This window comes from Panthera pardus, unplaced genomic scaffold (genome assembly GCF_024362965.1).
Source record: "Panthera pardus isolate Hobbes unplaced genomic scaffold, ASM2436296v1 HiC_scaffold_13, whole genome shotgun sequence".
NCBI lineage: Eukaryota > Metazoa > Chordata > Mammalia > Carnivora > Felidae > Panthera > Panthera pardus.
Window position 1 is genome coordinate 69,225,519 of NW_026526688.1, and position 288,358 is coordinate 69,513,876.

General features: G+C 37.3%; 4 protein-coding genes and 1 pseudogene across 15 annotated transcripts; 2 read left to right on the forward strand and 3 right to left on the reverse strand.

The window, feature by feature from the left end:
• The first annotated feature begins 8,477 nt into the window (after nucleotides 1–8,477).
• PPID (peptidylprolyl isomerase D) lies at nucleotides 8,478–21,705 on the forward strand. The gene is made up of 10 exons (XM_019441141.2): nucleotides 8,478–8,675; nucleotides 9,912–10,052; nucleotides 12,252–12,358; nucleotides 14,317–14,505; nucleotides 15,407–15,529; nucleotides 15,676–15,782; nucleotides 17,526–17,667; nucleotides 20,461–20,547; nucleotides 20,646–20,688; nucleotides 21,435–21,705. The coding sequence occupies exons 1-10, from the start codon at nucleotides 8,591–8,593 to the stop codon at nucleotides 21,521–21,523; spliced, it is 1,113 nt and encodes a 370-aa protein (XP_019296686.1). The 5' UTR covers nucleotides 8,478–8,590; the 3' UTR covers nucleotides 21,524–21,705.
• A 574-nt stretch (nucleotides 21,706–22,279) lies between these two features.
• Nucleotides 22,280–54,787, reverse strand: ETFDH (electron transfer flavoprotein dehydrogenase). The gene is made up of 13 exons (XM_019441140.2): nucleotides 54,602–54,787; nucleotides 45,789–45,929; nucleotides 45,142–45,371; nucleotides 43,707–43,788; nucleotides 42,949–43,067; nucleotides 40,073–40,150; nucleotides 36,297–36,443; nucleotides 34,575–34,715; nucleotides 31,022–31,165; nucleotides 27,196–27,364; nucleotides 24,691–24,873; nucleotides 24,075–24,296; nucleotides 22,280–22,613 (listed from the first exon to the last, which is right to left on the reverse strand). Exons 1-13 carry the CDS (start codon nucleotides 54,633–54,635, stop codon nucleotides 22,450–22,452), a joined length of 1,854 nt encoding a protein of 617 aa, XP_019296685.1. The 5' UTR covers nucleotides 54,636–54,787; the 3' UTR covers nucleotides 22,280–22,449.
• Nucleotides 54,788–54,944: 157 nt separating this feature from the next.
• On the forward strand, nucleotides 54,945–131,103 carry CUNH4orf46 (chromosome unknown C4orf46 homolog). Of its 3 annotated transcripts, none has more exons than XR_008421646.1 (4): nucleotides 54,945–55,528; nucleotides 57,188–57,352; nucleotides 125,356–125,477; nucleotides 130,909–131,103. XR_008421646.1 is itself a non-coding variant. In XM_019441145.2 (2 exons), the coding sequence occupies exons 1-2, from the start codon at nucleotides 55,343–55,345 to the stop codon at nucleotides 57,341–57,343; spliced, it is 342 nt and encodes a 113-aa protein (XP_019296690.1). In that variant the 5' UTR covers nucleotides 54,945–55,342; the 3' UTR covers nucleotides 57,344–59,571. The 3 variants fall into 3 exon arrangements, 1 of the variants encoding a protein (XP_019296690.1); XR_008421647.1 differs by having other exon boundaries at nucleotides 57,188–57,314; nucleotides 130,909–131,102; XM_019441145.2 differs by lacking the exons at nucleotides 125,356–125,477; nucleotides 130,909–131,103 and having other exon boundaries at nucleotides 57,188–59,571.
• Nucleotides 64,849–175,835, reverse strand: RXFP1 (relaxin family peptide receptor 1). Of its 10 annotated transcripts, XM_019441128.2 has the most exons (18): nucleotides 175,525–175,826; nucleotides 141,156–141,293; nucleotides 119,965–120,063; nucleotides 116,455–116,560; nucleotides 111,096–111,167; nucleotides 100,927–100,998; nucleotides 96,605–96,676; nucleotides 96,447–96,518; nucleotides 95,751–95,825; nucleotides 85,486–85,557; nucleotides 82,952–83,023; nucleotides 79,297–79,368; nucleotides 76,047–76,118; nucleotides 75,132–75,203; nucleotides 73,139–73,368; nucleotides 70,673–71,083; nucleotides 69,497–69,715; nucleotides 64,849–67,624 (listed from the first exon to the last, which is right to left on the reverse strand). In XM_019441128.2, exons 1-18 carry the CDS (start codon nucleotides 175,571–175,573, stop codon nucleotides 67,323–67,325), a joined length of 2,277 nt encoding a protein of 758 aa, XP_019296673.1. In that variant the 5' UTR covers nucleotides 175,574–175,826; the 3' UTR covers nucleotides 64,849–67,322. The 10 variants fall into 10 exon arrangements, with proteins under 10 accessions (XP_019296673.1, XP_019296679.1, XP_019296678.1 ...); XM_019441134.2 differs by lacking the exon at nucleotides 100,927–100,998; XM_019441133.2 differs by lacking the exon at nucleotides 96,447–96,518.
• Nucleotides 175,836–260,596: 84,761 nt separating this feature from the next.
• LOC109262213 (2-iminobutanoate/2-iminopropanoate deaminase-like) lies at nucleotides 260,597–261,094 on the reverse strand (annotated as a pseudogene).
• Between the last annotated feature and the right edge of the window lie 27,264 nt (nucleotides 261,095–288,358).

A 288,358-nucleotide genomic window follows, 5' to 3' on the forward strand; every position in this document is an offset into this window, starting at 1 on the left:
ATGACCTCAGCCAAAGTTGGCCGCTTAACCAACTAAGCCACCCAGGCACCCCAGACATTACTAGAATTTGACGAAGAAATAAAATACCGAGCATACTTTAGAATCATTTCTTTATTTACAATTGAGTTTGCTTATAGTTCTGAGTTTTGAGTAAATTTGGATGAATTGAGAACAAATGGAGAATTCTTTTTCTATTTTACTTGTCTGTATTTAGACGATCAGGCTGCCCTAGCTTCTTTCTCAATAGAATACACAGCTAGGTTTGTCATTCTTATCAGATATTCTACTATTAATATCTTGTTCTCCCACATACTTTGGTGATAATACATTCTCTGGTTTTTAGACATAGTTTCTTAAGCTATCTAACTATTTCTTAGACATAGTTTTTAAGCTATGCTATAGATATATCATATTAACACGTATCCCTCTAGACTCTAATCTCACAGTCTGGTATTTTCCAGAATGTAAGAAAGCTTAGATCATATGGCATCTTGCCTGTGAAATTGTTAGAGATCTCCAAAGTTGGATCTCCCAATTTTTTTCACAGTGTCTTAAATCCACCTCTACGTTATACATATACTATAACAATCTGTCTCTTGTAGCAAACAGTGAACTCCTGTAAAACAGTAACTCTATTTTTCATCCTCATACTAATGTCTGCTGAATAAAGACCATTTTTTCCAGTAGATGTTACACTACTAATGAAAGTATGTCAGCAAATGTTATCACTTTATTATATTTGAGTGCTTTATTAAATATAAAAGTAAATCAAATGATTAGAGTTCTTATCCAGCATGTCTCAAAAATCTGAATACAGAAGAATTATTTTCCTAGATAAAATTCCAATTTAATAGTGTAATAAATAATTGTGTTCTAAATGCCTCATTTTAAGCTTAAAAGATTCATTATTTTTTAAGTAACTGAGTACACAGCCTCCTTCCAACAGCTTGGTCCAATGATCATTTCTAGGGGAATATTTAAGAAGCAACTGAATCTGTTGGCTACAGATTCAGCAACAATTCACATCACTAATAATAAAACCAAAGTTGTTAGCTTTGGCAGATGTTCCCAAACATCTAGATAGAGTAATAGAGAAATGTTTTTTTCTGACCTAAGGGGCATGTTTTATGGCCTGCAATAGAAGCATGCACAACTCTGATAGTTTGGCCTGGAGGCACATTCTTTAGCCTCTCAGCCAGTTTCTTCCTCTGCGAAATGGGATTGAAACACCAGCCTCACTCACAGTTTTTTATAGCCAAGGTTGTCTGTTTTTTGATGATGCTTTGTAGTACAGATTTCTGGGGCTCTCAACAGAGTTCCAGAATCTAAATAGATCCACTGTTGCAAATTGAGAAAAGTCATAACCCCTTCTAAAACGTTCCTCTTTAACAAGGTGAGACATTCTTTCTGTGGGCAAAAATACAAACTCATTTCTTTGCTGCCCACTGGTCTGGTACCCAGGGCACTTAAATTACTCTTCAATCAACAGCACAGAAACTTTTCACTTCACATTGTCAGCAGTGATCTCAATGATGTAGCTACAATGCAGAGACTATTAAAAGCTTAGCTGATAACAAGTGAAAGGCAACAGGAACTGCATAAGGAGCATTATAACCATGAAGTCCTATGACCTCACTAAATATATCCACGCTTCAAATTTGAGTTCTAGGAATCTGTACACCTGGATAGACAGCACTATTCTGGCCACCTGTAAAAATGACTTAACAACATGTTCATTTGTATTTTTGTTTGAGGGTCAATAAAAGAAAAGACCTGGGGGAGTAGTACATTCTGTGCTTTTGGTATTATCGGGAACACTATCCATCTTGTTATTTATGCTCTTCTTATAAATTAGGGGAGAACCTAGAAATGGCAGACCCATTAATAACTATTTCATTTAAGTTTGAAAGGTCCTGAATAGGAGGGGAGGCGGGTTTGAGAGACATCATTTGAAAGATAGGAGGGAGAATAGACAAATTATGACAATGAACATTACTGAGTACCTACTGTGTGCCAGATGCCTTTAAGTATTTCTAGCCTATGGTATCTTTATTTTTTATTTTTTTTATTTTTTAAATTTTTTTAACATTTATTTATTTTTGAGACAGAGGGACAGAGCATGAACGGGGGAGGGGCAGAGAGAGAGGGAGACACAGAATCGGAAGCAGGCTCCAGGCTCTGAGCCATCAGCCCAGAGCCCGACGCGGGGCTCAAACTCACAGACCATGAGATGGTGACCTGAGCTGAAGTCGGACGCTTAACTGACTGAGCCACCCAGGCGCCCCTAGCCTATGGTATCTTTAAACAGAACAGGAAACGGGTGCCTGGGTAGCTCAGTCAGTTAAGCGTCTGTTTCTTGATTTCAGCTCAGGTCTTAATCTCACGATTGGTGAGTTGGAGCCCTGCATCGGGCTCTGTACTGATAGTGTGGAGCCTGCTTGGGATCCTCTCTCCCTCTCTCTCTGCCCCTCCCACCCACCTCCCATTACAAAGGATGTAATTTGAGTGTGGGAATTTATAGCCGAGAGCTCAGGTTTGAACACAGCAACTTTGGTGGGACAGGATATAGGAAAGAGGACTCAAAAACTTCCATGTGCCAGTGGTGCCTGGGTGGCTCAGTCAGTTAAGCACCTGACCCTTGATTTCAGCTTAGGTCATGGTCTCACGGTTTATGAGTTTGAGCCCACAGCGGGGCTCTGCACTTACAGTGTGGAGCCTACTTGGGATTCTACCTCTCTCTCTCTCTCTCTCTCTCTCTCAAAATAAATAAATAAACTTAAAAAAGAAACAAAAAACTTTCCATGTACCAACTCATCTTTTTAAACTTCAAACTGTCACCACCAGTTAATCAGTACTTATTTTGAGTGGTTGGCATTGACATTAGGATACAGAAGATAACTTATAAGATATGTAAAAGCATCTGGCACACTGTACGTATTCAGTAATGTTACTTTTACTTTTAATTCCCACAAATCATTCTGCCAAAGGAACTGGATCTCACCGTGGAGAAAAATTCTTTTTCCAAAGACATTTATAGGTCTAGAGGAATTCTATATTGTACTTATCATTTTCAGTAAATTTAAGGACATTAAAAATAATACTAACATTATTCAGAATAAATGTCAATATTAAGCATTTAAGACATTAATAAACCCAAATTATTTCATTAGAGATACAATGCCATTGATTATAAATGTCTCAGCAATGCCACCAGTGACCTCCATGTCACTAAATTCAGTGGATGTTTATTAATCCCTTTTTTACTTAACCTCCCAGCTTTACCAGTCAACCTGCTTTCCACTCTCTCCTTGAAACACTCTTTCCTTGGATTCCATGATACAACATTCTCTTGCTGGTTTGTCTTCTTACTTTTCCTTTTTGCCTCCATTACAGACATATCTTTCTCTCTTTGGCCTTTAAATCCTGCAGTTCCTCGAGGCTCTGTCCTAGGATGTCTTCTTTGCTCATTCCCTGCCCTCTTCCCCCAGCAATCACACCTGTCCTCGTGAAATTATCTGTATACTAATGTTACCTAAATTTCTATCTCTTAGACTTCTATTGTATATCCAATTAACTATTCAACATCTCTACTTGAATGTCTCAGAGGCACCTGAGACTCAACGAGTCCAAATCCAAACTTATCATGTTCCACTCAAATTATCATCTTCTTCCAGTGTCCCCATCCCAGTAAATAGCCTTACCACCCATCTACTTGTGTATCCCAGAAAGCCAGATGTCATCCTCCATCCATTCTTCTAGGTCACGTCCCATATCCAATCTATTATTTGGAACTGTTGATTTGATACATACTCCCCATGTGCCTTTCTCGTCCATCAATTTTCATCCATCTTTACTATCATCACTTCAGTATAAACTACTAACTGCCTCACTGCCCTCCTTACATCCATTATGACTCCCTTTGGTTTTATTCTCCATTTTAGAGCCAAAATAATCTTTTAAAATGCAAATATTTTAACGTTAACCTATGAAAAATACTACACTGGCTTGCTTAGCATGTCATAAAAGTCTCTGTCAATCAATAGAAAGTAACACACCCTTTCTCTATAAACTCTTCTACTTAGTATAACCCTTCTGTCAGAGCCATCAGGATTTGTTACTTGCATATCTACTATTAGTTTCTTTTGCCTTCAATCTCTGCCTCAAATTAGGGAAATTCATGGAGATCCAGTAGATTGGCACCAACGCTCCAACCTCCATGCAAAGTGATTAGGAGGAAATTTTATTACTGCTCTCATTTTCTATGGAAAAATGTTTCTTCTCGCTTCACATTCTATAGATATAGAATATCTCTCAGAAGGCAGAGAAGCCTAATCCGTGTTAGGATGCCAGATCAAAGCTAAGTTATGTAAGGATAAAACAAGTCCAATGTTAATGCCATGAGGAGCTCAAGGATCATTTACATATCATGGTATTTCTTACACAATATCTAAGTCTTATATATTTAAAGATAGATCATCAGGTTCTATCTTTCTAGCACATAAGAAAGTGGCTTTGGAATCATATCAAGCAACTTTCTTAACCTCTTCAGCACTTATCTGTCTGATAAATAAAATAGGATAGTAAGACTATACCTCTGACACAGAGTTCTTTTGAGGATTAACTAACATAAAGCATGTAAAGCACTTCGCAGAGAGCCTGGCACATAGCAATGATCAATAGGGCCTAGTTATTATTATTTGTGTTTGTGATAGTCATAATAAAATCCATTTTAAGGATGTACTTTTAGATTAAGCTAATTTTTTTTTCCTTGGAGGAAAGGAATATTAAAGATTTTTTAAAAGTTTACTTATTTGAGAGAGAGAGAGAGAGAGAGAGAGAGAGAGAGAGTGCAACAGCAGGAGAAGGGCAGAGAGATGTAGACAGAATCCCACTGATGGCACAGAGCCCGGTTGGTGCGGGGATCGAACTCATGAACCACAAGATCATGACCTGAGCCTAAAATGGACACTTAACCAACTGAGTCACCCAGGAGCTCCACAAATATTAAGGATTTGAACAATGGTTTTGTTAAATCATTGTATCATTAATTTCGTTCTATTAGATAAATACACATCTCACAACTGAAAACAGTTAAAATTAATCTTATTACTCCTCAGAAAAAGAATACGTGCAAACTCTAAATTAATATTCAATATCCTTTTTTGATCACATCACTTCCAGCTCCTAGATGATTCTTATCATTTTAGGAGTTCTCAGGCGCAAAGTCCACTGCACTATTTCCATCTGTGGGATGATTTCTGCTGGTGGCAGAGACTCTACTGTCCCCTGGTGGCATCTGCTGTCTTCCTTGGGTTCAATGTTCAGCTCAGAAAAATTACAATTATTCTTACTCATAAATTTTAGCAGGCAGAGCTTTGAGAGTTGCTTTTCCATTCTGATCTGTCAGGGTAGAGATTCTTGGTTAGGACTCTCTCCTACACGTTAGTATCTCAACACCAATGCCTCCTTTAGAAGCAGAATCATTTAGTCTCCTTAAGGAGTTGCAGATTAGCCTCTTGGAGTTCAGTTTTGCTGTCAGAGCCTGACTCTCAACAGACAGGATCCTGAAACTTTCTTCCCAGACTTTGGTGTCCTTTCTGACATCTTACCTTTGATAAAGGGGTTGGGTGTTATTTCAAACTTGTCTGGCTCCTAGTTGGGATCTCAATGATCCACAGTCTATGCCCATATAAAGGTATGAACTCAGATGTGTGAAACAAAAGTTTTTTTTCTATTACTCACTTTAAGTTCAATTTTGAATGGTCTATTCCAAAGGGTTGATAATGCCATAATCTTTGCCAATTTCTGGTATCTTACTTTCTCCTCTTGGGATTGGATCTAAACTTGATAATGTCTAGTGTTGCAGCCAGTTTTGGGGCAATCCATATTCTCTCTGGGGCTTGCTGCCTTCCTGAGGCTGTATTCAGGAATCCAGGCACATATTTGCTCTGCTCTCAGATCTCATAAACCCATCTATGGAGGTTTGCTGGATTTCCCAGGGATGTGACTGGGGAAGATGGTTCAGAGAGTTCTCGTCTCTGAGACAATGGAAATCTGCACCACCATTGCCTCCCCTCTTACTCTCCTCTCTACCATCCAAACCCCCCAGTCTCCAGGATAGGGGATGAGTTTGTTTATTTGAGTTTTATTACTACTATTATTTTTTTTGCAAGTGGAAAGCCATGCTCTTACAAAAGATGTTTTGTCCAAATCTCTTGCTATGCCAGGAGTCTTTTTTGTTCCTGTAAAGCCAAAACTTTTAGAACTCCAAAGCCAGGAAAACTGGTTTACCCTCTGTTTTCTTTGCTGTCACATATTTCTCCTAAAGCAACGAGTACAGAGCCTAGCTGTTTGTTTGGGTGGAGTAAGGGGCAAAGAGATTGGAAAGCAGAATACTGCATGGGGGGTATGATCTATAAATATTATCCTACCACACTTATGAGGAACAGACAGAAATAATAATAGAGCTCTTAGACAAATACTCATCCCTCTATTCCGATGAAATTATGTTCTTAGCCCTAAGAAATAGTGCATGCCGCTTGCTCTTTGTTTCTGCACACAGGCAAGACTTCAGAACTCTGAAGCCCTGTTTTAGTTAAGCGGACAATGGGACAGGTTGTCTTCTAGAAGGATTTATCTTTTCACTAGAGATCAGTACTGGAGTGGTTTTGAAAGGTATGATTCTGTTACCCAAGTTTGTTCTAGGAATGTGACAGTTTATATAAAGCTGTTACTTTACTGTGAAAAATCTAGACACAGTGAGAGTAACATTTAGTCTTTTACACTCAGAAACTTGTAGAACAGGAAGAATCACGTTATATTTTCTGAGAATGCAGAGGTATCCTCAAAGCACCTTTGCAGTTTGAACTTTCATTTTGAAGTATGTTATTATTTTAATAAGGTATTAGCTATTTATAATTAATAATTGCTTATACCTGTTGAGTACTATGTTTCTGATACTAAAACATCTAAATAATTCTTCACCTAATCCTCATAAAAACCTTAAGAAAGGGCCCCTGGATGGCTGACGTTAGCGTATGCGACACTTGATCTTGGGGCTGCCAAGTTCAAGACCCATGCTGGGTGTAGAGCTTAAAAGCAAAACAAAACAAAACAAAAAACAACTTAAGAGATACCTATCATTATCCTAATTTACCAATGAGGGAACTGAAGCACACAGAGGTTAAGTAACTTGTCCAAAGTCACAAGTTAATTAGTGATTGAATTTGAACCCCGAAGCCTGATGGCACAGAAGTGCTTAACTATCCTAAGTAGTTAATCACAATGATATTCATAATGATAATAATGGTTAGGAGGTCATGGCGTAAAAGTGACAATTCTCAGGATAATAAGCTAAAGGCTACCTTTAAGCTAGAGGAGTAGAAAACTTTTAATGTGAATTTATGTTTTGATATTTGTGAGACAAACTGTAAATTGCCATTTGCAGCCTGGAAATGAGAATGGATTAGAGAACAATTTATTTTGATTCATATTCATCAAAGGACTCATGAGTTGTGTGCTGAGCTTACTTGATCCTCAGGGAACCACAAAGAATCAACACCATGGAATTCAAGGATGTCAACTGGCAAGGAATTAAGATTTTACATTAGTTTTAATGTGCTGGAATTTGAAAGGGTCAGCAGGAAGCACTGATAATCTTCTCAAAGCATACACAAAGACACATGGAAATAAAATTTGTTAGCATTCTGTATAACTCATTCATTCATTCAAAACAATTTATTGAGCACCTACTACCTGCTGGACACTGTTAGAAGTGCTCTGGATAAAGCAATGAACAAAACTAAATTCTTGTCCTAGCAGAGTAATTCTAATGGGAGAGGATAGATGGAAGTGCTAAAGAACATACCAGTTCTCTCCAAAATTAGGCTTGATCAGAGGTGAGTCTATGTTCCTATGACTAGGTAAAATCTTTACACAAATTCCCATAAGGGGAAACTGGACTATAACACAGTTTTATCAGGGAACGAAACTGCTCTTTTCTGGACGTTCAGCTTCACAGTCATCAGTAAAAATGTTAATATTTAAGAGTAACTTCTAACAATAAGGCAGTAATAACATGGCCACTATTGATTAGCTACCACCAGGCTGTGTTAGGCATTGTGCTAAGCAATTTACGTTTCAATCCTCAAAACGACCCCCCAAGGTGAGCATTTTGTCCCATTTTTCAGACAAGCAAAATGAGTTTCGGAGAACAGTCACTCATCCGTTAGCGGCAGACCTGAGGCTGGGATGGAGAGGACGGTCTCCAAAGCTTTTTTACACTACCGTGGTAGGAAAAGCGATGAAACACGTGCGAAAACAATAACAACGATCGGGGCTGCAAAATCAGTACGCGAAAAGCGAGATAGCACAGGACAGAGAACTACAGAGAACGCGCACGAGCTCCAGCGCGCGGAAACGACGCCGGGAGGAGGCGCCGGAAGTCAGGGCGCGGCTTCCCGACCTCACGCCGGAAGTAGCTCGTCAGCGCCGCCGACAGATCGTCGCGGAGAAAGTAGCTTTGGGGTCGAAGGTGCTGGGCGTCCACGAGATTGTCTGAGTTCGCTCCCAAGCGCATCTGCAATTCAGTATGTCTCACCCGTCCCCCCAGACTAAGCCCTCCAACCCCAGTAACCCCCGAGTCTTCTTTGACGTGGACATCGGAGGGGAGCGAGGTGAGCAGAGTCTGATACTTGGGGAGTGGCCCCGAGGAAGCTGGACTTACCAGGATTTGGGCGACTCCGAGGGTGGCGTGCGGTTCGGGCCAGGGGCTGCACTGTGATGCGAAGGGGATGGCTCCCCAGACTGGACTGTTGGAACAAATACTGATTTCCAAGGCTGGGTGGAGCCCGCGCCCTTGTACCAATACCATCGGTCGCGCGGAAGTTTCTGGAAATTTCTGGTTTGGGGATTGTGGCGGCCTTTAGTTTGTCTCTCCTGATTTGGTTCCTCCCCACCTTGCATCAAGCAGGCATGAAATAAGGTTGTTTTATGTATGTAGTGGGACATTCAGAAAACTGTGATAGGCGTTTGTTGAGTTCCGGTCACGCCATGTCTTTTGCCACGCGAGATATATATCAGCAGCTGCCATGTGGTTTATAAATAGAGCAACTTTTGTTTGTTGGTTTTTCTTATTACCTATTTTTACCTTAGAGGTACCGTCAGATTGGTGAATATTTTCTGTTTTGGCATTGGGAAAAAGGAGCTCAGTGTAGCAATGTGGTTGCCTAGGCTACGTCAGCGGCTCGGAAGCTCCTAGGGACTTGTGAATTAGCGTATCGATTTGTAACTGAATTGCTCTTGTTGTAGAACGGGTTAGGTTTGTGGGGCTAGGCTGTGTTAACGCAAATACCAACGAAGACATCAGGATTTAGGGACCCCGTGGATGATTATGGACGCACATGTACATTTTGTTTTGAAATTAGCGCGAGGTTTATTTTACCTGCCTTGGGAGTTGTCTAAAATGGGAACAACTTCACATTTTTGCTTGAGCGGCTGCATTAGGCAGATTCCATAGAACACAGAGGCTACAGCTATACTTAAAATTCAGCCAACCTGACCACTCAAAGGATATTTAATTTTCTCCTATTGGTTACTTGGTGGTTATAATTTCTGAGTACAAGTTGGAAGAAATTACTCAGAATTTAAAACCATTTGCACTTCATAGTGTCCCTTACATGGTGTTAATCTTCTGGCTACTGTATTTATGATCCTTTGTTAAGATGTAGAAAAGTAATTGCTTCAGATTCATGAAGATACGTGACACTTAACATTAGACTAAATTTGAATGTTAGAAAAATGACCAAAAAAGAGAACTTGGTATTTCAGTCACTAGAATTTTACCAGCTCCCCTTTTATCATTTGCATATTTGGTTGTTTGCATACTGACATGATTTCATTTTTTATTTTAGTGGGTCGAATTGTCTTAGAATTGTTTGCAGATATTGTACCGAAAACTGCAGAAAATTTTCGTGCATTGTGTACAGGAGAAAAAGGCATTGGACCCACCACTGGGAAACCTCTCCATTTCAAAGGATGTCCTTTCCATCGAAGTATGTGTAAAAATTTGAATCTGATTCTTTTTTTTTAACGCTTATTTTTGAGAGAGAGAGAGAGTGTGTGTGTGTGTGTGAGAGTGAGTGTGTGTGTGTGTGTGTGCGCGCGCGTGTGCACGCGGGGAAAGAGCAGAGAGAGGGAGAGAGAAAATCTCAAGCAGGCTATATCAGCAGAAAGCCTGATGTGGGACTCGAACTCCCAAACAGTGGGATGGTTCCTGACCTGAGCCGAAACCAAGAGTTGGACGCTTAACCAACTGGACTACCCAGGTGCCCCTTGAATCTGATTCTCGTAAATAATTCTGTAGGCATTAGGGAAGAAAATACCAAGTGATAAAGAGTTAAAGTTAAAAATTACTGCTGGTTTCAGGAGGATGCTTTGACATCTGAGGCAGTAGCTCAATTTCATAAAGGTTGGGCTGTGAAAAGTGGAATTCTGAGAGGGTGCTAAGGTTTACTTAGAAATGGAATGCCTTAGCTTCACCAGACATCTGGCTCTTCACACCAGTGGGATTAGATTGAGAAAAAAGGGTGTGCTATGATAAAGAAACAGACCCTAGTTTTATTTTTTATTTCTTAAAGTTCACTTATTTATTTTGAGAGATAGAGAGTGCATGTGTGCAGCACAAGCGGGGGAGGGGCATAGAGAGAGGGACGGAGAGTCCCAGAATCCCAAACAGGCTCTGCGCCTACAGCTACACTCACAAACTGAGATCACGACCTAAACTAGATCAAGAGTTGGATGTTTGACCGATGGAGCCATCCACACGCCCCAAGAAGCAGACTTTAGCTTGACTGATGACAAAAAAGTTATACCTAGTACTGGACAGGATTGCCTGGGAAGGCTGTAGCTGATTGAAAGATTCAGTGTCTTGGTATTATTTTAATTAAAAGATGACACTTCACAATGCCTGTCACCCTTTGTTTAGTGATTATTTGATGGTTCCCTAGTAGGCTCTAGGTTCCATGAATTCAGGAACTAAATCTTTTCATCGTTTTGTCTTCAGCATACAGTATAGTTATTAAATAGGCACTCAATAAATATTTGCTTAATGAATAAATAAAGCATAATCATGAGTAGTATTTTTAAAAGAAACTTAAGAAAAAATTAATGTTGATTATAAAATATTTAAATGTTTTACATTTATGTTTAATAAAATACTAAAATATACTAATAGAATGTAGTATTCAGAAGAGAGTTGATGTAGGAGGCCTGAGACTGCTTTCCTTAGAAAGGTTTGCTTGCAGGATGGCCATTAGCTGGAGTTTAGGAACTTGGCACTTGAACGATTCCCTGAATCATAATGATGGTTTACTGTGCCTAGATTGTTTGTACACACACTTTGATTTATGCTGAACATCTGATTTCCTTTTGAGAGTCTGAAATTTTGGTACATGGCTAGGTAGAGAGTAACTGCATGATCAGCCCTGATGAAAACCCTGGATGAGTCTGTAATGGGCAACAACATTGTGCACATGTTGCTGCATTTTTTTTTTTTTTGCTGGGGGAAGAATGTGCTATATGACCTCTCATAGAAGCGAGAGAGTGTAAGGAAGCACATGGATTCCTCCAGACTCTGTTTATTATCTTTTTCTTTTATCATCTAGTTATGTATCTTTATTACATTATTGTAATGCAACCAAATGCTGAGGTGCATGAATCCTAGAAAATGTCTGAACATGGAGGTGGTCTTGGGAACCTTTGACACCAAGTGCTAATACTTGCTAAAGTACTTCCATTATTGTATAACAAATCTCAGAATAATTGATCTTATTTAGTAGACTTTAATGAGTAACGTGCCTAGCCATGTGCATGGTGAAAAGCAGTTGCTGTACTTAATTGTTTCCTAGAAGAGACAGATCATTACAATATGTGTTGTAAAGGTAGAATCAAGATGCTGTGGGAGGAAAATTGATGAGATCCAACTTGGGGGTCTCAGTGACAGTTTCACAAGGAGGTGCCATTTGAACTAATTCTTTGAGTATTAGTGAGCAGGCAGTAAAAGTAGTTTGGACTCAGACTATGAAAAGTCTTTTAAGAGTTTGGAGTTGTGGGGATGGGTGGGGAAAGACAGGAGAGTGCTAAGACTAGAGTCATGTTTTAGGAAGTTCATCTTTCTTATTACATGTTCATTAGTTAACATTACTATAGTCATCCATATTTTAGTTTCTAATAGCTGTTTTCCTTTTTTGTAGTTATTAAGAAATTTATGATTCAGGGTGGAGACTTCTCAAATCAAAATGGGACAGGCGGAGAAAGTATTTATGGTGAAAAATTTGAAGATGAAAATTTCTATTATAAGGTAAAGTGGACAAAAGGGAATGTTTATTGCTAATAGTAAAGGTTATTAGATGTCTGGGATACTTGTTGGACTAAGAACCAATAAATGTTTCAACGTGTGCTTAGATTCTCCTTTTCTTGTAAAAGGTATCATATTTGTAAATATATATTTAATATATATTTATTATTTTTAATATAGAAAAATTTGATCCACTAATTTTATTTGGCAAAAATACAATGGTTATGCCTGTGAGATCCAGGTTTACATACTTCAGTAAAGCCAATGAGTTCTTAAGAGTGGCCACCATATGGCAGAATTGTTTCCAGGAAAAATGTTCTCATTATCAGAAGGATGGTAACTTGTGCATCTTTATGCTTGAATTTGAAGAGCAACAAAACCATCGCTAATATCCAGGATGTCAGGGGATTTGCAAAGTAACGGATATGGTTAATGTCCAAGCTCCTAAAGGACATTAGTGGTGCCTGTGCCTTATCTTCATTTTCCCAAGATGTAATTGGGGTATATTGCATCATTCAAGTTGTAAGAAGGGACACGTAAGTACAAAAGTAAAGTAATATCTTTGGAAATGAGGAATATGAGCAAGGTAATTAGGATAATTTGAAAAGAAATTGTCATCAGTCTTTTAAACAGTATTCATTGGCTGCAATTGTATGTATTTAGTACTGTTACTGGCACCAGAGGGTTTATAAAAATGAATGGCTTTGATGATAATTTAAGATCTTCCCAGGAAGACAAGATTAAAACACATGGGACAACTGGAGAATAAATAATATGCAAATTAATGCTAAATTGATTGAGACTTTATATATTCTAGGAGACAGGTATGATTTATATATTCTAAATTATTAGGGGAGACATTGAAGAGGAATGGGTACTTAAACTGGGCCTTGCAGGGTGGCCAAGACTTGGTTAGACAGGAACTAAAACATAGATGCCAGTTTGAAGGATATGAGTGAGGAAAGACAAAGGCTTTCCTCAGCCTTTGCATGACCAGACAAAAATTTAGAAAGCCTAAGGATAAAGTGGAAAGATGAAGACATTGGGTTTCATAGAATCTTTGAATAGGTTGATGCCAAGTAGAAATTTGATTTTGAGATGTATGCAGCAGTTTGTTTAGGTCATTCTCTGGAATGGTTCTCTGAAGATTCACCTGGAGTGAAAGCCATAATGTTTGTATTTTTTTTTTAAGTTTTATTTATGTATTTATTTTGAGAGCTTGCGTGTGTGTGTGTGTGTGTATGTTTGTGTGTGTGTGTGTGTGTGTGTGTGCACGTGTGCACTCGTGCGTGTGCATGGGGTCAGGGCAGAGAGAGGGGAGAGAATCTCAAGCAGACTCCACGCTGCCAGCACAGAGCTGACCTGGGGCTAGATCCCACAAACTGTAAGATCATCATGTGAGCCAAAATCAAGAGTTGGATGCTTAACCACCTGAGCCACCCTGGTGCCCCTGTTTGGATTCTTCTGAGATTAGGAAAGTACCTAACGAATGTCCTGTCTAAATGGAATGTCCCATCACTGTTCCCAGTTTATTGATGTGTAAAGGAGGAATCAAAGTGTAGGCTCATAAAAATGGGAAGACTGTTCCCTGTTCTCAGAAGAGAGAGCATTCCTTATGAAAAGAGGGCAGAGTACAATCATTAGATTTCCATAATGCAGCATCTTCATCTTAAGTTGAGATACAAATATGTTCTCAAAATGGCCTGTTTAGAAACCTGCCCCCCCCCCCCCATTGTTTTCGTTATTTTATTTGGTTTCATAAACTTTTCTTAAGGTCTAAAAAGTGATTAAGTGCCCCATGTTTGTGGATTAAAGGTTGCAATTTATACAAAATAAAATTACATTGTTTGCTCTGAGTAACATTAAAGCCTGCCCTAGTTTTATGTGAATGGTCAGTGAAAGAATAATTCAGACTAGAACCACTAACCTTGGTTTTCTTTTAATGATTTTTATTTCTACAGCATGACCAGGAAGGTTTATTGAGCATGGCAAACGCAGGCTGCAATACAAATGGTTCTCAGTTCTTTATCACAACAGTTCCAACTCCTCATTTGGATGGGAAACATGTGGTATTTGGTCAAGTAATTAAAGGAATGGGTGTGGCAAGGATACTGGAAAATGTAGAAGTGAAAGGTGAAAAACCTGCCAAAGTAAGTAAAAAGTTTTAGTGAGATATACTTGTTATCTTAATTACTGCCTTAAACATAAGTAAAAGGATCAGGTGATTATTAGTGGGGAGAATGTTAGGATGACTTTCGGTATTGAAGCTTGGACTGCCACTTTTTTTTAAAACTTTTCTACAGTGGGAAAGATGAGATTAGGATAGCTTATAAGGAGATTTTTATTATTTCAACTTCAATTTTGGTGATTTTTTGTAGGTTTCTTAACTCTTTCTATACCTGCAAAACTTTGAATCAGTATGTACAGTAGTACATAGTAGGAAGAGGACAGGAAACCAAGAATCCTGTCTAGACTCTGCCATTTAACTGGTGGTTTGGCCTTGATCTTGTTATTTAAGTTTTCTTGGCATGTTTCCTCATCCTGTATAAATTACTTGAGGGTTTAGACTAGATTATATAACTCTGTAAAGAACCTCGTATTTTACATGTCCTTGAATCACGGTGGCCAGAATACTACCTAACCTAGTTGGCAGGGTTGTGTGTGGGAACTGGAAACTGAAATACTTAGAGGAGATAGACTGTTTCTCATTGTATGATGGAAACAGTAGTAAACTTGAAAGGACATGCCTCACCGAAAGAAAATTATATAGAAAATGATAACATTTTCAACTGTTCTCTGTACACTGAGCTGCTAAATAGCAGTAAAACACTTTCATAAAATAGTGACATTGTATTGTATAGTGGAATGTATATAAAGGGCATTATTGTAATCAGAGCAGATAGATGAGACTTCTGTTAATCTGTCATTTTAGAAGTGACATGGACAGTGTTGCACATAACTTATACCTGTATAGCTTTTAAACCTAGATCTCTTGTTTTTAATCTCATTAATATGGTAGTGCACCTCTACAATTTAGGATTATTTTTACAGTTGTGCGTTATTGCAGAATGCGGAGAATTGAAGGAAGGGGATGATTGGGGCATATTCCCAAAAGATGGCTCTGGTGACAGTCATCCAGATTTCCCTGAGGATGCAGATATAGATTTAAAAGATGTGAGTACTTTCAGATTAGTCAAACTTTATTATTAAAAATAGTACTAAAATTTTGAGCTTTGTATCAGTCTGTCTTAATGATAGAACCTAGCATTTAGCTACATTAATTACTAAAATGCAACATATTTGTATTTTTTTTTATACAGGTAGATAAAATTTTACTAATAACAGAAGACTTAAAAAATATTGGAAATACTTTTTTCAAATCCCAGAATTGGGAGATGGCCATTAAAAAATATACAAAAGTTTTAAGGTAATAAAATATTTTTAGTAAGTTAATTTTAATAACTTGTAACTTGAATTATAAACTGAAATTCAGAGTTTATTGTCTTTTGGGCAAAATTACTTTGTAGAATAATAACCAGGTGTGTTGAAATAGTTGCATTTCTTTTGTTTCCTCTAACTTCTTATTTTGAAAATTTCAAAATACAGGAAAATTGAAAGAATAGTATGTGAATACTCATGTACCTTTACCTGTTTTCACTACTTTTTAACTTTTGCTACATTTGTTTTTGTAGAATCATTTTGAAAGGAAGTTACAGATACCATGACATTTACCCCTTCAATGGCTTAGCAGATATTTCCTAAGAATCAAAAACATGCTTCCACATAACCTTCTGGACCACTGAAAAAGACCCCCAGAATAACATTGATCCAATAATATTGTCTAATATGTAATCCATGTGCAGATTTCCCTAATTATTTCACTTGGTTTTGTGTCTCTAGTCTCCTTTAATCTTTGGTAGTTCCTATTTTACATTAGGTTTTCTAAGTCATTTGTATTTTGTGCAGTCTTAAGTCAGTTGTTTTATGGAATACCATCTGTATTTGTTTGCTCCCTCAAGATTATTTTGAGGTTAAATATTTTGGCAAGACCACTTAAATCGGTGGTGTTGAATATTTCCTATGATACCACATCCTGAAAGCACATGTCAATTTGGCCTATTTTGAGTTTTGGCATTTGGTTAAAGTGGCATTAGCCAGATGCTTGTGTCATAAAAGTACCTTTTCCTTTTGTAAATAATAAGTACTTTGTGAAGTGATCCTGTGAGATTGTGTAAATATCCAGCTCCTAATCTTTCTTTCATCCAGTGGGTGTTAGCATCATTGAAGATCTTTGCCCGAATCAGTTATTATATTGATGGTGACAGAACTGATTTTCTAATTTATCATTCATAGCTGGCATTCTAATGTTTGAAAGAGCCTCTTCCCTCTGCCCTGCCTCCCTTTTTTAGTACCACTGTAGATCTGTGTTTTTTTTTGTTTTTTGTTTTTTCCAGTTCAGCTTGTTACTGTACTCTCCTTCTTTTTGATGTTCAAAGGGTTCCAATTTGTCCAGTGGAAGCCCCCTTTCCTGTATCTGTTTGACATGTTCCTATTAGTCTGTGAGCACTTGCTTGCTTTCACAAGGTGTTCTATGTTCATCTTGTTTCTTGATTTGGTATTAGCAGTTTCTCCAAGGAGCCCTGGCTCTTTTTATTGGGGGATTGATTTCAGAAACCAGATTCTGAGAGCCAGGTGTGCTCATCATTTCTGGGCCTTCTTCCGTGGGCAGAGCTAAGAATTATATTAAAATACAGTTCAAAGTCAACAGTTCAAAGTCAACAAAGTCAGCTGTATTTAAAATACAGTTCAAAGTCAACTCATTCTATACCCTCTCCCACAGTGAGAACCTTGGCCCAAACATAATTACATTGGAACGTAAATAATGGAGATCGTGAGTTTTAAAAATTGGGACATGTTAGTAGTGCATGATTATCTTTAGATTTGGGGATTGTTGTTAAATTGGTTTCTTTGAACACTTTTGGGGAAAAAGTTGGAACAAATAAAAATAAATCTTCTAAAGGAAAATAAAATTGTGATCATTAAGAATATTAATATTAGCATTTGATGAGCTTTTTATATCAGAAGTGACATAATACTTTTTGACATAGTTGAAGGAGCAGGTTAAGTCGTATGTGGCGTTACATGCCAACTTTATTAATGTATTCTCCAGATACGTGGAAGGTTCAAAGGCTGTTATTGAGAAAGCAGACAGATTGAAGCTGCAACCTATAGCTTTAAGCTGCGTGCTGAATATTGGTGCTTGTAAACTGAAGATGTCAAATTGGCAGGGAGCAATTGACAGTTGTTTGGAGGTAAGTCTCTTTGACCTCAGACTTTTTGAAGGAGTTGGTTTATGATTTATCAACTTGAACAAAAACAATTTTATATACATTAATATATTTTATTACATAGGACCTAATGAGACTTGATGAAAAAGTTCTTTTATCTCTAAATACTTTGGACCTTCAGTTCTTCCTGTTAATCCATCCATTTAGCTTATAACATTATATAACTTAATACCAATGAAGATATTTTCCTTTTCCCTTCAGAGCACAGTATCAGCTCATTTATTCATTTTAACATATTGAGCACCTATTGTGTGCTAGGTATTGGAAGACAAAGCCAGGAATGATTAAGATTATGGGTTGTGGAGCCAGTCAGACTTGGGTGTTTTTGTTAGACTTCCGTTACTAACTTTGTGTTGGGTAAGTCCTAATTTTAGAGAGTTTTAACATCTTTATTATTTATTTATTTGCTTATTTTAAAGTTTATTTATTTTTAGAGAGAGAGAGAGAGAGAGAGAGAGAGAGACGGCATGAGAAGGGAAGGGGAGGAGAGAGAGGGAGAGGCTCTCAAGCAGGCTCCATATTGTCAGCACAGAGCCTGATGCGGGACTCAAACCCACAAACTGTGAGCTCGTGACCTGAGCTGAAGGCAGGAGTCAGACATTTGACAGACTGAGCCACCCAGATGCCCCAACATCTTTATATTAAATAAAAATAATACTTGCTTTATGGAATTGTTACAAAGATTATATAACATGTAAGAACATTTAGCACAGTATTGGGCATATTTTAAGCACCTAACAGAGATAGGGTGTTTTTTTTTTTTTTTTTTTTAGATACGAGAGAGAGAGAGGTAGAGAGAGGTAGAGAGAGAGAATGTCAAGCAGACTCTGTGCTGTCAGCACAGAGCCTGAACTGGGCTCCAACTCACAAATCATGAGATCATGACCTGAGCCAAAACCAAGTCAGACATTTAACCAGCCGAGCCACCCAGGCACCCCAAGATTTAGGTGTTTCAGTTAAAAGACTCATACTCTCAAGGAACTTTTTATTTGGCTGAAGAGGGAGTCAGTTTCAATTTAGGGTCATCAGGATTTACATAGGGGGAATGGATAGTACTGAGACACTCAAAGGTCACCTGTCTTCATGGGGACATCCAGGGATACTGACTGATAAAGCTAGATAGGTGGCAGCATTACCTCCTTAATCGAACAATTATGACATTCTTCCTATTGCATAGTTGAAAAATTTTCCAAACTGTGTATTTTAGAAAGACCCATCTCCAGTAATTTTTATGTATTTTGCACATTAAGCAATGTAATTAAATCAGCTATGCCCAGAGTAAGTAGAAATCAAATGAGATCTGGGGTGCCTGGTTAGCTCAGTTGGTAGAGCATGTGACTCTTGATCTTGAGGTTGTAAGTTTGAGTCCCATGCTGGGTGTAGAGATTACTTGAAAAAAAAATTTTTTTTTTTAATGAGATACTAATTTGGTAGGATAGGTAGAATAAGGGCTAATATTAGAAGGGAGTATACAACAGGCAAAAATTTATCCAAGGAAAAGTTTGGTCTTCACTCTGGGTTTCTTTTCTTTTTCTTTCTTTCTTTCTTTCTTTCTTTCTTTCTTTCTTTCTTTCTTTCTTTCTTTTTTTTTTTTTTTTAAATGTTTATTTCTGAGACAGAGACAGAGCATGAGTGAGGGAGGGTCAGAGAGAGACGGAGACACAGAACCAGAAGCAGGCTCCAGGCTCTGAGCTGTCAGCACAGAGCCCAATGCGGGGCTTGAACTCACAAACCATGAGATCGTGACCTGAGCCGAAGTTGGTCTCTCAACCAACTGAGCCACCCAGGCGCCTCCTTTTTTTTTTTTTTTTTTTTTAAAGTAGTCTCCACACCCAATGTGGAGCTTGAACTCCTGACCCGGAGATTAAGAGTGGCATGGTCCACTGACTGAGCCAGCCAGGTGCCCCAACTCTGGATTTCTTTTGGACCTTTGTGAGGCAGATAATACGCCTTTTGCAGGAAAATCTTAGTATTGACCTTTAGAAGATGTGAATAAACAAAATAGGTTATTTCTAAAATGTTTGTTTCAGAGCAGAGACCTATTAAGTGTTAACTACTGCTCCTTAAAAAAACTCCTAGATTGCAAGTAAAGAGTGTAACAAATTTTTATTCATAATGTTTTTCTCTGATAATTTAGGGTCCAATCAGGAGATAGAAACTATATAGTAATTTGAAAAGAGAAAGTTTAATATAAAAGTACATGTAAGAGGAGATTGGAATAGTGAGGGATTGGCTAGTAAAGAGAATTCTGAAGAATATGGGAATAGCAGATATATATCTATCTGCCATATATAAATACATGGAGCTGGGATGGAGCCTCAAGAAAAAGTCACCTCTTGAGGGCCCTTAGGCTGAGATCTGTACTTCACTGGAGAGGGGATAGCTGTGACTTACTGGTGGCAGAGAAGTTCAATGGGTACCATACTTGTGATTCCCTGTAGTGCTTAGGGAAGTTGCCTGCAGGGAGCTCCTATTGACCAAGTAGTGCTGTTGACCAAGTTCAGTGCAGGAGCCCAAGAGAAATGCACGGGAACCTGCAAGAGAAACAGCTTTTCTCATCCGTGTCCCTTTAGTGCCCTCTACTGACAAAATGTAATGTGCCAGCTGGCAGAGGGTATTTACAGGGTCCATCCAACTCCATTATCACAGAGCAGTAAAGGGTTGATTTGTAGCTGACTGGCAGTAAATTGAAATCTAGCACATATATTTAATTCTTAATATTTAGATAAAAATATTAATTTTACAATTTTTTTGTAGGCTCTTGAAATAGACCCATCAAATACGAAAGCATTGTACCGTAGAGCTCAAGGATGGCAAGGATTAAAAGAATACGATCAAGCTTTGGTAAAATTTTGTTCTAAATTTTAATTTTTTTAGACAACCACCTTCATAAATCATACATCTAATTTCTTTAAATGTTTTTTTTTTTTTTCCAATTAAAGGCTGATCTTAAGAAAGCTCAGGAGATAGCACCAGAAGATAAAGGTAAGTTTGTACTTTTTATAGTGAAAGTTCATTTTGTCCTGTAAGAATTCACCTTCATAAACCATTGTATTTTTTGCCACTTAGAGACCTATTTGTTCAACATATATTACAGAATGTCTGTTATTGGGCTAGGCATTGGCCATACTGCAGTGAATGTCAAGATCCCTGCTCTCAAGGAGCTTACATTCTGGTCTCTATTCAGAATATTGATTTTCACACATCTGAATACTATTTTTCTATCATATCATTTGAGATCTGGTTCCTATTGCTGTAATTCTAGTTGAAAGCACAGCACTAAAAGATAAAGTATTTATGATGAATTTAATGTTTGGGACCATTCCTTAAGCTGAATGAGGCCATAATATAAGTATTCTAGTTACTGGATATGTTTTAGGAAAGCTATGGAAAGTTAGAGCACAAAAATTTGTTTTTCAAATAAAGCCTGCTACAAATAGTGATGGTAGGCCTAGGTATTAAAATATATCTTCAGTTTCTTATTACTAAAGTAAAATAGGAAAGGCACTTCTTTCAAATTGACAATCTTCTAAAATTATGTTTCATGGTTTTTGTGTTTGTGTAATGTTTCCTCAGTAAAATATTCTGTTAATAGAGCTCAGTTACTTTATGGACAAGAGTTTTATCAACGGCGGGGGCATTAACTGTCATACTAAAACATCAGTTTGTTGGGCATTCTCATTTTTTGGATGTTTTGAGAAATAACTCCTATTTACATATTTATTTTACAGCTATCCAGGCAGAATTGCTGAAAGTCAAACAAAAGATAAAGGCACAGAAAGATAAAGAGAAGGCAGCATATGCAAAAATGTTTGCCTAATAAGGAATTCAGTTTTACTTACATATGCATTGATTGTATAAAGGCAATAAGAAAATTTAAAGGTTTCTGTCTGTTATAGATGATCCCTGATGTGTTTCCTTTGATACTTCGGTTTCTCATTGTTTACAGTTTAGGAATACTGAAAAGGGTTCACTCTTAATAAAACGGTGTTACAAAATACAGTGAAGTTGGTTCTTTTTAATGGCTATTCTGCATTAGTTACAAAGAATAATGGTGTCCAGCCTGTTTCTAATCTAAAGACACATCTGTTGGATAAACAGATTAAAGCTTAAGTTTGTATACTGTTTCCCTTGATTCTTTGATGTATTTCTTTGTGGTTGGTTTTTGCTGGCATTTTTATACTTACATATAATACAGATATACATGTTCAGGGGTTGGCAGACTTTATCCAGAGGGCCAGAGAGTAAATATTTTAGGCTTTGTGGACCATTATCATCTGTCACAACTACTCAGTTCTACAGTTGTAGCCACAGACAGTATGTAAACCACTGGGCATGGCTGTGTTCCAGTAAAACTATTCATAAGAAAAGTGGTGGGCTGGATGCTCACCTCTGGTCTAGAATAATAATACGTTTATACCTGAAGTCTTGAATTTGACAAGTGCAATATACATTAAAGGCCAATAGTGTATTTGCTATTGGTACCGAATCTCTGAAGAATTAAAGAGGTAAGCAGATGCTACCTCATTGATAAGGTTTTATGTAAGAGGCGTATTCATAATTTTTTATGGGACAATTTTAGGTATAGGTATAAAATTTTTATTTCATTGATAATTTTATGAACATTCTGATCAGTAATATGTGGTAAGATAGTTTGACAACCTGTTGACTTCTAAATGTTTAGTTAGCTTGCCATACATTTTAAAGAAACTCTCACAAGTGCCTGCAAATGAAATCAGTTGCAGTTTACATTCCATTGTAAGCAGGTCCTCCACCGCCTTCAGGTACCACCCAGTTAATATTCTGACTTGGATCTTTAATATCACATGTTTTACAATGCACACAATTCTGAGCATTTATCTGTAACCGAAATCCATCACCTTGTTCCAAAGGTACAAATTCATAAACTCCTGTAAGGAAAAATAAATAATACTATGAAGTGCATATTTTGACTTTTAAAATTCAAACGTAGAAATTGAACCCCTGCAAACAGTAGCTACAGAAACCTTAAAGGTTTGTTTTCTGAATGTTTACCCATAGAGAATATTGTGAAGATCTTGGTGTGTGCCATTGCTGTTAGTATAAATTACAGATGAAAGGGGCGCCTGGGTGGCTCAGTCGGTTAAGCGTCCGACTTCGGCTCAGGTCATGATCTCACAGCCTGTGAGTTGGAGCCCCGCGTCGGGCTCTGTGCTGACAGCTCAGAGCCTGGAGCCCATTTTGGATTCTGTGTCTCCCTCTCTCTGCCCCTCCCCTGTTCATGCTGTCTCTCCCTGTCTCAAAAATAAATACAACGTTAAAAAAAATTTTTTTTAAATAAATAAAATAAAATAAAATGTCTTGGGGAGGGGCGCCTGGGTGGCTCAGTCGGTTAAGCGGCCGACTTCGGCTCAGGTCATGATCTCGCGGTCCGGGAGTTCGAGCCCCGTGTCGGGCTCTGTGCTGACAGCTCAGAGCCTGGAGCCTGTTTCGGATTCTGTGTCTCCCTCTCTCTGACCCTCCCCCATTCATGCTCTGTCTCTGTATGTCTCAAAAATAAATGTTAAAAAAAAAAATTAAAAACAACTAGTTGTTAATATTTAAAAAAAAATAAATTATAGATAAAAGTAGAAGGTACAGCAGTATTGGCTGAGTTAGTCTTACTAACAAGGGAACAACATTTAGCAGTTTTTGAGCTCCAATGTGTGCTACAACTGAAAAGACAAATTACATCCAGTCCTTCCCCCTTGAAGAGTTTAAAACCAGTGTGATGACAGAAATTATTTAAAAGTAAAGTCAAAAGACAGTTGGGGTGCCTGCCCTCAGAGAGCTTATATTCAAATTCTAGTCCCTCCAGAATGTACTAATTTTCATATATCTACATACTATTCTACCATATCATTTGAGACCCAATTCCTATTACAATTCTCATTGAAAGTTCACACTAAAGGATACAGTATTCATGATGAATTTAATGTCTGGGACTGTTTCTTTGAGCTGAATGTGGCTATACCCTAGTATTTTAGTATATATACTCTCTGTGTATGTGTGTGTAGGAGCAGCCATGACAGAAATGATTTTAAGTCCTGTGAACATGGAAAGAGGTATTTTTTGGTGTTCCATAATCCTTATCTTGGTCTGAGGATAGAAAGGGAAAAGTTTTTTTGACAACTGTCATCTGAATTAGGCTTACCAAAAAATCCCTATTATTTCAGCACTGATAGAATAAGAACCATAAAAATGAGCTTTCTAAAGGAAGCTGTATGTAGGGGGTCATTTACAATTTCCATGCAATGAAAATGGTAGACTTCCAATGGTAATGGAAGTCTATTACCAACATGGTTAAAACAAATATTTGTGTTTTAGGAATGGATGGAAATCACATTACTGACCTGCAGGGCAAAATCGCTGTTCTGGTCCATCATATATTGACAGATTTCTGTTTACAGGAATACTGTCATCCTTTAAGGTTAAATGTGCTGGCTGGTCATGTTCATGATTAGTACCACTTAGGGCCACAGATGACAAAAGGTCAAAGCTGATCTGTCCATCAGGTTTTGGATACTCAATAGGTGTGCAGTCCTTGGCTGGCTTGAGCTGATCAGAGTCAGAACCTTAAACCATTTTGAGAAAGATGTTTAATAAAAATAAAACACTAATATAAAAGTACTTTATCAAACATTTTTATGAAAACTTGAAAATACCCTACCAAAGAAATAAAACTTTAACCCTCTTATGGTAACAATACACTATTAAAAACACTGAGTTCATTATTTCTCTACTAAGACAAGTTCAAAACGTTAAATTTACTTTCTCTACTACTTAATGGATTACATTCATGAGGTTAAAAAAAATTTTTTTAAAGGTAAGCTCTACCCCCATCATGGGGCTAGAACTCATGACCCCAAGATCAAGAGTCACATGCTCTACCAAATGAGCCAACTAGGTGCCCCCCATTCATAAGCAGCTAATGATTTTAATACTCATACTCAAGTATGTTGGAATTACCTTTATGTTTTAGAGTCCATGGCTCCATTCCTCTAAATATCCAGTAAAAGATTCCAGTGTAAATCATCCCTCCATATACACCCAGTATTCCATGGCAGGATGGTCTTATATTTCTAACAGAATATAGCTCTTTCCACACCCATGATTTCTTCAAATTGTCCTCATACTCAGTTACATGGAGTCCTTTTATTAAAAACATGAAGTGTTAAGTGTCAAATCACCTCAAGGAGTATAAAATACTTTATCATGAAGGTATTTTGCTGCTGAAATACTTGATGAGTGAATCTTAAGTAAATTTAAACAGGTGGTCACGTGAGACCACATTTGAAGAATCTTTCCTGTGTAAATGTTGGCATCTTCTAAAAAAGATAACCATTTGATATATGTTGTTAACAGCCAGTAAGACATTTGATTTCTTAAACTAGTAGCACAGAAAATCCATTTCAAAACTGAACGAACCTGAAATGGTTACTTACAAAGTTCATGCTACTATAAAAGTGAGGCATTTTATAACTGATTAAATGAAACACTGTCACCTGTTACAAGTTGAACTGTGTCCCCCCCCCCCCCCAAAAAAAAAAGATTATTTTGAAGTCCTAACCCCCAGGATCTCAGGATGGGTCAGAATAAGGTCACTGCAGATGTAATTAGTTGAGGTCATATTGGAATAGAGTGGGTCCTTCATCCATCGACTGGTGTCCTTATGCACATGGAAGAGAGGTGAAGATGGAGTCAGAGATCAGAGTTATTCTGCCACAAGCCAAGGAATGTCTGGAACGATCAGAAAGCTGGGAGGGGTGAGAAGACTAGAGGCAGCAGAGTAAGGTCCCATCAATGCCTAGAGAACTCAGAATAAATTCCTGTTGTTTTAAGCAGCCCGGTTTGTGGTACTTTATTGTGGCAGCCCTAGGAAATTGTAACAATACCTAAAACTTGCTGCATGCATTTAACTGGTTCTTCTTAACTGTCACAAACTCCATAGTGACTATACACTTCCCAGTCACCATGTTGCCTCTTCTGGCTCCATTCCCTTCCCTCAGGCTGTCATCCTCAATCTAGTCTTTGGTGATCTACTTGCTTCAGTATCATCTATGTGCTGGTACTGTGTGTCAAGAAGGTGAATGTATGGCTGGTGGTCCCAATAAGGAAAGATAACTTGGCAAGAAAATTAGGAAAAAAGTTCCACTGCTCACCAATTACACTCCTTACCTATTCTGTTCTCCTTGAAGTAGCTTCTTGCCTTTTCTATGTTCTATCTATCTCTTTCCTCTTCCACATCCTAGGCCTCCACTTCTACAAAGATACTTGAAGGCATAATCAGGTTTCATACTTCTACTTGGAGGAGCACTTGTTATTTGGAATTCTAAGGAATAAGGTTTTTTTTTATCAAATATCCGTTGAGTTGCTACTATATGCAAGTATTTGGGATTCATAATGAACAAAGTCCCTGCTCTGCTGAAGCATTCTCTGCAAGAGGCAGGAGATAAAGTTGATAATAAGTATCTTCCCAAAAGGGGGGAGAATACTATATAAAAAACACGGCGTGTGTGTGTGTGTGTGTGTGTGTGTGTGTGTGTGTGGAGGGGCGGTGTTGGGAGTGCTCTGTGTGTGTTGCAAATTAACTGGTATGGTGAATGTAAGGCCACCATGAATGCGAGTTTGACATTTGAGCAAAGGTGAAGGCAGAGAGGGAGTTAGCCATGAGTAAAGACCATGAGATGGGAACATGCTTGGCATGTTTCAGGAATAGTAAAGAAGCCAGTGTGGCTGGAATGGAGAGTAAAAAGAGATGAAATCAGAAGAGTAAGAAAGCTGAGGCTTTTGAGAAAAATTGAGAACTATTAAAGGGTCTTCATAGATTAAGGGTTTACAGAGGTTTCAGTGTTCACTCTTCCTCTCCACCACCGCAGAAGGCAAAGCCTGCAAAGGAAAAGGTGCTCCCGGGTTCTGCAGTGTGCAAAGCTGTTCTGTTTTCAGATTGAAGACACTTCAGTATTTGTGAGGTATCTTAGTGTGTATATTACATACATGAAACGGAATGCAGTACTGTCGAACTTGAAATCATTTCTTCTTTCAAATTAAGAAAAAAATTTTTTAAGTTTATTTGACCAATCTCTGCACTCACAACCCTGAGATCAAGAACAGCATGCTGTACCAACTGAGCCAGTGAGGCACCCCAAACTTGAAATCATTTCTAAGTAGGTGAGATATCATTGGTACTATTCTACTTTTGATCTGAATAAAACACAACATTGCTGGAAAAATCTAATTACTGAGGTTAGTTTTCTTCACACAGCACACATTTGAGTACTTTGTGTAAAGGGACAGATACAATATATATCTTTTAAATATCGGTTGAAATATGCATAAAAAAGAACTCAAGATTTTTAATTGTATTTATTTTCATTCTTTATCTGTATACTAAGTGTATGTCTAAAAAGATTCTTTTTAATATCTCAATGAAGACCTTGACAATTTTCTATGCTTTAAATAGGAATTTCTTACCTATTGTCTTTGATTGGAGATTTTCACCAGTTAGTTGATTAAAAATAGATTCTGCTGCCAAAATTCCACTTTTCATTGCTGTGTGGGAACCTTTGATCTTGGGAACATTCATGAAACCAGGGCTACAACCAATTAGTAAACCACCAGGAAAGGTGAGCTTTGGTATAGACTGAAGGAAAGAAACATTCAAAGTGCATTTTTAGTTCAAATTAAACAAGCAGAACAATATTACAAATTATATTCTCTTAAAGTCTTCTAAAGCTATAGGGAAAAATTTGAAGGAAAAAATCAGAATAAGGGCAGTTTCCAACCCCCCCCCCCCCTTTTTAAGAATGAGGGTTAGACTATTACTACTTTTCTAGGGCTTCTTCCTCTTCTGCCCCCTGACTAACCTACATGAGACAGATTTACAACCAGAAATTAACATACATTTTTATTTTTACATATCCACATCTAAAAATACTCTGTAAACTTAAACAACTATTATAGAAATTGTAATCTGCTTTTACATACATTCTTGGTAACATGATTTACAAAGGATGTTAACTCTATATCCCTGTTTTATTTTACTTTGATATCTAGAGATGGAAACTTAGGTTCTGATCATGGTATCGTGACAATTAGCTACTACTTTAAAGATATATTTTAATTAAGTTAATAAGTTGAATTTCCAAAATAAATTTTATTTATTTATTTATTTATTTATTTATTTATTTATTTATTTATAAAGTTTATTTTTTTGAGAGAGTGAGAGCACAAGTTGGGGAGAGGGGCAGAGACAGAGGGACAGAGAATCTCAAGCAGGATCTGCACTGTCAGCACGGACAGGGCTCAGTCTCACAGACCGTGAGATCATGACCTGAGTTGAAATCAAGTCGGACACTTAACCAACTGAACCACCCAGGCGCTCCCCCCCACCAAATTTTAAGACAGTTGTCTGGGCCTTAGTATATACTTTTCATGAAAAACAATGTAATAAAAGGTAGTGCTGTTATTTGGGCTACCCAGTAAAAGCTTATATATACCCTACAATGTAGTGACTAAATTAGATTGCATGAGAAAATGTATTCTAACTATAGTTTGAAAATGAAAGAAGAGAGGACCAGTGCAGAGTTTCCTCCTTCTGTATTTTTTCTTCTTTAAGGGCTTCCTAAAGTAAGCCACAAGTCTGTGTTGAGAAAGTGGTGGGTGGTAAGAGTTTGGCTGATGGTGCCAAAAGGGACACAGAGGGAGAAGGATAAACAGGGAAACCAGTGCCATCAGCTGCAAGATCCGTGGCCACAGCTACTATCAATTACAGAATTCTCACTATGAGGGAGAGGTGGTGAGAAGAGAAGCTGGAGGGCAGAGGGAATGCTGGTATCAGACAGATCAGGGTTCAGATCCTTTCACAGTACATGCAGGGAATGAATTTATGATTATAGTTCTCAGACCGAATTCAGTATCAGAACCACCTAGATAAAAGAGCCTGAAATCAGGATCACAAAATAGACAAGAGGGGGAAAGGATATTACTAGCTGAAAAGAGATAACAGTAATTTGGATAATGACACTTTTCTTAAATAGGACTTTGGCCTTGCCAACACTAAGTTTGATTGAAGAACCAGAAGACTGTGTGAAGTTTATAAAAGGGCATGGATTGTTAGTGCCAGTTCTTCCAAAATGGTGCTTAAGTGCGAAGAATAAAAATCTTATGGTCCAAGCAAAATGATTTTTATTTTTTTAATTTTTAAAAAATGTTTAGTTTTGAGAGAGAAAGAGCACAAATGGGGGAGGAGCAGAGAGAGAGAGAGCGAGAGCGAGAGCGAGAGAGAGAGAGAGAGAGAGAGAGAGAGAATCCGAAGCAGGCTCCAGGCTCTGAACTGTCAGTGTAGAGCCTGACGTAGGGCCTGAACCCACGAACTGTGAGATCATGACCTGAGCTGAAGTCAGAAGCTTAACTGACAGAGCCACCCAGGTGCCCCAAGCAAAATGGATTTTTAAATCCTGTGAGGATCCTACACTGTATGGGCAGTGTTACTGGCAGCTAGGTATCTGGTCAAGGAACTATGGACAGGAGAAGTTGCACTGGGAAAGGCTGTATTCTGGGACATGAAACCACAAGGTTGGAAACTCTCCAGAAAAGGTAAGTTTTAGTACAGACTAAAAAAAAAAAAGAGAAATAAAGTCATGTACACAGAAACTACCTCATTTATAAAGAGAACAAACTAGTGATTGCCAGAGGGGAGGCAAGTGAGGGGAGGGCAAAATATGTGAAGTGGATTAAAAGGTACAAACTTCCAGTTATAAAATAAGTATGATTAAAAAAAAAGGGGTGGGGAAATCTTATCATATTTGTTAGCTCAAAATAAACAAAATTGAATTTTCCAAATTATTGCTTCTTAAGGTTCTTTAAAATTTTACTGGAAAAGTTTCTGAATCTTTAATTAAATCAGAAAATTTAAGTAAAATGTATGTGTGTGTGCGTGGTCAACTCTTCTCGCCAATCTAAAAAAAATCATCTGAGAGGCTGAAATACACAAGGCCATATGTTTTTAAATACAAATCTGATGATGTCCTATTAAATATACTGGAAATTTCATACTATAAAAATGAGTAGAATTAAATTGACAGGTATTATGGACAATATGCAAAAGAGCTGAATGGGCTTGAACATAGTAATACAACTTAATAAATATTTGTTGCAAATGAATTACTACTCTAGAAACAAAATTATTCATGAAAATAATTCCATTGCAACAGGGACACTGTTATTTTAAGATTCTAATGATTATATTTATAATTTAGCTCTGATTTTACTGGACTTTATGAATTATTGTTATAGTAACAAAATATTTAGAACTTCATTTTAAAGGTTAAGTTACTCATCACCCATTTTCTTTTTTTTTAAATTTTTTATATTTATTTATTTTTGAGAGAGAGAGACAGAGTGTGAGCAGGGAAGGAGCAGAGAGAGAGGGAGACACAGAATCTGAAGCAGGCTCCAGGTTCTGAGCTGTCAGACAGAGCCCGACACAGGGATCAAACTCCCGAACCATGAGATCATGACCTGAGCCCAGTTGGATGCTCAACCAACTGAGCCACCCAGGCGCCCCTCCCCCCATTTTCTATTATCTGTTACTTTTACAACAGAATTAAAAACAAAAAAAAATGTCCAATCTCTAAGATAGTTCTAGATTCCTAGAATATTAGAGACAGAAGGGATCATCTTCATTTTACACATGATCCCATAAAGCCAGAGAAGATATGTAACTTGCTTCAAATCCCTTGGTATAGATTTTAGAGCTAATTTTTAAGATCATCTTACATGTTTAATATTTTTACAATAGTACTAACAGCTTTTATTATTGCTTATTTCATTGTTTATATATAATTAATACATTAACTGCATTTGGTAAGGTTTATTTTGAACATATACTAAAATAGAACAATTCAGGGTAAAAGCTTGACAGAGGCCACCGAAAAGGCATGACTGTTATTAGGTAGTTGGGATTAATTAACTACCTTTGTGGAAAACTAAATCTGTCTTTGTTTCCTTGCTGCTAAGGAGTAATGGAAACTATCTTGGATCATACGGTTTTAATTTTCGGGTTAAAAACCAAGCAACCAACAAGAAGCCTATAAATTTATCTCAAGAAATCAATATATTCTTAAAACTAAACTCACAGTGTAATTTAATTTAAACTATGGTGTGACACAGTTTTATAAACACTAGATGCTCTGCTTAAAAGTTTCTTTCTATAATTTTCTATTCTTTATCTAAATTTGTTACATTATATTTTCAATGTTTACTTTATAATACAGAAATAAATAAAAAATTTTGTTACCTGAAAGCCACCTTCATTCAGAGCTCTGGCCCCATATGCAATTCTTTTTCCACCTTCCAATGTCGGCTGAATGCTGGGATGGTGTTTCCACCTCTGGAACTCTCTAAATGGGCTCAGATATGGATTCTGGTAGTCTAGACCAACCTTAAAATTTTTATATTTAAATTTAGTAAATTTATATAGACATTTTTATTTCAAATTATATCAAACTAAAATGTGAGCAATATTTATGAGAAAGCGTTAAGTTTCTTAAGAGTGCTCAATAATACTTGGAGAACTATAGGCAGTAACTCAAACCTAACTGAATAAAATCTGTTTGGAAAAGAAAGGGCAAACAAAAGGATACCATGTGTTTGTATTTGGCCAAACTTTAAAAATGTAGACCATATTAATAAATCTTTGTGCTCTGTAAATAAAAGTTCAAATTAGAAAAGTATTTGTAGGTAAGTGGCTAACATTAGGTTTCTACGAAAGGAGCTGTAATTATTTTTCATGTATCAATATCCACTCTGGTAATAAACTAATAAACTATATGTGGTGCTACTAAGGCACAAATGAAGAAACAGAATGTAATCATACTTAGAAAAAAAGAAGACAAGAAATATTAGAGGCTACATTTTACAAGGCATTATCAAAACGCTAAAATTAATACCCAAAACTTTTTTGCTCTCAAAAAATTAAGTCACTGGAATAACTATACAAAAATGATATACTGAACACTTGGCTATCTGTCAAAAAACACCAATAATGCAAAAATTTAATGTATCACATACAAGTCTAATTATGACATTAAATTATAAAGTTGCGACCAACTGCAAGGCGCAGTAACTTTATTTTTTCCATTCCTTGCAAGGTTCAAGATGTAATTTACCGCAGACATAAGTGGTCAAAAAGGGAGAAAATGCTTACATTTAAAAGTTATAGATTTTTTTGAGGGGAAGATGGCGGCGTAAGAGGACGCTGGGTTCACCGCGTCCTGCTGATCACTTAGATTCCACCTACACCTGCCTAAATAACCCAGAAAATCGCCAGAAGACTAGCAGAACGGATTCTCTGGAGCCAAGCATAGACGAGAGGTCCACGGAAGAGGATGACATAATATTATACATGGAAAATCCAACAGACTCCACCAGAAGTCTGCTAGAACTGATACATGAATTTAGCAAAGTTGCAGGATACAAAATCAAAGTACAGAAATCAGTTGCATTCTTATACACTAATAATGAAGCAACAGAAAGACAAATAAAGAAACTGATCCCATTCACAATTGCACCAAGAAGCATAAAATACCTAGGGATAAATCTAACCAAAGATGTAAAAGATCTATATGCTGAAAACTATAGAAAGCTTATGAAGGAAATTGAAGAAGATATAAAGAAATGGAAAAACATTCCGTGCTCATGGATTGGAAGAATAAATATTGTTAAAATGTCAATACTACCCAAAGCTATCTACACATTCAATGCAATCCCAATCAAAATTGCACCAGCATTCTTCTCGAAGCTAGAACAAGCAATCCTAAAATTTGTATGGAACCACAAAAGACCCCGAATAGCCAAAGTAATTTTGAAGAAGACCAAAGCAGGAGGCATCACAATCCCAGACTTTAGCCTCTACTACAAAGCTGTAATCATCAAGACAGCATGGTATTGGCACAAAAACAGACACATAGACCAGTGGAATAGAATAGAAACCCCAGAACTAGACGCACAAACGTATGGCCAACTAATCTTTGACAAAGCAGGAAAGAACATCCAATGGAAAAAAGACAGTCTCTTTAACAAATGGTGCTGGGAGAACTGGACAGCAACATGCAGAAGATTGAAACTAGACCATTCACACTTTTCTCACACCATTCACAAAAATAAACTCAAAATGGATAAAGGATCTGAATGTGAGACAGGAAACCATCAAAACCCTAGAGGAGAAAGCAGGAAAAGACCTCTCTGACCTCAGTCGTAGCAATTTCTTACTTGACACATCCCCAAAGGCGAGGGAATTAAAAGCAAAAATGAACTACTGGGACCTTATGAAGATAAAAAGCTTCTGCACAGCAAAGGAAACAACCAACAAAACTACAAGGCAACCAACGGAACGGGAAAAGATACTTGCAAATGACATATCGGACAAAGGGCTAGTATCCAAAATCTATAAAGAGCTCACCAAACTCCACACCTGAAAAAAAAACCAGTGAAGAAATGGGCAGAAAACATGAATAGACACTTCTCTAAAGAAGACATCCGGATGGCCAACAGGCACATGAAAAGATGCTCAACGTCGCTCCTCATCAGGGAAATACAAATCAAAACCACACTCAGATATCACCTCACGCCAGTCAGAGTGGCCAAAATGAACAAATCAGGAGACTATAGATGCTGGAGAGGATGTGGAGAAACGGGAACCCTCTTGCACGGTTGGTGGGAATGCAAACTGGTGCAGCCACTCTGGAAAACAGTGTGGAGGTTCCTCAGAAAATTAAAAATAGACCTACCCTATGACCCAGCAGTAGCACTGCTAGGAATTGACCCAAGGGATACAGGAGTGCTGATGCATAGGGGCACTTGTACCCCAATGTTTATAGCAGCACTCTCAACAATAGCCAAATTATGGAAAGACCTGAAATGTCCATCAACTGATGAATGGATAAAGAAATTGTGGTTTATATACACAATGGAATACTATGTGGCCATGAGAAAGAATGAAATATGGCCCTTTGTAGCAACATGGATGGAACTGGAGAGTGTGATGCTAAGTGAAATAAGCCATACAGAGAAAGACAGATACCATATGTTTTCACTCTTATGTGGATCCTGAGAAACTTAACAGAAACCCATGGGGGAGGGGAAGGAAAAAAAAAAAACAAAAGAGGTTAGAGTGGGGGAGAGCCAAAGCATAAGAGACTCTTAAAAACTGAGAACAAACTGAGGGTTGATGGGGGGTGGGAGGGAGGGGAGAGTGGGTGATGGATATTGAGGAGAGCACCTTTTGGAATGAGCACTGGGTGTTGTATGGAAACCAATTTGACAATAAATTTCATATATTGAAAAAATAAAATAAATAAATAAAAGTTATAGATTCAAACCCAGTGCTGCTTTCATTTTTAGTGACAGCATGCCTAAGTGGAAAATGGGCTTTGAAGTCACACAGACTCAGGTGTGAATCCTGCCTCTTGTCATTTCATGGGTGTATTTGAGAGAGTTGTTTAACTTGTTTGGACTTCAGTGTCCTGTCAGTAAAATAAGGATACACCTACTTCTTAGGATTATTATGAAACTTAGAATTCTCAGTGAAGCATCTAGCATTTGTGTTGGGCATTTAGTAGCTATGATTCCTAAAGTATATGTAAAGTATATTTATAGTGTTTAAAAAGCTATAGACTATAATGCCAGTAATAGCCACAAGCACTTTACAGACTGACAAAGTTAGAAAGGGACCTTTAAATGAAAAGCATTTTTTTTTTTTTAAGTAAAAAGCATTTTACATGCTGCACATTTCATAACACTGATGATCCAATGACTCTAACAGAATTTTCCATATTGGCCATGTAACTTACCACAAAACCAAGAGCTACCAGGGGTTCACCTTCATTTAAATGGTAGAGGAAAGAGCCTCCATAAGTATGTCTGTCCAAGGGCCAACCAACAGTGTGATCTACTCTTCCAGGTTTCCACTTCTTTTCATCAATAATCCATAACTTAAAAAAAAAAAGCCCTAGAGTATTAAATATTTTCTATCACCACAATATATACAACTTGCCAAGTTTTATGTCTTAGTTATGAAAGTTTCAAGTCAAAGACTGTAATACACAAAAAAAGTAATACACTGAGAAACACAAAAAAAGTACTTTGCATATCAAAGAAAATTATATCAAACTGCAGCATGATAAACCGGACTAAAGGAAACTGGTCAGAAAAGTTATGAAGTCTATAGGAAATACCCTGAAGAGATGAGGAAAACTTCTGGGGTGCTGGTAATGTTCTGTATCTTGATCTGGCTGGTGGTTACATGGGTGTGTTCACCTTACAAGAATTACTTGAGCTGTACACTTAAGACCTGTTGCTTTACATATGTTATTCTTCAATAATATAGTTTATGCTTTCCTGCACTACCCCCCCAAATGAAAAAAAATTGCTCATCTATTTTCAGAATGGTTCGTTTTAATTTTAAACAATTTCCATCTGAAATATTATTTAAAAATCAGATAACGTTATGTGCTATCTGCAACCTACCAAAACAATTAAGCCTTTACTCACAATAAATCTAGTTATATATGGAATTTGAAACTTTCTGAGCTTTACCCTAAAAAAAATTAAACAAAAGGGTTATAATTAATCTTTTACACTCTAATAAGCACAAGGTTTGGGAAAACAGAGATCGGATAAACTGAGAATATATACAATACTTAACCTAATTAAATTTTAGGTTTCAAATCAATATACTATGGCTGAGTATATATTTCATAAACTAAATTATCTTCACAGTGCAATTTTGAAGAAACAATTCTTGTAAGATGCGGTCACCCTACAAACAGCATAGGGTATCAGGTCAAATCTTATTTGGGCAGATGGCATTATAATGAAAAAAATTAATATTACAAGTATTTTTGGGGTGCCTGGGTGGGTCAGTTGGTTGAGCATCTGACTCTTGATTTTGGCTCACGTCATGATCTCACAGTTTATGAGCCCGAGCCCCACGCTGGGCTCTGCACTGACAGTGTGGAGCCTGCTTTGGGGATTCTTTCTCTCTCTGCCCCTCCCCCGTTCGCTCCCTCTCTCTCCCCAAATAAATAAACTTAAAAAAATATTTAAGTTCAAGACTTTGATTTCAAACAACATTTTTTAAAAAAAGTTTATTTAGTTATTTATTTTGAGAGAGAGAATACAAGCAGGGAAGGGGCAGAGAGAGAGAATCCCAAGCAGGCTCTAGGCTGTCAGTGGAGAGCCCGATGCAGGGCTCGATTCCATGAACTGTGAGATCATGACCTGAGCTGAAACAGTCAGATCCTTAACCGAATGAGCCACCCAGGCACCCTTCAAGCAACATTTGATAAAACAATTACATGTAGATACAATTTAGATAATAATGGAATTTGATTAGCAGTACTTTCTAGCCCCTTAAAAAATATCTGAAATCTTTTTAGTCATAATGAACATCTCAAGTCAAGGAAAAATATAACAACTATAAAATTATATCAATGTTATAAACTACATAACAACACAAACAAGTTTAAATTCCATGTTTCAAAATGAAAATTACAAAAAACAAATCAGGATACCTCCTTGAGTCCAATTCCATAGGTTTGGGGATCACAATTGGCTCTCAAATCAAACTTCTTATATAGTTGCTTGGCTAGATGTCCATGGCAACCCTCTGCAAAAATTGTAACTTTGGCATGTAGTTCTAGTCCTCGCTCAAATGTTGTCTAAAAAACAAAAATGTTAAATTGCAACATTTGACAATTTAAAAAATATTCATATTCTAGTCAGTTTTTTTTTAATATGAAATTTATTGTCAAATTGGTTTCCATACAACACCCAGTGCTCATCCCAACAGGTGCCCTCCTCAATACCCATCACCTCCCTTCCCCTCCCTCCCACCCCCATGAAACCTCAGTTTGTTCTCAGTTTTTAAGAGTCTCTTATGTTTTGGCTTCCTCCCTCTCTAACCTTTTTTTTTTTTTTTTTTTTCTCCTTCCCCTCCCCCATGGTCTTCTGTTAAGTTTCTTAGGATCCACATAAGAGTGAAAACATATGGTATCTGTCTTTCTCTGTATGACTTAGTTCACTCAGCGTAACACTCTCCAGTTCCATCCACGTTGCTACAAAGGGCCATATTTCATTCTTTCTCATTGCCAAGTAGTATTCCATTATGTATATAAACCACAATTTCTTCATCCATTCATCAGTTGTCTGGTCAGTTTTGAATTGAACCATGATTCAGGTATGGAAGAAACAGTACAAATACATAACCCTAGAAATAAAACTAGGTAGTGCTGTAAGTGGAATCTAATTTAAAATGTTATAATATATCCTGTGTCTCTGTTGTATTTTTCTTTATAACTTCCAAAGTACCTGAATGAATGCATAAGAATTAAAAAGGAAATACAGCATCTCCTGCTAAAAAAATTCTCTCCAAGTGAAAATAAAGTGAAAAGCCATTTCCCCCTGCTCAATTTTCCAGTCTCATCATCTGAAGCAAAAAACAGTTAATAGTTTTCTTGTGAATCATCCCAGAAAATTTCCATGAATAAAAAATTATACAGAGCCTATTTATATCCTTCTAACACAATCATACCAAATATACTCTTTAGCTACTTGTTTTTCACTTTAATTATACTTGTCCTCTATTGTTCAATGTATATTATAAAACTGAAATTTTTTTCCAAGTAGAAAAAAAGCTATGATTAAAGTCTTTACTTCTTTTTTGCTGTATATATTTTGCACTTAACACCTACCATAATGTAGATACTCAATAAAGTTACTTAATAAAGGAATACAGAATAATCAGGAAAGTCTCTTATGAAGCATATCTTTTCTGATATTTCTCTATTCATTTTGCTTGCATGTATGTGTGTGCAGACATTCATACAGATAGTAGTTTTACACTGACAAACTGTTTTATAACTGCTTTCACGTTAGTGATTTGTCTAAGGCAATATAAACCAAATAAGGCATTCATTTTTTAAAAATATTTATTTATTTATTTATTTTGATGGAGAGAGAGAGCAAGCAGGGGGAGGGGCATAGAAAGGGAGAGAAAGAATCCCAAGCAGGCTCCGTGCTGTCAGCACAAAGCATGATGTGGGGTTCGATCCCACAAACTGTGAGATATGGCCTAGGCTGAAATCAAGAGTCTTGATAAAGTTAACTGACTGAGCCACCCAGGCGTCCTCCTATAGCATTCAGTTTTAATGCTTGAATAGAGTCCCCTAATTTTTCAAACAATTCTCAATAGTGGGACAATCACACCGTTCCAGTGTGTTTCACTATTATAAAGCATTTCTTACATGAATATACTTGGTGCTAAATATTTTCGGTCTGAATGGTAAGAATTATCTCATTAATTTAACAATAAACTAATTTCTTTGGTTACTAGAAATTCTGAACATCTCTCACATGCTTACTGGTAACTTTTTTTTCTTGAGCAATACTTACTAGTGTCATAATAATGCATCATGTATATTACACTTGCATACACATCCTATAAGTACTCTCACTCAGTACCTTTTTATTTTGTTCTTGTCTGCTTCCTTTTATTATACCTCATCCATAAACCATATTAACAATTTAGTATGTACAGTTTTACCCAAATACATAAACATACATATATTCTGAGATACATATACACTTAAAATTTTTCGATTCTTGATTTATTCTACAAAAAATAAGATCATATAATACAAACTGTTCTGTATCTTTTCTCAATACTACTTCATGAAAATCTTTTCAAGTCACTGTATAGTTCAAATTTTTCTTTTCAAAGGCTGTATAGTAGTAGTCCATGTGGAAATACCATAGCTTATTCACCTATTCTGCTAATGCATAATAACCATTAACTCTGTTTCCAGTTTATTTGTGATCAAAAACAATGTTTATAAAACATACACCCTCGTATATATATATTCTTACAATACTGGTGCTGTGAGTGCAGAGCCCGCTTCCAATCCTATGTCTCTCTCTCTGCCCCTCCCTTGCACTCTCAAAAATAAGCATTAAAAACAAACCAAAAACAAAAAGAAAAAACTTCTTGGGCCCTACTATAGGACACACTGAGTCCCAGACCTCATATAATTCTGATGAATCTGGTCAAACCCTTAGAAGAACAATGAAGTAGGTAAGACTCCAAAGCTTTGCCATTTGCTTATTTCTAGGCAGGAAGCAGTAAGAAACAGGAACATCTGCAGGGAGACTCAATACAAGATTCCCAATTCTGTTCAAGAATGTCAGAAGGAAGGATAAATTCCAAATTAACAAATATTTATTGAGGACCTGATATTACCTGGTACTATACGGTAGGTACTGGAGTAACCCTCCATGATCTCTGCCCTCATGGAGCTTATGATCTAGTTGAGAAATTAAGACAATAAACACATAAATATGAATTGACAAATTAATTTATTGAGATGTTAATTTGTGTTTTGTCCTATTGTTACAGGAAAGCAATGTGTTTTTTTTTCCTTGTCCTTTCCAGGGAATCTTATGGATCCATCCCCTTAGAGCTTTTCTTTGCAAATTAAAAAATAAAAGTTGTAAAAACCTGAAAACCAACCAGGATTATATCTGAATGAAAGGAAAGCAATCAGTTTAATATTTACCAAAAGATATTAAAATCATGTCAAAGACTCGATCAATATGACTGATAGTAATACAAATGACTCTTGTCCATAGAAATGAAAATTGTGGAAGTGGCAATGCAGTTTACTGATGACCTACACATGGGTATGTTTTTTGAATTCTCCTTGAACTGCTCACTGAGTCTGTCATTTATTAATGAGTAAAATAAAATCTGTCACATGTTTGTTTTATATTTGTACGAGTCATGTTTTTCTCTTTAAAAAAGTATTCTTAAACACATTATATTGACTTGTCTAAGCCTTAGCTTGACTAAGTCACAGCTAAGTCATAGTTCAAAAATGCTTCTGTATTTTTTTTTTTTGCTTCTGTATTTTTTAACAAGAGAAAAATTCCACATTAGTCATATTCTTTTTTTTTTTTTTTTTAACGTTTATTTATTTTTGAGACAGAGAGACAGAGCATGAACAGGGGAGGGGCAGAGAGAGAGGGAGACACAGAATCGGAAGCAGGCTCCAGGCTCTGAGCCATCAGCCCAGAGCCCGACGCGGGGCTCGAACTCACGGACCGTGAGATCGTGACCTGAGCTGAAGTCGGACACTTAACCGACTGAGCCACCCAGGCACCCCCACATTAATCATATTCTAACACACACTATTAGCATACACTCTGTAGCAAAACTAAATTATTGCATTTAAGTTGATTCTCTTCTTTGTTTTGTTTGTCAGTTTGTTAAGCTCATAACTGTTAAGATGTTTACCTTTGGGGCACCATCCTTTTGTATCCCTACATCGTTAGTGGCAATCCCCTTTACACTACTATCTTCATGAAAAAGGACCTAAAATGAAAACATATTTTGTTATCACCTAGGATTCACAACCACCTTGAAAAGAAACAATAAACAGTCTTAGATTTTTAAGAAAGTGAGCATGTTCTCTAGACTACAGAAATATAGGCTTTAAAACATTTAGGCAAAAAAAAAAAGACACATGTTTTAAAGATACTCCCTTCTAGCATATAAAAGAACACAGCTCTAACAGTTGGAAATGAAAGAAATGCCACAACTTTTTGAAGAAGAAAAGTGGTAAGCTACTACAGAGGTCACTAAAGAAACCAGTAACAATAAACAAAAAGCTCTCTGAAGAGATCAGATATCAAAAACACGTATACAGAACCTGAAATCAGGGCCTGTAACAAATGAAGACCATCAGTGTGGGTGGGAAGACAATAGTGTCAGGAAAGCCTCTGTTCCAAATGAGCTAAGACCCCCCTCCCCCCACCAAAAAAAAAAACAAAAAACAAAACACCAAAGAAAATGAAACCACAAAACAAAACAGAAAGAGGCTCAAGACAGCCCAAAGGTGATCAAAGTTTATTTCTGGAGCAAGAAGGATTGGCAAAAACTGGTCAAAAGGGTAATTCTGAGAATGAGAAATAGCAATCAATCCTCTGTAACCCTTACTTGGCTTCCGATTCCCCTATGGAGAAAAATGCTCTTGAGAAAGGAAGTACAAAACGTACACTAGAATCACACAGAAAGCACAGGTGTGAAAAGATGAAACAAGGATTAGCAGCAATGGATATGAAAAGAAAAACATATAAATATTTTATTTCTTACCCTAAAAATGAATCAACTGTAGAATGTGGCTTTGAACTAGAACTGAAGTCTGACTCAGAGTACAAAGAAACCCAACAAACAGATCATTAATCTATTGATGATGATCTTTAATGGAGTGAGGAAAAGAAGAAAAGTGTAAGAGACTATGTGTATATGTGTGTGTCTGTTCACAAAAAGTAAAAATCATAGATTCTACAAAGTGTGACTTTTACACTGATCCCAGTCAAGAATATTTTAATAAGGAAAATGCAAAACCCCACATTTGGGTCTAAAAACCCAAATGCATATATATGAGCTGGGAAAACAAAAATTAGTATAGCACCAAGTATAATACAGGGACTTACATGTTTTATTTGACTTACATATTGTAAGGGTAAAAATAAATTTAAAAAATTTTTGAGGGGCACTTGGGTGGCTCAGCCAGTTAAGTGTCTGACTTTGGCTCAGGTCATGATCTCACAGCTTCGCTCGTGAATTCAAGCCCTGCATCAGGCTCTCTGCTGTCAGCACAGAGCTGGCTTTGGATCCTCTGTCCCCTTCTCTCTCTGCCCCTCCCCAGCTCGTTTTCTCTCTCTGAATAAAAAAACTTAAAAAATTTTTTTTTTCAATTTTCCCTGAGGCCGAAAACAAAAGAACTCCCCTCCCCCTCCTGCCGATTCTTCCAATTCTTTCCTTTAGAAAACTTAGCTGTAAACCCTTTCTATGTCTCTCTGAGATATAGGAATGTTTTTAAAAGTCTTATTTAAGACTCCTGTCAGATCTGCATCTCAGAAATGTGTTTCTCCAAATATGGAGACATATTTGAAATGTGAACACCATGGAGAATGGTGTCCTATTTCCCTGTCTCTGTGGGAGTCTGGGCTAGGTGCTTGGTTCTAAGTTATAACTTCCTGCTTGTCAAAAAGATACAAGAAATTTTATTTTTCCTCTGGATAAAGACACTTAAACTATATGTAATGGATTGTATCTGTGTGGCTATGTGAGAGAATGATATTTCTTTCTGTTTTGGCAATCTCCCTAGCAGACTGCCTGTGACATGCATTGCAGTCTTGGTTTAATGCTCATTAAATAATAAAACTTTTTTTTATAACTTATACAGATTTTTCTGGGTTTGTAGGAGATTTTGTTTTATCTATCTATCTATCTATTTTTATTTATTTTGAGAGATAGAGAGCGTGAGTAGGGAAGGAGCAGAGAGAGGGGGAGAGAGAGAATCCCAGGCAGGCTCTGTACTGTGATCGCAGAGCCTGACGTGGGGCTCGAACTCACGAACTTTGAGATCATGACTGGAGCAGAAATCAAGAGTCAGAGGCTTAACCAACTGAGCTACACAGGAGCCCCAGTAAGGGATTTCATTTTTAATCATTTCCCCAATAACACTCAGTGCAAATCAATAGTATGGTATGTTTGCCAAAAGAGTTATTTTGATAGAAACAGAACAGATTCCAGAATGAAGAAGGCAACAGCTCTTCTCTTGAAGCAGTTTTTTCATTTGGGGTGCCGCTTTATAAAGAGGATAAAAAGGGAAGAATCTCAGGGCACTGAGGAATACTGAAGGAACTCAAACTATGTAACATTATGGTTGAAAAAACTGAGAATATTTAACCTACGAAAGAAAAAACACCAGAGTGAAAGTGAGGAAGAAGAGAGGAGGGCATAATTATAATTGTAAAACTGTCCTTGGAAGAGGGCACAGATTTGTTCTACATGGTGTGAAACAGAAGATATATTTCTATTCAATATAAGAGAGTATTATCAACAATCCAAACATCAGATAGAGATTATTTCACTCCTGATGGTGTTCAATTGTAAATTAGACAATCACTTGATGAAGGTACAAAATAAGGAATTCAAGTACTCTTTGGATTAGATCTTTTCACGATTCCTTCTAATCTTACAATTCTGAAATTCCATGGCTTTTCTAAAATATCTATTTCTTTACATTTGTACTATCCTTGGTTTATATTCAAAAGAAGAGATTCTTATAAATATTAAAACCAAAATAAAGCTGTACAAACCTCAGCAGCAGCATAACCAGGGTATACTTCAACACCAAGGGCTTCTGCTTGTTCTCCCATCCAGCTTACTAAATGTCCCAAGCGGACAATGTAATTGCCATGATTATTCATTGGAAGACCTACAAATATATGCTTATCAGTCTGACATTTTATCAATAAAATATCTAAATAAAATACATAAATACTTAACTTAAAAATTCTAATCAATATAGGGGTGCCTGGGTGGCTCAGTTAGTTGAGTGGCCGACTTCGGCTCAGGTCATGATCTCATGGTTCGTGAGTTTGAGCCCCATATTGGGCTTGCTTCTGTCAGCACAGAGCCTGCTTCGGGTCCTCTGTCCCCCTCTCTCTCTGCCCCTTCCCCACTTGTGCTCTCTCTTCCAAAAAATAAATAAAACATTTAAAAAATTCTAATCAATGTATAATTTCTGTGTAAATATACACATTATCTAATGGTCATAATTTCATTTATTTTCTACAATTTTGGCAAAAATTCTAATCACTAAATTAAAAACATTACAACACTAAATTAAAATTCTGAGTGGCTTACAAGGCTATCTCAATTGTTCTAGTATAAAGACGAAGAACCAGGTTCTATTCTTGTTTTACTACAAGTTAGCTATATAACTTTGGGTAAGTCCTTCAAATCTCTGGGCCTCAGTTTTCTCATCTGTAAGAGGAAGGGATTTCACCAGATGAAATGTAGTTCCTTCCACGTATGGAATTCTAAGATACTACAAATATTTGTCATACCTTACCTGGAAGAATTGGCACTGGAATTCTGTATTTCTCCGTTAAAATTCCAAATCTGTCTTCTGTTACGGGAGTGTTAAGTGGAGCCTGAAAACAAAAGAAGGAAAAAGAAGGAAATTTTTAGTTCATATTTGTAATGATAAATAGAAATAATAAAAAAAAAAACTGTCAAAGGGAAAGTGAACTACTTTCCTCACTTTTCTTTCATCATTTCCTTTAGAAAACTTGGAACTATAAATCCTCTTTGTCTCTTTGAGATGTTTAGGAATCTTTTTAGAACCTAAATAAGCCAGTTTTACATCCCAGAAATGTCTTTGTTGGGGGGGGCTTGGAGACATCTTGGACATGGCTTCCTGTCTCCCTCTCTCTGTGGGAGGTTAGCCTAGGTGCTTGCTCCAAGTTGTAACTTCCTGCTTGATGAAAACAGAAGAGAAATTTTATTTTTCCTTTGGATACAGACAATTAACATGTATGTAATGGATTGTATTTGCTCAGTTGGGCTTAGAAAATCTTTTTCTAATTGATACTATAGCAATTCAATGAGATCTATTTTTGATACAATATTGTAAAAAGGAAGTTAATTAGGTATAACTAAAGTATTTCTAGTTTAAAGGAGCTTGGTCTTTTATTTTAAAGTCTTTTCTTTAGTGTTTATTTTTGAGAGAGAGATCAGGAGAGCGTGCGAGATCAGGAGAGTGTGCGAGAGCGAGGGACGGGCAGACAGTGAGGGAAACAGAGGATCCAAAGTGGGCTTTGCACAGATAGCAGGCCGATGTGGGGCTTGAACTCACCATCCTGAGCCCAAGTCAGACACTTAACTGACTGAGTGAGTCACCCCAGTGCCCTGAGCTTGGTGTTTTAGAAAGAAAAACATAGATGAAAATTTTGGAATTCAATTTACTCCATACAGAAATAATACAGAAACCATATAATTTTTGACCTTTACAAAGTATATTCACAGGTAGTGAATATTCTAATGTTGGCAGATATAACATAACCCATCTTATAGAAGAAAAAACTAAGACATGTAAAGTGTAAGATTTTAACCAAGGTCCTACAAATTATGAAAGCAGTAAAACTAACACAGTTCTCTACGTATCATACCAGTGCCCTTTCTGCTTAGGTTATGAGAGGCCATGTTAATTTCTTTCTTTAGACCATTTGGTTAGACTATCCTCTTTGGCTTTACATATTGCACTGTTCCAGGAAATTGACAGCTTTAATAAGAACAATGATATAAACACCTATGGAACAAGTTAGGAAATACCCTCAAAATCTGACAGGACTCAATTTTTTTCATTCTTTTTAAGTTAAAAAAATACCTATCTATAATAATCCTCTAACAGGTAGAATTATGTGAAAAGGGTTTTCCATATTCTATAATTTGGAAATAGAGATAGAATAAAGATTATACTTTGTATAAAAACCAATTTTTCATACTCCCTTCTCCTTCCAGTCTGGGAATAATTCTTCAAAAGCACGTGGATCCAGGCAGGCCCCCGAGAGAGTATGAGCTCCTATTTGAGCAGCTTTCTCTACGAGACACACACGGATGTCCTTTTCATGTTTAGTAGCCAGCTGCTTTAGACGGACTGCTGCAGAGAGTCCTGCGGGGCCTGCGCCAACGATAACCACATCTGCTTCTTCCGCAAACCTCTCCATGTTCACTCCTGGAAGGAAAAAAATGTTTAAAAAAATACATGAAAATTCTGCGATGAACATGATCTGATAAAAATCACATACTGGGTTACAAATACTATACTATGCTAAGCGTTACTTATAGAAATTGCCCCTCTGCTTTGCATGAAAATTATACTAAGTATATTATTGTATTAATTGGACGTTCTGTTAGGTTCTTTTCCAGTGTAGATCTTACTTTAGGTTCTAGAAGCCAACTTTCGGCTTTGGGATTTACTACTATAAACTTAGCAGATATTTGCTTATCTCAATATCAATATGTGATAGTGTTGGTAAAACTATGAAATACTATTAGATGATTTTATACTATCATGAAAAATATTTCTCTCCACAAAACGATACAAAGTATTTAGAAAAGCCTTGACTCTTCTACAGAAATTATTACTTACCTTCCCATCGCTTGTCTTTATCCCGTGGATAAATAGTATAGTGGGTAGTAATTCGAGGTACAACAGAAGTTGAAGACCATCTTGTACCACACAGAGGTAGATAATTTTTCTTAATTTTTAAGGCATGAAAGCACTGATATGCTGCATGAAAATTATGAACATTATTATTTCTTTTTCAATTAGCTTTCCTCAGGAATAGGCTGAAAACATTTTTTAAGAGAAAAAAATTCTAAGATTGGGAATCAGATCTGGTTTCTGTTTAATTTTCTATTAATTAGCCCTAAAACCTCAAACAAATCACCTAACCTCTCTAGATTTCAGTTTCCTCATCCAAAAAACGAAAGGGTCACTAGATGATGATTTTTATTTATTTATTTTTTAATGAAATTTATTGTCAAATTTGTTTCCATACAACACCTAGTGCTCATCCCAACAGGTGCCCTCCTCAATGCCCATCACCCACTTTCCTGTCCCTCCCCCCCCCCCCCCCCCATCAACCCTCAGTTTATTCTCAGTTTTTAAGAGTCTCTTATGCTTTGGCTCCCTCCCTTTTTTTTTTTCCTTCCCCTCCCCCATGGTCTTCTGTTAAGTTTCTCAGGATCCACATAAGAGTGAAAACATATGGTATCTGTCTTTCTCTGTATGATTTATTTCACTTAGCATAATACTCTCCAGTTCCATCCACGTTGCTACAAAAGGGCAGATTTCATTCTTTCTCATTGCCAAGTAGTATTCCATTGTGTATATAAACCACCATTTCTTTATCCACTCATCAGTTGATAGACATTTAGGCTCTTTCCATAATTTGGCTATTGTTGAGAGTGCTGCTATAAACATTGGGGTACAAGTGCCCCTATGCATCAGTACTCCTGTATCCCTTGCGTAAATTCCTAGCAGTGCTATTGCTGGGTCATAGGGTAGATTTATTTTTAATTTTTTTGAGGAACCTCCACACTGTTTTCCAGAGCGACTGCACCAGTTTGCATTCCCACCAACCGTGCAAGAGGGTTCCCGTTTCTCCACATCCTCTCCAGCATCTATAGTCTCCTGATTTGTTCATTTTAGCCACTCTGACTGGCATGAGGTGATTAAGCTAACTTTTTGATCCAAAATTGTATGATTCTATATGATGTCTTATATTTGGAAATCTGTGTTCACATTCTGACCATATCAATACCACATTCAGTTAATAGTTAGGTCTATGTTGTTGAGCCATTAGTTGTGCACATACTGAAACACGCTATACTATTTCCTAGATGAACAATTAAAATTTTCTTCTTAACGTTTGTTTATTTTTGAGAGACAGAGAGAGACACAGTGCAAGTGGGGTTGGGGCAGAGAGAGAGGGAGACACAGAATTGGAAGCAGGCTCCAGGCTCTGAGCTGTCAGCCGAGAGCCCAACGTGGGGCTTGAATACATGAACTGTGAGATCATGACCTGAGCCTAAGCCGAAGTTGGGTGCTTAACTGACTGAGGCACCCAGGTGCCCCAGGTGAACAATTCAGTTAGCTTCTCCTCATTAAAGCAATGTTTTCAAACTATAATATTTTAGAAGTACCTAATAAACTAATTTTTCAATATAGCTCGTATCAAGCCTAACCTATAAATAGGATGACCACATAATTTATCAACTGGATACTTGTGAAAGTAACAAGGGGCAGTACTAATTATGCTGGGACAATGCAGGCAAACTAGGTTTTATGGTCAGCCTTTTAAAAAATTAACTCTCCCATATGGCAGTATCTTCAGAGCGCCTCAAAAATGTACCTATACTTTAAGTAAGAAAATAGAAATAAACAGAAGTGTGCAAAGATTTATCTGCAATAATTTTCTTTAAACCTCTGTTGTCCTAAAATCTTCAACTCTACCTCCTCCCTCCCTTATCTGAAGCAGATACTCTAACACACCAAACATCATAGAAAGATAGAAGCAATTAGGTGGGAACTTTCCTATTTCCTTGGCAACAACTTCTAATGTAATCTGTATTTGTATCTACTCTTTGTTCATTCTCTTAGGTTATAATAGATGTCGTTTTTCCCTTCACTTAGATTAATCCTTCCACCTGGATGATGAGGCTTATCCCTCCCATATTTGTAGGGACATCCCTCCATCTGAGGCCTTCCCTTTGACCTGTATCTTCAATTTCAGTCTCTCTTCTCCGGTACTCTTCTTCATAATTTTTCCCATTATAAAAAAAAAAAAAAAAAAGGGACAGAGAATCCTCCCTTGGGAATAGCCCTGAAAAGTATAAAAACTTGTATTTGCAGCTATAATAATTAAAAGTCTGTTATAGGAGAAGGGATAGAATAATCAAAGGAAAAGAATAAAGAGTTCAGGATTTGATGTCTGATAAAGATGCCATTTCTAATCAGGGAGAAGAGATGGTTACTCACTAAATCATCAAAGATAGGGAGACAGTCATTTGGGAAAAAAGTGTACCTTTTTCTTCCTATCAAAATGAATTCCACTTGGCCTATAATTTTAACAGAAAAAGTCAAAGTATAAAAGATTATGGTGATACATCCACCGATTATTTGTTTCTCTGCTTCTGAGTGTAGGTTACAATTAGTTACTAGCTTCCCACAAGTAGAGCATGAAAGGGAAAAATATTACTTTTACAGTGGAGAAATATAGCAGACCCTTTAACCAAATGATCAAGTTTAACATTACTGGCAATAAGATATGTTGGTAAAACATACTCCCTAATATGATAAGAAGAGCTCTTCACCTATGTGTCATACTTCCCCCAAAATCTATAACCTCAGTGTAATTATGAGAAATCAGACAAATTCAGATTGAGGAACATTCTACAAAATGCCTGGCTAGTACATATCAAAAGTATGAAAGACAAGAAAAGACAGAGGAACTATCACATTGAGGTAGACTAAGGAGACATGACAACTAAAAGCAACATGGTGTCCTGGATTGGATCCTGGAACAGAATAATAAAATGCAAATAGAGTCAGTAGTTTAGTTAATAGTATTACATCAGTATCAATTTCTTAGTTTTGATAATTATACTATGCTTATGTAAGGAGTTAAGCTGGGCAAAGGGTATATGGGAACTCTGTGTCATCTTTACAATGCTTCTGTAAGTGTAAAATTATTTAAAAATACAAAGTTAAAAGATTAAGATTATGGTGATACAAAAGTTAACGCAAAAAGCTTCAAAGACCCAAATGTGAGAGCTAATACTATAATTTTTTTTTAAACATGGGTATAAATCTTTGTCACCCTGGATTAGACAAAGGTTTCTTTGCTATGATACCAAAAACACAAGCAACAAAAGAGAAAATAGGTAAACTATACTTCAACAAAATAAAAACCTTTTATCTTCAAGGGATGCCATCAAGAAAGTGAAAAGATAACTCATGGAATGGGAGAAAATATTTGCAAATCATGTATCTCATAAGGGACTTGTATCAAGCATATATAATAAACTCATCTCTAATAATAAAAAGACAACCAGATTAAAAAAGAGACAAAGGATCTGAATAGACATTTCTCCAAAGGAGATATATAAATGGCCAATAAGCACATAAAAAGATTCTCAACATCATTAACCATCAGGGAAATACAAATCAAAACCACAATGAGATAACACTTTATATCCACCAGGAGGGCTATAAGCAGTAAGAGGGATAATAACAAATGTTGATGAGGATGTGGAAAAACTGGAACCCTCATACACAACTGGTGGGAATGTGAAATGGTGCAGCCACTTTGGAAAACAGTCTCCCAGTTCCTCAAAACCTTAAGCATAGAATTTCTATGTAGCTCTCCCCTAGGTATATACCTAAGACAAATGAAAACACACAAGAGCTTGTACATGAATCTTCACAGATGCATAATTTATAACAGCTAAATTATAGAGAAAATCCAAATGTCTGTGAATGGATAAAAGGTGATATATTCATACAATGGAATATTATTCAGCAACAAAAAGAAATAAAGTAGTGATATATGCTACAATATGGTACACTTTGAAAACATATTGCTAAATGAAAGAAGCCAGCAGGGAAAGATCACGTATTATAGAATCCCATGTATATGAAATATCCAGACTAATTTATAGAGACAGAAAATAGATTAGTTGTTGCCTAGGGCTGGAGAGGTTGAAGAGTGACTGCTAATGGTGTGAGGTTTCTTTTTAAGGTGATGAAAATGTTCTGAAATAGACTGTGGTGAGGGCTGCACAACTGTGTGTTTATATTAAAAGCCATTGAGCTGTGTATTTTAGATGGTGTGATTGTATGGTATGTGACATATCTCAATAAAACTATTATTAAAAAAAGAATATTCACAACCACACACAATAAAGATTATGAGAAAAACACTGGAAATTTTTTTTCTAACAGAGATGTGGGGCAAAAGGATCTCTCATCCATTGCTAGTGGGAATGCAAAGTGGTACAGCCACTTTGGGAGATAGTATGGCATTTCTTACAAAGCTCAACATGCTCTTAACAAATGATCCAGCAATTGCACCCGTTGCTATTTACCCAAATGAGTTGAAAATTAATGTCCACACAAAAACCTGCAGTCAAGCAAGATGAGTAAGCTCTAGAGATCTGATGTTCAACACTGTACCTATAGTCAACAATAACATACATTTAAACATTTGTCAAGAGGGTCTATGCCATGTTAGGAGTTCTTATCACAATAAAATAAAAGAAAGAAAATGGCCAATATTAAAAACAAAGCCCTTCCTTCACATGAATGTATAGCAGCGTTATTCATAATTGTCAAAACTTGGAAGATGTCCTTGAATAGGTGAATGGATAAACAGATACACTGGGGTGCATCCAAACAATAGAATATTATTTAGCACTAAAAAGAAATGAACTATTAGACATGAAAAGACATGGAGGAAACTTAAATGCATATTAAAAGAAGGCAATCTGAAAATGCCATTCTATATACTGCATGATTTCAACTACGTGACATTCTATAGATTAAATTATAGAGACATTACAAAAAAATCAGTGGTTGCCATGGGTTCTGGAAGAGAGAAGAAGAGATGAAAATGTGGAACACAGGGGATCTGGGGGTAAACTATTCTATACAATAATGTAACTAATGGTGGATACATGTCATTACACATTGTCAAATGCACATAAAATGTACAATACAAAGAATGAACTCTAATAACAATGTATCAAAATTGGTTCACCAATTGTAACAAATGTACCACCAATACCAGATGTTAATGGGGAATGGGGGAAAGTTATATGGAAACTCTGTGTATTTTCTGCTCAAATTTTCTTTAAACCTAAAACTGCCCCCCAAAACTAAGTTTATTAATTAAAAACAAAACAAATAGAAAAGGGCAACATGGAAAAAAGCAGTGGTTAAGTGCATAGGTTTTGGAGTCTGTTTACATTGTGTTTGAATTCATTAACAGCAACGAAACATTCAGCATGTTATTCTAACTCTGCTCACCCCATCAGCTCTAAAGTTTATGGTCAGTCTTTGCCTTGGAAATACTATGATATATGATCTAGTATAACTCTTACAAAAAGCAAGGGGCTAATACATATTTGATAACTAAATAGATATCTTCCTAGTTACAATTTTCACTGTAGTTTGCAGGAACCTGCAAATCTGTGGTTTAATTTCCAAAAAGTAACTTGGGTTATACAGCAATAAAAATAATAATGAGGCCTTTCCTAGTTTTTAACTTGTCTCTTATAAGGAAGCATCTATCTGCAAATGAACAAGTTTCTTTTTCTTTTAAGATTTTATTTTTAAGTAAACTCTACACCCAATGTAGGGCTCGAACTCACACTCCCGATATAAAGAGTCACATGCTCTACTGACTGAGTCAGCTAGACATCCCCAAAATAAGTTTCTAAATATGGGCTATAACAAATAATTAGTAAAGATCAACAAAGACTTTTACATGGATTTGAAATATACAATAAAATTTACATTTTAATGGACATACTGAACAGTTCAAAATTTTCAATTTTAGGGGTGCCTGGGTGACTCAGTTAAGCATCCTACTTGATCTCGGCTTAGGTCATGATCTGAGGGTTCATGGGACTGAGCCCGGCCTCGGGCTCTGTGCTGATAGCGCAGAGCCTGATGCTTGGGATTATCTCTTTCTCTGCTCTCCCCTGCTTGTGTGTGCCTGAGCACTCATGTGCTCTCCCTCTCTCAAAGTAAATCAACTTAAAAATTAAAAAACAAGAATTTTCAATTTTAATACATCTTATCCTTCATGACCTTATAAAAATTGTGGGGCAGCTCATCCCCATTTACAGTAGATAAATAGGAATTCAGATGGTCCCACTCAAGCTCAGTCTCAATCCTTCCAACATCAGTCAAGCTCTGAGACTATGATCGGATTTGGAATGATTTGTGAATGGAAACTGTGCTGTGATGAAAACAAGATTTTTTTTTTCCTTTCTTTTCTAATTACATGGAGAGATAATTGCCTGGCATAGTCTAATTGTTTTTTAGTACCTAATTGCAGAACTAGCATATTTTTATGATTTATTCTTTCCAATAAAATATTTTTTTATTTAAAAAAAAAATTTTTTTTAACGTTTATTTATTTTTGAGACAGAGAGAGACAGAGCATGAATGGGGGAGGGTCAGAGAGAGGGAGACACAGAATCTGAAACAGGCTCCAGGCTCTGAGCCGTCACCACAGAGCCTGACGCAGGGCTTGAACTCACGAACCGCGAGATCATGACCTGAGCCAAAGTCGGCCACTTAACCGACTGAGCCACCCAGGTGCCCCAATAAAATATTTTTTTAAAGCAAAAATCTGGCCTCAGAAAATCAATAAGTAAAGATTGTGGGAAACAGGAAGGAAAGAGATGTATAGTGGCTGAACTCTAAGGACTTTTAAACACTAAAAAATATCTTGGGGCACCTAGGTGGCTCAGTCGGGTAAGCATCTGACCTTGGCTCAGGTCATGATCTCATGGATGTGGGTTCAAGCCCCGAGATGGGCTCTGTTCTGACAGCTTGGAGCCTGAAGTCTATTTCAGATTCTGTGTCTCCCTCTCTCTCTCTGCCCTTCTTCCACTTGTGCACGTGCTCTCTCTCTCTCAAAAATAAATATTAAAAAAATGTTTTTGATAATCTTAAAAAGAGTGGCAAGGAAACTAATTTTCTCTACTTACAGAGGCATACTAAAAATTTTAATATTGGGAATAATGTTTTAATTATTAGATAACTTTTCACATATCCTAAATCTTGAAAAAAAATGTATCTAAAATACATAAATAAAGATATTACAGGAGAATTCAGTTCTAGAGTTCAGTTCAAATAGAGCATTATCATTATTCAAAAGAATATTTATTAAATAATTATTTGTATTAGTAAAAGATATTAAAAATCTTTGTTTTGTGATGAATTGTAGTTTGGTGTATAGAAGTTACCATTTGCTGCTGCAAACTGATGACCTGGTATCAGACAAAACTAATTCTATTGCTTACATAGCCAGTGGTTTTCTTGAGAATATTTGGAATTGGGTAGTTTGATTTTCCCCAGGGGACAAAAATTAAAAAGTCATGACCTTTACTCTTTTTCTGAAAACAAATCTGGTACTCCACTTTAAACATCTGAACCATTAGGCAACTTGGCTGAATTTTGGTAGAGAAGGTCAAAAAGTCCATTGAACTCATAACATCACTGCCAACACATTTGTGTCCATCTCTTTGTTGCCAGTAGTGCTAACACTGAGCTATGAAAATGGCAATGATTTAAGTATCCATGGAAAATGGAAATGCTGATTGTGGTGGAATTTGGTTAAGGCTTGGCCCAAGAATGGTTTCAGCTAAATTAGGCAGTAGGGTAGATAGCATCTGACTACTTTGATATTCCACAAAACATAAAGCATATCTACACATTAGGTGTAGTAATACATGTATGAGTAACAGGAACTTTAAACAAAATTCTAATTTAACATATGGTAGCCAAATTTGACAAAATTCTACTTTCATAAAATGTACATAATAAGAACATCCGTGAATCTGCAGTATGTATACTTGTTTATTCCATAACCAAAAATTAAATAAAAGATAAAAAAATTAAGACAACTGTGAGAAAATTCAAGATTCTGCAGTGAAGTTTTTTGAATTTTTAAACTTTTTTTGTTTTTAGGTAAAACCAACCAAAGACCATTCAACTGCATTATTATTATTATTTTTTTTTTTACTTAAGAGAAAGGGAAGGTAATGAGGTATTTTCACAAATCATGATGGTTCTAGGAGCACCCATAACACGGTAAGCCTCTAAGGTTAATTTTAGACAATGTAGAAAAATTTCTGGCTCCAGATGTAATCTGGTGACTTGGGGCAGCACATGGATGTTAATCATGTGACAGATCGGACTTCAAATTCTTAAGAATGGACTAGGATGGGTGCAAAGACGAAAGTCAGTACACGACCAAGAAGAAAAACTGTGCAAATATTATTTTATCCATTTAAAACAATGCAACATATAACACCTGAGCTATGGGATAAGAGTTTTAGGACCAGGATTTGGGAATATTCGGTTCAGGAGTCCACCGGAGAGTCATGTTGACAAGGTTCCTCAGCCCACGACCTTTAACCTAGTTGTTAATTCTTCCAATTGGGGCAACTCAATGGGGAGGAATTTAGGGTCCATTACCAGGCGCAGACAGCGTGGCCTTCGTCCTAGTTTAACCAGTGAACGCCAGGAGAGCCGGAGGAGAGAGGTAGGTGTCCAGCCGCACCCCCCCCCCCCCCCCCCCCCCCCCGCAGGTGTGGCCCTGTCCTTTTCGCCCCGACTCCTCGACCTTCCTCCATTTATCCCCGCCCGGAGTTCTCTCTCACCCGGGCAGGACAGCTTGGCTAGCGGCACCAACATATTCACTGTTCCCAGGACTGTCGGTGGGACACAACGGAAGGGCTGTCTGTGGCTCGCCGCGGGCGCTGGACCTCTAGGCCGCGGGGGGCGCCATCACCTGCCAAGAAGGACCAACACCTCCGCTGAAGTTTGCCTAGAGTTCGGCCCAACACTGTGGCTTCACCGTGTTCCCGCCTCTTTCTCGCTCTGCGCCGGCGCCACGCATGGACGCGATGGCCAGCAGAGACTTCCGGGTCACGTTCCGAAAGAGGAAAAGGAAAGAGACTCTAAGTCCCAGCCCGCCCCCGGCTTTAGGCTAAGGATTGGTTCTGAGTTTTGCGTCTCACCAAGGCGTGGTGAGGCCTCCGGGGACTTGTGAGGGAGACCCACAGATCCGGTAGTGTAATGCGCCTCCCAAAAGCAGTGGGAGGCGGCGCGATGCATACGGCATTCTGGGAGTTGTAGTCCTCTGCTCAAGCGTCTTCTGAGCCTGACTGGAAGTTTGCGCAAGAGCGTTGAGCTACCCAAGGTGAATTAACTGACATTTGATTGGCTGTCCCGAAAAAATGACTGGTATCCGCGGATTTGGCTAGAGACCCACTCGTATACTGGGCGGGATTGCGGCCGGGAGGAGGCGGGGCTTCTGGGCGTTGGGCGCGAGCAGTTTGAAAGACTGTTGGTGTCGGTTCGGCTGCTAAGGTCGGATTCTGCAGTCCCAGCCTCGCTCAATGGCAAACCCTGAGGACGTGCGGATTTCTTCGCCGCCCCCGCCACCTCCTTCGTCTCCCTCGTCTTCAGACGCCTCGTCAACATCTTCCCCCGGCGTCCCAGTGAGTTTGGGCTGGCCAGTTCCAAGCAGAAGCAGCAGCCGAACAGTGGACCCCCTGGAGGAAGTGGAGCTGCAGATCGGAGACGTGAGTGTTGGTAGACAGGTCCCCACTCAGCCCTTTTTGGAAGACAGACCGTGGCGGTGCAAGGGAGAAAAGGACCAGGAGTCCGCGCACCCAGTCCGGCGCGTCTCGCGCTTCTGCCCTTTCAGAGTATGGGCTGGGGGATGGGTTGAGTAAACTGGCGACCCAAGGCCCTTTGTCCCCCATCTATGAGGATTCCGCCTTTAGATTTAGTGTTGAGGAATAAGGGGTTATCCCTCCACCGCCCCAACCCTCTTTTCTTTTAGTCTCGCCTTCTGGTTTCAATCACCCTCTGTAACCTGAAACCGTTCTGCTCTACTGCGCCGACTTGTGCAGGCGGTGTCTGTGCTCTTGTTGCCTGCTGGTGCTTAGAATCAGGCTGTGATTTCTTTCCTTGGGACTTAAGATCCCGCTGCTCTAGTTGGCCACCTGCCAGAGCCAGCTGGCAATGCTATTATTGTCTGTTTTAGGCTTGCTGTGCGCTGGACCCAGTTTGGAGGGATTACTTAACTGCGCTTGTAGTCTAGATTGGGTTTCATTAAAGGTTAGGTCAAAAACCCCTCCCTATGATTGCTAGAATGCATAGTATGGTTTCTGTTGAATTGCGAATTCCCAGTGGCGCGCACACCCACCTACTCACCCATCACCGGAGTTTCAGTATAAAAAGACTCTTGGATGGGTCAAGTGAATGAGGTATGTAGGGTGTGATCCTCCTGGGAGAACTTTGTGGAATAGACCCTGTTGTGCAGACTGGAAACTGGATAATGAACTCGATTATCTTAACAAGTATTTGTTTGCTTGTTTAAAGATGACTAAAATGGTGAACAAAACTGTTTTTGCTGAAACAAGACTGGTTTCAAGAGAATATGTAGACTGGACTGCTGATGTGTTAGTGTAGGAACAGTGTTATTCTATATTATAGGTGAAGAAAACATTTCTGTATGCTTGATTTTGTTCATTTTGATTTTGTTCATATATGTCAGCTCAGAGTATCTGTTCTTTGTTCTATATATTTTCATGGTTTAAATAGCGTTCACAGGTAAAATTAGTGGAGCACTGCCCTTGTTACTAAATATCAGTGAGTTTTTTATTTTTTAGTGAGTTGTTTATGATGAAGTAAGTCTGTAAGTCCTTCTTCAGATACTTCTGGTCCTTAGTGTCAAGGGATCCAAGTCCTCTTGTTGAGTTAAATGAGATTCTAGTGTATTTTTTTTTTTTTTACTTTCTTTTTTTTTTTCCTTTTAAAGATTTTTTTTTTAAGTAATCTCTACACCCAAAGTGGGACTTGAACTCAACCTCCAGATGAAGAGTTTCATGTTCTATGGACTGAGACAGCTAGGCACCCCTAGTGTATTTTCAGTTAAAAAAAAAATACTGATTTGTTATGTTTGGTGCATAATGGATGCCTTTCCAGCAGACATATTTCCTCAAAGCTTACTTCATATGAAAGAATTTCTTGGGTTCCCTGAAAGAGCTGGTATTTTCGTTTGAAGATTTTTTTGTTACTTTTAAGGAAAATAACTTAGACAATGGAGTCAAGGTTTTAAGCTATTTTTAGACTGTTTATAAAATGAGATGAAAATCTTAAAAATAAACTTCTGTTGTTTCTTTTTTCTTTTCTTTCTTTCTTCCTTTTTTTTTTTTTTTTTTTTTAAATTTCAGGCAGCATTTTCATTAACCAAACTTCTTGAAGCCACATCTGCAGTATCAGCTCAAGTGGAAGAGCTTGCCTTCAAATGTACAGAAAATGCACGTTTCCTTAAAACATGGAGGGACCTCTTGAAAGAAGGTTATGATTCTTTGAAGCCTGACAACTGATTTGGCTGTGTAATAATTCATACTTCCTCATTGATGATATTTGCACGTGTACCATAAGTATAAGGTAGTCTCCAGTAGTTCTGTGTATTCAGAATGAAATTTTTTTGGTTTCCTTCACTTTTGTGAAAGCAGAATACTGATGTTATATTTGATGTTGGCAATATTTATCTTTAAATACTTTCTGTCCTCTAAACCTTCATAGAATCTTTTATGGAAGTTAATTTCATCAGTAGATATTGTTATCTATAGTTTTAATGGCAGAAAAAAAATAGTTAAATCATTATTCTATTTGATTTGCAAGAAGATGCCAAGAATGCCAGAGTTTGAAGTTGAGCTTTATTTTACAGACCTAGGGAGGTAACTTTAAGGCTACCAATGTTGGCCCAGTGCCACTAGGCCAAGGTCCCTGGAACTAATGATTGTGTCTTGTTTATCCCCAGCACCTAGAGCAACTGTGTCACACAGCAATCAGTAAATGTTTGTTGAATAAAAGAGTTGACAGTACAGTTAAAAGCTGGGTTTTTTTTGTTCCTGTTTTTACCATGAAAATTGTAATTGTTTTTCTAAAAAAGTATTTGACTCAGAACCTCACTGACTTGAAGGAATACAATCTCTTTTTTTTTTTTTTTTTGACGAGAATTTGAACTTTGAGGACAACTTTTTAAAATATATGATAAATACTTTGTTATCCTTTATGATGCTTTCTAAAAAGCTTTTATTTCAGAAAATGAAAGCCTGTCTAGAAAGAATGTTTATATTTTTTCCTTGTTTATTTCTCAGGTGAACTCTTTTTGATGTTGTTGTATGTTTGGTTGTTCTCTTTAAAGTGCCTTGTCAAAATTATGGCTCTGTACTATTACTTTTTGAGCTTTGCACATAATAATTTAAATTCTAAATATAATTCTAAAGAAATTACTGTGTTTTTAAGCCAACAAATTTAAATGATGTGATTGCTTGCATATAATTTCACTTTATTGACAATGTTATACTTTACTTGTTCCATATCTTATATTCTCTCTGTCTCTCTTTGGTGGTTTGTGTCGACAATTAAGCCAACTAATTTTCCGTAATTTCTAGACATCTTTGATAATGCATCTTAGTTCTTTGTAAATATGGAGTTGTGTACAGATATGTATTCTAAAGACCCACAGTGGGGTTATGAAAGGGGACAAACGGATGGGCAAAGAATAGTTTCATTGAGTATATTAGGTCATAGTTCTTGGTCCCCTTTTTTTTAAAATTTTTTCTTTTTAGTTAAAAATAACACAAATGGTGTGCTTCTATACCAAAGAGATACTTATTTTCATATTAGAAAAATATTTTTCTTACATGTCACGAAAATTGCAATTTTTAAAATGTATAAAAATAAACTTGTTCAAAGCAAATTTTTTTTCCATTTCTTTGGGTTCATTATTTTAAAACTTTTTATTGAAATATTTTGAACATAACAGGAAAAGTGAATGATTAAAGAATATATCCCTACCATACAGATTTAATAAATATTAGCATTTGGGGCAGCTGGGTGGCTCAGTCTGTTAAGCGTCCAGACTTCAGCTCATGTCTTGATCTCACAGTTCGTGGATTTGAGCCCCGCATCGGGCTCTGTGTGGACAGCACAGATCTTTGGCTCTTCTGTCCCTCTCTCTCTCTGCCCCTGCCCCGCTTTTGCTTTCTCTCTCAAGAATCAATAAACATTTAAAAAAAAAAAAAAATGTTAGCATTTGGCTATACTTTCTTCAGATCTATGTTTGTAAATGTCAGATACATTTGAAACTTTTGCTACCTCTTTGATCCCACCCCTTCTCTCCCCAGAGGTAACCATTGTCCTGGAGGTGGTGTATATTCTAGTTTGTGTTTTTATATTTATAGTACATGTGTATGTTTTCAAAGCACTACAAAATACTTTTTTGTGTATGTGGTAGCTAGCCTCCAGATGGCCACAATGGTCAGCCTCCTGGTATTCATGCCCTTGTATAGTCTCACATGTTGAATAGTGCTGACTTTAATAACTACTAGGAGATTGAAGAAATGCAGTGTGTGATTTCTGAGGCCATACCTTTGTCCATTTTTCTATTAGGTTTTGTCTTTTCCTTATCAATTTGTAGGTGTTCCATATATTGAATACTAACTAATGACCTGTTCTCTGTGTTTCAACTATCTATTGTAGCTTGTGGTTTATCTTTGTATTTGAGTGTGGAGTTTTCTTAAATAAAGGCTTTTAATTTTAATGGAATCTTACCAGTTTTTCATAATAGTGCTTTCTGGGGCTTGTATAGGAAATGTCATAAAGATACTCTCCTTTATGTCTTTCCAAAAGTTAAATTTTTGTTTTTAATGTTGAGGTGTTTATTCGTCGGATTAACTTTTGCTTATGGTGCGATTTTGGGATCTTGTTTATTTTTGTATGTCTGTTGCTGTTCCTTCAAGTATCAGTATTTCAAATGCTACATCTGTCATTCAATTACCATGTAAGTGTTTGGTTCTGAGCTCCATATTGTATTCTGATTTATTTGCTTAGCCCTATGCTAAGTCCCCTATAACTTTTTCTGTTACAGCTGTATCATAAGTATGATCTGTACTACTTTGATTTTTGTGTATGTGACTTCCTCTCCCCACCATGCATGTTTTTATGTTAGAAAAGAAGAACCATCTTAGTTGACTTATAATTTTGTTGAATTGCAGTCAGCTTAGGTTAACCCCTGATTTCAGGAGGTGAGGCTTCTGTGGACACTTTCAGTTCATTCCTCATCACTAAAACTCATAGCTGCTAGTGTCAGGAGTCTGGTATCCCCACAGCTCAGCTCTGTTGACAGTTTTTGTTGTCATGTGTGGCCCACAGAGAAGTTCATCTTATTTTTGACAGTGGCTTTTTAAAAAAGCATCCCTTTTTGTATTTCTTTTGCTCTGCTTCATGGCAGGGGTTGGGGAAGAGCTCAAAACATAAACATTTACTTAAAGACTTAAGAAATTGTTTTCTTAACTAAGTAGCTCATTACCAGTTCTATATACACCTTAGAGAAAAACTCAGTATTTTGATGTAATTAAAAGCCTCAAGAGGCTGGGGTGCCTCGGTGGCTCAGTCAGTCGCTGGAGTATCTGACTCTTGATTTCAGCTTGGGTCATGATCCCATGATCCTGCTCAGCACAGAGCCTGCTTGGGATTCTCTCTCTCTCTCTCTCTCTCTCTCTCTCTCTCTCTCTCTCTCTCTCCCTCCCCCTCTCCCCCCCTTTGGCCCCCTCTGCCGTTTGTGCTCTCTCTCTTAAAAAAAAAAAAAAAAGGCCTCAAGAGGGTAAAAGTCACTGTAATGAAATTTTTAGTATTACAAATAATGTGTTTCAAAAATTCTGAGTTAGGCACTATGCTAGGAGCTTTATAAGCATTATTTAATATTAACTTTTGAGGAAAGTGATGTTATTTCTGTCTATAGAGACAGAATAGGAAGTAAGCTGAGATGAAATTTGCCTGTGGGTCTCTTACACCAAAATTAGTATTCTCTCTCTCTCTCTCTATGCCCCTCCCTCGCTTGTGTGGTCTCTCTCAAAATAAATAAATAAAAACAAACAAAAAGTTTGTTTTTGAGAGAGAGAGGGAGACAGAATCCCAACCAGGCCCTGCACTGTCAGCACACAGCCCGATGCGGGGCCCGAACCCACAAACCATGAAAGCATGACCTGAGTTGAAATCAAGAGTCAGCACTTACTTGACTGAGCCACCCAAGAGCCCAAAGATTAATTTTTTGAGAGCTCTAAATATGGATAAAAATCACTTGAACAAATTACAACTGGAGGTATAGAAACTTGTTAGAAGGTTATTGCAAATATGGCAACAATACATGATGTCCACACAAACTAAGGTACTGGAAATTGGGATAAAGCTAAGTGGATAGATTTAAGAGTTGTTTTTTAGGTAGAATAAAGGTAGGGCTAGGTGATTTGATATGATGGATAAAGGAGAAGGAAGAGCCAAAGACTGATTCTAGGATTTCTAGGTTGGGCTTTTGGTACCATTCACTAAGACTGGGTCTCAAAGGACTCTATAGGTTTTTGGAGATTAAGCTGTTGATAAGATAAGGTGTCAGTACAGAGTCTTAGTAAGACAGAGTCCATAATGATTAAGGAGCATAAGGCAAGCTGAGGGCAAAGCTCAAGCTAAGAATAACAATCCCCCGCCCCAACCCCTCCTATTCACCTGGTGGGATATGTGTGACGTTCCTCAGGCACTCTTGGCTGCCCAAGAACAAAGGAAAGGGGGAAACAAATGGTTAACTGATGGAGATCATAGTCCTGCAGGATATGAGTTTCCATTAGTTTATAAAAATAGAATTACCCTACAACCTAGCAATAGCACTATTAGGAATTTATCCAAAGGATACAGGAGTGCTGATTCATAGGGGCATGTGTACCCCAATGTTTATAGTAGTGCTATCAACAATAGCCAAATGTCCATCAACTGATGAATGGATAAAGATGTTTTATATATATATATATATATATATATATATATATATATATACACACACACACACACACACACACACACACATATATATATACACACACATACATATATGTGTATATATACACATATATATGGTATACATGTGTATACATATAATATATACATTATATAGATATATAATGGAATACTACTTGACAATGAAAAAGAATGAAATCTTGCCATTTGCGACAACATGGATGGAACTGGAGGGGATTACGCTAAGTGAAATAAGTCAGAGAAAGATATGTTTTCACTCATGTGGAATTTGAGAAACTTAACAGAAGACTATTGGGTAAGGGAAAGGGAAAAATAATTTCAAACAGAGAGGGAGGCAAACCATAAAAGACTTAAATACAGAGAACAAGCAGGGTTGATGGAGGGACAGTGGGGAGGGAAAAATGGGTGATGGGCATTGAGGAGGACACTTATTGGGATGAGCACTGGGTGTTGTATGTAAGTAATGAATCATGGGAATCTACTCCCAAAGCCAAGAGTACACTGTATATACCATTTGTTAGCTAACTTGACAATTATATTTAAAAAAAGTCTTCATAAATTATAGGAAAAAGGCAATCTTATAAATAGCTTAATCTCCAAAAACCTATAGACTCAGTTTCCTGGAGCTCTAACATCACCCTCCCCTCCATAGTGATGTGGGGAACAAAGACAAGAAGGAAATGATATGCATAGTTAAATTTCTTTATAACCTGCAGCCCACTGACAAATTCTTGAGGTAAATACAGAGTATGTGTAACATTTCTCCAGGAACTCTCTACTATCTTAATGTCTTACCAGAGGGAAAACAACCTAAGCTTGACAATAGCAAGGCCTCTGGTATCTTTAGCATATGAAAGTCCTTTTGAAAGCCTCCCTTTTTGCCTTTACCTCTCTAAACTACATAGCATATAATCAGTCACTCTTCACAACCCCAGTGCATCTTTTTCTGCCCGGGAGTCCTATCCCAGTGCTTTAATAAAATCACCTTTTTGCATCAAAGACATCTCAAGAATTCTTTCATGGCCATCAGCTCTGGACCCCCACCACTCTAAATCCCCATCACATAATAATGTACATGAAAGAGCCAGAGAGATACTCAATGTTTAGTGGGCAGTTGTATGCATAAGTGACTAATTTAGGAGCGAGAATAGGCTAAAGGCAAAGATGTGGGAATCATCAGTATATATAAAGTAATTGAAACCACAGAAATAGATAAGGGGCTCCTGGGTGGCTCAGCTGGGTAAGCATCCGGATTCAGCTCAAGTCATGATCTCATGGTCTGTGGGTTCAAGCCCCCACGTCAGGCTCTGTGCTGATAGCTCAAAGCCTGGAGCCCACTTTGGATTCTGTCTCGGTCTCTCTCAGCCCCTACCCTGCTCACGCTCTTTCTCTCTCTTAAAAATAAACATTAAAATAAATAAAAACATTAAAAAAAAAAACATTAAAAAAATCTTTTGTTTTAAAAAGTCTTAAGAAAAGATAAGAAAAGGATTTAAAACAGTAAATGAGGCTTCTAGTGAAAGATTTTTATTTAAAAGAGGAGTACATTGGGGTGCCTGGGTGGCTCAGATGATTAAACATCCAACTCTTGATTTCAGCTCAGGTCATGATCTAATAATGGTTTATGGGTTCAAGCCCCACGTCAGGCTCCACACTGACAGCACAGAGCCTGCTTGGGATCCTCTCCCTCTGTCTCTGTCCCTCCACCACTCATTCTCTCTCTCTGTCTCAGGAAATAAACTTAAAAAGAAAAAAAAAAGAAATACATTATTAAAAATTCAATGTATTTTTGAAGTCTCTTAGAGTGGTTCACTCCATCGCATTCAAGTATCAATTTACTTATTACTTAGGTAAGCAGTAAAATGCATGGACTTGAGTATTCTGGCTGCATATATCCCTTTCCCATTTGTTGTTTTCCTTCAATTTTATCAATATCTAAGTTGCTAACAGGCAGTAATTGCTTTGTGAGGGATTAGGTAGTAGCCAAATGCATTAGGAACCCTTAAACTGAAAATAGTAAAAAAAAAAAAAAAAAAAAAAAAAAAAAAAAGTTGAAGTCTTCCTGGTATTTATTTTTAAATTTTAAAATATTTTGGTTTAACTTAGAGGCATTCATTTGACCTAGAAGCATAGGCCATGAGTTTTGGACCAAAGTTATTTTCGCAAGAGAGAAAACCATAACTTCTATCTGAGTTAACTTAGTGCTTTTATTGCACCTTCCTTCGAAGTTAGTAGGAACTAGTTATGTGGTATGCCAGTAATTACTTACCAGAATAAGTTAAATAGAAGTTACCCTATTTGGAGAGGTGGAAGAATGGAAGAGTGAGTAGACTGAATAAACAGGAAACTAAATGGCTTCTAGAAAATTATTGGAAAATATTTTAATGCTAAAAAGTTGTTTCAGATTATTTTGTAAATTCATGCATTTCTAAGACCCTTAAACACAGGTTACAATCATGATTTTGTAGTATTACATTTTATCTATCTTGTCTTCATGATTATTGCTTTTTTTTTAGAAATTATTTTTAAGAAAAATATTTTTCTTCTAATTTTTTAATGTTTATTTTTGACAGAGAGAGAGAGAGCGCGCGCGCGCGCGCGCGCGAGCAAGTGTGGGGGAGGGGCAGAGAGAGAGAGGGAGATAAAGAATCCAAAGCTGGCTTCAGGCTCTGAGCTGTCAGCACAGAGCCTGACATGGGGCTTGAACTCACAGACTGTGAGATCATGACCTGAGCTGGAGTCAGATGCTCAACCAACTCAACCACTTTTCTATTGTAATATTTATTAGCAATAAGATTTAAGAATAACAAATAATCCCAAAATAAACTTATGAGAACTTAAATATTTTTGTTTTTGTGAGCTTTAAAAATTATATAGTTTCAGTAGCTAGAGAATTGAATATTATAAGAACTATAGCTTTCTATTATTTTCTGATTTTTTGTTGGAAGTGTAACCATATTCCTCATGTAGAAAATTTATTGTCATTATTCCAAGTAAGAACAAAAAGGACTCAAAGTAATCCATGTTTTTAATAGATGTAAGTTTCAGGTAACTTACTTTCCAAAGAAATCTATACAATTATATATTCAATAAATACATTTCTGATTCCAGTAATTTCATGTGTTAAACATTTTTAGTGTATTTAAAACTACCTGAAGACATTTTGTTCCTATTTAAAGGTTTCAAATTACTAAACCAAAAAAAATTCCAATAGCTCAGTTAGAGACCAGAAGAATAAGTAGCCAAAAAGTTAGTATCTTATGAACTGACTGGCCATGCAAAAGGAAGGTAAATCCATCTCTTGATGACAGCTACTTTGTCTTTGAAGTAAAACATGTGCATGCAGACCTTTCCTTCCTTAAGTTCCTGAATCATTGCATTCTAGCTCTTCTTTTTCCCTTTAACTGCTTTATTGAGATCTAATTCACAAACCATAAAATTCACCCGTCTAACATCTACAATTCAGTGGCTTTTTAGCATTTTCACAGAGTTGTTTATCCATCACCACAATCAATTTTATAACTTTTTTTGTCCAGGAAAATACTCTGTACTTCTTAGGCAGCATCCTTCTGACCCTCTCACCCCCAGTGACCTCTAATCTATTTTCTATCTCTATGAATTTGCTTATCCTAGATATTTCATGTAAGTGGAATCATATGGTATTTGTCCTTTTGTGTCTGGGTTATTTGATACTCATCACATTGTAGCATGTGTCAGAACTTCATTATTTCTTATAAATGGCTGAATGATATTCCATTGTATGTATATACCACATTTTGTTTTTCCGTTTATTAGTTGATGGGCACTTGAGTTGTTTCCATCTTTTGGCTACTGTGAATAATGCAGTGAGCATTTGTATACAAGTGTCTGAATCCTGTTTTCTATTCTTTTGGGTTTACACCTGGGAGTGAAATTGCTGGATCATATGTTAATCCTATGATAAGCTTTTGAAGAACTACCACACTACTGTCTATGATAACAGCTGCATCATTTTACATTTCAACCAGCAATGCAGAAGGGTTTCAATCTCCACATCCTTGTCAGTATTTGTTTTCTCTTTTTTTCTTTGTCTTTTGTTGTTTTAGTTACAGCCTTTTTAGTAGGTGTAAAGTGTTATCTCATTGTGGTTCTAATTTTCATTTTTCTAATGATTAGTGATGTTGAGCAACTTTTCAAGTGCTTATTGGCCATTTGTATATCTTGTTTGGAGAAATGGCTTTTTAAGTTCTTTGTCCACTTTTAAATTGGCTTGTTCATCTTGTGGTTGAGTTGTAGGAGTTCTTTATATATTCTGGATAGTAAAACCTTCTCAGATATATGATTTGCAAATATTTTCTTCCATTCTGTAGGTTGTCTTTTTACTTTTTTAAAAAAGATTTCATTTTTAAGTAATCTACACCCAACGTGGGGCTCGAACTTATAACCCCGAGATCGAGAGGTACACTCCACTGACTGAGCCAGCTAGGTGCCCCGTCTTTTTTGCTTTTTTGATAGTGTTGTTTGGTACACAAAAGTTTTTAATTTAGATGAAGTCCAATTTATCAATTTTTTCCCCTTTGTTGCTTATGCTTTTGTTGACACACCTAAGAAACCATTGCTAAATCCGAGGTCTTGAAGATTTACTCATATGTTTTCTTCTAAGAGTTTTGTCTTATTTTTAGCTTGTTGATTAATTTTGAGTTAATTTTTATATATGGTGTAAGGTAAGGGTCCAATTTCCTTCTTTTGCATGTGAATATCCAGTTGTCCCAGCATCACTGTTGAACAGACAGTTCTTTCCTCATTTGATTGTCTTGGCATCTTTGTTGAAAATTAGTTGACTGTAAAATGCTTTTTTGAGTTTATCAGAATATCTTTTTTCATAGAAATAGATATCTTGTACTACCTCTCAAATGTACAGCAACTTGAGAGGTAAGATGAATTTTTAAAACAAAATATTTTGCAAACAGACATTTTCTCATTTCTCATTTTTCATTACATTGAGTATTACAAAACCTTAAACCTTTATTTAAAAGTGTCCATGATTATTATGTTTGCTATGTGCATGACAGATAAAGCTCTACCTTCATCTAAGAGCTGCATCTATTCTGTTGTAGCTAAACATAATTTAACATTGCAAATTGAAAATGTTCTATATTATTCTATACTTCCAGGTTCTACACTTCCAGAAATTTACTGCAGTGCTATACACATAGTGGGTACTCAATAAATGCCTAGTAAAAGAATGAATGAGTCTTTCTGAAGTAGATTTCTCTTAATTTCCTATGCAAAATATGTACTAATATATACACATTATCAGTATAATTTATTTCCCTTTATATGGCCATCAGTCACTTTGATTTTTCCCAAATAACCTCATGTCTTTGTAATGGTTTTATCTCAGCCATTATAAATTATTAATTTTGTGGCATTCATTTTATACTAATAAATCCATCACGAAGCATCCCATAATATGCTCTGTGTAGAAATGGGTTTCAAAGTCCGTTACGAATAGGAATTGAGTCTAGTTGATTGAGAAATTAGTGACAATTCACAGGGGTCTGTGAAAAGAGCTGGCTTTATTAACTCAGGTGGCATCTCCTGCAGCGGCCACATTTCTACCCAGATGAAAGACGGAGCATATGTTTTCTGACTTCCTTTGCTGTCAATAGATCTTCTTTTTCTGTAGTTATACCAAAACTGATGAATCATTTCCTTGAATGGTCTTGTGGTCAGAGTATACAGAATTGGGTTCAAAGCACTGTTGATAGGCAGAATAAAAATCACTACCCAAGAGGTTATGGTACCTGAAAGAGAAAAATGTGATAGTTTTAGTGTTTGTGGATGTTTACAAGGTATAGAAGCCCCTTTTCCTTGTTTTTCCCCCAGTCCTCTTTTGAGTCTTAATTTTTTCTCTTTGATGTCACATAATTAAATACCAAATCTAATGTGTTTCCAGAACGTCTTTCCAGGGTGTCAGTGTTTGAAGGGAGTGGTGGTAGAGCAAAAAAACCAGGGTTCTTTGCTAAGTAGCTTTTCTTGAATACATCAACAAAAGTATTCCATTAGGTAGAACCGTTTTCTACCAAGTGATTACATATTATTGTGATATGATTCCATTTTAGGAAAAATAATATTGTTTAGCATCCAGATCAAACCTTTCCCAATATTTTAATTGCTGGATAGAACATATAGTATTTCTCAGAATATACAGTCTTTAAAAGATTTCTTTTCTGCTATTTTTTTGGTTTTAAAAATAGGTATGCATTTTTAGGCTTTTGACTAGATATTTATTTCAGTAAAGAAATCTTTGGCTAAACTTATCTTAAAAATCACTGTAGTACATAGGTAACTCATCATATTTGCTATTATAATTTTACTGATGCTATTTTCCTTCTTTGTTGCTTATGAAATGTAAGATAATATCACCCTAACCATGGGGTAAAAAAAATTAAAATTGTATGTTTATAAATTTTAAGAATGTGAATATATACTGTATTACAATTAATAGCATTTTGGACACTTTTTTATTGTAGTAAAATATACATAAAGTAAAATTTACCATTTTAATCAGTTTTAAGTGTGCAGTTCAGTGGCATTAAGTATATTCATATTGTTGTACAACCATCACCACCGTCCGTCTCTAGAACTTTTTCATCCTCCCAAACTGAAACTACACATCTATGTAAACAATAACTTTTCATGCCCTTTCCCTCCCAACCTGATAACACATTCACAAACTGTCTGTCTCTATGAATTTGACTATCCTAGTTACGTCATATAAGTGGAATCATACAATATTTGTGTTTTTGTGACTGACTTATCTCACTTAGTATAATGTCTTCAAGGTCCATTCATGTGGTACCATGTTTCCAAATTTCCTCCCTTTTTAAGGCTGAGTAATAATCTTTCGTGTGTATAGGATACATTTTGCTTATCCATTCATACGTTGATGGACATGGGTTATTTCTACCTTTTGGCTATAGTGAATAATGCTGCTATGAACATAGGTGAACCAATGTCTGTTTGAGTTCCTGCTTATAATTCCTTTAACTCCCAGAAGAGGAATTGCTGGGTCATATGGTATTTCTATGTTTAATTTTTTGAGGAACCACCATGCTATTTTCTGTAGCAGCTGTGCTATTTTACATTCCTACCAGTGATGCTCTAGTTTCTCCAAATCCTCACCAATTTTTGCTACTTTCTGTGTTTTTGATAATAGCTATCCTAATGAGTGTGATGTACATTATTTTTAAATACCAATAATGCATTCTTCAATCATCTTTCACACTCTGGCGTCATGCTCTCTAAATTGCTATGTATTCTAGGAAGAAAAATGTCTTATGTTCTCAAAAAAAAAATGAAGTAAATATTTGATAATCATTTTCACCTGTTTGGTCATCTTAAGCATGGGATTATCAGAATTACAAAGCATAGAGTGTTATTTATTTGAGTTGTTCTTTGCTTCAATGGTAATAGGGTTTTGGGGCATTTATGGAAATAATTGAACAGCTTACTCCTGGTAAACATTTGATTGATGAACAGAGCCTAAGGTACATATAACTCTGACTTATAATTCTTAAAATGAGTTGATGTTAAGGATCTTAATTTTCTTTCTTGGAGGAACACTGCAGAAAGAGACTTGTTATTTCTTTACAGAAAGAAAAAAAACATTGTACCTGGTATTTCTACCTGAAGCAATGAAAGAAATTTCAGCACAAAAATGGGTATCCAGCATAATGCATCAGTAAATACAATAAAGAAAAACCGTTTGGCAAGGATCATCTCTTTTTTAACTTGATTCCGTATTTCAGTTGCTGTTATGGCACTTTGATGAATGCTATAAAACATGCTTCCATAAGAAAAAACTATGATGATAAATGCTGCCAAGTTAATACCTATTTAGAACACAAAGATTATTATTAATGTGATGATCATTCTTTCAAAACAAACACACATACTCTTAGCTGTTTGAATGTGAACATGTGTTTTGTTTTTTATAAGAATTATGAAGAAAAATAATGATTTTAAAAAAAAATTGACGTTTTGTTGAACTAATGTGGAATGAAGAAATTTTAATTTAAAAATGGCATGTTAGGGGCCCCTGGGTGGCTTAGTCGGTTAAGCATCTGACTTCCGCTCAGGTCATGATCTCACAGTTCGTGTGTTTCAGCTCTGCAATAGGCTCTGTGCTGACAGCTCAGAGCCTGGAGCCTGCCTCAGATTCTGTGTCTCCCTCTCTTTCTGCCCCAACCCCGACAGGCCCGCGTATACTCTCTCTCTCAAAAATAAACATTAAAAAAATCAAAAATGTCATATTAAAATGAGATTAGAGTGATTCAGTGAATATCCTGGGCCTTCTAAATTAATCTTTATAATTTTTTAAAATAATTCAATTAGTATATGTGTGTGTATATATATATGTATATATATATACACACACACATTTTTTTTAACTTACCCCTGAAACATTTTTTACAGTAGAACAACACTTGTATGTCTATTTTCAAGCCAAAGACTTGTGTGGGTGGCTACTTTGAGTTTATTTATCTTATAAGGGCAAAGAGTTAAATGTATATTTTGTTTAGTATTATTAGGGTGAATGCACGAACTACAAGTATTTACTGTTTTGTCTTTTATTAAGGAGCATGTTGGAATTTATATAAGAAAGTGGTAATTCAGGGGGAAAAAATCCCTTTAGGGGATTCTGACAGAATCCATCCCCAATGTTGATGAGAAAAACTGGCTAGAAGTTCTGAAATAAAAATGTATAAACATTAGAAGAAATAATGAGATTGAAAATGTGATTTATTCTAATATTTGAATGAAAGGGCTTATAATACACAGTTTCTTACCGAGAAAAATTGCCACGGAGTAAATCTGAGCTCCAGTACTTTCTGTGTCTTCTGAATGAAGAGGGAAGCACACGCCATTGGTGCCATAGTAGTTTTTGAAAAATTCCTTATTGGTCAATGGAATGAAAGCCACGATAAACCCAGTCATCCAAATGAGAATCAGAACTGTAATTGTTCTGCATTTTTTAGGTCTTAAACATCTAAAAGGATAGACAATGCAGATATATTTTTCCAGTGTCAGAAATGTTAGAAGTAACACTGATACTTCTGTGGATAGAATGGCCAAAGATCCTACAATCTGACAGTGAATGCTCTCCATCCACAGCTGCGCGTGCTTGTTGTATTCTCCACGAAACTTGAGATCGAAGGCTCCAATGACAAACAAATATATTCCCATTAGGCAGTCAGCACCTATAGGATCAGTAAATGTTGCGAATTTAGAGAAATAAGTAAGTATAATAGAAATAATGACAAACTAATATTTTTAGTATTAACAAAAAATACCTAATTTACTTCTATTTTGGGGTGAGGTAATTTTTTTTTAATGTTTATTTATGTATTTTGGGAGAGAGAATCCCAAGCAAGCTCCATACTGTCAGCACAGAACCCAAGTAGGGCTTGAACCCATGAACCCCAAGACCATGACCTGAGCCCGAAGTCAGATGCTTAACTGACTGAGCCACCCAGGTGCCCTTTGGGGGAGGTAATTTTTATTCTAACAATTTGTTCATGGATAAGGACCTTTTCATCAGCTCTCTTCAATACGTACTCTTATAGCACCATCTACAGCTAATTATGTAATCATTTCTCTTTTTGTTTTTGGTTTTGTTTGTTTGTTTTTGTTTTTTCCAATTTTCAAGTCTGTGTGAGCAGGGATATTGTGTATTTTGTTTTCCATTCTGGTCCCATCACCTAGAAGTGTTGAGTAAATGAATTAAATGCAATTATGTTGAGCGTTTGATTAGGGACCAATATGGGGATGTTGTTATTTGGATCCCCTCTTCCAGTGAAATGCTCCCAGCTTAACATGCTAGGGATATCATCCAAAATCCTAGAGAAAGTAATTCAGGAATTGCTGTGATAGACTAATGACTATGAATTTCGGGGTCTATAATTTAGAAGAAAGGAATAATTAACTAGTGCTCTGTAGTCAGTATAATTTTGGAGGGCTTAAGTTATTTACCCAGAGCTGGTCTAAGCAAACCTGTTCTCTCTGATTCTCTCTTCCATTTTTACATCTTTCTCTGTCTCTTTTTAGGCTCTCCCATCCCCCAAATCAGTTGTCAATGTGATGCACTACTTGGTGATTTTGCTTTTTAAATGAACATTTCATGTCAGAGAGTAGGTGAGATTTTTTTTGACTTTATAAGCATTCTATACAAACCTTCCAAAAATCACATCACTGTATAAATCATAAGGCTGGCCCTAATCCTTAAATATTGCTGTGATATTCTAGCCTTCACCAGGGAAATTTAGCATACTCAAAATTTTGTAGTTAATGATACAACGTAGTAAACAATTTCTGAATTCTATTTCTTAGATAGCTTGCAGTGAAAAAAACAATTAGATATTGGACTTTGAATGAGGCTGGGGGTAAGCCATGGACAGCATGCGTAAAGTAGAACATTGTATAGATTGATACTCACTGGAGAAAATATGGACCACTTGACCCACACTATAAACAGCCTGAGGACTGGTCTTGCTTATTTTTCTTTGTAGTCCTCACTTAACGTAATACCTCGCAATCACATTTCAAAAACTTAAAAATATTTAATTCTACCTAAAAACATTTTATTATTTAAATATTTCAAATTATGGGGGTGCCTGGGTGGCTCAGTCAGTTAAGCATCTGACTTTGGCTCAGGTCGTGATCTTACGGTTCATAGGTTTGAGCTCCACATCGAGCTCTGTGCTGACAGCTCAGAGCCTGGAACCTGCTTCAGATTCTGTGTCTCCCTCTCTCTCTCTGCTCCTCCCTGACTAGTGCTCTGTCTCTCTCTCAAACATAAATGTTAAAAAAATTCTTTTAAATATTTCAAATAATGAATGGAAAAGATTTTAGTAGCTCAGAGACCAGAAAAACAGCCATCAGTTAAGTCAATGTCTGTATCTGGACATGCAAACAAAACGGTAAATACACCTCTGGATGTAAAAATTAAAGGTTGCCATTTTATTCACAGTAAAATATTTTACCTGCTTTAACAAAATGTCTTCAGAGAAGAAAACCAATGAATGACAGCTTCTTTAATATGTATAAGGTAATTGAATTTTCTTGTTTTAAAAACGTATTTTTCTTCTCACTAAAGGAATTTCATTTTCATTGCAATGAATGTGAACACAATATATAAGCAAAAAGGAGAAAGACTTAAAATCTCATGATGCCACCACTCTTTTTACTCATTTTTGAATAGCAGTGCTTTCATATATTGCAAAAGTGTAATTCCTCTTCAACCAGGAAATACTCACAGCAGAGAGAAATGATTGACATGGCATGCAGTCTGTTCTCAGACCTGATATAAGGTCTCATACAAATGACAAAGACGTTTCCAAAGCATGTGACTGCAGATACAACCCAGACAAATACTCTCTGAATAATGCTTGCCAAGAGGTTCTCGAGAGATGAGATCCCATCAGTGTTTGGTTTACAGCTGCGAACATGTGGTGCATACCCACAGTATTGGAATTTCTTAAAATATCTGATGAACAAAGCGAGAGTACAAGAAGAATTTACATTTAATTCAGTGCCATTATACATTAATATTTCTTTCCTACATTTTCTCAATAGAAAATATCTTAATATGAGACTCACAGGAATGTAAAACATTAAGGATACTAAGTGAACTTGATTTCACTGTAAAAGAGTTTGAGGGTCAGAGCAGCAAGTGGCCATCATGAATATACAAGTGTTAGACGTGTCTTGAAACATAAACAAGCCGTTAGCATGTGATCAAGAGAATTAAAGGAAACTTTTATTGCATTTTTAGTGTTTAGTGCAGGTGAGTGCATTGTTACACAGCTCCTATTGTTGCTGAAACCAGTCTAGCGCTCCGGGGAAGAGACAGCCATATGCTTTCTCCTTTATGCTTCCATGGCTTTTCCACTATCTAGTTATGTGATCTGTAACTACGTGTTAACATGCTTATCTCTCAACCAGATTTTGGTACCTAGATGAGTGTTCAATAAGTTTTGTTGAGTTAATCCTTTCATTAATAGACTAATCTTACTGATAAAGTCGATCAGTAATTATGACTGTTACCACCAACACCAACACCACGTATTCAGCATCTTCGTATCAGGAATAAATTCTCCAGTCAACTCCATGGGACAGGTATTAACATCACCATAGGAGGAGATGAATATTCAATGGAGGCAAATTATTTGCTGTGAAATTTCTAATAAATGTAGAAATTGAAGTTCAAATCTAATTAGAGCTTTACAGTACATAGCTCTAAAGCTATGTACTCTGGCAAAAAAATAGAAATGATCTTTATAGTATAGACAGCTATAGCAATACAAGATAAAAGCATGTCAATCACAGTATATTGTCCTATTGTTTAACCCTTCCTTCCTGAGTCCCTTAGATCTGATATGGTTTCTGCCCCAATTCAGGTTTATTCCTTGTGTTGTTTCTTGGGTTTTGTGAGCTACACCATTTTCTCCCAATAAACTATGTTTGGCTTACTTTAGTCAGAGTGTTTTATGTTGTGTGCAACCAAAGAAACTTTTAAAAGCATCCTCTGTGAGGAGTTAGGAAAAACAAAAAGAATGTCCCGTGTGAGACTTAAAACATAAGCGAAATTATAGAGTGGTGACATGACACTTTGTAAATTATTGAGAATTAATTACCCTGGCATGGAGATCATTCTCATATCTGCTGTAAGATTGCATTCAATTAAGGAACATGTTCCCAAAGCATGGAATCAATGGTACTATAATACACACTGTTTGAATAAAAGATTTTTCAAAGTTTACCAGTTTATCCATACACACTTGCTCCAATCATGTCCTAACATTGGAGGCAATTTTTACTGAGGAGGATTTCTCCATACTGTCCTCCATTTACAGCAATTATTTATTTATAGTTATTTTGTGTTGCTTATGTAAATTCTTATTTTTTCATCTGGTAGCACTTATACCATGTGTGCAAATTACTAGCTCCTCAGGCAAACACCAATATGTATGATGGTGTCAGTGCTGAGGAGAGCTTATAGGAATGGGTGGGTTCCATCCACACGCATGTTCTCTGACATTTAAAAAATCACCTTGATTCTACCAAACCATGGAACAGTAAAAATCATCCCACCCCATAGCAACACTTTAAGAATAATATTGTTTAGGCAAATTAGTTTGTAGAAAATTTGATAGATTGGATGCATTGGGTATGGATGTATTAGCATAGTGCACATGGAAACATAAAAGATTAAAATCAAGGTGAAAAACAAGGAAAACATCTGCTTACATGTGAGAGAGATTCATTAGAGGTCTAAACATCCTTTGTTGGATATTTGAAATTTCAATTCCTTCTAGGCTGCTAAAAATACCAAATTAATTATCAAAATAACATATGTTGTAAGGGTGTAATAAAATGACTTTTTGTGATGGACAATTAATAAGATACTGTCAGTCAACACTGATTGTGAACCAAACATTCATCCTCAGCCTGCCCTACACACTTACTTCCCCAACTCCTTTCTGATTCTAGCATTTATACACATCTATCTCTTCTATTTGAAGTTTTGGATCCTTGTAGATCATAACACAATGCTTTATGTATAGTAACTACTCAATAAATATTTGTAGAATAAATGAACAAACATCTTTTAGACAACGTTACAATAGCAGAGGAGTTTTACATTTTGAAATTTTTCTAATAATTTTTAAATAACAATTTTTTTTCTAGTAAGATGCCATCTAACTGATGGACATTTAAATTAAATTAACTGAGACATCTTTTAGAGGCAATTGTTAGACCATAAAAGATTTTTTTGTGTGTGGTGTAAATAATGATTTATATAAGAGAATATTGCATCTTTGGCTAAAAGTAGCTATAATAAATTCTTAGATACCAGTGCTAATAGAGAAATAGATATGCAGAGATGCCTTCAGAAGATCAAAATAAATGATCCAATATAAACTCCTGGTGATTACAGCAAAATATAAAATCATTACCTAATTCTTAGTTTATAAACATGTAAGATAAAACTAATAGCTACCTGTTGGTTTATAGTGAGCACTCACATGGTTTGGTGGCACTTAACTAACATCCTGGAAAAGTGCTTCTGATTTGAAAGATTCTACAAATCTTACAGAATTTATTAGTCAGTATATAAATAATGATTTCCTCATAAAACTATCCCCATAGGTATATACTTACAGAGACTTGAGTTTGACAAGATAATCAAATTGATTTGCTTGAATTTTCTGGATTGGGTTATAGGAAAGATTCCTGTTTTTTAAAAAAGGCAACAGTAGGTCATTTCTAGAAACTTCTTAAGTAAAGAGAAAATGTATCTCGACTTTGGTACCAAAAAAAAAACCAAAAAACAAAAAACAAGTGTAGTAATAGCACTTGCCTTACAGAGCTCATTAAATATTTACAGAAATTAATGGAGATAAAACACTTAGAATAGTGCCTGGCTCTTAGGATTTTGTTAGTGTAGAGAAGGAGCTAAGACAACATAAGAATGGAAGTGAACTAGTCAAGAAATGGCTCTCACCAAAGAAGTGATAGGGTACCCTGAGAGAAACCACACATACCTCACATTTTGCCTAGGTTCTCATTTAGTTAAATGAAAACACAATCTCATTTTGTCAAAAATTGAATTAATAGAATTACCCTGAATACTTTTTCCAATAAATCTTATTCCAAAGAGTGATGTTTGTTCTAATGATTTGTGAGGCATGAAGTGAACAGTGAAAGGCTAGAGCTGGGAACAAAGAGATATAGACCAGAATGACAGTGCAGCTGAATTCTGATGGAAAAAATTTCATAATCCTTTTTGAAAAAAAACAAAAAACAAACAAGAAGCATTGAAACAAGAATCATTGATTAAAGGGGCTTCTCAGGGCAAATTCTTTTAGAAATTTATTCTAGGTTAGACCATTAGTTAAATGGAGGAGCTATTGGGGAGTGGTGATTGCAGAAAGAAGGAAAGAGAGGAAGAAAGACAAATGAAAATTGAGTTGTATAAAGGAACAAAGTGAACTCAACAGTCTAGGACTAGAAGGAAATTATCTGAACACAATACAGGCTGTCTATGAAAAGCCCACAGCTAATATCTTGCTTAATGGTAAAAGTCTGCAAATTTTTCCTCCCAAATCAGTAACCAGACCAGGATAATCCATTTTTCTTCTATTTAACATAGTACTGGAAGTCCTAGTCAGAGTAATTAGGCAAGGGAATAATAGGGCATTCAAAATGGAAAGGGAAAAGTAAAATTATTTCTGTTTGCAGATGATATGAGACCATATGTAGAAAACTCTAAAGCTTGCATGCTCGGGCACATGTGCGCGCGCTCACACACACACACACACACACACACACACACACACACACACAACTGTTAGAACTTATAATGAAATTCAGGAAAGTTGCCAAATGCAAAACCATCACACAAAAATTGAATGTGTTTCTTTACACTAACAATGAACAATCCAAAAAAGTAATTCAAAAGATAATTCCATTTACAATAGCATTGAAAGAATAAAATACTTAGGAATAAACTTAACCAAAGAAGTGAAAGACTTGACTTTGAAAGTACAGTGTTGCAGAAACAAATTTAAAAAGATACCAGTAAATGGAAAGACATTCTGTGTTTATGGATTAGAAGACTTAATGTTGTGAAGATGTCAATACTCCCCAAAGTGACCCACAGATTCAGTGCAATCTCTATCAAAATCCTAATATATTTTGTAGAGATAGAAAAATCCATTCTGAAATTTGCATGAAATCTCAAGGGACCTTGAATAGCTAAAGCAACTTTGAAAAAGAAGAACAAAATCGGAGGCTTCACACTTTCTAATTTCAAAACTTATTATAAAGCTACAGTAATCAGAACAATGTGGTACTGTTACAAAGACAGGCACATAGACCAGTGCAGTAGGATAGAGAGCACAGGGATAAACCCTTGTATATACGGTCAAGTGATTTTCAACAAGTGCACCAAGACTATTTAATGGGAAAAGGACAGTCTTCAACAAATGGTGCTGGGAAAACCAGATAGCTATTCACATACAAAAGAATGAACTTAGAACCATACCTTACATCATGTATAAAATTAACTGAAAATGGGTGAAAGACCTAAATATAAAAGCTAGAACTATAAAACTCTTACAAGAAAACATAGGGGAAAAGCTTCAGGGCATTGGATTAAGCATTATTCTTGTATATGACACCAAAAGCATAGGCAACAACAACAACAAAACAGAAAAATTGGACTACATCTAAATTAAAAACTTCAGTGTGTCAAAGGAGACCATCAACAGAGTGGAGAGGCAATTTACAGAATATAGAAGAAAGTATTTGTAAATCATATATTGAAAAGATTTAATATCTAAAATACATAAAGAATTCCTATAATTCAACACCAAAAAACAACCCAATTTAAAAAATAGGCAATAGACTTGAATAGACATTTCTTCGAAGAAGATATATGGCCAATAAGTTCATGAAAAGGTGCTCAACATCACTAACCATTAGGGAAATGAAAATCAAAACCGCAATGAGATATCATTTCACATCCATTAGGATGGCTATTATCCAAAAAAGTGTTGTTGAAGATGTAGAGAAATTGGAATTCTTGTGCACTACTAGTGGGAATGTAAAATGGTGTAGCTGCTTGGAAAACAGTATGTTTCCTTAAAAAATTAAAAATAGAATTACCATATGATCCAGCAATTTTACTTCTGGGGCTATATACTGAAAAGGATTGAAAGAAAGGTCTCAAACAGGGATTTGTACACCCATGTTCATAGCAGTATTACTCACAATAGCTAAAAGGTGGGAGGAACTCAAGTGTCCATGAATGGGTGAATGAATAAACACAATGTTTATGTTTATATGTGTATATATGTGTATCTCTCTCTCTCTCTCTCTCTCTCTCTCTCTCTCTATATATATATATATATATATATATATACACATATATATATACATACACACACACACACACACACAATGAATTATTTAGAATAGTATTATTACTAATTAATGCTATTATTCAGAGTAATAACCAGAAATTCTGACACATGCTACCACAAGTATGAACCTTGAAGACATTATATTAAGTGAAATTAGCCAGTCACAAAAGCTTAAATATTGAATGATTCCACCTAATGGGTACCTACAGTAGTCAAATTAATAAATACAGAAGAGAGATGTCAGTCAGGGGAGGTGATGGGGAGATATTGTTTTATAGATACGGAGTATCAGTTTGGGAGGATGAAAAAGTTCTGGAGATGGAAGTGATAGTTGTATAACAATATGAATGTACGTAATGCCACTGAACTGTACATTTAAAAATGGTTAAATTGGTAAATTTTATGTTACAGATATTATTACAATTAAAAAAATAAAAGAAATTAAAAATAGAGAAATGAAGTGACAAAATTAGTATCAGTCTTACAATTGTGAGAGCTCCTTCAGATCCTTAAATACTTGCGGTGGAAGATTCTCAATCTTATTACTTCCTAAATCCCTAGAGAAATAATTGCAACCATGTCATATTATTTTCTTAAGACTTTATTGATTGTACTGCAATTTGTTAGGGAACCATTATACAACTTTAAACAGTGCTATTAGTGAGTTATATTAATTACCAGAAGTCTAAACGTTTTAAAAAAGGACTATAACAGGAAAATATAAGAATAACCCATTTCGTAACTTTTTCAGAGACAAATGCTTGATGGTATTTGATCTTATCCCAACAGATCCAATTTTCTAATTTAATTAATATATGTGTTGTGCCTCTTCCCCTTTCCTTCATTCCCTTCAACCTTTTGTGTTAGAGCAGTAGTATAATTTGGAGCCTTAATTTTTTCATTTGCTTGGGTTTATTATGATTACCAAATGGAAGTGATTCTTGTGGGGTCAAGCATCTTTCACAGGTGACATGCCTGGGATCTCATATGCTCTTGGGGCAGGATACTTTGGGTGTATGTGTAGAAGTTGGGCTGCCTAGCATAGTATGACCTTGTAGCTTAGTATGACCTTGTAAGAATCGTTTTTTTGTTTTATTTTATTTTTTAAATTTATTTATTTTGAGAGAGAGAGAGAAAGCGGGCAGGGGATGGGCACAGAGAGAGAGAGAGGAGAGAGAGAGAGAATCCCAAGCAGGCTCAACACCGTGAGCGCAGAGCCAATGTGGGGCTCAAACTCACGAACTGTGAGATGATGATCTGAGCTGAAACCAAGAGTTGGATGCTCAACTGACTGAGCCACCCAGGAGCCCCTGTAAGAAGGGTTGTGAAGGTAACAGATCTTGTGGTAGCTTTGGTGGTGGCAGCACTCATGAAAAAGGTTCAGATTCTTCTAAACAAGATAACATTTCAATAGGTTTTAGTTCTCCAAAGTGATCAAGAGATGCTAAGATAAAGCCTAACCACTTTCCCTACCCATCTCCAAATCCTATTAGTTGCCACAAGGAAAAGTAGGAGAATGTATGTATTTGTTACATGAGTTGGAGTGCTTATAAATCAAAAGTGAGATTATTCAACTTTGAAGGGCATGATAGTTTTAGATTTGAGGTTCTTTAAGACTTATTGATTGATTGATTGATTTATATTTTTGAGAGATAGAGAAACAGAGTGCTCATGGGGGAGGGGCAGGAGAGAGGGAGACATAGAATCTGAAGGAGGCTTCAGGCTCTGAGCTGTCAGCACAAAGCCCAACTTGGGGCTAGAACTCACAAACTGCGAGATCAGGACCTGAGCTGAGGTCGGCTCCTTAACTGACTGAGCCACCCAGGTGCCCCTAGAACCACCCATTTTAAACCATTGCCTCTTAGAAAACATGCCATTTTCATCTTTGGAAATCGGATTTTTCAAGCCAGTGTTTAACATGGGATTCAGCAGGCTTTTGGTAGGACTAATGATTCGTCTTGGTTATGCTCTCTGCAGGTTTTCTTGCTCATTCCTTTACCCCTGAACCTGGATTAGCACTGGTTGTGGACTTCACTGTTTGTGTTTCATGTTCCCTGCTGGTTATTGATACTCACATAGAACCTGCACCTTAATGTCACCATGAAAGTTAGGATTTGGAGAATTGCTTTCTTTTTTTTTTTTTTATAAATTTTTTTTTAATGTTTATTCATTTTTGAGAGACAGAGAGAGACAGAGCATGAGCGGGGAAGGGGCAGAGAGAGAGGGAGATGCAGAATCCGAAGCAGGCTCCAGGCTCTGAGCTGTCAGCACAGAGCCCGATGCGGGGCTCGAACTCACAAACTGTGGGATCATGACCTAAGCCGAAGTTGGGCGCTCAACCGACGGAGCTACCCAGGCGCCCCTGGAGAATTGCTTTCTGATACTCACACAGTGGTTGCAAGTAGGATAAAACAAGGAAAAGTATGGATCCCATGACTAACTTGTATTTTAATACCTAGATAATAACTTTGGACCACCTGTTTGCATGTCTCCTTAGTATTGAGAATAAAATAATTTCCTATTTACTGATGATGTGGTTCAGTTGCCAGATTCCAAGAGTTGTTATAAAACTTGCTTGGGTCTAATACCTATTGAGATTTTCTTGCACATTTAGTGAATGATTGCTACTGCCTACCAAAAAATGTTTCATTTCAAAAAAATGAAAAAATTGGGGGTTTCAATGGCTTGTTTATTGATGTTTTCAAGCAGAATGCGGCATATAAATTACCTCCATCTGTCTCAGTATGTAGGTAAGGTATCCAGAGAAACATTCTAGTTTACATTCTTTAGTTTTTTTATGGAAAAGTTTTAATAACTTAATGTTCTGCCCAGCTTATTGTCAAAACATGTTGATGTGTCCACAATCCAGATTCTTTCCAGAAAACACAAAACCAAACTACAGCTGATCCTTGAACAATGTGGAGGTTAGGGGTGCTGACCGCCTTACCCCTATGCAGTTGAAAATCCACATATAACTTTTGACTTCCCCAGAACTTAACTACTAATAGCCTACTGTTGCCCAGAGGCCTTACTGATAACATAAACAGTGAATTAACACATATTTTGTATGTTATATGTATTATATACTGTATTCTTTCAATAAAGGAAGCTAGAAAAAAATAAAGTGTTATTAAGAAAGTCATAAGGAAGAGAACATACATTTACAGTTCTGTGCTGTATTTACTGAAAAAAATCCAGGTACAAATGGACCATCACAGTTCAGACCTATGTTGTTTAAGGGTCAACCGTAGTTGTTAGCTCAAACTTTAGCAAAAATCCAATTGAGAAAATTAATACTAAAACATAAAAAAATTGTCCGAAGAACACGGACTTCATCCATTGCTCAATATATATTTTATTCTGACAATCAGCTACTATGTGCTTGGGCCACAAAGCTTTGGTTTATCAGAGAGTTGTTTTTAATACTCTTTGGAATTCTGTCATTGATCTTAAAAAAGGGACATTATAAATAGCTGATTCAACTTATGTCTCTCTTCTATTATTATAGGCTGGGATGTTATCCAAGGATGTCTGATTTCTTTTGGATCCAAGATTATCTTTTGTTTCCAGAATTAGCAAAGTATGTCTTTTTGTTTTAAGGTCTCTGAATCCTAACTCTTTAGGAAACTTAAAAACAAATGTGCTGTTCCTCTCTAGCAATGGGACAGAGGATGTATTTTATTTATTAATTTTACCCTGACTTTATTATTTAGCTATGTTTCCTTTATCTCCTTTTCCTTGGGGCACCTGGGTGGCTGAGTCAGTGAAGCATCTGACTCCAGCTCAGGTCGTTATCTCGTGGTTTGTGAGTTCGAGCCCTGCATCTGGCTTGCTGATGTCAGCATAGACCCCGCTTTGGATCATATGTCCTCCTCTGTCTCTGCCCCTCCCTTGCTCATGCTGTCTCTCTCAAAAATAAAAGAAAAAAAAAATCTCATTTTCCTCAATACTTATTTTATATATATTTTAAAGTGTATTTTTCTAAGCTGTCTGAGTTCATTTATGGTTCAAAGTGTATACAGATAATGCTAGGAAAAGAGATAAATATTTCTCAAATGTATAAAAGCATATATATGTAACAAGTGTGAACTAAAACAATAGAAAGAAAAGTCTTATCAATATATGCATAATCAAACTTACAGTTCATCTAGCTTTTGTAGAGGTGCAAAAGTATTTTCACTTAGATGATTAATTTTGTTTTTCCTCATTACCCTGAAAGTAAAAAGAAAAATATGTTGTAGCTCTTTGAGGTAAGTGATAAATGAGTTTTTGGAGAGAGGATTAACAGCCTAAAAAAAGGAAATAATTATATATAGTGATTTGCACATCAAGTATCTTGTAGTATGATAAATTACCCAGTCTTGTTTTAGTCTTAAATTTCTCAAAATTTTTAATGATGAAAAAAAATTATTTGATTTTTTAAGTGAGGTAGGGAAGAATTCTGCAAGGGAGTTAGTGAAAACTTCAACGCTTGAGAAAACAGACTGAATATCATGCAACCGAGAGCACAGGGAGCTGTTATAGAACTGCCTCTTCTCCAGCCTGTATCGCATGTCTCTCTAACAGAATACCCTGCACACAAGCACTCACACACATTGGAGTTGATGTGATTTAGAGCGGAGTTACCTAAGGAAGTGTAATCTAAGCTGGACCAATTCAGAAGATCTCTAGTTTGGGATGTTGAATCAGACTGTATATAATTCTTGACCAGTTCATTTCTATCTTTCTTTTATTTCTTCTTTCTTTCTTTCTTTCTTTCTTTCTTTCTTTCTTTCTTTCTTTCTTTCTTTCTTTCAAGTTTATTTATTTTTGAGAGAGAGAGAGAGAGACAGAGTGCAAGCAGGGGAGATGGAGAGAGAGATAGAGAGAGAGAGAGAGAGAGAGAGAGAGAATCCAAAGCAGGCTCCAGGCTCTGAGCTGTCAGCACAGAGCCCGATGCAGGGCTCAAACCCTCAAACTGTGAGATCATGACTTGAGCTGAAGTTGGATGCTTAACAGACTGAGCCACCCAGGCACCCCTTGATTCATTTCTGCACTGATCTTATGTGTTCTGAATGTTTCCAATTCTTTAAACATTGTGAGGCACGACCCTGGAGGTTGGTCTTGTCCCATCCTAAAGTATTTATTTCCTCTCAGCTCTCCAAATCATTATCATCTCCTGCCAGGATCTCTAGACCAGAAAAGAGCAAGCACCTGCCAAGAGGAAATTCACAAATGATATCTTCACAAAGAGGCTTCTTTAAAAACAAATACAAGTAGAACAACAAAGAAGTTGTAAGTTTTTCAAATATCTATTTGGTCTATGGCCTTTAGTTGCAATTTGGTTTCCTTTGGGCAGTTAGTAGGAACTGTTTTTTGCATGACTGATATATAAGCATCCTGCACCCGAAGACTGCTGAGCTCATTGCACAAGAGTTCAAACATCTCAGTGACCTGAACCCATTGGAATGGGGGGAGCATACCGGAGAAAAAATTATTGTATCAGTGGTAACTATTGCATTGCCTGTACACAGGGGTCCTAGTCTTTTGGTTTCTAGTATGGATTTCTAGATGGATTCTAGTGTGGTTTCCAGATGGATTCTAGTATAATGGTTTTCAAACTTTTCCCATGGTAACTACACTTAAAAAAATGCATTTTACGTTGGGACACGACAAACACCCACACAAGCCAAGATTTATAAAACAATACATTTAATGATCCAAATTGTGCTGCGACATTTTTACCCAATTCAATTCAACTTTCATTAAAAAAGCTAATCAGGAGGTACCATATTGCTTTCATCATCCACTTGTGAGTTTGAACCCACAGTTTGAAAAACACTGATCTGAGAAACTGTAAATGAGGCAGTTGTGTTTTCATATTGCAAGACACCTCAGCATCCTTCACTTTCATGGGAAAAGCCATGTGAATTTAAAATAGGCCAATAGGGGCGCTTGGGTGGCTTAGCTCATTAAGCGTCTGATTCAGCTCAGGTCACTATCTCACATTCTGTGAGTTCGAGCCTTGCGTCTGGCTCTGTGCTGACAGCTCAGAGCCTGGACCTGATTCAGATTCTGTGTCTCCCTCTCTCTCTGCCCCTCTGCCATGAGCACTCTGTCCCTTTCTCTCTCTCAAAAGTAAATAAACATTAAAATAAATAAATAAATAAAAATAGGCCAGAGAGGCAGATGGAGAAATTATACCCAGTAACATTCTAGAGTTTATCCTGGTGTCCACAATTATAGCGTTAGAGGTGCAGACATTCTGCAGTGTTTTAAAAAAATTTAGTTGTAATGCAATTTGTCCCCACAATCTTTACAGTAATAATTTGCAAAGGGCAAACATTCTTACAGAATACGACTAATTTGGTGTTTCTCAAACTGAGATCCAAGGAGAGATTTTAGGTGGTCTGTGAACATTTCTTTCCATTAAAGTGGGTATCACTTAAGTTCGAGAAAAACAGGTCTCAAATAATACAGTACCGTTGCGATGATCCATGTTATGTTGTGAATCTTTGTTAAGCTTGGTTTGAACTCCAATAATTTTGCCAATATGCTTCAGTTTCAGAAAATTTTAAGTCATCAGTGAACATTTGCCATAATTACTGTGCATGTTTATGCTAACTTATGTTCACATAAATGATTCATTTTGTTTGTAAAGAGATAGGCCATCAAAAGGATAAAACACTACTTACAAAACAGTTAAATTACTGCAGGAAATAAAAGTCAAATTTCTTAAATTATGGATATGGTTGCCTTCAAAGTCCCTGAAACATAAAAACAAAAATAATAAAGCTAAATTTTAATCATAGAAATAAATTGATCAAGAATTATTTGATTTCTAATAAAATATCTTTTTTTCACATACTGTTTGTTTCATATAGATTCTCATATGTAGCCACTTACATAATAACTGAAATAATATATATATGTAATGCTTCTTTTTCTGTGTTCATAGTAAAAATGTTTTGAGTCATATCTGTATCATATGTTCATATAGGCACATATGTTATCCTGAGAAATGTGAAGAGAATGAGAAGTCAAATTAAAAAACTTTGTTATGATAAATATCCACTTAACAGACATTTAATAGTGATCTGTATTAAACATCTGTCTAGAGGGTTACCAATAGCATTCCTCTAAGTGGGGTGACCCTATTTGCTACACTCTGTCGAAGATTTTATTATCCTGCTGCCAAAAAAATATCTCACCTCTAACTCCCTTGCCTAAACACCCCCTGGAAAAAATCTCAATAGCATTTTACCACTGAGAACACCACTGTTTGCTTTATTGTATTGCCACACAAGCCAATGCTATCCTTGGCTTTACAATTTCTAATTCAGGGAGATCAGTGTAGACCCTACTTACACTCCCTTGCTGTGTGATGCTATGTCACCATCAGAAGTCTGGTCTGAGCAGTGAAACTTGTCAAAAAACTTATGTTTAGTGTCTCTTCTTCATGGTAATCATGAAAGCATCCTTTTATTGCCCGTCTTTTATCTTATTGTTAGGTTTATCGTGGAAGTTTGTAGGAAAGAGTTAGCTGAGGTTAGGGATATACTTTCAGGAATAAATACTTGTCCTTAAATCTACTCTGTCTACCCCAACACTTAGTTTACTCTTCACCATATAATATAGAGCTATTCAAGAATAATTGTGACGAAAGTATATGAGCTGAAGTGTGACACAGCTACTAAAATCTGCAGGGGAAACATGGGTAGCATTAAAAGAAGTACCTATATTCTGCTGGCTAGGTCACATGTGGGAAAATTGGTTCTATTTTGGGCATTGCAATAAAAATAAATGTTGACAAATCAAGGAATATTTGAACAATCTGGAAGACCAAGATGTAAGGGGTTTAGAAACCAAGTCAGTTGAGGAAAAGGGTGTATTTGTAATGGAAAAGGGCGAAATAAGAGAGATATATTTGAAGTCAGGCTGTAGAAGATATTATAGGGTTCTCCTATGTTGCATCAGATTGCAAAATTAGATTTTCTGGTTGAATGACACAAAATATTTAAAGTTCAACCTCACAATCTATAGTGTCTAGAGAATAAGCTTTTTATCACTACAGATATTTAGCAGAGGAAATATACTGTAATTCAAGAATTTTGTAGATAGGATTTCTGTACTATACAGAATATTACATTAAGTCTTAAATCTTGATTCTAGGTCATCCTTCTAAAGAAAAATTCTACTAATCTATTAAATTGGAAATTAAGTGCTTATGGTACTGCTTTTTTTGGTCATCAGCTTTGGTCTAAGCTTTTGGTCGCTCACAATATATATTGTCAGTAACAGAGACTGTCCATTTCTTTCCTCTTTTACTGTCATTACCACGAGTCTGCCACCAGATGGTGATGCTCTCTTAAGTCTCACACAGTATTCTTAAGGTGAGTTGATAACACTTTTCTTGTTAGCTACTATTGTAACTTTCTTTTTCCTATTAAGCGAACAAAAGCATTTAAGTTAGTATTAATTCATCATTGGTATAAATCAGTAAGAGGTACACATCGAGCCATAAATTAGGGACTTTTGACTAAATTGTTAGTTTAATTTTGAGTTTATTTTAACATTTATTTGGGAATTTGTTTTGGCTTTCTTCCCACAATTAGAGGTTTTTATCCTTGATACACAGGGATCTGGTTTGAGGCATACAAATCTGCTTCTTGTTCCTTAGCTCCAAGCTCTAAGGGAGCTGACAAGGAGTGTTTTCATTACTTTGTGTCTAGATTACTTTTCCAACTTAATGAGCCTCTGATTCTACCCATTTAATTTTTTCCCTTTATACATTGTCATTAAGTTTGGCTAATCTGGTCATTGGTTGAAAGTGAAAATATGGTTCTTTGATCTGAAGAACAACAAAAACAAAACCCCAAAGCATCAACAATCTTGGCTGTTTCTTCTCAACTTCCTCTCTTATCCCCTAGAATGTAGTGGCATTCTAAACACGCAAATATCGTAAACCTCTGCTTCCTCCCCTACCTTCCAAAACCTTTCTGGCTCCTGTTTCATGGAGAAAACTGAGGTGATGAAGCGGGGAGAAGCCCTTGACCTTCTGCCCAACATCTACAAACTTACCTGTATATGCACCTGGTCTCCTTCTAGTCTCAAGAGGAAGAGATGACCCTTCTCCTGCTTTAGGCTAATCCCTCCATCTGTTTTCTTGAGTTTGGCTTATGTATGTGTATGTCCTAAAATATATGGTCAATTTTGGTGAATGTTCTTTGGACATTCTTTGCTTTCAGGTTTATTTCTATCAGAATTAGGTGCAGGCACATATAACAGACACCCAACTATAACAGCATAAATACACAACTACTGTTAAGCAGTCCAGGGCTAGTATGGTAGTTTTACAAAGTTGTTAGAAACATCTTTCATATTCACTGTTTACATGCCCTTGTCTTCATGGTCCAGGGTGATGCTAAGCTTGAGCCATCATATCTACGTTTTCTGGATAGCGAAAGAGAGGGAGGGGCTGCCTTTTTCTTTTTAGGGAGATTCCCCAGAAGTCCACATGATACTTCTTCCACATCATTAATTAGAGCTTAGTCATGTGGTTACATCAAGATGCAGGGAAGTCTGGGAATGTAGTATTTTAGCTGAGCACACTGATGTCCCAAATAGATCAGTTCTGTTATTGAGAAGTACATTGCACTTTGATATACATCAATTAGAGTTAGTTCATTATGTTATTTAGTTCTTCATATATCCCTTTTGGTTATACTTGATATTTCACGGATGAAAAGAGGTGGATTATTATGTCTTATTCCTTGTGTATGCCTGTTATTCCCTTTGGTTACTATATGAATTATTTGGTGGACATATACTATAATGTAATGCCTTTTATTAGAAATTGCACCTTGTTGGGGCGCCTGGGTGGCTCAGTCGGTTAAGTGTCCAGCTTTGGCTGAGGTCATGAACTCATGGCTTGTGGGTTTGAGCTCCTCTTTGGGCTCTGTGCTGACAGCTCAGAGCCCGGAGCCTGCTTCATATTCTGTCTCCATCTCTCTCTCTTGCCCCTCCCCTGCTTGTGCACTCTCTCTCTCTCTCAAATATAAATAAACATGAAAAAGATAATAAAAAAAAAAAGAAATTGTACATTGTAGCATTTAAATTAACTTAGTGTTGCTTAATGCAAATTGGCCAGAATTTTATTTATTTAGATAAAAAATATGATCCCTGCTTTTTAAATTTTGATTTGCATCTACATGGAATACTTTAGGCCAGCCTTTTATTTTTGATCTTTCTTAATCACTTAGATATAGTTTTTTGTTTGTTTTTTTTTGTAAACAGCGCTGAATTAGGTTTTGTTTTGTGAGCCAATTTGAAAATCTCTTTTTCTTTTCAATAGGTAAGTTAAGCCCACTTAAGTTTATTGATATGACTAATATATCTGACTTAAGTCTTCTATTTAAAAATCTTACTGTGTGGTGGTGTGCCTGGGTGGCTCAGTCGGTTAAGCATCTGACTCTTGATTGTGGCTCAGGTCATGACCTCATGAGTTCGTGATCTCATGATCTCACGATCTCATTCATCCAGTACTGTGGTGGGCTCTGTGCCGAGAGTGCCAAGGCTGCTTGGTATTTCTCTCTCCCTTTCTCTCTGCCCCTCCCTTGCTTGCACATGCACATGCACGTGCGCTCACTCTCTCAAAAATAAACATTAAAAAAATTTAAAAATATTACTATATGGTTTTATAGGTTAAAAAGCTTTCAACAAATATAAAAACTCTTGGGGCGCCTGGGTGGTTCAGTCAGTGGAGCGTCCGACTTTGGCTCAGGTCGTGATCTTGCGGTTCGTGGGTTCGGGCCCTGAGTCGGGCTCTGTCCGGATAGCTCAGAGCCCGGAGCTTGCTTCGGATTCTGTGTTTCCCTCTCTCTCTGCCCCTCCCCCACACGCGCTCTGTCTCTCTCTGCCTCTCAAAAATAAAGAAAACTAATTAAAAATTTTTTTAACAAATAAAAACTCTTAATATTTAGAAAGATTTGTATATTCTATTGGTTATATTTATAATGATAATTTTACCCAATACAATCTTTCTTTCTTCTTTTTTTTTTAAGTGTTTATTTATATTTGAGAGAGAGAGAGGGAGTGAACCTGAGTAGGGTAGGGGCAGAGAGAGAGGGAAACAGAGGATCTGAAGCAGGCTCTGCACTGACAATAGAGAGTCTGATGTTGGGCTCGAACTCACGAATCATGAGATTATGACCTGAGTCCGAGTCAGGTGCTTAATGGACTGAGTCACCCAGGCACCCCAATACATTGTCTTTCTTAGAGAATAACAATATTTATTAATTTCCTATAATAAGAAATGATAAAATGAGTATATATTATTTTCCTTTCTGCTCTTTTACTTCTCTCCCACCATATGATTTTGATCAGTTATATGCTTTTTATTAATGTTCACCTTAGGAATCTTTCACCTTAGGAATATCAAATATCTGCATTTTAGTGGATTTGTTGGTTTTAACTGGTGTCTTATGACTCCTAGTTAGTTTTCTTTATACTTCTGTGGTTATCATCTTAATCATTTTGAAATTTTTTTTTTTTTTTCAACTTTTTTTTTTTTTTTTAATTTATTTTTGGTACAGAGAGAGACAGAGCATGAACGGGGGAGGGGCAGAGAGAGGGAGACACAGAATCGGAAACAGGCTCCAGGCTCCGAGCCGTCAGCCCAGAGCCTGACGCGGGGCTCGAACTCACGGACCGCGAGATCGTGACCTGGCTGAAGTCGGACGCTTAACCGACTGCGCCACCCAGGCGCCCCATATCATCTTAATCATTTTGAAACTGTTTACTCATTTAAGATTATTAGTATGTCTTCTTGCTGAATTGACTCTTTTATCATTATGTGATATACCTCTTTATCCTTGGTTATAGTCCCTGTTCTAAAGTCCATTTTTTTTCAGTATTATTTTGTAGATGATAAAGTTCCTTCTCATCAGTAGAAAGGGAGCAATGTTGTTTTGCAGTTCTATATCCTAAGCATAATATTGTTGGAATAGAATTGTAATACATGTCTCTTCGATGACTTTTTCTTTATAATTCATATTATGTTCTTGAAACTGAGCCATGTTGATTGAAGTAGGGCTGGTTCATTCATTTTAAATGTGATATATGTATCACATTTGATTTTTTCTGTCTGTTTCCACATCTCCAGCACCTTGCTCCATAGTGTATCCCTATCATTGTCTGTATTTTCAAATTCTTTATACCCACTTCTCCTGCCTACAAATAAACTTGCGTTGTCTCATATAGGAGTAAGTTTAATTTACCCTCTTGATCTCTAGTTTACCTTTGGCTATTGCCTCATGTGCTTATTTATTACTTATATTTCTAACTTGTTGAATTTCCCAACTTCTGTTGTGGTGTTTACAGTTTTTATTTTTTGCTTTGAAAGAACTATAATAAAGGCCTTAATCTATTGCCTGTCATGTATCTTGCAAGCAAATTATCCTGGGCTGTCATATGTCTTTTATTTTATGTGTATTTTTCCACTAAATCAGTTAAAGAATAGACATATTTTTTTACCAACACATCTATCAGATATTTTAGTTTATGCTTTGCTAAATTAAAGTTCATGTGCAAGGTAGAGGCACTTTATTTATTTATTTATTTATTTAAATCCAAGTTAGTTAACATATAGTGTAATAATAATTTTGGGAATAGAATTTAGTAATTCATCACTTACATGTAACACCCAGTGCTCATCTCAGAAAGTGTCCTCCTCCTTAATGCCTCTCATCCCTTTAGCCCTTCCCCCTATCCAACACCCCACCAGCAACCCTCAGTTTGTTCTCTGTATTTTAAGATTCTCTTGTGGTTTGTCTCCCTCTCTGTTTTTATCTTATTTTTGCTTCCCTTCCCTTATGTTCATCTATTTTGTATCTTAAATTCCACATATGAGTGAAATCATAATGATATTTGTCTTTCTCTGACTGACTTATTTCGCTTAGCATAATACACTTTAGTTCCATCCATGTTGTTGCAAATGTCAAGATTTCATTCTTTTTGATTGCCAAGTAATATTCCATTATATTTATATATACCACTTCTTTATCCATTCATCAGTCAATGGACATTTGGGCTCTTTCTATATATACTTTGACTATTGTCCATAGCACTGCTATAAACATTGGGGCACATGTGCCCCTTCGAATCAGCACACCTGTATCCCTTGGATAAATGCCTAGTAGTGCAATTCCTGGGTCGTAGGGTACTTCTATTTTTAATTTTTTGAGGAACCTCCATACTGTTTTCCAGAGGGGCTTCACTAGTTTGTATTCTCACCAGCAGTGCAAAAGAGTTCCTTTTCTTCCACATCCTTGCCAACATCTGTTATTGCCTGAGTTGTTAATTTTAGCCATTCTGATTGGTGTGAGGTGGTATCTCATTGTGGTTTTGATTTGTATTTCCCTGATGATGAGTGATGTTGAGCATTTTTTCATGTGTTGCTTGGCCATCTGGATGTCTTCTTTGGAGAAGTGTCTATTCATGTCTTTTGCCCACTTCTTCACTGGATTAATTGTTTTTTGGGAGTTGAGTTTGATAAGTTCTTTATAGATTTTGGATACTAACCCTTTATCTGATATGTCACTTGCAAATATCTTCTCCCATTCTGTCAATTGCCTTTTGATTTGCTGATTGTTTCCTTCACTGTACAGAAGATTTTAATCCTGATGATGTCCCAAAAGTTCATTTTTGCTTTTGTTTCCCTTGCTTCTGGAAACATGTCAAGTAAGAAGTTGCTGCGGCTGAGGTCAAAGAGGTAGTTGCCTGTTTTCTCCTCTAGGATTTTGATGGCTTCCTTTCTTACATTTAGGTCTTTCATCCATTTGGAGTTTATTGTTGTACATGGTGTAAGAAAGTGGTCCACATTCATTCTTCTACATGCCACTGTCCAGTTTTCCCAACACCATTTGCTGAAGAGACTGTCTTTACTCCATTGGATATTCTTTCCTGCTTTGTTAAAGATTAGCTACCCATATGGGGCATCTGAGTGGCTCAGTTGGTTAAGCGTCTGACTTTGGCTCAGGTCATGATCTCACAGTCTGTGAGTTTGAGCTCTGTGTCGGGCTCTGTGCTGACAGCTCTGACGGAGCCTGGAGCCTGCTTCATATTCTGTGTCTCCCTCTCTCTCTGCCCTTCCCCTGCTCATGCTCTGTCTCTCTCTGTCTCAAAATAAATAAAAACATTAAAAAAAAAGATTAGCTACCCAAACATTTGTGGGTCCATTTCTGGGTTCTCTCTTCTGCTCCATTGATCTTCATGTCTGTTTTTGCGCCAGTACTACACTGTCTTAATGATTACAGTTTTGTAATACAAATTGAAGTCCAGGATTGTGACACTTCCAGTTGTGCTTTTCTTTTTCAGGATTTCTTTGGCTATTCGGGGTCTTTTCTGTTTCCATACAAATTTTAGGATTTTTTGTTCTAGCTCTGTGAAAAATGCTGGTGGTATTTTGATAAGGATTGCATTGAGTGTGTAGATTGCTTTGAGAAGTATAGTCATTTTAACAATATTTGTTCTTCCAATCCATGAACATGGGATGTTTTTCCATTTTTTGTGTGTCTTCTTCAATTTCTTTCATAGGCTTTCTATAGTTTTCAGTGTATAGATTTTTCACCTCTTTGGTTAGATTTCTTCCTATGTATTTTATGGTTTTTGGCACATTGTAAATGGGATCAATTCCTTGATTTCTCTTTCTGCTGCTTCATTATTGCTGTATAGAAATGCAACTGGTTTCTGTACATTGATTTTATATCCTGTGACTTTGCTGAATTCTTGGATCAGTTCTAGCAGTTTTTTTTGTGGAGTCATTTGGGTTTTCCACATAGAGTATCATGTCATCTGCAAAGAGTGAAAGTTTGACTTCCTCCTTTCCAATCTGGATGCCTTTTATTTCTTTGTGTTGTCTGATTGCTGAGGCTAGGACTTCCAACACTGTGTTGAATAACAGTGGTGAGAGTGGACATCCTTGTTGTGTTCCTGACCTTAGGAGGAAAGCTCTTAGTTTTTCCCCATTGAGGATGATATTAGGTGTGGGTCTTTTGTGTATGGCCTTTATGATGTTGAGGTATGGTCCTTCTATCCTTACTCTCTTGAGGGTTGTTATCAAGAAAGGATGCTGTATTTCGTCAAATCCTTTTTCAGCATGTATTGAGAGGATCATGTGGTTCTTATCCTTTCTTTTTTAATGTGATGTATCACACTGATTGATTTGTGGATATTAAAATAGACCTGCATCCCATTAATAAATCTCACTTGATCGTGGTGAATAATTCTTCTAATGTATTGTTGGACCTGGTTTGCTAGTATCTTGTTGAAAATCTTTGCATCCATGTTCATCAGGGAAATTGGTCTGTAGTTCTCCTTTTTAGTGAGGTCTTTGGTTTTGGAACCAAGGTAATGCTGGCCTCATAGAATGAGTTTGGAAGTTTTCCTTCCATTTCTATTTTTTTCTATTTCCTTCCATTTCTATTCAAAAGAATAGGTGTTAACTCTTCTTTAAATGTTTGGTAGAATTCCCCTGGAAAGCCATTCATCCCTGGACTTGTTTGGGAGGGAGATTTTTGATTACTGATTTAATGTCTTTACTGGCTATGGCACTGTGATTAGTTTTAAAAGAAATGAATACTTATAAAGCAAAAATTATTATTACTGGCATTAAAATTGGGATAATGTTATCAGGAATGCATATGAAATGAGTTATTTTAGATAGCTAAAATTTAAAGATGGTAACTTTAGTGATGAAATTGTAAAAAGCCCACCTCTTTAGTAGTATAACTTAATCATTTAAATTTTTATCTGAGATGTATATTTGGCTGCCTTTTTAAAGGCAAAGGAAATGTTTATTAGTGTATTGCATAATGTCTCCTACATTTGCTGCTGGTGTCAGTGCATGAATTTTTAATTGCTAATTTATGTATGTAAATATTAACCAATTTTGCTTTATTATTAAGTTTGGATTACTGAGCACATAATAACTGTTAATGTGTTCATTTGAAACAAAATTTAATTACAACAAGGAGATTGAACTTAATTTGCCCTTTTCTTGAATACTTTAGCTGTCATCAATGCGGGTACTGTGCTGTCATACCAAGACGCCCTCCGGACTTAGTAATGACTCCAGGGATGTTTGTCTTCCCCTAAATGGTTCCAAACTAGTGTGTTTTGAATTATTATCTGTTCTTTATAGCACTCCCATTCCTGCTTTATTATCAGGTTGATAGTTGTCGCTTCTCACTGATGTTTTGAACTTCATCTTTCCCCTCTACTTTTAATCTGGCACTTCTAATCTGCTGTGAGCTTAAAAATTAAACAGCAAACAAACCTTCTGAGAATTTCACACAAAATGAGACACAGAGGAGGTTTTCATATAATACTGTATATGCGGTTTATTGATTGAACTTTTAAACAGTTATTTTGGTCACTTATTTCTTCATTTTTACTGTGTTTTAAATAGGCAAATTTACTGGTTCTTAATAGGTAGAGTGATTCGTATTATCATATGCAAAGCTACTGTGTAAAAAACTTTATGGAACATATTCTGTTGTGATTAGAGTTAAATATAAATTCTAAATATCATGTTCTCATTATGCAAATTTAGGAATGAGGCTAAAGTGATTTAGTCTTTCTGTATCAAATTAAAAGGTGAAAATAGATCGACAGAGGGAAGGAGGAGGAGATGTTCTATAGCTACTGTGACATCCTTTCTGTCTTTTTTCTTCCTGCCTCTCAATTTTTTTTGTTTTTAAAGATGTTTTATGTTGGCGAGAATCTAGAGGAGTTAGTTTAGACAATGGGGCTGCTCAGTAACAAAAACGTGCTAAAGTAATCTGAGGAAATATGATATGACATTAACAACCTATCATTTTTAAAAGCCTAATATCCAAAGGGAACTAGGCAAAACCAGAAAAGTTAGCTGACTCCTTTAAGGAAAGGTACAGCAACTTACAGCCAGTGCAGTCTTGGCATGTGCTGGCAAAGAGGTTTATCCGGCAAATGGGTGAGGACATTATTCATCAGTGCTCTGAAAAAGAAAAGAAAGAGAAGAAGTCACCTTTTTCTGGTTCTTTTTTCATCTTAAGTCAAATATGGTATTATCATTATTCTTTATGAAACCATGAAAATCTATTAAGTTAGTTATCTTCTCTTTTTTTTTCTGTAAGTTTTGTTATGTTTGAGTGCTTGTTAGTAATAAAATTCAACAAATGATAGTTGTCTTATGGAGGAAGCAGCAATGTTAGTAACTGAAAAAAAGCCTGTACCCTTCAAAAGTGGGTAGTGAGAAGGAGGTGATTTTAAATGAATATTATTATTATTGTTATTATTATTATTATTATTATTATTATTATTTTTACTAAGATGAATACAGGGCAGTAGTGGTATGCTTGAGAATATTTCAATAAAATACAGCAGTGAGGCTGTATTCAGTTTTGAGGGGCTCATGTTCTAGAGGACAGAAGGTCTTATATAATTGTTAAAACTACAATATAGCCTCATAGGATATGATTAAGAGATGATTTTTAGTCAGAAAGGCCTTTCTGGGGCTTGAACAATTCCAAACTTAATGCTGTTAAACTTAAGGCAGTAACTTTTATTCATGTCTTTTCTTTCCATTGAAATAGTTGTCTTAATTTTTAGTACTTACAAGAGAATAAGAGAATTTAGTCCATAAAATGTTAGTGGGGAAATTCGACTGAGGTGATTATCTTCAATTATCCTGCCAGCCAGAAGAAAAAATGGATTCATTTATATATTTAGAATATAAAAACTAATACTATAAAATGACACATAAATTAAACATACAGCCATTCTAGTCTGTGGAGATCTTCAAAAACACCCGGCTTCAAGAAAGTTATTCTGTTATGACTGAGATACCTGAAAAAAGAGAAATGATTACAGTCAATGTGTTATCTCCTTCTTTTTCTTTTTTTAAGATTTCATTTTTAAGTAATCTCTACACCCAATGTGGGGTTCACACTCACAACCTTGAGACAGAGGGTTGTATGCTCTACTGACTGAGGCAGCCTGGCACCCCAAATGTGTTACCTTCTTGATATCTAACAATAAGGAAAGGAAAAACAATAATCATCCATCTTAGATTTTCTTGTATACTATTCTTATCAGATCTTTTCCCTTCTTTTGGGTCTCTAAAAGTTCTTTATCACTTACCTTTTCATGTCTAGGTTTTAATTCCCCCACAATCAATCAATCAATCAATCAGTCATTCCATTCATTTATGCCTTTATTCATTAAACTTTTTTGGGTACCTATACTCTACGGCAGTGTGCTAGGCATATCATCTCTTTCTTTGAGGGGCTTTGAGTCTAGAGGGAAGACAGAGTATGAACAGGTTATTACTGCAACATGGGGAAAAGAGAAGCATATAATGTAGGGTTGCTCTGAATTGCAGAGGAGAAGGCATCTGCCTTTGTTGGGGGCAGGGACTGCAATGCTTGGGAGAGTCAGGAGACAGAAGGCTTTACTAGAGAATGCACAACTGGATGGATAGAGATTCGGATGAAGATATCATTCACAAAGCAAAGAATGGATAGGAGTTAACGTAGGCAGAGGAGATGGCTTATGCAGAGGCAAGAGAGATGAGAGAGAACAACAAGGTAAGGGATCACCAGGTATTTCAGTGAGGCCTCACCATGAAGGCATTGTGGAGAGGGACAGGGGATGAACCTGGGAGGCAGGCAGGGACTGTTCTGGAAAAAAGGACATGGCAACATTGTATGCTTGTTAAGGAGTTTGACATCCAACTTTTCAGTTCTTACTCTTCTGCAGATTGAGTCAACTCTGTTCTGTTCATGTTTCTTTCTTTCTTTTTAATGTTTTTGTTTATTTTTGAGAGAAAAAGAGAAAAGTGAGAGAGAGAGAGAGAGAGAGAACTAGTGGGGGAGGGCCAGAGAGGGAGACACAGAATCCGAAGCAGGTGCCAGGCTCTGAGCTGGTAGCACAGAGCCTGATGCAGGGCTTGAAATCCTGAACCAGGAAATCATGACCTGAGCTAAAGTCGGAGGCTTGACTGACTCAGCCACCCAGGTACCCCTTGCCATGTTTATTTCTACCTCCATGTCCATACAGCAGTTTGCTGCTCTGACTCTGATGTCAGATAGTTCAATTCCTAGCTTTGCTACTTATTAATAGTGTGACCTTAAGCAGTTAAATCCTGAAAGCCTCAGTTTCCCCAACTCTAAAATGGAGGTAATCTTAGTACCTACTTTATTGGGTTGTAACATGTCATAAGCATTCAGTACATATTATTTATGACGCCTCTATTCCTGCCTCCCATTCTTATATCCGTCTTCTTTTTCCCCTCTGCCTATGATTCATATGCAAGTTTTACTTCAAATTTCACTTCCACAGATATATGGACCACACTGATGTTGCACTTTTCTCTACTCTTATAATTTGACAGCTTATAAAATTTCTCCCGCTGAGAGACTCCCCGTTCCCACCGTATTTGACTTTTGCTTAGGGGTAACAGGAGATGATGCCCCATATTAGAGCCACTTCTCTCCTTGCCTTGTAGGTCTAGAACCCCATCTGGGCACAGGAAGGGTAAAGAATAGCTACAATACTTCCCCATGAGTGCCTCAGGGGGCTCCTTTAAAAGCCAATAGCAATCCCCCAGGTAAAAGCATTTGATCCACCCCTGTACTCTATACTCATCTGTTTTTCCCAGTCCTCTTCATTTTCCCCAGCCATCCTTCATTGCTCCAGACCCCAAACGGTCACTTGTTTCAGTGAAACTTAACAGGAATTTTGGTCTGAACAACACGGGTTTCGGATTTCATCGTTCTCTAATTGTTCTCTAATTGTTGTGTGTATATTGGCATAGTTTCCCACCCTAGATCATAAGCCTCTGGAGAGCAAGAGGCATGCCTTGCCCCAGTGGTATCAAAGCCCTTTACCTGAAATATTAAAGTGTAAACTGTTGGAAGGCAGCATGTCTGACTTATCTTTCGGTGCCACCTCCCCGTGGTGTCTTGCTGAAAAATTTGCACATTGTAAGGACTAATGAATATTTACAGGTGAATGGAAAGGAGGAATCTAATGATTATCTATGAAAACCCAGAAGTATGTGACATCTTTAACATCTAAACATAGTCCAGTGCTATGAATAACCATGGAAAGAGATGGGGAACTCTTTAAAATTTGTGGTACTATCCTTCACATCCGTTGGATACTAGACCAAGACTGTAGCATCTTTCACACCCATTGAACATTAAACCAAGCAGACACTGCTTATAAGTTTTGAACAGATTTATGCGGGGTTGGAGAGAAAGATAGGAGCCTGATGGGAATGAATCCGATATTGACTTTGGGTGATTTGCTAAGACACAAAAGAGCAGGGATGGGATAGAAGGGAAGAGGACTTGGTAAAAGTGGTTACTGTTAAGACTCTGAGTCTCCAGGGCCCTTCTTCCATTTTGCTAGTAAAATTATTAGACAGCTGTCTCTCAATCCTAAACCCTGATACCACAAACTAGGAATCTGACTGGAATGAATTTCTTGGATTAGGATTAAAAAAAGTGGTGTAGGATAGAAAACAAGGGGACAGAAATAGAAATATAGGGAGATGTTGATTTATGTGCCTTTTGGTTATATTTCCATACAATTATTTCCTATAGGAGGTTAGGTTCAGCTGCTGAAATGGAACATTTAGTAGACTATTTTATTTACTTATATATTTACTTAATTTTTTAAATTTTTTTAGAGAGTGGGAGAGAGAGAGTGCATGAGCAGGGGAGAGGGGCAGAGAGAGAGAGAGAATCCCAAGCAGGCTCCAGTCTGAGTGTGAAGCCTGATGTGGGGCTTGAGCCCATGACTCTGGGATCATGACCTGAGCTGAAATCAAGAGTTGGACACTCAAACAAACGACTGAGCCATCCAGGCGCCCCAAGAAAACCAATTTTAAAAAGCTTTGCTTTTAACTACAATGAAATACGACTTCATATCCATTAGGATGGCTGTTTTAAAAAGACAAACAAATTCTTAAACAACAAAACCTCAGAAAACAAGAAGTGCTGGTGAAGACGTGAAGGGATTAGTCCCCTTGTATGTTGTTGGTGCAGATGCTGTGGAAAACGGTATGGTGGTTCCTCCAAAAGTTAAACCTGGAATTACCATGTGACTCACCAATTCCCCTTCTGGGTATATACCCCAAAGAATTGAAGGCAAAGACTCAAACAGATATTTATATACCAATGTTCACGGCAGCATTATTCATAATAGCCAACAGATAAAAACAACCAAAAATGTTCACTGATGGGTGTGCATGGAAAAACAAATGGATGAACCTTGAAGACATCATGCTAAATGAAATAAGCCTGACACAAAAGGACAAGTATTGTATGGTTCCACTTAGGGTAGTCATATTCAGAGATACAGAAAGTAGAATGGTGATTGCCAAGGGTCAGAGGAGGAGGAGTTACTGTTTGGTGGGTACAGAGTTTCAGCTTGGGAAGATGAAATGTTCTGGAGATGGATGGTGGTGATGTTTGCACAACAATGTGAATATACTCAATGCCACAGAACTTCACATTTAAAAATGGTTAAAATGATAAATTTTATGTTACATGTATTTAATCACAATAAAAAAGCTTTACTCTTTTAACCTTACAGCGCTGTATGTATTCATAAAAGCAGGAGTAGTGGAAAAAGAATTACTGGAAAAGTCTGGGTTTTTTCCTTCGAAGATTCTAATTATCATCAGCGTTTCTTATTTTGAATAAGTTCTAATGGCCATCATTCCTGTCACCATGGCCAGTATGTATTGAGTTCTATTTATGCGTCAGATGTAGTGCGCCTAATTCTTCCCAGGGATTTCCTCGTTTGTTTCTTACAACAATCCTGAGGAAGGTACTGTTATAATTTGTATCTTACACTAGAGGGAATCAATGCCTAGAAAGGAAAATAAATTGCTCAAGTTTATAGACCAAGGGAGTGGTGAATCAGGACTTAAGTGGAAGCCTGTTCAAGTCAGAATTCCATGCCCTCGACCATAGTGCCCTGCGTCCCCCTTCAACTGTTGTGGGCAGGAGGGCTACCATGGAGGGCGGTGGTTCAGCCTGACAGACCATAGTGGAATGGGCAAACTAATTGGCACTGGTACTTACAGTTTAGTAAGACTGTATAGTCCTCTGAAAGCATAGATGGATATGGATCTAATATTATTGTTTTGCAGGCACCTGTGAACATAATTATAAAAAAAACATAATGAAACAGAATTTCAGTTTTGCAAGATGTAAAGAGCTCTTTGGATGGGTGGTGGTGTGGGTGGCACAACAATATAAATGTACTTAATGGCTCTGAATGTAATTGGTTTAAGATGGTACATTTTACAGCATATGTATTTACCACAATAGACTTTTTTTTTAATTAAAAAAGGTAACCATAACAAAATAGTGAAACTAGATATGTTATTTTGTTTGCTATTAAATTCGTGTATGATTAGGCTAGTTTTTATTTAGAAACTTAGTTGTAAAGATAAACATGTGATAGTTAAAATTTAATATTTGAATTTTCTTCTTTTTCTTTTTGCTTTTCAAGTCTTTATTTAAATTCTAGTTAGTTAACATATAAGGTAAAATTGGTTCCAGGTGCAGAATTTAGTGATTCATCACTTACATATACCATCCAGTGCTCATCACAACAAATGCCCTCCTTAATACCATCAGCCATTTAGCCCATCCCCCACCCATCTCCCTCAATCAACCCTCAGTTTGCTCTCTATTGTTAAGAGTCTTTTATACAGTGTTTCCCTCTCTTTTCCTTTCCCCTATGTTCATCTGTTTTGTTTCTTAAATTCCACATGAGTGAAATCATACAGTATTTGTCTTTCTCTGACTATTTCACTTAGCATAATACAGTCTAGTTCCATCCACATAGTTGCAAATGGCTAGATTTCATTCTTTTAGATGGCTGAGTAATATTCCATTGTATGTATATACCACATCTTTATCCATTCATTATTGATGGACATTGGGCTCTTTCCATAGTTTGGCAATTGTTGATAGTCCCGCTATAAACATTGCTGTGCATGTGACCCTTCAAATCTGTATTTTTGTATCCTTTGGGTAAGTAACTAGTAATGCAATGGCTGGGTTATCAGGTAATTCTATTTTTAATTTTTTGAGGCGCCTCCATCCTGTTTTCCAGTGTGGCTGCACCAGTTTGCATTCCCACCAATGGTGTAAGAGGGTTGGTTCCTCTTTCTCCACATCCTCACCAACATCTATTGTATCCTCTGTCGTTAATTTTAGCCATTCTGACAGGTGTGAGGTGGTATCTCATCATGGTTTTCATTTCTATTTCCCCGATGATGAGTGATGTTGAACATCTTTTCATGTGTTTATTAGCCATCTAGATATCTTCTTTTGACAAATGTCTATTCATGTCTTCTGTCCATTTATTGGCTGGATTATTATTATTATTTGGGTGTTGAATTTGAAAAGTTCTTTATATATTTTGGATACTAGCCCATTATCAGATATGTCATTTGCAAATAACTTCTCCCACTCCGTAGACTGCCTTTTAGTTTTGTTGACTGTTTGTTTCCTTTTCTGTGCCAAGAAGTCCCAATAGTTTATTTTTGCTTTTATTTCCCTTGGCTCTGGAGATATGTCTAGTAAGAAGTTGGTACAGCCAAGGTCAAAGATGTTGCTGCCTGTGTTCTCTAGGATTTTGATGGTTTCCTGGCTCCCATTTAGGTATTTTATCCATTTAGAATTTGTTTTTGTGTATGGTGTAAGAAAGTGGTCCAGTTTCATTATTCTACATGTCACTATCTAGTTTTCCCAAAACTATTTGTTGAAGACATTGTATTTTTTCCATTGGATATTCTTTCCTGCTTTGTCAAAGATTTGTTGACCATATAGTTGTGGGTCCATTTCTGGGATTTCTATTCTGTTTCATTGGTCTATGTGTCTGTGTTTGTGTCAGTACCATACTGTCTTGATGACTACAGCTTTGTAACATAGCTTGAAGTCCAGAATCAGGATGCCTCCAGCTTTGCTTTTCTTTTTCAGAATTGCCTTGGCTATTTGGAGTCTTTTGTGGTTCTGTACAAATTTTAGGATTGTTTATTCTGGCTCTGTCAAAAGTGCTGGTGGTACAGGGATTGCATTAAAAGTGTAGATTTCTCTGGGTAGTATAGACATTTTAACAATTTTCTTCCAATCCATAAATATGAAATGTTTTTCCATTTATTTGTGTTCTCTTCCATTTCTTTCATACGTGTCTATAGTTTTTAGAGTACAGGTCTTTTACCTCTTTGGTTAGGTTTATTCCTAGGTATCTTATGGTTTTTGGTACAATTGTAAATGGGATCGAGTCTTTGACTTCTCTTTCTACTGCTTTATTATTGGTGTATAGAAGTGCAACTGATTTCTGACATTGATTTTATATCCTGCAACATTGCTGAGTTCATGTATTCATTGTAGCGATTTTTTTTGGTGGAATCTTTCAGGTTTTTTACATAGAGTAGCATGTTGTCTGTGAAGAGTTTAAAATTTCACTTCTTCCTTGAAGATTGGATCCCTTTTATTTCATTTTGTTGTCTGATTGCCGAGGAGAGGACTTCCGGTACTATGCTGAACAACAGTGGTGAAAGTAGACATCTCTGTCATGTTCCTGACCTTAGGGGGACAGCTTTTAGTTTTTCCCCATTGAGGATGATATTAGCTGTGGGTCTTTCATGTATGGGCTTTATTATGTTGAGGTATGTTCCTTCTATCCTTACTTTATTGAAGGTTTTTATCAAGAAAGGATACTTTATATTGTCAGATGCCTTTTCTGCATCAATTGAGAGGATCAAATGGTTTTATCCTTTCTTTTATTAATGTGGTGTACCACATTGATTGATTTGCAAATATTGAACAACCCCTACATCCCAGGAATAAATTCCACTTGATGGTGGTGAATAATTCTTTTGATGTACTGTTGAATTTGATTTGCTAGTATCTTGTTGAGAATTTTTGCATCCATGTTCATCAGAGATATTGGCCTGTAATTCTCCTTTTCAGTGGGGTCTTTGGTTTTGGAATCAAGATAATTCTGGCTTTGTAGAATGAGTTTGGAAGTTTTCCTTCCATTTTTATTTTTTTTGGAATAATTTGAGAAGAATAAGTATTAACTCTTCTTTAAATTTCTGATAGAATTCCTCTGGGAAGCCATTGGCCCTGGGCTTATTTTGTGGGGAGATTTTGATTATTAATTCAATTTCTTTGCTGGTTATGGGACTGTTCAAATTTTCTATTTCTTTCCAATTTCAGTTTTGGTAGTTTGTATGTTTCTAGCAATTTTTCCATTTCTTTCAGATTGCCCAGTTTGTTGGCATATAATTTTCATAATATTCTCTTACAGTTGTTTGTATTTCCGTGGTGTTGGTTGTGATCTCCCCTCTTTCATTCATGATTTTATTTGTTTGGGCCCTCTCTCTCTTCTTTTTGATAAGTCTGGCTACAGGTTTGTGAATTTAATTAATTCTTTCAAAGAACCAGCTGTTAATTTTGTTGATCTGTTCTACTGGGTTTTTGTTTCTGTATTGTTTATTTCTGCTCTAATCTTTATTATTTCCCTTCTTCTGCTGTTTTTAGGCTTTAGTTGCTGTTCTTTTTCTAGATCCTTTAGGTGTAATGTTAGGTTGTGTATTTGAGACTTTTCTTGTTTCTTAGGTAGGTATTTATTAGTATATACTTACTTCTTAGAATTGCCTTTGCTGTATCCAAAAGGTTTTGAACTGTCGTGTTTTCATTTTCATTTGCCCCAGATATGTTTTTTATGTTTTATTTAATTTCCTGGTAGACCTATTCATTCTTTAATAGGATGTGACTTCAAGTTTCATTGTGTGGTGGTCAGAAAATTTGCATGGTATGATCTCAATCCTTTTGTACTTGTTGAGGCCTGGTTTGTGACCCAGTATGTGACTTATTGTGGTGAATGTTCTGTGTGCACTTGATAAGAATATATATTCTGTTGCTTTAGGATAAAATGTTCTGAATATATCTGTTAAGTCTATCTGGCTCAGTGTGTCCTTCAAAGCCACTGTTTCCTTGTTGATTTTATGCTTAGACGATCTGTCCATTGTTGTAAGTGTGGGTTTAAAGCCCCCACTGTTATTGTATTATTATCAGTGAGTTTATGTTTTTGATTAATTGATTTATGTATTTGGGTGCTTTCAATATGGGGGCATAAATATTTACAATTGTTAGATCTTGATGGGTAGACCCCCTTAATTATGATGTATTACCCTTTTTCATCTCTTGTTACAGTCTTTGGTTTAAAACCTAGTTTGTCCAGGGGCGCCTGGGTGGCTCAGTCTGTTGAGCTTCCGACTTTGGCTCAGGTCATGATCTTGCAGTTTGTGAGTTCGAGCCCCGCGTTGGGATCTGTGCTGACAGCTCAGAGCCTGGAGCCTGTTTCAGATTCTGTGTCCCCCCCCACTCTGCCCCACCCCTGCTTGTGCTCTGTCTCTCTCTTTCAAAAATGAATAAACATTAAAAAAAAATTAAAATCTAGTTTGTTCAGGGGCACCTGGGTAGCTCACTCGGTTAAGTGTCTGACTTTGATTCAGGTCATGAGCTCATGGCTCGTGAGTTTGAGCCCTGCGTTGAGCTCTGTGTTGACAGCTCAGAGCCTGTAGCCTGTTTTGGATTCTGTATCTCCCTCTCTCTTTACCCGTCCTCTGCTTGTGCTCTGTTTCTGTCTCTCAAAAATAGATACATGTTAAAAATTTAAAAAAAAATCTAGTTTGTCTGATATAAGTATGGCTACTCTGGCTTTCTTTTGATGTCCATTAGCATGGTATATGGTTCTCCATCCCTTCAATTTTAATCTGGAAGTGGCTTTAGGTCTAAATGCTTCTCTTGTAGGCAGCATATAGATGGGTCTTGTTTTCTTTATCCATTCTGGTACTCTATGTCTTTTTTTTTTTAATGTTATTTATTTTTGAGACATAGCAAGTGGGGAGGGGTAGAGAGAGGGGGACAGAGAATCTGAAGTGGGCTCTGTACTTACAGGCTGACAGCAGTGAGCCTGATGTGGGGCTCAGTCTCACAAACTGTGAGATCATGACCTGAGCCGAAGTTGGACACTGAACCACCCTGGTGCCCCTACTCTATACCTTTTGATTGGAAATTTTAGTCCATTTACATTCAGAGTGATTACTGATAGATACAAATCTAGTGCCGTTGTGATACCTGTAAAGTTGATGTTTCTGGTGATGTTCTGTTTCTTTCTAGTCTTTGTCGCTTTTGATCTTTTTTCCCCCATCAAAAAGTCCCCTTTAATATTTTTTGCAGGGCTGGTTTAGTGGTTGTACTCTTTTAGTGTTTGTTTGTCTGGGAAATTCTTTATCTCTCCTTATATTCTGTATTACAGCCTTGCTCGATAATGTATTTTTGGCTGCGTATTTTTCCCATCTAGTACATTGAAAAATCATGCCACTCCCTTCTGACCTGCCAAGTTTCTGTAGATAGATCTGCTGCGAACTTGATGTGTCTTCCCTTGTAGTTTAAGGACTTTTTTCTCTTGCTGCTTTCCGGATTCTGTCCTTGTCTGTGTATAGTCAATTTGACTATAATATGTCTTAGTGATGGCTGGCTTTTGTTGATTTTGATGAGAGTTCTCTGTGCCTTTTGGATTTCAATGTCTATTTCCTTCCCCAGATTAGGGAAGTTTTCAGTTATAATTTGCTCAAACAAACCTTCTGCCCCCTCTTCCTTGCCTTCTTCTTCTGGGACCTCTATGACACGAATGTTATTATGCTTAATGGAATCACTGAGTTCCCTAAGTCTACATTTGTGATCCAATATCTTTCTTTTCCTCTTCGTGTCAGCCTCATTGTTTTCCATAATTTTATCTTCTATATCATGTATTCATTCCTCCACTTTATCCATCCTTGTTGTAAATACATCCAGTCGGTTTTTCATCTCAGTTATAACATTTTTTTTATTAGGCCTTACTAGTTTTTAGTTCTTTTATATCTGTGGTAAGGTTCTCTCTGGTTTCTTCTATGCTTTTTCTCAAAGCAAGCTAGTATACTTATGATTGTTGCTTTACATTCTGGTTCAGACATATTATATCTGTTTCAATTAGATCCCTGCCCATTACATCTTCCAGTTTTTCTTTTTGGATGAAGTCGTCCATCTTGGCCTTTGCCTAGACCTCTGTCTACTGTGTGTTAGGAAAACCTGTTTTGTTTCCTGCTTCTGAGAGTAATGGTTATATTAAGAAGAGGTCATATACCATTCATGGCCTGGTACTTCAGGACTTTTTTTGGTGTTATGTTCTGTGCTTTCTGCTATTGTGATTTGGCTGCTCTTTCTCTTAGATCAGTCCTCTGCAGAGTTCCTCCCTGCCTGCAATGTGGAGTATTTGGACCTGGTCCAGTGTTTGGCGTGTTTTAACTAGATATGTTTTGGTCTGCTTGTTAGAAAAGGCTAGATCCTGGGGTGCCTGGGTGGCCCAGTTGGTTAAGCTTCCAACTTCAGCTCAGGTCATGATCTTGTAGTTTGTGAGTTTGAGCCCCACATTGGGTTCTCTGCTGTCAGCCTGTCAGTGCAGAGCCCATTTCGGATCCTCTGTCTCCTCTCTCTGTCCCTCCCCCACTCATTCTCTCTCTTTCTCTTTCAAAAATAAATAAACATTAAAAAAAAGGCTATATCCTATGTCCCCCAGAGCTGAGGCTTTGCACACTCTATGATCAGTGGACTTGGTATTTGCAGGGGGGTTTGTGCTAGTCTTCAGGGGGAGGGGCCTGCTGAGCTGGTTCTCAGGAAGACTTGCCTTTGTAAAGATGACCCTGCAGGGCATATTGGGATGAGGCTTAGTGTAAGCTGGGGGTGCTGTGTTGCTCACAGAAGTGCTGATGGGCAGAGGGAAAATGGCATCCCCCACTCTGTCATCTCTAGAGAGGGGAGTTCATGCCTGTTGCTGTTCAGGACACCTTTACAGAAGAGCAAACAGTCTCCTCTCTTGTATCTCAGGCTTCTTCCATCAGAAACCCTGCGTTCATCCTCTCTGTTTCCAAGCCGTCTATTCTTCTGGCAGCACAGTACTCCTGTGTTTTATCTCAGGCATGTGAGAGAGTTTCAAAGCTCCAAGTTCAGGGACACAGTATAGCACAGACCCACGCTGATCCTCTGAGGAGGGTCTTGCCACACTATGGCTGGGGCTGGTTTTTCCCAGAAAAGCAGATGCACGACCGTGGGGGCTAGGAGTTTATGACAAAGCACACCCAAAAGCTGGCTTCTAGGTTAGCTACCTTCTGTAGGTGCCTCTGCTGCTATGCTAATTAATGGGAACATTCAATGATGCCCACCTTCTCTTTTGTCTCCTGAGAGACAGTGCTGCCTCTCCCAAATGCACTCCAAGCAGAACTATTTCTCCCTGTGTGACCTAGGGGATCCTCAGAGCATGCTGTCTGCTCCTGGGCCTCTGCCCTCTTTCCCCATAGGAGCACCACTAAACCCACTAGGAATGACATTGGTGATTTCACAAACTTCTAAAACTTTAAACTTTCAGCTCCACTACTTATAAAAACTTGTGATTGTCAGCCCCTCTCCTTTTCCAAGTCAATGGTTTTGGGGAAGAGTTTTTCTTGTGCAATCCCCTGTTCACTGCTTTCATGCTCTCTCTCTCTCTTTATCTCTCTCCTCTCTCCATGATCAGGGCTCCTACCCCTCTGCAGCCCTTGCAATTCTTTTCTCCCCCAAATCAACTCTCTGCAGCAACTAACTTCCATGATGCGGCTGTTTTTCTCCCTCTACTTGTGCAGTTTTGCTGTCTCAGTCCTCAGATAGATTTCTTGGGTGCTCAGAATGATTTGATATTTATCTGGCTGTGTTCGAGGGATGAGGCAAGCAGAGGGTCTTCCTACTGCTCCACCATTTAACTCCTCCCCTTGAATTTTCTATAAGTGAAACTTTAATGCACAGTAAGGCACTCACTTATCAAACAGGCTGAGAAGTCAGACTTTTTAACATTTCCTGCTATAATGGAAATATAGGTGTTTAGGATAGTGCTGGCAAAAGTACAAAATGTGACACCTTTAAGGCCCCAAATCATATTCCATGTTAATCACAAATCTGCTAAGCAAGTCAGCTCCAATTTCATTAGACACTCCAAGTCTTGCTTTAAAAAGTGTTTGAAGAAACTTATAAGAAGTATTTATGACAAAAGAAAAAAAAGGAATAAAAATAAAGACTAGAAGAATATAAATTAGACTAGCATGTCAAGACAAGAATGTAGTTTTATATAATTAACTAGTTTGGCCTGTGTTAATTGGAGGTCAAAGGAAACAGAGACCAGAGCACAAGAAATTGCATCAACTGCATCCTTGTAAAGCTTTGCATTTCTGTGTGCACTGGCCCCAGATTGTAGGGAATGACAAGGTAAGGCTTTGAGCCTGACTTCCTGTTCTGAGTATAGGCCATTGTTGTCCTTGAGGGTACTCTGAAGTTTATATATATATATTTATAAATATTAGGAGCAATAAGGAAGAAACCAATATGAACAAATTCTTAGTTAATTAGAAATTTTGACTAAAAAAGATCTTCTATTTCTGCAACATGCAAGAAAACCTAACTTTGATTGTACGATGTTACACAATAAGTTATGTTAAACTATAAGTTTATTGTGTGTATAACAATTTCACAGAACATGTTATGGCTCCAATCACATAATAGGGGATGCATCTTCCTCACTAATACACAGAGAAACTTTAGCATGTATTATTTGTTTCTAACTATTTTAATAATCTGCTAAGCAATAGACTGTATTGTGTGGAGGTTGAGCAAAGCTTATCTCTAATAACCAGGTAGAATTTTTTTTTTTTTGTAATTAGGCTATTTTGATCTATTAGGTATAACAAATTGGCTATTTGAGAATTAATTTGGAGCTCCTGGCTGCCTCAGTCAGTAGAGCATATGACTCTTGATCTTGGGGTTGTGGGTGTAAGGTTGGGTGTAGAGATTACTTAAAAATAAAATCTTAAAAAAATTATTAAAATGTTTATTATGGAAAAATGCTAAACTACCATTACATAAACCTGAATTTTGATATTTAAATTTGAAGTCCTAATTCCTTTTAAACATGTGGACATAAGGTGGTGCTACAGATCAGAAAAATTCTTCATACTCCAAAAATCAGGAAATAGAATACAGAAGCATCCTCTTGAAGATTTTATATAATGCCTAATTTTGAAAAGCTCTTCTCTCCTGATTGCTGAACATCCAGAATAAAGTTTTGAAAGTAATTTTTATTGAAATTTTTATTTTTAAATATGAAACATACTTTTTTTTCAGATTATCTGGGTTTTGAGTACATTTCATTTAATGAAGTAGATTAATATTTCTTCTGATTTTGCTTTCTATTTTTTAATCTTAATTTTTTAAATGTTTATTTATTTATTTTTGAGAGAGAGTGTATATGGTGGGAGAAAGACAGAGAGAGAGAATCTCAAGTAGGCTCTGCACTGTCAGCACAGAGCCTGATGTGGGGCTCAAACTCATGAACCCTGAGATCATGACCTGAGCTGAAATCATGAGTCAGACACTTACCCGATTGAACCACCCACATGCCTCATATTTGTCATCTTAAAGAAGAATATACAGATATACATCTATGTGTGAGGTTTCTTCAGTATAAAACCAGAATCAAAAGCAACATAGGTATGAAAATGAAATGAATAATTCTGAGATCTTTTCTAGATAGCGTGATTCATGAACAAGATATTTAAACCCAGCAGTTCAAGTATGATATGATTTAGTCACAAAGTTGGCCTAGATATTAGGTAAACATAACCCGGGCCATTATGGATTTTTGGAGTATGTATGAAAATGCCAAACTGATGGCAATCTAGCATGCCAGATACTACTTGAGGCCAAAAGGAAACTCAACCTACATGGCAGATGTGAAAATGGAATCAAGTCCCCCAGACAACATGCTCTGGGGTATCAAACCACCATGACTTGCTCTCTTAGTTGGAGACTGAATTTGCAAACATATGCAAGAAAGTTCTTCACAGTCTAGTGTGTGGCAGGAGAAGTCATAGCTCATATGCTCTAGTTTCTTTGGGAATAAGTATCTGAGGTTTTTCTAGAATGGCCTCTAGAACCTCTAAAAAAAAAGTTACCTGGTAGTCTTGAGCTAACAGTTAATAATTTCCTGAAGAGGAATTAGACTTAAGCACCGGAACAGTGTTGGTCTCCGCAGATGTAAGAAGAAACAGACATGCCAAAACAATGTTAGTGAATTAAATACTGGGGATTAAACTTTTTCTTACAACTTCTGAAGGTGATGGTACTTCTTGAAGCCATCAGGAGGAAGCTTTCTTATTAAGTTCCACTGAAGTGACCTGAAATAAATGTAAATTTTGGTTCTTAAAGTTTTTCTTCATTACTTTTAAACTACAAATAATACAATAAATTTAAAATAAAATAATTATAAGCTTTATTTGCTTTGGTACCAGCTTTCAGGAAACATTTTATTTCATGACGTTAACGTTCATATCCATAGTACCATTTGAATTGGATCTAACTGTTAATTTTGTGTTACTAAAGATATTTATCTTTTCTTAAATTTAGGTTACGACATTGTAATTCTGGCAAAACACAAAAATAATTAAACTGGGAAAATAATTTTCAGTTACATTTTCCCTTTCTCTTTTTATTTAATAAACATTAGGTTTATAATCTCAATTTTGAAGTGACAATAAAAGTAGTGTTTTCTGCAAAGCACATTCAAGTACGTAAGTAATTTTATATTCTTCAATATTTCATTGCTCACATCCCACTTTATTTTTTGCTTTTTTGTGTTGTGTTATTTCTACTTCCTTTTAAAATTAGTTATGAAGGAAACTGTCAGTTGGGAAGTACAATTGAGCCGTCTTTATTCAATAAGTGATTTTATTTGTTTCCAGTAAATTGTATAGAAAGTTTTCCCCTTGTATCGCAATTTGATATGCAGCTTGACACAAATCAGGTCCACATAATTGTGGCTGTATTGGGATGGACCTAAACCTTTAGTCTGTTAAGGAAAAACAATGTAAGGTAGTAGGAACAAAATTAAAGAAGCAAAAAAGCAAACCAAACAGGGCAAAACGCAAATCATTACAGCTGGAGTCCCTTGCACAAATCATGAATCATACATAATCATTCCTTGTCAGTGTCTTTAACTGTGAAAGCATGGGGGACTAGATGAACTGGAATAATATGATGCAATTATTATTACTATCTTTATATAATACAATGGAACAGACGATTGTCTGGAGGTTAACCACTGTGGGATAAACCCTTGGAGATACTTGATCCACATAAAGGACTCGGGTTATAACAGTGTTGTATAGTAGGCACTACCAATGTTAGTTGTTATGTTGGTTTTGGACCAGTGTTGCTTAAACTTGGTAATGAAATCTTCTTAAATAAAAATAGTTTCTCAGATTCCCCAGGACACATTTTTGGAATCTAATTTGAGAAATGCTATTCTAGAGTTTAGGAATGCAAGTATTTTCAATGGAGGTATTATTGCCCCAAGGTGTGAAAATTGGTTCTAAAGGAATGAAAAAAAAATTTAAAAAGTCTTACCTTTTTAAATGGATGAAGAACAGGTATACATAAACAGATATATAGTATTAAAATTTCACAGGAGGGGACAAACAGAAAAACAATGTCTAAAAAGGCTTGGGGGGGCAGTAATGAAAAGAAAAAAAATTAAGACACACTGTTCTAGAATATAAACACCACTTAATTTTTTTTTTTAAATTTTTTTTTTTAACGTTTATTTATTTTTGAGACAGAGAGAGACAGAGCATGAATGGGGGAGGAGCAGAGAGAGAGGGAGACACAGAATCGGAAGCAGACTCCAGGCTCTGGGCCATCAGCCCAGAGCCCGACGCGGGGCTCGAACTCACGGACCGTGAGATCGTGACCTGAGCCGAAGTCAGACGCTCAACCGACTGAGCCACTCAGGCGCCCCTTAGTAATTTTTTAATGAATGAGTGCCAAAGGTTGATTAACTATTAATCCTCTCTTGAAATCATTCTTAGCTGCCAGGCTATCACTAAATGTTCTTTCATTTCTTATGTTAGCTAATTGAGAATCCCCTTCCTACTAATCATTCTCCCTTGGCTTGGGTCTTCAATTCTGCTTTACATCTTGTTTCAATGTTTGTGTTGTATAAAAATAAACTGTTGAATATTTGGGTTTGATTTAAAAATATTGACAACATCTTAGTGTGTTTTCAAAAATGTGCTCATTCATTCATGCATTCATTCATTTTCTTAACAAACATGTTAAATGCCTTCCATTTGCACTTTGGAAAATAACCAGTAATATCCCTGCTCTTTAGAGCTTATATTCTATTGGGGTGAAAAAGAACATATTTTATCTATAAATAGAGATTTTTCTTTGGAAAGTAACTTCAGTTTTATAGCCCAAGGCTAAAAAGGCAATCAGCTTGTTTTATTTTTATTGTATATATTTTCTTATAAATTCAATTCAAAAACAGTGTTACGAGCTTATTATACTCTATTGGGAACTTTGGAGGATATATAGAAAAACCATTTTGTAGGCCCCCATGGAGCTTATGGCATTTCCCTTTCTCTGATAGAGATTAGAACCCCAACCACTGTAGTACAAGGAAGAAATTTGATGTGCTTAAAGGAGACACAGGTGAGGTTCAATGAGAGAATAAAAGAGGAAAAGCTAATTCACCTAAGTGGGAAGGTTACTCTGGAGGAAAGGAAAGCTCATTTAAGGACTCCTAAATATGGTTTCTTAGGAAGTTGGTGTTTTGTTAAGAGTGCCTAGGATTTATAGGCTACTTCCTTCTAAGTGATGTCAAGTATTTTTACAAAGAGCGTTCTTGATATTTTCATAATACCCTGTTGAAACGGAAAAAGGTAGGTGTTATTATTCTCACGGAATAGGACAAACTCCAAATTTTTTAATATAATAAATTCTTGAGTTTTAAAATGTAATATTCCAAGTTTGACTCTTCACAAAGTGAAGTGTGTGTGTGAAAGAGAGAAGCTACTTAGTTTAATTACTATTATCAAAGCTAGCTGCAGTTTTGATAAAGAAAGCTCTTACAATCGATTATGTGGTTTAGTGGTTAAATTCCAGCATCTTATCGTCAGCTCTCATGCAGTCAAAATTAATGTTTAGGAAGCTAGAACAATGCATAAATAATCATGTTTATCTGTTTGTCTCTTTTGCTCATTAGCATTTATGTGAAATGTCTTAAAAATCCCAACTTCAATAAATATATATACATTTTTAAATGTTTATTTTTGAGAGGAAGAGAGAAGAGTGAGAGCGGGGGAGGGGCAGAGAGAGAGGGAGACTCGGAATCTGAAGCAGCCCAGAGCCTGACACAAGGCTCGAACTCACAAACCCGAGAGATCATGATCTGAGCCGAACTTGGAACCTTAACTGAGCCCCCCAGGAACCCCCCCCCCCCCCAATTTTAATAAATATTATCTGGATTGTTGGTTTCTTTAAAACTTATATATGATTTAGTCCATTTCTGACGTTTCCCTATGAGAGTTCCAATTCAAAATATGGAATGAACTCAGTAATAAAATTTGATATTTACTCTTTTAATGTATTTGTTGTAAAGCCTAGTGTTCCTTTTCTCTATGGAATTGAATAAAGACTGGGGTGAGTATGATGCTGAGTCAGCTTTCTGCAGAAAAAAGTAGAAATGAGGAACTTGAATCAAGCTGCTCAATCCAAAGCACAAGAAAATGCAATTTTTTTTAACAAAACAGAAAAGAAAGTGTTACAGACATAAACTCCTGAGCTTTATTTCTACATCTCCAAATGCCTGTTAAAAATTTCTGCTGAGTGACCTGTTAACCTCAAGTTGAAAAATCCATCTAAAATTGGAGTCCTAATCTTAGCCACTTACTGTCACCAAGTGTCCCCATTCTTGGATCACTCTATTTACTCAGGAGGGAAACTCTGAAATCATCTTGGACTCTTCCTTCTCTCTCGTTTTCCTGTAGTCAGTCATTCACAAGGAGCTGATCCCAGTTTTTTTTTTCTCTGTACCAAGGGTTAAAAACTGGTGGCCCACAGGACTGCACACACCTCTTTATGAACGTTTGTGTGAATGTATGTGTGAATGTATGTATTGAGCCAAAACAGTTTTTTATTTAAATTTGAATCAGAATGCCTTTAGGTATTCTTTAGGGGTACACACTCTCTGGTTAGTCATTGCCTATCTTCTTCCATTCCTCCAGTTCTGTCCATCTCTTCCTTTCTTATGCAAAGTTTAGTTAAGTTGCAGAAGAACAGATTCAAATCTTACTTGTAGGAAAGTGAAAAATGGGACTGGCAGCATCAGGGTATTCTTTGATTTTCTGCTAATTTGATACAAGCAGTGGGGGTAATCAATGTTTTTCCTTGAAAATAGAATGCAATCATCATCAATTTTTATACCGAACAGGTCCAGTCATGACTTAAAGCATGGCAACTCTCCATGGAATCTCCGATTGTTATTTAATTCTAGTAAAATACTAAGACTAATTATCGAGAAAGAGCGAGGTGAGTTGGGGATAGGGTAGAATTCTTGCCTTAGTTCAGGTGGGATTATCACCTACCTTGGAAAATAAGTCTTTGTGGTTTCACCCGTTTGATATTCTTAGCTTATTACCAAGTTGAATAAACTCCTCAGGTCACTATCAATTGAGTAAACTCTCCCAGATTCTGTTAATTTGATGGCACCACTATCCACAGGAACTCTGAACTCTAGCTCTCCCCACCTCTTCATATACTTCAAGCATATGAGTTGCTGTGTTATGTGGTTTGGGTTGACAAAGGCAGGACTTACCCATATTTGTAAATTTAAGAATTACTCCGATTTTGTCTTCATATACTCAAAAGTCAGAACCATAAGGCACTAAAACACTTGGGTGAGACAAAAAACTCAGCAAAAATATTGGATGAAAATATCTATCCACCACTGATTGCTTTTGAAAAGTTTCAGCCGAATGTGTGTGACTGTGTTCCCAAAGTTTGTTGAATTGGAATTATTACTGGATCAACAAACCACTTATTGTGAAGATAATTTTCTTTTATATATATGAGTTTGAGTTACTTGGGAAAAAAACAATAGCAACCTCTCTCAGTCAGATGTGATTCAGAAGAGTTAGATTTTAAATGTGAAGTTCTAGGAATATTTTATCCAGTTTTTGTCCCTTCTTTTCTTTTTTTTTTTCTTTTTCTTTTTTCTTTTTTTGCTTGTTTGTAGATAGGAATGTTTCTAACAAAGTCTAAAAGAACTCTTTCAATAAATGTCCATTCTTGTAATAAGAAAATTCTATATCATAGTTTAACTGGCAGTCTTTTCTCTTTACTTGCACATAAATGATGACATTTTTTGTTTAGGTAAAATGTGGAGACACTAAATACTTGATAGGATTATTATCAGGGACCAAATAAATTCATATATAGATGAATTTAGAGTAGGGCCTAGCACTTACTAAATGTAAAATAAATATCAGCAATCATTATAATTGATGGAGAACAATGATATCATCTTTGAATAAAAATGCATTAATAATGACAGGGCCTTAAGTATGATACAATTTTCCAGGTTCTATTCTGGCTGTCAGGTTGAAGCCATTCTTTTCTACTTACATTTTAGTCACATTTGAAGAAACTGATGGAACAGCTCGTAAATTGGTCTCATCACAGTCAACCTCTAAACCTCGGCAAAGACATGGCACGGGCACAGAACCGACCACTGAATAAGGAGGAAGTAGTAAGGAATGGGACCAGGAAGAGGAGGGTAATGAAAAGAAAGAAATGAAAAACTATGAGAAAACTATTTAGTACAAAAGTATGTCCTGTTTTACCTAAGCAATTTGGGCACTGCTTTAAATTAAGTTTACAAAGTTTGCTTTTAATTTAATGTTAAAATGATGCTAGAACATTAAGATGAGAAAACACATACAATTTACGAACCCATGCATTTTTTGTTTTTTTAAATAGCAGACTACTCTTCTCCATTTGCTGCAAAAATGAATGAAGTCATCTGCTTTTACTCATGCAAGGAGAGTGGTTATGTCCAGGGGTCACATGACTGACAGTGTGTGATGGGCTTTAATGTCCATGTTAAAGCTGCTACTTAAGAATAAAGTATTTATCGGGGTGCCTGGGTGGAAGCTCAGTAAAGGCGAGCCTCGACTTCGACTCAGGTCATGATCTCACCGTTCATGAGTTTGAGCCCCCAGTTGGGCTTGCTGCTGTCAGTGCAGAGCCTGTTTCAGATCCTCTGTCCCTCTTTCTTTCTGTCCCTCTCACTCATGCTTGCTCTCTCTCTCTCTCAAAAGTAAATAAAACATTAAAAAATAAAGTATTTATTAATAACATAATCTAACCCTTAATGGAAGACTAAGTCATTTTTAACTAGCGAGAAAGAGGAGAGCTAAACATGAATTATAGTGTTGGTAGAATTCTTTTTTTTTTTTTCTGGAAAATTCAGGAGTTCGTTAAAGGATTTTTTATGATCTTCTTTTGGATTGGATTACATAGGGATGTAAGGATGTCAAAAATGTCATTTATGGGAGTGAATTTAAAAAAAAAAATGTTTTATTTATTTTTGAGAGAGAGAGCGCACAAGTGGAGGAGGGGCAGAGAGAGAAGGGAACAGAGGACCCAAAGTGGGCTGCATGCTGACATCAGCAAGCCTGATGTGGGGTTTGAACCCACCAACCGTGAGATCATGACCTGAGCTGTGAAATCATGACCAGAGCCAAAGTTAGACATTGAGCCGACTGAGCCACCCAGGCCCCCTGGGAGTGAACTTTTTTAATGCATAGCCAGCCATTCTATTCTCACTGCTGCCATTGGGAAGAGGAAGAGTTGAATGTATCCCTTTGGCCATCTTGTGGGGCTGTAGTGATGGTCTTAAAGATGTGACCTCATAGTTCTAATGTCTGTTAGACTTTCAATGATGTGTTCGTATAGCTCAATAGTACAATAGGAATGGTTGATTAATGAGAACGATGAGGAGTGTTTTCCCTCTACGTTTACTTTGAAACCCTAACCTGTATGGTAGAGGTAACAGACTCTTACGTCCAGGGGACTGGCAAAATAGGTGTAGGCATTGTCCAGATGTCCCAGTGGAACAGCTTCTCCTAACTGTTGCCATATTAGGATAAGAACATGTGTAGCCAAGTCAACCAGCTTTCTCAAAGAAGCCAGAAATACAATGTCATACATAGGTACTTATGTACCTATTTTAAAAAATGATAATAGCCAACTTAAAATATTTTAAAACATCACAGAACAAAGAAAACTTTCTATGAGAATTTTCTGCTTGTAGGCTTCCAGTTTTTGACCTTTACTGCAAAGCCTCCAGAGAGTGGAAAAGTGTCTTAATGCAAACTAGAGATTTCCATGACAAAGGTTGTAGATGACTTTGACCTACTAAACTTCCCTTTGCTCAGCTATGGGATGACAGGTGTTCTACCTCTCCTCCCAAATAACTCTGCAGACTATTTTATAGGATTACAAGAGATCAAAATCATAACTTAGGTTTTGTGTTTTTTGTAAACAGTCTCCGCCAAGAACTTTTAAACAGTTTTATGGTTGTAAGTAACCATTTTGGCTATGGATCTCTGAAAATGGATTCTGTCTCCAAGTTACAGCCATGTCTAACGTGAGTGTTGTGGGGAAGGAAGGGTGTGGGTTGGGAAAGAAGATGAAGGTTCTGAGAGTGAGACTAGGAAGGGTTAAAATGGAGGGAATGAAATTAGCATTACTTCCAGTGTGTTTTTTCTGTTTATATTGACAGAGTTAAAATAATTCATATACGTTGATTACAGGGTTACCTGTAATAGGGAAAAATGAAAAAAAAAATAACACCAAAATATCCAACAATCAAAGAATGAGTAAGCAAATTATAACACTTAAAAATATATAGTATTTTCAAAAAGAGCTTATAATAGCATGGATACCTGATTATGTCAAAATGCTAAGTGAAAATATGATACAAATGGTTTATACAGGATATTTCAACTATGTTAAAATAAAAAAGATAAGTAATGCACCAGCAAGTTAATGCTGGTAGCCTCTGAGTCTATAGACTCAGGAAAGGCTATACAATAAAACAAAAAAATAAAATCCATGTTTTGAGATAACATGGCATAATTCATTAGTTTTTTTTTGTTTGTTTTTTGTTTTTATTCTATTAGCAGTTAAATTATACCTGTTACCTTTTTCATTCTCAAAAAGTTTTAGCTTTTCAACGATCGAGTAATTTGGTTTCTGTACAAGGAAAAAATGTTAGACTGAGACAGATTGCTTGTAATCTGTGAATTGGCAGGATAGAAGTATGGTCCTTAAATTGGGGACTGTTAGTAGTAGTTTTTTATTATTATCATCTGAATGCTGAAGACAAAAAAAATATTAAACCTTAAGAAAAAAACTTTACAACTTGTAATAGATCATAAAGGAAATAATATAGTAAAGGATTCTCTCCACTCCCACCCCCAACTATTTAACCAAGGTTTTGCAGAGCTAAGATCAAATTGTAACTCCCTGGCACAAATTTACATTTGCATAATTTATCAGAATAAACACAAATTATTTAAAAGGAAAAATTGACAAGATCTTCATGTTCTAAAATATTGCAGAGTCCGTCCTAAGGTCATACCCTCCCACAGCCCCTCCTGTGTGTTGGAAGTTTTCAGTATGTGACTAAACATAGCAGGTTATAGCTCTTGCATTAATAGCTCTTGTATTGATGAGACTTTTTTGTATTTCTAAAGTAGTTTAGACCCCAGAAGCTTTTTCACTTGCAAACATTAAAATCCAAACAGCTTCTCTGCCCTTCTGTTTCTACAGTTCCCTTTGTATCAGAGTCTATAGTGATTGTGAAAAAGGGACATATAATAGCAACCCTGACTGACAGACATTAATTTTGTTCATAACAGTATCTGGCATAATGTATTGTTTTTTTTACTTGGGATCCCTGAGTCACTTTTGAATAGAATTCTCAAATTAAGGCTACATGTCTGATAGAGTTTGCAGTTAGAAAACTATAATTAACCTTTTAAAAAATATGTTGGATCCAACTTTTAAAAACATGACATCTTATTATGAACTCATGGAAAAGGAGACTCAATCCCTCTGATTACTTACGGCATTCAGATGTTCGTGTCTCAAAGTGATACAAGGAAGTCATTTTGTAGTAACTGGCAAAGTATTTGTCAAATTGTATAGGCCATCCATTGTTGTCTCCTAAAATAAAAATCAGAAAGCAAAAAATTCAAGAAAACAGAAATACTCTGGTGTGTTGGGAAAAATAGGTCCTCTCTTTAAAATAAACAGGTGATTGTCACAAGAGAGACAAGCATCATCTGGGAGCTTGTTAAGAAATGGGAATTTCTGGGCCCCCACCTAGAGGTCCTGATTTCACATGTCTGCGATGGGTCCCCACATCTCCACTATGGGCACTGTGGGTGATTCTTTGGCAAGTAGTGTTTGAACCACATTTTAAGAAACAGTGCTTTCTTAAGTACTGAAACACAGCATACTGTTCCTAGCATATTAATTATGATTTTCTCTTCTATCATTTAAACTGATATTGGAGATGTATTAACATGGATAGATGATCATGACTGTTAAAGAAAAAAAGAACCTGACCAGCATGATCACGTTGCTTACTTTTTTCTTTCTTTCTCTTTCTTTCTTTCTTTCTTTTGTTCGTTTGTTCGTTCGTTCGTTCGTTCTCTCTTTTAAAGGGCACCATGGTGTCATGGATGGTTTTAACAGGAATTATCTTCTAAGTGCTTACATATTTTCTCATTTATATTTTCTGATTTTTATATTAAGCTCTTGTATCATTTAAAAAACCATAAAAATTGGGGCGCCTGGGTGGCTCAGTTGGTAAAGCGTCTGACTTTGGCCCAGGTCATGATCTCATGGTTCATGAGTTCAGAGCCCCGTGTCGTGCTCTGTGCTGACAGTTCAGAGCCTGGAGCCTGCTTCAGATTCTGTGCCTCCCTCTCTCTCTTCCCCTTCCCTGCTCATGTTCTGTCTCTATCTCTCAAAAATAAATAAACAATAAACAAAATTAAAAAACATAAAAATTATAAAAGTCCTTCCTTGGGGAGAAAACCAAAGAAATAATTTTACCGTAAAAACTTCCTTATGACCTTTTAGTTAATACTAAACATAAGAGACAAGGAAGCCAATTATGTGATAGAATGGACTTTGCATGGGGGTGTAGGAGCAACTTCTCTGGACATCTTTGCAGATGGTACAATCCTTCCAGAGATTCTTTCCAGAGGTTTTAAAATTTTTTCAGAATGTTGCCAAGACTCTTTAAGGATGCATAAACATATGAGAAGATGACAAAACCTATAAAAGTTTCTTGTTTTTTAAAAAATTTTTTAAAGTTTATTTATTTTGAGAGACAGAGCAGAAGAGGGGCAGAGAGAGAGGGAGACAGAGAATCCCAGGCAGGCTCTACACTGTCAGCATGGAGCCTGATGCAGGGTCGAAACTCACAAACCATGAGATCATGACTTGAGCTGAAGCCAAGAGTCCGAGGCTTAACTGACTGAGCCACCCAGCCACCCCAAAATTTTCCTGTTTTTATAAATTAGTATTAAGTCTAGCATAAATGCTATTTATACTTGTAAAATTAGTCTTGCTTTTAGAAATCCCACTAAAAGTGAAAAATCGAATACAAGTTTATTTAAACATTGTGTTTAAAATATTCTTCCTTTAGCATGCCTCTTTAGTTTTAAAACTTGTCTATTACAGAAGATTTCAAAATAGAAGTAGCAAAATAATATAATGAGATCTCAGTTCAGAGGGAGATAAGTGATGGCCCTCAAGTTTACCAACCACACTCTTCAGCATGAGACCCCAGATGGGTACCAGTAACTAGGTGGCCAGGAACAACATCCTAGAAACAGAAAATACCATCCACTGAATACCCAGGTATCAGTTCAAGGTGCCTCCCCAGCCTCTGACACCATGAGGATGGTATCTTAGAGAAACAGGAAGAATGGGAGGAAATTGGAAAGACTGAGGTTATACAGCCAAATAGAGACTACAAGCTATTGAGTCTGTGGTAGATTTTGTGCAGTTTGTTCCTCCTTTGTTCTATACTGGGTTTAGAATGCTTTCTTGTTCTTTAGAAGTTGGTAGCTCAAATCTATGTTTTCCATACCTTTAGCAACTAGGGTTCTTGTTACAGATAAGTTCTTCCATTTGAATGCACGCATGTGAGATCGGAAGTTTATAGATACCGGTCTTGTGGGTATATAGTGGGAGTTGGGGCAGCTACTGCAACCAGTCTCAGGGTTCAGTTTCACAAGTAAAGAGATTATTAGCAGTACTAGTGACAGTGACAGAATGTCACTAGTACTTCTTGATCTTGGGCTTGCAATTATGGTGATTTGTTCTCCACTCCTGATTCTTGCTTCTATAGCCTTAACAGTGATTCTATAAACACCTTCTTCCTAGCATGAAATCTGCTTTTTCTTAAGCCCAACCCCCCCCCCCCAAACAAGAGTGGTTTCTGTTTCTTCCTTCTAGAAGGGATTGCAGATAATGCTCTCAAGAATGGAAACATTAGATTGATGATTTGAACTGGTTGGTGTTGAAGATAATGGCAATACTGTTACTATTAGAAAATGGGACTCTCAAAGTTTATGTCACACTGTGACAAAGAAGTGACTTCAATGATCAGTTATGGCTTCCTTATGATGTGCCTCTTAGAAGGCTACGCTCTGGCACAGTAGTTGCTATGGTAAATCATTAGAATGAAAATGAGAAATTTCTAGAGTTGTGGAATAAGATAGCTATGGAGATGTCCTGGGGAGATTAAAGCTAGAAAATGATAAGCCCAGGGTTTAGGTTCAATCTTATCAGTATGAAAAAGTTCACAGAACTACTGAGCTTCCATGATCACTCTAAGATAATCTTTTATCTCTTGTGATCTCAGGATTGATGTAACCTCAAATCTGATAGACTCTGATCCAGTGGATTACAAAGGTTACAGCATAAGCTGAATTCATGTTTTGCTATCTCTTTTAAGTGAACATTAAGACTCTGATTTGGAAGGAGAGAAGCCCTGCAAATTATAATGGGACATTTGAGTACGTTGAGTTGAATTTAAATACTTTGAATCCCCATCCCATGGAACCTTTCCTGTCAGCAAAAACCTCTCCCTTCCCTGTCCCATAAGGTTGGTTGTAGTCTGTTGGAGACGTGCTAGTTGCTTTACTTGAGGTAAATAACTTTTGAGGTCTCTTCAGGCCCCACATTTTGAGTATTCTTTTCTGCTTCCCAGACTATTATAACTAGAGTCAGATCCTAACACACCCAAGAAGCCAAGCACAAGTTGGACTCAGAAAAAGAAGATCTACATACCAAAAGATTTTGCTATTTTAAATAAGCAGAAACTCAAGGGAATTGTTTGGGAACAATTTCTAAGTATACTATACTAGGAGGAGGGACTATAACTTTGAGCACAGCTAATTAATACAGGTTTCTGGATTCAGTGTGCTGGCTCAAGCAGTAGTTTGCCAGATTGTTGACAGGAATCAAGACTCATTGTTGCCTTAGACTAAATAAAGTCAAGAGGCAAACACTTATGGGCATTGAGTCACCAAAGGGGTGGATTATGAGGGACATGGCCCATGTATTGTAGAGCTGAAATGGACCTATGGTGGATACTGTAGATTGGCTTGCTCAACCTCTGTTCAACTCCCCCTTCATTGGTGTGTTCCTGGAAAGTAGAGACTGCAAAGCTCATAACATTTCACATCTTCTTTACAGCCAGGATCATGTGCACTCACACATATTTTGGTTGATAGAAGAAAGGCAGAGATCATTTTCCTGCTGCTATGTCTAAAACAGAGACACTGTGTTAAGAGGCACTTATGGCAGCAGCAAGACAATTCGAGTATTACCAGCTCTGTGGGTGTGAAGAGGCAGTTGTGTTAGTGGTAGGGACAGCAGGATCAGCAGTGATTGGGGTAGTCACTGTCTCAGTCTTTGGATTGCAGCTATGTTGATGTGTTCTTGGATTCAATGGCACTAATGGGAGCCTTGCTGACACCCACTCTTCCAGCCTTACTGGGAATTTTGTATCTAAATTCTGTTTAACATAGTTAGAATGGGTTCTGGTTTTTCCATTAAACACTGATAGATACAGAGACCTTTTGAATTATTGGATTAAAATATGGTTTAAGTGTGGTTGGACATTTATAGCATTTTGGGAGCCCAGGTGGAATCTCATGAGTGAGAACAAAGCAGTGAATTTTTTCTGAAACTATGAGCTTTGGTGTAGTTTAATTTTGTGGTCTCACTACAGAAATGATGACATTTTCCAACATTTTCCTGCATCTCCAGTATGGGTTCTAGGGATAGGTTTAAGAGCCTTACAAAATGATCTATTCTTCTGGGCTCAGAATTACCTATTTGTTTCCTTGGCTGTCCGGTTTTGGTTTACGGCATTGGCTTTCCCCCTTTCCTGGTTTGGCTGTGTTTGTTGACTTTTTGGCAAGGTTTTACTTTAAAAAACTTGGTTCATATCTTTAGATATAAGGAAGGAGGATTCTGTGAGAGATTTTAATTCTCCCATTTTAACAGAGAAATTGAATATTAGCACTTAGCTCTGAGAGAACTTGTGTTTAGCAAATACATACTACATTGTACTAGGTACTTTATTTTATCCTCATAATTCTATTGGGTCACTATTGTCACTTCATTTACAGATGGAAAAACTGCTTCTAAGATGTTTAAGTGAAACAGATTATCAAAATTTACTAAAGAGTTAAAATAATAAAATAATTAAAAATTTTTCTTTCCTAGGCCAAATAGATGATTTATCAATACATAGTCTACCTACAGAATTTCAGCTTTTGTGTGACATTGGCTTTAAATATTTAACCAATACTATTTATTGCTTATTTTTCTGTTGTCTATTTCATTTCCATTATTGAGGCTCTTATATCAGAATTGTGTGAATTATACAAAAATTCATTTATTAATTTTTTTTAACATTTACTTATTTTTGAGAGACAGAGTGTGAGAAGGGGTAGGGCAGAGAGAGAGGGAGACACAGAATCCGAAGCAGCCTCCAGGCTCTGAGCTTACAGCACAGAGCCCAATGTGGGGCTCGAACTTACTAACCATGAGATGGTGACCTGAGCTGGAGTCAGATGCTTAACCAACTGAGCCACCCAGGCATCCCCAAAAATTCATTTAAATAACAACCAGAAGTAGTTATTAACTGGAATTTAAACTCATCACTATTGCTACTTATGGAATCAATGAAAACATTGTAAATCATTAAAGTATTACTAAAACATTAATTTAAAAAATAAATTTTTTTATAGATTTATGCTATGATTTTTTATACATTTACATGTTATAAATAAGACATGTAAGATAAGTAATTTGGCTCTGGATATGTTGAGGCACTGATTATTTTTATAAACAAGCTTGTTGTGTATCTAGAGAGCAAAGGCAGAAGTGGTTTGCAAAGGTCTGAAGAATTTCTCCTTTCAGGCTGCTAGCGCCTTGTTGGCTTTGTAGGAGGAGGAGGAGGACACCCCCTGCCCCACGTTCATGTTCATGTTCATGTTCCTGACACATCCGCCCAGACCTCAAAAAACAGCAATGGAAATGAGGTGAGGTGACAGCATTCCAGAAACACAGGGCTGTTTCTATGGTTAGTGTTTCACTGCTGCTGGGAAATTTATGAGATCAGGGATGGGGTGAGTGCCAGTAGATGTTGATTTTCTTTCACTCTGGTTCTTTAGCAGGCCCTGTATGGAACTGAATTTTTACAACTGAACTATTTCAATTTGCCACATTTTTTACCATTAACTGATAGTTCAGTGCTTAAAATCATGGGCTCGGCACCCTGTGCTAATACTTTGTCCCTCACCATTGCTCTCTATTTTAAGAGGTTCACTCTGTGGCCTTGGTTGCAATGATTTAGTCCAACAAATTGACATGTGTAGTTATTTATGCTGCTTCTCTTTTCATTTTCTTAATCCTACTCCTTTTTTCTCCTTTTCTACCTTATTGTACCTCAACACAACATACTCACTCACACACACACACACACACACACACACACACACACAGAGTCAAAAAAAAAAAAAGGAAAGAGATGTGACATTAGTATAGATGTGGGTACTTTTAGAATGCAGAAAGAAGCAAGACAAACCTGCTCATACTTCCTTAGATAGAGCATATCTTTTTTGGGACAATCTCTTTTTAAACAGCAACATCTTCAAACACACAAGCTTTTTAGGAATTAGTTTTTACCTTTCTTTCTGCCTTCCCAAAGCATTTGCTTCTTCCTACTCATTACTTCCCCCCACCAGAAGGCAGGAATATAGAACATAGGAATTATAGCCAAAATTGCAAAGTTGGAAAGTTAGCATTTTTAAGAAAACAGCTTTTGGAATATGTGTTTCTATATTTTAAATCCTTCATTCTTAAGGATGTTTGGGGCAGTGAGCAGAATGGTTTTTCATACTTTGGTAATGATCCCACTAAAGTTTGGTTGTCTGGTTTTTTTGTGTGCATCATAAGGTCATATAATGAGCACTTTACTAGAAGACCATTGTGTTAGGGCGTATCATTTCCTTATGTATTGCTGAGTGAATAATAGTGTTGATTAACAATATAAATGTTTATTGAAAAAGAATTTTTTCTAGCTAAAAAATGATGGAATGATACTATTGTTAAAAAGGAGACAGCAGACTCCAAATAATGTCACTTGTGCTAATCCCCAAATCAGCAAAGCAAGACTTAATACCTAACCTAATTGTAGTCTTAACTCCCCAGGAATGTGACCTTTAACCAGTCAATTTGAAATTTCCTGGTCAGCACTAGGAGATAATCCACTGATAAACCCCCTCTGTTTCTCTTAGTAGGGCAACCTTGCCTAAAACAATGCATTCTTGGTTAATTATTTCCTTTTTTTTTTTCTCCTCTGTCTTTAGAAACTTTTCCTTTTCTGCAGCTCAACAGAACTTCTTTCTACCTGCTATATTGGATGCTGCTTGATTCATGAGTCCTTACATAAAGCCAATTTGATCAATTTATTCAGTTGAATATTTGTTATTTAACAATGTAAATAAAAATTAATGACACAGATGAAGAAAAATCTGGTGGTGCATGCCACATGAGCTCAGTGCTCAAAAAAAAATATTTGCTAACTGAGTGAGTGAATGAATAAATGAATGAATGAGGCTCTACCCTCAAAGACACCTCAGAGAAAACCCAGTCTCTCTTATTCTACAATAAAATCTGGGAACTGGAGCACTTATCAAAAACACAGTTTTCCAGGATCTTCTACTGTAGATTCTGATTTGTTTGGTTAGTGTGGGGTCTAGGAATCCATAGTTTCCACTGGTGTCCCATGTGAGTCTTAGAACAAGTTTTGGGAGAACTGCGTTATGAAATTGACCCTAGTCAGCTGGAGCCCTTCTCCCACTGCAGTAGAGCACAGCTAATTTAGTCACACAAAAATCTTGTCCATCAGAAGAGGCATACTTCTTTTCTTTAGCAAAGTTGTTGATTGTTAATAATGAGTAGCTCAAACACTCCAATAAGATTGCAAGTGGTCCTTAATTTACATATGTATATATATTTATTTATATAATTACTTATAATTTACTTAAATTGCTTATATCTTTCTTATGCTTACTGTAATCTGCTTCATACTCTACTTATTTGTATATGCATTTTATCTCCTTATGGCAGTATAGTAGGAAATAATCTTATAAACCTATGCATTTTTTATATACCTCAGTGACTACAAAGCTACTTTAAATATATTTAAAATATGGCTCTTACTAGCTCCTCTAAAGTATGTGAAGTATATGAAATACTAAAACATCATTTCACTTGCATCAAGTATTTGTTATAATTTAGTTTTTTTAAAGATTTTATTTTTAAGTAATCTCTACACCCAAATGTAGGGCTTGAATTTACAACACTGAGATTAAGAGTCACGCGCTCCACCGACCAAGCCTGCCAGGTACCCGTTATAATTTTAGTTTTATGGAAAAGTGGATTACACAATGATTTGTATTCTGGACAATGTACCTGCCCCTCCCATGCTCTCAGATTCTTCTGGCACTGGGGCAGAGGTATAGGGGTGGGGGTGGTTCAAGGGATGAGGTCTGGATGGGAATGGGAAAGGTCCAAGTTTCTTAAAATGCACTAATTTGTTATGGTGCTATATTGGGCTTTCCTCAAATAGTTTCCCAGGATTCTCCTTGAGGAGAGAGCTCTGTGGTGAAATACATTTGGAAATGCTGCATCCTATATCTCCACTTAGGATTAATAATGCATGCTAATATGATGAAAGAGAACACAGGCATTAAAGAAATATCTTTAGGGGCATCTGGGTGGCTCAGTCGGTTAAGTGTCTGACTTTTGATTTCAGCTCAGGTCATGATCTCATAGTTTATGAGTTCGAGCCCCTGTGGGGCTCTGTCCTGACTGCACCGAGCCTGCTTGGGATTTTCTCTTTCCCTCTATCTCTGCCTCTCCCCTGCTTGCTCTATTTCTTTTTCAAAATAAATAAGATAAACGTTAAAAAATTTTTTTAAAAAGAGGTATTTTTAATTTTGTTTAATTCTTGTTATAAGATGCCATACATTTTGGAAAGTGTTTGTTTTCTCATTTGCACAAGAAAGAGTCTGTCTAGATCACTTGGTTTTCAAAGTGTAGATCCAGGACTAGCAGCATTAGCATCACTTGGGCACTTCAAACAAAAGCAAATTCTTGAGTCTTAATCCAGAGACATTGAATCAGAAACTGTAGATGGGGGAGGAGGGAGGAGCAATCTAGGTTTTTACAAGCCTGATCTGATGCCTTTGAAAACCACTGCTCTACACTAATTAACCACTTTCCAGGTGTTCTAAACAGGGTAATAATATTGTCTGTGCATTGGGAAGTGAATCATTTCAAAACGTTAACAAGTATGTTCATCTACCATGTTTGTTAAAAATGCAGATTTCTGGGCTCCAAAACTACCTAGGAGATCAGCATTTCTGGAGGTGGAGCTCAGAACTGCAGCACCTCTCGCCAGCCCTCAGGGAAGGCTGCTGCCTCTAGTTCTCAGAGCAGGATTCCCAAAAGTTCCCATCAATTTTCAACAGCCATTCCTGGGCACCCCTGATGTTTGGGTTTGGAATAATCCAAGGTTAAGGGACTTGTGTCTCTGACAGAGAGGAGGCCAAAACAAAGGATGATGTAATGATGCTGTGTCAAATGGTCTCCTTTATTTTTTTTATTATTAAAATGAAGGCATAAACCTTATGGGTTACAAAGTATGCATGTTTATTGACTAATGAATGAACAGATGATTTATAAAGTTTGGGTTTATGTAAAGTGGAGCATTCCTGATTCTGAGACATTTACTCACCTCAGCACCCATTCTTGGGAGTATCTTTTTCTCAGAAAGGAATGATCCCCAGAGTAAAGGTGCCCTGGGCCATTAGAATAAACCTTTGGATGCGGACTGGCCAGGCAGAACAATTCATCCAACTAACTGTGTGGGATCTCCTTGAATTTGAACGACAATAGTAGTTTGCTGGACAGAAAGTATTAGCTTCTTTGTAGGCTCCTAATACCTTTGGAGGCAGCTCTGAAGAAATTAAAGGGTGTGACATTATCCTGGGCATATTTAAAGAAAATTAAGGCCACCGAAGAAACTACCTTTTGTGGCCTATCAAGTAGGAAGTGTTCTGGGATGAAAGTCTTTGTGAAGTTAACCCAAACATTGTTTAAGCATTGTTTGATAAACAAGCTTGAGGTTAAAATGAGGTTTGTCCAGCAAAGGGAAACAAGAGAGAGAAGCAAACCAAGAAACAGACTCTTAAATGTAGAGAACAAACTGATGGTTACCAGAGGGGAGGTAAGTGGGGGATGGGTTAAATAGGTGATGGGGATTAAGGAACACTTGTGATGAGCACCAGGTACTGTATGCAAGGTAAGTATGTATGTATGTGTTGAATGTAAGTGTTGTATTGTATGTGTGTGTTGAATCACTAAATTCTACACCTGAAACTAATATTACACTGTATGATAACTAACTGGAATTTAAATAAAAACTTAAAAAAAAAATAAAATGAGGTTTGTGTGTAGAGAAAAGTGAAAGTTTCAGTTCCTTAGGTATTTCCAGTGCTCTTTTGAGAATAAGAAATAGAAAACCACATATTTTTGAACAGACAATGCATGGTTGTGTATTAATACATATTTATGACCCATGTCACTTTTCCTCTTGTGTTTTTAACCTTGAAAAAGGCAGACCGCTAACTTTAATGGAATATTCTAAAATGCGAAGAGCTAAGTTCTACATCAAACTGCCTGCCTTTCCCATCATTCTGACCATTGTATAAAAAACTGTATTTAGGAAACGAAGGAATATTTGGTATTCCAGAGTTTTCAATGCAGGCCCACTTAAAAATTTAAAAATTATATTTAAAAATACATATCATCACCATCACACTCATAAATAAATACTGTTTATCTAATTCTTATAGATTAGTAAGTGCAGAAAAATATTTTGGGATATTAACAAAGTTTTTCTTCCCTTGAAGTTTTCTCATTCTCTGTCCTTTTTCCTAGAGCAGGCAGCTAAAGTTTTCCGCTTTTGTTGCTTTGGAGAAAGGATGACACAGAAGCTTGCAGATAACAAAAGGAATCAAATTCTTAGTATTTGATTTTCAAAGGCCTATATTTGAGCACTGAAATTTGGAAAAACATAACAGAAGAACGAGCTTTGCTATTCCCAGTCTACACAAGACAGTTGGACCAGAGAGGGAGAGTAGAAGGGTCTTCTTGTCCTCCCATTTCCCTAGACAGCAGAATCTGGGGGAAACCAGAAACTCTTTACTTCATTACATCTGCAAAGACATTATTTCCAAATAAGGTCACATTCTGAGGTTTGAGGTGGACATACCTTTTTAGCAGATACTAACCTACTACACTACCCAAAATGTATTAGAAGAGATTTCTATTTCCCCTGTGGATTATAGAAAAACTAACATGGAAACGGAATAACAAAAGTCTTCATCTTTTTTCCTGTAGACATCCTTTTCCTCTGCTAAAGTGAGGAGTGTTCAGAGAAAGAGTCTACAGAGGGACGGCATCAGAACTCAGGTCTTCATGATAGAGTAACTCAACTTGGCTCCAACCGGGGGATGAAGTTGGGTTGGTGTAACTTCGAAGGGGAGCCCTCTCTGTACAACCATCCATTTATAACGCAGAGGAAATGCTAACAAATTCTAATCTGGAAATGCGGAGTTCCTTTTAAATGAAAATCTAGAGGTAGTGAATAAATGCCATAGTATCTGCGAATTTGACACTACTTTAATATTTCATGTTTACTACTGAGTTACGCTCAATTTAAAATGGACATAAGTGATTTCTGAATGAGGGTCCTAACATTTTTGTAATCTGATTCCTTTGGTATTTACCCAGATATATTCATCCAGGTATCTCAGAGTTTTAGCTGAAAAAGCAAAAGGTCCCTTTTCTTTTGGTTTGCCATTGTGATACCAAGTACTACTCTAAGGACTCTTTGAGACTCTTTTGGGTCTCTAGTCTGTTTGATTGCATAGATAGTTCTGAGTAGAGATGAAAAGTGGGTTAGGATACACAGCAAACACTTATGGAAATTGTATGGGAATTGTTATCAAATTTTTCAGGGGAAAAATATATATTTCATATTGAAGTTTATCAGTAAGGATCAAAGTTATTATAAAAATGGTGTAACCAATTTTGATATATGTATGTCTATAAATTCTGTATTGCCCAAATATTTTGGAAAGAAAGGGATTCTTATGAATTCAATGGAAAACTTCAAATCTATTGCTTTTGCTTGCCTTGTGTCACTGAAAAATGTTCAGTGAGTAGATGTGTTATACTTTTTATACTGAGATATTTTATTTTTGTATTCAGTAAACTATTCCATTATAGAGAAATTATTTTTGTAAAGAAAAGTGGGAACTCAATAAGCAAATAGGAGTGCTTGTTTAAAATGCTTGTGATAATACAAAAGTCACATTTTTCTCCCTAAATATATTTAGTTCATATTATAGTTCGATATATGGGGAGTCAGTTTAATTTATTTAATGGTGTTTCATTTTGGGGGTGACTCTGCTAAATTTTATAGCTACTATTTTGATTTGACTTACTTTTCCACTTTAATAATTATTACTGGTGTCAATGGTAACAGCTTGGAGGTATTTTTTAGGGTGTATCTTAAAAATTCTAATTAAGGAAAAGTCTCCTCCCTTCCATTACAGAAAGATTTTTTATTTGGCAATACATTATTAACTTATAAATGAGCACTCTAAAAGTGATTTTTACCTGTGGATTTTTCTTTTATTCATATGTTAAGATACTATATTTTATGTGATTGTAAATATATTTAATGCTGCTTATTCAAATATGCATGAAGTTTACATACTCTGAAAAGAACCAAATTTCTGACCTAATTTAATTAGCATTAAACAGAATGTAAACATGAATGTCTTAAAAAATGAACAGCCAGGGGAGCGCAAATTATGTACTCTAAAATTAAAAAAAAAAAAAAAGAAAGAAAACAATTCACAGCCAGTGAAGGAAATTCAGTAATAAGAAGCAAGAGGAAATAACTGCGTTTCATAATTTTTGTCACCTGGACCCTAAAGGTGATGATAAAATTCTGTTTTCCTTCCTGGGATGTTCCAACCTGTACATGCATGGACGCAGCAACATGTCAACTTACCATTGCTGAGGTTTTGACCAGAGTTCAACTTAAATTCTTCTTTTTTTAATTTCTAGATGACTGCAACCAATACAGTGCCAATGTTTCTTATAAAAGCTAACAAATTGGTAATAATGATAATGGAGTTAGCAAGTTAGTAAGTCTGCATACCATATTGAGAGTTTGACTCTAGTTTATTTCTACTCTTGCTACTATCTCACCTGCATTCCTTGTTTTCCACTCACTTGGGTCTAGGTCAGTGGTTCTCGAAATGTAGTGTGTGGGGTGACTTGAAGAGCTTTCAGAAACATTGCTGAGCCACCGGCAGAGTTTCTGATTCAGTGGGGTTGGGATGGGGACTGAGAACCTGCACTCCTAGTAGCTTCGTGGCTAATGCTGATGGCTTTGGTCCAGAACTACAGTGGAAGATCTGCTGGCCTGGATAAATTTCAGGAGAGTACTTTTTTTCTGATATAAGAAGTCCAGGAATAGTTTAAGATAGTATTTGTTACATAGACATGTTTTCATAAGAATAGATTATGATTTTGCCCATATTTCCAAAACTGGACTTGGGTTTTTTATTTTTTTGATGTTGACAATGGTGAGTAAAGGAGCTTTCAAATAGCATTAAGCAGGGGCACCTGGGTGGCTCAGTCAGTTGAATGTCTGACTTCCGCTCAGGTCATGATCTCACAGCTTGTGGGTTTGAGCCCCGCGTAGGGCTCTGTGCTGACAGCTCAGAGCCTGGAGCCTGCTTTGGATTCTGTGACTCTGTCTCTCTCTCTCTGCCCCTCCCCCTCTGGCTCTCTCTCTCAAAAATAAATGAACATTAAAAAAATTTTTAAATAGCATTAAACAGAATATTTTTTTGCCTAATAAACAGAATCTTTTTTGTCTAATAAATATTTTAATATTAATTGCTATTCAAGTCACCTGCATTTTTAATAATTAGTATTTTTGATTAAACAAAATGCTGTTTACTTTCATATGCCATGTACACCTATAGCTGGAACTTGACTTATTTCATCTGTGACCTATTTTATTTTTATGAATGCTGGTGGTGCACACCACTCCCTGCTCACATCAGGGGTCCCTAAGATAACCATTTTGCAAAACCTTTGGAACAGATTGCTTATACTACTTTGACTCAACTTGCTTCACCCTTCCCTACATGCATACAAACCAGGATTTCCCTGGTTTGAAGTCCAATCAAATATAAACTATTCCTGGGATAGAATGAAAAAGATGTGAACTCCAGAGTAACTACTGAGTATAGTGGTCAATAATCTGATCCACACAGATTTATTGAGTACCTGTTTTATGTGTGTGTGTATGCATTTCTACACAGGCAATTAATTTAATTCTCACAACAAATTTATTATTCCAATTTCACAAATAAGGAAAGTGAGACTGAGCCAAAAGAAATGACTTGTCTAAGTATCAACAGATAGAAAAAGACACTTCCAGGATTTGAGCCTGAACTTTCTGATGTCAGGTTGAGAAGTCTTCCAACCATTCTGTTTCTATTTAAAAAGAAATCAAAGAGGGTAAGGAAAAGTCATTATTGTTGACTGTAAAATACAAGCCACTATTCTGAGATACACAGTCCAAGGGTAGAGAAGGGGGGTGGGGGCAGGAATCTGTTTAGTGCTACATAGAAATTAAAAGCAACTGCTTGGGTTTTTTCTTTGGAGGTAATGATATTAAAATATTAACAACACAGTTTGTAAACTTAATGGGATGAACAGAATAATAACTAAAGTCTAATTTACGAATACTGTGATGGACTTGGTTTGAAAGAGAAAAGAAGAGAGGAAAAGACAAGCATGAAGTAGAAAGGGAATTGAGAGACAGTGAAAAAAGGGATGAGGACAGTTAGGGAGGCAGAATGGAAGTGGGGAGGCACATGGAAATGAGACAGAAAAAGAGAGAATGGCCCTCAGATACACAGAGATCGGGGGTGCGGGGGGGTGGGAATTGGGAGGGAGATAAAGGCAAAGAGGTGGAAGAAAGAAGAAACCATGATGGATCTCTAACCTGATTTTTGTTCTGATGGTATTGTTTTCACAAGAGTTAAGCCCCTGCTTGTCATCAGAATTCAAATTCTAAGAGTAAAGATGTAGGCCTTAATATTTTCTCTAATGTATATTTTCTTTGTTAAAATTCAACAGGATAGTTAAGCAGGATAATTAACATAATTAAGGTCCAAATATACAAATAAAATATAGTTTATTTGGTCCTGCCCAAATAAACTATAGTTACATTTTCAGGAAATGGGAGAAAGCTTACCCACCTCCTGACTATCTCATAATCAACAGGACACACACACACACACACACACACACACACACACACACACAGCTATTTATATAAACATAAAACTACAAAAACAAAAATATGGAAAAATAGTGTTCCTTCAAATATGAGCTGCTGTTTCAATAAGTAAACAGACAAACCATGGTTGTTCCTAGAAATATTTAAATTGCTTAACAGACAGGACTTCCTAAAGTCACACAGGTGGGGACTCTGAGTCACCGAGAGTTAATATCAATGTTTGTGGGAAAAGCAATCTCTGAGTCACCGAGAGTTAATATCAACGTTTGCGGGAAAAGCAATGATAATACCAACTGGGGTAGAATTTGCAAAAGTGGTTGCAGTGGCTGCCCTCCCTCTGCCCAACCCCCTTGCAGTGTGACTTTGCAGCTCCTCTCAGCAAGAGAAGTCAATTTCATCCCTTGAAACTGGACTGGTCTTGTGACTCCCTTCAACAAGGATGTGGGGCAAGTGTGTCATTTTTTGAGCATAGGCTTCAAGAGTCCTTTTACACGTCCAGTTACCCCTGGGTGCCATGTCTCTACCACTAGCAGAAAGCGTAGCCTACTGGAGGGCCAGAGCTGAATCACTCTGGCTATCTCAGCCAAGGTCCCAGGCATGACGACAAAGCTGATCCACAGATAATGGAGGGTACATGAAAAAGTCCCAACTAGGTTGAGAACTGTGGAGCTGATCTCAGCTGAGCCCAGCCCGAGTTGTTGACCCACAGAATTGCAAGCTAAAGAAATGATTACTTCTTATGTCATTAAGTTTGTAAGGTAGCTACAACTGGCTGATACACAAGTTAACATTTTACTGAATGCCAGTTTTGTGTCAGGTGCTGGGCTAAGCATCCTAGATACAGTGTCTCACTGAATCTTTTTAAGACATGTGGACACAGATATTTTTATTATTCCCACGTCACAGAAAAGACAACAGCCATCGTTACCCTCTTCAGAGCCAGATTTTAAATCCAGGTCACCCAAGCCTGATCTCTGCATTCCAATGCATTCCTCCATCTGAATTTGCTGGTTGGTGAATCCTGAAAAACTTGAGTAATTAAGGATTACTACTTTGAAGATTGTTACTTTTGTTATTTGGTTTCTTTAAATGCAGCACTAGAGCAAGAGCTCCCAAGCTTTTTTTCACTGAGAAACTACTTTTGGTGGCAAATTCCCTGTCCTACCAAGTTTTTTCCTGCTTTCTGTCAACATATCAGTTGGTAGGAAACTCTCAAGCCACTCTCTCTATATGAACTGCTAGCAGCTTAAGGGGGAAGTGGCTGGCGGTGGGCAGAACACTTTTATCTTGGTTTTTAAAAAGTTTATATGGTAATCAGGTGTTTTAAGAAGATAGAACATATATATACACATATGTATGCGTATATATACATATATGTATACATATATACACACACACACACACGTATTCATATGTATACATATATATAAATATATAAAAGATTTTGGCTCAGGTCATGATGTCATGGCTTGTGGGTTTGAGCCCTGTGACTGGCTCTGTGCTGACAGCTCAGAGCCTGGAGCCTGTTTCAAATTCTGTGTCTCCCCCTCTCTCTGTTCCTCCCCCACTCATGCTCTGTCTCAAAAATAGATAAACATTAAAAAATTATAAAAAAAGAAGACAACACATATGTATAGCCATCCAAATCAAAGATAATCATAGCTTAATCTCACCAGTTTAGATAGTGTGTTTACTCTTGAGTTAACTGCTACCACCTAGAGAAGTGTTAATTCCTTCAGCATAGGGTCTTAAAAAAAGTCTGTAATACTCTAGGGAGTGAAAACAGCAAGTCTCTTCAGTGTATTACTTATTTATGCAGCATTTCTGATTGCTATGTATGTCTTTATCCTCCAAAAATAGTACCTTATTTTCCCATGAGTAAGAAATCTCATTATTTTACATTATTAACCAAAGCTCATTTTCCCAGTGGGTCAGATCCAGCCAGTTGAAGTTCTTTTATAAATTTGTGTTGTTACGGCTTCAGAAATTTGAACAGGATATTTGGAGGTATGGTAGTGGAGGAGTAGTGAGACCATAGGCTTGCCTTGTCCCTTTTTAGAGTAGAGGTGAAAAAAACCGCCACATCTTGGAAGGTAGGAGCTGCAGAGAGTTGATTTGGGGGAGAGAAGAGCTGCAGGTACTCCAATGGGGAGGGAGCCCTGATCACAGGGAGAGGAGCGAGAGAAGGAGAGAGAGAGTGACAGTGTGTGCAGGGAATTACACAAGAAAAAGTCTCCCTTAAAGCCATTGACTGTGACAGGGAGAGGCGCGGAATACCACAAGATTTTATAAATAGTGGAGTGCAGAGTTTGAAGTTTCAGAAGTCTGCACCATCGCCAGGGACACGCCTAGTAGGCTTAGTGGTGCTCCAGTGGGGGAGGAGGGTGGAGACCTGGGAGTGGGCAGTGTGGGCTGAAGATCTCCTGGGTCACATGGGGAGAAGCAGTTCTCCTGCCTGCAGTACATTTGGGAGAGATGGCCCGGCCTCTCCAATGGGGGCTTCCTGAAGAGTGGTGGCTGCAAACTCCCTGCTCCAGGGACAAGAGAGCGGGGTGACACCATTTTCAGCCTGCCCAATAGCACTGACCCACTTCAGTGCGCAATATAGCACCACCAACCAGAGGCTGGAGCCCCTTTTACCAAGCCTTGCTACTCTGTGCCCTGCAGGTGCATTTGCACTAGGCAAGTCGGCCTAGGGTAAGGACAGCAGGTCCCACCCCCAGAAGATCAGCACAAACCCTTTGCGTGCACCAAGTCTACTGATCATAGGCTGCTACGAAGCCTCACCTCTAGGGTAAATAGGATCTAGCTTCTTTTGTTGAGCCCCCCTTGGGATACCAGAAAAAGCAATTTTAATCTTTATTATAATTTTTAAATTATTATTATTATTATTATTAGTTTGGATCTAGCTTCTTTTAACAAGAAGAACAAAACACACCTAGGATCTAGCTTGCTTTCTTTCTTTCTTTCTTTCTTTCTTTCTTTCTTTCTTTCTTTCCTTCTTCCACCTTGACAATATGACAAGATGGAGGAATTTACCCCAAAAGAAAGAAAAGAAAGAAGTCAGGGCCAGGGATTTAATCAATACAGATATAAGTAAGATGTCTGAACTAAAATTTAAAACAATAATTATAAAGATGATGGCTGGGCTTGAGAAAAGCATAGGAGACACTAGAGAATCCCTTACCATAGAGATAATGGAACTAAAAACTAGTCAGGCTAAAATTAAAAATAATATAACTGATATGCAAATTTGAATGCATGTTATGTTGACAAGGATGGATGAAACAGAGGGGGGAAAATCAGTGATATAGAAGATAAAATTATGGAAAATAACAAAGCTGAAAAGAAGAGGGAAAGAAAAATATTGGATCACAAATGTAGACTTAGGGAACTCAGCTACTCCTTATAGCATAATAACATTTGTATCCTAGGGGTCCCAGAAGAAGAGAGGTAAAAATGGGCAGAAGGTATTTGAGCAAATGATAGCTGGAAACTTCCCTAATCTGGGGAAGGAAACAGATATTGAGTTCCAAAAAGCACAGAGAAACTCCCATTATTCAACAAAAACTGACCATCACCAAAATATAAATGAACTATTGAGACTTCATCAAGATAAAAAACCTTTAGGGTGCCTGGGTGGTTAAGTCAGTTAAGCATTTGACCTTACTTAGGTCATGATTTCACAGTTCATGAGTTCAAACCCCACATTGGCCCCTGTTCTGACAGCTCAGAGCCTGGAGCCTGCTTGGGATTCTCTGTCCCCTCTGTCTTTGCCCCTTCCCCACTTGCAATCTCTCTCTCTCTCTCGCAAAATAGATAAATGTTAAAAAAGAAAAAGAAAGCTTGAAATAAAGATAAAAAGGTTTTGCACAGCAAAGGGAACAATCAACATTCCCTACAGAATGGGAGAGAAGATATTTGCTAATGACATAAAGGGTTAATATCCAAAAATATGTAAAGAACTTATGAAAGTCAACACCCAAAAAATAAATAATCCAGTTAAGAAATGGGTAGACTACATGAATAGACATTTTTCCAAAGAAGACATCCAGGTGGCTAACAGACACATGAAAAGATGCTCAGTATTACTCATCATCAGGGAAATACAAATCAAAACTACAAAGAGAGATCACCTCACACCCATCAGAATGGCTAAAATTAACAACACAGGAAACAACAGATGTTGGCAAGGATGTAGAGAAAGGGGAACCCTCTAGCACTGCTGATGGGAATGTACATTGGTGCAGCCACTCTGATAAACAGTATGGAGGTTACTCAAAAAGTTAAAAATAGAACTGCTATAACCCAGCAATTGCACTACGGGGTATTTTACCCAAAGATACAAAATACAGATTTTGAAGGGGGACATGCACACCTTGGCAGCATTCTCAGCAATAGCCAAATTATGGAGAGAGCCCAATGTCCATCAACTGATGATGACAAAGACAATGTGACATATATATGCAATGGAATATTACTCACCTATCTAAAAGAGTGAAATCTTGCCAATTGCAATGATGTGGATGGAACTAGGGAGTATTATGCTAAGCACAATAACTCGGAGAAAAACTTGGAGAAATAACTCAGAGAAAAACAAATACCATATGATTTCACTCATATGTGGAATTTAAGAAACAAAAGAGATGAACAAAGGGGAAAGGAAGGTAAAATAAAAAGATAAAAACAGAGTGTGAGGCAAAAATATCGGAGACTCAATTATAGAGAACATGGTAGGTTGCTGGAGGGGAGGGGCTGGATGGGCTAATGGGTAACAGGTATTAAGGAGTGCACTCATTTTGTTGAGCAATGGATGTTACATGTAAGTGATGAATCACTAAAGTCTACTCCTGAACCAAAACTACACTAAATATTAATGAGTTAGAATTTAAATAAATATTTGGATAAAAAAAAGGAATGAAATCTTGCCATTTGCAACAACATGGATGGAGCTAGAGACTATCATGCTAAGTGAAATAAGTCAGTCACAGAAAGACAAATAGCATATGATTTCACTCATATGTGGAATTTAGGAAATAAAACAAATGAACATATGGGAAGGGAGGAAAAAGAGAGAGCGAAACAAACTATAAGAGACTCTATGATAGAGAATAAACTGAGGGTTGATGGAGGGAAGGTGGATGGGGAGATGGGCTAAATTGGCAACAGGTATTAAGGAGGGCACTTGTGTTGAGCAGTGGGTGTTATATGTAAGTGATGAATCACTAAATTCTATTTTTGAAACAATATTACACTGTATTTCAACTAACTAGAATTTTAAAAATTTGAAAACAATGAATATACTAAACAAAATTTGAGCAAAATTCTAACCAAAAGCCAAGTTTTCCTGGTATTCTCTTTGGTCAGAAGCTCTACTTGTTGACTTTATTAGGTTATAAATTTGATTGTTGGTAAATAATAGGTTAGCTGGACTTATTGTTTGTTCTTTATTAGGCGGTCTCATTTGTCCATCAGAATTGTAGTTAGCAACAGATAATAAGAAAGAGCAATAGCTGTTCACACTTAGCTAGTACCTGCTGTATGCTTGCATTTCTCTAATCCCTTACATTTAATCTTCCCAAGTTATCTTAGCATAGGGACAATTTCCAAACCCTTTTCTAATATCAGGAAAGAGAGTCAAAAGAGAGGTTTAGAAACATTCTCAAGACTACATAATTGGTCATTGTTGTACCCAGATTCAAACCAGACAGTCTTGTCTCCAGCGCCCAAATTCCCAATTCCTACACCATTTTGCTTGTAAGATGTTAACTGGATGGGTTCGTGGGATACAAAACTTACTATGTGCACAATCACCACTTTCCTCAAATACTGGTGGTGATAATATAAAGAATGGATGTTTGAGGGGCGCCTGGGTGGCTCAGTCGGTTAAGCGTCCGACTTCAGCTCAGGTCACGATCTCACGGTCCGTGAGTTCGAGCCCCGCGTCAGGCTCTGGGCTGATGGCTCAGAGCCTGGAGCCTGCTTCCGATTCTGTGTCTCCCTCTCTCTCTGCCCCTTCCCAGTTCATGCTCTGTCTCTCTCTGTCCCAAAAATAAATAAACGTTAAAAAAAAAAAAAAAAAAAAAAGAATGGATGTTTGAAGCTAATAAAAAACAATGTACGATTTCCCTAAGTGACACATATTTTTTTCAATTTAGTTTCTCTTTTCTCTTGTTATGAGCAGTCTCAGAGACTTTACCTGCAGTGATTTTGCCCTGATTCCTGCTGTGACTACAAGTGCTTCACTCACCGCAGTTGTCCTCATCCGCTTGGTTGCCACAGTCGTCCACACCATTGCAATGAAGAAGCTGAGGCAAGCACTTGGTGATATTCCCACAGGGGAAATAGCCGAGGGAGCACTTGACATCCTGCCCACTCCCGTGAAGGACTGTGATGAAGAAGGAGGAGAGAAGGTTAATGCAAAGGCTTGGCAAAAAATGGTTTCTCCCCAGTATCCTAAAACCTGTAATCTCATTCTGGCTTGTACCGCCCACTGTGTGGCCGCCTCACCTTGCTTACTAGCCTCATGCCAACTGTTTTCCAAGAACCTTCACGCCAATGGGATGTTCTCTTCTGTGTCCCCAGAAGATGCCAGGATTCTCCTTTCTTTGCCTTTTCTCATGCTGTTTCCCACGTGGAATGTCCTCCACCCCTATCCTTTTTCTATGCAATGTCTGCCCATACTTTATAGTTTATCTCAATTCCCTTCTTCTCCCTTTCAAAAATATTTTAACCAATCATTTTAAAAATCAGGAATTTATTGAATTCTTACTCAGAATCAAGACTCTTCTGGTATTAAAGGAAGAAGACATAGAGAACATCAGGAAAGTACATGCACATGCTCACTCACAGACTGGATAGTGCCTGTGTGTGAGGCTCTGTGCAAGATTTTGTGTAAACCACACTGAATGAAACAAAGTTCCTGGCCAAACTTTCAGATGGGCTTCTTTCACTTAGTAATACACATTTAAGGGTCCTCTATGTCTTTTTATGGCTTAATAACTAATTTATTTTAGCACTGAATAATATTCCATTGTTTGAATGTACCATAGTTTATTTATCTTTACTTACTGAAGGACATTTCAGTTTCACCCAAGTTTTGGCAATTATGAATAAAGCTGCTATAAGCATCCATCCACATGCAGGTGTTTGTGTGGATATAGGTTAACTATGCCATTTTAAAACCTTAGATTTATATAAATTTTAAAGATTATTGGAGCCTCCAAATGTAGTTCTGTTACTTACTATCCTTACCAAGTTTGTACATGTTTGGAACTTACTAGAATATTGTCAATTAAAAGAAAAAACAGAATAGCTTGAATTGTCGATAACATTTATTATATAAAAATGTGTTTGTGATCTGTCACCAAGACGTGAAAAGAATAAAAAAGACTATTTTCTTTGTAAGATGCAGCATGACATTTTAATAACAGGGCAAGTGACATCTTTATACAGAAGAAATCTAGCAATGTCAGGTTTTGACTGTACTTAGTTGTTTCAGAGCACATCATTTGATGAAGGAAATAGTTAAATCTATGTAATAATGAGCTGTGTTGTAAGTGGTGTTCTCACTTGTGAAATTATTTTTAATTATTTTTAATTTTTAAATTATTGTAGTTTAATTTTTTTTAACGTTTATTTATTATTGAGAGGCAGAGACAGACAGAGCATGACAGGGGCAGAGAGAGGGGGAGACACAAAATCTGAAGCAGGCTCCAGGATCCAGCTGTCAGCACAGAGCCTGATGTGAGGCTTGAACTCATGAACCGAGAGATCATGACCTGAGCTGAAGTTGGACGCTTAACTGACTGAGCCACCCAGGTGCCTCTCACTTGCGAAATTATTTTAAAATTATTTATCAATATTTTTTCAACAAATTGATTAAAATGAAATCAAAGGATTTGTATGCCGCAGGATGGCCCTGGCAGGACATCACATATTTCAGAGACTTCAAGTGTACGTAAAATAAGGTAATCTGTGTTGATACTGACTTCTGATGTCTTTATTAATTTTTTAAATTAATTTTTGAAGAACAAAATTTAAAAATCAAGGGTTTCAGGGATACCTGACTGGCTCAGTTAGTAGAGCATGTGACTCTTGGTATTGGGTTTGTGAGTTTGAGCCCACCATTGGGTATACAGCTTACTTAAAAAAAAAAATCAAGGATTTCAGAAAAATTCTGTGATGAGTTGTCAGTCTTCAGCTGAGAGTTACTATTTGAAGATGTTTTAACTAGACGAGACACACCTGCCTGTGTTTTCATGCTGCTGTTTTGAAATTCTCTTCTGAGTAACTTACTTTTAGGGATATTATGTTTTTACGTCCTATCTTTTAAGTTTATATTTAGAAGCAGATACAGCCCTTCAATGATTGTGTCATGGAATGAGTTCTACATTTTTATAACATTATGATTCAAAAGATACATTTAAGGTCTTAAATAGTGATATTTTAAAAATAACTTTGATATTATCTCAGATTTAAAGTTGCAAATACAGTATAAATAATGATTTTTCCTCCTGAATCATTTGAGAGTAAGTTCCTGACTAGATGCTCCATCACCCCTAAAAACTTCGGCTGTGTTTTTTTCTCTAAATAAGGATGTTCTCCTCCTATATAATCATGCTAGAACCATAAAAATCAGGAAATTAACATTAACACCTTATTACCATTTAAACCACAGAATTCATTCACTTCTCACATACTGTTCAAAAAATGTCCTTCATAGTAAAAGGATCTAGTTTATAATCCTTGTATTTAATTGTCCCATTTCTTTAGTTTCCTTTGATCTGGAATAGTATCTTAGTTTTTCCTTATCTTTCATGACCTCAACACTTTTGAAGATTGTAAGTTAAATATTTTGTAGAATGTCCCTAAATTTTGGTTGTATGATATTTCATCAAAATTAGATTTAGATTATGCAACTTTGGTAAGAAATTCACAGAAGTGATGCTTATTTCAACCTGTCAGGTTATGCAAGATTTGATTTGTCCCATTACTGATGATGATCACTTTTGGTCGCTTGGTTAGGGTGATATCTGCAAAACTTTTCCACTGTGAAGTTAGTCTTTGTGATTAATAAGCATTTTTGTAGGGGCACCTGAGTGGCTCAGTTGGTTAAGCCTCCAATTCTTAATTTTGGTTCAGGTCATGATCTCATGATTCATGAGTTTGAGCCCTGCATCAGGCTCTGCGCTGGCAATGCGGAATCTGCTTGGTATCCTATCTCCATCTCTCTCTGTCCCTCCCCTGCTTGCTTTCTATATCTCTATAAAAATAAATTAAAAAAAAATTAAAAATAAGTATTTCGTGGAAGGGTGTCCAATTCCTAGCTAACACCATATGGTCCAGTCTAGTTTTCTCCCTTTACATATCTTTAGCTCCCCTTTCTGACAATGAGAAAGTGCTTTCTATTATCCTTAATATAGTTATTATCTTGACAAATCCTCTTCCTGCATAGTTACCTTCCTCACCCCTCTTCAGTTCTGACTCCCAACAATGGACATTTTTCCTGCATGAGCACTCTCCTTGCCCTGTTAGCCATTTGTTACAGAATGCCAGGCACCACCTTCCTCTGTGGACACCCTCCTTATCCCATTGTGGCCCCAAAATTCCTCTCTGGGATGCCATAGGTCCTCTGTCACATCCAGCACAGAAGAATACCTTTCTGTGGTTCACCAAATAGCTTTAGGGCTCAATTGTTCAGGAAGAGAATGATAGAGTAAGGGGCAGGTAAGTGATGGTTATAGGAAAATTTAGGAGAAGTTGAAGGGGATCATCTTATACCACTCCCAAATGTGCATGCTACTTTGGCATAAGTATTGTTTTAAAATGAAGACAATTGAAAATAAGCAAACATAGAGCCCTCCACCCTTCCCCTATCTGCCTAAAAGCAGGACATACATTTCCCTTTGTAAGGGTGTCTTCCTCCTCCCTCCATACCAGGAGGAGAACAGCTCTTGTCACTGGAGATGGAAAGTTGGCACCGAGGTGAGTCTGCACAAACAAACATTATTAAATAGACCCTTTTCTCTCTCTCAGGACTAAAATCTTAGGGGTTTCAATAAACACTTTTTGGAGGCTAAGTTCCAAGTGATTTATCATTAGTGAAATAAAATTTAGCTGCTACTTTTTTGACAGACCTTGACAGAAATGCACAAGCACTTACAATTTTGCCTAGGAAAATGCACAAAAGTGCCACTTCAGTGAAATTATAACTCTTACTCTGTAGCAAACTTAAATGCGAATATGGAAAATTTTAACATGGTTGCTCTGAAGTCAATGCCTTAAGGGCATCTCTGTTCAGTTAAATTTAAGTAGTGAGTGTAATTGGCACATTTAATTAAAATGTTTATTGTGTTTCTGTACAACTTTGACTTGTGTAAACACTAAGATGGGAGTTTCATTGGATTCTATAACTTATTTCCAGCATTTGAAATCCTCCTCACAATCTATGGAAAATATGCAATATTCTATTTTCTTAGATAATTACAGCATCAAAAGTATAGAGGTAGTTTACTACCTTGTTAGGAAGTAAAATACACACACACACACACATACACACACACACACACACACACACACACACACACACACACTGACACAAACTTTCCCTATATTCAGTCCATTTGTTTTAAAAAAGATAATTTCTATCTTAAATGATGACTATCAATAGCTATTTAAGATGTTTAGAAATAAAAAATAGAAGTATCAGATGTGGGGGTGCCTGGGTGGCTCAGTTGGTTAAGCATCCAACTCTTGATTTTGTCTCAGGCATGGTCTCAGGTTAGTGAGATCGGGCTCCATGTCAGGCTCTGCACTGACAGCACACAGCCTGCTTGGGATTCTCTCTCTCCCTCTCTGCCCCTCCATCTCCCCTGCTCACACTCTCTCTCTCAAAATAAATAAATAAACTTAAAAAATACCGGATGTAGTGGAGGATTGTTAAATAAATTACATGGTGTAGTTTCAGAACTACATATTTGCATATGTTGAACAATAGTCTATATTGTTTGTTCTTATTTATATAAAATAAAAGCTATATGTGTGTTTATAAAATGCTGATATATTCACAATGAACTGTTAACAGTAGTCATCTTTGGGAAATGGGACAAATAATTTCAGGAAAAATGGGAGATTTTATTCTGCAGTTTATACCTTTAAGAAAAGAAAATTTGGACTTGTGTTTTAAAAATGAGTATTCTTGGGGCACCTGGGTGGCTCAGTCGGTTGAGTGTCCGACTTCGGCTCAGGTCAGGATCTCGCAATTTGTGAGTTTAAGCCCCGTGTTCGGCTCTGTGCTGACGGCTCAGAGCCTGGAGCCTGTTTCAGATTCTGTGTCTCCCTCTCTCTGCCCCTTCCTTGCTCATGCTCTGTCTCTCTCTGTCTCTCAAAAATGAATAAACGTTAAAAAAAATTAAAAAATAAATAAAAATGAGTATTCCTTTAATAATAATAAAAATAATCTGAAGTTATTTATAGACAATTCAAATATGTGAAAATTTGGTTTCTTAGCTATAGATTAAAAACCTGATTGTAATATTAGTCAGCTCTCTTTAGACCTTTTGAAAGAAGGTGAGTATGAGATCAGTGGTTCTTAGTCAGGGATGATTTTGTTCCTCAGGGGTCAAATGGCAAAGTCTGGAGACATTTTTTATGTCACAACTTAGGGGGCTGCTATTAGCATCTAATTAAGGTAGAGTCCAGGGATACTGTTAAACATCTCACAATGCACAGGAAACCTCCCCCCAAACAAAAACTTATCTGTCCTAATATGTCAGTAGTACCCAGGATGGGAAACCCAGGACTTGTCATTGGTGAAGAATCAATAGGAAAACACTCCATGCCAGCAGATGACTAACACATGAGCTCACTTGCAGAACAGGCAATTGATTACTTCAGTGGCTGTTTATCCTTCTAGTGGAGACTTTCTAATTGATTTTAAGAGGTTTTAGAAATAGATGGACATTACCAGTGCAGCTTTTGTGTCTCTGGAAAGGTTGCAACTGCTATTGTTTTGACAACTGGGAAAGAGGTTGCACATTGTTATGTCCACTAGTCCCAGGGACTCATGGTAGTTAGACAGAATCATTTCTTAAAAAAAAAATTAATGTTTATTTATTTTTGAGAGAGAGAAAGAGAGAGAGAGAGAGAGAGAGAGAGAGAGTGTGTGTGTGTGTGTGTGTGTGTGTGTGTGTGTGTGCAAGCAGGGGAGATGCAGAGAGAGAGGGAGACACAGCATCTGAAGCGGGCTCCAGGCTCTGAGCTGTCAGCATAGAGCCCGATGCAGGGTTTGAACTCATGAACTGTGAGATCATGACCTGAGCTGAAGTTGGATGCTTAACTGACTGAGCCACCCAGGCACCCCTAGAAAGAATCATTTCTTAAGTGCAAGAATTATTAAACAATGGGTTGGGTTACTAAGACAGTCTCGGGAAATTTTGAAAAATTGGATAGATAATTTAAGCATATTCTGCCAAAAGTAAAAGAATTGGCCACAGAATATTTTCAGGCCTCTTGAACGAGTTCCATGAATCTTTGAATAGCAAAACAGATGTTTTAAGGAAGATATTATTTAAAAAGAACATTTTAGACTTCAAATCTGAGAGTTTGAGATGTGTGTACTCTGTACACACAAAAAATATTGACAAAAATTCAATCATCTCTACCTCAAGAGAGCTGAAAAATTAGCCAAAAAATTCCTTTGTCCTGACAAAAATCCGGGTACTTAATATCTCTGAATTTTATTGCTTCAGCCCAGTTTCTCATTATAAATATTGTATTATGATCTTTCTCATAACTTATGCTCCTCCAGATAAATTAAACACTTGGTTTCCCAAGAAATATGCCTTTCTCTAGGAGAAGAGGATTAAGAGTACACTTATTGTAAAGAGCACTGAGTAATGCATGGATTGTTGAATCACTATAGGGTACACCTGAAACTAATATAACACTGTAGGTTAATTATAATTGAATAAATCAATAAAATAACATTCTGCAACAAACACAAAGAAACCATTCTTCCACCAACAATAACAAAAAAATATGACTTTATCATTGCCTGTCCTGATTCCAGTTTGACTTAAAACCTCACATAGAACTGACTGACTGTTTGCAGTCCCCAAATATGTCATGCACATTGCTGTTACCTACCAATAAAATGACAGTACACAGGCACTGGGATTTCTTCATTTACTTGCCAATATCCTGTGCTTTCTTTAGGATTCAGGTATTACCTTCTTCTGAAAGCATCTAGTTCTTTAGGCTGGGTTGTATACCTACTCTCCGTTTTCTTAGCATTCTGAACCTATCTCATTTCAACGGCCCCTGTTGCACTATACTGTAATTGCTGCCCACATGTCTCTTCTGTAAGCTTTCTTTTTTTAAGAATTTTTTTAATGTTTATTTATTTTTGAGACAGGGGGAGACAGAGTGCTAGTGGGGGAGGGACAGAGAGAGAGGGAGACACAGAATCTGAAACAGACTCCAGGCTCTGAGCTGTCAGCACAGAGCCTGATGCAGGGGCTTGAACCCACAAACCGTGAGATCATAACCTGGGCCGAAGTCGGACGCTTAACCGACTGAGCCACCCAGGTGCCCCAGCTTTTTGAGGGCAGACAGACCATGTCTCAAATCATGGTCATATTCTCTGTGCTTAACATTATAGTATAAGATGGCAATAAATACTTGTGAATGAATGAATAAATGAATGAATTAGAATGAAAGATATGTGGTGAACTGAATTAACTGGAGATGGACTGAATTTTCATTAGCCTTATCTACTCACTGTCACCAGCGTAATAGTCCATGTCCTATTTCACTCATATTCTCCCTATATCATTAGCCTAGGAGAGCATAAGAACATGCCTGTTACAACTAATTTCCTATAAAAACCAAAATTTTTTAAACTCAGTTTTTTTAAACTGAGAAAAACTAGGAAAAACATGTTAAATTTTTATTAAGTTCATATCTTTCATATCTTTCCATTAGATTTGATATGGTTTTTAAAAATCTTGGCTTATGTAGTAGCTTCTTACCAGATACGTCTCCTGAGGCAAAGGAAACAAAAGCAAAAATGAACTATTGGGATTTCATCAGGATAAAAAGCTTCTGCACAGCAGAGGAAACAATCAACAAATTAAAAGGCAGCCAGTGGAATGGGAGAAGATAGTTGCAAATAAAATATCTGATACAGGGTTAGTCTCCAAAGTCTATAAAGAACTTACCAAACTCAACACCCAAAAAACAAATAATCCAGTGAAGAAATGGACAGAAGACATGAATAGACATTTTTTTGAAAGAGGCCATATAGATGGCTAATAGACACATGAAAAGATGCTCAACATCACTCATAATCAGGGAAATACAAATCAAAACTACAATGAGATATTACTTCACACCTGTCAGAATAGCTAAAATTAACAACTTATGAAACAACAGATGTTGACAAGGATGTGGAGAAAGGGGAACCTTCTTGTGCTGCTGGTGGGAATGCAAACTGCTGCAGCCACTCTGGAAAACAGTATGGAGCTTCCTCAGAACGTTAAAACCCAGCAATTGCACTAGTAGGTATTTATACAAAGGATACAAAAATGCTGATTTATACAAAGGATACAAAAAAGGCTCTCAATGGAGCCTTTTTCAAGGGCTCCTTTTTACAGTCTCTTATTTTATGAAATCCTAGACTGGAACAGAACAGTGTCCTGATGTTTACAGTGTTCCCCAGAGGGGACAGAAGTAGCCAAGAAGCTAGCCAACTGGGAGAGGTCTGACGAGCGGGAGGAGGATAATGCAAACTGACCAATGTGAAGCCGACTGCAGGACGGTATGGGGAAGCAGATGCCTCTACACCAGATATGACAGAGCCAGGGGACCGGGAACTAAGCACGGGTGGTGCGATTTCCCGGGCGAATGATCCAGCAGTGGACCATAGGACCAAAAGCAGAGGCCCCTCCCACCACAGTCTAGATGACACAAAAACTATGGCCCAGCTTTGGTCACTTCTGGAAAAGAGAGAAGAGAAGAAGACAGAGAAGGTGGAGAGCTTTGAATTGGCAAAATATTTACCCAAAAGATACTGAAGGGAAAAAGCAGTGGGAAGAAAATAAGTGATTGGATTACCTGGAAGTACGTTAGGTTTTCTTTCATATGCAGGAGTGGACATTCAGATTAATTTCATTTACTGAGAAATGAATTTCCATTATTCTGCCCTTAAGTTTCTAAAAGGAGTTGTACTGCTTCTGTTTTACTTGTGTCTAAATTGTAGAGTTAGAGCACATTAAAAAAATGGCATATTCTATTGTGTGTGCATTTTAAAAAACTGATTTAAATCAAGCATTGTGGAGTTCAAAATATATTTAAAATGGGTTCTTTCCAGAATTACAGAATCACTGAGAAGAATACCGATGTTTATCTACTCAAAGGCTACCAAGGTTCTGCCACGCAAATCCTTTCCGGAAGAAGGTAGCTCCTTAAGAAAAGTGTGTAGGATTAGCTCATCTGGCATCTCTGGGAAAGAGCTGCTTGGTTTATTCTGCATGCTCAGTGATGCGCTCTTCCTGGGAAGCATTTGAAAAATTGTCATTGAGGGAATAAGTAGTAGCCCTTTAAACAGAATAGTTGAGATTCATGAATTTGGCTGTTGTTGATTTGCAGCATTTAAAATATATCCCCTATAGATTTACTTTTATGGCAAAGCCGTAACTTCAGTTCTATCCAATTCTGTTTTTTTTAGACCTGCACTGTTGTGGCTAAACTTGACAGGAGAAAAGCACATGATTCATTTCATAACAGGACCCAAATGTTGGGGGGCTCTTAAAGCTGCTAAGAGGAGCCCCACTGGTCCTCCTGCTGTATCTCCCCACAGATCGCCCTCATACGTTCTTCGCCCTTGTTATGGATGAACCCTCTGTGCTCTTGCTGAAAGTTGGCCCATTCTCTGAGCTCCAGGCACCACCTCCTCTATCCTACTCAGGACACATTTCAGTGGTTCCTTCCTCGTGCTAAGCATTATCAAATTTTACCTCTCACCTGGCTCATTCTCAACAGTCTGAAAACGTGCCGTTACCTCTCCCTTCTTTTTCTTTTTTACATCTCCCTTCTTAAAAACAAAACAGAACAAAGCAAGAGAAAAAGAATTTTGTGATCCCATTTCCCATACTAGTTCCATTTCCAGTTTTGTCTCCCCCTTTTAGCAAAACTTGTCAAAATTTTTCTATACTGGTGTTTGTGATACAACTTTTGTGTTTAGCTTTACCTCTAAAGTGTTGGGAAGCTATTGAATACAATATTAATCTTCCTTTGTGAATTTAGGTTATCATGTTGAACAGTACAAGAATGCCTTTAAGGCACTTTGAGGGAATTTGTGTCCTATAAATTTGGCCACAGACTCCTGCACTTTGAGTTGTCAACTTTGTATAGTTTTTCTCCAAAATTCTTCACCAGGTGTTGCATCACCCATCATTAATTTGTTTGCCTCTGTAGTCTCAGTATCTTCATTACTATTTTTAATTTTTTACTTGAACTGGCTGTAGCTACAAATGAAGATACTGAGACATGGTAAACTTCTGTGTAAAGAATGAGTCAATATGCTATGAATGAGATCCTGAAAAGGACAAAATTCTTTTTCTTCTTCTTTTGTTTTTTAATGGTTTTTAAGAATCAAATTAAAAAAAATTTTTTAAAATGTTTTCCTATGTTGAGAGAGAGAAAGAGAGAGCAAATAGGGAAGGAGCAGAGAGAGAGGAAGAGAGAGAATTCCAAGCAGCTCTGCATTGTCAGCACACCAGTGAGCCAGCCAGGTGCCTCAAGAATGAAATTTTTTTGGGTTCTAGGATATGTGATCTACAATTGGGTGAGATGTTATTGTAAACATTTTTTAGAGCTTAGTATTCTGCCATAATAAGCATTCAGTAAGAATTTATTGAATGGATGCACATATTTCCCAACACAGAGAGCAGCCAAGATTTCTGAATTTTCTATTTATGCATTTTTAGCATATTTCTCAAACTATGACAAAACTGTTTTTCCTGACTATCCAACCATCACATTTTATTCCTACTCACTGGTACAACAGCAGTAAGCTTTATTGATTACTCTAGTAGTGCAGCCAAGAAATAGAGATCTTAAATCAAGGGCAGTTGTATTTCTTAATAGCTCTTCCATTCAGTACCTTATTTCCATTCCTACTGTCTCAACTTATTTCAATCCGTATGATATCCTGTCCAGGTAATAAATTTTTAATGGTTTCTTTTTTGATCGCACTTTAGCCTTATAGTCAAACGGCCCCAACTTGCCGTAACCTGCTTTTTAAAACCTAAAAATCCATTACTTTAACTTTTCCTCTGATCAGCAGTTCTTTCTTTCACGTTTTTGAGCACTTATATGTTAGGCCCTAGGCTAAGCATTTTGCATGCCTTGCTTCATTTTATCCTCATAATAATTCCATTAAATAATTATCAATATTACCTGACTTTAAGGCTTAGAAGGGAAGGCGTAGAGGAGTAAGTTGCTTGGGATCCAAGAACTGGTAAGTGGCAAAACTGATTCAGACTCATGGCCAACTCATTCCAGAGCATGCGTTCTTAACCATGGTGCCTCTACTCATTCCCCCCATATTAACCTGCTCATGAGCCCCTGAAAAATTTTCAGATTTTGGCCTTCCTTTTTTGGCATATGATGGTGTCCCCGCATTTCTTCTTTTTCTAAATCTTACCTTTCATGATCAATTATCCTTTCTGACTGACTTCCTTTTGGATTTCTATTCTGGGTGAAATGTCTTTCTTTTGAAATCTTTCAGTGCAAGGATGAGATACTGCTTTATCAGGGTATTTTGTATTTGTGTTTCCCTGGATGTTCTAAGATATTTCCCCAAAGGTCAAAGACAAACATAATGCATCTAAACAGACATTTTCTTATTGTTTCTTGGCAGATGGTATTGGAGATGGCGGGTTTATAAATTCAGACTCATGGTTCATATGGAACAATGATTCCCAGTGAAGACAAGGATTTCTTCCCATGGTTGCTCCTTACTTATATTTACTCATATTTAGAGAGTAAAAAAAAAAATTAAAAAGGGGGAAAACACAATTCTCATTATCTTTCCTCTCTAGAGAGGTCTCCAGAAATAAACAACTGAATTGATAAATCCTTGTGGAGAACGTTATATTTCAGTGGCCAAGGTATGGGCAAAAGGGACCAAGCAGAACAAAGTGGACTAGTATGCACCATATATTCTGATATTCACAGTAAATACTGATGTCCAGCAGACTTATGTTTTATTCTTGGCTATGCATCTAAATTGATGGGCAAATTTGGGCAAGTCACTTCATCTTGCTGGATGTGAGGTTTCCTCCAATGTTGGGAGAGGAGACAGTACTAGCTCTTGTAATGTTATTTGATTCTGGGTGGAAGATAAAATGTTAATGAAAATATTTGAAAGTTCATCTTTCAAGGGGAAGTACTAGGAAGAGAAGATACATGAAGAAAAATAGGGAAGAAATATTGAATGAAATTGAGAAGTAGAGAATGAATACAGTTAAATAGTGATTGGGAGGAGACAGAGGAACTTCTAGTTGCCTGCTTATTATTTATTTCTTCCTCTCCCTTTCATAATGGAATCCTGCCTCCCTTTTTTTGTGGTGACGATGTGTTCAGTACTGGAAGATGAGATGACAGGCCTCAACAATAATGGTACTTCTATTTCCTGTGTTCCCTGCTTCCTTGGCAGTTAGGCGGGCTATGTGACCAAATACCCACCAATGAGATCTAAGAAGTAGAAGTCTTCTTGGGGAATTTCTGGAAAAGATATTGCTTTCCTGATAAAAAGGGAAAAATGGAGCTTCATGTCAGTTTTTCTTTTCTTCCTGCTTTGAACATGGAGTTAATATCAGGTGCTACAGGGATGTCTGGGTGGCTCAGTCAGTTAAGCATCCAACTCGTGGTTTCGGATCAGGTCATGATCTCATGGTTTGTGAATTTGAGCCCCACATCTGGCTCTATGCTGATGGTGAGGGGCCTGCTTGGGATTCTCCCTCCCTCTCTCTCTTTCTCTCAAAATAAATAAATAAATAAAATTAACAAAAAATTACTTAAAAAATGATCTGATGCTACAGTCGTCATCTTTGCATTCATCAGGAGATAAGTGTTTAACACAATAACCAATGCACAAAAGATGGTGGAGTGAAAGATATAGCCTAGGATCCTAATGGAATGGCTAAACAGCTGATCCAGTGCCAGCAAGCACTTACTTCTGGATAGTGTTCATCTGAGAAAAACAAACTCTCATTTGTTTAAGCCACTGTTGCTTGGTCCTTCTCTTTGCGGCACCTAGAATGCATTTCGAATACAGAGGGGATTTATGTAAATAATGATACAGACTCCCTTCCCTGGAGGGGAGTAGGAGAACTATGAGCGTAGGCAGGTAAAGGAAGGTAGGAAAATGAAAATGATTGCCAACAGGTGAAGGCAAAGTGTGCGTTTAGGGTGAAGGCTCCAGAAATGACCTTAAAAGTTAGGATAGATAAGTGTGACAATGAAAAGAACAAATGAGGCATGGAAACAGGGAGTTCTGTGAGTCCTATTTGAAACAAAAAAAATGATGTAATATGAAGAGGAACTTTAACAGGAGATCAGCCTCCATGTAGGCTTCCTCTGGAATATTTCTATGACAACTTTTGTTAACAGTCTTGTGTTCGCAGAAGGCATTATTTTAGGTATTTATAAAAGCATACCCTTGAATCAGACAAACCCAAACTGAAAATGTTTTACATAACAACATTCTTCAAAATTCATGTCATTGTCTTCAAATTAAAGGAGACTACAGAGCTGTGGTTGGTGAATGCAAGGTGTGATCCTGGATTGGAGCTTGGATTAGAAAAAAAATAATTTTTTCTTTACAGAAAAATTAGGACAGTTGATGAAATATGAATATGGACTTTATAGTATGATTTTATCAATGTTAGATTTTTCTGAATTTAATCATCATATGGTGGCTAAGAAAATGTAATTCTTAGGAGATACAGCTTGAAGCATTTAGGAATGAAGGATCATGATGTCTGCAACTTATTCTCAAATCATTCAGCAAGAAAAAAAATGTGTAAGTTTGTATGATTGGTGAGAGACAGAAAGCAAGTGTGGGACAACATTAGCAACAGGTGGTCCAGGTGAAAGGTATGTGGGTGTTTGTCTACCACTTTTGTAATATCTTACAGGTTTAAAATTTTTCAACATAAAATTTAAAAAAGTTTAGTAAATATGTAATCTATTAAACCTACTATAGCTGAAAAGCTTTGTAAAGTTTCCAGGTTTTAAAAGTTTTATTATTTGAAAAATATTTAACCTCTCCTCTATCTGGTGTATGGGCACATAACCCACACAATTTTTGAATAAACATGAAGTTATCTGGACACTATCTATGTATGTGTGTGTGTAATATATGTACACTGTAAGATTTCTGAGAATTATGTGTGTGAGACACAAATAGCTTTAAATGCCAGACATATTATTTATAAGAGATGTCCTTCCATATTATCTGTGTGTTCATGACTTGGAGTTTGTAGTTATTCCCCCTATCTTTAACCCAAAGGACAATTTCAAAGGCATTTATAGGCTATGAGAGTTGCACAAGATTTTATCTGATGTGACATAGATGTCTCAAGGTACAGAGTAGGGATATTATACCTGAGGGGGAAATACAATAAGCAAGACTCTGAATATCATTAAGGGTCTGCTTCAGGCACCACTGACTATTGACTGACTGCATGTCCACAGGCTACAGGTTAAATGCCATTGCTTCCTTTTTAGAATTTCCAGGATGGCTATTATTTTGTTAATAACATCTGTCATGGACTTAATTTTAATGCTTTTCCATATAACTACTTATTATTCAGAAAAATCAAAGAGGTTTATTTAAATTTGAATACTGTATTTTCCTGCTTTTGCCTTTTCTTGGAATTATCACAACCTCAGACAATAGCAGTCCTCAAGACTCGCTCCACACACCAGCACCACACATCCTCAGTGTAGGCTAAGTGTGGCTGCTGCAGGGCAGGGAGAGTTATTCTTGGGAGTTCCCAGTTATGCCATTGTGGATTTTTTGTGCAGGTTTCATAACTTCTCAATTTCCTCTTCTAGAACACAGGGGTCAGTAAATCTTCCTTCCAGGTTTTTTGGTATGATTAGATGAAGCTAATGGATGTGAAAGAGTCTCTCACTGCCTTTCACAGAGATCACATGTAGTACGTGCGAATTTCCCTTCTACGTCCATTGTTTTTAATTTCTAGAGTATTTCTATTGTGAGAAAGAGAGAGCATGCGTGAGCATGAGTAGGGGAGGGGCAGAGAGAGAATCGTAAGCAGACCCCATCCAGCACAGAGGCAGACACTGGGCTCCATCTTACGACTGTGAAATCATGATCAGAGCCAAAATCAAGAGTTGGATGCTTAACTGCCTGAGCCACCCAGGCATCCCATGAATATATTTAATAGAATCCATTCCCTCTAATCAATCACTGACCCATGAAATTGTAAGCATAATGGGTTGAATATTGGCTGAGATGCTAAGAGTCACATGTAGCCCACTTTGATGCTAAGACCCCCTCTGATACCAAGTAGATATTGCCTATACCTCTCTCTTCTTACTGATGTCTACTGAGAATTAGTTAATATTCTCCTTAATCTTTTGTAGGGCACCCTCACCCTCAAACCTTTCATGATTGATTTCTAATGAACATAGCTATCTGTGGGTACTTATTTGTGTTGTTGACTGCCTGACTTCCTATTTCTGTCTAAATTGCCATCTCAGATTAAGCTGAAGCCTATACTGGGAGATGGTTGCTAATTCAGGTCACCAGGTTAAGCAGTGAGGAAGAATTCATCTTCTTTGGTCATATTCTAGTATGGTTTTTGCCAGCTGGGGTCTCTCTGAGTGTCTGCCTGCTGACCTGCCCATCTGTACCCAGCTCATTAGACCAATAAATGGGTTGGATGCTCATCTGTGGCAGGTAAGGGGAAGCACCATTCCTCCAGAATTGAATTATTAAGTAGAGAAGCTGTAGATTATATGGTCATTTTCCTACATATTCTTCTCTCCTTTAAAAGAAAATTCCTTTAGCTTCTCTCTGACCCTTAAAATTCCTTTTGCCTTTTCTCACCTTTCAGGGATAAAGGAATGGCTTTCTCTCTGCCCTCACTTCCCACCTGTGATCCTTTAGCAAGGGCTGGTGACTCTCTTTATAGCTATCCTGAATGTGCCAATGTCTTCTCCTCTTGGCTTTTTTCTTTCCTTATAGGGTCAGCCACTGTCTTTTCTTAGCTGTAGTTGTCTCTCACTTGGACTTCCTGCTTCTCTTTTCAACCTGTTCTCCATATAGCAGCCAGAGGGATCTTTCAAAAATAAATCACATCACAAAAATATCCTCTTTCAAAACTTATAATGTCACCCCATTGTTCTTAGGATAAAAATCCAAACTTTCTATCCTCCCCTTCTGACCTTACTTGAGTGAACCTTTCCTATTCACTGATTTGGTTTCTTTCCATTTTTCCTGCTTCACTTAATTTCATCCGTATTGACTGTCCTCTAGATGGGCTGTTTGTTCTTACTTTAGGGTCTTTGAGTTAGCTGTTCCAACAACCTGGATGCCTGGACTGTTCTTCCCCCGGGTCATGGCTGATTATTCCTCATTATTCAGGTCTCAGCATAAATATCCCTGCCTTACAAAAACTGGGGTCACCTATCTCAAGTCCCTCCACATTCCTAGCTGGTTACTCTCCTATTACACTATTGGTTCCCTCCCCGCCCTTCTTCTTCACAACACTTATCTCTATCAGGGACATTTCATTTATTAGTTTATTTTTTTGTTATTTGAATATTGCTCCCAGAATATAAATTCTCATAGGCAAGGGATCTTTCTTGTTTTGTCCACCATTAATTTCTGATGCCTGTATCAGTGCTAGACATATTGCAAGAACTCAAAAAAATATTAGTCAAAGGAAAGGAAGAATGAATAATTGCCTATGAATTTGAAACATTTGGAATAGTATTTTAAAATGGTGGTGCCTTGAAGATCTCTTTAAAGGCTGTGGCCTGGGCTTTTCTTCCAGACTCTGACTTGAGCTAGTTAGGGTCCAATTTCTATAAATATTCTCCAAACACATCCTGGGACTGATGTTAGTGTAGTTGGCCATGAAGTCTTTGTTTCCTCAAAGGACATGAGGCCCTTTACCAGACCTATAGCAACTCTAGGGACCACAGATTTTTGTCTATGAAACAACTAGATAAAGGAAACTTAGTTGTATTTTTGGGGCAAGGGGAGGAAAGGAAGAGAAAATTAAGGGAAGAAAGAGATGCAAAGAGAAATATTTAAAATTAAGACTAGCTCTTCAGTATAGCTAGTGGTGGAATAACACCATGTTTACTCCAGCTGTATTCTGTCATCCCATGATAGTAAAAATCCTAAAGACAGATTGGATTTTAGATTTAGAATCTAGAATATATATCTGTAAGTGAACAAATAATATAATCACTATAATCAAGTGAACAAAAATCAATTTTCCTATATTAGCTAGGTTTTCATGAATTGACAAATTGGCATGGAATTTACTTTTTTAAGGAAAACCATAAACAGAACTTTGTGCATTCTATACGTGTGGAATTCTTCGCTCACCACTGTAAACCCTAAATAGTACATCAATATTGCAACTCTGGAATGTATGTGATTTTTTGAGTCTGTTATTTTTTAAAAATGTTTATATATTTATTTGGAAAGAGAGTGAGAGAGCACATGTGCATGAGTGGGGGAGAGGCAGAGAGAGAGAGAGTGAGGGAGAGAGAAAATCCCAAGCAGGCTCCACCCTCATCATGGAGCCCAATGTGGTGCTCTATCTCATGACCATGAAGTCATGACCTGAGCCAAAATCAAGAGTCGGGCATGCAACCTACTGAGCCACCCAGGTGCCCTCTGTGTTATTTTTAAGAGTTAATATATTTTCCAAATATGCATTTAATTTACACCAGAAAGTAATTTATCCAGTGGAAGGATTTGTTCAGCTGAAAGCAAATGCCTTGTTTTTTTTTGGTAAATGTATTGAAACTACTTTTTAGTTTTCTATGACTAGTAGTTGTAACATTTCTAATCATATTAGAAGCCATTAGCAATGGTTTTTACATAATGTTTACAATATTTCCCCAAAGAGCCCATTTTCAGTCATGTGTCTCTTTTTAGCACCATGATCTAACCAACTAAGCTAACTGGCCAACTCACTCATGTAGCTCCTTTAGTTTAATGCTTGAGTTAATAGTAACTTGCAGGAATACTATAATATGCTATTATTTTGAAGATGTTCTGGACAAGCTACTTTTCTAGATATCATGACCATGAATGTGCAATTTTTAGGGAGATTAGAAGTATGCTGAGGGTCAAGGGCCTCTCTGATGCATGGTCAGTATTTGTGCCATAAACTTTCAGCACCATTTCACCCCATTCTTACTGTGCCCTTCATCAAGGAAACTTTAAGAAATAATGAATGTACACTTGGGCCTAAAACTTATCACAAGTAGTGTTATCGATTAAAACATGAACATATTAAAGCAAAGGGTAAAATTATATCTTACAGATATTATGCCTTGGCCCTATGAACACAATATTTTAAGTTACTTATATAAATACTGTTTTTCCACTATGGTGAGGTCACTGAGTATTGTGAGTTGCTGAGTAAAATCCCTGAAGTTTGTTTACTGATACTTTCTTAGTAACAGCTTTGTGCTGCCAAGTTACTCATTGATTAAAGAGTAGAGATTGTACTTCTAGATAGTACCCTCCATTTGATTCAAATAAACACTGTGGCCACCTATTGTTCATTATCGTATGTACTTTTGTTAACAATGTTTTCTATTATGTTTTGTCTTCTGACTTATTTTCAAATTGGATCCCAAACTTTATGCAGTTAAAGAAAACAGTGAGAAAATAACACATGAAAAACAAGAAACATGTAAATACAGGCACAGAGTGGATCACAAGAGTTTTGGGAACTAGAAGTAGAGATAATAGTTGGATTTTTGTGGAGCGCAATGTCACAAAAGGCCAATATTATCATATTCAGTGTAGTAGACAAAAAGTTTGTCTTGTATTCCACACATATTTTGTGTATTTTATAGGTACTAGACAGGGAGAAAATACATTAAAAATGTATCAAGGTCCTATGAAAACAATGTAAAACCCAGCAGCTAACTTGACTTGGTCACAGTCTTCTCTAGTGACTTGAGTGCAGTGGACACTTCCTTTAAGGGTTGTTTTCAACGGCTCAGTGATCTAGAAACCACTTTTGGTAAGCTGCTGGGATAACTTCCTAAAAGATAAATCTCTTTATATCATTCTGTGCATATATGACGAAGTCCATTGTTGAGCGTGGTTTACAAAGACTACATAATCTGGTTCCAAAGATCTTCTAGCTTCTCTAACTCCAAGCACTTGCTTTAGCCCTATTTCTTAAGCCACCCAAACTTCCCATCATTTCCTAAACCTGCCATGCCATTTCCTGCCCGCACTCTACCTGTTCCTGCCAGTGCTTTCTCTTTTTTTCCCCCAGGAAACAGTAAGTGGTAGATCTGAATTGAGTTCAGATTGCTTGATCAGTTTGCTTATCTGTAAATGGGAATAAAAATATTTGTCCTATAAAATGAGAGATAACATACCATAATTAAGTATCATGACTTTGGTGCTTGTATGATGAGTGGAAAGAACTCAGACGTGGGTGCCAGATAAACCCGAGTTCAAGTTCTAAATTAAGCACTTAAGAGCTGGTGATCTTAGCAAGTTTCTAAATCTGAGGCAGTCCCTCATGTAGAGAGAGGAGAATACATTACCCTTCAAGGTTCATGTGAGGATTTAATTAGACAACACCCTGACGTGTTTATCTTCAACCAGAACTTCAATAATGTAACTGACTCTAATTACAACTTCAGCAATATAAGTAATTCATGTTAATAATCAGAATATGGTAGCTTTGGTCTAGTACATTTTGTGTATCTAAGACAGCACATTATAATATATATTAAACTTTTGCAACAATTACCCTGGAATAAATTTACAAGTAGTGTAGATTCCTGGAGACTGATTGGAGGATGTGTGATAGCACAGCTTCTGGTGGAGGAGAGCATCATGTCAGACCACTCTTTGTTCCTTCCTAATATTTATCAGAAACTCTATTGTTTTACAGATTCTTATTTTTTTAAGCTTATTTATTTATTTTGAGACAGACAGAGAGAGAGAGAGAGAGAGAGAGAGAGAAGGGGAGGGATAGAGAGAGGGCTCGATCCCATGAACCAAACCCATCATGATCTGAGCTGAAACCAAGAGTCTGATGCTTAATGGACTGAGCCACCCAGGTGCCCCTCACATATTCTGGAAGAAAGATAATAGATGGACACAATGATTTGCGATTTTTCACAATCTGAATAAAACTTTTATGTTTTGGTGTTTTCATCTATAATAATGTACAATATTATAATATTGTGTTGTTAGAACAGGAAAAGAAAGCATACAGTAAAATGTAGGGAAGAGAGATTAAAAATAAAAATTACAGAAAAGGTAGGTGTAAGTGAAATAAGAGAAACCAGTTTGGGCAACAGAATGAAAGAGTGGAAGGAGATGGTACCAGAAAGAATATAAGATTTGTGTCATGATATTTGAATTAGGATCCAAATAGGATGGGCACATTTTCATGTGACTTAAAAAACAACAAAACCACCAAATGATATTCCTTTGATAAAGTGAATAACCCTACCCACCATTATTTAAGTTGTGAATATTCTGATTTTTCTTTAGAATTTTCTTGAAAGTGAAAATAAATAAGTACTGAAGGACTCAGAGCACTGAGGTCTTCCCCAACCTATAGAGGTGAGTAAGCATGTGTGATGTCCTTAAAGCAGTTTTTTTTGAACTTGGGGGGAACCAAATGGGAGGATGAAGCACCCTGTCAACTTGGAATCCAAAACTCCATTGGGGAAGGGGGAAGGCGAAAATCACTGAGGGAGCTTGGGGGATTACCCAAAGAGAGGTGATTTCTTGTCCCAAATCCAAATATGCAGTCCAAGGAAAGGGCAAGTCTCTAGCAGAAGCCATGTGCCCTGAGTGATGTGAGGGGCCGGGGGAGCTGTGGCACAGAGGTAAGTCAGAACAGGGTCTGAATCAACCTCAAATCGCCCCAGGGTTCCTGGCAGATGAAGGACATTTGAGGATTTCTTATGCTGTTCCGAGAAGGCTGGCTATGAGCAGACAGTCAATGTAGGTGGGCATTGTTGCTGGGTGAGAAGCATGTGGATTATCTGGTAGCTGGAGAACATGAAAGTGTTTGAGTGCTTTGGTGAGTGCTGATGCCAAAATCCAACAGAGGAGCTAAACCTCACACAGGACTGACGAAGTTACTGTAGATGTTCATCTCTCCACCTGTCCTCCACTTTCATGTTTCAGAAGCTGCCTCTGAGCCTAGATGCTATTGGGCAGAAGGGGAAAATGGGTGGAGTGGATAAGAATTCTTAGGTGATTAAGATTGTATCTTTAAAAAAATTTTATTTTAATGTTTATTTAATTTTGAGAGAGAGAGAGACAGAGAGACAGACAGAAGGTGAGTGGCGGAGGGCCAGAGAGGGAGGTAGGGAGAGAGAATCCCAAGCAGGCTTTACACTGTCAGCACAGAGCCCAAGGCAGGGCTTGAACTCACGAACCATGAAATCATGACCTGAGCCAAAGTTGGACGCTTGCTTAACTGACAGAGCCACCTAGGTGCCCTTAAAGTTCCTGATTTTTAAACCAAGCTACTTTGAATTAGCAAATTTAAATGTTTATCATTTTATGTAGGAGTCATGAGCTCTGAGTTTAGTCACAGAAACAAAATTTCACTTTTATGCATCTGAGATTTGTGGCCTAAAAATAAAAATTTGTGTATTATACACTATGTCTGATTTTGATATACTTAATATTAATGATCGGACAAAGCTATTATTCTGTGTGTGTGTGTGTGTGTGTCTGTGTGTGTGTACGTGTGTGTGTGTGTAATAGTTTACAACCTTTCCCTGCACCCTTAAATTTTATGACCAGAATGTTGGCATTGCCTTTTAACCTTCTTCTCTGAACTTCTCCCCTACCCTGTGTTTTCTGAGGGGAAAAAAACGCGAGAGGTGAATTTTCCTGAAAAAAGTAGACTAGAAAACACATTTTGTGCCCAAGGAGACCGTGTGGCAGAGGAGTGTGCTATGTCAGGAGTGTGTTAGGAATGAGGGTTGAGTGATGGGGGGCAGGAGACTGAAGGGAGGCCATGCAGTCTTGCATCCAAGAAAGAAATCTGGGGAGAGGAGTCAAAAAGTTCTTGGAGATTGAAGAGTAATAGAGAAGAGAGGCCATGGGACTTCAGTAGGATTCGTGTAGATTGCATAAAATGGAGGAGTCTAAATTTTTCGGAGGCATGAATAAAGGGAACGCCCTTGTTCTGTACGGGTGTCATTAAATGTGAACCCATTCTGGGATTGGATCACATATAATAAAGTTTACGCTGGTACTAACACCACCACCAACACATGAATGCCTCTGTTAGTTCCTTATCCTGCCTCTACGTCACAGACTGCTGGGTGATTTCACTGAATTCTTTAATGTCTTAAAACTTACTGCCCATCTGCAAACACTACTTATATTTATTCCATATGACGTGGCATCATTCTTGCTTTCATTCCTCCACAACACACTGCCTTGTCAGGTTCCATTCTTCTTGATCACTACCACATTCACTCCTCAGTTATCTGTTCAGGTATTCATCATAGCTGTACCATAAGCAAAATGTGGAGGGGATTTAATCAGGACAAAACATTTGGCCTTGACCTATCTGTTCACATCTTAAGTTGATAATTCTAGCCTGTGTCTATTTGTATCCATCTTATACAACAGGCATTAAAGCTGTCATAGGTTGTAAACTCCTAGAGAGAAGGGAATGAGTCTGTTTAATTTCTTCATGCAGCTCCTCCTAGGTAATGACTACAATGGACCATGAGAATAATATTGAAGCCACTGTATATTACCAGCATAGAAACTTTGAAAAAGATGCCTAAGAGCCAGGAGAATGACAAAAAGATCTGTACAGATTTTTTGCCACTAAAGTGGATTTGATGGACAAATGATTTGCTCCATTATTTCAGGTCAACACTGGGGGTGAATGCTCAGTTGCTGAGAAAAGTTATGGGGTTTCAACAAATAAAAACAATCCCTCTTTCCAGGGAGCCTGCACTGTTGTGCTGTGGGCACTCAAGATCGGGGGTAAGGGCTGCAGGCAGAAGGGAAGAAACGAAAATCTAAATTTAACTTAGCTAAACTAGCCAGCTGTCCTGATTTTACCACAAAGAGGGAGGTTAAGTGGAGGTTAGGAGAATCGAACAGAAAGCATGACCGATGACGTCTTCTTGTCCAAGCTGGAAACGTGTGAGAAAGTAGAAACATTTATAAACCATGAAGCAGTTTTGCGGTGTCCAATAAATCAGCCACAACCAGGAGAGCAAATCTTCTGGACCATTGAAAATGAGTCAAACATTTCTAGCCTGCGCTGGGAAAAGCCTATTAAAATATCCAAAGGCTGGGGGTGAGCAGGAAGATGAGGGCAGAGGCTGAAAAGGAAAGACAAGGATCAGAGGTTTTGCGAGTGACCGAGGTAGTGGTGCCAGTTGTGTTCTGTCTCAGAAGCTAGTGCCTGATGCACCCGAGAGCTTAATCGGTTCTTTCCCTTAATTTATACCTGCACCATGGAACCTGGACAAAAGCTTTATCAAAACAGCTTTGTGTGGTAATTTACATGATTTCTCTCAGATCCAGGCATGCACATCTCACGTCCATCAGCATGTTTTATCCTATAACATTTCAATTTCGAATCTATGAAGTAAGATTTATCTGCTTGAATGGCTACAACACAGGAACCTGTAGGGTGATAATTCCCTTATACCGTGAGGATCAGATGGGGGCACCATCTTACTAAATGCTTCAAAAATGAGCCAGAATGTCCGTGAATGCAGGTAGCTGCAGAATGGATTGTGCATATGTGATCTGTCGAAAACCTGTTTAATAGGGAACTATCCTTCATGAAGGTCCTAACTCATGAGGGGGGATATTAAGGATAAGAGGTGGGTAGAACTAAGAATTCTGGTTGCAAGATGTGCGACCAAGAGACGAGAGTTTCTCTTTGTGTGTGTTTCGTCACGACGTATGGTGAGTCTGAGGAATAGAGAGAATGGTTAGGATGTAAAGGGAGAAATCAGGTGGTAGTGAGGGTGCAGAAGAGCTTGTCGATTAGAATTAGAAATCGATATCTGGGCCTCTTGGAAGTCAGGGAAGGAAATGCTGCTGATTCCACTTGGCACTAAGCAGCCTGAATGTGGGGGAGATGAAAAAGAGGAGAAACTGAGCACGCAGCAGGATCAATGCCTGAAGGAGGTGGGAAAGTGGCCAAGGAGACGTGTTCAGTGTCGGCATACCCACTTCATCTCAATGCAAAGCCTGCCTCCCCCCACAGGATAAAGAGGAAATCAGCCTGGCATGGTAACAGACAGCTTATTACCAGTGTGGGATGTATTTGCCACCAAATCATGAATCGTTAATGCCTTTGGGCAGCTTCGCACAGCAGTGAGGATGCGTTGCATTGCTTCTCTACGTGTCTCTGCCATCTCCTTGAAGTTGGGAGACGTGTGGCTACCATCTCAGGGAATTGTGTGTGTGTGCTGAGGCAGGGCGAGGGAGGAAGGAGCAAGTTAGGGTGACTCTATTCAGTATGAACACGGTCTCAAATGTATCTCCCTTCTCTGGGCACCAGCCTCGGCACAGGCAGAATGACAGAAGACACAGTATTCTTTTTTGGGGGAGACGTGATGGGAGAGGTCATATGTGTAGGTATTTGGCAACCAAGCTATTTGGGGTTACCTGGAGAAAAGAAAGCATCTGTCTGAAACTAGAAGTGTCAGGAAGTGGGTTGCTTTGGTGGCTCAGTAGATTAAGTAGCTGACTCTTGATTTCAGCTCAGGTCACGATCTCACAGCTGTGAGTTCCAGCCTTGTGTCAAGCTTTGTGCTGACAGTGTGGAGATTCTCTCTCTCTCCCACTCTCTCTGGCCCACCCCTGCTGTTTTTTTTTTTTTTCTCTCTCTCAAAATAAATAAATAAACTTAAAAACAACAACAAAAAAAGAAGTGTTGGGCAGGTCCTGGTAGTTTACAAATTACTCCTGAGAAGTTGACAAAGTTTCTTCCATTGTGGCTTCACCTGACACCTGTATAGCAATCTTCAGCCTCAGGTTTCCTACAGCATATCAAGACTCCTCCACCTTAGATGGAACACCCCCAAGGGCCAGATTCAGTACCTGAGGAGTGTGGGATGGAAAGGGCTGTATCTTTTTTTTTTTTTAACTTTTTTTTTAACATTTATTTATTTTTGAGACAGAGAGAGACAGAGCATGAACAGGGGAGGGTCAGAGAGAGGGAGACACAGAATCTGAAACAGGCTCCAGGCTCTGAGCTGTCAGCACAGAGCCCGACGCGGGGCTGGAACTCACAGCCCTCACGGACGGCGAGATCATGACCTGAGCTGAAGTCGGCCGCTTAACCGACTGAGCCACCCAGGCGCCCCGAAAGGGCTGTATCTTTAAGGAAAATGTAGTTGTCTGAGGGATAGCATGGGAATATGGACTGGAGAGGGAATAGAGATAATGAAAACATCCACTGGATCTTAATCACTTGGAGATTTATAAAAGCCCCTTTCGTTAAAGTTCCTCTGGGCCTGACTGCAAGCATGGACTTGGAGAAGTGTGATCAGACCCTCTCTCCCTGCTCATTCTCTCACTGGCTGTGAGAATGATTTAAAATGTTTATCTACTAGGCAGGTATGTGAATAATGATTATACTAAGCTTAGTGTATTGGCAAAATCTTAATCTTTAAGGCTAGGATTTTGGGTGATGATAAATTTGTTTTAATAACACCATTGTAGGTTCTCTCTACTTTAAGGTGACATTCTACCCTTCTACATTTCCTGCCCTTCTTGCCCTACATATGAAATTGGAGGCCCATTTTTAAGAGTAAGTAAAGAATAATACAACTGATGACAAAAGGGAACACAGCTATATGGCCTCAGTTTCTTGCTATGTAAAAAATGAGGGTGTTGTACTCTATAAGTTTTTGACTTTCCCCTGAACTCAAAAGTCTGATTTTATGAGACTTAAATTAAAAAAGTACTTGAGAGACAGAAGATGAAACTGTCTAACTAGATAGTAATTCACTAAAGATTCAGATGCTGGAAACAGAAAAAAACTTACTATTTTTCTTTAAATATATTAGATAAGAATTAAGAGAAATGATTAGGGGACAGCAGTGTAATTAGATGTTTTAATCAATTAATTAGCTCATATAATTGGATGGCCTTTCAGTTCAAGTGCATATTCAATCCTCTAATAAAAACAAAAAAAAATTTAAATGTTAGTTGCCTTTTAAGAAGGGTGAATCTTGAGGCGCATGAGTGGCTCAGTCGGTGAAGCATCCAACTTTGCCTCAGGACATGATCTCGCAGTCTGTGGGTTTGAGCCTCGTGTTGGGCTCTGTGCTGACAGATCAGAGCCTGGAGCTTGCTTAGGATTCTGTGTCTCCCTGTCTCTTGGCCCCTCCCATGCTCATGCTCTGTGTCTCTCTGTCTCTCAATAATAAATAAATGTTAAAAAAAAATTAAAAAAAAAAGAAGGGTGAATCTTACTATTAAAGACTGTATCAGATTGTCTGCGTTCCTTTTTGTAGCTAATCATGTGGTGACATTTTGGTTCAACAGAGCACCCTGACCAAAGGTGGACCTGGAGTTGAGTTTGGAGACAGGGGCTCAGGCCAGAGAGCTGTGTGTGTGTGTGTGTGTGTGTGTGTGTGTGTGTGTGTGTTAAATGTTTATTTATTTGGGGGAGAGAGAGAGAGAGAGCACGCGCTCTTGCATGAGTGGGAGAGGGTCAGACAGACAGGAGAGAATCCCAAGCAGGCTCTATGCTATCAGAGCAGAGCCTGATGCAGGGCTTGATCCCATGACCCTGGGAATATGACCTGAGAGGAACAAAGAGTTGGATGCTTAACCGACTGAGCTCCCAGGTGCTCCTATGTTGTTCTTCACTATGGAGGAGAACTTGAGTTCCGGAGACAATATCAGGGAGGGGTGATAGGTTGAGGAGGAATGATGGAGAGAGAGAGGTAGAGAGAGGAACTGGTGTAGTTGTCAGAGGCAAGGCCTGGAGCATCCAGTGCAACGGCCCTGAGAGTCCTCCTCACAAAGGATAATCCTTGGAGGTTTTTTTCTTTCTTTCTTTTTTTTTTTGAGAATATTGATTATTAAAAAAAAGGATATATTCATTATTATGGGGGATTTAAGAAATAAGGTGACCCTAGTAAATTCAGGTAATATTGAAATAATTATAAAATGAATCTACTTAGCAAAAAAAAAAATCAAACAAATTACTATAAACTACAACTATTTAGCAGGAAAGTATCAGTTTCTTTTTAAAAATTTTTTTTTTTTTAACGTTTATTTTTGAGACAGAGAGAGACAGAGCATGAACGGGGGAGGGGCAGAGAAAGAGGGAGACACAGAACCGGAAGCAGGCTCCAGGCTCTGGGCCATCAGCCCAGAGCCCGACGCGAGGCTTGAACTCACTGACCGCGAGATCGTGACCTGAGCTGAAGTCGGACGCTTAACCGACTGAGCCACCCAGGCGCCCCGGAAAGTATCAGTTTCTAACACAAGTAACAGGAGACCTCACTTTATACTATGCTCTTTTTTTTTTTTTTAACTTGACTTCTAGCTTTGCTGTAACAGAGAACAAAACCTAAATTTGAAATATACATGACGTGCCAGCCCCTGCTTATCTTCAAAGACGGAGGAAGCTTTTGGTTGTTCTGATCAGGGTGATGGGTGAAGGTGCAAAAAGGATGAGACAGTATTGGATGACTATGTACAAGAAGTAGAGCTACTGAGGTTGTGGGGATATTGAGGGGAGAATATATCCAGGAGGAGGGGGAGGTAAACTGACATAGGAATGGAGTAAATATTTATTGGTACTTCTAATGTGTATAGTTCCATGTCATGAGATACAAACAAAAGTGCTTTCTAAGAAAAATCCTAAGATCAATACAAGTGGAGTCTAATTTTCTATTCATTCAAATTATTTACTTGTGTATCCTAATTCCTCAGTTGGGGGGCACTGAGAGATATACAAAGAGCAGATGGCACCAGCTCATAGGAGGAGAGCCATAAATAATGGGCATGGATTTCTTCAACTTCCCTGGGATGGGGAGGGCCTCACCTGGGGATGTGAAACCTGGTGTTGTTTGGATTTACTAGTTTTATGACTGTGGGATGGTCAATAGTTCTTTTTTGCTTAATCTCTGAAATGGAGAAATATCTGATTTGCCTGTAGGCCAATGGGCTAGATTAGAGGATCTGTTAAAATCCCCTTTAATTCTCAGATATTATGGTATTAGAAAATATTAGAACTGAATCATGTTTTGCTAGCATAGGCTTTTCAGGGAGACAGGCTTGGAATCAAATCTGTTTTGCAACAATTACTAGCGAATGGTGCCAGGCATACTACTTAATATTTCTCATTTTCTGTTTCTTCTTTTGCTAAATGAGAATATCTCTTTGTGTTTTTATAGGGGTAAAATCAGATAATGTTTATAAAGCACTTAGTACACAGTTCGTGGTTCATGGGAAATTCTCAATAAGTGGTAAATATAAAAACAACCACATCTATAACCACAATCATAGTCCTTGAAATCAAATGGTATGAATGCTTATAGTTTTTCAGACAAAACAAAGAACAAAAAAACACACCTAACTAGAATACCCAATTCCAAGCATTTCACTTTGCACTTCACTTTGCAAACAAGTTTGTCCTAATGTGCGAAATTATGCTTGCAAAACTATTTAGTTTTGTTCACAAATATTTAGTTCACAAATATAATCATGTCTTTCCTTGATGCAGATTATGATGATGTATTTGCACAGATCTGTTAATTTTCTTCCTATTCGAAACTTAAAAACATTATTCCAAACTCACAGCAAGAACAATAAAAAATTATTAGTAACCTTCAGAAACATAGGGAGGCATAATAGATACTTCTGTAGTGTGCACATTGGAAAGTTTATTCTCTCATCTTTTGGATATGGGTAAATATGCCAGTATTCTCTTTTTTTTATATACTAACGGTCGGTTCTGGAAAAACCCTTTCCTTTCTTCTTCTGAATGGTTTGACAAAAAAATATTAGAAGGTACGCCTGTCGTAGGACTTAAGGCAAAGCTCAGATGGTCTTGTAAGTATCCATTTGGAATTGAAAAGTGAGGACGTGGTGCATCTAAGTGGCTTAGTCGGTTGAGTGTCCGACTTTGGCTCAGGTCATGATCTCACGGTCTGTGAGTTTGAGCCCCATGTCGGGCTCTGTGCTGACAGCTTGGAGCCTAGAGCCTGCTTCAGATTCTGTGTCTCCCTCTCTCTCTCTGCATCACACTTTGTCTCTCTCTCCCTCTCAAAAATAAATAAACATTAAAAAAAGTTAAAAAAAAATGAGGACATTTCCAGCTGTGCCAGCTCTTGGCAAAATACTTCAGTGGATCAAGTTTATGTTTGGGCCTCTTCTATTTCCTATTTCCTCACTTGTTCTCCGTCTATCCAAAGTATTGAGTGATTGTTTTTGTTTAATGATACTGGTTAAGTAATAAGTAAAGCATTTGCTGATAAGGACTTAAGATACAATTCTTCCTGGGGATTGTTTTTTAACTTTTAATTTCAAAATATTATGGACTCAAAAGAAGTTGCAAAAATAGCACAGAGAAGTCCTATATACCCTTCACCCAGTTTCCCCAATGGTAAAATCTTGTATAATCATAGTACATTATCGAACTAATAAATCAACACTGGCATAATACAACCAACTAGACTATACACAGAGGAATTTTTATTATTTATTATTATTATTTTTTTAACATTTATTTATTTTTGAGAAGAGAGAGACAGAGCATGCATGGGGGAGGAGAGAGAAAGAGGGAGACACAGAATCTGAAACAGCTCCAGGCTCTGAGTTGTCAGTACAGAGCCCGACGCGGGGCTCAAACTCACAGACTGGGAGATCACAAACTGAGCCGAAGTCAGACGCTTAACCAACCGAGCCACCCAGGCGCCCCAAGACAGAGGAATTTTTAAAGAATTAGAAATTCTCAAGGGTCAAAGAAAACCTTTTTTATATCTAAATGTTGCCCCTGTCTGTGTGCACCTAGGTTTTTGCCCCTGTCTGTTTGGGAATCCTAGATTAACTTTCTGTCTTCTCCACTCTACCCCTTCAGAGCAGGGATCATGCTTTAGTCACCCCTTAGTCTTATTGCTTATTAAGGTCATTGGCATTCAAAAAGTATTTTTGGTTAACAAGGTGACTAATAATTGCTTAGGTCTTTATACACATTATCTCTCAGAATGTTCATGGTCTAGGGGAAAGACTATAGACTTGAAAAACATTCAAATCCTGGTATTTATTAGCTTGAGTCTTGTGACAAGGTACTGAATGTCCTTGGGTCTTGCCTTCCTCACGTATCTCATTACATCTACATAATAGAGTTGTTGTAAAATTCAAGGAGGTAATTTATGTAAAAAAGAAGCAAACATAAGGGCTTGGGATGTGGGTAGGGTAAAATATTTTATTGCCATTTTATAAACTAAGGGTCAATGATTTTATTGCCATTTTACAAACTAAGGCTCAGGGAAGGTCAGTCATTGCTGCAAATCTTAGAGCGGACACATAAAGTGCTGCTAAGCACCTTAGACCAGCAGCCTTCCATGATAGCACATTGTCTTTTCCAGGCCACTGGAAGAGTAGATTAAAAAAACAAAGAAAGAAAGAAACAAACAAACAAACAACAACCACCACAGGGAAGTTACAGAGATTTAAGATTTTGTCCTTATGTAGTTGTTAACTTCTTTTGCTATGTGCATAGGAAACCCTCTCTTAGTGGAGCTGGATGATGAGATAAACTAGAAGGTCAATCATGGGTGTGGGGTGCTATTTTAGAGGTCCCTGCCAAATGCCCGTCGTTCACCCTCCCCATTCCCTTGACACCCTATAGCGAGGAATGCTGCTTGCCAATCTGCATCAGATGTTTATATCCTCATCCCTTGCTGAAGGCATGGAGGGATGAGAAATTGGAGCCCTTAAGTATTCACAGTACATTGTCAAAATTTGTTTTTAAATCACAAATTAAACTTAATTTTTAAAATCACAAAATAAACTTAAATTTAAAAAGTTGGAGGGGGGTGCCTGGGTGGCTCAGTCAGTTAAGTATCTGACTTAGGCTCAGGTCTTGATCTCATGGCTTGTGAGTTCAAGCCCCATGTTGAGCTCTGTGCCGACAGCTCAGAGCCTGGAGCCTGCTTCAGATTCTGTGTGTGTGTGTGTGTGTGTGTGTGTGTGTGTGTGTCTCTCTCTCTCTCTGCCCCTCCCCTACTCACGTTCTGTCTCTCAAAAATAAATAAACATTTAAAAAAAGTTGGAGGGTTTTGACATCATCATCATCTACTTTTATTTTCTGCTCATGAAATAATTTTTTTTAACAAAAGAGAATATGTAAACATGGAAATTTTTTACTAACCTGAATTGGCTGGAAACACATTAGCCAAAGTTGCTTTTCAACTTGCTCTGATCATCTTTTTTTTTTTTTTTTAAAGTTTATTTATTATTTATTTTGAGAGAGAGGGTGCACAGGAGGGGCAGAGCAAGAGAGGAAGAGAGACAGAGAATCCCAAGTAGGCTCCACATTGTCAATACAGAGCCCAAAGTGGGGCTCAAAGTCATGAAACGTGAGATTATGAGCTGAGCCAAAACCAAGAGCTGGACACTTAACAGACTGAGCCACTCAGGCAACCCTGCCCTCAACACCTTTTACATACCCTTGAATTCCTCATATTAGAATGTCTAATTCTAATTGGAAGTATCTTTTTGGCCTATTTAATCTATTCATTTCATTGAAATGGAATAGGAGATGGTAAAATATGTTATTGATTTATGAGGCTGTTGGCTACAAATGTCAAAAACTCGGGTAGCTTAAATACTTGGATTACAGTGAGAAACATTCCATTTTTGGTGGTGGTTTGCAATTTGTTTTTTGGTCCTCTAATTAATAAAATGGGTAATGGGTCTTAAATGTAGGAACTGAAACCATGAAACTTCTGGGACAAGACATAGAACAAAGCTCTTTGACATGGATTTTGGTAGTGATTTTTTGGATATGGCACCTGAAACACAAGCAACACAATACAAAATAAACCAGTGGGACTGCCCCAAACTAACAAGCTTCTGCACACCAAAGAAAACCATCAAAAAAGTGAAAAGAAAACATACAGAAAAATATTTGCAAATCATATATGTGATGTGGGGTTAATATCCAAAAACATAAAAAGAACCCATGCAATTCAGTGGCAAAAAACCAAATAACCCAATTAAAAGATGGGCAAAGGACCTGAATAGATGTTTCTCCAAAGACGACATATTTCAACAGAGCCAACAGGTGCATGAAAAGATGCTCAACATCACCAGTCATGCACGGGGAAAAGGTAAATCAGAACCACAATAAGATATCAGCTCACAATTTTTAGAATGGCTATCATTAAAAGGACGAGGGTAAGAAAGCTGGCATGGATGTGGAGGAAAGGGAACCCTTGCACACTGTTGATGGAATTGGAACTGGAAATTGGTATACTCACTAAAGAAGGACCCTCAAAATGTTAAAAATACAACTACCATATGACCCAGCAATTGCACTTCTGGGAGTATATCCAAAGGTAATAAAAACACTAACTCAAAAAAAGATACATACCCCTGTATTCATAGCAGCATTACTTACAATAGTCAAGACATGAAAACAAGCTAAATGTCCGTCAGTAAATGAGAGAATAAAGAAGTTGTGGCCTATATATGCAATGGAGTAGTATTCAGTGATTAAAAACAACAACAAGAAAATTCTACCATTTGCAAAACATGGATGGACCTTGAACGCATTATGCTAAGTGAAATAAGGTAGACAGAGAAAGACAAATACTGTATGATCTCACTTATATCTGGAATCTCTACAACAAAAGGAAAGTCTCAAAACTCATGGAAAAAGAGATGAAATTTGTGGTTGCCAGAAATAATGGTGGGAGGTAGAGGAAGGTGCTGTATGATGTACAGGACAATTGTTAAAAGAGTAAATCCTAAGAGTTCTCATCACAAGGAAACAATTTTTACCCATATTTCTTTTCTTCTTTCTTTTCTTTTATACTGTATTTATATAAGACGGATGTTAGCTGAACCTATGGTGTCATCATTTCACAATATATATAAATCAAACCATCGTTCTATAGGACTTAAACTTACACAGAGTTGTATGTCAGGTATTTCTCAACAAAACTGGAATAAAAAATGGAGTACCAGCTACCAAGATTAGAGATAGAGAAAGCTAAGAAATAGGATGCTTTTCCAGAATTCTGAACTGTTTCCTCGGTTTCAATGCCGTCTCCCACCCTCTGACCATTAAAAGTAAGGAATACCGGAGACCAAGAGAGGAAAGGAAAAAAAAATCACTTTGATGCAGTACAGGCCATCGGAACTGGGAAAGTTAGGATTGAAATTTACTTGGAGATATTCTCAATAGAATATCTCAGTGAAAACCACCTTCTGCAAACTTTGAAGACATGGAGGAGTGTAAACATGCGTGTGAATTCTAAATGTGTTAAAGGTTTGTCATTCCCAGCATCATAAGGTGTTAAAGACACCCAGAAAGTTTTCTTTCTTGATTTCCTTGGACTGTCTCATAATTTAGTACCTGAGAGACATAGACATTTTATTTCTACTTACATAATATAATTTAAAGGGGGTGTAATGCATAATGCCTCTCCTTTGATTAAAAAAATGTTTTTTTCTGAAAAATAAACTACAGCATTCATGGAGAAAGCAAAAATTGTCATAGTAACAAAAGTAAAAATGCCCATCTGGGCTCCTGGTGTGTCTGTGCCTTTCACTGCTTTGTGCTTTTCCTTTTTTTTTTTTTTTTTTTTCCAAGGCATAGCAAGAGATCTTGTTGAATAAAAAAGATTTTATGAATGCATTTCTCAGTGAGAAGGCACACCTGTGATATCAAATCACAAAGGACCGGGACCACAAAGTGTTAAAACTACACAGAAAGCTGAATACACGTAAAGTCTTTCCCAGAATATTTCAATGGGGATCTTACTTGAACACGATCTCTTTAAGGACTGCTTCTCTTAAAACATTATAAAATTACTTATAAAATAATTATTGCTTAAACAAATTGGTTTTTATGAAGCATAGGTTTGTATGTCACGTTAATCTTGCTCAACTATTGACTCTGCCAGGATAGTCCAGTTTCTAATATAAATACCAGAAATGAGTTAAGAATAATTCTGAAGTGAGATTACAATTTTATCAGAAAAAAAATTATCTCAAAAGCATAAATGTAAGTAATAAACATTTGTAATTGTGATTAGTTCATACAATATTATTAAGGTATATAAAATTAAATGCTGAGCATACTTACAATATTTACCCAAAATTAAGATGTAGAAGAAGACAGGACCAGATGTCATTTCCTTCTTTCTGAGCAACTGATTAATAAAAGTGAATACAATTTGGTCTTGGTTTCTGAGTCGCACACAGCTCACGGTGGTTGTGTGCTATTTCTGTCTGCAATCTTAGCAGCTACAAAGCAGTTCACCCTCCTTCCTCTCTCATTTCCTCTCCCTCTCTTTCCATTCCCTTTTCTTTTCTTTCTTCCTTTCTGTTTCTCAGAATCTCTCCTCCCACCCTCCTTTGCAAAAAGTCTTAATATCCTTCTTTACACCCTCTCCACACACACCCCCCCAGCAGACGTGCGCGCGTGCGCACGCGCGCGCATACACACACACACACACACACACACACACACACACACACACACACAAAAGAGGGAACACAAAGCTGAGCAGTGAGCAAAAGTTTCAGACAGAGAACATACAAGCTCTTCTTGACTCTAAACATCTTGTTTCTATGTCCTGCCGCAGTGTACAAATGAGAGTGTGTGTGAACTGACAAATGTCCGAGCTGATCAAAGTCACACTACTAGAAAGAAACTGAGCTAGAGATACATTACAAATGAAAACTATTTTTTCTCCTCAGTGACTTGGGACTAGGAAAAGAACAGAACTACACGGGGCAAAATGCCTTTGTGGAATTAACTATAAGGCAAGGATTAAAATGTAACTGTAGCATTCTTTTGTAATCTGAGTTTAGGCATTTGAATGATAGGATATTGTTTATAGAAAAATACAAAGGAATAAAAAACAAATTTTAAATTTTCTTGAGCCCATGAATTTGACTGCAGTGGAGAGAGCACGACAAGTCATTGGTTGTGGAGTAAAGCCTTCCTGGGTTTGAATCATGGTCTGATTCAAACTATAGTTGTGTAGTTGCTTGCTCTTGGCTGACCTTTGGTTTTCTGGAGGAAAATATCTGGAGGAAAAAGGCAAGGTGGCTGGGATGATCAGCATAGTGCATACTGAATATCTGGCATAGGTTCTAGGGCATAGTAGGTGGTTACCAAATGGCAGCCATTCATACGATGATGACTTGTATAAGTAGGAAAAAAAAAGGAAAGGAAAACAAGGAAAAACATTTCCATGCAGTGCTTTCTTCTTTTAACCAGGCTATATCATTCTTATTTTTCAGTTTGCTAATTTATTGCTAAAGCAATGGGCAGCACCTTGCCATGAGAAACTTGCTCATGAGGTTAATGCCTCCTAATCTCTCTCTACATATAGACTCTATGTAAGTTACACATCATGATATCATTTATTTCATCACAGGAAGCCCTTTCTTTTTTCTTTCTTTCTTTCTTTCTTTCTTTCTTTCTTTCTTTTTTTCAGGAAGCTTATTTCTAAAATGTGGCTAAAAGTTTATATTAACACTACTTTTCTTTTTTCCTGTAGAAGTAATTAATACCATGAAAGGAGAAATGAGGTATAGGAATCTTTATAAGTCCTTTATTTATCAGATTTATTCAATGAAGATACTGTTATTTTAGTAGAAATGTTTATGGTTAACTGAATTTGAATGCTCATTTAATGATCAGTAAGTGTTCATTCAGTGTTTATTCTTTATAATAATACTTGAAATGACTTAAGTGATAAACGATTTTTTATTTATTTTAGAAACAGTGTTTCCTAGAAGGATGCTAAGGGGCATATTAGGGCAATATCTGAAGGGAAGCCCATAGGAAGCTTCTCAACAGTAAAGCTGAGGCACTTGCTTTGGGAATCTTCCAGCAGAAAGTCGTTTTCAAAGTAATCCTGATGTTATTTTGTTAGCTTTGAGCATTTTGTCTGAGCTGATGATACAATTAGTGGGCCAGTAGTCAGGAAGTACTTTTAACAATATATACATGCATTGTATTTTTAATCTCAAATTATCCATGCTAAACTTCAAAATAATTTCTCATTTCACTAAGATTGTAGTATATTTTACTAAAAATGGATATTTATCTGGAGGAACAATTTAAGACTTTTTTTTTTTTAAATAGAATATCACTTCTTTCTTATTTTAAGCCAATACAATGAATCTGGAGTATTAGTTTCATATAGGTATATTGGTGGAAAAAACCCAGGAGTGAAAAAAAAGTACCCTTACCATACAGTGCAGCAGGCACTATTGGGATTTTGGACCAGAAAATTATTGTGAGGTGCTATCCTTTGCATTGTAGAATATTCAGCAGCATCCCTGTCCTCTACCCACTAGATGTCAATAGCACTCTCTAGTTGGAACAATTAAACACATCTCCAAACTTATGCAAACGTTCCCTGGGGGGCAAACTTGCTCCTGGTTGACAACAACTGCATTGTAGACAAAGCCTTGCCTGAACAATATTTAACTATTGATTTTTACTTAATAATTAAAGTAGAATTCTTCTCACTTAAACTTCTAATTAAAATGTATTTTCTTCTTTTGTTGTTCTGCAATTTAAAGACATACATTAAAGAGTTTTAAAAAGAGATGGTGTATGTTCCTAGCCTTCTCTTCCTGCTCATATCGTTTAATTCCAAGCTTACGTTATGGGTCTGATAGGATCTGTGACGTCATTCCCTCTGTTTGGCTGAATATTTACTTCATGGTTTTCCACATCAGATTTGGTGGTGATTCAGGCTAACAGTTAACACCCCTTCTTACCTTGGAGTCTCTTTTAAAATCTTATTGAGACTCTCTGAATAATCACAAAACTTTATATTTGAAAAGTACTTCTCAGAACAACCTAGAGTCAAGCCAGATAAGCATTATCAACCTGTGTGCACTGTATAGATTCAAATTTCTAATCTGTGGTTTTTCCTTCCCACGACCACTGAACTATTCTAGTACATTTTTAGCATCATATTTTAAAATTTGATAATGATACTCAAAGGTTTTTTGTCTATGTGTCTCAACATATTTGCCACCATCAGTTCCAACAGTAGAAAGAACCATTTTGCTTAATGTGTTTTTTAAATTTTTTTTAAAGTTTACTTATTTATTTTTGAAAGAGAGTGAGAACCAGCGGGCGAGGAGCAGAGAGAGAGGGGGGAACAGAGTATCAGAAGTGGGCTCTGGGCTGATAATAGAGAGCCGGTTGCGGGGCTCAAACTCATGAACCATGAGATCATGACCTGAGCCAAAGTTGGACACTTAGCCAATTGAGCCACTCAGGCTCCCCTAAATGTTTGATTGCAGACCTGGGAAAGTCTCAATGAAAGAGATTGGTAAGATCTCAATCAGAGCCTCATGATTCAAAGATATTCGGGCAATAGTAAACCAACTCTTGAATCAAGACTAAGTGCGATCCCGGAGCTAAAATGCATGCTGTCAAATGCATGGATCCCATGGATCCATTCCTAATTGACAGCTGTCAACCAGGCAATACTCTTGAGACACTCATCATTTCTAAGTCATACCAAGGCAATTTTAGCTATCTCAATTTAGCATTAATTACACAATTCTGAAATGAAATGACTTCTGGAGAATGATATGAAGTAAGATGTGCACTGGGACAGAGCAATGAAGAGGTACAGGTATTTCAAGAGACATTTTATACGGAATCTAAACAATTTCACTCTAGACGGAAGCTATTATGTCATTTTAGGAGAAAATCAACAATTAAATGTAAACCAAATCCCATGTGGATTCGTGTGTTGCCTTGATGGTTATAATAGGGGTGTGACAGAATTGAGTAATCCTCTGTGAAACCGATGGTGTGAAGAAGGCAAGGACATGGTTAACAAGCTCAACACCATCTATCCATGTATGTATCTATCTGTTTGTCTATCAATCATCACCTTATGCAGTAGATATCAGTTGATGGTTTTTGTTAAGTGAAAATTATGTACATAATTTAGTATTACTAACCTTGCCTTACTTAGTTTCTTCAAACAATTGTAATTGATGACCTTCAAGTTTCAGGCTCCTTGTATCAAGATTGAGCCTACCTAGTTCAAGACCAACAGTATAAAAGGAGAAATAAAGTCTGTTGCTTGAGCCAGTAGATGGGGTCTGGAAACTAAACCTGCTGGTTCATATCTAGCAGCCTGAATGCTCTCTGAGCAGCCATCTCTGTCCCTTCTTCTGCACATGCCCGTTGTTCCTGCTCAGTCGTGATAAGCTTCAGCTGCTTCAGGTTCCTAGCTGGAGCTTCGGCATCCATGCTGCCTTGCCTCTAACCCCAGCTCACTTGCCTATGATTTAGCTTGTTCTTCACTCCATGGGGTTGACCCTACAGGAGATTTACTGCTCTTAGCCCTAGCTTCCTAATCCCAGTGTTCTCCCTTTAATGCACTGCCAGTCTGCTGCTGATGCCTCTGCATGGCTCACCCAAGACTGCCTGATCTATACAAGGGGCATCTCCTACATGCTGGAAGAAAACATAAATCAGAAAAGTAAAGATGGCTTGTTCCAGTAGTGTCAGTAGAGGATGGCAAGTTACGCTCCCAGTTTTGCCACTGATTAGACATGTAACCTCTGATAAGTCACTTAAATGCCCTGGTCCTCGGTTGTCTCACCTGTGAAATCAATAGTTGATCTTTCATTTATTTATTTTGTTAAAGATTTATTTATTTAAGTAATTTATTTATTAAGTAATCTTTACACCCAACATGGGGCTTAAACTCACAATCCCCAGATCAAGAGTCGCACGCTCTACTGATGGAGACAGCCAGGCATCCCAACAATTGATCTTTTAGAGGAATTATAACTCTGTAATTTTATGAAATATAATAATCTGCTTCAGAAAAAATGACAAATTGGGGCGTCTGGGTGGCTCAGTTGGTTAAGCATCCGACTTTGGCTCAGGTCATGATCCCGGGGTTTGTGGGTTTGAGCGCTGCATCAGCTCTGTGCTGACAGCTCAGAGCCTAGAGCCTGCTTCAGATTCTGTGTCTCCCTCTCTCTCTCTGCACCTCCCCCATGTGCTTTCTCTCTCTCTTCAAAAATAAATAAACATTAAAAAAATTAAAAAAAAGAAAAAAATAAATTATTATGGAGACAGAATTCATACATATGAATTACCTAAAATATATTTTTACCCGATTTTTCAACAAATGTAAATTGTTGCCATGAGTATAATGTTGTAAAGAAGGTATGAGAAGGTGTCAAGGAGGCTGGTACAGACAACTAGGTGGGGTCAATTATGGATGATCCTTTAGGGAAGAAAATCTGTGTAGTGAATATGGAAGACAAAGAAAGTCATGGGCTGACAGGGAGTCACAGAAACAACATTTTACTTCAAAAACAAGTGCGTGTAAACATGTGCAAACAGCAAATCCGGATGGGTCTAGGCCAAAATATAAACAAGAAATGCTATTGTAAAGTTGTGGAGTAATTAATCACTTGTTGGAAAGTGTCAGACATGAGGTTGACTAGATAACAAAAAGTAGGATATAAAAGTTGATATCAATTTCTGAGCAGTAAATTGATATAATAAAAAAAAAAAAGACTAATAAAGACGACTAGTCTCATGACCGTGTGATGCAAAAGATGAGAAAGAACAGACTTTAGCTACGGAGACGAGGCTGTTGTGTAACAGATGTAAGTCAGCTATTTGGGTTTGGTGTCACTGCAAAGGCTGCAAACACCAGTCGCTGCCAGAAAGAAACCTGTTCTAATTATGGTTGATTATGAACAGACTTTGACTATTTGTTTATCTATTTATTTTGTTCAGACTTTGACTTTAGATGAGGGATGTCCAATGGAAGTAAAAAATGAGCCACGTGTGCAATTCAAAATTTTCTAGTAGCCACATTAAGAAAGTAAAAGGAAATAGGTAAAATTAATTTTAATAATACATTTTATTTAACTCAATATATCCACTATATTACCATTTCAACGTGGAATCAGTATGAGAATTATTAATGGGTATTTAAGTCCTTTTTTAAATTTTTACTATCTTTGAAATCTGGTATGTATGTGTGTTACACACACAGCACATCTCAGTTTGGGCTAGCCACATTTCAAGTACTCAGGAACCATGTGTGGTTAGTGGCTATCATATTGGACAGTGCAGCTCTAGAGGAGGACACAAGAGGTTTTCTTTAAGATCCCATCAGAAGTTTTTAGATATTAAGAGCAAATAAAAATAATCATTTTATAAGTAAGTAGAATTTTAACAAAAACAATGGGAACAACATAAGGTTACCAACCAGTTTTATCAAGTAAAAAAATTAACAACAGCAACAAAAGCCTTACTTACCATTTTTTGGGCATCATTTTATGAATCTGAGGACGTTTGGTTACTGCACAATTAGGGAAAATACAATGTTCAAACACAAAACAGTCCTTTAAACTAAACACAATTAGTTTCATAAAACATGATGACATTGTATTTATTTTTCTTGTTTCATTGCAAATCAGTAACGACTTCTCCAGATACTATCTGTGGACCATAATTTAGGAACTACTGATCTAGTCTAGGCTCAGAATCTGTTTGGTAGCTCAAGTCCTTTAAAACCCTGGTAGACTGCTAGTGCCTTTGATTTTGGGGCACTCAGCAGTTAACCAAAGTTTTTAGAGTCTGGATCAATCAATCTAGGGGCTGCCTTTGTAGGTCTTCCTTTTAGTATGTGCTGGAGTTCCTAACCCTGTTTTAATGGCAGCTAACTTGGCTTCTGCTTCAAAGCAAGGAGAATAATATATGGGTCCATGTGGCAGAGCTAATCTTTCATCTAATGCCAGGATACATTCTAGTGATTGGTGCTTAATGAAGGGAGGTATTGTTACCCCTGTAACTCAGAGGTGATCCTGTGGGGCATTTTGGAGAAAGGTTGGGAAGCCAGGGTTTCCTTATTTCTTTGGCTCCTTCTAAGTATTCCTCTTCCTAGTCTGGACCCTAATTTTTGATTTGGGTATGTAATTGGACTTTTATAGTGCTGTAAAGAAATCATCACCTGACCTAAAAGTGATCTTTGTAGAAAAGGCCTTTCTTACTTTTTTTTGTCTTTTTTCCTAAAGGCCTCTCAGTCAATATCCACTAGATTATGCTGTTATAAAATGCAACCACAAAAATCTCAGTTGCTCAAATCAACAGAAATTTGTTTCTCACTCTACATGACCATCATGGGTCAGTAGGAGGCTCTGGTCATTATGGTCTCTCAGGTATCGGGTTGATGGAGGTTTCATAATGACACATGCATCCATGATCATCAGGGCAGGAAGAAGGTAACATGGTAAATTGCACACTGGCTTTTAAAGATTCTACCTGAAAGTGATATACATCATATCTGCTCACATTTCATTGGCCTAATTTCAAAATGATTAGGGAAGGGACAATTCAACCATGTGCCTGGAAGAAGAGGAACAGAAATATTATGATGAAGAGCACTAATGACAGCTTCAATCTGCCTTTCTGAATACCGGTAAGCATAATACACTAATCTCTTTTCTAAGGCAGACATTCCAGAAGTCAAATCTAGTCACAATATCAAGCCCACAGATCAGGATCTCTGAATGACATATAAAATGGGTACTTCTGACATGATATCTATCTGTGGCTTCTCTTGACTAATCATATACGAACTAAAAAGACACACTATCCTCCCCCAATATGCAGTGGTGGAACAGGGACAAGATAATCACAATGAATATTCTTACTAGAAAGCAGAAGGTGAGGAGAAACCCTATAGATAGTTGTGGGTAGAAATTTTGAAATTCTGCTGGGCAGATGAGGTGAGGCTCCTTATCCTGAGGATGGGGAATGTTTGTTAATTGGCTGAGTCTACTCCCTGGAAGGGGCTCCCCTGTCCATTGTTCACCGTGGCCCTCGGTCTGCACACTGGAGGGTCCTTCCTTTGTATTATATGATTTTCCACGTTGAAGAATATGTTCTTCCACATTAGAGTTGGGGGCTGAACAGAATATACAGCTTCCTTTTTTTAAAAATTTTTTTAATGTTTGTTTTTGAGAGAGAGAGAGAGAGAGAGACCGAGTGAGCGAGCAGGGGAGGAGCAGAGAGAGAGGGAGACATAGATTCTGAAGCAGGCTCCAGGCTCTGAGCTGTCAGCACAGAGCCCAACATGGGCTTGAACCCACGAACCATGAGCCAAAGTCTGATGCTTAACCAACTGAGCCAGCCAGGTGTCCCTATACATATTCTTTTTTCCTTTCAGATGGTTGGGTATCTAAGGTTGTTTCATAAATAGAACAATCACCATTTTTGCTTTTAAGCTGAGGTTGATAGTCTTTGTAGTAGTACATCTCTCTCAAGGACTTATTGTGTTCTTATTTATTTGATTCCAATTAACTTCATGTGTTGATGGCCACCTCAATAGTTCTTTTCTCAGAAAAGTTTTGTGGACACAATTTCCTGATTTACCATGCTACTTTTTTTTGCCCCCATACCTATGTATCTCTTTGTATTTAATGACATAATTTCAAGTAACTTGAGTCCATTAAGTTTTGTTGGGGCAGCCACTTCCTGTCTTCTCCCAGAGCTATTTGGTCACACTGAAAGACTTTACTGAACCACAGTTTGTTGGGTCTTTGCTCTTTCAATTATATTTTTTACTGGTTGTAGATGAAAAGCACACAGTTCTCCCAATCCTTCAAGGGCTGAATTTCTGGATTCTATTTCTTTTTCTTTTCTTTTCTTTTTTTCCCCAAACTGGACAATTCTCTGCTAAGTTTATTTGCTTTTTATAAAATCTTATGAAACATAGACAATGACAACCAGCAACAGCAACAACTAAATTTCTATAATCTCTTGTCCTAGGATTATAAATTCTTTAGGTACACCATCTGCTTGCCAGGTTATCAATGGTGACGATATTACTAAATGCTTTGTCACTATGCAACATGGATAACTATCCTTAAAGCTTTGACAACAGTTTCTTTCCTATGTGCCCCCTGGCCTTTAAGTCAATGCCATATGTTCTCTTTTTGTTATGACAGCACACCATGTCTAGTTACCAATTTCTGAATCAGCCAGTATATGCTAGGTGTGTGTGTGGGGGGCTGCAGTAAGAAACATCTCCCATGGAAGTTTATTTCTCACATTATGATCACTCAGGGACCTGACAATATTCTGTCTTGATACATATTTCCACAATTGTTGTGGTAGGAAAAAGGGAAAGTGGCATGCCATACCCTCGTCCTAAGACATGACAGGTGATAGTTTTAATCGCATGACTTTATATTGAATGACTAAGTTGCCAATTTCCCAGTCTGGGATGGAAGAATTGTTGCTTTCTACCCTTATCAATTATCAGTTATGCCTGCATTTTAGCTTTTCTTATTTATGACAATCCACTTCCCATTTTTGTATTCATCAGAATTCCCTGGAGTGCAGATGACAGAAATCCAACTCAGTCAAGTTCATCAAGTCTCTTTGTCTATTTCCATAGGTCTCTTCCTCCTTTCTCTATTTTTTTTTTATCTCTGCTTCTCTATGCTTTATTACTTTAGATAGATTTTCTCTGTGTGGTTGACATAATGGCTGTTGTTAATCTCTGGTTCTTATCTTTTCTGGTCCATGATCCCCAAAGCAAGGAAACATCTCGTTGTCTAATTAAAGAATTGTTGGTGCAGGTCTCTACTTTTAGGTTACATGTTTGGCCATGAATTAAGCATTGTGTCTACGAGAAAAGAACCTTATAATTATCTGAGACTAGGTTTTGCATTTACTTTATGATTAGAAGGTAGAATAGGACACATTATCAGAAGATAGAAGATGGGTAGGATTGGTGAGCAGATACACAGTCTACCACAATCCAGAACTTTCCTCTGCCAGTAAGTATAGAAGGAAGTAGTACCAAGGCTGAAAATGTTTAGGAGATATACAGAGATAGTATAAGTAAGAAGAAAATGGGGCAAGGGTTGGGGGTGAAGACTGAGAAAAAGAAAGATTGACAAAGGTAAAGACAGATGGTAAATAATTTACAGATGGTAACTAAAATGGATCAGTAACTAAACTGAGTGAGAATGTTGTCAGGTTTTTTGAGTTGGTGTATACGAACTTATGGAGATCATGAAAAGTAATTGTCACAATAGTCATAAAAGCAAATATTAAAAAAGTAACATATAATTATGCAATTAAGTTTATGATTTTGCTATGTGAAGACAGATCAGTTCTGTCATATTCCTCTTCTCCTGGTGAGATAACACTCTTCAGGCTGTGTGACTAAAGTAAGAAGGTGTTGGAATAAGAAATCCTAGTTGTGAAAACAAAAATGTGTCTCCTATTTCTCGTTTAATCTTCTTTTAGAATTACTAGAGGTCAACTGGGATTTCTAATTTATGTTCCAGGCCCGTGTTAGCTTGTCATGAAATAGCTTCAGGGAATTTCTCAGCTATTGTCCCTTCTAGAGACTAATCGAACTTGGGTCGGGGGGGTAAAAATCTTAATGAAGACATTTTTTGGCAGCTCTTGATTCCTTACATGTTTATAGCTTGGTATTTACCTTTTGAAATGTGAAGTTGGGTTTTCTCCACAATGTGTCAATCTGTAAATATATCAAATAGACATACATTTATAAGGGTCAAATGCCATACCAAATTTGCTGTAGGGAAGTTAGGAATTTTCTGGGTGGAATATTGTGGTACATGTGTACTTGTTGGAACCAAGGGGGAGGTGGCAAGGAGGTACTAGAGAAACAACAGCTTCAATCCTGGCATAGAGGGACAAATTGTGGACTGAAGCTGAGAGGAATCATGAAAATTCACACCGCAAATACCAAGAATCAAACAGGTACTTAAAAAAAGTTAAGGTACTAACAGTTATTGGGCACTAACAATGAATAAATAGGAAAAAAAGGCAGGTGGGAGGAGAATGAGGTTCTGGAAGTAGATGCTTAATGAGTCAACCTTGTAGGATGGACCTCTTGCCTCGGAGACTATTATTAGCGAGGAGACGGGACACTTTAGACTTTGTTCTTGATACCAGTATATGTCTGGTACCTGATTCCTGGTGATTTCCTGAAGGAGAGAAGCTTGAGAAAATAGTGACGCACTAAAGGATTGGGTAGAATAGGGTTGAAGAGACAATGAATCCAGGTGTGTTATGTCAAATTAGTCAATTGATGGTTAACTTTATTTTCTCGCATATCTTTGATGATTGTTATTGGATTCATCTTTTTTTTCTTTTTTTCTTTTAAAATTTTTTTAAACATTTATTTATTTTTGAGACAGAGAGAGACAGAGCATGAATGGGGGAGGGTCAGAGAGAGGGAGACACAGAATCTGAAACAGGCTTCAGGCTCTGAGCGGTGAGCACAGAGCCCGACACGGGGCTCGAACTCATGACCTGAGCCGAAGTCGGACGCTTAACTGACTGAGCCACCCAGGTGCCCCTTTTTTTTTTCTTTCTCTAAGATGAGTAGTAATTATTCTTTACTTCCGGCAATTTACTCATCTCTGTTAATTAAAAATAAATTTTATTTTTGAGAGAGAGAGAGAGAGAGAGAGAGAGAGAGTGAGCAGGGGAGGAGCAGAGAGAGAGAGAGGGAAACACAGACTCTGAAGCAGGCTCCAGGCTCTGAGCTGACAGAGCCCGATGCAGAACTCGAACCCACGAACCTTAAGATCATGACCCGAGCCAAAGTCGTATGCTTAACCGACTGAGCCACCCAGGAGACTCTCATCTTTGTTAATTTTAAAGTTAATTTAACTTTATAAGTTAATTTAGAATTTAGACTTTATAAGTCTCCACATCATAGTAGTAAGTCCCTTCCTTTGGAAAGGCTGGGAGAACTGGTGTTCTTAGCATCATTAAAATGAGTTTCTCGAGAAGGTTGTTATTAAGACCACACTTGATTATTAAATGGCACAATAAGAAAAGCAATCCAAAGTCCTGAGAAGTAAACTTGTCACCTTGAAGTTATCCTCGCCACAAAATTCTCTTTACCTGCCCTAGTCAACGTGCAGCAGAGCGGTTAGTTTTCAGAGAGCTAAACAGTGAGAGGCAGTCAACAAACCTGTTAGCTTTTAAAAGTGCTTCAAATTAACATGAAAATACACAGGGCGTAAAGTCGACTAAAATCCAGTTCTTAGGCACACATATTTAATAATGTGAAGTTTTAAGTCATTACTGAATGAAAAATATTTCCTTTAGACATTAATTTACACCATAAGATTCAGGAAACTGATGTGGGGCAGTAATTTGTTACAAGGGCTACACTTATTCTCTGACATATGATGTGCATTTAGGATTCTAAGGTAAGTTGATTTTTTGATTAAATTCCATTTCTTACATTATCACATAATTGGTGACAGAATACATTGTGCAAACTGGAAATGAAAAAAAAGTGACTTTGTTTTAAAAAGAGGTACAAATAATTGGTAGCAAACCACACCCATAATCATGTACGTCTTTAGAAAAATTTTACTTTACATGTAGTTAGAGTTTGCTTTGTAACTTTTGGAAGATCTGTAAACATGTGGAGTCAATTTTAACTAAGTTAATTAAGCCGTTTTTTAAGAGTTATACAGTGTCTTTAACTTTGTATTATTCTGAAATGAAAAATGCGTTTGTTCTTTGGAAACTGTCTAAAAACTGAGGTAAAATAAATTGTTGTGCTTAAACTTAAAAATATGGTATAGGGGAGGAGCCAAGATGGCGGAACAGCATGGAAATCTTTCGTGTGTCTCGCATCCATGAAATACAGCCAAGCAACACTAGACCATCCTACACACCTAGAAAACTGACTGGAGGATTAACACAACAATCTGCACAACCTGAACCACAGAATTCAGCAGGTACGCGGAGCGGAAAGCTGAACTTGGGGAGCGGTAAGGGAGGTGTTTTTGCGAGCAGAGAGAGGACTGGGGGGCGGGAGAATACGGGAAAAGCACCCCTCCCCAAAAGCAGCTGCAGAGAAAGTGGAAAATTGGAAACAGACGCAGGGACTAAACTAAAAAGGGAGAAAGGAGAAAGAGAAAGGAGAGGGTTTAAATTCCATTGAGACTGTAAACAAAGGGAGCTCAAAGGCTGCAACTCCGCAGCTCGATACCTGGCGGTGCTCTCGTGGGAAGGCGAATCTCCAGGAACAGAGTGGGGTCCGGGAGGTTCTCAGGCCACACGGGGAAAAGCGGTTCCACTGCTGGAAGGACATTTGGTAGAGACTGTTGAAGCCACCTGGTCCCAGCAGACCCCAGAAAATGGCCACATTCGCTGGTGCTGGAACAAGGTCTTTAAGGGTGAAGCCCGGTACCAGATGTGTGTTGTGATTTTCCATAATCTCTGAAAAGCTGCCGCTACACTATCTCGCGAACTTTATCCCGGGCGGCCTGGCACCTGGCCGCAGTCTCGGGGCACCGGCAGAAGCAGGGTCTGGCAAGCGTTCCTGGGTGCAGCCGACATTCAGCCATTGTTCATTCGGCCATTGCTCGGTGAGACCTTCCCGCAGAGGGGCGGAACGGGCCAAAGCCGCAGTCCTTCAGAAGTAAGGGGCCGGGGAAAACAGTCGCATCTGAGACAAAACTCAGGAGAGAGGTACTGCCTGGGGCCTGGTCACGGACAGTGAAAAGGCAGGGAGTGGACAAGAGCTGAAGACAGAGGACAGGTGTGCAACTGCTGATCCGGGAGTACAGACTGGATAGCTGGGTGGTGCCTCTTTCACCTATGGGCCCCACAACACTCCACCCCAGTAGACTAGCAGTGCCATCTAGTGGAGAACGGAGTCTTTACACTGAGCCCCGCCCAACTGGGCCAACCTTGCTCTTCAAGAACACAAGTCTCACTGCCTGCGTAGTTTATGGACTATAAAGTGCTACATAGTCTGACTTCTATGACTTTTCCACTATGGGGAAAACAAAGTAATTTCAGCCCTACTTCAATCTGTTAGCAGGTCCATCAATTCAATTTTCTTTCTTTTTCTCTTTTACACTTCTTTTCTTTTTCTTGATTACAGAAAGAAAAAAGAATCATTTTTATTTTTAATTTTTATTAAAAATATTTTTCTTTAATTTTTATTGCTATATTTTTTACTTTTGTGTAAATTTTTTCAAATTCTATAATACTTCATTCATTTTATTTTAGTCTAGTGTATTCACCTTTTCAAATTTTCAAATGATTTCCTTTTTCTTTTCTTTTTTTTGAATGCAGAAAGAGAAAAACTTCATTTTTACTTTCAATTTCTATTAAAAATATTTTTCTTTAATTTTTTACTATATTTTTTGCTTTTATGTAAATTTTTTCAAATTCTATTTTACTTCCATCATTTTATTTTAGTCTATGACAGTGTATTCACTTTTTCAAATTTTTGAATAATTTTCTTTTTTTCCTTTTTCTCTTTTTTGTTTCTTTTCTTTTTCTTGAATACAGAAAAGAAAAAAATTCATTTGTATTTTTAATTTTTATTAAAAATATTTTTCTTTAATTTTTTTCTACTATATTCTTTACTTTTGTGTATACTTTTTCAAATTCTGTTTTACTCCCATCGTCTCATTTTAGTCTACTTCACTGTATTCATTTTTTCAAATTCTCAAATGATTTCCTTTTTTTCCCTTTCTTCCCCCACCTTTTTTCCCTCTAACCTACCAAACCACTTTCAACACCCAGACCAAAACACACCTAGGATATAGCATCATTTATTATATTTTTATGTGTGTGTGTTTTTAATTTTTTAATTTTAATATTTTTTAATTTTAATATTTTTCTTTCAATTTTTCTACCTCATTAATTCCTTTTCTCCCTTCAAAATGACAAAATGAAGGAATTCACCCCAAAAGAAAGAGCACGAAGAAACGACAGCCATGGATTTAACCAACACAGATACAAGCAAGAGGTCTCAACCAAAATTTAGAATTACGATAATAAGAATACTAGCTGAAGTCAAAAATAGATTAGAATGCCTTTCTGCAGAGGTAAAAGAAGTAAAAAATAGAATGAAATTAAAAATGCTATAACTGAGCTGCAATCACAGATGGATGCAGTGGTGGCAAGGATGGATGAGGCAGAACACAGAATCAGTGATATAGAGGACAAACTTATAGAGAATAATGAAGCAGAAAAAAAAAGAGGGAGATGAAGGCAAAAGAGCACGATTTAAGAATTAGAGAAATTAGTGACTCATTAAAAATGAACAACATCAGAATCATAGGGGTCCTGGAAGAGGAAGAAAAATAGGGGTAGAAAGGTTATGTGAGCAAATCAGAGTGGAAAACTTTCCTAACCTGGGGAAAGACACAGACATCAAAATCCAGGAAGCACAGAGGATCCCCATTAGATTCAACAAAAACTGACCATCAACAAGGCATATCATAGTCAAATTCACAAAATACTCAGGCAAGGAGAGAATCATGAAAGCAGCAAAAGGGAAAAAAAAAGGTCCCTAACCTACAAGGGAAGACAGATCAGGTTTGCAGCAGACCTAGCCACAGAAACTTGGCAGACCAGAAAGGAGTGGCAGGATATATTCAGTGTGCTGAATCAGAAAAGTATGCAGCCAAGAATTCTTTATCCAGCAAGGCTGTCATTCAAAATAGAAGGAGAGATAAAAAGTTTCCCAGAAAAAGGAAAATTAAAGGAGTTTGTGACCACTAAACCAGCCCTGCAAGAAATTTTTAGGGGGACTTTTTGAGGGGAGAAAAGATGAAAAAAAAAAAAATATATATATATATATACACCAAAAGCAACAAAAGATTAGAAAGGACCAGAGAACACCACCAGAAACTCCAACTCTACAAGCATCATAATGGCAATAAATTCATATCTTTCAGTACTCACTCTAAACATCAATGGACTTGAAGCTCCAATCAAAAGACATAGGGTAACAGAATGGATAAGAAAACAAGATCCATCTATATGCTGTTTACAAGAGACCCACTTTAGACCTAAAGATACTTCAAATTGAAAATAAGGGGATGGAGAATCATCTATCATGCTAATGGTCAACAAAAGAAAGCCAGGGTAGCCATACTTATATCAGACAATCTAGACTTTAAAATAAATATTGTATCAAGAGATGCAGAAGGGCATTATATAATAATCAAGGGGTCTATCCACCAAGAAGACCTAACAACTGTAAACATTTGTGCACCAAATGTGAAAGGACACAAATATATAAATCAAAGAACCACAAACATAAAGAAACTCTTCAAGGGGCGCCTGGGTGGCTCAGTTGAGTGTCTGACTTTGGCTCAGGTCATGATCTCACAGCTCGTGAGTTTGAGCCCCATGTCAGGCTCTGTGCTGACAGCTTGGATCCTGGAGCCTGCTTCAGATTCTGTGCCTCCCTCTTTCTATGCCCCAACCCACTTGTATTCTGTCTCTGTCTCTCTCAAAAATAAATAAACATTAAAAAAAATTTTTAAAAAGAAAAAGAAACTCATCAATAGTAATACCATAATAGGAGACTTCAACACCCCACTCACAGCAAAGGACACATCATCTAATAAAAAAAATCAACAAGGAAACAATGGCTTTGAATGACACACTGAACCAGATGGACTCAACAGATATATTCAGAACATTTCATGCTAAAGCAGCAGAATATACATTCTTCTCCAGTGCACATGGAACGTTCTCCAGAATAGACCACATACTGGGACACAAATCAGCCCTAAGTACATACAGAAGGATCGAGATCATACCGTGAATATTTTCAGACCACAACGCTATGAAACTCAAAATCAACCACTTGGGGATTGAGGAACATCCTACTAAAGAATGAATGGGTTAACCAAGAAGTTAAAGAGGAAATTAAAAAGTATATGGAAGTCAATGAAAATGATAATACCACAACCCAAAACCTCAGGGATGCAGCAAAGACGGTCATAAAAGGAAAGTATATAGCAATCCAGGCCTTCCTAAAGAAGGAAGAAAATCTCACACAACCTAACCTTATGCCTTAAGAAGTTGGAAAAAGAACAACTAATAAAACCCAAAACCAGCAGAAGACAGGAAATAATAAAGATTAGAGCAGAAATTGCTATCAAAACCAAAAAAAAACAAAAAACAAAACAAAACAAAAAAACCAAAAAAACCAGTAGAACAGATCAGGGAAACTAGAAGCTGGTTCTTTGAAAGAATTAACAAAACTGATAAACCATTAACCAGTTTGATCAAAAAGAAAAAGGAAAGGACCCAAATAAATAAAATCAAGAATGAAAGAGGAGAGATCACAACCAACACAACAGAAATAAAAACAATAATATGAGAATATTATGAGTAATTATATGCCAATAAAATGGGCAATCTGGAAGAAAGGGACAAATTCCTAGAAACATATACACGACCAAAACTGAAACAGGAAGAAATAAAAAATTTGAACAGACCCATAACCAGTAAGGAAATAGAATTAGAAATCAAAAATCTGCCAAAAAACCAGAGTCCAGCGCCAGATGGCTTTCCAGGGGAATTCTACCAAACATTTAAGGAAGCGTTAACACCTATTCTCTTGAAGCTGTTCCAAAAAATAGAAATGGAAGGAAAACTTCCAAACTCTTTCTATGAAGCCAGCATTACCTTGATTCCAAAACCAAAGACCCCACTAAAAAGGAGAACTATAGACCAATTTCCCTGATGAACATGGTTGCAAAAATCCTCAACAAGATATTAGCCAACTGGATCCAACAATACATTAAAAAAAATTATTCACCACGACCAAGTGGGATTTATACCTGGGATGCAGGGCTGGCTCAATATCCACAAAACAATTAATATGATTCATCACATCAATAAAAGAAAGGACAAGAACCATATGATACTCTCAATAGATGCAGAGAAAGCAATTGACAAAATACAGCAAATTTTCTTCATAAAAACCCTCAAGAAAGTAGGGATAGAAGGATCATACCTCGAGATCATAAAAGCCAAATATGAACGACCCAACGCTAATATCATCCTCAATGGGGAAAAACTGAGAGCTTTCCCCCTAAGGTCAGGAACAAGACAGGGATGTCCACTCTCGCCACTGTTATTCAACAGTGCTGACAGCTTGGATCCTGGAGCCTGCTTCAGATTCTGTGCCTCCCTCTCTCTATGCCCCAACCCACTTGTATTCTGTCTCTGTCTCTCATAGTATTGGAAGTTTTAGCTCTGCAATCAGACAACACAAAGAAATAAAAGGCATCCAAATCGGCCAGGAGGAGGTCAAACTTTCACTCTTCACAGATGACATGATACTCTATATGGAAAACCCAAAAGATTCCACCAAAACACTGCTAGAACTGATTCATGAATTCAGCAATGTTGCAGGATATAAAATCAACGCACAGAAATCAGTTGCATTCCTATGCACCAACAATGAAGGTACATAAAGAGAAATCAAGGAATCGATCCCAAAACCATAAAATACCTAGGAATGAATCTAACCAAAGAGGTGAAAAATCTATATGCTGAAAACTATAGAAAGCTTATGAAAGAAATTGAAGAAGACACACAAAAAAAGGAAAAAGATTCCATGCTCCTGGATAGGAAGAACAAATATTGTTAAAACGTCAATATTACTCAAAACAATCTATATATTTAATGCAATCCCTATCAAAATAACACCAGCATTCTTCACAGAGCTAGAACAAACAATCCTAAAATTTGTATGGGACCAGGAAAGACCCCGAATAGCCAAAGTGATCTTGAAAAAGAAAACCAAAGCAGGAGCCATCACAGTCCCAGGCTTCAAGCTATACTACAGAGCTGTAATCATCAAGACAGTATGGTACTGGCACAAGAACAGACACTCAGATCAATGGAACTGAAAAGAGAACCCAGAAGTGGAACCACAAAGGTATGGCCAACTAATCTTTGACAAAGCAGGAAAGAATATCCAATGGAATAAAGACAGTCTCTTCAGCAAGTGGTGCTGGGAAAACGACAGCGATATGCAGAACAATGAACCTGGACCACTTTCTTACACCAGACACAAAAATAAACTCAAAGTGGATTAAAGCCCTAGATGTAAGACAGGAAGCCATCAAAATCCTCTAGGAGAAAGCAGGCAACAACCTCTTTGACCTTGGCCGCAGCAACCTCTTACTCAACACGTCTCCAGAGGGAAGAGAAACAGAAGCAAAAATGAACTACTGGGACCTCATCAAAACAAAAAGATTCTGTACAGCAAAGGAAACAATTAGAAAAACTAAAAGGCAACTGATGGAATGGGAGAAGATATTTGCAAATGACACATCAGATAAAGGGTTAGTATCCAAAATCTATAAAGAACTTATCAAACTCAACTCCCAAAAAACAAATAATCCAGTGAAGAAACGGGCAAACACAAATAGACACTTCTCCAAAGAAGACATTCATGTGGCCTACCGACACATGAAAAAATGCTCAACGTCACTCATCATCAGGGAAATACAAATCAAAACCACAATGAGATACCACCTTACACCTGCCAGAATGGCTACCATTAACAACTCAGGCAAAAACAGGTATTGGCGAGGATACAGAGAAAGAGGATCTCTTTTGCATTGTTGGTGGGAATGCAAGCTGATGCAGCCCCTGTGGAAAACAGTATGGAGGTTCCTCAAAAAACAAAATACTACTACCCTATGACCCAGCAATTGCACTACTAGGCATTTATCCACGGGATACAGTTATATTTTTTCGAAGGGACACATGCACCCCCATGTTTATAGCAGCACTATCAACAATGGCCAAAGTATGGACAGAGCCCAAATGTCCATTGATGGATGAATGGATAAAGAAGAAGTGGTATATATATACAATGGAGTATTACTCGGCAATCCAAAAGAATGAAATCTTGCCATTTGCAACTACGTGGATGGAACTGGAGGGTATTATGCTAAGCGAAATTAGAGAAAGACAAAAATCCTGTGACTTCACTCATATGAGGACTTTAAGAGACAAAACAGATGAATATAAGGGAAGGGAAACAAAAATAATATAAAAACAGGGAAGGGGACAAAACAGAAGAGACTCATAAATATGGAGAACAAACAGAGGGTTACTGGAGGGGTTGTGGGAGGGGGGATGGGCTAAATGGGTAAGGGGCATTAAGGAATCTACTCCTGAAATCATTGTTGCACTATATGCTAACTAATTTGGATGTAAATTTAAAAAATAACAAATAAAAATAAATACAGTATAATAATTTTAGACATATTTTTATTTGAAATAATGGATATTTATAATATTGTTTACTAAAATTCTTTTAAGAAATATTATGAGGTTGATACATTTTGGAATCAGAAGTATGAATGTTTTAATTTTCTTCAGTAGTATTTTAAAGGTGTTTTGTAAACACTTTTTGTTTCTTATCGGACCTCTAGGACAGTCTCTAACAGTGGTTTTTCATAGTGTGGACCTGAGAAGTGGTTACAAACACGAATTCTCCAGTCCTTTCTACTGATTCAGAAATTCAGGGGCGGAGCCCACTCACCTGTGGTTTAACAAGCTTTCCAAGTGATTGTGATACACACTTAGGTTCGAGAAATGCTGGTCTAGAAGGTGTGAGATCTGTCTTGTCTCATTTGACCCATGAAAAAACAGTGAAGAATTTTTGTCCTGAAGTATAAGTCCCACTCATTTGAATGGGTAAAACCACATTGCTAAAGAATACCCATCAGCACAGATCATTAAACAAAAACAATGAGAGTTCCTTTTATGGTGACTTTTCAAGTTGGCAATGTGGAAAACAAGCCACAATAACAATGCAGGAAGACTGCAGGGAAAATTATGTTTACTTAATTTCCAGAAAAATGCATTTTTGAAAGTGGTTAAAAATTAAAATGATGGTAGTCTAGAAGACCAATCAGTGGCTTGAAATAAAAACTAGTTTATCTTTTAATTGTTTATTTTGGAAAATATGTCTTAGGAATCTATGAAGGAATTTTAAGAACATTAAATGTTTGGGGCTTCTGTGTGGCTCAGTTGGTTAAGTTTCCGACTTCTGCTCCGTCAAGATCTCATGGTTTATGGGTTCAAGCCCTGTATGGGGCTCTGCACTGTTGGTGCAGAGTCTGCTTGGGATTCTCTCTCTCTGCCCCTTGCTCTCACTCTTGCTCTCGATCTGTCTCTAAATAAATAAATAAACTTAAAAAAAAAAGAATGTTAAATGTTCTCTTAATAATGTAGGAAGCAACGGGGGAAATGTATATAAGCAACTGGTTTTACATAGGCTGCTTTTGATGGGGACAAAAAAAAATCTTGTATTTTAAATAGCCCATGTGAGGCCCAGTGATTTTAGAAAGTTCTCTTATGAAGACCTAAAGCCAAGCTCTATTTAAAACAATTTTTTTTTTCAATGCTTATTGATTATTGAGAGACAGAGCACAAGCAGGGAAGGGACAGAGAGAGGGAGACACAGAATCCAAGGCAGGCTCCAGGCTCTGAACTGTCAGCCCAAAGCCCGAAATGGGGCTCAAACTCATGAACCCCGATATCATGACCTGAGCTGAAGTCACACACTCAACAGACTGAGCTACCCAGGCACCCGCAAAAGTCAAGCTCTATTATTGGAACCAAACTTGGGTCTGCTGTATCTAATTCCAAGTGAAACACCTGTTCGTAGATCACGTTGCCATTTTAAGTGCAGTGAAGCAAATGTAATTGTGACTTTGATAGTTGTAGGAATAAAGATTATTGCCAAATGCCATATTACAACCTGATGAAATATTTCCTGAACTAATTTACATTAACTGATTTAGTTCATTGAAAAAATACACACAGTTCTTAAAGAATCTCCAAGGTTATGTATGGCTTGTCCCACTGAGCTAAAAGTGATTTCAGTTGTATAAGTAAGCAGGCTGTGGTTACCAGCTGAACAGATTTTCTTTCTTTAGAAGCAAATGATGTAAGTAATAGTTATGAATGTCTAGTGTAGAAGAGGGTTTGTTTTGTTGAGTTCTGCATTTTAATTTAAATGCCTATCCATGTTATTTAAAAGAGGTTTCAGAATTTTGCAGTTATAAAAAATTATGTAACTTGGATTTAAGTGGAAATGATCTAATGTGAAAAGGTAAAAATAAATAAAGACAAATGATGTTATGATATTTATATGTGGAATCTAAAAAAGCTGAACTGGTAGAACCAGGGAGTAGAAGGGTGATTACTGGGGGCTTTGAGGGTGGTGGAGGAATCAGGAAGTTATTGTTTAAGGGCATAAACTTGAAACTAGGAGATAAAGAGTTCTGGAGATCTAATGTGCAGCATGGTTACTATAGTCAATAATACTGTATTATGTACTTGAAAATTTCTAAGAGACTAGATCTTGTCTGTTCTCACCATAAAAAAGAGATGTTAATTATGTGATAGGAAAGAAGTGTTAGCTAAAGTTACAATGGTAATTATATGGCAATATGTATCAAATCAACATGTACAACTTAAACTGTAAGGTGTGTAACAATGTTATATGTAAATTATATCTCAGTCAAAAAGAATAGACTGGGTGTATTTTTTCTTGAGCTCAAGTAAGAAGTGGTTATGAGACCAATGCAGGAAATGTTAAATTTTCTTCACTTTTCTAAATACATTAAATATGATTCTACACCCACACCCACCTGGCTCCATTCTTCTCTTCATTGGATGACACAGGAATCCTGGACCCTGGATGTCCAGGGTGGTCGCCATTGCTTTTTTGATATGTGATTGTAGATGTCAACAACTTTGCAGCCCTGTTGCTTGAGACAGTGATGCTGTTTTCAGAGCCTGGCTCCTCTATAAGGTCAAACACAGTGGATGTTTACCCTTACCTTCTAAGCCAGGTGTGTAAAGCTCAGAACCCAGCTCTCCACTTTCTGCATGAGAACTTTTCTTCCCCTTTGAAATATTGCTGATGAGCTGGGTGCAGACTCACCACTTACAGAGCGTGCCATCCTATGGACCTCCTAGTCTTGCAGAAGCCAAACCTCTCACTGGAAACTTAAGCTAAGTCCCTCTTCTGGTCTAGAGCGGCTGCTTTCCCTATGTTTCCCTCAGGAACCCCTGGAACTCTAGTATTTCCTGGATTGTCACAATAGCAGGTTCTTTTTTTTTTTTTTTTTTTTTTGAAAATTTTCTAAAATCTAATCTCTAATCTCTTTCTCCCCTGGTAAAATTGAGACTGGGAACAGAAAGATTTGGTCATTCTTTAGGGAAAGGAAGTTGAGCAAGACTCAAGGGAGTACAGAATAAGCATGCCACATCTATGGCTAAGGAGGGGCTGCACTGAAAGCCCCAAAGGACTCACTTTCCTTTCCAACCAGACTTGCTCTAAAAGCAGGCAATGGCTTCTAAAAAACACCAGTGCCCTAGGGGCCCTAGCATATCCTTGCTTCCTTGTTTCCTGCTGTTACTTCCATACACTAGCTAACCATTCACCCGGAGAACATGACACAGAAAGAGAGTGAAAAATAGAGTGACTCAGAGTTCCTTTTCTTTTCAGCCCCTTCGGATTTTTAGTAAGCCAGAGGCAGAGAGTATTGCAGAAGGTCCTGTGTCAAGAAGTGACACGACGAGTTAAGTTAGCTCTGTGCAGTGTTTCCACTGTTTCATGAAGTATTAATGTATGAGCTACAGAATACAAATCATATAAGTTTGATGATTTTGTATATAAATTAAGTGCTCCTTCCTTCCTTCCTTCCTTCCTTCCTTCCTTCCTTTTTTTTCTTTCTCTCACTCTGGCTCTCTCTCTTTCTTTTGGCACAGAGCCCAATGCGGGGCTTGAACTCATGACCCTGAGATCAAGACCTTGAGCTGATATCAAGAGTTGGATGCTTCAATGAGCCACCTGGACGCCCCCAAGTTAAATGTTCTTATAGTTGCACTGAAAACCAGCATCGCACAAGGTAAATGTGGACAGAAAAATTCACGCTAATAATTTAAAATTTTAATTTCTCTTTACTTAGAACGATATTAAATAGGAAATAAAAAACACTGTGACAAGTCGGAAGAGAGAAATAGAGAGAAACCATGGGAAAAAAGAAAAGGGTTTATACTTCCATACTTTTAATGGCAGTTTCCTCTCCTTTTTTTTTTTTTTTTTTTTTTAAAAAAAAGGATACCCACATTTTTGTTGTGTGCTGGGTCTTGCACAGTTGTACAGCTGGTCTTGTGCCTGTAGCAACATGAACTGTGCACTATGTCCACTTTGCTTTGTCCTTTCTCAGCTCTTTGGAGTCTGCAAATGAATCAGGACATGGCAGCAACTTTGAAAATACTGCTGTCCCACAGAGTACTTGTTTAAGGTGAATCTGTAAAAAACGCACCAGTTTATACAAGCTGTTTGATCTCAGAGACCATTGTCTGCCTGCACTGTTTATTATGTAGCAATTCTTCCCTATTGTTAGATTCATGTATTTGCCACACCTGCATCTCAGAAGCTGAATTTAATATTTGCAAATGAACTCAACTGTTGTTATGAGTATCTCAGAGCATAAGTATTAAGTTCGGTGCCTAAGGTGAGATTTCCTTCTTGTCTTGTTCTTTATAGCAAGTATTAAGCATGGCTTAAATATTAAAAATAAGAAAACATGTCTGGGTTCTATGATGTAATTTTCTACAACTCTGAGAAATCATATATTTTATTGGAAATGAGCATGTAGCGTCATGTTAAACCTGTTGAAATAGCTTTTAATGTTTTTTTTATAAATGATTTTAATATTCTTGTAACTCAAATTGCCTAGTGAAGCAGACTTCATTTTTTCCTTAGTGAACATTTACAGCCTAAATGCCTCAGGACATTATATTTCACAGCAGTCAGCTTATAATAAAAACCTTTTGAATATTCCAGTTTGGTAGGCCTTTAGTAAATTTTGACAACCACATCAGTTCCTATTCACTAGCATTTTATTTTATGTATTCTTTTTAAAAATTTTGTTTAATGTTTATTTATTTTTGAGAGAAACAGAGAGACAGAGCATGAGCAGGGGAGGGGCAGACAGAGAGGGAGACAACAGAATCCGAGGCAGGCTCCAGGCTCTGAGCTGTCAGCACAGAGCCCCATGCGGGGCTCGAACTCATAGTGAGATCACAACCTGAGCTGAAGTCGGACGCTTAACTTACTGAGCCACCCTGCCGTCCCTTTAGTAGCGTTTTAGATTATAGAATAATATAGAAGGTGTAGATAAATAGTAATTTTTATTAATGGAAAAGAAAACTGACAAATGAATATAAATTTCAGTGATAAATCCTTTTAGATATTTTATTGTTTAGTTATCTGTTTTATTTTTCTCCTCTCCCCCCCCCCCCCCCCCCATTCTATGATGTCACTCTACTGGTATTGTTATTTGTAGCATTAGGAAATAAATGGGAAGATACATGTTCATTTGTTCATTTAGTCATTCCATCAAAAAATTTATATAAACCGCCTCAATCTAATCTATTTTTGGAATAGGAAAGGGCAAAATTGAATGTAAACAATTGCAGATTGTCTCCAATAGCAATCAAATCATCACTCAACAATTATATTCCTTGGGTTCCTGGCACTGAGAACTCAGGCTTCCTGCCCACAGAAAACTTTGCTTTTCGTGGTGGAGATTTACAATAAATACATATGTGTGCTTGAGCTAAGTAGTCAGAGAAAGCCTTGCTGAGAGTTGACATTTGAGTTGTACCCTTAATAATGGGATAGGGCATTCTCATACCTTCCTTCTTTTGGACCCAGCCCTGCATCTTTCTGTTTCTCTGACTCTCTTTCCGCCAGTGACTTTTCAGACTCCATCTTGGCTCATGATTCCCCTTATGTGTATGAACATTATGTTCTTCAGGGCATGCTTCCTAGATATCATTTCTGAATCTACACTTCTGGTTCAAAACTCTTTGGGATAGGAGTGCCTGGGTGGCTCAGTTGGTTAAGCATCCGACTTCAGCTCAGGTCATGATCTTAGTTAGTGAGTTCAAATCCCACACGGGGCTCTCTGCTGTCAGTGCAGAGCCTGCTTTGGATCCTCTGTCTCCTCTCTCTGCCCCTCCCCTGGCCTGGTTGCTCTCTCTCTCTCTCAAAAACAAAACAAAACAAAACAAAACAAAACAAAACAAAACAAAACATCTAGGAGGTCATTGATACTATTGGCAAGGGAAGCCCCTTAAAAGGTGGTGGCAAAATCAGATTAAAATGATCTTTGGGAAGTAGATGAAAGGTAGTAATGAGGAGTGGGTGACTAAAAACATTAAAAAAAAAAGACCTTTTGGGGTAGAGAATTTGAAGAAAAATATAGACTCTATTTCCATGTAAATCATACAAAATTTTTAGGGGATTAAAAGAACCATTTGAAGATTACTCATTGAAACAATAGGGGAGCATTAACAGGCAGTTGAGGACCCCTCTTTACCTCCTCTTCCTGGTTAATTTCAACCACACTAATGACATTAGACACACCAAGGACTCTGAAACCTGTGTCCTCAGCTCATCCTCAGCTGTGTATATTTGACTGCTTTCCAGACATTTTCACTTCATATTCCTAAATCACCTTGATTCTATATGTTCAACAGGGAACATACCTGTCACCCCTAATCATCACCGTTTTGTAACAGGGAGAAGCTTAGCATGTCTGACTCCATATTGCTTCTATTTTCCTTGCTGCTGTGACCTATAGTGTATAAACTTCTGTCTATCCCTGCACATAGGCACGTTACAACTAAGATTTGTAAAAACTGCTTTTTATATGAAATCTCCCCTGAGGAGATTATCTCTCTCTCCCCCGAGGAGATAGGAAGTATGTACAGAAATGACTATACTAGGTTTGAGTTTTACAGGAACAATATGACCAGACTCCTGTACACAAAGATCAACTGACCAAGGACAAAGGAGTTACATGACCTTCCTCAGATGTCTGCAAGATGTCAGTCATCTTTTGACTCCCAACCCCTTCCACTTCCTCCTTTTGGTAACATAAAAGAAGCTCTAATATTATGCCAAGGAGAGGTGGTTCTTTGGGACAATAGTCTGCCATCTCCTGGTTTGCTGGCCTTCTGAATGAAGTCACTTTCCTTACCCCAGCATCTTGCCTCTTGACTTATTGGCCTGTCCTGTGGCATGTAGAATGAGCTTGGATGCAGTTACAATTTCTTCCTTTCCCTTTCACCTTCTGCTTCCTCCTTCATGCTCTGTCCTGGTGAACAGTAGCACCAGTCAGTGACTGACCTATTCATCAACCGTCCTTTCTTTCATGGTTCCAAGGAGTTGCCACACCCATCATCTTTCTCTCATTCCCAATGCCTCATCTCCTCTGTAATCCCACCCCCATTGCCTTTATTTATACCTTCTAATCTCTTTCTTGGATATTTTCAGAGAGTAGGAGTGCCACAGAGATCTTGAAGAATATGGCAAATACTTGCAAAAGCCATTTGAAAGAATGGGCAAGTTTGCTGACTTGGGATTGCTGAGTAGCACTGGGGGCCCAGTCAGTTCCCATTAAGAAAGAATTGTCTTCTCTTTCCTGACTTAAGTTCCTCATGAAATAGCAAGGGTGGAGAAGTTACCAATGCTTAATGTCTTTCCCCACATCTAACCTGAAGATAGTTACAAAGTTTCTCATTACGTGGTCATTGACCAGTTAAACAGGTTCACTTCCTTTGATTTCAATATGTTTTCATCTGTATTTCTTTCTTTTGAATTCTTTCAATCTTTTCCTCATACATGTTAATGTTTAATTCAGAACTGGACATTTGGTCCTAGTACTTTAGCCAATTCAGCAGTTATATGTATCTTTTGTCCTCAAAACATTGGAGACCTTGTGGTATACGGGAGTTAGGGAATGTTGATTAGATTTGTGCATGTTACAATTAGGTAAAGCAATTTAAGGCAATGCAATACAGAAAGTAAAAATGCTGAAAAAATATACATGGTTAAGCGTCAACATATCTGGCATTGAGATGGGTAGATAAAATGTGAGGCCAACATAAACGATTGATTAAGCATTGACTGCAGGCATATCAATGAGTTTTGGTTGCAGCAAAGTCTTAATGGGAAACTATTATGGCAGCCTGAAGAGATTTTTTTTTCTTTTTTGTGATTCTTCCCAGTGTGCTTTTGTCTTCAGTGGTACTCCAAAAAGCCCATTTAAGGAAAGAGCTGTACTCTGGGTTTTTTCCCAATCTGAGCTCCTGCCTCTTACTCCCACAGAAGCAAATCTGGTTTCATTTGTTTTACATATTTGTCTTCTCTGAAAAATTGTACTTAAATGCAGAGGTATAGGAAAGAAAAAGAAGGAAAATCACTGCTTTGTCTGATGAATGAAGTTACTCTTTACACAAAATATTTCTTGTCATTGTTTGGATTCTTCCCTCAGAAGTCAGAATGTTAAAATGTTATATTAGACAGCATTATTTATGTTTCCTATATGCCTGTATGATGTGTCTGATTTGAGAGTTCTAAGATTTACAAGATTTTACTGTCTAGGTCTTAAGTGAAAAATTCCTTTCATTCTTCCTAGCTGTAATTTTGTAGAATCATAGATTTTAGCAGTGAAAGAAAACCCAAGGCAATGTCTGGTCACCCTTCTGACTTTCGTGGGTTAGTTCTAATTATTTACATTTTACAGATGTCGTATCTGAGGCTTAAAAAAGTGACTTGGCCCATATGTATTATGACAATGGGTGCCAATGAAGATTAGATCTTTCATGTAAATCGGATTAGATTTTGCACTAAATATAGTTAAATATTCACATCTTGAATACTTTGCTAATTAATATCAACAAAATGTGAATAAACCAGTGGATTAAATTTTTACAATTTCAACTTGGGGGTAATATATTACTTAATTGCTAGATGTCATCAGTTTTTTATTTCTTCAATGATATTTTCCTTTTTTCTTTAATAGAAACTGGTTCTCATTTTGTGGCTACTGCTGCCTTGGAGCCACCTGAAAGGAGTCTATAGATTCTCTCACTTCAGGGAGACACTGGAAACCCATCCTGCATTTTCCTTTATTCTAGTAGCAGTTGCTGATCATACGACCCCCTGATAAAAGCTTATTTCTGCCTCTGAGATTTATCCTTTCACCTACCTCTCTTTCTTCCCCTCTGTGTTGCTGTCATTTACCTCCCTCTCAGTTACTTCCTCTCATTCAGTGAAGACTAACCAACTCACTAATGATCTACCCTCAGTCTTGCCATTATCCTGAGTGACTTCCAGGTCCACATGAATATCCCACACCATTTTCTAGAAGTTTCTTGACTTTTTCTCCTTCATTGACTTTCCTTTCCACTTCATTTTAGTCAGCCTTCTGTGCATGTATCTGGGGCATCACCACAAATTGTTCCACCTCTCACTTTGGACCAATATGTCACGGACATGGTCCCGGTCTAGACTCTTCAATCTCACAGGGAATTTGTGTCTGAGACATTTAGCTAATGTACCCAAAATTTAGGTTCCCTTTCCTTAATGTAGAGTTTTTGTTTGTTTGTTAGGAAGTGGCTGTATAACCAAGTTATTGTATTACTTAGCAGCTCTCACATTTAGGTGGGAGCATTAATACTTCCCAAGGACCCTGAGTGTAAGTGATGTGTGGTAATTTTAAGTCCAAGTTATTAGGAAGCAAATGCACTTTCTTTAGTTTGCTGGATGAATGTCATGTCCAGGGGTCACCTTGGAAAGCAATGCTGAAAATATTAGGTCATCTGTTAGCCTATGTCCCTGAATGACTTTTGGAGCAGAAGCCTTCATCTATCCTGATCATCAACACTCAAGTGAGTGAGTTATTGTATTAAGCTATTGAAATACTGGTGTTTATTATGGCAGTCAGTAATGGTCTGATTATTATTAATAGCTAAATACCTATTTTCTTGCTCTTCCCCTGTCTACCTTTTTCACTTTTTTCTATAATCCATTTAGATTACTTGGCTAACACTTTCTTGATAATCTTTAACCAGGTAAACCCTTGTCTTTATCTCACTTCTGCTGGGAAAACCTACAATTTGGATTTGACTAATCGTATACTATTTTGCTTATGTTTGTGCTATTCTGTGCCACTGGAGAATATCACCTAGCCATGTAGATTTGCACCATGATCTCCATTTTCTGAGTGGTGCTCTGAAATGCTATTTTTTTTTCATATCAGTCTCTTGTCTAAGAATCTTTATGAAAGCAATCTTGAGAAAGAACAAACCTGGAGGCATGATGCTTCCTGATTCCAAGCTATATTGCAAAGCTATAGCTTTGCAATATAAAATAAAACAGTGTGGTACTGGCATGAAAACAGACAACATTGATCAACAGAACAGAATAGGGAGCCCAGAAATAAATCCATGCATTTAGGGTCAATTAATTTATAACAAAGGATCCAAGAATGTACAATGGGGAAAGGACAGTCTCTTCAATAAATAGTACTGAGAAACTAGAAAGCCACATGCAAAAGAATAAAACTGGACCACTGTCTTACACCATACACAAAAATTAACTCAAAGTAGATTAAAGACCTGAAATCATAAAAAGTCTCAGAAGAAAACATAAGCTCCTTGACATGAGTCTTGGCAATGATTTTTTTTGGATTTGACACCAAAAGCAAAGGCAACAAAGGCAAAAATAAACAAGAAGGACTAAAGTAAACTAAAAGCTTCTGTGCAGCAAAGGAAACCAACAACAAAATGAAAAGGCAACCTATCAAATGCAGAAAATATTTGTAAATCATACATCTGATAAGGGGTTAATACCCACAATATATAAAGAACTGATACAATAAAATAGCCAAAAAAAAATCCAATTAAAGAATGACCAGAAGATCAGAATAGACATTTTTCCAAAGAAGATATGCATATGGCCAATGGGTACATGAAAAAATACAACATTACTAATCATCAGAGAACTGCAAATCAAGACCACAATGAGATATCACCTCACATCTCTTAGAATGGCTGTCATCAAGAAGATGAGAAATAACAAGTGTTGGTGAGGATATGCAGAAAATAAAACCTTTGTGCACTGTCAGTGGGAATATAAACTGGTGCAGCCACCATGGAAAACAGTATGGAAGGTCCTCAAAAATTAAAAACAGAGCTACTATATAATCCAGAAATTCTACTTCTGGGCATTTATCTGAAAAACAAAACAAAACAAAACAAAAAACAACAATTCCCAAAACACTAACTTGAAAAGATATATTTACCCTCATGTTCATTGCAACATCATTTATAATAGCCAAGATACAGGAGCAACCTGTGTCCCATTGATGGATGAATGGATAAAATATTGTAGTGTGTATACATAATGGAATATTATTCATAAGAAAGAAAGAAAATTTCCCATTTGTAACAACATTGATGGATCTTGAGGACATTATGCTAAGTGAAGGAAGTCAAACAGACTGTATGTCAAACATACTGTATGATCTCACTTATATGTGCAGTCTAAACACACACACACACACACACACACACACACACACACACTCACAATGAGCTCATAGATACAGAGAACAGACTGGTGATTGCTGGAGGTAGGGGCTGGAGGGTGGGTAAAATTGGTGGAGGAGTTAAAAGTTACAACTTCCAGTTATAAAATAAATAAGTCATGGAAATGTAATGTACAGCATAGTGACTATAGATAATCCCGTATTGCATATTTGAAAGTTGCTAAGAGAATAAATCTCAAAAGTTCTCATTTCAGGAAAACAAATTTGTAACTGTGTATAGTGATGGATACTAACTAGACTTATTGTGGTGATTATTTCAGAATATACACAAATATAAAATTATTATGTTGTATACCTAAAGCAAGTATAATGTCACATGTCAGTTATATCTCAATAAAAAATACTTAATGGTTCTTCATTGCTTTAAGAGTAAAACAGTAGTATGGGCGCCTGGGTGGCTCAGTTGGTTAAGGGCCTGCCTTTGGCTCAGGTCATGATCTCATGGTTCATGGGTTCGAGCCCTGCGTCAGGCTCTGTGCTAACAGATCAAAGCCTGGAGCCTGCTTCAGATTCTGTGTCTCCCTCTCTCTCTGCCCCTCGCCTGCTCACTCTCTGTCTCTCTCAGTCTCTCTCTCAAAAATAAATAAACATTAAAAAAAAGAATAAGTAGTAGATATCAATACACTGCTATGTAAGAGTAAACAAACCCAATTTTGCATATTTGTTGATTATTGGTAAACATTGTAGATTGATATTAGCAGCACTGCTAGTCTAACTTTTTATTGTCTTAATCAAATTTAGCTCTTTTTTCAGAAATCATTTATGTTTTAATGAAAATTTTAAATCATTCTGTCGGTTGCTGAGAGTGGAGTGTTAAAATCTACAAGTATTGTTCATTGCTCCATTAATTCTGTTTTTTTCATATACTTTAAAAGTGTTATTAGGTGCATACACATTTATGATTGCTATATCCTTCTGATATATTGGTCCTTTTATCATTATAAAATGTCCTCATCATCTCTGATAATACCCTTTGTCTTGAAGTCTACTTTACCTGATATTAATATAGACACTCTAGCCTTTCTCATGCTTACAGTTTGCATGGCGTAAGCATGGCAGTTTCCCCCAATGATTTAATTTCCATCTATTTGCATATTTATATTTAAAGTGTGTCTCTTTAAAATAGCATATATTTGGGTCTCTCAAAAATTTATTCTGTAATCTCTGTCTTATAATAGGGGGTGTTTAATCCAATAACAATACAATTATTGGTATGATTAGATTTAGGTCTATCATTTTACTATTTGTTTTCTGTTTGTTCCTTTTTGTTGTTGTTTCTCTGTTCTTCCTTGGTGGCTTTCTTTCAGGTCAATTGAATATATTTTTTTGGAACTCCATTTTAATTTACATATTGGGTCTTCAGTTCTACTTCTTTGCGTTAGTTTTAGCAGTTGTTCTTGGGGTTATAATATACAACCTTAACTTTCACAGTCTACGTAGAGTTAATATTTTATGACTTCATGTAAAATGGAGCCACTTTATGATTCTGTAGGCTCAAGCCAAAGACCAGGAAGCATCTCACAGTTATCTGAGAAGTAGTCGAGAGCTTAAAAGCTATGAATATAAGCTAAGTCTCGAAGACCAAATGTCACCAGTTCTTCTAAGTGTGTTGTTATAGTGGGTGGTGGGATGGTGGTGCTGGTGGTAGTGTGCATGTGTTTATACCAAGAAGCAAGAGAACCAGACAAAATCTGTTGGCAACATAAATGGTATTCCACCTGGATTTCATTGTCTCCAGCACCACGTACTGCTCCTTTACAGTTCACAAGATGATTAGATATAAATTCTATTTAATAATCATAATGAATTCTTCTGGGTTTTATTATGTGATTGATTCTGACATTTGAAAATCAGCAAATACCACTTACTTTGTGAGAGCAATGCAACTACTTTTGCTCTGGCTACCAGTATGCTACGATTATATTTTCTTTTTCAGGTATCTTTTTGTTTTTATCTGAAGATTTTAGTTAGGTTTCTAATTTGTTGCACTGACTGTCTTTATTATATTCTGAAGTTCTTAGTAACATCTCAAAAATAATATTAAATCTACAAATATTTTTCTCAGACAGCTTCTTCCTAGAACCCTGTGTCTTCCTGTTACAAGGTTTCTTGTGAGTTTATATCTATTTTATTCCTTTTTAATAATTTTAAGAAGTCCTGTTAAAGAGCAAAGATAAATACTTGTGGTTACTCTTCCATTTTGACCTTTGTTACTCCTTGACATTTACTGTAGCAGGAAGATGCTTGCTAGAACTCAATTCTAATCTAGTTTCTTTTTGGGTTTTTTAGTCTCCTTAAACTTTGGATATATGACATGGAGCTCACTATCTATCCAACCCCTGTTTCAACTTGCACTTCCTTAAAACTGCAAATGTTTCTTCCTCTTTTTTTTTTTTTTTTTAGCGTTTATTTATTTTTGAGAGAAAGAGAAAGAGAGAGAGAGAGCAAGTGAACATGAACATGGGAGGGGCAGAGAGAGAGGGAGACACAGAATCTGAAGCAAGCTCCAGACTCTGAGTTGCCAGCACAGAGCCCAGCATGGGGCTGGAACTCACAGACCAAACCGTGAGATCATGACTTGAGCAGAAGTCAGAGGCTTAACTGACTGAGCCACCTAGGCGCCCCAAACTTATTCCATTTTTTAATATCCACCACCACTGCTTTAGCTGATGCCACTATCCGAATGATGGCAACAGCTTCCCAACTAGTTTCTTTGGTTCTCTTTACCTCTATCTGGGCACACTTCTCCCTCTTTTTGCTCTGACTAAACTCCTATTCATCTTTTGGGTGGTTTTCCTTTAGGAAGATAGGAAACTCCATATGTGAGGTTAGTTGTTCTTGCTAAGTATTTGCATATGACATCAAGCTTTTCCTATCTGTAACAGCATCTCACTTTGTAGTATAATTTTCCTCTGCTATCTTCTTCTGTTGACAATGAAAATTATAACTTAGTCAATATTGTGTCCCTAGTCTCTAGCACAACATCTGGAATATAGGAGAGGCTAAATACAAGTTTTAAGTGTTGAATAAATGAATGAATGTTGTGTTTGGTATTCTTTTGGAAGCTCTTTACCCACTGTAGTTTTTTTAGTGTCTGAATATCAAATTAGGTTAATCATGTATCAAGAGACACTTCTTAACTAATGTCTCATTTGGTTATTAAATACCTATTATCTTGATTTTCACTCATAAGTGGAATTGTTTTCTTTCATTGCCTGCAAAAAGCATCTCTCACTTTTAAATTTATTTTACTTTCTATTTATCAGGGCCATGACTGTGTTTTTGCTATTCTCTGGGGCCTCCTGGTTTCTCTTGTAATAATTGAGTCATTTAAAGATAATTTGTGAAGATAACTTTTCAATTAGAACTATGGCAAAGAGCTTTATCTACAAAGGCAAAATATAATTGAATACAGATAAAAACCATGGAAATTTAGCTGACAAATTAGGATACATATCCTGGTAAGCCTTTGAACTTTTGAATGATTATCTTAATTTAAAATTTTAAAATCAGAAGCTGCCTCAGTTATGAGTTGATTTATTTATTTATTTTTAAATGTTTATTTATTACTGAGAGAGAAGAGAGAAAGAGAGAGGGAGAGAGAGGTGGGGAGGGACAGAGAGAGAGGGAGACACAGAATCTGAAGCAAGCTCCAGGCTCTGAGCTGTCAGCACAGAGCCTGATGTGGGGCTTGAACTCTTGAATGGTGAGATCATGACCTAAGCTGAAGTCAGACGCCAACTGATTGAGCCACCCAGGCACCCCAAGTTATGAGTTTAATACATGGAATGATAAATATGTGACAGCATGATGGGCACATCACGTAGTGACGCTTTTCATAGGTTACAAAAGTTATATCCTGGTGTATGCTGAAAACCATGTCATTCAGAGTGGGGAATTTGGGCAAACCAACACAGTACATAAAGTTGCTTTCTTTTTTCAAATCACATATGTGGAAACTGAAGGGGATGAGGACGCGCCTAATGCTACTTTGGCATTAGGATTTTTTTGAGCTGAAGACAATTGAGAATCAGCAGAGGCAGGAAGAGTTCTCTTCCCTCCCCCTTTTCTGCCTAAAAGCAGAGCATAAATTTTCCCGTGTGAAGGTGTCCCCTTTTCCTGTTCCAGGAAGGGGAAAGCAACTCTTATCACCAGAGATGCAGAGATGACAATGAGATGGGTCTGCATCAACAAACCTGACTAAAATAACCCTTATCTTCCATTAGTTCCTTCATATATTTCCTAGTCACTTACCCACAATTTATTATACCTCAAAGCCCAAACCCCCTTTCCTTCGTTAAAATGATATATAAACCCCTGAGTCTAAGTGCTGCTTTGAGTTTCACTTTTTCTGTGAACTCCTATGCATTTCAATACTAGTCAAATTTGTGTTCTTTTTCCCCTGTTAACCCGTCTTTTGTCAGTTAAATTTGCAGACTGCCAGGCAATGAACCTAAGAGGGAAAAGGACAAAACAAAATAATTTTAACACTATCTGAGGAAGCATATGATGGAATCACCATCAAAACTGATTAGAAGCCTCTGCTTTGTGAGGTTCATTTCTGGTTAGTTTTTTTTTAATTTTTTTTTTCAACGTTTTTTATTTATTTTTGGGACAGAGAGAGACAGAGCATGAACGGGGGAGGGGCAGAGAGAGAGGGAGACACAGAATCGGAAACAGGCTCCAGGCTCCGAGCCATCAGCCCAGAGCCTGACGCGGGGCTTGAACTCACGGACCGCGAGATCGTGACCTGGCTGAAGTCAGACGCTTAACCAACTGCGCCACCCAGGCGCCCCTTTCTCTGGTTAGTTTTTAGTGTATCCAGATAGCTCCTAAAATGGGGTTTTCAGGATGGATAAATCTTTGCGTCTTTATAAGCGTAGGGAATGAGTCGATGGAAAGGTAAAATTTAGAAAGGGGAGATGTATGTGGACCTTCAGGTCCCTTAGTAGTTGGGAAAGCTTGGAATCTAGGATGTAGGAGGAATTTGCCTTAGAGGATAATGGAAGGATGAAGTAGAAATGAGAAATTATATGTAATAAAGAGGTGAAGAAAATGGCAGTTGATGGAACTTTCATAGAATGAACCTTGTTTTAATGACAGTGTAGGAGGCCAAGGCCTCTGGTTAGAATGGGGGAAGGGAGGTGTTCCATGGGGAATTTTATCTTCAGTGTGCAGTATCGCATCTGGCTAGTAGGGATTTACTTGTCTCCTCTTTCAGTGCAAATTAATATGTTGAAGTCCTGATCCCCAATACCTCAGAGCGTAACTGTATTTGGAAATAGGGTCCACAGACGAAATAAGTCAAGATGAGGTCATATTGGAATAGGGTAGGCCCCTAATCCAGTATAACTGGTGTTCTTATAAAAAAGGGTGAAATCTGGACACAGACACATGGAGAAGGAAGATGATGAAATGAAGGGAGAAGGGAGAAGATGGTCATCTGCAAGCCAAGGTGAGATGCCTAGAACAGATCCTTCCTTTACAGCTCTTAGAAGGAATCAACTCTACTGACACCTAATTTTGGACTTAGCCTTAAGAACTACGAGACAATACGTTTCTGTTGTTTAAACCGCTCAGTCTGTGTTACTTTGTCATGGCAACCCAAACAAACAAATATACTGGAGTCAATACTTGGGGAGCGGAATGGATGAATGCATAAATAAATGCATGGACAAGTGGAAAATGACTCTCAGGAGTGAGGATAACAAGAAAAATTTCAATCAGTTGTTAAGTTACCCCAGAGGGTGGAAGTAGTTCTCAGAGTTCAGCTGATGATTTGGAGAAAATAGTAAATTTGAAATTCAAATGAAGATAACTGGAAGGAAGGTGATACATGGATTGCTTAGAAATAAGGAGATGGAGTAAGGCAAGGATAAACCCTTCATCCTGTCCCACTGAATTAAGGTGGAGTTGGAAAAAGTGAATCTTAACCGAGTGAGCAGGTGGGGATGTGGTTTAAAAAGTACTCATTATCTTCATTGTACTAGATCTCATGTTCATATATTCATCATTGAAGTACTCTGGTAGATCCTCTTTCAAGCTACCAGCATCCACAAAGCAGTTGGGTATTAAGCCAAGAGCCCAAAGATGTGTGTGCATACTAATGTTTTCTACTATGATAATTTTGGTATTCTTTTTGTTTTTTTAAATTTTTTTTTTTTAACGTTTATTTTATTTTTGAGACAGAGAGAGACAGAGCATGAACGGGGAAGGGGCAGAGAGAGAGGGAGACACAGGATCGGAAGCAGGCTCCAGGCTCTGAGCCATCAGCCCAGAGCCCGACGCGGGGCTCGAACTCACGGACCATGAGATCGTGACCTGAGCCGAAGTCGGGCGCTTAACCGACTTTGCCACCCAGGCGCCCCTTGGTATTCTTTTTGAATAGGTCCTTTGGATAGTTTCCCACTGTCTACCTTGATAAAATCATTAATGCTTTCAAATATTCTTCCTCACAACTCCTTAGGTGCTTTGAACACTTAAGTGATATCACATACAGTGATATGCTATAGAAACCAAAGGGGAAAATACAAATGCTTTCCAGGTAATAATGTCAGAATTTAGTCATTAAGTTTCAGAGATGTTTTTTTTATAGGCAATATCTATAAAAGTAACAGGTGATAATGGGTAGACTGCCTTGCATTGAAAATAACAAAATATTTAGAAATAAGACATTAGATTATAAATGTGTTTTATGTTATATTTGCATTTTGGTCCCGGAGGAAAATATTTACAAGATGATGTTGGATTCACAGAAGAGTGGATGCCATGGTTATAATGCTGCTGAAAGGATCTTTTGTGTGTTGTTACAGTCTCAGGGAAGTCAGTGGACCCTGTAGCATGGTGCTTACTGAGTTTTGGAGCGTCTTCAGGTTAGACTGTAAATGACCTAGAAGTGTTGCCTTTTATTTGGCCTTGGCACTTCTTACTGGAAAAAGTTTCTTTTCTCGTGTCTGTTCTTCCTATGCAGTATGTATGTTTCTAACATTATGGAGTTAACTTAAAAAAATATATATATATCTCTTGAAGTCACACAACTGACTCCTATCCAGGGAGATCATACAGAAAATATGTGTTAACCTGCTAGTTTTATGTTGGGGTCATTTGCCTGGGAATTAGATAATCTATGAAAAAATTGTAAAGTTAATATCCCACTTCTTATGTTGGTGCAGATGATTAACATGGTTTTTCTGCCCAAGGAAGTCACCTAAACTTATTTCTTCTTCAGTAGAACCTGGAGAGCCTTAGAGAAACAGAACCTATAGGAGATCTCTCTCTCTCTCTCTCTCTCTCTCTGTCTATCATCTCTATCTCTATCTATGGAGAGTTTCTATTGATCTATCAATCTGTCATCTATCTATCTAAGAGATATACAATATCGGCACATGCGATTATGGAGACTGACAAGTCTCTGTGAGCTGGAGACCCAGGAAAGCCAGTGGTGTGTTTGAAGGCATAAGAATTGGAGTGTTTATGGTGTAGATTCCAATCTGGGTTAGAAGGTCTGAGAACCAGAAGTGCCTAGGGCTGGAAAAGATTGATGTCCCAACTAAAATAGTCAGGCAATAAGTGAATTCAAACTTCCTCTACCTTTTAGTGGATTAGATGATGTCTGCCCACATTGGGGAGGGACATCTGCTTTACTCAGTCTACCAATTCAAATACTAATCTCTTCTAGAAAGACCCCACAGACAAACCCGGAAATAACTTTTAATTAGTTATTGAGGCATCCCTTGGCCCTGTCAAGTTGATGCACAAAAGAAACCATCACAACTATCTAAACCAGGAAGCTGTCTTCTCTCTAGAAGTTGATATCAGTTCCATATTGTTATTCAACCCACCATTGAGTTATGCTGTATAGTTAACTTTATACAGCCTTCCTTTTGGTTTGTAGCTTCTTGTCCTGGAACAGAGTTATCTCTATTTTTCTCCTTTATCTCCCTCTCTAATCTGGATAATGCCACTTGCCTTAGCCTGTTCCATAAATTCAGCCTTAAGTCTCCTAGGCAAGGTCTTTTTGTTGCTCCCAAAAGACCTACCAAATTGTGAGACATACAGCAGACATTGCAGAAATACAGGCTGATATTTGCACAATTAATTGCCTGGACTCAGATTGCACTTAAACAGTTAAGAATTTAACAACCAGACTGAGTTTACCCAGGGAGCTCACAGTTCAGTGGGCCCTTTCCAGCCAATTCATGAATGTCTGGGCTGGCAGGTAATTTGAGAACCAAAGGAAACCTGGTGAGAAACAAACGGAATGCTTCTAAATATTAGGTTATTAATGTTATTAATGTTTATTATTTTAGCTAACCTTTGTTGAGCACTTACTTTGTGCCAAACGCTGTAGTAAAGGGCTTTGCATTTAGCAGTAATTATAGGAAAGTGTTATCCCTATTTTTCAGATAAGGAAATTAAGGCTTAAAGAATTAAGGAACTTGCTCAAAGTCAGAGAACTTAAATGGCACTTAAGTGGTTGGGATTTGAACCAAAATCTGTCTAAATTTCCAGGTCATGCTCTTGACCAGGGAAATACTTTTTGTTATGAAGTTATGTTTGAGACATGGACTCAACTGCTGTCAGAGAGAGATACCTGCACTGAACTGCTCTGACGGTTGTCAATGGCTGCCTCTAACAATTGTCTCCTTACCCAGTTTTCTCTTAGGCATTTATTTAACCCTGCCTCACATTCTTGAGCGTGTTTCCTATAAATATTTCTGGTTTTAGCTTGACTGCCTTTGTTCTATGTTCCTTTCAAAGGTTATGATACTAGTTTGATCTGAGGGAGTGATTTTTGCCTTAACACCCCGGCTACATGAGAATATAGGGGCATCTGAGGTTTCCTTACGTAATTACTGCATAACCTGCTCCAGACCCTGCCCCCATAAAGGATATATTACACAACCCTGGTTATTATTCCCATGGTGATTTTAGAGTTTCTGTGTGCATGTGTTTGTGTGTGCATACATATTGGGAAAGCGAAGATAAAACATGATAAATGGATGTTAACCTTAAGATCTCTTCGTTTTCTTTTTTTTTTTTTTTTTTTAACATTTATTTATTTTTGAGACAGAGAGAGACACAGCGTGAACGGGGGAGGGGCAGAGAGAGAGGGAGACACAGAATCAGAAGCAGGCTCCAGGCTCTGAGCCATCAGCCCAGAGCCCGACGCGGGGCTCGAACTTGCGGACCGCGAGATCGTGACCTGAGCTGAAGTCGGATGCTTAACCGACTGAGCCACCCAGGCGCCCCTCTTCGTTTTCTTTAGTAATTGCACAAGTCACATGTGAGACTAATTACAAATGGTCATACTGAGCAGTACACTAGTTAAAATGCTTTGGGTTTACATTATTCATGAAAAGATTAGGTATAGGAAAAAAATCCAGTTTTTGTATAAATTATTTAAAAAAAGAGTCACATAACTTTGAAATCACTATAGATTGGGTGCCCTTCTATTTCAGTGAAATGGTACTCTGAAAAATGCACATTTTGTTTTGTTTACAAAGATAGCTAATATATTATGCTTGGCATTTTCAACCCACCCCACTCAGCAAATTAGTTTTTACCCAAACATTTTATGTGTGCTGTATTATTTGACCATCTGTTGTCTTTGACATATTGTTTTCCTCTCTAGGTTGATTTATTATTTTTAAAGTTGCTTTTCAGTGAGTTGCCCGTTTAATTACTTATAGATACATGTCTGCATATGAAGTAAAGACAATTTTAAAGGGTTCTATTGGTAAATATGCACAATTCCCAGTTTGTATATGATATGTGTTTTCATGAATAGCTGTCAGTCCTGGGTGGTGAGTTGCTGTGAAGATTGGTCAGAACAAAATGGCACAAATATCCAGAGGCCATGATGGATGAAGGACAGAAAAGGAAACATGATGATATAAGCTGTAGAAAGCAAAGTGAGTTGACACTGAATATGAAAAAGGCAAGTATCATAAATTCAGAGGATGAAACTGACATTGAAGTCATGGGATGGTGACATCAGAGTCAAAGGTGTCGTGGGAAGTCTTCTGAAGAGAAGGAACAGAGATCTGGAGGATAGGGTGTAATTCAGACATGAGAGAAGGGCATAGGATTTAACAGAATAAGAATGCAGTGACCAGGAAGAGTCTTAGAGTCTAATACCCATCACTGGGTCTATAATAAATATAATTCTTCATTTCTGGAAAAGAGAAGGATAATGTCTGGAAACTGGGTGGTACTTCCCAGCCTAGGGAAAGACATGGGACCAAAGATTTATTTATTTGTTTTTTGGTAAATCATTTCAATAAGGGAAAGGCTAAATTCTCCTGGGATATTGGCTTCTTGACTGCCATACTCTGGAGAATAATGATATATTTGTAATTGGTAAGACTCAGTTGGGAATTATTCTATAAAATAAATATCAAGCACCTGGATGATCAGTCATTAAGCATCTGACTTTGGCTCAGGTCATGATCTCATGGTTTGTGAGTTCGAGTCCCATATTGGATGAGCTTGAGCCCTGCTTTGGGTGAGCCCCGCTTTGGATGAGCCCCCCTTCTCTCTCTCCCTCTCTATACCCCTTGCTCACTTGTGCTCTCTCTCTGTCTCTCTAAAAAACAAAAAACATCAAAATGTTTGTCTCTTTTTGGTGCCAGATATCAGCTAAGGTATCTATGATCAGGAGTTTCAGCTATAAATATTTGCCCATCTTTTAAATAGTAACGTTGGGTTTTCCTTTTCAATAATTTAAAAATGTATCTCTGCAGCAAATAAAGAGGAAACCATGAGATTACTATAGAAATTCCAGTGTGAGGTTAGTATTCGCATGAAGCTAAGTGGTCCATCTTTCCTGTATACCCATTCTTAATTAGCACTCACCACTCTTTCTGTGTCAGAAAACTCCAATTTTGATGGTGAGATTACAGTTGCCAACCCCTTGATGAGGCCAGCAAAATGATTGACGGGTATAAGACAGGCAATTTTTGGAAAGGCCAGGTGCTGGTTTATGCAATTGGTCTGATGGCAGACACAGCTGATGGCTCAGAAAGGCAGACTTTGGAACACTACATGTGGATCTTTCCATAAACATGAATCGTTCTTGAGGAATTTGTTGGGTTTATTGGATGTGGTAGTCCTCTTCTCCATGAGAGATGAATGTTTCCATTCACCAATGTCAAAAGACTAAATCTCACCAGTAGTTTTGGAAATGTCAAAGAGCAGAGCTGTTAAAAGGTATAAGTTTTTTTTTTTTTGTTTTTTAAAGAGATATTTGAAAAAAATATAAAGAGATATTTGAAACTCTGGCAAGTGTCTTGCACTATGATTTGTATAAAGTGGGATGCATTCATGGAAAAAGAGGTTATTGTGCAAACTAGTGGGATTCTGGGAAACTAAGATAACATCAGTATCATAATACTAAATTAGTAAACTTACACTTTATTTCTCCCTCTCCCACTGATTGAACTTACTGGATGACCTGAAGTGAGTCACTTAATGTCTTTGTACCTCAATTCTTCTCTTGAAAATGTAAATTAAGTTGACACACAGTATAAATAAGAGCTTATTTCTAATCCTTGGATCTTCAGGTATTTTGTGTGTACTTATGATAACATTGTCTATCCTCCAAATGAATTTATTAATCAATCAGATTTCAGAAGAATCAGATGTGGAAATAGCAAACCTGTTTACTTCTTATTTGAAACTTATCCATACCAGATAAATGAGGTTTTATATCCATTGCCTCTCCCCCTCCTTAAATACCAGTTTTCTTGAGCAAAACAAAATCACTGCTTCTTTCTTCAAGTTAGTTTTCAAGAATCATTAAAATTTTCTTATTGTGTTTTTATTCTGAATAAAGCATGCATGCATGTTAAAATAGGTCCTCCTTCCTAACTATTTTATAAGCTAAATTTGTTTTTTAGATCGAGTCAGAGGTTCTTTATTTTAAAATAATGATTTGACATTGAGGTCCCTCTCTAAAATTTAAATCAAGAGTATAATATTTCTCAAAAATTATCTTGAATAAAGTTAATAATAAAATATTTTATAAAATTTGCTTCACTTTTACTATTAAAACATGAATTCAAGTTTCTGTGTTAATTTTAGGAAAAGGGACTTGAAAGAGGAAACTTATTTCTAAGAGTGATCTCTAAATGAAACCATTCATAGATTGGGATATTTTATCCATTTTGGAATAAGTTCTTGATTCTGATTACATGTAACTTAAAACAATTTAATTAATTGATTTTATGTGAAGTTGTACATCAAATTTGGTTGCTTAATGGAATCACCTAGGAAGCTTAATATTTGTTACATAGTCTTTCCTCCAGATATTCTGATCCAATTGCTCTGAATTTGGCTTTGGTATCAGGAGTTTTAAGAGCTCACCAGCTGATTCTCACATGCAGCCACTCATCTAGAGACAGGACATGATTGGAAATTAAGAGACAACAGCTCCTGACATCACAGTCTACAAGTTTCAGGATGAGACAAGAGCTACTCAACTCTGATGGTGACTGAGAGTGGCACTAATACTAAGGTTTGGTCAATCTTTCATATATGAGAGGACGATCCAAAGTGGAGAATCATTAAATTAATTAAACAAGGAGGCCATTAGATTGATGTGGCTCTAATACTGTGGCAGCCTGAATAAACAAAGCATAATCTAAGACTGTAAATGCCCCAAGATTACAAAATTGAAACATAAGGACAACAAACAGCCAACTAGGCCTTCAGCTATAGCCAATCAATAATTTCCTTTCTTTGTTTCCACCTTTCCTCTATAAAAGTCCTTCCCCTAATTCCTGTCAATCGAGTGCTTCTAATCACTTGTAGTTTGGCACTGCTCCATTAGAATTGTTTTTTGCTCAGGGCGCCTGGGTGGCTCAGTCAGTTGAGTGTCTGACTTCGGCTCAGGTCATGATCTCGTGGTCTGTGAGTTTGAACCCCATGTCAGGCTCTGTGCTGACAGCTCATAGCCTGGAGCCTGCATTGGATATTGTGTTTCCCTTTCTCTGTCTGCCCTTTCCTTGCTTGGTCTCTGTCTCTATCTCTCAAAAAAATATTTAAAAAATTAACAGAAAAGAATTGTTTTTTACTCAAATAAACTCTTAAAAAAAAGATATCAGCCCCAATAATAACCTTTATCAAATAGAATAAGGTATTGGACAGAGGGTAAACATTATAGTGGCCATACTGCCTCTGGCAAAGATGAAGTTTCAAGATGGCAGATTGTGTTTTATTCTTCTCATCCAGAAGGTTTGACCTTGTAAAAGATAGTCTTAGATTGGCAGTGATGAAATCATCCTAGGTTTCTGGAGGTTTATCTGACTAATTCCTACTGTGCACATTTCCGTATTATTGTAATAATGAGAAGGAATAAGTCTTTGGATTTTTTTAATCTCAGTTTTCTGGCAACAGGATCACAACATAACAGAAGATTAAAAGCATTTTCCGACTCCAGGGTGATTTCTCCTTAGAAATCTTTGAGAACAATTTTTTTTCCTGTATAAAGAAAAACTTTGCTTTATTTGTCATAAATATTGAATATTTACAAGGGTCTGAGAGACCTTTGTTTCAGACAGATTTTGAAAAATCTCTGAAGAAAGCTGGATTGGCTTTCATCTAAGCATAATTATTCAGAAAATATAACAGATTCCTTCTTAGCTAATGATAAGCCAAAACAGTCCATCCTTTAATAAAAATAAGAGCTGCTACTCTAGGAAATGAAAATAGGAAAGGTGGCATGCATCAGTGTTTCTACAATTACAAATGTAATCTAGGTGCTTTGTCTTGTGTACCCATCATGACTCACTGTTATCTCATCTCCCTGCTTCCTGTGTGTAAGCAACCAAGACCATCATAACTGGTTCCCAATTTGGTGAAAATTTGGGGATTGAGTGAACTGCAACTCAGGTTAGTTTTGCAGGTGATGCTGACACTCTCTGGTTGCAGAATTTGCCTCTTAGTTGTTTTAGTTTTGAAGACGCTCAGGAAGGCTCATCATGATGACCTGCCAATATTTCTTTGGCTGATAATTAAAATATTTCACTAATTATATAACAGTAATTAGGAATGACTCCAATAGTGTCAAACACTTTCCATATTGAGTCGACTCACTAGAAAATCAAACTAATTTGTGTAATAAAATGGAAAATCTTTAAATAAAATCTGAATGAGGAAAAATATAAAATAATCCAAGACAGGAAAGAAAGAATGTGAATATGTAGTCTACATACATAGTTACTAAAGTTGAGAAGGAAAGTAATTCTAGGCTTCCTGGTTTTTGAAGAAAGAGAGGAATGAGAAAAGCCTAAATGTCCATCAACTGATGAATGGATAAAGAAATTGTGGTTTATATACACAATGGAGTACTACATGGCAATGAGAAAGAATGAAATATGGCCCTTTGTAGCAATGTGTATGGAACTGGAGAGTGTGATGCTAAGTGAAATAAGCCATACAGAGAAAGACAGATACCATATGTTTTCACGCTTATGTGGATCCTGAGAAACTTAACAGAAACTCATGGGGGAAGGGAAGGAAAAAAAAAGAAAAAAAAGAGGTTAGAGTGGGAGAGAGAGCCAAAGCATAAGATTCTTAAAAACTGAGAACAAACTGAGGGTCGATGGGGGGTGGGAGGGAGAGGGGGGTAGGTGATGGGCTTTGAAGAGGGCATCTTTTGGGATGAGCACTGGGTGTTGTATGGAAACTAATTTGACAATAAATTTCATATAATAAAAAAAATTAAAAAAAAGATTATATATGTCATTTATAAAGAGAAAATACACTATTCTTAGGGATATAGTTACATTATTCCTAGAAAAGACAGACAAGTAAAATCACCAACAATCATTGTCTGAGGGAGGAGAGTTCAACTCTACTTTCCATGTCACCCTTGGTTAGTAAATTTCTTAACTCTTTAGAGGAACCACTTTTGTTAAGAACTTTGAGAAGGTTGGCTGTCAATCTACTTTGGCTCAGTGGTTGCAGAGTGTGCTATCAAATCTTTTCATGAGACCTCATCATCAATCAGGTCTGAGAATTTATAAGGAGTTGTATTTATGTTAATCCACCATTTTTCAAATAATGTCAATGACTACTGTTATATACTGCTCAGTTAGATTCATTCCTGGAACCAACATGATATCCATATAAACCATTTGGATCCCTGGTGCTTTTAATTTATGTAATATGTATAGATGTCCAGGGTGAAAATTAAGATGGAGGTTTTTATCCCTAGCAGTGCCTCAGAATCCTTTAGGGAAAAATGTGTGGATATTTCTGGGCTCCACATGAATTCCACAGAATCATAATATCTTGAGGCAAAAGACCAGCATAAATATTTTTAAAAATTTTTGCAGGCAATTTTGATGTAAAGCCAGGGTTGAGAATCACTGCAATCGTAGTTGCTACTTTTTGCCAAAGAAAAGAGATATAGTTAAAAATGAGGAGGAGGATTATCTGTTAACAACTACCTTTGGAAATTGACTGATACCCACTTCTGTATTTTATCATTGCCTCACAATATAGCCATAGCCAGTTCGCTATAAAAATTTATTCATGTGCTGTTTATAAGAGGCATGGCATTTAAGAACTCTGATGGCATTGCTATTAATTATTCCTATAAAACGTTTAAGAAAAAATGACTTCACAATAGATTAAAACTTCTGTAATAATAACTTGATCCAAAATAGAGGTAACCCCTGGGCACCTCTGTTTCATGCCCTGATCTCATATATCTTTATTTTCTGCCTTCCACTTACATTAAGATAGTTTGCCTAAGAGGCCCTGAACAATGTGGAATGGATATTGTGCAGAGCTGAGTAAAGTCAAAATGACTTTCAGAAGTTTCCTATCCATTAGGCCTTCTTTCTGTAGTTACTATGACCAAGGACAGATGGTCTGTGAAATACAAAGACTGTACACGATGTTATCTCAAACAAATACCTCTGATTATTCAGTTGCACAGATAGGTTACTAACACAGAAATAGAGTTTTTGGAATTTGAGGTCTAACTTATCTCTGAAGGTGGGTGCATGCTAGCCATGAATTTTATTAATGCTTCTTTTAGATCCAAGACTCACACAATATGTTAGCGTGATGCATTTCAAACTGGAGTGTGTTTTAAATGAGAAAAAAAATATTGTAAAGTTTAAATTAGAAGGATAGAGCAGAAAGCTTATTTTTGTTCGTGGTATGAATCTGACACTCTACCATTTCATTGGGTTGTTTGAGTTTTGGTTACATGGCTCATGGTAAGAACTTACCTCAAGATCGCCAATACCTGGGGACTAAAATCCATCCTATTTATCCTAACGCTCTGTTTGCCTGGAGACCACACTGTTATAATAAATAGGTACAAGAGATATTTTCTACCTCCCATCTTTCCTTTCCTAAAAGAACTAACACTTTCTTTGCTTCCCTCTATTGTGAGTCTTCCGTTCAGTCTCTGGGTCTTTCTGTCCATCCACCTAGGGTCTCTTACTTTCTCCATTTTGTGATGGGCTGTAGGAGTTAGTATCTCTCCTCTACCCGCTACATATTTTCACTGGTGTATTTAACAGGGGGCTGGAAAATTGCTATTATATACTTGGGATGAGTTCAGAGAGTAGTTTTTGACTCCTTATATGCCTAAGGTTTTTACATTATATGCATTTTATTCTGTTTGGGGTTGAAAACTTTGACTATAATATATGCAAATAAATTAGGAAAGATGTCTCAATTCATATGATAGGAATGAACAAAGAAACTCTTGTGATATTAGACATTTTCAGCACTTTGTAGTCTGCACTTAAAGAAATAGGATAGAAATATCAGTATCTATTAATATTTGCATGTTAAGCATTAAAGACTGGGTAACATAGGTTTCCACTCTCAAAGAATTTATAGCATCGTTAGTTAGAAAAGACAAAAACTTTATAACAGACTTTAGTACATTTTAATCTGAAGCTTACTTTCCTAGTTTCTTCATTTTAACTCCCGATGGCTGAATTATGGTAGAGAATATTAAAAAATCATAATGATTGACTGCATTACACATCTTTGAATTGCTACTTTATCTGGGTCTTCAAAAGCAGTCTGACTTAATTCTAATGAATTCCTTTCCCTATTTCTCACACCAACTATCTCACATACCGCCCCACCCTCCAATGGTTCTTTTTTTTAAAGCTACTTTAACCTTACCAACACCTGTTGTTTCCTGTGTTATTAATGTTAGCCATTCTGACAGGTGTCAGGTGATATCTTATTGTAGTTTTGATTTGTATTTCCCTGATGATCAGTGATGTTGAGCATCTTTTCATGTGTCTTTTGGACATCCGGATGTCTTTGGAAAAATGTCTGTCGTATCTTCTGCCCATTTTTTAGTTGGACTATTTGTTTTTCTGGGTGTTGAGTTTTATATATTTTTGATACTAACCCTTTATCAGAGAAGTCATTTGCAAATATCTTCTCCCATTCTACAGGTTGACTTTTAGTTTTGTTGATGGTTTTCTTTGCTGTGCAGAAGCTTTTTATCTTGATGAATTCCAATAGTTTATTATTGCTTTTGTTTCCCTTGCCTCAGGAGATATATTTAGTAAGAAGTTGCTATGGCCAATGTCAAAGAGGTTATTGCCTGTGTTGTCCTCTAGGATTTTAATGGTGAGGAAAGGGGAACACTCCTACACTGCTGGTGGGAATGCAAACTGGTGCAGTCACTGTGGAAAATAGTATGGAGGTTCCTCAAAAAGTTAAAAATAGAACTACCCTATGAGCCAGCAATTGCACTACTAGGTATTTATCTAAATAATACAAAAATAGAAGAAGGCAGAGCAGCATGGAGACCCTGAGCTTGTCTCATCCCTGAAATGCAGCCAGATCAACACCAAACCATTCTGAACACCTAGGAAATTGATCTGAGGATTAACACAACAATCTACATAGCTTGAGCCACAGAAATCTACATGTATGCGGTGCAGAGAGGTAAACTGGGGGAGAGAAAAGCCATGAAGGGTAGGGAGCTGTTTTGTGGAGAGCAGAGAGAGAAAGGGAAAGGGGGAGAGTGTGGTGCACAGGGATTGTGCAAGAAAAGCACTCCCCCGAAAGTAGCTGGAGAGGAAGAGAGAGAAAGAGTGAAAACATGCACAGGGGACGGAACAAAGAATCTGTTCCCCAAAACCATTGAGGGAAGAAAGGAGAGGTTTCAATACCACCAGGATTCTATAAACAGTGGAGAGCAGAGTCTGAAGTTTTGGAACTCAGTGCCTGGCAGTGCTCTGGTGAGGAAGCAGGGCAAATCCCCAGGAGCAGGCAGCAGGGTCTGAGGGGTCCATGTGCCACATGGGGAGAAACGGTTCTCCTGCCTGCCCATTTGGTAGAGACAATATGGCCTCCCAACAGGCAAAGGTCGCAGTGGACCACAGAGAGCAGCCATGTTTGCTGGTACTGGGACAAAGAGGCCAGAGTGTGGTGAAACCCTGCCCTGGCTGTGTGTTGTGGTTCATCATAATCTCAGAACCTCTGCTGCTGTATGATCACAGGAACATTTTTCTGAGGCAAGCTGTCCCCAGGCACTGGTCAGCAAGACCCTCCCCCCAAGAAAGTCAGTACATGTCCAAGCTTCAGGGGTCTCTGAAGTGTGGGATTTTAAAACACAGCCCCATCTGAGATAAAACTCTACAGGGAGGTGCTGCCTGGAAAGTGGACAGCTTAGACATGGACAGGGTAGAGGCAGGGAGTGGACGAAGGCCTGAGACAAAGGAGGAGTACTTGATTGTGGATCAGTGAGAGCATGAAGTTCCTGTGCCAGAGACTAGGCAGCTGGGTGAAGCCATTTCAATCTCTCCTGTGCATGCTTATGTACGTGCACATGCCTATGTACCACACTGATCCACCCCAGTAAGCTAAGCAGCTCAACCTAGTGAAGAACAGAGCTATTACACCAATTCCACCCAACTGCACCCTCCAAGCACATCCCCTAGAAAACCAACACAAGTTAATTCACCTGCTTAGTGAATGGACTATAGAAGGCTTCATAGTTTCAGTTCTAGGGGAAACTGGATATGACTTTATTCGGGTTTCATTCTGTTCACTGGTTTATTTATTTGTTCATTTTATTTTCTTCTATTTTTGCCTAAATTGTTTTCTTTTTTTCCTTTTCTTCCTCATTCTTGGATACAGAAAGAGAAAATTTTATTTTTATTTTTTTACTTTATTTTTATTAAAAAATTTTAAATTCTATTTCATTTTATTCTATTTTATTATATAATTTTTTAATTTTTAAATTTGTTCTTACCTTTTTTATTCTTTTTTTTTCTTTCCTTTTTTTCTCTGTTCTATCAAGCTTCTTTCAACAAGCAGACCAAAATACAACTGGGATCCAGATTTCTTTATTTGATTTTTTGTTTTGTTTTTAATTTTTTACTTTATTAATTTTTATTCCGCCAAAATGACAAAACAAAAGAATTCACACCAAAAGAAAGGAAAGGAAGAAATGACAGCCAGAGGCTTAATCGACACAGATATAAGCAAAATGTCGAACTAGAATTTAGAACCATGATAATAAGAATATTAGCTGGGGTTGAAAAAGCATAGAATATCTTTCTGTGGAGATAAAAGAAATAAAACCTAGTCAGGACAAAATTAAAAATGCTATAACCAAGGTGCAATGTTGAATGGATGCCACAATGGCAAGGATGGACAAAGTAGAGCAGTGAATCAGTGATTTATAAGACAAAATTATGGAGAATAATGAAGCAGAAAAAAAGAGGGAAACTAAGGCAAAAGAGCATGATACAAGACTCAGAGAACTCAGTGACTTATTAAAAAGGAACAATATCAGAAACATAGGAATCCCAGAAGATGAAGACAGAGAAAAAGGGACAAAAGGTTTATGTGAACAAATTATAGGGGGAAACTCTCCTAATCTGGAAAAGACATGGACATCAAAATCCAGATGCTCAGAGAACTCCCATTAGATTCAACAAAAATCGACCATCACCAAGATATATCATAGTGAAATTCACAAAATACTCAGACAAGGGAAGAATTATGAAAGCATCAAGGGGGAAAAAAGAGTCCTTATCCTATAAGGGAAGACAGATCAGGTTTGCAGCAGACCTATCCACAGAAACTTGGCAGGCTAGAAAACAGTGGCAGGATATATATTCAACGTGCTAAATCAGAAAAAATATGCAGCCAAGAATTCTTATCCAGCAAGGCTGTCATTTAAAATAGAAGGAGAAATTGTTTCCCTGACAAACAAAAACTAAGGAAGTTTATGGACACTAAACCAACCCTGGAAGAAATTTTAAGGGGGACCCATTGAGTGGAGATAAGACAGAACAAAACAAAAAAGGCCGAAAGCAACAGACTAGAAAGGACCAGAGAGCAGCATCAGAAACACCAACTTAACAGGCAACACATGGTGCTAAATTCATATCTTTCACTACACACTTTCAATGTCAATGGACTAAACACTCCAATCAAAAGACATAAGGTATTAGAATGGATAAGAAAATAAGACCTATCTATATGCTGCTTACAAGTGACTCATTTTAGACTTAAAGACACCTGTAGATTGAAAGTAAGGGGATGGAGAACCATCTATTCATGCTAATGGTCATCAAAAGAAAACTGCTGTAGCCATACTTGTATCAAACTAGATTTTAAAATAAAGATTGTAAGAAGAAATGAAGAAGGGCATTATATCATAATTAAGGGGTCTACCAAGAAGCTCTAACAATTGTAAATATTTATTCCCCCAATGTGGAACACCCAAATATATAAATCAATTAACCATGAACATAAAGAAACTCATTGAAAATAATACAATAATAGTAGGGGACTTCAACACCCCACTTACAGCAATGGCAGATCATCTAAGCAGAAAATCAACAAGGAAACAATGGCTGTGAATGACACACTGGACCAGATGGACTTTACAGATATATTCAGAACATTTCACCCTAAAGCAGTGGAATATACATTCATCTCGAGCACATCTTGAGGAACATTCTCCAGAATAGATAACATACTGGGTCACAAATCATCCCTTAACAAGTACAAAAAGACTGATATCATAACAAGCATATTTTCAGACCACAATGCTATGAAATAAAGCATAAGAAAAAAATGAATACAATGAATACTTAGAGATTAAAGAACATCCGACTAAAGAATGAATGGGTTAACCAATAAATTAAAGAGGAAATTTAAAATCACATGGAAGCCAATGAAAATGAAAACACAACAACCCAGAACCTCTGGGATGCAGCAAAGGCAGTCATAAGAGGGAAATACATAGCAATCCAGACCTATCTAAAGAAGGGAGAAAGGTCTCAGATATACAACCTAACCTTACACCTAAAAAAGATGGAAAAAGAACAGCAAGTAAAGCCCAAAACCAGCAGAAGAAGGGAAATAATAAATCTAATAAAAAACCTAATAAAGATTAGAGCAGAAATCAATGCTATCAAAACAAACAAAAAACAAAAAACAAAAACAACAAAACAAAACAGTAGGACAGATCAATGAAACCAGGAGCTGGTTCTTTGAAAGAATTAACAAAATTGATAAACCCTTAGCCAGATTGATCATAAAGAGAAAGGAAAGACCCAAATAAATAAAATCACGAATGAAAGAGGAGAGATCACAACCAGTACTGCAGAAATACAAACAATAATAACAGAATATTATGAGTAATTTATGCCAACAAATTGGGCAATCTGGAAGAAATTGACAAATTCCTAGAAGCATATAAACTACCAAAACTGAAACAGGAAGAAATAGAAAATTTGAATAGACCTATAACCAGCCAAGAAATTGAATCAGTAATAAAAAAATCTCCCAATAAACAAGAGCCCAGGCAGGGCCAGATGGCTTTCCAGGGGAATTCTGCCAAACATTTAAAGAAGAGTTAACACATATTCTTTTGAAGCTGTTCCAAAAAATAGAAATGGAAGGAAACCTTCCAAACTGATTCTATGAGGCCAGCATCACCATGGTTCCATAACCAGACAAAGACCCCACTAAAAAGGAGCACTACAGACCAATTTCCCTGATGAACATGGATGCAAAAATTCTCAACAAGATACTAGCCGACCGGATCCAACAATATGTTACAGAATTATTCACCACGATCAAGTGGAATTCATTCCTGGGATGCAGGGCTGGTTCAATATCTGCAAATCAATCCATGTGATACATCACATTAATAAAAGGAAAGATAAGAACCACACGATCCTCTCAATATATACTGAAAATCATTTGACAAAATGCAGCATCCTTTCTTGCTAAAAACCCTCAAGAAAGTAGTGATAGAAGGATCATACCTCAAAATCATAAAAGCCATATACAAAAGACCCACACCTAATATCATCCTCAATGGGGAAAAACTGAGAGCTTTTGCCCTAAGGTTAGGAACATGACAAAGATGTCCACTCTCACCACTCTTATTCAACATAGTACTGGAAGTCCTAGCCTCAGCAATCAGACAACACAAAGAAATAAAATACATCCAAATCAGAAAGGAGGAAGTCAGATTTCACTCTTTGCAGACGACATGATACTCCACATGGAAATCCCGAAAGACTCCTCCAAAAATCTGATAGAACTGATACATGAACTCAGCAAAGTCACAGGATATAAAATCAATGTACAGAAACAAGTTGCATTTCTATACAGCAATAATGAAGCAGCAGAAAGAGAAATCAAGGAATTGATCCCATTTACAATGTGCCAAAACCATAAAATACCTAGGAATAAACCTAATACAAATCTATACACTGAAAACTATAGAAAGTTTACGAAAGAAATTGAAGAAGACGCCAAAAATGGAAAAACATTTCATGCTCATGGATAGGAAGAACAAATATTGTTAAAATGACTATACTACCCAAAGCAATCTACATATTAATGTAATCCTTATCAAAATACCACCAGCATTTTTCATAGAGCTAGAACAAACAATTCTAAAGTTTATATAAAACCAGAAAGACCCCAAATAGCCAAAGCAATGCTGAAAAAGCAAAACAAAGCTGGAGGCATCACAATTCTGGAATTCAAGCTGAATTACAAAACTACAATCATCAAGACAGTATGGTACTGACACAAAAATAGACACATATATCAATGGAACAGAATAGCAAACATAGAAATGGGCCCACAAATGTATGGGTAACTGGTCTTTGACAAAATAGGAAAGAGTATCCAATGAAATAAAGGCAGTCTCTTCAGCAAATGGTACTGGGAAAACTGGACAGCAACATGCAGAAGAATGAACCTGGGCCTCTTTATTACACCAGACACAAAAATAAACTCAAAATGGTTGAAAGACCTAAACATAAGACAGGAAGCCATAAAAATTCTAGAGAAGAAAACAGGCAACAACCTCTTTGATTTCGGCCGCAGCAACTTCTTACTTGACATGTCTCCGGAGGCAAGTGAAACAAAAGCACAAATGAACTATTGGGACCTCATTAAGATAAAAAGCTTCTGCACAGCTAAGGAAACAATCAGCAAAACTAAAAGGCGATTGATGGAATGGGAGAAGATATTTGCAAATGACATATCAGACAAAGGGCTAGTATCCAAAATTTATAAAGAACTATCAAAATCAACACCCAAAAAACAAATTATCCAGTGAAGAAATGGACAAAAGACACAAATAGACATTTTTCCGAAGAAGACATCCAGATGGCTAAAGACACATGAAAAAATGCTCAACATCACTCATCATCAGGGAAATACAAATCAAAACCACTGTGAGATACTACCTCACACCTATCAGAATGGCTAAAATTAACAACTCAAGCAACAACAGATGTTGGTGAGGATGTGGAGAAAGGGGAACCCTCTTGCACTGCTGGTGGGAATGCAAGCTGGGGAATGCAGCCACTCTGGAAAACAGTATGAAGTTTCCTCAAAAGATTAAAAATAGAACTATCCTGTGACCCCGTAATTACATCTCTAGGTATTTATCCAAAGGACACAAAAATGCTTATTCAAAGGGTCACACGCACCCTAATGTTTATAGCAGCACTATTGACAATAGCCAGAGTATGGAAAGACCAAATGTCCATCAACTGATAAACAGATAAGATGTGGTATATGTATATATATATATACATGTATATATATACACGTATATATATATACACATATATACGTGTATATATATACATGTGTATATATATACACGTATATATGTGTATATATATATATATACATATATGTATATATATGTGTATATATATATATATGTATATACCCACACACACCTCAGCGTTCACATCAGTACTCTCCACATGCAATTTCCTGTGCACATACTATGTGATCTTTCACATATTGGTTTCTACCTGCATCTCCATCTGCTTTCCAAATACACAAAATTTCTGCCATGTTACACTACTTACTGTAATGCCAACAAGTTTGAATTCTGAAACCATTTAAGAGAGTCCAGGAATGCTCTGGGCATTCTCAGGCTGAGGCAAAAAGAAAAGCAGTACAAAAGCATAATAAAATAATAAAAACATTAAAGTAATTTTGCAATAAAGAAATACAATAAACCAAAAATACAGAGGGAACTATAAAGTGCTTAGATAAGTAAGGAAAGCGCTTAGATAAGTCAATTTCAACTATCAAATTAATATAAAATTAAAAAACAATGAATCATAGTATTGGTTATGTGTGAAAAGTTTTTATTATGCTCACAATCACCTAGAAACAGGGGGCATGTCATACCTGTAGGGCCACACAAGAAAGCACAGACAATATGAGCAGGCTGAGGGAGAGAGAGAGAGAGAGAGAGAGAGAGAGAGAGAGAGAGAGAGAAGCAACTGGGTAGGCCTTTTTTCTGGCTTTTCTGGGAGGGACCAGATGAAACAAGGTAAACAAATTCAGCAAGTTTGAACAATTTGGGTGGGCTCTGGGCTCTTAGGTGATTTCTAGTTGTCTAGTAATTGGCTCTGGGTTGATTAGGTTGGGGATAGTGGTTCTCAGACTTGAGGAGCCCAATAAAATGAGACAGATGAGGGTTTGGTTGGGTGGCATAACAAAGACGTGCCCCCAGGCAAATACTTTACTATCTCAGGGAATTAGCTAACCCTGGGATGGACAGTTCCTCCTCAGTTAGCAATGCCCCAGATGCCAGGGCATCAGGAATACACAAAATAAGAAAATGTAGTCAACAAAATGATTGTGGGTATCTCATATACAACTCAAAACAAATGTTTCCCTCTTTGAATCATCAATTTTCTCTAAGAGTATTAGAAGACAAGAACAAAGAGTACTTTCACCATGTGATTTCAAGGATTACTATAAAGCTACAGTAATCAAGACAGAGTGGTACTGATGTAAGGATAGATAAATAGATCAATGCAACAGAACAGGAGGTCCACACCAATTGATTTTTGAAAAGGTTACCAATTCAATTCAATTCAACTCAATTCACTGGGTAAAAACAGTCTTTTCAACAAACAGGGCTGGAATAGTTGGTGAATATGTGGGAGAAAAATGGGCCCTGATACTCCTATGACAATGCACTGAAAATTAATTTGGGTGAAGCATGGACCTAACATAAAAACTAAAATCATAAAGTTTCTAGAGGAAAAAACTTCTTCCATAAGAACAAAACCTCCACATTATCTTCATGATCTTGGAGCAGGCAAAGATTTTTCAGGAGGACAATAAATCCACTAAGTGCAATAGAAAGAAAATTAAGAAATTTACCTCACTGAAATTAATGTATTAAGAGCAACATCCCAACAATAAAAAAAGAGCCTAATGAAAAGGAGCAAAACTATTGAATACATATCTCCCTGAAGAAGCTCCAAGTGGATAATAATCAAAAGAAGACATACTCAACGTCATTAGGTAACAGCAAAATGCAAATTAAGTACACTATGAATTGCACTTTAACCCCACTGGAATGGCTAAAATTAAAAAGATTAGTAAGGGGTGCCTGGGTGGCTCAGTGGGTTAAGCTTCTGACTTTGGCTCAGGTCGTGATCTCGTGGTTCGTGAGTTTGAGCCCCACATCGGGCTCTGTGCTGACAGCTTAGAGCCTGGAGCCTGCTACAGATTCTGTGTCTCCCTCTCTCTCTGCCCCTCCCCTGCATGCACGCTCTCTCTCTCACTCTCTCTCTCAAAAATAAATAAACATTAAAAAAAAAAGACCAATAATACCAAATATTAGTGATGAGGTGGCACAACAGGAGCTCTCACTTTGGAAATCTGTTACTGTTGGTTTGTAACCTCAGGAGTTCCCCAGGTGAACTCCCAAACTGGCCTCTGTACACAGAGGGCAAGGAGAGACCAAAGAAAGAGGCAGACCCCTTCAGATTGGCAGGTGGCAGGTTTTTATTATTATTATTTTATTTTTATTTTTAAATGTTTATTTTTGAGAGAGGGGGAGGGGCAGAGAGAGAGGAGACACAGAATCAGAAGCAGGCCGTAGGCTCTGAGCTGTCAGCACAAAGCTCTTTGAGGGGCTTGAACTCACGAACCGTGAGATAATGACCTGAGCCAAAGTCAGTCGCTTAACCAACTGAGCCACCGAAGTGCCCCGGTAAGTGGCAGTTTTAAGAAGCAAGGGCACTTAAACATTAAGCTTGTCTTGGGCCGCTGTAAGATGAGAAGATCTCTGCATTGTCCCCTCAGGTTTTAAAAATTTATACAAAGGCCTTCACCGGGTTCAGTTCCAGATGGTCTCAACAACACATTACCCCTTCAAAAGGCTGCATTCTTGACATGGCACCTAGTGTGGGAATGATGAATAGAACATATATTCCAACAGGCGAAGAGATAAGAGACTCCCAATGGCTGGGTCCAGCTTTGCAGATCAACCAGAAAGTCATGTCTTCTCAATGACCTCCCCCAACAGTTAGGTAGTTCCTTAAAAATTAATCATAAATTTATTTTATGATGTGCTAATTCTACTCCTAAGTATCCAAAAGAACTGACATTTTCTTCCAGATTTTCATTTATCTTCTGACTAGGATTTGGCAATGCAGATTAAATATGTTTGTTTTTTGTTCTTGTTCCTATAATTAGGTGGAAACAATACTGAATGCCAATCTTTTTGTAGTCATTTATTTATTACTGATTTGGCTGAACTTTATCTTCTAGTTAAAGTTTATCTTCTTTCTTTAAGTTTATTTATTTATTTATTTTTTTTGAGAGAGAGATGGAGAGTGTGGAGGAGGGGCAAAGAGCGAGGAGGAGAGAGAATCCCAAGCAGGCCTTGCGTGCTGTCAGTTCAGAGTCCTTGATGTGGGGATCCAACTCAAAGTGTGAGATGGCGTCCTGAGTTGAAATCAAGAGTCGGATGCTTAGCTGACTGAGCCACCCAGGCGCCACTCTTCTAGTAGTTTCTTAAGTAAAAATTTATGTAAATTATGTTCTGAGTTTTAATATAATGTATTTTTTGGTGGCCTTTGTGCTTGAGTGACAGTTTGGCTGTATAGGAAATTCTTAAGTTATACTTTCTTTGTTTGAGGGCTTTGTGGGTGTTGTTTTATTGTCTTCCAACAATGAATGTTTTCTCTAGAGAAGTAAGAGCTAGTCAGAATTTTTCCTATGGAGGTTACCTGATCATTTTGCTTAGATTCCAATTTTCTCTAACTCTGTTTCATTACAATCATAATGCAGATGACAATAGTGTCTATAATAGCACAGCCTGCCTATCTCGGGATTAAATGAGATAGTTACTACACGTGAAACATAAATGTGGATGATGATGATGATGATGATGATGATAATTTATTAATCTGGTTCCATTTTTTTTTGTTTGGAAATTTTATGGGACATTTCCTTAATTTATATCTTACTTATTTTTTTCTAGTCCTTTGATTTTACTCTTTGGTAACATGATGTATGCAAATGTTGGAACTCCTTTACCTCATTTCCTAAAGCACCATTTCCTTTCTAAAGTTTTAAAATCTTTTTTCATCTTATTAGTCCATATTATGTAACTGTGCTCTGTGTTTCTTATTGTGCTTCCCATGTGTTTATTTTTGTGCTTGCTGCTTATGTGATTGTCATTTCTGTGATGACTCTTTTTGCCCTTGTACTTCTTTCTTGAGCTCATCTAGCTGATTTTCCATCTTCTATTGTTATTTTTCCATGACCTCTGAATTCTCATATCTCTTATTTGTGTTTCTGTTTTAAAGAGGCCCTTGCTTCATTATGCTTTTCATACTTAGTACACTATATTTGACTACAACTTTTATTTACTGTTTTATTTTCCTCCTTTAAAAAATAGATCTTGTGTATTTTTCTTTTTTTTTTTATTATGCTTTATTTTTGAATGAGGTGAATTGTCCTTGGATAATCTATTTGTAGGAGAGTTTGATAAACAAAGGACAGTGTTAGGATCCAGACTCACAAGAATTTTACTTATGACATAGTCTATATAAATTTGTTTCGCTTTCATTCCTCTCTAGTCAACTAAAAATGGTACTTTAGACTGCTTTTAATCTTCATCCTTGTCTCCCACTCAGATAATTGCCAAAATATAGCTTATTTATGTTTCCTAAATTAGTTCCACTCTCTCAGATATTTTAGACTTGATGCCAAATAGAATCTGTTGGTTCAAACCTCTGGAACTTCCCTGGGTGAAATTTGAAACTGACCCCTGTACAGGGAGGACAAGGAGAGGACTGAAGAAAGAGGCAGACTCCTCTGGATTGGTAGGTGGCAGGTTTAATAGACAAGGGAACTTACTTCCAACACTTGTCTTAGCTGCAAGACAAGTAGATCTCTGTACCCACTCACCAAAATTTTAAGTTTATTTGGAAGCCTTAACTAGGTTCAGTCATGTATACCATCCAGATAGTTTCAACAACATATTGCTCTCAGGACTGTGTCCTTGAAAATGCCTTCCACTGTGGGAATGGTGGGGAGAATATATACCCAAAGACAGGGGAAGGGCTAAAGAGCCTCAGTTTCCCTGGTCACATCCTCTCGATGACCTCTTCCAATAGGATCCAAGGGGTGTTCCATTATTAGTTTACATACTTCATTTATCCTGTTGTAAGTATGAAATAATTAAAAAAATATCTTAGAAGTATGTTCTGCTTGGGGCATCTGGGTGGCTCCATCGGTTAAGTATCAGATTCTTGATTTTGACTTGGGTCATGATCTCAAGGTTGGTTAGATCAGGCCCTGCATAGGGCTCTGGGCTGTCAGATTCTTGGAACTCGCTCTCTCTCCCTTTCTGTCTACCCCTCCCCCGCTTGCAAATGTTCTCTCTCTTTCTCTCTCTCTCTCTCAAAATAAATACATAAATAAACTTAAAAAAAAAGAAATATGCTCTGCTGGCTTTTGTGAACTTTTTAGCTATGATTGTTGTCAGTCCATATCCTGCTGTACTTTCTATTTGACTTTCACAACTTTTTGTAACCTTTCTTTTGTTTTATTATATCGAGGTTGAGATTTCTCTAGTTCAATCAAAGATAGATTTATACTTGTTTCTCACATTATTTATAGAAGAGACAATGCTCAATTTATTTTATTACAATTAAATCAGAAGTTCCTCCAGACTCATATATATATACATCCCAATCTATCAAGGTGCTTAGTGGAACAAAATGGTCTTAATTTTGCCATAGTCGCTGAGGTTGGACAGTGGTGTGTTTCTAAATAGCAAATTTCTTTCCTCCTCCTCATATATGTCTGCATATATCTTAATATCTATGTGTACCTTTATTGATTTTAAAAGGTAAACTTGAAGGGAAAATTCTGAAATACAGATTGTGGTTATGCATGAAAGTAACTACTGAATCCCCAAATTAGGTGAATATTCTAGATCCTAAGAAAGTACTAACCATCTAGCAGTTCACAAATACCAAATGGGGAAAGATGTAGATATGTAAATCAGAGTATGGAACACAAGTCCAGGGATAGGCAAGTCAGGGATGAATTAGAAATTGGTGTGGGAGGAGAGATGAAGTCAAGAAGCTCTGTTGATCTCTTTAAACTTGCATTTCCGAGCCATGTGGGAAAATGGTATGTGAGCGTGTTGGTCTGGTTTAAAGGATGGTGTGCCAGCAGGAAATGAGCCTGCCGTATATATTCATTCCTCCATGCTACCTTAACCCTGCCAGCCTGGAAAATATGGCCTACAATTTTTTTTTACTCATTCTTTTAGGTACACTTCAAAGATGGTCAGTTCTCTTTGGCTTTCTGGATTCCTACTATCTCCCCTATTCCACTTCGATTTTTTTTCTTGATTCACCTAGCTGTTTGAGCATATCTCTGTTACAGCATCTAAAAGGTACCTTTAGATTATTATTTGTTTGTCTGTTTTCTGTTTTTAGATTATGAATTCTTTGAAGGCTAGGATTTAATAACATAATTTTTACTGCCTAGCACATAACTTGAGATACATGAAATTCTTAATAAGGTTCATACATTTTATTGATCATGGTGTTTTCATGTAGCACTAAATGTTCTTGCATGATGGGTGCCTTAGGAGTTTGGTAACTTTTAGTTCAAAAATCTTTAATGCATCAGTTGAAGTTTTTGTAGTACTACTTGAAATATCTGTGTACAGTTATAGCTTCTATGATTTAAGTACCTAGAAATCTTTAATACAATTGCAAATATTTTAGTTATAAAAACATGTTTCATATATTGCAAGCCTTTTTGAAAAATGTTTATTTATTTTTTGGGACACCTGGGTGGCTCAGTCAGTTCAGCATCCGACTTTGACTCAGGTTATGATCCTGTGATTCATGGGTTTGAGCCCTGGGTCAGGCTCTATAAGGACAGCTCCGAGCCTGCTTCAGATTTTGTGTCTCCCTCTCTCTCTGCCCCTCCCCTGCTTACACTCTCTCTCAAAAATAAACATTAAAAACATTTTTAAAATGTTTATTTTTGAGAGAGAGAGAGAGAGAGAGAGGCAGAGAGAAGGAGACAGAGGATCTAAAGTGGACTCTGCACTGACAGTAGAGATCCTGATGTAGGGCTTGAACTCACAAACCATGAGATCATGACCCGAGCTAAAGTTGGACGCTTAACCAACTGAGCCACCCAGGCACCCCTCATTGCAAACCTTTTTGACCATTCTGTGAAGAATTCTAATTTTAAGGAAAGTTACAGATCATAAAATTACAGTGTGTGAAATTTTCATTGCTTTCGCTTCATGAATTTTTCAATCACTCTGAGGAATTTTAGTTCAATTCAGCCTGGACAAAAAGATGTTTCCTTAGGCTTCATTTAACTCATGGCAAGAGACCAGTTGCAGAATGAGTCTAAGAGTTACTTCCCAATGTTTTGATAATCTGTGATCCGAACATACTGTGTATACTAGCAAAGACTGCAAGTATGATTTTCTCTGTTATTTTGATCAATAAAATTATTGAATGCTTACTATTGCCAGGCACTGTGCTAAATACTTTACACAAATTGTAGACTTTGATTCCTCATTTTATTGATAAGAAAACTAAAACTTGGTGAGGTTAACATGCCTAACCCCACCCAACTGGCAAGTGACTGAACAGATAGTGAAACCCCAAAGCCGTATTCTTAGCCACTATGTTACTTGACCGCTGTGAACAATGAATGAAAAACAGCTACTGAATTTGACTCAGTTTCATAAAATATTGTTCAGTGATACTTCTGGTTCTGCTTATGCAGACTCAAAGTCAGGTCGAGAGAGGCTCAGAGGTTTCTTGGCACATGATTCAACTTAACAGAATTTTTCAATTATTATACAGAGCATCATGGAGCCAGTCTCAAACTCATCTGACTTGTGTGTTTGAAATTCCAATCTCTTGTGAAATGTTCGAGGATGTTTAAAATTGGAAGATGTTTCAGTAGGCTGTCCTTCCGTGACCTCTCTTTTTGCCTCAGTCACAATGATGATGTGACCCTGGGGAGAGCAAGAAGATGGAGACCATTCATAGCAACAAGGTTATATTGCTGGGCACTGTGTGTGTGCAAGTCTCTAATTTTAATTAAAAAGCACTCTGAAATGTTTTGTTCAAGACTGCAAATCAAGGCATGAATTTAACAAGAAAATTTTTACCTATTTTATTTTGCAAATGCCAATAGAGTGTTTCAGAGTTAGAAATGGGCTCAGGTGCTTGCGGCGGGAAGATACTGGTTTGTGTGTTAATATGTAATAAAAAAAACCCTAAAAATATCCTAAATCAACAAAGTGTTTTGTTTTAAAAAGAAATTTGAAACAAATTCTCTTAGGATGCGTGAATTCCAAAGAGTCAATTCGAACATATGGATATGGCTTTTTGGAGTTTCAGTCATTCAATCTGAAATGTAATTACTTTTTTTTTAATTTAAGGCCAAGCTAAGGAAGTAACCGGGCAAGTAAACTGATAAACGATTTGAAAAACACAGCAAATAGTTTCTTAAAAACAAAAACAAAGTAAACCTACACAAGGACTAGAATGAATGACTTTGTATATACTGCTTCTCCTTTTTTTTTTTTTTTTTTTTACTCTCTAAATTTATGCTATGTCTAAATAAAAGAGAGAGAAATTGAAGGAGGCAGGAAGCAGGGCACAGGCTATTGTAGCACCTCTCGTCTTCAGATCAACATAATACTTTGGGTGTGCGGTGAGCAGCTGTGAGAAAGATAGATGATTTCCCACCTCCCAGGAGTTATTTCCTCGGGACAGAGAATGAACAGCAACCCCTGCTGCTGGCAGTGAAGTGGGCACTTAATTTCAAAGACTCCTAATGCAATGAATAAGTAGTATAAAACCTACTAAAATTAGACCAGAATATGTCTGTGGAATAAATTGGAGTATCAATTTATAGGAGAATTATTAACCTCTATATCATATCAGCTGTAATGATTGAATTTTGCTCTTGGATCTCTTACAATAATAATTACCAGATTATTTTTCCAATCCAGTTACACCTCTTGACTGTAATGAATGCTCCCTCTGCACTCAGAATGTACGAGGGGAGGCATGCAGGGTCTCACCTAATCCAATCAACTGCTATAAATGTGGCCTTTAGAAACCCGAATAGATGTTTTTCCAAAGGAGTCTGTACAAATGACCAACAGGTACATGAAAAGGTGCTCACCATCACGAATCATCAGGGAAATGCAAATCAAAACCACAGTGAGATATCATCTTATATCTTTAGGGTGGTTATTACCAAACAGACAAGAGGTAAATGCTAGCGAGGATGAGGGAAAAGGGGAAATTTGTGCACTGTTGGTGGGAATGTAAACTGGTGTAGCCACCCTGGAGAACAGTATGGAGGTTCCCCAAGATATCCCATTTCTGGGTATATATCCAAGGAAGTGAAATCATTATTTTGAAGAGATAACTGTTCCCAAGTTCATTATTCACAATAGCCAAGGTATGGGAACAGCTGAAATGTCTTAAGAATTTTTTTCTCCCTCCCCCCTTTCAAAATTGTGTTAAAACATCCATAAACTAAAATTTACCATGTTAACCATTTTTAAGTGTACACTTCAGTGGTATTAAATGCATTCACTTTGTTATGCAATGATTTTGACTACTCTACCTCTTATAGGTAGAATGATGCAGTATCTGGTTTTTCCACTTAACATAATTTCCTCAACAACAGGGTTCATCCTGTTGTAACTTTTGCAGAATTTCCTTCCTTTTCAAAGCTGAATATTCATTTCATTGCATGTGTCTACCACATTTTGCTTATCCACTTATTGGCTGGATGGACACTTGTATGCTTCCCTGTTTTGGCTACTGTGAATAATGGTGCTATAAACAAGGCATACAAATAATTCTTTGAGATCCTGCTTTTAATTCTTTTGGGTACATATCCAGTGGAATTGCTAAATCATATGATAGTTCTATTTTTAATATTTTGAGGAGACTCCATGCTGTTTTTCACAGCAGTACCATTTTACATTCCCACCTACCACTGGTTGTTTTTTGTTTTTCTGAAAGTAGCCATCTTAATGGTGTGAGGTGATATCTCATTGTAGTTTCGATATGCATTTTCTTTCTATAGAGCATCTTTTCAGGAGCTTACTGGCCATTTGTGTGTCTTCTTCGGAGAAATGTCTATTTCAAGTCCTTGTCATTTTTGAATCAAGTTGTTTGTTGTGTTTTAAGAGTTCTCTATATATTCTCTCTCTCTCTCTCTCTCTCTCTCTCTCTCTCTCTCTCTCTATTTGATATACCTTATCAAATATATGACTTGAATATATTTTCTTCCATTTATGGGTTGACTTTTTACTCTGTGGGTACTGTTTATTGATAGATAAGGAAGATGTGATACAAATAGACAATGGAGTATTATTCAGCCTTAAGAAAGAAAGAAACCTTGGGAGCCTACCTGGGTGGCTCAGTCAGTTATGCTTCTGACTTCAGTTCAGGTCATGATCTCACAGTTCATCAGGCTGATACCTGTGTCGTGCTTTGTGTTGACAGCTCAGAGCTTGGAGCCTGCCTTGGATTCCGTGTCTCTCTCTCTCTCTCTCTCTCTCTCTCTCTCCCCCCTCCCCCACTCATGCTCTGTCTCTCTCTCTCTCTCTCACAAAAATAAATAAACGTTAAAAAAATTAATTAAAAAAAGAAACAAAAAAAGAAAAAAAGAAATCCTATCATTTGTGACAACATGAATGAATCTGGAGGGCATTAGGCTAAGTGAAATAAGCCAGATAGAGAAAGACAAATACTGCAGGATATCGTTCATATGTGGAATCTGAAAAAATAAAAAAAATGAACCTCTAAAAACAGAGACTAGAAAAATAGTTGCCAGAGGTTGGGGGCTGAGGGGTGGGGAAAATACGGAGAGGCTGGTAAAAGGATATAAACTTCAGTTACAAGATCAATAAGGCCGGAGGATCTAATGTATAACATGGTGACTATGTTGATAGCACTGAATCAAAAAATTGAAATTTGCTAAGAGAGTAAAATGTAAAAGTTTTCACCAAAAAAAGAAAAAATGAAATACATGAGGTGATGGATGTATTAATTAATTCCATGTGTAAATCCTTTCTCAATGTATACATATATCAAATCATCATAGTGTGCACTTAAAATATTTTTTAAATATTTATTTATTTTTGAGAAAGACAGAGAGAGAGAGAGAGAGAGAGAGAGACAGCATGAGCAGCGGAAGGGCAGAGATAGAGGGAGACAGAATCCGAATCAGGCTTCAGGCTCTTAGCTCTCAGCACAGAGCCCGATGCGGGGCTGGAACTCACCTACGGTGAGATCATGAGCTGAGCTAAAGTCAGAGGCTCAACCAACTGAGCCATCCAGACGACCTGTTACTTTCCTCCTTTGTAAATCGAAGATGATACTAATGTTCTGCTACAATGTGTGTTTGTGTAATGTGAATTGCCTTTCATGATTGGTACATGAAAGAATGTTGTCAATATAATGCAGTAATGTGCTGGTTCATATGAGATTTTCTCCACGCTTGTGTTTCATATCACTAAGTTAGCAGCTGAATGTGAAGTGTCTGAAGACCCCAGTGCAGGCAGCTGTGGGGAAGGTAGGACTGTGCCTGGTGCCAGCTGGTGCTCCTTCTAAGGGTTGGGTAAGTTCAACCACATAATCTTGCTTGCAATGGTTATCTGCATAGTTCTTCCTGACTTTGGTGCAGGTCATTGCTGTAAAGACTGTCCATTCTTTCCTACACCCCCATCAGTCCCACCAATTCCACATTTTTAGAAAGTTAAAGTCCTGTATTTTCTATAGCATTTTTTTCTTACATTACTGAGAAGGAGAAAACCACACATAAACTCTCATTTTACTTATTGGGCATTTGTCACGTTTAAAAAATGTGCTATTCTAGGGGCGCCTGGATGGCTCAGTTGGTTAAGTGTCAGACTTCTGATTTTGGCCCAGGTCATGATCTCATGGTGTATGGGATCAAGCCCCATGTCAGGCTCTGAGCTGACAGCATACAGCCTGCTTGGATTCTCTCTTTCTCCCTTTCTCTCTGCCCCTCTCCCACTTGTGTGCATGCACACTCTCTCTGTCTCTCTCAAAACAAATAAATTATTATTAAAAACAAAAATGTGCTATTTTAATTAATTCTATTACCACAGTGCTTAGACAGTTTTGTTTGTTTTGGATGGTCTCCTTTTAACCCTATCTTCACTATAAACCCTGCTGGTTTAGTGCAAACTTTTGCAGAATGTGAATTTTTTTTTTTTTTAGGAATGTGTGTATTTCATTTTAGTGGAAAAACCTATATTATCTATCCTGTAGAATTTTTTTGTGTGTGGCTCAAGTGGGTTAGTAATATACAAATCTCTGCTACCAATTACTGTGTTCTAGGTATAGCTCTGAGCACTTTACATGTAAGTGTCAGATGAAGCTGGCACTCAGGAAATATTCATTTTTATCAGAGGAAACACTTAACTAATTTACATGCTCATGGTGCCCTGAATCAGGGTCATAGGTTATGCATTGCGTTGCTCAGAGAAGTGGTGAGATGTACACCAAGGACGTTGCATATATATATATATATATATATATATATATATATATGCATTTATATTATTTTATTATATGCACACCAAGGTGTGAGATGCACACCTTGGTGTGAGATGCACACCAAGGACGTTGCATATATATATATATATATATATATATATATATATATATGCATTATATTATTTTAATATATATATATATATATATATATATATATATATATATATATAAAATGACAACTTCCTGCTGGATAGAAGTACACTGTCTGGTTTTAACAAAATCATGATGGTGACATCTGTGTTGAAGAGGACTCCTTTCTAAATAGTAGTTAGGGCCAGCAAAGGACCTGCCATGAATAGTCTTTTTAGCTCATGTAAGCCTCCATTTATAAGCCTGAAGTTATAAGAGGTAAAATATTAATTTACATTTATTTTAAAACTGTGATTATGGGGCGCCTGGGTGGCTCAGTCGGTTAAGCGTCCAACTTCAGCTCAGGTCACGATCTCGCGGTCCGTGAGTTCAAGCCCCGCGTCGGGCTCTGGGTTGATGGCTCAGAGCCTGGAGCCTGCTTCTGATTCTGTGTCTCCCTCTCTCTCTGGCCCTCCCCCGTTCATGCTCTGTCTCTCTCTGTCTCAAAAATAACTAAACGTTAAAAAAAAAAATTAAAAAAAAAATAAAACTGTGATTAGTGATTTATCTCTCACACCATCATGGCATTTTAGGCGGAGACAAGCTATGACATTAGGGCGATGGAGGCCCCAGTGATTTTTAGTTTGCATAAGTGATTTCTTCCTAATCAAGGCTCAAGGCCGATTTGGTAGTTTATCTTTGATGCCCTTTTTCTTCCTTTCCTTTTCTTGTTGGGCTTTGTGATCAGGTAGTGTGGTCTTGAATCCCAGCTCCACCAATGTGAGGCCTTGATTAAGATGCTTAACATCTTTGGGGTGCCTGGGTGGCTCAGTTGATTGAATGTCTGCCTCTTGCTTTCAGCTCAGGTCATGATCCCACAGTGGTGGGATTGAGCCCTGTGTTGTGCTGTGTGCTAAGCGTGGAGCCTGCTTAAGATTCTCTCTCTCTCCCTCTGCCCCTCTCCCCTGCTTGCACACACCCTCTGTCTCTAAAATAATAATAAAAAAATATACGTAAAGTCTTTGCTCCTTCAGTTTCGTGCTTTGTGAAATGGAGGCAATAATACCCACTGGAGGAGTGCCTGGAAGTATTTTTTTCCAATACCATGAAAAGTGATATATCAAATAAAACTAACCAAACATTTAATTCTGTGGTAAAATAGCCCACAGACACCTTAAAGTATCCAGTGGCAGCAGGCAGTATCGATTAAGAAAAATGCATAGAAGAAAAAATCTAAATTGAGAAAATATAGTTCATTAAGTCAGCTTATTGAAAAAGAAAACTAGAGCTCTATTTTCATGGTTTTATAACTTTAGTCATTTCTTAGAAATGCTGAGATTAGTCTGATATAGAATGCACTCGGCCCTGGACTTGTAATGTAGTACTTTCTCTCTTATTCAATGGCTACTGAGTACCTACCATATGCCGGGCACGTGTCTAGGCACTGGAGAGGCAGAGGTGAGGAGGACACAATTCCTGGAGGGATTTTGGAGCGAGGCCAACCACACACAAGCTAGGGGGAGGTGAGTGAAGTAGGGGAAAGTTAGAAAGTCACTGAAGAGTTCATCAGAGCGATGAACTGATGGTGGCTCAGGCCAAAAACCCAGGAATCATTCCTGAACCTCTCTTTCTTTCACTTCTAGCCCTATCCAGCCCAACTGCAATTTCTGTAAACTCTGCCTTCAAAACATTTTCTGAATCTCATTGCTTCTCACAGCCGCTGCTGTCACCCTAGATTTTGGCCTAAGCCATCTTGTAACTGGTGGATCATAACTCTCCTACCTGTACCCTTTACCCCGACTGCAGGTAATTAGTGTCCCCAAGCTGCCTTCTGGATGCCCGCAATAATACCCACCTGGGACCCTCTGTCTACATTTTCTCTCTCCCAAGCTATTTCTCCTATTTTGGGATGACTGCCTGTTGAGACTAATTCCTGCAGCTTTCAATCCAGTGGTGACTCAGATGACAGCTGCTCCCTCATTGCTGTCTGTGAACTCCCCCCAAAAGAATTTGCTTCAGAAAAAAACATTAGTGTGTTATATAGAACTTGCTGGTTATTTCACAGGTGATTTGGAGGAAAGAGGAAATATCGTATATGTCTATAAGCAAAAAACCTGAAGTACTTCTTAAACATTTTTCTTTAAAGTCCTTTTTTTTTTTTTTTTTTTTGCCACAAGACCACCAAGTGTCACTTTGCTCACTTCCTTTCCTGATTTAGTGCCTAAATTTATAACATTATTCTCCTTCCTTCCACATTTTTTTCTAGACTTACAAATGTAATTTTTATTAAGGAAGCAATCTATCTTATTCCTCAGTTCCTACCAGTTCACTTGCATACTAACATGGGAATCCAGCTGAATAGAATAATCTGGCTATAAGATGTAAACTCTCTGCCACTTGGGTGTTATAGTAACTAAGTTTTTTTTCTTTTTTTATTGCATACTTGTCATATGTAATTCACAATGTGGGCAAAATACCAATAGATTTAATTATCCCCCCCAAATATTTACTTTGAAACAAATTCATATTCAACAAAGCGTACTGACAAAATGATGTTTGCTTGTTGTAGGACAGATTGTGTGTGTGTGTATGTGTATGTGTGTTGTGTCCTTTACTCTTTCTTGGTCTCTTTTCTTAGTCAATCACTCTAAGTCATCTATTGTGATAAAAGGCCATGCAACTGGTTTATGGGTTAAATTTGTGAAGAAAAATGATAATCCTGGCATAGGTTCTGGGTTAAGAAAAAGAGGAATCAAAGTTGGCTCCAGTGACCATTCACCCCTTATTAGCTATCATTTCCTTCCAGATGTTTTCTCTTTCTCTATTCACAGCAGGGATTCTCCAAGATGTTTCAGTGCACAGCTACCCACAAGCACTTAATCACACATCTTAATGTTTTCCCTCGGGGTTCTATTTCAGTCTTAGAGTGATTTTAGGAATGTGTTCCCAGATAACTTGGCACACAGTTGCCTCAGTTGATAAGTTGCAGAACGTTTCGTCTAGTGTTTCGGGCAGGTTTCACAATTTGCCTTGTGGGTGATTGAATCATACCTATAAGGATCATTGTGATTATCTTGGCCAAGACATGCATGGGCCTTTCAGTCACCCAAACTTGTATTCTAAGAAGGAGAAAATTGATAAAATTTTAGTTTTTAATCAGTGATGTTTCCAATGAAAGCTAAGTGTTGCTATGGCTGATGTCAAAGAGGTTGCTGCCTGTTTTCTCTTCAGGATTTTGATGGTTCCCTTTAGGTGTTTCATCCATTTTGAATTTATTTTGTGTATGGTATAAGAAAGTGGTCCAGTTTCATTCTTGTGTATGTTGCTATCCAGTCTTCCCAACACCATTTGTTGGAGACTGTCTTTTTTCCAGTGGATATTCTTTTCTGCTTTCTCGAAGATTAGTTGACCATAGAGTTGTGGGCCCATTTCTGGGTTTTCTGTTCTGTTCCATTGACCTATGTGTCTGCTTCTGTGCCAGTACCATCCTGTCTTGATGGCTACAGCTTTGTAATATAGTTTGAAGATGTGATGCCTCCAGCTTTGCTTTTCTTTTGGAAGATTGCTTTGGCTGTTCAGGGTGTTTTGTGGTTCCATACAAAAGTTGGGATTATCTATTCTAGTTCTGTGAAAAATACTGTTGGTATTTTGATAGATATTGCATTAGATGTGATTGAATAGATTACTTTGGGTAGTTAGATCATCTATTCTTGTATGGGTTTGCCAGATTTTGTCTTTTAAGGAACTGGTCCATTTCATCTAGGTTATCAAATCTATGTGCATAGAGTTATTCATCGTATTCCTTTATTATCCATGTAGTAAAGGATAACTATCCATTTAGTATACATTTTTATAAAGGGATCTGCAATGTTGTCCCCTCTTTCATTTCTGATATTGGAAATTTGTGTCTGCTTTCTTTTTTTTTTATTTATTTATTTATTTTTTATTTATTTTTTTTTTTTAATTTTTTTTTTTCAACGTTTTTTATTTATTTTTGGGACAGAGAGAGACAGAGCATGAACGGGGGAGGGGCAGAGAGAGAGGGAGACACAGAATCGGAAACAGGCTCCAGGCTCCGAGCCATCAGCCCAGAGCCTGACGCGGGGCTCGAACTCACGGACCGCAAGATCGTGACCTGGTTGAAGTCGGACGCTTAACCGACTGCGCCACCCAGGCGCCCCTGCTTTCTTTTTTTTAAGTTACCCTGGATACAGGCCTATTACGTTCATTCATCCTTTCAATCAGCTTTTGAATTTGTTGTTTTGCCTATTGATTTTCTGTTTTCAATTGCATCTCTAATTTTTATTATTTCTTTTCTTCAACTTACTTTGGATCTAATTAGCTCATTTTTTCTAGTTTCCTAAGGTAGGATCTTAGATGATTGATTTTAGATCTTTCTTCTTTACTAATATATACATTCAATGCTATAAATTTCCTCCTAAGTACACTTTTAACTGCATCCCACAAATTTTGATAAGTTGTGTTTTCATTCCAATTTAGTTTAAAATATTTTAAAATTTTCCTTAAAATTTCTTCTCTAACACATGTGTTGTATGGGAGTATGTTGTTTAATCTGCACGTATTTGGGGATTTTCCAGCTATCATTTTGTTATTAATTTCTAGGTTACTTCCATTGTGGTCTGAGAGCAGACATTGTATGCCTTTTAGTTTTGGAGGTTTCTACTGAGTTATCCTCGAGCACAGATATTATCTCCTCAGCCATGTATGATCTACTCATCAGCGCATCAAAGGTATTCTTCATTTCAGTTACAGTGTTTTTGATTTTTAGCATTCCCTATATGTATCTTCCTTGGAATTCCCATGCCTCTGCCTGCCTGTTCTTGCATATGATCTACTTTTTTCATTACAGCCCTTAGCAGGTCAATCACACTCATTTTAAATTCCTCATCTGATCATTCCAACATCTCTGTCATATCTGAGTCTGGTTCTAATGCTTGCTCTGTCTCTTCAAACTATGTTTTTTCCCTTTTTGTACGTCTTGTAATTTTTTCTTGATGCCTAAACATGATTTTCTGGGTAAGAAGAATTGTAGTAAAGAGCTTTAGCAATATAGTGGTAAATTTTAAGGTAAGGGAAGCTTTCAATAGTCATATGATTAAGTTTCAGGCTTTTAGTGAGCAATATGACTGAATATTAGCTAAATTAAAAAACTAGTAAGTATTATTTTCTACTCTAGCAATAAATTTCAGTAAGGTAAATGAAAAAATTGTAGTAGTAACAAAACTATGGAATACTTAAGGACATATTTGGTAAATGACAAAGCTCATGTTTTATTTAATTATTTAACAATTGGGAATCCATCATATGTGACAAATCAAGTATAAAAAATAGGATAATAAAACTCCTACAATAAAATCTAGGATATGTGTGCAGTCCAGGTTTGTGGAAGATCTTCTTAAATAAATCTAGAAACTTAGATAAGACATTTGATTAAAAAGTATTAAAATATATGGTAAAGGGGACCTGGATGGCTCAGTCAGTTGGGTGTCTGACTTTGGCTCAGGTCATGATCTCACGGCTCATGGGTTCGAGCCCAATGCCAGGCTCTGTGTTAACAGCTTGGAGCCTGGAGCCTGCTTCAGATTCTGTGTTTCCATCTCTCTTTGCCCCTACCTACTCTGCTTGCGCTCTGTCTGTCTCTCTCTCTGTCAACAGTAAATAAACATTAAAAAAATATTTAATATATGGGAAAAATACAACTAACAAAACAAATGGATATAGAACTATTTGGTGTATTGTCTATTTCTTATATTAACAGACAAGCAATATAACAAACGTGACTAGACAATGAATAAAAGAACAAATCCAAACCACCAACAAAAGCTGAAATTATGGCTAAACTCACTAATAATCAGGAAAAGTCAAATTTAAATTAATACACATTGGATAAAGGGCTAGTATCCAAAATCTATAAAGAACTCACCAAACTCCACACCTGAAAAACAAATAATCCAGTGAAGAAATGGGCAGAAGACATGAATAGACACTTTTCCAAAGAAGACATCTAGATGGCCAACAGACACATGAAAAGATGCTCAATGTCACTCATCATCAGAGAAAAACAAATCAAAACCACACTGAGATACCACCTAATGCTGGTCAGAAGACTAAAATGAACAAATCAGGAGACTGTAGATGCTGGCGAGGATGTGGAGAAATGGGAACCTTCTTGCACTATTGGTGGGAATGCAAACTGGTGCAGCTGCTCTGGAAAACAGTGTGGGGGTTCCAAAAAAAGTTAAAAATAGAACTACTCTATGACCCAGCAATAGCACTGCTAGGAATTTACCCAAGGGATACAGGAATGCTGATGCATAGAGGCACATGTGCCCCAATGTTAATAGCAGTGCTTTCAACAATAGCCAAATTATGGAAAGAGCCTAAATGTCCATCAGCTGATGAATGGATAAAGAAGACGTGGTTTATATATACAATGGGATACTACTTGGCAATGAGAAAGGATCATGCCATTTGCAGCAACGTGGATGGAACTGGAGGGTATTAGCTAAGTGAAATAAGTCAGTCAGAGAAAGATACCATATGTTCTCACTCAGATGTGGATCTTGAGAAACTTAAGAGAAGACCATGGGGGAGGGGAAGGGGAAAAAGTTACAGAGAGAGAGAGAGGCAAACCATAAGAGACTCTTAAATACTGAGAACAAACTTTGGGTTAATGGGGGGTGGGGGAGAGGGGAAAGTGGGTGATGAGCATTGAGGAGAGCACTTGTTGGGATGAGCACTGGGTGTTGAATGGAAACCAATTTGGACCATAAATTATATTAAAAAAATAAAGTGATACACAGGTATCACTTCACATCAGATTGGCTAAAATTAAAAGGACTGCTAACACAGGATACAGGGATACAGGAAATGTAAACTCAATTTATTTATTTATTTATTTATTTCCCCCTTTTTTTTCAATTTACATTTTAGTTAGTTAACATATAGTGCAATATTGGTTTCAGGAGTAGAATTCAGTGATTCATCACTTATATACAACACCCAGTGCTCATTCCAACAAGTGCCCTCCTTAGTATCCATCATCCATCTAGCCCATCCCCCACCCATGTCCTTTCATCAACCTCTACTTTGTTGTCTGTCATTAAGAGTCCCTTGTAGTTTGTTTCCCTCTCTTCTCTATTTTCTCTCCCTTCCCATATGTTCATTTGTTTTGTTTCTTAAATTCCACATATGAGTGAAATCATATGGTATTTGTCTTTCTCTGCCAGACTTATTTCACTTAGCATAATACATTCTAGTTCTATCCATGTGATTGCAAATGGCAAGAGTTCATTCTATTTGATGGCTGAATAATATTCCATTATATATATATACATATATATATACATATATATATATACACACATATACATATACATATATATATATATATATACACCACATCTTTATACATTTATCAGTTGATGGACATTTGGGTTTTGTCCATAGTTTGGCTATTGTTGCTAATGCTGCTATAAACTTTGGGTGCATGTACCCCTTCAAATCTGTATTTTTGTATTCTTTGGGGAATTACCTAATAGTGCAATTACTGGGTCATAGGGTAGTTCTATTTTTAACTTTTTGAGGAACTTCCATTCTCTTCTCCAGAGTGGCTGCACCAGTTTTCATTTTCAGCAACACTGTGAGAGGGTTCCCCTTTCTTCACATCCTCACCGACACCTGTTATCTCTTGGGTTGTAAATTTTAGCCATTCTGACATCTGCAAGGTGATATCTCATTGTGGTTTTGATTTGTATTTCTCTGATGATAAGTGATGTTGAGCATCTTTTCATATGTCTGTTAGCCATATGGATACCTTTGGAAAAGTGTCTATTATTCATATCTTCTGTCCATTTCTTAACTGGATTATTTGTTTTCTGGGTGTTGAGTTTGACAAGTTCTTTGTAGACTTTGGATACTAACCCTTTATCAGATATGTCATTTGCAAATATCTTCTCCCATTCTGTAGGCTACCTTTTAGTTTTGTTGAGTGGTTCCTTCACTGTACAGAAGCTTTTTATCTTGATGAGGTCCGAATAGTTCATTTTTGCTTTTATTTACCTTGCCTCTGGAGATGTGTACGGTAAGAAATTGCTATTCTTCTGAGGTCAAAGAGGTTGCCATCTGTGTTCCCTGCAGGATTTTGATGGCTTCCTGTCTCATATGTAGGTCTTTCATTCATTTTGAATGTATTTTTGTGTATGGTATAAGAAAGTGGTCCAAGTTCATTCTTCTACATGTTGCTGTCCAGTTTCCCAGCATTATTTGTTGAAGAGATTGTCTTTTTTCCATTGGATATTCTTTCCTGCTTTGTTGAAGATGAGTTGACCATATGTTTGTGGGTCCATTTTTGGGTTTTCTATTCTGTTCCATTGATTTGTATGTCTGTTTTTGTGCCACTACCATACTCTATTGATGACTACAGCTCTGTAATATAGCTTGCAATCCAGAATCATGATGCCTTCAGTTTTATTTTTCTTTTTCAGGATTGCTTTGGCTATTCTGTGTCTTTTGTGGTTCCATACAAATTTTAGGATTGTTTGTCCTAGCTCTGTGAAGAATGATGGTGGTATTTTGATAGGGATCACATTGAATGTGTAGATTGCTTTGGGTAGTATAGACATTTTACCCATGTTTGTTGTTCCAATCCAGGAGCATGGAATGTTTTTCCATTTCTTTATGTCCTCTTCAATTTCTTTCATATGTGTTCTATAGTTTTAGAGTATATATCTTTTCTCTCTTTAGTTAGGTTTATTCCTAGGTATCTCATTGTTTTTGGTGCAATTGCAAATGGGATTGATTCCTTGATTTCATTTTCTGCTGGTTCATTATTGGTATATAGACATGCAAGAGATTTCTGTACATTGATTTATACCCTGTGACTTTGCTGAATTCATGTATTAGTTCTAGCAAATTTTTGGTGGAGTCTTTCGGGTTTTCTACATAGAGTATCATGTCCTCCACAAATAGTGAAAGTTTGACTTCTTCCTTGCCGATTTGGATGTTTTTTATTTCTTTTTGTTGTTTTATTGCTCAGGCTGAAACTTCTAGACTATAGTACTTCTAGTACTGTTTTAAATAGTAACGGTGAGAGTGGACATCCTTGTAATGCTCCTGACCATGAGGGAAAGGCTCTCAGTTTTTCCCCATTGAGGATGACATGAGCTGTGGGTCTTTCATATACAGCCTTTACGATGTTGAGATATGTTCCATCTATCCCTACTTTGATGAGGGCTTTTTTTTTTATCAAGAGTGGATGCTGTATTTCGTTAAATGCTTTTTCTTCATCTATTGACAGGCTCATATGGTTCTTACCCTTTCTTTTATTAAAAAATGGATGAATTTCATAACAGCTTATGTTGAACTAGAAAAGACACAAGAAAGTCACATCATAAGATTCCATTCCAGCAAGGTTGGCCACATAATGTGGAGCCATTGTTCATAAAGCAAGAAAAAAATGTCATTAAAGGTATATATAAAGCTTTTTGTTTCTTTCAAAGTCTTTGAATTGTCCTGGCGTTTTAAATTTGTTATTCAATCTTGTTCTAAACAAAGAAAAATTAAAATTAAAATTTTTACATTTAAATTTAATATTAAGTATTATAATTTGTTGTTCATATTTATATTGTGCAATGCTAGTTTTAAATGCAAATGTAAGAACATTTATCTTGTATGCAGAATAATTGATATTATAAACTGTGTATTTTGTAGCTCATGCATGCATATGTATTTTGTTCTTTTTTTAAAAAAATTATTTATTTAAATTCAAGTTAGTTAACAGACAGTGTAGTGTTGGTTTCAGGAGTAGAACCCAGCGATTCATCACTTACATATAACCCCCAGTGCTCATCCCAACAAGTTCCCTCCTTAATGCTGGTCACCCATTTAGCCCATCTCCCCACTCACCTCTCCTCCAGCAACCCTCAGTTTGTTCTCTATATTTGAGTCTCTTATGGTTTGCTTCCCTCTCTGTTTTTATTTTATTTTTCTTTCCCTTCCCTATGTTCATTTGTTTTGTTTCTCAAATTCCGCATATGGGTGAGATCATATGATATTTATCTGTCTCTGACTTATTTTGCTTAGGATAACCACATTGTTGCAAATGGCAAGACTTCATTCTTCATGATTGCTGAGGAGTATTCCATTGTATATATATATACCACATCTTCTTTATCCATTCATCAGATGATGGAAATTTGGGCTCTTTCCATAATTTGGTTATTGTTTATAGAGCTGCTGTAAACATTGGGGTGCACGCACCCATCAAATCAGCATTTTCGTGTCCTTTGGATAAATAGTAGTGCAATTGCTGGGTCATAGGGTAGTTCTATTTTCAATTTTTTGAGGAACAAATACATGGAAGTAATACAACGAGGAGAGGATATGATAGTGTTCCTTGGTCACTAATGTTTCTTAGATCCACATTGCTTCCTTTCTGTGTTTGAAGCAAGTTATGATTAAGATGGGGAGTGTGACTTTTGAGGTTATGGGGGACCGTGCTTATTCATACCTGGAGGTAACATGCTTACCTCACACTGAGTCTCACTGAATCATCACTCGTCATTTGTCCTCTGGAATTCTATCTTCATGGGGCATTGTAAAGTCCATATGAGATGGGGCAACAAGCAACAGCAGACACACACATTGCTCCTTTGTCCAATCAGACTCCACTAAAAAAAACACAAAGATAAAATTATTAAGAAGAATTTCAAGAAAATAATAATAGCAGAGTGCTAAGCTAAATATGAAGCCCTTTTGAGCACAGTTATATGTGTATACATTTTAGTTAACATATGTATACATTCCTCAAAATTTAGCAATTTAGTTTAAAACACTTAGTTTTTCTGGTGACTAATCCTATACCAAACAAAATAGATTAAAATTATCAGTTATCAGACCCTTCCTCCATTTCCTCCCAGCTATGTGGCCACTTCAATAGTTTAGAATGGCAAAACTATTACACGGTCACAGAAGGTAAATTTTTTGTCTTGTTCCATATTTTTTTTCAACAAAGAAAATGTAATTATCCCTTTGAATAGTATAATATATGAAAAAAAGATTGTAATGATCAGGCCACAATTTCAACAAAAGTACATTTCTTGCCTCTTTTATGTCTTATGAAATATGTAATGTGTCTGCAATTCATGAAGAATTTATATTCATTTTTCTCTATGACAGTTTAAGCCCCTAGGGAGAAAAGGCTTTGATAGGGATCATGGTATTTTGCCTCAATGTAGTCATTTGTCCTGGTCAAGGATACAAATTAAAGGATGTTTCTTTCAGTGCCATTTTAATCACACCACTGAGAAGGAAGAAAGTTCAGTATTACTGGATTTTGGGTCACAGTTACCACATCTACAATGCAATCAAGAGCTTTAAAAATTTTCTGAAGATTTTATTTTACCATTTTCCCCATGGCTAATATGCAGCAGGATAGTGAATTATTTTTACATTTGTCTGTAGTACAAAAGCTAACGTACTGTTTAATTTTCAGTTCACGGAGGCAATGTTTGAAAGAAGTACTTCATAAGGAGGAAATTTATGACTATATTTTTCCCAAGTACTGTATTATTTGTTCAGAGCTAATATCATTACCTTGAATGTTTGCTATATTTAAAAGGAAAAATCATTTTAAGAAAATATTACAAATGGAAAAGATTTCAGGCATGAAAAAAATTTTTAAAGCATATTGCAGTCCAACAGATTTCTCAGTGCCTTTATATGTTGCCTATGTGAGCTGATGTGCAAGCTAAGTGTACAGCCAGGAAAGTCAAGAGCATTACAAACTTGTCCAAAGGAAGAGCACAAAACATGGAAAATGCTTTTTGAATCTCAAAAACCATTATCAGAATTATTATTGTCTGAATTACGATTATTTACTAACACTTCAACTTGTCCTTTTTTTCTGTGTGAAAATTATACTGTATAGTTGAAGATGCTTCTCTTATTTGGAAATAATATTTTTATCTTTTCACTGAATGGTTTATATTGTGGTCCCCCCGGGACTTAATTCAACAAGTTTGAATCCGAGAATATCATTCTCCTCCTCAAATAAGCTCTTCCTTTTCTCTTAATTCAATTTTATCATCCTTCAAACCATCAGGAGATTCTGTCTGCAAAGTGTCTCAAGAATCAGTTCTCTCTTTTCCATGCCTACTCTACACTCTTCTGCTAGGCCTTCCTTCTTTCCCTGTGACTGTTGCAATAGCACACTACTTTTCTTTCCTTCTGTAGATTCTCCCTCTTTGTACTGCATCATGTATAGTCCCAGCCAGGTGCATCTTTGTAAAATGCAGTTTTGAATTTACAACTTTTAAAGAACTCAGTTAAGACAATTGATCTTTTCAGAGGAAGACTGATCATGTGAGGGAGCAAATATTAGCTGTTACTCACTATCATTTGCATTGGATGGATTTGCCTCAGATGTGGACTTGGAGAATAGTCCTCATGTAGGGGTCTTAGTGGTCAATATCCTTCATGATATTGTCAGCCTATTGGGATACAGAGAATTAGAGCTGCCAGATTCCTTTGTGTCTTTCTGACCCCAAAGAAATGTGCATTCCTAATCTTTACTCTCAAAAATAGTCCTTAATGACCATTTTATTTTTTAACATTATGGACTACACAAAAAATTATATTGGGACATCTGGGTGGCTCAGTTGGTTACACATCTGATTCTCGATTTCGGCTCAGGTCTTGATCTCATGGTTGTGAGATTGAGTCCGGTGTCAGACTCTGTGCTGAGTGTGGATGCTGCTTGGGATTCTCTTTCTCCCTCTCTCTGCCCCTCTCCAGCTTGTGCACACTCACTCTCACACACTCTCTTGCTTCCTCTATCAAAACAAATAAGCCTTTAAAACAATTATAAAATTATAATGTATAGTACCCTGGAGTACACAGGAGGGGACCTGGAGATATTTATATCATGTTTAGTGAAAAGATCCATTACATTTATATGATATAATTACATATATTGTAGATATTAGCTATTGAGTGTGCTTAAAATTTTCAAATACAGTCTTTCAGGGTTTTTAATGAGAAACTTGTACTTGTTTCCCTGAACATAACATTTTAAAATTAGGTTTTATGTTTTCAGTGGCTATATTTAATTCCTGATTAATACTTTTGGATAATGATTTCTTCATTTTTCTTGATAGTCACCATCAAAGAAGAATTGTTGACATAGGTATGTGATTTTAAAAATTAAAGCCATTTGTTTTTAATTTTAGAGACAGAGAGTGAGTAGGGGAGAGGGGCAAAGGGAAAGAGAGAGAGAATCTTGAGCAGGTCTGTGCTGAGCATGGCTCAGCTGATGTGGGGCTTGATCCCATGACCTTGAGATCATGAACCTGAGCTGAAATCAGGAGTTGGACGCTCAGCCGAATGAACCACCCAGGCACCTCTTAAAACCATTTTTAAAGCATTCAAATTAAGTATTTATAACAGTTGAAACTGTATTTAAAGCAGCTCTTCCTTTTTTTTCCCTTCAGAAATGAGAAACATTGAAATAATGTTTAATGTTAATAGATTTTTAAAAAACATTTTTATTTATTTTAATAAAAAAACATTTTATTTATTTTATTTATTATTTTGAGAGAGAGGGTAAGAGAGAGAGCACGCAGGGGAGGAGCAGAGAGACAGACACATACATAGAATCTGAAGAAGGCTCCAGGCTCTGAGCCGCCAGCACAGAGCCCAAGGCAGGGATTGTACCCATGAACTGTGAGATCATGACCTGAGCTGAAGTCGGACGCTTAACCGACTGAGCCACCCAGGCGCCCCTAGTGTTAATAGATTTTGAATCCACTTAAACTTTTCCATATCAGAATTTCAAAATCATCACGAGGCTCTAATTTTCAGAAGGTGGTTGCATTTTAGAACTGTCACCTGAAGCTAGTTTGAATGAGAAAAGGGACAAATCAGCCACAGACCCACAGAAATCTTATAAATAGGTGATGGCAGAGATTCAGAGCCACTGCATTCGTGGTGCCTGCCAAGAATTTTGCCTGACTCCCATCCCCATTCCCATTTCCTGCTAGTAAGTGTACTTAGGGCTGGCCGCTGACCTCCCTTGGTACTTAGGACGTGAACTCAAGCAGTTCTGTAGCCTCCTTGTCCATGCATGCTGCAAGTGGGCCACTGAAACTGATGCCCCATGCTGGACACCCATGCCGCCTAGCCTCACGGCAGGGAAACAGCAAGGACTACATACAACTCATGCTCCCTGCCTGCAACTGTGAGGGCAGCCAGTTCAGTCCTCACTCTGCTAGGGCCGCCTCCTGGAAACCCTGTGCAGCAATGCTCATTGTCTGGGGCAACCGCTCTAGGAGCTCCTGGTCATCGCAAATAGAGACAATTTCTCTCCTGAACTCCTGAACCTTTGTACTTTTTATGGTTCTCCTCTCACTTTCATGTTAAAAAAATTTTTTTTAACATTCAGTTTTGAGAGACAGAGAGAGAGTGTGAGCAGAGGAGGGGCAGAGAGAGAGGGAGACACAGAACCTGAAGCAGGTTCCAGGCTCTGAGTTGTCGGCACAGAGCTGGATGCGGGGCTTGAACTCATGAAGGGTGAGATCATGACCTGGGGCTTGAACTCATGAAGGGCGAGATCATGACCTGGGTTGAAGTTGGATGCTTAACCGACTGAGCCATCCAGGCACCCCTCTCACTTTCATGTTTTATAGTAAGTTGTTTTATTCTTCCTAATAGGAAGCAAATCTCTTTGAATACTGAAACTGTGACTGAATCCTTTTGTCTCCTAAGGCACTGCATCGGTAACATACTTAGCACTCCATGGATATTTGTGGAATTGAACGTAGGTACAGAAATAAAATCTCTAAGAAGTTTCTTTGTGATTAGCTCAAGGTTGTAATGGGCAGTCAGTAAATCTATTAAACATATTGAGGAAAATTTGGCTTTTATAATTTGTTTTATAATGTAGTGCAGATAAGCGGAATGGAGTGTTTATTAATTTTTTCTTCAAAAACAATGCCAAGAGAGTTTTGCAGTTAGGTTCACGAACCTTCAAGTTCAAATGATTTTTAGGTTTTGTTGTTGTTACTGATATTAAACCAGGGAAATCATGTATATTTTTCCACAAATGCGATTTTACATGAGGTTCCAATATATAAAACAGACAAAAGCAGAGCAGCCTAGGGTGATGCATAGGGCAAACCCGACCTTTCCCCACCAACCTGTGCGCTATCAGCATCTGTGAGGAACCTGGGGCCCCATGGAACACAGTTTGAAAACTGCCACCACGCATTTTCACTTGCGGGGTTCTCATTGCCTAAAGACATGGCATGGCAGACATCAGAATCGCAGGCCCCATCCTGGACCTACTGTATTGGAATATACTTTTTAAGATGATTCCCAGGTGATTCTTACCTGTGCATTAGAAACATTAACTTAGAGGATTTGGGGGATGTTAGGATAGGAAAGGAGACCAAATAAGAATTTGTTATTACAGATACGAGAAATAAGATAGAATGAGTTGTGTCCGTGAGAAAAAAAAATGACGCTGGAATCGCGTTTCCCGTATGATTCTGGGTGCGGACTGGGCACAGGAGAAATGTGTGCAGTATTTGGAAGGTAGAGGAAGCAACGACAGTGACACCGGCGACTCTTGCAGGGTTGTAGTGCCGCTGCAGCTCGTGCATGTGGCGGCTGATCTGTAATCCACTTCCTTGGGCTGGGGCAGCGCTGAGGCTTGCACTACAGCTGCAGCTCGGTGTGCAGCTGCATTTGACTTTGCTGCTGCTCCTCCTGCCTCCTCTCCAAGTCCTGGGCCAGGCACTTGGGCAGCCCCGCGGGTGCCGGTCTCTGGAGGTGTCTTGGGAAAAGACGCATATTCCTGCTTGTCCTTGTCGGTTTTACTTTGTCTTTGTGAATTCTGGCTGGTCTTCGTGGGTTCTAGTTTTTCCCTGATTGCTTCCACTCTGCAGCGCGACCTGTTCCCTCCCTCTGACCCAGCTGACCTACAACACTCTCCGCCTGGCCAGCAGGCGGCTACAGACACAGCAGCTTTGCATAGACTTCTGCACCAGCTCTCCGTGTGGTTCCGGCTTAGAGATGTTTCTCGGGTTCTCCAGCTACCCCCTTCCGGAGTTTTCCTTCCCCAGCTTCTCCGACAATTAAGTTTAAACCCTATAAGGAACCCCTCACTCCATATTAGTCACTGTGGTCCTGGTTCTCCAATTAAACCCTGATATGTGTATTTGATTCTTTCAGGTCCCGCAGGACCAGTGGGGCATATAGTCAAAGGCTAATCGTTCCCCACAACTAAGGCAAATCCCATCTGATGCCCCATGAATTAGGAAGTTTTCCTCTCTGGCTGGTGGGAGCAGACACTGTTCCAGGTCTGTGAGTGCCTCGAGTGCTGTTCTCTTTAATCCTTCCAGGTGGTTCTTTTTCTGGCTTCAGATTGTTTGCTCACCTACAGGTGCTGATCAGTACTTGGCTGAGTACTTAAAGAGAACCATCTGCACATACCCAGATTTCTCTCTTCAGTGAGAAGATTTCTTTAACCCTCTACATGGCCAGTTCTAGCCTCCTTCATCTCCCCAGAATCTTGCTTACTTCTCCTCAACTCAAAGAGACCTTGCCCTCAGGTTGTGCCTTCCTGCACTGGGGTCTGGAAACTCTTAAAGCAGTAAACTGGGACAGCCCCAAGGATGTTTATTATCTCTTAGGGATCACTGCCCTTCACTGTCTGACGCTTGGTGTCTTTAAAATCGTTGTTCCAAACCACTTCATTTAGTATTCTTGGTTGCTTTAGGCAGGAGGGTAAATCTGATCTGCTATTTCATCTTGGGCAGAAATAGAAGACTATTGTTTTTATTCATTCATTCATTCATTCACTCAAAACTGCATGTTTATTTTATTTCCATTAGAAAAAATATTATCTCTTAAAATTTTGGTCCGCTTTTGTCTTCTTTACTTCTACCACTCAAACTCCAGTACTTCAATTTTACTCAAGTGAAAGCAGAAGTAGATAGCTGATGTGAGAACTAAGTATTTCACATCATTAAATTAATAGAATTTAATTGAATGAGGTGTGCACTTTATTATTTATCAGGAATAGTAACTCATCTCTCCTGCACGTTATTTCCCTTTACTATTATTTATGAGAGTAAGTATGTAATGAGTGTCTCTTTTCCCATACGCAGTCATATGAGTGTGCTTAAGGGTGGTTTATAACACCGGTAACAGGATTTGTCCTCTGATCTTCAATTCATGCTCAATTCCCCTTATTATACGGTATTTCCACAATAACTTCAAATGTTTTAGTCAGACGTGCACTTTCCAACATCAGCTGTAAAAATTAAGATGTTAATTTAAAAACATTATTATAATTCCAGACTAAATAATGCTGGACCCACTTACAGCGACGCTGTTGTGAGAGGTCCTTGGACAGCCACTGGCTTCAGTCTCCACATGGCCTCCTTTGGCAGAACAGCAACCCGGTAAGTGGCTCTAGCAGGAAAGCTACTCTTGAAATGTTGTTTGTGGGTTTCATTGATGGTTTTGAAGCCATTTATGTCAGCCCACAAAACAGTTGTCTTTACATTTTAGTGAAATCACAACCTGCAGCTTTCAGAATTTCACCCATGTTGACAAGGGCTTGTTTGGTTTCTTCTGCCATCCCTCCTAGCACCAGCTGTCCACTGGAAGGTTCATGCCTACCTGTCCTGAAATGTAAATAGTACTGTTGACTAACAAAGCTTGACTGTAGGGACCAACAGCTCCTGGGGCTTTCGCAATGCTGATCACCTTTCTGATCAAAGACACCGTGGCTAACACTGCCATCTTGCTGTCCCTCTAAGAGAACAGTCCCGTACACTGTCTCTCATAGCATCTCACCTGACTAACCAGAAGACTATTGTTTTTGTTCTCTTAGTTAAGAGTCACTTATGTTTTTCCTCCCACTCTGTTATCTTATTTTTCCTTCCCTTCCCTTATATTCATCTCTTTTGTTTCTTAAATTCGATATATGAGTGAAATCATATGGTATTTGTCTTTCTCAGACTGACTTATTTCACTTAGCATAACACTCTCTATTGCCATCTATGTCATTTGCATATGGCAAGATTTCATTCTTTTTGATGGCTGAATAATATTCCATTCCATTATATATATATATATATATATATATATATATATATATATATATATATCACATTTTCTTTAACGATTCATCATAGGGTAGTTCTTTTTTTAACTTTTTGAGGAGACTCCATACTGTTTTCCAGAGTGGCTGTACCAGTTTGCATTCCCACCAACACGGCAAGAGACTGCATCCTCACCAACATCTGTTGTTTCCTGAATTGTTCATTTTAACCATTCTGATAGGTGTGAGGTAATATCTCATTGTGGTTTAGATTTGTATTTCCCTGATGATGAGTGATGATGAGCATCTTTTCATGTGTCTGTTAGCCATCTAGATGTCTTCTTTGGAAAAATGTCTATTCATGTCTTCTGCCCATTTCTTTACTGGATTGTTTGTTTCTCGGGTGTTGACTTTGATAAGTTCCTTATAAATTTTGTATACAAACCCTTTATCAGATATATCATTTGCAAATATCTTCTTCCATCCTGTAGGCTGCCTTTTAGTTTTGTTGATTGTTTCCTTTGCTGTGCAGAAGTTTTTATCTTGATGAGGTCTCAGCTCAATTTTGCTTTTGTTTCCCTTGCCTCCAAAGATATGTCTAGTAAGATGTTGCTGTGGCCAAGGTCAGAGGTTGCTGCCTGTGTTCTTATCTAGGATTTTGATGATTTCCTATCTCACATTTAAGTCTTTTATCCACTTGGAATTTATTTTTATATATGGTGTAAGAGTGGTCCACCTTCATTCTTCTGCATGTTGTTGTCCAGTTTTCCCAACAACTTTTGTTGAAGAAACTTTTTTCCATTGGATATTCTTTCCTGCTTTGTCGAAGATGAATTGACCATATACTTGCGGGTCCATTTCTGAGTTTTCTATTCTATTCCATTGATCTATGTGTCGGTTTTGTGTCAGTACCATATTGTTTGGATGACTACAGCTTTGTAATACAGCTTGAAGTCCAGAATTGGGATGTTTCCAGCTTTGCTTTTCTTTTTTCAGGATTGCTTTGGCTATTCAAGGTCTTGTGTTCCACAAAAATTTTGGGATTGTTTGTTCTAGCTCTGTGAAAAATGCTGGTGGTATTTTGATAGTGATTACCTTAAAAGTGTAGATTGCTCTGGGTAGTATCGACATTCTAACAACGTTCTTCCAATCCTTGAGCATGGAGTATTTTTCTATTTCTTTGTGTCCTTTTCAACTTCGTTCATAAATGTTCTGTAGTTTTTGTGAAAGGGGCATATTTTGGGGTGCCAGGATATAGGTGGGGTGATATTTGCAGTTGAGATTCCTCCTTGGTGTGCTTTACCTTCCAAATGAGCAGGTCTGGATATGAGTCAAGGCGTTGACAACATGGGAAGGGAACCAATGGGCTCGGTTCTATAATTTTCAGGGCATTGTGCATTTTGTCTCATTTCAGCCTAACAGTTACCTAAAGACCCTTTGAACAAATCCTAATACCTTAAAGCATACACCTGATTCTTTTCCTAAGCAGTTTGACATACTACTTCCCTTCAGGATTAACTACTGTAATAGTCTTTTCTGCATACAAATAGACCTGCTCACTTAAATCCTAGTAATTTCTTAAGTCCTATTATCTTTTTCGGCCTCAGAACATGTCCAAATTCCTGCACAAATCAAACACATATTTTATACTTTATTCTAATATCTCCATGTTGCCAATTTTCTGGTAGGATTCATTTAAATTTCAGTGAGAATTAATGCATATTGGACACAAGCAATATGCATGTCCAGCTGGAGTTCACAGATAATTTCTGATAATTTTTCTCTTTGAAAATTCCTGCCTTCTCTGTATTTCTCCCTCTGAAGATAGGAAGTAAGTTTTCTTTGTGAAATATAAGTTTGTGTCGCTGTTGTGACTTTTAATCAAACCTAGTTTTTGGCTTTTACTGTCGCTGTAATATGTTGCAAAATTATATTACATTTTTGAAATTTTCCAAATTTGTTTCAGATACAACCTTTTCCCTTTTGTCACAGGTTAATGAACCTAAGCTTCCTGTTTGGTTTATGAATTTTATGTAATAATATCACATGAGAAACATATAAACAAATCTTTCAAGTTTGCTATGGGCCGAAGGCAATAAAAAGATCTTGTTAATTTATTTAAAAAAAAACCTTTTCAGATTGTTTGTCCAAAAGAAAAACCTCTACTCACCCAAAAGAAATAATAAATTATGTTTTAGTCAGCTGCAAATACATATAAACAAATCTAGTCAGGAATTATCTTGGCAGGATAGGGTCAGATTTTTCTCTGGAAGATTTCTTTTTATTTTCACATGACACACTTACATGCTAGTGAAGTTTGAGAAATTGGGGGTGAAATGGACTGAAGGAACCCCTTGGCACACAGCATTGCTTTACCTTCCTGTGACATTTCACAGTCTCACTGTCTCTCCCTTTAGGACTCGCGTCCATGTGAGAACATCACTGCATGTCTGAGCCCAATTACGGGACTCATGCCTGGGGACCAATTCACTGCAGACAAATATAACTGTATCTCTTGTAGACAAATTCGGGTTAGAATGGATTTCCAATACTTTGTTTTTCAAGAGGTACATTTTATTTCATCTGTATTCTTGCAATCTGTTCCCTAGACAGTTCTTTGTTATTTTAGTCAGTGCCAGAAACCCACTTGACCAGTGAGGGGGAAATTTTTCTGCTGAAGTATTCAGGGTTTTTTTAGATAAAATTATTTGTTGTCACTAAACTTATGAGTCTGATTTTTCCAAGCAATTTACATTGGGTACAGAGAGAGCAAGTTTTCTTAACAGAAGTATTTAAATAGTTACATATTTAAAAAAATTTTTTTTAAGTTTATTTATTTATTTTGAGAAAGAGCACAAGCAGGGGAGGCACACAGAGAAGGAGGGACAAAATCCCAAGCAGGCTGCACACCATTAGTGAAGAGACTCATGCAAGGCTCAAACTCAGGAACGGTGAGATTATGACCTGAGCTGAGATTAAGAGTTGGGTGCTTAACCAACTGTGCTACCCAGGTGCCCCTTAACTAGTTAGATACATTTTGATATGGTTCTTTAATGAGAGTTTTACAATGGGGCAGTACCACTCGTAGAACTGGGCGACTAGAACCCCTACTCTGGGTGCCCTGTCCTCCATTCACCACTTCCTCACTGGGCCAGAACATCTCCAAACCAGGAGCTTCCATTCTCCTGCCTCCCCACTTCTACTCCTGCTCCAGGCTCTCCAGGACCATAGAATTCCCTGTGCAAATGCGTGGGCTTGCTTTCATGCCCCAAGCCTACTTTTAATGACTGCTCAGGAATCTTCCCCCAATGGATCACCTGAGGTCTACCTGAGTTCCAGTTGTTCACCCCTGTGGTTATAGGCCAAAGGACACTGTTGAGGGGAACATTATCAGAGCCTGGGAATGTGGTTTGGCTTCTCCCTAGTTGTGCACTGAGGACCCTTGTGATACCAAGTGGATCCGCTGGTGGTAGGTGGGAACTGCAGGGGCATAGGAACCATAGTCTGTGCTCCTCTTGGGCTGTAAATGATAGAGGAGGGCCTTGGACAGAGGAGGAAGAAGTCATGAAAAAGTGAACATCGTGTGGTTTTTCTCAAAGACAGTTTATATACAGTATGCAAGGGATATGTACGATGAGAGAAGATGACAATCAAATCAATTGTCAAGGGCAAGGGAGCTTTAAATTATATAGATTGAGCTTGTTCTGGAGCCTTCTTTCACCTGTGTGCCTTTCTCCTAAGTCTTGGAGGCTAGAATGTTTCTAGTCAAGGTGAGGAAGAGCAGGAGGCATGCTGAATGGCCATTGCTAGGTGCAGGTCACCATCCAGTTGGAGCAAAGGTGAGACTGGCTATTAGTGGTAGTGAGAAGCATCATGGAATTAGCTGAAGGCAATCAAATGTTTGTTCATCAACTGGGAAGATGAACTGCTTTAATCAGTGCAGGTGCTCATTTTAATTTTCCTGTCAGAAATTAAGGTGGGAGACTTTTTACAGTAATAGGGAACTAGGTTTACTCTCTTGCTTAAACAATGAAAAACTGGATAAAATACATGAAACAATGGTTTATCAAGACGCGAAACATCCAACAACAAAGGTTAGGATTCTCTGAGAGAGGAGAAACAAGTGAGGTGAATCCTGTGATTGCCCCAGTTTACCACTTGAGAATTTCCAGGCCATGGCAGAAGGAGGAAGAACCCAGATGAATGTCAGTGGTACCCCTGAGTTGACGAGAAAAAGCTGAGAAATCAGGTGGGCTAAGAGGCTAAACTATATAGGGTATTATGCTAAGTGAGATAAGTCAGAGCAAAGCAAATACTGCATGATGTCACTTATATGTGGAATAGAAAAAAGCTTACCTTGTAAAACATGGAGTAGAATAGTGGTTGCTAGGGACTGGGGGTGGGGGAATTGGGAAGATGTTGTTTAAGTATATATGCTTGCAATTAGTACCTCAGTTCTGGAGACCTAATGCACAGCATTGGGATTGTATTCAACAATATTGTATTATAAACTTCAAAGTTGCTAAAAGACTAGATCTTAATTGGTTGCCATCATAAAAAATAATTGTGATATAACAGAGGTGTTAGCTAACACTACAGTGGTAATCATATTGCACTTATGTAAGTGTATTAAATTAGACAGGTTGTACACCTTAAACTTACACAGTGCTATATGACAATTGTATCTCAGTTAAAAAAAAAAAAGGTGTAGAGGTCAGAATACCTGAAAAGGAGCTTTCAGAGAATTTAAGAGATCTGTAGAGGATCCCCTGAATTCTTTATCTGAGTATGGGACAATGCTTATGTGTCAGGAAATTATCTGAGGCCAAAGAAAAAAAGGACACTCAAAAGGTTCAGAAGGAACAATCTCCAAGTAGTCTAAATACTCATTTAAAAGGCAGAAATTCTGACTGAGTAAAAAAGCAATGTGGTTGGAATGTAAAATGGTACCTTGACAGAACAATTAAAACTTTTAATATTAAATCAAATCTTATTTGCCTGAATTAAAAAAAAAAAAAACCAAACATTAAGTCTGTAATGAAAACAGATTTATGATCATTGGGAAGATTTGTATAGTTTTATAAAACTTGTATAAAAACTATATTTCAACTATTTCTGTATTCTGACAAAACTAATTACATATGATGATTAAAACACTTTTTCTCTAAATTTCTTTAACTCTCATCCAAAACTATGGATGAATAAATTCATGCTGTAAAAAATTCTCCATATCATATGCCATGGAACATACTGTTTTCATGGCATAGAAGTAATTTTTACTTGTAAAAGACATACTGAATATTCAGTATGGTCTAAATGAAAAAATGATTTGTTAATTTTTTTGGAGTCTTTGGAGTCTATGTTTAGTCTTCTGGACCAACATTATTTATGAACCGAAATCAATATGCAGATAGGCCAGGGCGTTAAACATTAGTTGAGAATTTGCCACAAGCCAGGGACTTTTCTAAAATCCTCACAACAATTCAGTGATACAGGTACTATTATTATTATTCTCAGTTTTACAGATGAGGACACTGAGGTCAGAAAGTTAACTAATCCAGTGTACTCAGTAAGTAGCTCAACACGAATCTCATGCATCATGATCGAAAGGGCAATTATCCTGAGTGTTCAATTTTATCATGTTGGCATTTTTATTTCAGTCTTTCATGGTAATGTGAAAAGTACAAATTTCTTATGTTTAAATTGAAATTATTTGTCAACCACTATGGTGAGTGAATTCTGAATTAATCTCTTTAGACTGGGATTCCTCTTGCCCTCTTAGCGGCGTGCCCAGTTTGAGGAGGTTTTGCTGGGTCAACACGACTCATATGAACCTCAGCAAGGGAGCCAGCAGGACATGACTATTCCTTTTTATTCAGATCTACATAAATAATTCCAGAATTGTTTTTTTTTAATCTTACAACTTATTTTAAAATGTTCATGGATTACATTCAGAATAATATCTTTATTTCTGTAATAATACACACATTAATTTCAACATACTCAAAAACTTTTGGTGATAATAAAAGTATGTAGAATCCTGTTTTAGTCAGCTTCGACTGCCATAACAAACTACCATACGCTGGGTGGCGTAAATAATAGTAACTTACTTCTCACAGTTCTGGAGGCTAGAAGTTCAAGATCAAGTTGCCAGCATGATCATTTTCTAGTTGAGGACTCCCTTGACTTGTAGATTGCTGCCTTCTTTCTGTGTCCTCACATGGTTGGGGAGGGGAGAGAGCAAACTCTCTGTGTCTTTTCTTCTAAGGGCACTAATCCCATCATGCGGGCCCAATTCTCATGACCTCATCTAAACCTAATTGTCTCCCACTGGTACCATCTCTAAATAGCATCACGATAATTTTATTTTCTTAATTTTTACTTCAGTGAAAATATTTCCTTTTATTCTAGTGCTGTTACAGAGAGTAAGTTGGAAGTAAAAACATTTAGATAAAGGAGGCTTTTCTTTGTATTTTATGTAAAATTTTGTGATCTGAATCTTTGTGACTTTCTCATTATAGCACATCACAAAAAGCATGCTCATTTCAAAAACCTACTGGTCTCAGTGGTTTCTATGGACAATACAATCTGAATAAGTGTCACATGGTACTATGACTTTAAAAAAAGCAATATCACCCCAAAGTGATGTGGTGTCCAAAAAAAAAGCACATTGGGAAGCACAATCTAGCAGTGAGAATAGTTCCACCCAGAAGATGGGCAGTCTGTGTACTAAATAATGAAATTACTGATCACAAGTTAGTCTGTGAAACATTTTCGTAAGAGTCTTCTCTACTTCCTCTTCCTTCTAAAGCCTTTAAAATAATCCATTCTAATTATGTTAGAATGTAGCGTGGAATTTAATAGTAACAACACTTTAAGTCCAACACAAGCCTTGCATTTGCATGACTGTGTATTAGCAATTCACAATTACCCTTGAGACACTATTTTGTTTTTTAAAAAATATTTATTTATTTATTTTGAGAGAGATAGAGAGAGCTAGAAAGCGAGGCAGAGAGAGAGGGTGAGAGAATCCCAAGCTGTCGGTGCTGAGCCCCATGCGGGACTTGAACTCATGAACCACAAGATCATGAGCTGAGCTGAAATCAAGAGTCAGATGCTTAACCAACTGAGCCACCCAGGCGCCCCAAGACACCTTTTTAGGGATTATTGCACAGAGGCTCAGAAAATTCTGTAACTGTCACAGGTTCACAGAATTAACATGGGTTTGAGATGGACTAACAGTTCAGGCATTGGACTCTAGAGCCCAAGTTTTTAACCACTATGTTGGTGTTGATTGATTCTAATATACATACTTATTCAGGGATAATCCTCAGATATGCAGGTGGAACTTGACCTCGGACTGTCCTCTCATGTGAATTGATTATCCTTATTCTTAGCCATTGGCTGACTCCATCTCCAACTTCCTCATCAAAGAAGCCCATGCAGTAACTCACCATGAGAAACTGGTTGGTTATGCTGTTCCTGTATCCCAATGAATTAGACTCTTTCACCCTTAGGGTTGGCTGAGAACAGAAGATTTGAAACTATAAAATATCAAGTATCCAAAGGCAACTTGTTTTAGTTATTCTGACTTGGAAACTGCTCTGGAACATATCTTCAAGTGACAAAAAATCTTTACTGTGGTAAGATGGAAATTTTAAGGCAATAATTTAAGGCTGGTTTTAATATCTATTGCATATGTACTTTTCCTGTAGTCTCAGAATTGTGGCTGAAACTCAAAGCTGAAGACACAACAAGGCACTAAATATTCCTAAGGCATTAATGTCTTCCAGGGCTTACCAAATGGCATTTGTCCCTTCCATCACCATTAGTAACCATCTCTTTTCTACTCCCCCATCCCATTTCCTCCTACTGCCCCAGAATTTGAGGGAGGGAGAACATTCACAATTTATGGCTGGAAGTTCCTCCCTCCCTTCAGTTGGAGGAGGAGACAGTGGTGCTTTTCCATCCATGGAGCCAAATGAGTCAGCTTCGATAAAATCTTCATGAAGATTGGGGATGTCTCAAAAAATGGGGAGACTGACACCCTGTTCCTCTGGATATTTATTTAGCTGCAGACTCTGGAGACTTATTCTGTCGCTAAATGTGTGGCATGGTTTTGAAAGGTAACAGAATATGCCACTTCAAAATATGCCACTTTGGCATAAGAATTATTTTGAGCTAAAGGCAACTGAGAATCAACAGATACAGGGAGAATTCTCTGTTTTCCACTTATCTGCCTAAAAGAAGAACATAAGTTTCCCTTTCAGGAAAGTTTCTTCCTATCCCCCCTAAACCCCCACCAGGGTGAGAAGAGCAAGTCTTCTCGCTGTAGATGGGCAGTGGATAACAAGATGAGTTTGCAAATATGGGTCTTCCTAAAATAGCCCTTATCATCCATTAGTTACCCCATATATTTCCTAGTCATTTCTCCATAATTTATCATCCCTTGAAGCCAAAACCCTCTTTCCTTTGTTAAAAGGATATATAACCTCATGATTCTAACCCTTCTTTGAGTTTCATTTCTTTTCTGTAAACGCCTGTGCACATAAATATTAATAAAAATTGTGTGTCATTTCTCCAGTTAAATCTATCTTTTGTTAGTTTAATTTGCAGGCCCTCAAGCACTTACAATAAATGGGTAGGGAAAAGTTTTTCTTTCCTAACACTTTTCTTCTCAGTTCTTCTCTCTCATTATGGGAGAGAAGAGGGAAGTGCTTGGCTGTGTTTCCTGATGTTTGAAGACATGTTATGATGAGGCTGAATGAGATGAGTTGCCCCTTGGAGGGGCCCTTGGGGCCTGGAAGGATTTCAGACAAGAGAGGTCCAGCATAAAAGATCACATGTACACCACTTAGATAAAGGCTGCCACATCAGGTGAGGCCACCAGTACCAGGTGGAATCAGCCTAAACTAGAAGTAAAGCAGGGATCCTCTCAACCAACACAGTGGAGACACGTAAGGAGAATTTCGTAACTCCCTATACCCATTTCCATTTTATCCCCAAATCCAGAATAGCAAGTGTCCATAAGAAGGAATAAAAAGGGGTGTCTCAGAGACAACACACCCCCTCCCACCGTTTCAAACAATAAAGCTTACTTGGGGTGGGGCAGGGAGTAAGGGAAGACAGGAGCTTAGAGTCAAGTGTGAGATTCAAGTAAAAAAAAAAGCAGCATAAAATCCTAATTACCAGAAAAAAGATTGTTCTAGTAACTGAACAGGGTTATGGAACCAATGTAAGACACTATTAAGGTAGCAATTACCCAGCTGGAAAAACAAATTTCATCTAGTGTTGCTGGTGTGCATAGTTGGAAGAAAAAAGTTATCACGTAATTAAACTCCAAAAATTGAGACTCCTCCATCAGCAGGTATATTTATGAGTGAATTGTTTTTCTCAGCAAGTTCCATGTAATTTTCTTTATGGGCAAGGCTTCAATTGCTTTTTATGTTATCTAGACCAAGGCTGTCCAACAGAACTTTCTGTGCTAAAAATGTTCTCTGTTTGTACAATCCAATATAGTATCCAGGAAATACATGTGGCCATTGAACATTTAATATGTAGCTTATGAGATAGAAGAACTGAACTATTAACTACAAATTTTTAATTTTAATTTTGATTTAAATTTAAGTATAAACAGTATCATATGGCTAGTAGTTAAAGTATTAGTGCAGTCTAGACTCAAGGAAATTGTGGTAGAGGCAAATACAAAGATAAGGAAAGTTCTATGTTGATAGGTGTTTTTCTTTTCCTGTGAATTTATTTATTTATTCTTTTTCAAAAGGGTAGTATAGAAGCATCAATGTATACTAACCCAGCTAGGACTCATTTTAATCCAGTTTAAAGAAAATCGTGACAATTAAAAAAAATAAGTCACATTTTTAATGACTCATTTCTTAACTTGAGTGTTGAAAGAATGGAATGGAATGCTTGGATTCAACTCTGCAAAAAACTAAGCCATCTTTATTCAAAGATTATTTCCTCATGGGTCATTTTTCCAGAAATATTTGTTTTGACCTTAAAGTTAAAAGTCAAAATTTCTTCCTTAAATTTATTCTGTTTTTCAATATTGCTGTCTTTCAGTTTGACTGTTTATATCAAAGAATGGAGAAATTAAGGAGTAAAGGAAGCCACAACGGGGAGGGAGTTTTTTTGTTGTTGTTGTTAATTTTATTTTTGACTGATCTCTACACCCAGCCTGGGGCTTGAACTCATGACCCTGAAATCAAGAGTCACATGCTCTACCAACTAAACTAGCCAGGCAACCTAGCATAAGGACCTTTCTAGTGCATAAGAATTCTTCATCATACTTCTGTAAGAATCATGATGGAAAAGATGGTGTTCTGCTCCATTTCAGAGGGACATAAATGAAAGCTATGTTCTGTTTTCTCTTCTTATCAATATAAACCAACAATCTGGTTGTTATTACTTAGATTAATTTGCATCCTTTTGTTATAACAAAGGGAAAAGCAAACAGCTTCTTGGTACTGATAATGTGGTGGTACTATCATGGATTAGGAGGAACCCATCATCCAGATTGCCTATTACTGTTAAGAGAACTAAAATAAGTTTTCGTGGCTAATGAAGCCCAACATTCAAGCCCTTCATTCAATGAAGCCCAATATTCAAGTGAATATTTTAAATATTTTTATCCAGTAACTTGGCTGTACATTTTACAGCAAACTCATTCTGGTTGGCTTCATAGGAAGCATTGCTGCTCCAAATCAGTTATTGTCAGCAAGGGTCCCACATGGCCGCCAGTAGGCCAAATTCTGCCAGGAGACTGGCTGCCACACTATTTTTGTATTTTTGAATGTGAATGCCTTTAGGTGAGTATCTCCAATTTGCCACTCTCACGTGGGGCCCTATTGCATGGGGCCGTTTAGTGACGGCTAGGGCTTTTGAGTTGTCAACTTTCATTCTACTCAAACTGTCCTGAGATTCCTCTATGGTGAAAGCAGCTCATTGACAAAATAGCTACCCTAAAAGGTTTGCAGTCCCAATCATCTACATCGAGCTCTCTGGGGCTCAACTTAGCGGTTATATAGGCTTTTGAACAAATTGAAAGAGTTAAAGTAAAAGTTGATCCTGCTGTCAGGCAGTTCTGGAGTTCCCAACCATTGAAGTCCTGCTAATTTATGATTAAAGGGACAGATGTTGGAAAGAAGCCATACATGGGACCATTAGAATAAGGTTCTCTAGGTTCAATTCTTGTAGCAACTTAGATCAAAAGACATCTACTTGGACTATATTAGCTTTTCCTATAAAAATCTTTCCCCTGAAATAAAATATAGTATTGTGCTTTTGGCTTTGTAAAGAAGAAAAACACTTTATTGATCACTGTCTTCATATAAAGACACATGGAATACATTTCCTTATCCCTAGTACCAGAGAAAAAGTTTGATTCTTTTGAATTGGTGTGCTTCTTTTCATCACATGGTGAGAGTTTCCTCACCTACAATGTTTACTTTTTAACCTTGGTTGTCAGAATATTGAAATTAACTGAAAATTAACCCATGGCTTCTTCCTTACACAGTTACTCTCCTTTTTCTTTATATGGGTTTTCCCCCCATCTCTCTTTTACTTTTAATCCTTTTCTATATAAATATATAAGAATTTACTGGTAACCACTTTCAATGACATTCTGAAAATATATGCATCTAAAACTGCAAATAAATCATTAATCATGAAGCATAGCCATATTTAAATATGACAAATAACTTTGTTAAAGATTCTATGACTTTTTGTATTACTCTTTCTTTTTTTTTTAAACAAATCGAAAAAAGTGTAGAAAAATCTAGTGTTTTAGAATATAAATTTTCTTAAGGAAATAGAGATGTGCAAATACTTAACCAGATATATCCTTTAACTGCTTTTTGTAATAAGAGAACAAGGACATATCTATCTGTATTTTTAAAACCAGAGGCAATCTTTTAAATGAATTAATGTGTATCCATGCAGTGGAATATTGTGCAGTTTGAAAAGATGCTGTTGTACAAGTATATTTGTTAGATGAAAGTCGTTAGAATATTGTGATTCAAAACAATATAGTGTTGTTTGTTGTTGCTTGTTTTTGTTTTTTGTTTTTTGTTTTTTGTTTGTGGTTTTTTTTGGCACAGAAAATCTAGAACTATGTACACCAAAGAGTTAGCAATAATTGCCTCTGGGGCAGTTGGAATTATATTTAACATGTATTTTAGTTTTGCCTATTTGTATTTTGTTTCTTTACTTTTTCTAAAATAAACATGTATTACCTTACTAATAAAAGCTAACAGATTTCAAATTAAAAAAAAAAAACAAAACAGCCAGTGGTTGGGGATTTTTTGTCAGGGGTGTTTGGAATGGTAAAGGAACACAAACGAAAGATAGTGGTCCATGCCAATCTGTCAGGAAGATGGGGCCCAGAGAGGAACTTCAAAGAGCAGCTTACAGATCAGCCAGGTGCTTTGATCTTTGGTGAGGACTCCCCTGAGCACCATTTAATTCCTCTTTGTTAGTGTCTGCTGATAAGAAGACAGGATCGGAGATCCACCTGCTCAGTAAAGTAGCTTTGATTTAGCAGAGGTGGAAATCAAGGGATTTTTATTGATTTGATCCATGGATGTCTTATTATCAAAGTTTATTGATTGACATTTCTGAGAGATTTTCAGAGAGGGGCATAAAATAATGCAGTTAATGTCTATAAGATAACCTCTTTTTAAGGTAGAGGCATTTATGGATTTAGAATAAATGGACTTAGAATTTAATAGTATCTGGAAAAAAAAAACAACCCTTGATGCCTAGCAGCATTGCAGGAGGAACGAGTGTTGACCTGTTATAAGCCAGTCCTGTTATAAGTTAGTTCATTTAGAAGCTAGTTCTCCAAAGCTTCTCAGTGAAGTCTTTTATTATTTTTTACTTTCTTCTGATTCTTTTAAAGTATGGGGATTTTATAAATTCCCTGCTTCCACTTCTCCATATGACAATTTGTACTGAAACCCGAGGTTTCCATTTCCAGAGCAGAATCACTTTTAAGAAACAGGACCCTTGTCATTTTCCGGAAATGGTAGCTAATCCTGACTCAGTCTTCAGGAACACTTTAAAGGTACAGTTTTCCCCACAGTCTGCTGGAAAATAAAATATCGGGCTTGTGGATGGTGTCTGATGTGGAGAGTGTGGAAATGAAGGTAGCCATTTGGAGAACTGCTCTGTTCATGCGAAGATTGAGACAAATGTGCTCTTCTAACCTGTGAGGTACCATCTGTCTATGGGTTTATGTAGTCGTAAACCAGAGATTTAGATGTTATGGTCTCTGCAGCAAAAAACTCACTTGAAATGAATCTCTCACTAGCTGTTCCCAATATGACCATTAAAGTCTACCTTCTATGGCAGTTTATATTATTATGCCTGATCTCTGCTAGGTAGTAAGAGACCTGAAGAGGCTGTGTCTTAGATTTTTATTCCATATAGTGTCTAGTAGAGTGCTTTTCACCCTGTTCACATACAGTACATGTTTATTAAAACAACTCTATTAATATTTTCTTCTCTCTAAGCTAACAAAGAAAAACTATCAGCTAAAAACATTAGTAGTTCAAAATCTTAGGCAAAGAAAGTCTATATAAATTTGAAAGGTTGAAATCAGAGTTAGGGACTGGTAAGGCAAGTTAAATGGAAGGGAGAGTGAATTAAGGAACTGTGACTGTATTGGTGAAAACATAGTTGAGATATTGATCGTGCTGTGCAGGCTGGAAAAGGAAGTAAGTGAATCCAGGAGAGGCCAAATGGGCTGCAGAACTGGGAAAGGCTCAGCATCAGTGGATTTGGATGATGTTGACGAGTAGTAATAGTGGTGAAAAGGAGTTCCAGGGCTAGAAGCAGAGCAAGTTATCATCAGTCTGGAAACAAGCTCAGAAATATGGCTAAAACAAATAATGGAAAGCCTAAATGTCCTTCAACTGATGAATGGATAAGGAAATTGTGGTTTATATACACAATGGAATACTACGTGGCAATGAGAAAGAACAAAATATGGCCTTCTGTAGCAACGTGGATGGAACTGGAGAGTGTTATGCTAAGTGAAATAAGTCATACAGAGAAAGACAGATACCATATGTTTTCACTCTTTTGTGGATCCTGAGAAACTTAACAGAAGACCATGGGGGAGGGGAAGAAAAAAAAAAAGATGTTCGAGAGGGAGGGAGCCAAAACATAAGAGACTTAAAAACTGAGAACAAACTGAGGGTTGATGGGGGGTGGGAGGGAGGGGAGGGTGGGTGAGGGGAATTGAGGAGGGCACCTGTTGGGATGAGCACTGGGTGTTGTATGGAAACCAATATGACGATAAGTTTCATATTTAAAAAAAGAAATATGGCTAAAACATTTTCATTTATTTATTCATTCATACAACAATGATTTCTAGTAGCTTACTATGAGAACCTATAGGATCCATGCTCACATTTTTAGTAGTTAAGTCAGAGAACATTGGCTGGCAAAATGTTAGAAAATTTTATTTGTGCATCATGATTGTGATTTTAAAAGAAAAATTTTTGAAAAGATATTCTAAGCTAGACCTTGTTTGTTCCCTCATGATAGCTACCCCATTCTAAAAGAAAAATTTTCATATTATATTGCCCAAGGATCGTATCTGAGTTTTTAATGTAATGGAGTCATCAGTGCCTCATGCCAAAAATAAAAAGCCTAAATTGATTACATTTTTATGTCAGATCCGAGAAACAGATATTCATATTTTTCCATTTACAATACCCATTCCCAAGGCACTCAAATTAACAACTTAAGGTTGAGGACATGTTACTTTAACAGAGAATCAATCCCTGATCTAACCACCTGGAAATGAAAACAAAGGGCTGGACCTTCATACCTATGTGGCCTTAAGATATTCCCAGCTAATAATGGAGAGGGTGAGTTATAATTTTTTTCTCTCCTATGAGTTTATTTCTGTCTTCATTTTAATATTAGATCTTGGGAAGTAGGCAGAGAAGGCTGAAGAAGTGAATGGGGACTAAAAGTAGACTGAGAATGGCAGGGCTAAGAGTGTGGCCTTTATTTGGTACATTAAGAAGCCAATTAAAGTTATCTTCCATTAAAAAAATGATACATTCATAATATATACCAAGGTCAAGAGATTGATGCCAAGTTGGTGTAAAGATGCAAAATATGAATCAGGACTACCTCTTATACTCCAGCATTTATTCAGTACATGTGTTGATTATCAAGTATCTATATCTTTTATGGAGGGTACCGTAAAGAACTGCATCATGTTTATATATATTGTGGCAATGGTGAAGTGTGTGTGTTTTAGGTGGTGGTTGGAAAGGAAAAATGATAGTACTAAAAATGTGCAGGTAAAGGGCGCCTGGGTGTCTCAGTCGGTTAAGTGTCTGACTTCAACTCAGGTCATGATCTCATGGTTTGTGGGTTCAACTCCCACGTCTGGCTCTGTGCTGACAGCTCAGAGCCTGGAGACTGCTTTGGATTCTGTGTCTGCCTCTCTTTCTGCCCCATCCCCACTCATACTCTGTCTCTATGTCTCTCTCAAAAATTAATAAACATTAAAAAATAAAAAAAAATAAGTTTAAAAAATGTGCAAGTAAAGAATTGGAAGTTTCCATGAGAGTTATGTTGTTGATGCTGTTAATTGAATTTACAATACCTAATTTTTGAGTAGGTATTTTTCCTAAAGAAAATGGTATTTTTGTATTTAATAATTTATTCTTACAAACTTCTGACAATATGTATGTAAGCAGTGGATTTTCAAATTCCATAGGAATTTAGAAATATTATACATTATTGATGACAAGATACATCAAAAGCAAAAAAGGTTTTAAAGAAAAATAATATAAATCTCATATATTTTACATTTTCTGTTTGTAACTATCTATTCTAGGTATCTCCAGAGTACTCTTTGATCTTTTTTTTTGATAGAATTTACAAGCCAACTGCTGCAACAGCAGTGGTAAGGAGATGGTGTGATTTCAGAGGTATTAGAGAAAATTTTAACTTATGCAGGGTTTTTCTCTCCCAGAAATGTAATGCTATAAGTGTTCTTAACTGCACCCCTTTCACCTCTTTTACTGCTTGAGCAAATTGCACCCATGTTTCAAAACCAGTTTATTTTATTTTTATTTTTTTAACTTGTTTTATTTTTTATTTTTTTAAAATTTACATCCAAATTAGTTAGCATATAGTGCAACAATGATTTCAGGAGTAGATTCCTTAATGCCCCTTACCCATTTGGCCCATCCCCCCTCACAAACCCCTCCAATAACCCTCACTTTGTTCTCCATATTTATGAGTCTCTTCTGTTTTGTCCCCCTCCCTGTTTCATATTATGTTTGTTTCCCTTCCCTTATGTTTATCTGTTTTGTATCTTAAAGTCCTCATATGGGTGAAGACATATGATTTTTGTCTTTCTCTGACTAATTTCACTTAGCATAAGTGAAATCCAGTTCCAGTTCCATCCATGTAGTTGCATATAGCAAGATTTCATTCTTTTCAATTACCGAGTAATATTCCATTGTGTGTGTGTGTGTGTGTGTGTGTGTGTGTGTGTGTGTGTGTGTATACACATATACCACATGTTATTTATCCATTCATCTATCGATGGACATTTGGGCTCTTTCCATACTTTGGCTATTGTTGATAGTGCTGCTATAAATATGTGGGTGCATGTATCCCTTCGAAAAAATATAACTGTATCCCTTGGACAAATGACTAGTAGTGCAATTGCTGGGTCATAGGGTAGTATTATTTTGTTTTTTGAGGAACCTCCATACTGTTTTCCACAGGGGCTGCATCAGCTTGCATTCCCACCAACAGTGCAAAAGAGATCCTCTTTCTCCGCATCCTTGCCAACATCTGTTGTTGCCTGAGTTGTTAATGTTAGCTATTCTGGCAGGTGTGAGGTGGTATCTCATTGTGGTTTTGATTTGTATTTCCCTGATGATGAGTGATGTTGAGCATTTTTTCATGTGTCGGTTGGCCATCTGGATATCTTCTTGGGAGAAGTGTCTATTCATGTCTTTTGCCCATTTCTTCACTGGATTATTTGGTTTTTGGGTGTTGAGTTTGATAAGTTCTTTATAGATTTTGGATACTAACCCTTTATCTGATATGTCATTTGCAAATATCTTCTCCCATTCTGACAGTTGCCTTTTAGTTTTGCTAATTGTTTCCTTTGCTGTGCAGAAGCTTTTTATTTTGATGAGGTCCCAGTAGTTCATTTTTGCTTTTAATTCCCTTCCCTCTGGAGACGTGTTGAGTAAGAAGTTGCTGCAGCCAAGATCAAAGAGGTTTTTGCCTGCTTTCTCCTCAAGGATTTTGATGGCTTCCTGTCTTACATTTAGGGCATTCATTCATTTGAGTTTATTTTTGTGTCTGGTGTAAGAAAGTGGCCCAGGTTCATTGTTCTGCATGTCACTGTCCAGTTTTCCCAGCACCACTTGCTGAAAAGACTGTCTTTATTCCATTGGATATTCTTTCCTGCTTTGTCAGAGATTAGTTGGCCATACGTTTGTGGGTCCATTTCTGGGTTCTCTATTCTGTTCTATTGATCTGAGTGTCTGTTCTTGTGCCAGTACCATACTGTCTTGATGATTATAGCTTTGTAGTATAGCTTAAAGTCTGGGATTGTGATGCCTTTTCTTTTTCAAGAAAAAGAAAAGGGTTTTCTTTTTCAAGATTTCTTTGGCTATTCGGGATCTTTTCTGGTTCCATTCAAATTCTAGGATTATTTCTTCTAGCTCTGTGAAGAATGCTGGTGTTACTTTGATAGGGATTGCATTGAATATGTAGATTGCTTTGGGTAGTATTGACGTTTTAACAATATTTGTTCTTCCTATCCAGGAGCATGGAATCTTTTTCCTTTTTTTTTTTTTTGTGTCTTCATCAATTTGTTTCATAAGCGTTCTATAGTTTTCAGTGTATAGATTTTCCACCTCTTTGGTTAGATTGATTCCTAAGTATTTTACAGTTTTTTGTTCAACTGTAAATGGGATCGATTCCTTGATTTCTCTTTCTGTTGCTTCATTGTTGGTGTATAGGAATGCAACTGATTTCTGTGCATTGATTTTATATCCTGCAACTTTGCTGAATTCATGAATCAGTTCTAGCAGTTTTTTGGTGGAGTCTTTTGGGTTTTCCATATAGAGTATCATGTCATCTGTGAAGAGTGAAAGTTTGACCTCCTCCTGGCCGATTTGGATACTTTTTATTTCTTTGTGTTGTCTGATTGCGGAGCTAAGACTTCCAATACCATGTTGAATAAGAGTGGCGAGAGTGGACATCCCTGTCTTGTTCCTGACCTTAGGGGGAAAACTCAGTTTTTCCCCATTGAGGATGATATTAATGTTGGGTCGTTTTTTATGATCTCGAGGTGCGATCCTTCTTTCCCTACTTTCTTGAGGGTTTTTATCAAGAAAGGATGCTGTGGTTTGTCAAATGAATTTTCTGCATCTTTTGAGAGGATCTTATGGTTCCTGTCCTTTCTTTTATTGATGTGATGAATCACATTGATTGTTTTGTGGATATTGAACCAGCCCTGCATCCCAGGTATAAATCCCGCTTGGTAATGGTGAATAATTTTTTTAATGTATTGTTGGAGCCGGTTGGCTAATATCTTGTTGAGGATTTTTGCATCCATGTTCGTCAGGGCCGTTGGTCTATAGTTTTCCCTTTTAGTGTGGTCTCTGTCTGGTTTTGGAATCAAGGTAATGCTGGCTTCATAGAAAGAGTTTGGAAGTTTTCCTTCCATTTCTATTTTTTGGAATACCTTCAAGAGAATAAGTGTTAACTCTTCCTTAAATGTTTGGTAGAATTCCCCTGGAAAGCCATCTGGCCCTGGACTCTGTTTTTTTTTTGGAATATTTTTGATTTCAAATTCGATTTCCTTACTGGTTATGGGTCTGTTCAAATTCTGCTTCTTCCTGTTTCAGTTTTGGTAGTGTATATGTTTCTAGGAATTTGTCCATTTCTTCCAGATTGCCCATTTTATTGGCATATAATTGCTCATAATATTCTCTTATTATTGTTTTTATTTCTGTTGTGTTCGTTGTGATCTCTCCTCTTTCATTCTTGATTTTAGTTATTTGGGTCATTTGTTTTTTGATCAAACTGGCTAGTGGTTTATCAATTTTGTTAATTCTTTGAAAGAACCAACTTCTGGTTTCATTGATCTGTTCTACTGTTTGTTTGTTTGTTTTTTTTGGTTTTGATAGCATTAATTTCTGCTCTAATCTTTATTATTTCCTGTCTTCTGCTGGTTTTGGGTTTTATTTGCTGTTCTTTTTCCAGCTCCTTAAGGTGTAAGGTTAGGCTGTGTATCTGGGATCTTTCTTCCTTCTTTAATAAGGCCTGGATTGCTATATACGTTCCTCTTATGACCGGCTTTGCTGTGTCGCAGAGGTTTTGGGTTGTGGTGTTATCATATTCATTGATTTCCATATACTTTCTAATTTCCTCTTTAACTTCTTGGTTAACCCACTCATTCTTTAGTAGGATGTTCCTCAGTCTCCAAATATTTGTTACCTTTCCAAATTTTTTCTTGTGGTTGATTTCAAGTTTCATAACATTGTGGTCTGAAAATATGCACGGTATGATCTTGATCTTTTTGTACTTACTTAGGGCAGATTTGTGTCCCAGTATCTGGTTGATTCTGGAGAACGTTCCATGTGCACTGGAGAAGAATGTATATTCTGCTGCTTTAGGATGAAATGTTCTGAATATATCTGTTGAGTCCATGTGGTCTCGTGTGTCATTCAAAGCCATTGTTTCCTTGTTGACTTTTTGATTAGATGATGTGTCCATTGTTGTGAGTGTGGTGTTGAAGTCTCCTATTATGGTATTACTATCGATGAGTCTCTTATGTTTGTGATTCATTGATTTATGTATTTGGGTTCGTCCACATTTGGCACATAAATATTTACAATTGTTAGGTCTTCTTGGTGGAGAGACCCCTTGATTATGATAAAATGCCCTTCTGCATCTCTTGATACAGTCTTTATTTTAAAGTCTATATTGTATGATATAAGTCTGGCTACTCCGGCTTTCTTTTGTTGACCTTTAGCAATATAGATGGTTCTCCATCCCCTTATTTTCAATCTGAAGGTGTCTTTAGGTCTAAAGTGGGTGTCTTGTAAACAGCATATAGATGGATCTTGTTTTCTAATCCATTATGTTAACCTATGTCTTTTGATTGGAGCATTTAGTCCATTGATGTTTAGAGTGAGTACTGAAAGATATGAATTTGTTGCCATTATGATGCTTGTAGAGTTGGAGTTTCTGGTGGTGTTCTCTGGTCCTTTCTAGTCTTCATTGCTTTTGGTGTATATGTGTATATATATGTATGTATATATATATATATATATATATATATATATATATATATATATTTTTTTTTTTTTTTTTTTTTTTTTTTCCATCTTTTCTCCCCTCAGAGAGTCCCCCTTAAAATTTCTTGCAGGGATGGTTTAGTGGTCACAAAATCCTTTAATTTTTATTTGTCTGGAAAAATTTTTATCTCTTCTTCTATTTTGAATGACAGCCTTTCTGGTTAAAGAATTCTTGGCTGCATGGTTTTCTGATTCAGCACACTGAATATATCCTGTCACTCCTTTCTGGCCTGCCAAGTTTCTGTGGATAGGTCTGTTGCAAACCTGATCTTCTTCCCTTGAATGTTAGGGGCTTTTTTTCCCCTTGCTGTTCATTATCACCCCTTGTCACCTTCTCTTTTTAAAAAGATTCTTAAAAAGAGCTTTATTGAGGCATAATTGACATATAATAAACTGTACAAATTTAAAGCATACAATATAAATTGAGATACAGATATATAGATATATTAGAAACTATCACCATAATTCAAACAATAAACAGAGAGACAGGTTAAGATGGTGGAGGAGTAGGGCAACCCTAAGCTTACTTCCTCCCCTAAACAGCTGGGTAAATATCAAATCATTCTGAACACCCAAAAAATCGAAGTAGAGAACAAAGATGCACGTCTACAAAAAATGACCCATGGAAGTTAGGAACTGTAGAGAATTGATCTGTGGGAGAAAAGAGCTGTAGATGCTTCAGTGAGGAGGGAGCCTGACTTCAGAGAGATGAGCTAGAGAGAAAGAGAGAGAAAGAGTGGGGGAAAAATGAAAACATGTGCAAAGGATTGCCCAAGAAAACTTTTCCCCAAAACCATTTACAGGGAAAAAGGAAAGGGTTTCAATATTGTCAGTTTTTTTTTTTAATAAACAGAGGACAGAGTCTGAATTTTTTGAGTTCAGCATCTGGCAGTGCTCTGGTGAGGAAGCAGGACAGGGTCCCAGAAAAGGGCAGCTCAGTGTGAGGATTCCTTGAGTCAGATGGGGAGAAATATATTTTGTAGAGGCGATAGGGCCTCTCCATGGGTAAAGGACCCAGCAGGCACCACAGAGCTGCCCCATTCACTGGTATAGGAACAAAGATGCCAGCTGAGGGCAGTAAACCCTTACACCAGGTTGCAATTTACCATAAACCCTGAGTCTTTGCATGGTCACTCAACTGTTTTCTGGGACAATCCGGCACTAGCCACAGTTCAGCAACCCCTCAGTGTGGGTCCAAGCCGCAGGAATCTCTGAAGTATGGGGTTTTGAAACATAACCATACCTGGGATAAAACCCAGGAGGGTAGTGCTGCCTAGTCAGGTGAACAATTTGGTCAAGTACAGGGTGAAAGTGGGGATCTGATAGTAGTTGGGTCACAGGAGGGGTGATTGTTTTGTGCATCTGTGAGGGTGCAAACTTTTTGTTCTGGAGATTAGAGAGTGGGGCAAAACCACTTTCATCCCTAACCCACCAGCAAAAATCACCTCAGTGAACTAAACAGTGCCACCAAGTGGAGAATGGAGCCATTACACCGAGCCCCGCACTCCTGTGCCCTATAGGCACATCTCCATTAGGGCATATCCACCTGAGAATTAGAGCAGCAGGTTCTTCCCCCAGAGGATCAGCACAAACCCCTTTCATTCACTAAGTCTACTGATCATAGAGTGCTACAAAGCTTCAGCCCTAGGGAAAACAGGAACTAGCTTCCTTTGGGTTTTTTGTTTGTTTTATTTTGTTTCTTTCTGTTGTTGCTTTTGTTTTTTCTTAGATCCAGAAAAGGAAAACTTTATTTTATTTTATTATGTTTTTAATTTTTTCTTTTTTCTCTCGAGCTTCTCTTAACAAGCATACCAAAACATACCTGAGATCTAAAATTTTTATTTTATTATTATTATTTTTCCTCCAAAATGACAAGATGGGGGAATTTGCCCCAAAAAAGAACAGGAAGAAATGATAGTCAGGGATTTAATCAATAAAAATATAAGTAAGATGTCTGAACTAGAATTTAAAACAATTATAAAAATTCTAGATAGACTTGAAAAAAGCATAGAAGACACTAGAGAATCCCTTACTGCAGAGATAAAAGAGCTAAAATCTAATCAGGCCAAAGTTAAAAATGCTATAACTGAGATGCAAACCTGAATGGAGTCCATAACAGCAAGGATGGATGAATCAGTGATTTAAAGATAAATAATGGAGACGTCCCTGGGTGACTCCATCAGTAAGTGTCCGACTTCAGCTCAGGTCATGATCTCGCAGTCTGTGAGTTCAAGCCCTGTGTTGGGCTCTGGGCTGACAGCTCAGAGCCTGGAGCTGCTTTGGATTCTGTGTCTCCCTCTCTCTCTGCCCCTCCCCGACTTGTGCTCTGTCTCTCTCAAAAATAAATAAGATTAAAAACATAAAAAAAGAGTTAAGATAATGGAAAATAATGAGGCTGAAGAGGGAAACAAAGGTAATGGATCATGAAAGTAGGTTGGGGATTTCATCCACTTATTAAAATGGAAAAACATTTGTATCATAGGAATCCGAGAAGATAAAGAGAGAGAAAGAGGGGCAGAAGGTTTATTCAAAAAATTATAGCTGAAAACTCTGTTAATCTGGGGAAGGACAGACATCAAAACCCAAGAAGCACAGAGAACTCCCACTCAACAAATCCAACCATCTCCAAGGCATATCAAATCACAAAATACAAGGAAAGAATTCACAAATTCACAAAATACTCAGATAAGGAAAGAATCCTGAAAGCAGCAAGAGAGAAAAAGTCCTTAACCTACAAGGGAAGACAGATCAGGTTTGCAGCAGATCTGTCCATAGAAACTTGGCAGGCTAGAAGAGAGTGGCAGGATATATTCAATGTGCTGAGTGGGAATATATGGAGCCAAGATGATTTTATCCAGCAAGGCTGTTGTTCAGAATAGAAGGAGAGACAGAGTTTCCCAAGCAAAAACAAAAACAAAAACAAAAACAAAAAACTAAAGAAATTCATGACAACTAAATCAGGTCTATGAGAAATACTAAGGGGGACTCTTTGCATGGGGGGAGAAAAGACCAAAAGCCACAAAGACTGGAAAGGAACAGAGAACATCACCAGAAACACCAACTTTACAGATAACATAATGGTATTAAACTCATATCTTTCAATAATCACCCTGATTGTAAATGGACTAAATCCTCCAATCAAAAGATATAAATTATCAAAATAGATTAAAAAAATAAGACCCATTTATATGCTGCATACAGGAAACTCATTTTAGACCTAAAGATATGGAGAGATTGAAAGTAAGGAGATGTAGAAGCATCTATCATGCTAATGGACATCAAAAGAAAGCCAGAGTAGCCATACTTATATCAGACAAACTAGATTTTAAACCAAAGACTGTAAAAAGAGATGAAAAGGGCACTGTATCATAATTAAGGGGTCTACCCATCAAGAAGATCTAACAATTATAAATATTTATGTATCTAACTTGAAAGCACCAAAAAACATAAATCAATTAATAACAAACATAAAAAAGTCACTGATAATAATACAATAATAGTAGGGGGCTTTAACATCCCACTTATAGCAATGGACAGATCATCTAAGCAGAAAATCAACAAGAAAACAATGGCTTTGAAGGACACCATAGACCACATGGACTTAACAAATATATTCAGAACATTTCATCCTAAAGCAGTAGAATTCCATGTGGACATTCTTTTCAAGTGCACATGGAACATTCTCCAGAATAGATCACATTCTGGGTCATAAACCAGACCTCAACAAGCACAAAAAGACTGAGATCATACCATGCATATTTTCAGACCACAACACTTTAAAAGTTGAAGTCAACCACAAGAAATATGTTGAAAGACCACAAATACATGGAGGTTAAAGAACATCCTACTAAACTATCCAGTGACATGCAGAAGAATGATCCTGGACCACTTTCTTACACCATACACAAATATAAGCTCAAAATGGTGAAAGACCTAAATGTAAGACAGGAAGCCATCAAAATCCTCGAGGAGAAAGCAGGCAACTACCTCTTTGACTTCAGTGGCAGCAATGTCTTACTTGACATGTCTCTGGAGGCAAGGGAAACAAAAGCACAAATAAACTATTGGGACTTCATCAAGATAAAAGCTTTTGCACTGTGAAGGAAACAACAAAACCAAAAGGTAACTGACAGAATGGCAGAAGATATTTGCAAATGACATATCTGATAAAGGGTTAGTATCCAAAAATCTATAAGGAGATTATCAAACTCAACACCCCCCCCCCACAAACAAATAATTCAGTGAAGAAATGGGCAGAAGACATGAATGGATATTTTTCCAAAGAATACATCCAGATAGCAAAGAGAGATATGAAAGGATGCTGAATGTCACTCATCATCAGGGAATAAAAATCAAAACCACAATGAGATACCACCTCACACCTGTCAGAATGGTTAAAATTAACAACTTGGGCAACAACAGATGTTTTCAGGGATTCAGAGAAATGAGAACCCTCTTGCACTGTTGGTGGGAATGCAAACTGGTGCAGCCACTCTGGACAACAGAATGGATGCTTCCTCAAAAAAAAAAAAAAAATAGAACTATCCTATGACCCAGAAAATGCACTATTAGGTATTTATCCAAATGATACAAAAATGCTGATTTGAAGGGCACATGCACCCCAATGTTTATAGCAGCACTATAAACAATAGATAAAGTTTGGACAGAGCCCAAATGTCCATCAATTGATGAATGGACAAAGAAGATGTGGTGTATATATATATACAATGGAATATCACTTTGCAATAAAAAAGAATGAACTATTACCATTTGCAACAATGTGGATGGAACCAGAGTGTACTATGCTAAGTGAAATAGGTCAGTCAGAGAAAGACAAATTTCATATGATTTCATTCATATGTGGAATTTAAGAAACCAAATAGATGAACACAGGGGAAGGGAAGCAAAAATAAGATAAAAACAGAGAGGGAGAAAAACCATAAGAGACTTTTAAGTATAGAGAACAAACTGAGGGTTGCTGGTGAGGTGTTGAGTGGGGGGATGGGCTAACTGGGCAATGGACATTAAGGAGGGCACTTGTTGGGATGAACAGTCTATTTTATATGTAAGTGATGAATCACTAAATTCTATTCCTGAAATCATTATTACACTATATGTTAATTAACTTGGATTTAAAGAAAAACATAACTGGAAAAAGAACATCCTACTAAAGAATGAATGGGTTAACCAGGAATTAAAGATGAAATAAAAAAAAGTACATGGAAGCAAATGAAAATGAAAACACAGCAGTCCAAAACCTTTGGGATACAGCAAGGCAGTCCTAAGAGGGAAGTATATAGCAATACAGGCCTACTTCAAGAAGCAATAAATGTCAAATATGCGACTTAACCTTACACCTAAAGGATCTAGAAAAGAAACAGCAACTAAAGCCTAAAACCAGCAGAAGAAGGTAAATAATAAAGATTATAGCAGAAAGAAACAATACAGAAACAAAAAAACCCAATGGAACAGATCAACAAAACTAAGATCCGGTTCCTTGAAAGGATTAATAAAATTGATAAACCATTAGACAGACTTATCAAGAAGAAAAGAGGAAAGAAGCCAAATAAATAAAATCATGAATGAAAGGGGAGAGATCACAACCAACACCACAGAAATACAAAGAACTATGAGAGAATATTATGAAAAATTTTATGCCAACTAACTGGGCAATATGGAAGAAATGGCTAAGTTCCTAGAAATACACAAATTACCAAAACTGAAATGGAAAGAAGTAGAATATTTGAATAGACCCATAACCAGCAAAGAAATTGAATCAGTAAACAAAAGTCCAGGGTCAGATGGCTTCCCAGGGAAATTCAACCAGACATTTAAAGAAGAGTTAATAATTATTCTTCTCAAAGTGTTTCAAAAAAAATGGAAGGAAACTTCCAAACTCATTCTATGAAGTGAGCCTTACTTTGATTCCAAAACCAGATGAGGACCCCACTGAAAAAGAGAATTAGAGGCTAATATCCCTGATGAACATGGGTGCAAAAATTCTCAACAAGATACTAGCAAATTGAATTCAAGAGTACACTAAAAGAATTATTCACCACAATCAAGTGGAATTTATTCCTGAGATGCAGGGATGGTTCAATATTTGCAAATCAATCAATGTGAAACACCACACTAATAAAAGAAAGGATAAGAACCAAATGATCATCTCAATAGAGGCAGAAAAAGCATTTGACAAAATAGAGCTTCTGTTCTTGATAAAAACCCTCAAAAAGTAGGAATAGATTGAACATATCTCAATGTCATAAAGTCCAGATAGGAAAGACTCACAGCTAAATTCATGCTCAATGGAGAAAAACTGAGAACATTCCCCCTAAGGTCAGGAACAAGATAAGGATGTCTACTTTTACCATTACCATTTAACATAGTACTGGAAGTCTTAGCTTCAGCAATAAGACAACAAAAAGAGACAAAAGCATCCAAATTGGCAAGTAAGAAGTCAAATTTCACTATTTTCAGAGGACATAATAATCTATGTAGACAACCTGAAAGACTCCACCAAAAAAAAAATGCTAGAACTAATACATGAATTCAACAAAGTCACAGGATATAAAATCAATATAC

Excerpts from the sequence above, each read along its gene's own strand:
- PPID (XM_019441141.2), top strand. The coding sequence starts at position 8,591 with ATGTCTCACCCGTCCCCCCAGACTAAGCCCTCCAACCCCAGTAACCCC. Across the intron at positions 8,676-9,911 it reads GGACATCGGAGGGGAGCGAG|TGGGTCGAATTGTCTTAGAA; the intron begins GTGAGCAGAGTC and ends TTTTTATTTTAG. Across the intron at positions 14,506-15,406 it reads AAGGTGAAAAACCTGCCAAA|TTGTGCGTTATTGCAGAATG; the intron begins GTAAGTAAAAAG and ends TTATTTTTACAG.
- CUNH4orf46 (XM_019441145.2), top strand. The coding sequence starts at position 55,343 with ATGGCAAACCCTGAGGACGTGCGGATTTCTTCGCCGCCCCCGCCACCT. Across the intron at positions 55,529-57,187 it reads TGGAGCTGCAGATCGGAGAC|GCAGCATTTTCATTAACCAA; the intron begins GTGAGTGTTGGT and ends TTTAAATTTCAG.
- ETFDH (XM_019441140.2), bottom strand. The coding sequence starts at position 54,635 with ATGTTGGTGCCGCTAGCCAAGCTGTCCTGCCCGG. Across the intron at positions 43,789-45,141 it reads CAGACTGGAAGGAGAAGGGA|GCTCCACTTAACACTCCCGT; the intron begins GTATGAAAAATT and ends TTTTGTTTTCAG. Across the intron at positions 31,166-34,574 it reads TGGTAGCTCTTGGTTTTGTG|GTTGGTCTAGACTACCAGAA; the intron begins GTAAGTTACATG and ends AAAAATTTTAAG.
- RXFP1 (XM_019441128.2), bottom strand. The coding sequence starts at position 175,573 with ATGACATCTGGTCCTGTCTTCTTCTACATCTTAATTTTGGGTAAATAT. Across the intron at positions 71,084-73,138 it reads GTCAATCATTTCTCTCTGCT|GTGCTGACTGCCTAATGGGA; the intron begins GTGAGTATTTCC and ends CTGATCCTATAG. Across the intron at positions 69,716-70,672 it reads CTCCGTGGCAATTTTTCTCG|GTATTAACTTGGCAGCATTT; the intron begins GTAAGAAACTGT and ends TGTTCTAAATAG.